This window comes from Brienomyrus brachyistius, chromosome 7 (genome assembly GCF_023856365.1).
Source record: "Brienomyrus brachyistius isolate T26 chromosome 7, BBRACH_0.4, whole genome shotgun sequence".
In the NCBI taxonomy this organism is placed as follows: domain Eukaryota; kingdom Metazoa; phylum Chordata; class Actinopteri; order Osteoglossiformes; family Mormyridae; genus Brienomyrus; species Brienomyrus brachyistius.
Window position 1 is genome coordinate 8,003,365 of NC_064539.1, and position 288,358 is coordinate 8,291,722.

Genomic DNA, 288,358 nt, shown 5'->3' on the forward strand with positions numbered 1-288,358 from the left:
TACAGGTAAACGGGTTAACTGCCGTATTAAAAGAAATGAAATGTGCGTTCAACATGTACTGTAAAGCTGCTTTTCATGGTCAACCGCAAGACAACTGAACCCTGCAATTTATTATCGGGATTCGCATGCGTGGTGAAGACTGATGTATTGCTGGAACTGAAATACTCATGTTTCTTGTTAGCAGTGCAGCGATTAAATGCAGCACCCGTAATTATATATCAGTTCCCGAATATCTGTTATTAAATTTTTATATTTCGGCGTTGCTTGGAAAAAATATATTTTTCTTTCACACACAGTTTTGTTTTTGTGAATGCGTCTTTCGTGGTTTTTGGGACATTAATGCAATTGAAAACAGAGAGCCCGCAGTTGTAAATCTGGCCCATCTTGTAACAAGGTTCAATAAATATCTGCGCCGTTTTATGTCCGCTTGCACTCGCACGTCACTGAGAGCCGCTGCTGCTCCGCTCGATCGCAGCTCGCTTTCCTTCTTGCTTTCCCGGGCCAAGTAATCTGATAAAAATCCAGCCATCTGATACATTTCGTAAATCCGTTATGCACCAGCCAAACTACAATTTAGGGATATCCCCCGTACTTGATAAGGTAATTTCGTCCATCTTCGCATTCAGTGGGTAAAAGTGGGGAAATAATCAGTATAATAACCCAAAAAAAACGGAACGAAAGTTGATCCAGTCAGTTTCAGTTGCGGTCCACAAACATAATGTCAAATCATCATCCAAACGCAGCAATGGGAACGTTTTAATTTTGTGAAAAGCAGGCGAAGAAATCAAACTGATCTGACAGCTATTTCTCTTACACTTTTCACTGAAGGCAGCAAAATACTAATGAGGAACAGAGCTGGCACGACAGACCACAAAGGATGAGCTCATCATGACTTTTTTTTTTCAAAGTTTTATTTTTGCGTCTTGTTTTAGTCCAAGGAGTACGCCTCATACAAAATATACGGTAGAAACAACGGCAGACTTACTGTATGGCCATCACACAGCAATCAGGCAGCAATCAGCGGGACAGTTACGTCTGATTCCTCTCTGTTGCCTGAAAACCTTTTTATGATGTTCAACACTGTTCATGGAATATAAGTGTCTTTCTTCCATAAACGTCCAGTTTATATCAAATACCAGAAATCAATAACTGGTGAAGACATATTTTAAAAAATTAACAAGGATATATATATTTTTACATGCACATACTTTTTTTTTTCTCCACACATGCAAACATTGCTTTTTCAAGCTGGACGAAATAATAAAATAAAAAAGTGAGGATGACTAATTTGTTTGGGGGGTGTGTGGGGGGGGGGGGGTTAGGCTAATGGCAGTAGAACAGTCACAGTAGGTAGGGGTGATTATTTGGCAGACTCAAACACTCCCCATTAATAAGACGAGGAATTCTTATATGGATTAATGACCCATAAAGCAAATTCTCTGTACCACTAAGTTGTTCCTCGTTGGTTAGTGCTAAGTGTCGAGGGGAGAAAAGACAAAGGTAGTTAAAAATGCCCATACGAGATGTCATTATAATGACATGACATTGTTTAGCAACAGCTCTTGTGTCTCGTTTCAAAGCAACACTTCTCCTCGGGTTCCACAAGCGAGGCTGTGATAGGTGCACTTTTCCCCATTAAAAACACACATCCACTTGCTGATTGGTCAGATTATTATTATTGTTCCTTTACATTTTCCATACTTTTGCGTATATATACAGTTTGCATTTATATCCTGCGGCTCCTTAAGGGATTTGGTCACAGTCATGCTACAGGGTGTCAGGTTGCGGCCCGAAAACGACAACTTATCCATGGACCACTGGTGGCTCCACTTACACATGGGTGTTATCCTTAAGATCCATTTTTTTTTTGGGGGGGGGGGGGGGGGGGTGTAAATGGAGAAAAATACATAGCCTTGCCAGGATGGCGATGGCACAAACGGAACACTACTCGGAGAGATCGACGCACATCGACCTACTACTAAAACCTGAGCTGGTGTTACAGTCACAGAATCCATGTGATTCGCGACTCTCCCGTTGACTTGACACCCTACTCACCATGAACCATCGGCGGCTGGGATTTCGTAGCGAACGGCGCGTCCTAAAGCAAAACCGGCCACCTACAGTAAGAAAGTCCCCTTTCACGTTACTGGGATGAATGTCCTAAAAAGTGGCATCGCTGACCCCATAAACCTGAACGCTTGGGGTAATCCCTTCCTCTGGGCGGAATATAACCCCAACTCTGGGCACAGGAAGAGGCTTCTGGGAGGGCGCCATTGGTGGGGGGGATCATGGAGACTTAAGAGGAATAGAGGGACCCAGTGTCCGAGTGCCAGAGCTTGGACTCAAGGTTTCGGGACTGGTTACACGAAAGCTGACAACATATAACCTGAGCAGGGGAAGACCCTCCACACATACCGACCACAACCAGTGAGCCCACCACCCCCGTACAGTTGGGTCCGTCTAAGTAATTCTGGCTGTTTTAGCTGGCAGATGTGGCTTTAACCACACATTTCTATTATTCCAGACATGCACTATGATATCTTGATATATTCCTCTCAATTTGGCACTATTTTATTAAAGTCCTTTATCATCTAGGTACAATATATAATTTAAAATACTAGAGAAATATCGTTACGCATCTCACAGCTTACAACTAATGTCTGCATCTAACATGGTTAATAAAAATCCCTTATCACTACTTTTACACACCTCCCACCCAAATGCTAAAGCGATCAAAAAAATGTTTTAAAAATGAAAAGCTTGCATTGTTTCTATAAGACATTTAGAAGGTCAGGCACTTGGTAATCATCAGCTGGAGCAGGACGTGGGAGACTCTCGATCTGACAATGTTACATAATGACACGAAAATTCACAAAGAACACTGTCCTGTTTAGTCTACAGAAACGCACGCGACTGAAAGGCAAGGTCTACCCTAACTTGTCGGAAATCAAAAGGAAGTTTTATTTTCCATTCCTTTCTGTATTAGGAAATACAAATAGTTTGTTCACAAACTCTGCCGGCGTTTCCGGGAAACGGCAGCAAACTCCAGATGTCACCTACAGTGAACACTATCCTTCCTGTACATCTGCTATCATTACATAAGAAGTTCTCACCTATAAAATCCTACAGCGTCGGAACAGAAGGAAGCGTCCCAGCAGCAGTCATTGTGCCGTCTTTAGCTCTCCTGTCTCCTTATAAAAAGCATCTGCATCTAAGTTTTTTCTGCCCCAGACGAGATGGGGATGCTGGCATTCCCGTTAATGACTCGTCTCACAAAGGGACGAATAATCCACAGAAACGCTGTATATTTTGTTTCCTTCTTATGGCCCCAAATCAGGAGAGGATATTCCTTCTCCACCACAAATGAAAGGAAAAACTTTTTTTTTTCTGCCGTTGCGACTCATTTCAGGTCACTGGTTGCTAAAGATTTTCTCCTTTTTTACCCTATAACTGCATCTTTTACTTCTCTATTATGCACTTTTGAAAACAGATACACATGCATACATACACAGAATTACCCAAAGCTAAGTGCGCACACACACACGCACACACACACACACGCCAGTGTAAACTGCTGCCTCTGTAAAGATGATAAAACTCATCTCGTCAAAACTTATCACTGATCTCTTTTTTTTGGCATTTAAGCCACACTAGCACCAATCATCCTCCTTCTCCTGATGGCGACTGCGCCCCCTGGTGGCAGAGCTGGACCCCGCTGGGATTCCCAAGGCAAAGTGGTACCCATTGGGGACGCCCCGGCCGCGTTGGGCTGGCGGGTGCAGCGCCAGGCCCTGGGGGCCAGAAGTCTGAGCAGGGCACACCCCCTGATAGCCGAGCGCGTCCTGGAAAACGTCTGCCTTCTCGGGCTGGGCGCCGCCACGTTGGTGGAGCGCGTCCCATCCAGATGAGCTGGGGGCGGGCAGAGTGGCACGCGCCGTCCCCAGCAGCACGGGGGAGGAGTTGGCGGTCTTGTACGCCACGTTGGGCCGGGGGGTGAGGGGGGTCTGGGGCAGCTGGCGACGTCCGCGGCTGGGGGTGCTGCCCCCGGAAGTCAGGGTTACCAGGCTCCCCCTAGTGGAACCACTGCCCTAGATGTAAATGGAAACAAAGCGAATGAAAACAGACGACGATGACAAGGACCAATGGGGGGGGGGGGGGGGTGGGGGTGGGGGTGTTGCAGATAGGTCAAAGGTCACATAGAAATACAAGCCCAGCAGAGATGAGCATAGTAGAGAGGACAAGGGCAAGGCCACCGGGGCGGGTGCCATGGGCAAAGGACAGACAAATACAAACAAGTACAGAGAAGCGGTGAAGAAGAGACAGGAAAACAAAAGTCGACATATGTGAGAGATTTCAGGCCATTAATGGCGGCGGATAAGGACTGTCCTCAGAGCAGTTTAAAGACCAGTTGTGTTCGTCAGCTTGGTCCTCCAGTACTACGTAAACCCCAAATGAGCTGTGCAGAAATCCATATAGCAGCAGGTCATTCTGCCTGTACTAGATCACATGAACCAGACACCTGACTTCTGCTCAATTGTGGGCGGAGCCTCAAACCTTTTTGGCCCCTGAACCAATAAAAACGCTCCACCTTTCTTGAATACTAGATCAACACTAATGCAACACTAGCATTGGTACCTAAAGAGCCCCTCCTCTTCCCCATGTGCCCCAAGGTCCCGCCCCTTTCTCCCAGCCCCACCTGCTTGTTCAGACCCAGCTCTGAGGCCTCGCTGGGGGAGGTGGAGCGACTGGCAGCAGCTGACCGGGGGTGGCACAGCTCGCGGCTGCCGTAGCGGTCACAGGAGTAGTACCGCTGCTTCCTCTCGCCCCCCGTGGATGATGAGGGCGGCGGCTTGCGCTCATGCGAGCGCCCCCGCTCTGGTACCCGCTGCCACGAGGATAGCGCCCCCTCCGGCTCTCCGGGGGATTCTGCAGATCACAAGACAACAGGTGGGGTAAAGGCTGCTGAAGTTTAGTTTAAATATTAACACACATACAAACACAACTAATACCACTTATGCACTCAGCTGCTGAAATGAATGCATTGAGATCTGGCGTCATACGCCTAACTAGTCAACAGGCCTTCTGTAGTTCGACAAGCATAACATTCTGGCAACGATGTGAAGGTTGTGGGTTTGAATCCCAGGGAGCACCCCAAAATTGTGTTGCTACAAACCAGTACGAGTCGCTTTGGTCGCCATGTGCCAGAGAAATGTAACTAAGAATCAGGACAACTAAAGTATGCAAGGTAACAAACTGTTAGGGATACAAACCAACAACCAGTTAGGATTTGGTGACATGTTTTAAGGCAACAGATCTGACATCTGAAAGTGGGTGAACATTTAACACAAACGTGACTTAGCGGGTCCCCTGATGTCACAGAGGGGCTGGGTCTACCCCCTCCTGTGGAATGCGGGTTTCTTCGCTCTGACACACAGCAATGATTACAGAGGTCCTCAAGGTTAGTTTTTCCTCTTGCCTTGCCAAGACATGCTCACAAATTAGGGACTCCAATGTCTGGGTGGCTTTTTATCTCGTTAATAAAGGCCGGCTGCATGTCTCTGCCCTGCGCCGCCGTCCGTCAGGACCCGTCACCTTGGTAACCAGGGCCAAACTTCTCCACAAACCTCCCGGCAGTGGACCCTTGCCTGCCAAATAATATATCCATTCCTCGGAGGTTAAAGAGCGCCGTTTTTTTTTAATACATAGCTGTTTATGTAGAAAATGTGGAAGCAGAGATGTACAAAGGGCTGTTTCATACTGGTGACAATTTGCTATTTATTTGACGGTTTATTTGTGGTGTGTTCACTTAGCAAATCCTTTTGCAAAGAGCAAATGTTTTCTTTATTGGCTCCAGGCTCACTTGGACCTTATACTGGAAAAGCAGTTACGGGAGGTGGATGGATGGATTTATGGATCACTTTAAACGCAAATGAACACTTCTTTTTATAAAGTATCATTTCAGGTAAAGTGAAAAAGCTATGGCAGGAAAACACCAACCTACACCAGGAAATAAAAGCGATCTGTAACAGCCTTGCGTGAGATGGTCAGACTCCGCCTGAGTGGTTGTAACATGGTTAAGTATACAAGGTACTGGAATGACAGTCCATCTCCAGGAGAAGGTCAGCTGTTGTAGCAATGAAGATGGTGGCCATTGATACACCCTAGAAAGCTGTAAATAGTACATAACAGATATTCCATGGCGGTACGTCACTTCCCCCTTGTTCAAACTAGAATCCCTTTGGAACACCTTGCACATGCCTATCATTTTTCATTTTTGCCCGTTTAACCAAATTTCTTCACATTTGGTGACTATGTAAACCAAAAAAAAAAAAAACCTTCCCACACCTCCCACTGTTAAAGGATGAGTAGAACATAAGTCTTGATTGCAATCACCTCACTGTTTGTCCAGTTTCATGGTTCCAAGGCAGCCCTCTAAAGAACACTGCCGCCTAGTGGCAAGGAGGGGAAGTGCATTAACTTCATCAAAGCATACTGGATTGTCTCCGTATAAGGTCGGAATGATGGAGGCATATCTAGATGTAGCCAGGTGCAATGGGGCTGGAAGCAAAGGAGATGTGGAAGAGCAGGAAAAGAGGCCCCACTGACCAGCAAGGGTCGCATGCTGTGATCCGGCCGTCCACTCTTGCGACCGCTGCTTTCTCTCCCTCTCGCGGCGCCGGTGGCAGCGGTGGTGGTGATGGTGGTGGTGAGGCCGCTCCTGGGCCGGCCGCTCCAGGGCATAGTCACGCAGATCGATCTCCGGGGGGTGGTGCTGTGGTGCGAGGGTGGACACGGAGCGCTTCATGGGGCTGGCGTCCGGAAGTGGCTGAAGATGTGAGACGGCGAGAGAAAAAAAACAGGATATAAGAAAAAAAGAACAGACTTTCTGTTCGTCCTCATTTTAGGTTTCTGCAGGATTTTGGCTGAATGGTTTGAATATCTGAGTCACTCTCACAGGGTATTAAGCTCACCCTGACGTTACAGAGCCACACAAAGCCCACAAAATGACCAATGCCGTCTGTACAGTTAAATTTGACTGGTGTTGTTCTTCATAAGTGAACACTCCTAAACCTAAATTTATGTTTTTCAACATCAATTTGTGAATTTGTGTGCTGCTTGAACAGAACAGGATGAGTTCAGTCTCGCCGCCTAGTGGTGAGTACTGATATAACTTACTGCCTGCAAATAAACCTCGGTGAAACATTCTCCTTTCCTACATACGACATGGACATACGGATATTTCAGAAAGCGTGTCTTTAAACCATGACACACTGGGGGGGGGGGGGGGGGGGGTCAGCAAGAGAGAATCCTCACTGTGAAAACCAGAAAACCGAGATGAGCTCAGAACATGCTGCAGAAAAACAGATCTGCAAAAGGAGCAGCTAAACGTAAACAACGATCTTGATTCTGCTGGATCCTAATCAGGTCTCTGGGTGATTCTAAGTACAGCATCCAGGACATGCAGCCCAAAAAAACATTCCCAGAATGGGAATCCAGCAGGCTGTCAGGGGGCGGATTCTACCATAAACCACTAGACCAACAAGACTGCTAGTGGTTGGTGATGCTCCAGAGGAGAGCCTACCTGACCCTGGGCATTCAGCCTGGGCATGGACGCTGCCCGTCCCTGGCTCTCCAACCCAGAGAGGCTTCCGTCATTGGTGTCATGCTGCATCTCCATCATCTCCACCGATTCCTGCATACAAGCCGACTGGCCTTCAGTTCTTCCACACCATGTCATTTCAATGAAGCTTATTTTCATTTACAGTATAATCAAGAGAAAATTAATTTGTCACATATTAGAAGGCACAGAACAGTAAATTAATAATTTTGACTGAATAATTTTATTTTTTAAATAGAATGAATAAATGACAAGAGAAGTGATCAGTCAACCAACTGACAGAGTAAAGAACATGTGTGTATAACACCCTGAAAGACACACATGTTCTGATGGGTAAGATGCTGATTCCAGGCCTGTCCCTCTGGCCCAGTACCTGAGCTTTGATTCGGGGGGGGGGCTCCTCCGACTGGTCCCTCTGGGGGGTCCGTCTCCCCTGTCCTCGAGGTACTTCACGAGACTTCTCTCTCACTCTGGGGGGGGACTCTTTACGGGTGCTGGCCGGGCCTTGGCTGGAGACCCGCATGGACACACAGCAGCACACGCACACACATGAAGTCACAGGCACACACACAAATCACACATAGAAAAGGACACCCAGAAACACAGCGCAGTCAGACACATCAACCAGCAGCGAGGCTGTACCACAGACACAAGGCTGGGTCAGTGCCTTCCCCACATTTTCTGTCTGTCTCCTTCAGTCAACGCTTCCCAAATCTCACTCTCCCCTCTGATCACGCCCCCCGCGAGCGCCCACCCCCAAGCACGGGGGGCTCACCCTGCAGTGCCATTGGTCAGAGACAGCATGGCGGGGGGCACATCCGGCGGGGGCTTGGTCTGCGGTTCCGCTTTCATTCCTGGTGTGGAGACACTGGCAGGGGGCTCTTGGTCTTGGAGGTGTGTCAGTGGCAGGATGGGCCTGAAGAGGGCACCCATGCTCATTTTACCCTGCAGCCATAGAGCACAAACAGTGTGATCAGTGGGGGGGGGGGGGGGGATCAGTGCATCTACTTACACAAGAAGCAGCCACAGTGCTATAACAGGTTAAGTGTCTAACAGACTAGAAAATTACAAGCTGTATGTTTATATATATATTTTTTTTTTCATTTTCATATCACTTACATCCATCATTACTGATTCAAACACCAAAAGAACAGATTATCAAAAAATTCTAGCTATCCAGCTATGTTGATACACTACTTATCCAGCAGGGGGCAGACTGACCCCTGGAGAAACATTACCTGGTTGACCCCAGAGAGTTGCTGCTGCTGTTGGAGTTTCTTGGCACGGTTTTGCTTGTAGTAGTCAAAGATCATGAGGGCAGCGTACACTTTACCCACAGTCAGCTCATTGTCTTTGGGGGGGGGGGGGTGAGAAAGGCAAGGAATGGTTAGAAGTATAGCATGGAGTACAGATGTGGGGTCTACCCGATTAATATTTTAAGTGAAAATTATTCGGGTAAAAACAGTCATGGGATGAAACATGAATATCATCACCTTGTAAAGTACAATTGTGCTGGTGAATGAAATGCAGCACAGCTGTAACAGCCTTAAGTTGCACCAGTGCACTTACAAACCTGACCACTAGGTGTCACCACAGTCACGGGGCTGAGAGTCACAATAGGAAGTGGTTAAACGAGCAGTAGTGGTAAGCGGTCTTGCACGTAGCGATAGGCGGCCGAGACAGAAATGGGTCACTTTGGTGTGTGAGAGGCCAAGACCGGTTTCATATTTTGGTACCTGCACCCATCCTGCCACACTGGGCAGGACTGAACTGGTTTGGGGCCTTTCCCACAGGGGACAAGGCTGACGTACCCACAAGCTCTGGTAATTACCCTGGGCTGTTTCGATAAATGCCACGCAGTTAATCTGTTTGTCTTTCTTCATAAAAATCTAACATAAAATACCGCTTCTCCTTCTCTCTCCCATTTCTCCATGAATACGAAGGGGCTTCAGCACAAAGTCAGTTTATTTCTCTGCGTGTCTGAATACTTCAGAATGTTCAAAACACCTTGAAGAACCTTCTAGAACAGTGATTCTCACGCATATCCAGACTCCTTTCTCTGTTTCCCCTCCGCACCCGAAATACCAGAATCAAAACAACCAAGAACACGGAAAACCCAGTACAGACTGTAAAAAATGTGAGCTATCTGGGGAGCCCAGAGGGCTGAGGTGAGAAACACTGATCTAGAACGTCCTCAAGAACTTTAATGGAATCCGACTTGATGAACCACTCCAAAAGAACGAGGCCCTTTACCCACAGTGCGCCAGGCGGGCTTACGTTTATGAGGCGTGACTAGCAGGTCTAGGGTCTTCTGAGGCAGGCTGGGCCACACGTTGCTGATCTCCTTCTTGAGGTCGGCGTCACAGAGCCGCTGGGCCACCACACCTGCGCATGTCCAACAGACCTGAAGCTCAGTGCTCTTTCTCCTTCAGATCCCTGTCGGTCTCCTATCAGCTGCTTCACGAGCAGCAGCTCTGGGGGAAGCTTAACGTCGCGATCACGCTGCTCTGCCAGTGAGATGGTCCTCATCCAAACCGCTTTAGCAAGCATAACCAGCAGCATAAATTCATGAAGTATGAAGAAGATAAATTAGATTAAAACACCAGCAAGATATCAAAATTAATTCAAGATTCCAAATCCTATTTAACAATAATCATTATCCTATCCACCTTAATAATTTAATTTCTGTCCCACACTTTACACCAAGTCATTGAGGTTCTCTAGTATCCACCATAATAATTTCAGACCTGCATAAACCCTGGTAATTATTTCATTACCATTCATACTCTTCAGAGTTCTATGCCACTCTCTGCCCACAGGTTACCATGCATCATCCCACTGTGCTGTAACCAGTCTATTATCACTATGGAGCATGTGAGAGCCTCAGTGTCTCAAAGGGCCAACAGAGAGACATATAGCTTGGCTCACCGCTGAGTAAAGATTAATCTGAAATTGTTTAGAGGGTGGCGATAGCGGAAAGGAGGATGTACAAGATGGGAGGTCACCAGGTTACGCATCACTGATCGAAGGCAAGGGAGGATGCTGGGAATGAAAGGAGGGCGTGGAGGAGGGACACACCAGCAGGGGGCGTGCTGTTACCTGACGCCAGCTTGATCTCCAGCGCCGTGCGGATGAGGGCCATGAGGGTGGAGGTGAAGTGCACCGTGTTGTCTTCAGCGATGGGCATGTTCATCCTCACCAGCCGCTGGGGAGATGGACGGGCAGTCGTCACGGTGTTGGCATCACCCCGTGTCAAGCCTCTTTTTTTGAATCCTGGTAGCGGCTTTGCTTGGCGAGCCAATCCCCAGTTTGACGTTTAAAGGGGGAGAGCCACGGGCCAGCGAGTAAACAGTCATTACCAGGACAAAAAAAAGAACTGAAGGGGGGAAGCAGGTCTTCCATGCAGACGCGGTGCGCAATGGCCATGAGAAGATGAAAGTGAGGGAGACACAGGCATGCAGGAGCACCAACGCTGGACAATAGATCTGGGTGAAGCAACTGAACCTCTAGCTATATGGTTGTGCTTCTGCTGGAATGAACCATAACTCCTGCTGGAGCTGAAAGGCTGGACATTCCTGCAGAGGTTTTTAATACTGCAGGTGATTAAAGATCTGAACCCTGAAGACTGCTAGTTCAAGGCTCTAAAGCTGTCCTGCGGCGGAAGTCAGGACTCTTAACCTGGCAAAAGAGTTCAGTTTCGCAGCCAAGCTTGGATGATTTTAGCAGCTTTAAACAGCAGCATAAATTCAAATTGATCATATTGAGCAACTGCAATTGTTCGACTGGTTCAAAACTGAGCAAAAGACAACAGGTCGTGAGTGTGTCACATGGTATACAGGAGTGAGACACATTGTCTCACACTTCAGGGGTGATGAGGAGACAGTGTGGTGGGTGGGGCTTCAAGGGTGATGGGCAGAGGCAGAACAAATACCGAACCCCAACAAAAACAGACAACAAAGGGTGAGCAAGCCATGGAAAGTCTGTAGATGGACTGGGGGGGTAGTCCTCACTCAAAAACATGAAACCGGGGGGAGCCAGCAAGAACAGTAGCCCACAGCTGGGAAATGCTTTTAATATTGCCGAGACTGGGAAATGTTTTGACATCAGGGATCAGAGAGAAAGAGGGGGAAAAGATAGACAGGAAGAAAAACGAGAGCCCAGGGCTCACCGCACAGCTATGGCGTCCTCACCGACGTTAAGCACCGAGCGGCTAAGGCATGTGGCTAATGCTAGCATCAATGTGCTGATACATGGCACTAAGCTGGACGTGGGACGCGGGGCGATGGAGTCTGCAGACACCAGGCTGGGACACTGACTTTGTGTCGTACATGGTTAGTGAGTGCTGGGCATGATGTCAGTCACTTTGAGGCATGATGTCAGTCACTTTGAGGCATGATGTCAGTCACTTTGAGGCATGATGTCAGCGTCAGGAGGTCTGAATATGATTTGAAAGCAGCTGGGAATTTCAATTGTGTTGAGCACTAGCAATGAAAGACTCAAAACTTCTGCAGGCACCGTAAGGTCAACAACTTCACTAATCAGAGCATCCCTCAAAAAAAAACTGTGTGACTATTATAGTGGCGTGTTCTCATACAAGAAAAACTTGCTAAGGATTTGTCCAGCATCATGAGTCCGTCAGCAGCTGTGGGCGGCGCCGTTGGGAAAGAGGACAGCAGCACGATAGTGTCGGGGCAGGAACAGCACAAAACAGAGGAGAAGAACATCACCACAGAGCAGCACAGCTATTGGCCAGATCGTGAGCGAATGATAGGACGGGAAGAGGAGCAAAAGGGGCGGGGCTACCTTGTAGGCCACTCGGGGCGGACATTTCTTTCCCAAGCCTAAAGGGGGGGACATGTGGCGCAGCATCTCGTACATATCGAGGTAGGTGATGCGGCCACTTCAGTGGGATCGGGGCCAGATGGATAAAGGCCAGGCAGTTGAGGAGTGGACCAGAACGAAGACAGAAAGAAGAAGGACAATGACAAAAAAAAAAAAGGTCCAGGTTATTTCAATTCCCAGCAGAGGCTTAGAGGCTCGATACCCATATCAGACAGGCATCACACCCCCCAGTTTAGGAGTTTGGGGTGATGAGTGTAGGGGCTCTGATCCCAAAGGAAACAGGAGGGCGGAAAATTCAAATGGGGTTGAAGGAGTGGCGATCTCGTCCTGGGGATGCCTGCTCCCGCATGCTGAGAGACATCTGAGGAAAAGCGGACAGGGTGAGGAAACAAAGCCCTTATCGCTGGTCTACATCTGAGCCTGACCCTGAGCACCTGGATCTTGACGGGAAGCCTGCCTCTTCAGAACCGGTCCAGACTTGTGACCAGAAGGTCAGAGGCGGCTTTGAGCAGAGTACTCAGTATCAGACAGTTTCCTTAAAAACAGCATGACACTGTAACTGAAATGGCTAATTTTTCACACACGTATTATGTTGGGGAGATCAGTCAGGTGCTAAGGAAATCAAATGTAGAGACAAAGGCTTGGTTTCCAAACAGGTGCAATTACCGGCAGGCTAATTAATATGGGATGGGGTGGGGGAGTGTTGTTTTGGATCACATAGCACTGGGCATTCTGGGGAAGGGGGGTCTTTGTGGCGCCTCCGAATGGACAAAGTGTTTTGCAAACCTTGTAAGCCACCCTGTTTGGGCACTTCTTTCCCAAGCCAAGCGGCGGGGAAATGACACGCAACAAACTGTACATATCCATGTAGCGAAGACGCCCGCTGTGAACAGAGCACACTGCGTTAGAGCAGGAATAAACACACAGCCAGCCTTCCTGGTTCAGTGGTGTCACACCGATCAGCAACCTGAAACACACAGTTATGTGCAACATCTGCAAAACGATGCATAAATACAGACAGGACACCGTTTGGCCCGGCAGGGAGTGACGTTCTTAGGTCTTCTTTCTGGCGGTCTACTATTGCAAGGGAAAATAGTGCCCCCTGTACAGTGTGACTAATAAGGCCGATTTTGACCACAGTTTGAGCCACCTTCAATGCTCCAGTGAGGGAAGTGTGGGGCACTAAGTCTTCTTCTTAACAGCCCATGTAAGCTATGATGCAAAGTGCTTCTCAATTTACAAGATCCCGAAGAAATCCGAATGAATATCCGCCATAGTGGTCTCTGAAATCACCGCACATTTCCGTCATTCCCGGACGCTGTTGCCTCTTGCCGACTCTCCGATTAGAGGGACAGAATAAAAGGACTGCGCATCAACAAATAAATGGTGGATTCTTCTCTTCATTTCAGGCAGACCAAGTGGGAGAAACTTAACAATGTTACAGTTCAAGCTCCACTTCATCTTTACCAGTTTATTACTGAAACCTGTCACTTCCTGTTTAGCCTGTCAGCATTCTTTCATACCCAAAATGCACTGCTTTGAAAGACTCCCTCCCTATAAATAGGATCCAAGGGAGTATTAAATATAAACAGAACCATTTTTTTCAGACTATCAGACGTTAGTTTTCCTGAGATTGATTAGAATTACTTTCTATGGACTTCTTTCCTGCAGAGATTTGAACATTTCAAAGACGCTTCTCAGCTGTCTCTTAACAGCTTCTCAAAGAATTATGGGAAATCCAAACACAAAGCACTATGAAAGACGATTCTGAAATTTAAAACGTAAACAGGGTGGGTAGAATCTAGGTTGCAAAACCTCAACTGTATCATGCTTCCTGGCCTGGTTCTGTGTAGCAGTTTAAAAATATGAATACTGCTTGCATCAAATTACAGATTTACTGGTACTGATGAAACTGTAGTTAATCGTTGGTCTTAAGGAACTCACGTAAATTCAGTACATTTAACTGTGGTTAGGTTGAATAAATTTTTGCTGATAATGTGTATTTGAGCTTGACACTGCGATATGTCAAAATACAAGAATTAAATAAAATAATATAGAATTACCCAAACTTTAAAAAATTAATCAGATTCTCTTTAAGGTCTCTTCTCCCTTCTCCAAATATGCTCCATAAACTCATTATATTTCAGGTTATAAAAACATTGTCTTTATCTCACCTTGTTTTCACCGTGGGGGTGTTTTGGAACAGAATACTAATGACTCTGAACTTCAGTGAAAAGCCCTCCCTGCATGCATTTACTGGGCTGCCACCTCTGACAGGGATCTCTGCTGGCAGGTTGCTATGGAGACCCTGGATAATCTAGTACCCTGTCCTCATGGGCTTCCAGTCTGTTCCCCACTGGCATCTTGTGGATCTTGCCTTTCGTCTTTTTCATTTAAATGTAGCAGTTCCTGACACCCCCAACGGGGAACCGGCAACGGCATCATCTATGCTGCTGCCCCCCCAGAGGTATGATACCCACCTGTGGGATTTTCAGGGATCAGTGCAACAGGAACCGACGGGCACGATGACATTAAGATGGGATTTGTCAGTCTCTATAGAGAAGCACCACACTCCGCACGCCAACTTTGCCATAACGCTGTCACCCTCCATCCCTGCATAACTGTGTTTTTTACCTGCCTGAAGTGCAGAGGAGGGACACCTACCAAGCAGCAGGGTCGTAATCTGCCCACACGCGGATGAATTCATCCAGGTGATGCGGCCCCAATATGGACGAGTCCCGGGTCAGGTATTCAAAGTTATCCATGATGACGGCTACAAACAGATTCAGCATCTGCGAATGAGAGAAACCGCCCAAATCCAAATTACATGTCGTTTGAGCTTAGAATTGTTTGTCTCTTGCAAATTTCTTAATTATTATTTTTTCCCCCCACAACATTAACTGCAATAAGTGGTTGAAAGATGAATGTATAGATAAGATAATAATCCATCCATCCATCCATTTTCTAAACCGCTTACCCTACTGGGTCACGGGGGATCCGGAGCCTATCCCGGAAGCAATGGGCACGAGGCAGGGAACAACCCAGGATGGGGGGCCATCGCAGGGCACACTCACACACCATTCACTCACACATGCATTCCTACGGGCAATTTAACAACTCCAATTAGCCTCAGCATGTTTTTAGACTGTGAGGGGAAACCAGAGTACCCGGAAACCCCACGACGACATGGGGAGAACATGCAAACTCCACACACATGTGACCCAGGCGGAGATTCGAACCCGGGTCCCAGAGGTGTGAGGCAACAGTGCTAACCACTGCACCACCATGCCGCCTCCTAAGATAATAATAATAATAATAGTAATTATAATAATAATAGTAATAAAATTAGCAGGTGCCACAGCAATGGTGAGGTGTATGTTATGGCTGTGGGTGGAGTTAAAGGCGCGTCACACTGACCAGGAAGGAGCAAAGGAAGATGAAGGAGACAAAGTAGAAATAAGCGAAGTCGCTGCCACACTCCTTTTTTTCGAGGCCGGATGCGCTGTCGCAGTCCCGTAGGCTGAGGCACGAAAGCATGATATCGTGCCAGGCCTCCCCGGTGGCACTCCTGACACACACACATACATGAGCCAAAGAGGGTTCAAATGTGACACATCCTGCTCTGAGTCATAAGGTGTGTGAGGGGGGCAGGTGCAGGGACCTGGGGGGGGAATTCCCTTCTCACCTGAAGAGCAGCATGAGTGCCTGGAAGAAGGTGCGGAAATTGTTGTGATGGTTGATGGAGGTTCTGTCATCGAGCACGATGTTCCCGAAAACCTGTAACCCGATTACAGGCCACGATTATACACAAACAACACACACGCCCCCCCACCCCCCCCCTTGCAGGATGGCATCTTCCCTCAGAGAGAGCACGATGCTGAGGTGTTTGCCGATTAAACCGCAGCCCTAAGGTAAGGTTGCATTCATGTGGGAAGCACAGAGGAAGCCTGTCTAGCGTTGTTAGCAGCAACATCATCACAGGTTTGGTGTCTCCTTGCACCCTGGCGGCGATTAAATCAGCCTCGGGCTCAGAATAACACAGTGAAAGTGGGCTTGGTGGAAGTATCCGATCTCACCTTTCACATCATCAACCCAAAAGCGGTGCCATTTACCAACAAAAATTCGAACTATTCTGGACATACAGACAAAACACATAAGTAGGTGGGACTTGAACTTGCAGTCGCTTCCCATTGGTTACTGTACTGGGTCTGCCAAGCCTTGTCAGGCAGTGATTGGCAGCATACGTCTCTCTCAGAGCCTCAATAGTTCGACAGCCATCTGGAGGTTGAGACTCACTTGCATCCCAATGATTGCGTAGATGAAAAACAGCATGGCGATCAGAAGGCACACGTAGGGCAGGGCCTGGAAAGGACACACCGGGGATCAGACGGGTGGAATCCGAAGAAATCTCTGATCACTAGATATAGCACTGCTGGGGTGTGTAACATGAACTGATTCAATACTGTTGCATGACTTGCTGTTTAATTTCATAATAAAGCAGTACATCCTCCAATCCACTAGAGGGTGGTCTAAGAAATAAAGTAAGCTAGTTAAGGAGCTTTAACCTCATGAATATTCTCTATGAAACTGATACCACAGAAACATCATTTAATTTATTTCATGTTTGTGTGTGTATAGTATGAACCTAAGCAGCTGAACCTCCCAATGTTACGGGTTCTGTGGTCTTCGTCTGTGGAAGGGCAGCTGCCAATCAGCTGTTCTGAGCATATGTGAAGTAAGCAGTAGTCACTGGAAGATGTTGGATGATACTAAGTGTGATGGATCTCCACTAGCACCAAGCCTGGCTGCCAGTGTAGTTATAATGAGTGCTGAGGGTAAAACTCTACAAATAAAGAGCTTTATGTAGTTTTTGGAGCAACTTCAATACATTATTTTATGTAATGAGCAACCAAGTAACATACTTATTTACTTTAAATTGGAGTGCCATTGACAAGCAACAAGTTCATTTTAAAAGTAACGTTAAAACAACTGAATCAGAGGGGTCACAGCCTCCCTTTGGAGTGCAGAGGATGGAGATGGGTGGAGCTGTCGGACTTGGGTTGGGCTGCGCTGGGCAAGGGTTATGAGGGTTTGAGCTGGATGGCCCTGCTTTGGGGAAGGGTGAGTGAGATAGCCCACCTTGAAGGACTGCACAAAGGTCCAGAGGAGGATGCGAATGGTGTAGCCCTGACGGAGGAGCTTGATGAGCCGGGCAGCCCGGAACAGCCTTAGGACGCTCAGGTTAATCTGCTTGTCCTGCAGGGATGTCAATGCATGGCTCACCTTCACTCAGCTTCCTTAAGTGATGATAAGTCCTTCCTGCATATGCGCAGGGTGAAGCCCTTTCGGCGATGAGAGCCGAGGGGGAAACCTTCAGAGCTTTCTCTAATCATGCCGCTTTAAGCGGAGCAAACCAAACAAACAGCCGCAGAAGTGGCTGGCAGAGGGACTGATAGAGAAGAGTGGAGGAGAAGGGTGACTTACTGTAGTCTAAAGCGGCCGTTGGGTCATGGGGTGGACAGCGCCCCAGCCAAGATTGAGCGTTGAGGAAGGAGGAGGAGAGCGAGAGAGAGCAGACAAGAAAAGCAGACAAGAATAGCAGTGATGGGCAACTAAGACAGTCCTGAGCAGAGCAGGCAAGCAGCCTATCAGTAAGACACCAGACATACAAGCAGACAGAGATAAATGCAGACGCAAAGGGGGGGAGGCACGGAGACAAATTAAAACCTTCAGGTCAAGGTGAGGAGGTTAACCATCAAGGGGATATTCTACAAAATGACCAACACATATAAAAACTGACCCACCTCTCATGACAACAGTACAAATTCTTGATGTTTTATGGACATGAAATGGCTGCCCTCCCCCGCCACAAACAAAACTATGCTCAAACAACAGATCAATGGAACATTTCTAGTGCCACAAGAAATCCAAAAGGACAGCCGTCAAGAGGCTGGCTGTACTAGCTTTAGTTACTCTAGCAATAAACCCTTCCATTTTTTGATACCTTCCATTCCTAAGTTTTCAGTGTTTCTTTTACATATATATGTTGTTCAGATATTTTTATTATACTTACATAAACTCAAATCTATTACTAACCCCTAATGCTGTGCACTCTCCCCCTCATCTTCCTCATCCTCACCCAGGCACCAGGCCTCCCAGACACTCCCCATATCTTCCCCCAACAAAGGTTCTCCTCCAGTGACCCCTCATGGACTCGCCACACCCCCCCGGTTTGCTTACTTTGCTTATCATCTTGATCTCTGTGACCAAGATATCTGTAATGCTTCCTAGCACGGTCACAAAGTCAAACACGTTCCAGGAATCCTTCATGTAGTTCTGAAAGAAGCAAAAGGAAGCACACATTTTAACAGCTTTCGTAACTTCCTGAGATATCAGGATCACTGGATAATTTCAACAAACAAATATGGTCATATACACAACGGAGTTAGGTATTGCACAAAACATTAGGTCCTTGGGGAAAGTGCTAAAACTCTGATTTACTGATTCCATAAATGTCCAAATATACAGGATGTTATATCTATTAAATCAAAAGGTAACGATAATACAAATATATCAGGCGCTGAAGTGAAGACCATTACAGTTCCTAAAATGCAATTTTCGCCAATATTTAATACGTCCATTATGTAAAAAAGGTTGGCTTTTGAAAAATACTTATGGGCTCAATCGACCCGTCTGGTTTGCCGTCTGGGCTCAAACAATCACTGCCTCCTCCATAGCCCATAAGGGAGAGTGTCACCGTGGCAACAGCGAGGGCTAGAGGACAAAGATGCTCTTATCATAGTTTGCCCTAACTCCCTGATTTCTGCCTGTGGATGTCCTGAGTCCCAAATGACCTACACATGTGCATGATGGGAACCCTCCCGATTATCACCCGTGAGCAGAAACGGAGATCATATGAGGTGGTGCCCCAGGACAGGCTAACTGGGAATGGTGGACTTACAAGAGGTCCGAAGGCGATGATCTTAAAGATGCACTCCAGTGAGAAGAGGGCCGTGAAGATCATGTTCAGGAACCTCAGCATGTTCTCGTACTCTTCAGGAGCTTTATAGAACTGGGGGTGGGTGGGGTGGGCGAGGTGTTAGGAAAGATTCCAGGGTAAGAAGTCAGAGCTGCAGTGCAGTGCCACCCACTCCAGGAGTTTACATTACCAGCAATTAACATCTCCACGGGGGGGCTGTGTTACAGGATTTTCAGCGTTGTGCTCACTTCCTCAGTATAGAGTATACCGCCCCCCACACTTAACTGAACTTTTCTCATAATTACTTCTCATTACCCAAAAACCAAGCGATCTCCAACACCGACCTTCATCATGAGCACCACCGTGTTGAGGGCGATCATGGCCATGATGGAATACTCGAAGGGTGTCGATACCACAAACTTCCACATCTTATACTGGAAGGACTGCTTGTTCTGGGGCATGTAGCGCGTGAGGGGTCTGGCGTTGATGGCGAAGTCAATGCAGGCCCTCTGCAGGAGTCCAGAAAGCCAACAGAAAGCCAGCGCGATCAAATCCAGTGATTTGTGTACGGCCAAGGAACAGCTGGCAGCAAACACACTGGCGAGCTGACATGAAGTAACAGGGCAACCATACCTCGTTCTTCTCCAAGCTACAATCCGACATGGCCTTGTCTCCCTGCTCCTGGAAAGTGATGATGATCAGGGCCACGAAGATGTTGACAAAGAAGAAGGGGAAGACCACGAAGTAGACCACGTAGAAGATAGACGTCTCCATGCGGAAGCTTGGACTTGGGCCCTGGTCCTCGTAAGTGGCATCGACTGAGTGCTTCAGCACCCTGGGAGGTTGCAGAACCAAAGGAGGGCAAAAAAAAAAAACTAAATCCTTGTGACATGGATGCTAAGATATATACACCAGAAAAAACAAATACAATAGCAGGAAATGAATGACTAATGTCAATAACAAGCCTCATAGCTTTAAGAGAATCTGGCTAGACTCACTGAGTGGAATGGAGATTTGCATTCAACTCAACATTGACCCAGCAGAAAATTACACTACATAGAAAGCATGTGTTTAATGTTTCTGCATCATTGTATGTGTGAACAGACACTACAAACAGTTCTACTGATTCATATGATGTCACCCTATTCATATGATGTCACCCTAACTGCCTGTGACATGGCACTCCTCAGACAACAGCCCGAAGGACACTAACGAAGCAGGTTTACTTTGCTGACTTGGCTTTTACATTGGCATTTCCATAAGGGCACTCAATTAGGTTTAATCGAGTTACAAAAGCAAAGAGGTCCAGAACGGTACAGTACGTCTACTGGATAATTAAGTGCCCCATTTGCTGCTTTGCATACGAATGGTTTCCCCCAGCCAACAAGCAGCACTTCCAGCCATTACTGCTTGCTTGTGGCGATTCGAAAAACCAAGTAGTTCTCGTCAGCGACTGCTTGAGTGCACAGCCTGGCCCCTCGAGATAGCCGTCCCGAAGAAACCACTAGCGGGAATGCCCACCACCTTCGTTCTTGAGTTGTAGGATCAGAGGAAGGTGCATATAAACACATGAGGATTTCCCAAACATTCATCTCATATCCAGTGGCTGGGCAATATTGTTAGTGTTGAGGATGTATGGTAAGGATAGATTAGCAAAGTCTGAGTCTACACTGGTGATGTTTGCGGTAAATGGAATTATTATTCCGCATTCTGCAATGATGTTACATGAACAAAGGAGACAGAAAGAGACTTTTTCTCACTCCTGAGTCAGTTCTGTCAGTCTGTCTGTATTAATTGGCACATTTTTAGCCACCCTACCCTCAACACGCATGACTGCCTGAACAGCTGCTCCTGCTTTACGACACAGCATGACGCAGCTGGAATGTCTATGGCATCGTGCTACTTACATGGGCCAGCCTTCGCCAGTGGAGACAGTGAAGAGGGTGAGGAACGCCCACAGCACGTTGTCATAGTGGAAATCGTACTTCTTCCACTCCCGTGGCTTGGCCGACACCTCGTCCTTGTCATAGTCCAAAAATTCTCCCCTTCAGGCCCAGGAGAGGAGACGAGAGGTTAAGACAGAGTGGTACGATACTGGTCACACTAATAGTCGGGAGATTGGATGTCGTGATAAATCATACTGCAGTCAGGCCGCACAGTCATCCTTTTTAAAGGGGTTTCACAATGACAGAAGCGATTATCAATACAGACCCTTCTGGTTACCTGAGTAAGAATCAACTGCAGGGATAAGAAACCCATTTGTCAATGAGTTCAAGCGGCTGGGATCACAGATCTCAAATCTGGCATTAAACCTATACTGTCTGGGAAGTAATTTTACACAGACGGGTCAAAAACCTGCATAGTCAGGACAGCAAATCAGCCCTGTCGCAGTCACACAGTGTGCATATTTGTTTTTCGGACATAAATACGTGCAGCCAGGACATTTAACCTGCCTAACACTGGCGAGGGGTCGGACACACCTGCAGTCCTTCTCCAGACTCTTGGACTCATCGGTGCAGTAGAAGAACCTGCCCTTGAACAGCTGCACGGCGATGACGGCGAAGATGAACATGAAGAGTATGTAGACGATGAGGATGTTGAGCACGTTCTTCAGAGAGTTGACCACGCAGTCGAACACAGCCTGTAAGCACACGTCTGCAGAGTCATGTCAGACACACATGGGCGAGGCCTTCACAGGGACACGCAATGGAACACCCACTGGTATGACCACGTCACATAACAAATGGATGAACCAAGCCAGGCATTACTACTTATTTTATTATTATATTTGGGGAAACACAAACCTTAAACACCCAGGACAGCATGACTTATCCTAAAGTCTCAGTCACTACCAGGGTTAACCAATGATTAGTGGCCTAAACTATTCCATCATCATATTCATCCACAAATAAACACATAAAACTAAATATATATATATATATATATATATATATATATATATATATATATATATATATATATATATATAATATTTTATATGACTTATATAACTCTTTACTGAACCTGCACAAATGCCTGCATGAATCCCCTTTCAAGGAGATTGCATGCTACACTGAGCATGTTGCATGGAATAAGAACATTAGCTACAAGAATAAAATAATACAGTATGCCAGGCCATTTCCATTGAGAACGTCTGGCTGTTCTTTTGACTGTGCATAAACAATGAATTGCTAAATCTTCAGTCTTTAGTCTTTTTAGGCCATTGATACTGTCAGCCAGTATTTGAACTACAGTGGAGAGAACAAATCATCAAACAGAAGGTGCAGGGCTCCCGACCTGGGAGTTTTGACTACAAGGCACATTGCTGGCCCTTGGTATTTTAAATCCCCCAAGGTAAGCTGGAGGGGGTGAGACCTGACCGTACCTTGAGTTTGGGGAGCCGTTTGATGGTCTTCAGAGGTCGCAGGACCCGGAGAACCCGGAGGGACTTGATGGTGTTGATATCTTTGCCTTTTGTCCCCCTTTAAAAGACCACAAGGAGAGTGAGGGACAGACACACTCACAGACAAACAAACAAGCACACAGACAAACACAGACAGACAGACAAAGACAGACATAACGTGCACACACACACACAGACAAGCACACACACACAGACAAGTACACACACGCACACAGACAAACAAAAACAAGCACACAGACAGACAAACACAAAGACAGACAAGCACACGCACACACACACACACAGACAAGCACACACGCACACACACACACAGACAAGCACACACACACACACACACACACACACACACACACACAGACAAGCACTCACATTTCTTTTCAGCAACTGTTTCAAAAAACTGTGATGAAACTGCTGACATTCACTATTGTTGCTATTCACTATTGTTGCATAGACATTTATCTGTCAATACAACAGAATTCATTATTATTATTACTATTAAAGTACCTATTAACATGCATCAGAAGTTAAATTATTAAAGAACTACTGTAAACTTCCCTCTCTGTCCTTAAATGGCACCTTTTTCTCCCTCAACAAACACATGTACACTAAAAAACAAACACACACCACCAGATGACTCACCCCCCCACCATTGTGACGTGCACACGCACAAGATGCAGAACTCTCCAGAGACAAAAATATACACCCACAGCCATTCCTCATTCCCGCTTGCATGCTATTTTGTAAAGGTCATGTAATAGAAAATTACATGGTCCAGCTGGACGTCTTGCAGAAGATGCATTGTGGGTAAACTTGTTATTCTACAGTAATGCCTGTGACAAACACGCCCCGAATAAGTTAAACAATGAATATAATATCTATTTATGTCAAAAACAGGACATATCTGCTCTATACAAAGGGTTTACACAGAACTTAGAATCCCATATACACCAGGCCCTGCTCCAACATTTATTTTAATTAGGTTTTTGATGTAAAATGTCACATCAAAAGAAGCTTTATAGCCTCTGATTCATTTAAAATGTAAAGCTTTGGGACAGTAGGGAAATTGCACTGATGCAGGAGTTTGGTTGGAACTGATACCAATGGCAAGGCTAGGTTGATACAAGTGCGAAATGCTTGACTATCAAACCAGTGTTTGATATCAATGGAAAAGCTATGCTACTACTGCCTATGGAAATATAAAAGGATGCACCAAATCTGTCAAGAGAAAGGCAATCGGTTTCTTTGTGGTGTAAAAAAAAAAAAAAACCTCACGGAGCAGCAAGTGTCACACAGCCGGGCTACTGTGCAAACACCGAACAGGAAATTAAATTCCTACAATAGCACCAGTTAAAGATGCCTAATGAAAAAGTGGAAATGAAATGACTATGGACTCAAACGCAGTGGAGAAGCAGTAATAAACCATTTTAAGTCTCCGTTCCGAACCTCCTTTCAACTACAGCTATATTGGGAAATCACCGAATTTCACTAAAAACACTGATTTCCCATCAACAGACAGGTACACACCTACTTTGTGCTTAATTAAGATTTATGGGTGAGCAGATATAGTCATTCAGAGGAAGCAATCCCTTCAGAACTCACAAATAGAATCCTGAATATACTATTTAGGGACTACAGTACATGCTCTTCCATTAAAAACTGGATTAATGAAAACAAAAGAGTAACATCTCTCTCTCTCTCTCGCTAGTGGACTTCTGAAAGCTTTTTAAATATCAGGCGGACATACTGTAGCGTTCTTCCTGAATAGACAGCATTAACAAGGACAGGACAGAGGCTTCCAAAATCAAGCGAGCAGCAGAAATCGGGGTGGAGAGCAGAGATAGGATTCAGAGCAGTCCACAGGAGGCACACAGGCCTGTATTGCCCAGCTCAGACTAACACTGCTGCCTGGCCAAGCAGCGGACCAGCACTGGCCACCACAATATCACAGCTGGGTTCCTCACCTGGAACTGTACCTGACGGGATGAGGGGATAAGGGAATCCATATCAGAGGTAGTGCACTGGGCTTGGAACTCAGCCAGGATGGTCAGTAAGGATGAAAATGCTGTGTACTTTTGTCTCTCTCTCTCTGTCACACACACACACACACACACACACACACACACACACGCACGCACAGGTAATACAGTACATATCTTTGTGGGGACTTGCCATTCATTTCCATAAGGAAAACTCTAATTGCAACATGACGACCTTAACCCCTACCCAGCCCTAACCATAACCATACTGTATGTAACCAAACAAAATACAGGAGTTTTTGCATTTTTAGTTTTTTCATTGCAGTCACACATTTTTATAAAATAGACTTTTCCCATATGGGGACCAGGAAGAACGGGTACTCATCACGTTGTGGGGACATTTGGTCCCCACAAGATAAGGTACACCTGGACCACACATACAGTTTGCAGTGTCGCCGGTCCATTCAAGTTCTTTCACCTGATCCTGACAGTAATTTGTATTTGATATGACTATTGTACATACTGTTAAATAACTACATGGATCCCACTGTACTATCCACGGTCGACACCCTTCTTCGGACGGTGGTACAGCCTGTATTCGCTCAGCACATGATCTGAAACTTCCGAAAAAAAACTGACAAATTTGATAAATAACAAGTTCGTACATTTCAGACCACGTGTCAAGCGAATACAGGCTGTAACACGGGGACTCCATCAGCCCAGTAGCGCCCAGTACACGACTCATCTCCCTCTGTCCCCATACCCAGCAGAACTCTCAACCAGTATGACCCCAGTGTTCTCACTAATAGTAATTCTTGCCGCATTCTAAATAAACATTTATAAAAGCATGATATATTATTGCATCGTTATCCCTTGATACATACCTCTCATTACCCTATCAAATTCTGAGAATTAGGGTAAAACATGACAATCCCTATCATTCGATAAAGACTACAGCATCGTATAATATACATGATATACTTCATTGTTACAGTATTAAATGTTGGCAATATCTTACTCTTCTTAATTTATCAATTAAATTCTGGTTTGACAAACGTACACAATAAGGCGAAGTTAGCCACAGATAATGTAACATTTAGCGAAGTACCCCATTTAATTTCATGTACCGGAGTACCCCATAATTTCCATCCATCCATCCATTTTCCAAACCGCTTATCCTATTGGGTCGCGGGGGGTCCGGAGCCTATCCCGGAATCAATGGGCACGAGGCAGGGAACAACCCAGGATGGGGGGCCAGCCCATCGCAGCGCACACTCACACACCATTCACTCACACATGCACACCTACGGGCAATTCAGCAACTCCAATTAGCCTCAGCATGTTTTTGGACTGTGGGGGGAAACCGGAGTACCCGGAGGAAACCCCACGACGACACGGGGAGAACATGCAAACTCCGCACACATGTGACCCAGGCGGAGACTCGAACCCGGGTCCCAGAGGTGTGAGGCGACAGTGCTAACCACTGCACCACCATGCCGCCCCACCCCATAATTTCATTTATTTGAAATTATTTCTACGATTCTTGTATATCAAAAGAAATCTTATAGAAGAGGTCGTACAGCCTGAACGCTGCTCTCTTAAACTCTGTATATTATATACACAGATATAGCCAGTCGGCTGTAACAGGAGGTCTGTCGTTTTTTTGAGAGTGGCTGGGTAGCTGTTGTAGCGCCGGCGGGGTTTGCATGCCCCGCGAGTCACTGTAAATAGCCCATTGTTGTACTGCTGGTGGTAATAATCATTTCCCAGGTGTGGCGTGTATGTTTACCTGTGGCTTATGTGCAACCTGCCCGATCCTCGCGTATCCTTAGTTTTGAATAAATTTACCACCATGTATGTACCTTACAGTTTGCCGTCTGAAATCCATGTCTATTTTAGGCATATACAAACAATTGCCAAATTGTCAAATTAATCGTTACTCTATTAATATAATCGTGACAGCCCTACACAGAATGACATACAAATCCATACTCCTGCTTACAAATAAAGGTCAGCTAAACCCCACCACCCCAAAGCCCACGTTTGTAGTTCTGTTGTTCCCACGCAAACACAACAACATGCAACAGTCAGGCCACTGATGCACTATATTAGTCTTAGCATGCTTCTGCAGAGACTCGGGAGTTAAAGATCAGACAAAGGGGAAGGGAAGATCAGACATGAACGGGAGAAATAAACATCTAGCTCTCTGATAGCTTTCAACAGAAGCAGTCAATGGAAAAGGGTGTTATATTAGCTGTGGCTGAAGGGGATCAAGACCTAGGTCTTTACAGGTCTACGGTGGGATTGGTCAAGCTCAATGCTGCCCCAAGGAGCAATTATTTTTACACAGAAAACCAGATGAGCCAACACTGTGAATGCAAGTCCGGTGGTTTACAGGTGTGCCTGAGAACCTTAAATTCATAAACTCGTTTGCCAAGGGAAGGGGAGCACACTTTGTCCTAGGGGAACCCTGTAGTGGAAAGACCCATGTGATTCCCTCTTAAATGTTGTGTCAATCAATTTAATCTGGATATTCCCAGATTAATAGGTTTTTATCCAACTTCAGGTCCAGAAATTCTTCTGTTTAAGGATCACTAGATGACTGGTAAATATTTTAATGGAAATTTTGGTAACCTCAATGAATTTTGTCATTTTTGTCTATATATTGAGCATGAAAGTCCTTTTGCTCTTTGCAGAAATTACTACAAAGAATGAAGTAGTGCTTCACCGGGATGAAGGTTTTTGTACCACTTTTCTAATTGTACATGGCACTTTCCTATAGAAATGTAGATAAACACACCTTTACATCTTGCCATTGGTTCTGACAGCCCAAGAATTCTGCGCTGCCACTGAAACCTACGCTAATGCTAAGCCGTTATCCATAGAAGGAAGAGCTGATCCGCAAACAGCAGGCTGCCCTGTGAAAGCTATCAGGGTGACGCCTGTCCAGCTACAGCTCAGGACAGAAGGCAGTTCGCACTAAGGCTGACACAGGACCATTATCATAATCTAACAAGGAAGGAAGTAAGGGGGGTATTTTTGGAAGAGTGGGGTAAGAAAGGGGAGGTCCCCACCTGGTCACATTTTGTTGCGATCTAATGAAGGAAAGCAATGATTAAGGACAAAAACATATAAAGAAGCAATTATGGCAGATTTGCTAAACGAACACAAAAGTATGCATAAGGAAAACAGGAGAATATAACAAACACACAAAAAGCAATGGAGAGAGAATAATTTCATGAATGTGCAGCTTCTGAGGAATAATAAAAACATCGAACAAATCGGCAGAATGGTCACGATGACTCATGAAGAAGGTCGTATTGATAAGAGAAGCCTGGTCAGGAGGGAAAGCACCCCCTCAATGAGGGTGTCCGCTTCAGATTCAGGATGAAATGGGAGGTCTACTGATGGTCTAGAACTTACTGCACTCATCACTGCTTCACTGTCACTGGAGGCCATCCTTACAAGCCCAAAACTCCCAGTTAAGCCAAAGCAGATCAAAGTCTCACTTTGTGCTATGATGTCTACAAACTTGAGTCCAGATATATGGACATATGGAGATAAATCTGTGAAGTTCCAGTATTCCAGTCTTGGCTTCTGTCTAGTTTAAATGTGCGGAGCTTATTAGGAAGCTGCACAGGATGCAAGCAAGGGACCCTATCATGATTATATAACAGACTCTGATAATAAATACTTTGGTGGAAGAGGCAGCAGACGCTTCAACTTAGATGAACGAAGGTGGACGTAAACAGATGAGATATGAGATCAACTATGACAGCTGAAAATGAAGGAGGCATGAGTATAGACACTGCAGCCCAACCCTAAGCACGCCCCCTGCCACATTCACGCACACACATACAGACGTGCAGAGAGAATGACAAGGAACGAGTGACAGTGGGAGATAAGCAGTAAGATAGATAGTGTGAAGCATTACCCCATGAAACTCCTGAAAGTCATCCACAGCCACGAGGAAATAAAGGGAGAGTAAGGGTTAGCAAGATACAAGACAGCAACAAAACAGTACGACTGACAGAGAGAGAGAGAGAGAGAGAGAGAGAGAGAGAGAGAGAGAGAGAGAGAGAGAGAGAGAGAAAGAATGTGCAAGTGATCATCAACGTCGTGGCCCACTTGGGCAACAGTGTACTGTGGTCTTTTGAAGGACCTCACTGCAACGAGAAAAAAATAACTGAAGAGAATTGTCAAACGTCACAGTAATCCATCCTGGCAGCGAAAAGCATGCATTACTTGCAACAAAGAACACTGGAAAAAAAAACATCTTATGCTTGTTGGTTTGCTTGTGCAGCAATGATGAAATTTGCTTATCATTGTGGCTACATGAATAATATCAACAGCATAGAAGGGTCTCCAAATGACCTGCCAGAACAATTTGAAGATTACAACTTCTAAGGAAAGAACACTGCAAGGTCATATGACATAAGGGTGGGACTTATGTGCCACCTTTTCTCAACGCTTCAGGGATCATAAATGAATAGCAGTAGAAGAAAATATTTTACAAAATTGAAATTCCAACCGAAACTGTAAACTGGTATTCCCGCATGACCTGCGAGACTGACAAACACTTGGAACTATAATTAGTTTTTATCTACGTAATAATCATAATTATTCTATCATTTCAGCCAAGGACAATAAAGGTTGTACTGTCACATTAAAAATGCCAAAGAATATGCAACAACAGTTATGTGGATGGTGATGGATGCGATATTCATAGAGTGAAACAAATTATCAGGGGTCTGTCAAGAGACAAAGCAGGACAACTGACAACTACAACAGTTCACCACAGAAATGCTGCTGTTGCACTTTCCGATGACCTGACATCAATTTCGTGGCATGGCCTTTGCTCCACTACACATTCATATTTTCAATAATAATAGTATTTATTGATCCCGATGGGTAAATTCTCTTTGCCTCCTCCATCTCTGTAGGTGAGAGCAAGCTGGCCACGAAGGGCAGCCACCCTTAGCAGGGCCCAGGTAGCTGGGGGTTAAGGACCCGATCAAGGACCTGCAGATGTACTAAGGCCGGGCTCGAACCGGTGACGTTCGAATCACAGGCACAGAGGTTTACCCACTGAGCCATATGCTGCCCGCAAAAAGCCGCTCGAAGCTAAACTAACACGTCCGTTATCGGTTGTGCTACTGTTTTCGTTTTCTTTATTTATTTGTTTGCAGCCACTGAAGGAATAAACAAACTAAAATTTCATTGTGTAGGCACTGCGCATATGACAACAAATTGCTTGAATCTTGACTGTTTGTTTTGGTATGACATGCCTAATTGTTGCCGACCGTAAAGGACACTGAATTCTCTGCATCCCGCTTACTTACGTGCACGCAAAAGCCACCAGGGCACCGCTGACCACAATGAAGTCCAGGATGTTCCACAGGTCCCGGAAGTAAGAGCCAGGGTGAAGCAAGAGGCCCAGATCAATCATCTTGAAGAATATAGAATGAAGATTAGAGTGATATAGATCCTTATAGTACCAAGTTGCATCCTACTGATCTTCCATCTTCCCATGATGATTTATCACAGACGTCTGCCAGCTCTAGTTGGACTGATTTACTCATTCACAATAAATAAGGTCAGCTGGGCAGATGAAGGAAACTGCTGATGGAGAGGTGTGAGGGATTTGTGTTTATGAGCGTGGCATCATTGTGACCTTACGACGAGGGAACGAGACAGAGGGCAGAAACCAGGCTTTCAAAAACGAAACATATAGAGCAATTATTTCAGGCTTCACAATCCTTAGAACTCTTTCTCTTTATAGGGGTCATGGGGGCACTTTGTGATTTGAGTCTAATTAGTCATTAACTGCTGTCACACACCACAATCCTGCCCTTGAGACAGACCTTCAGCTCTGACCCAGCCATGCCGCACCGAAGACTATCAGACCTGTGGATACCTCCGCTAGAAAGCTTTCAACTTGTTTCCTAGCTTGTTTGCAGCACATACACCTATTTGTTAATGTTTGTTTAGTTTATTTAGCTCTCCTTGGCTCAAGATGATTTCGCAAAATCAGTCACAGGTTGCAGGCAGGGGAATCTGGCACCCTGGTGCACTAAACGGATTTCCGGGACAGTGGTCTTTACTCCCCAGCTCAGAAATGCAGGATGCGTACATCAGAAAGTCAACTGAAATAATTCATATGACATGGGGGGTGTAATGAAAAGGGGGCTTTGTTGAGTTATTAGTGATTACTAGGATTTTTTTTAAGGTGGGAGGGGCATGAGAGGGACCATGATTCATGGGGTCAAACTTATCATTAGCCAGTGATGTGGTTCGAATCGGTGAGTGACAGGGGAGGAGGCAATCTGGAATCCAATTAACTTTCAGTTTTCCAGGGGCTCTGTTGCACCACCCCTGCATATGCCCCCAGTCTAAGTACTGAAGAGGTGTGCAGAGAGCAACATGAGCCCATTCTAACGGTGTCACGCTAATTTCAGAGTAACATGTTTTTTTCCCAGAAGAGACTGACACTGAAACCCATTCAACTCATTAAAAGACTGAGACATACAGAAAGCTGAATTTGCACAGGGCTACACATTCTGCATAACTTGAAATACTTAGCTGCCGAAGTGGAATGGTGGGGGGGGGGGGGGGATGCGCTTTCAGCCCCCGCTGAGCTCATAACCAGCCACTTAACCATCCTCGTTATAGACGGGCAATTGAACCACGTTCCGCTTAACCTGAAGCAAATTCTAGCAGTTTTAATTAAGACAAGCAGATCGCGCCTGACTGTAAAGTGGCACGGTGATTAAACCATTCAACTTCCACACTGCATCCTAAAATCCCTGGAGAGGTTCCACGGCTGTCCTCACTACCACGATAAACATTCAACAGCATCCATGGATATGAGCAGCAAAGTATAAATTATAGAAACAAAAGCTGGCAGCAGTCAAACTTCATTACCGTAAGAGTGAACGACCCAAGAAATGGACGATTATATGGTCACTGGGAACGATCAGTGGCAAGAGTTTACCTTAATCACCATCTCAAAAGTGAAGACGCCTGTGAAGATGTAGTCTAGGTACTTGAGCACCTGAGTGAAAAAATATTTAACTTTAAGAACAACTGAAGCTAGCGACTGTGTAAAGCATGCAGGTGTTTGCGATCACTTGCGCCACACGTTCACATAGGACACGTGAGATTTCGGGCTAAGGTGACGTCTGAGTTTTGTATATAGCAAATACATCACGAGCAAATCAGATGCGTCTCAAAAACATAAAACGTTACTTTGCCCCCCATTAAGTACTTGTATACATTTTACATATTCGAGGGAAGTGCTGGGCCCCCTGAATCTTCCAGGGTATCTGTGCCCCTACTGCGCCCCCGTGCGTTAGATGAAATGAACAGCAAATCACGTATGATGTTTTTCCACACTCAAAAACCCCCAGCCCAAACATGACCCGTGACATCTACCCCCACAGAAGATCCACAAACTTCCTTGCTAACGAGCGACCTTGTGTTTCTGACATACAGTGGAGGCTTCCCGGAGGGACCAGACTCACGTTATTGCGTGGAGAAGTGGCCTGCACAGGGTCCTCAGCGGCCAGTGCGATGCTGCTCATCGTGATGACCATCAGGATGCACATCTCAAAGTAGCGCAGCGTTACCACGTAGTGGCACAAGCAGCGAACCCTGCAGAGCGACACGCAGGGGTAGAGGTACCATAGAAAGGTTACCCTTTCCTGAAAGTAGGGGGAAGATTTAAGACCTTGAGTGCGACATTGAGAATCTTGGGAAGGAACACTCACGGGTTGTTCTGACCAAACACAAACATGGATCTGTAGGATGGGATCTGCTGGGGACCGTTCGCTGTCTGGTCCTCCAGGATCTTCTTCTCTTCATTTGGTGGGAGGGATTCACAGTCAATGTTGTTCACTGACAAGGGATGAAGGTAGGCGGGAAGGATGGGAAAGATACTGAGCTGGGGGATGTAGCCTTTTACGCTAAATATGTCAGAGCTCGTTACCATTCATTAATTGAGATGATCTAAAACAAGAAGCAGGACCTGACTGGCTCAATAAAGAAACAGATGAGCAGTGATTTAGTATATGTAAGGCTGGATGGATGCTTGTGTGGGTTTCATTTAGGTGTTCTAGGCTCCTCCCACTAATCTAAGGAAGGGTGGGTAGGGCATTTGCTGTGTTTTGCAGCCCATTCCTAAGAGTCCCCCAAACAATCCACATTTCTGCTCCCTCCCAACTCCCAGCACACCATTGCCAAGTGTTTAATGTTCTTGACTGGCAGGGAGCTGGATGGGAGCAAAAACATGGACTGCCTGAGAGTACCCAGAGGACTGGGATGAGAAACACCATGTTAAATTACCCTGAATACAAGTTTGCTTGAGTGGAATAATGCTGAACACTTTTACAGGATCTTGTAGGAAATATCTCAGGTACTTCGTCTATAAAGGAATTTCTTCCCAAGGACCACCATGGACATTGGTCTCTTGCTGGTACTGACTGGGTATGATGGTAGTCTCCACAGGGGGGCCAGTGATGGTGACTGGGATGTGGACAGCAGTCTGACTGGAACGCAGGATGTTCTTTTGATTGTCGACATCTTCCTGCTTGTCTCCAGCAGCTGCGTGAAGGCTGAGAGGGGCAACACTCACCACAATGTCCACCTGTCTTTCCCTGCAGAAGAAACAGCGGTAAGAAGTTTCATTCTCCAGAGGGGAATCTGGGATAAAACGGTACTGAACTATTTTGTAACTTTTTTTTTGCATGTGATTAGATATCACTAGCCTGTGGTCAGAGCAGGTAAAATAGCCACCTAAATACATTTTTTTAAAAAGTACAGTCATGCTCATTTTCTGAGACAGACGTGATACTGGGGATCAGCTCAAAGCACTTATCTGATGCTTCCAACCAAAAGGACTTACAGTGGATTTAATTTTGCGCTCCCAGGGAATATACTTGTTAGCGCAATGCTGTACTTGGTGAGCTATAGGAGATAGTATTTGAAAATGCCATTCATGGCGGATTTCTGCAAGACCCTGGTGTCTGTTCCCCACCCTCAGGATATATAAATGATCCCACTCTCTTTTTACCCTGCATATCATCAGCAACATTGCGGGCGCCTGGCATGTCGGATGAGATACCCAGGCCCGCTGGTCCCTCCCTTCGAATGGAAACATGCCGACGGCACTCTGCTGCCCTGAACTCCAGCTCCAGTTTGGTCTGTGGACTTTCACGGTGAGGCTTACCTGTGCCGGCGGGCCTTGGTGCCATCCCTCTGCCCACTGTCTTTGCTCTCCTCCCCATCGATGGTAGACTGGGCTTTGACGTGGCGAACCCGATGTCTCCTCCTTTCTCCATTCCCTTCGGCCTCCACTTGGGGCTCTGCTGATGTCCTGTCAGCCTCCCTGTGCCGCCCACGGTGCTCCGCCTTGCCTCCCCCACTGAGCACACCATTACCCTCCTTGGGTTGACGGTGGCCATGGTGCCGGCGGTGCTCCCTCTCATTGGCTCCGCCCCCTTTGTCTGGTGCTCCCTGATGATGGTGCCGCCGTTGGCCACCGTGGCCCTGCTCCGCCTTGCTCTCGCCACCACGGCCGTGGTGGGCATGACGCCGGCCATCCTTCCCCACACCCGCCTCTCCAGCACCATCGCCTTCACCGGGAGGATGCTCCCGCCGCCGATGGTGCTTGCGGGGGTGATGGGAGGACAGTGGCTCCCTGGCAGTCCCCTTCTCACTTCCCCTCACCCAATCATCCTCTTTTGGCACATCCCCGTTGCTGCCACTGCTGCCTCCGCTGCTGTCACAGGTTTCGCCATTGTGTGGCTCTACCACCAGGGGACGCTCCAGGTGAGTCTTCATGTCAGGCCTGATGTGCAGGGTGGAGGACACACGGCGGCGGTCCTCAGGATCCAACTCGCTGTACAGGGCCTCATTGCTGGCGCGCAGGTTGTGCCGGCGAAGCTGTGTCGTTCGCTGCTCCCACACTGACATCATCCGCATGGATTTCTGCTGCTCTTTGCTGTATGGTGGTATGGAAACAGGCAGAAGGTCAGCCCTATAATGGGTGACTCGGTCCCTGTCTATGGCAGCTTTCATCTTGTCAACTTATTGTGTCATTTCCCTGCTCACTTCAGAGAATGGAAAACAAAAAAACCTGCATTTGCATCCATATGCATAACCACCTTTTGCTGCCCGTCCTGTCAGCCCACCAAGTGACAGAGAAGAAGTGCTATCAACCCATTCCTTTGTCTTAATGCTCCCAGGGCACCAAAAGCTGCAGGCATGCAGATAAAGGACAATACCCCCAGTTAACATGAGAAATTGAGTGGCTTTGTTTCATTGGGTTTCATGTCACCTGGCCTTCGCTGCTATTGCATGGGGGACAATCTTTGGTACCTCAAACAGTAGAGGATGGAAAGCAAGTTCCCAGGACACCCTCTGCCTCAGACATCACGTTCCCGACAACAGAAAAAGATGGTCGCTATGGATGTGCCCGTGTGAAAGGTCACCATGACAACGCTCCAGCCGTCATGGGCCAGTGCGTGACCCTTCCCGAGGGACTGGGATGATTAAATTATCTCCCCTCTGCTAGACAGGCGGGGTTTTAATTACAGATTGCAATCAGATTGGAGAGGGTGGTGTTGGGGGTGGAGGGGGGGTGGCAGGGTATAGCGAATTCGGGGAACTGAGGACATGCTAGACTGCTAAAGGTCTGAAAGAAATGTGTGGGTGGGATGGGGGGATTATGGCTGATGTTTTCTGATGTGAACACAGGGGTCTTAGGTCTTACAAACATGCAGGCCAGTTCCTGTTAAACATGGCGCAGTGCTAGGGGCCGCTGAAACACGTTCAAGGTTGGTGAAAGTCAGACTGTATTCCATCCTGTTGGGCCCCCGAGGAAGACGTGCGTCTGTCAGATTGGGGGTATATCAGCTGTGACGGGAGAAGTGTGTGCACCCTCCACATGCCCCATCCTTAGCGTGCAGTAATGGAGATGAGCAGAGTGTGGCTTGCCTCCCCGCACCCCCCCCCCCGAAACATCTTTGGACCCATATTCTGTGCGGGTGGCCCAGCCTGGCCCGGCTTTCAACGCCGTAGGGTCACAGTTGGTCACAGGGTCACTGCAATGGAAGTGTGGCCACTGGGTAGGTTAGGGGCTTGGGTCTCGCAGAGTAGCCTGGCAATCTTGACCCCACTGCCTAGAACTCAAAGACCATGGTGCTGCAGAAGATCCCTTTAGCCCGTGCTCTCTAAAATAATGCCTAAAACTCTATGAAATGGGGGTGTACTGGAATTACATCCATCAATCTTCTATCTCAATGTCTCTCAAACTAATCCTCTGACACCTAGATGGTCCACATTTTTGCTCTTTCCCAATTCCCTGGGAGTTGGGAGGGAGCAAAAACTTGCATTGTCTGGCGGCCCCTAAGGACTAGTTTGAGAAGCACCATCCTATGCAGTCACAGGGGTCCGGAGCCTATGCCGGAAGCTACAGGGGCAAGGCAAGAAAAAACCCAGGATGGGGCACTAGCCCAGTGCAGAGATGCATCCATCCATTAAGCCCTTATCCAATACCAGGTTGTGACATGGGGTCAGCAGTCAATCCCTGGAAGGCCAAGGTAGGGAACACCCTGGATGGGATGTTAATATAAAAACAATGACTGGGTGACACGGCTGGAGTGTAAATAGTAGAGTGACAAATAACTACCCTAAATGTGCATGTTCTAAACACCTGTGTCTCTGAGGACCCTACGAATCCTATAGCCGGGGATGGAGTGGGAATGGAGGAGGATCCATCGATGGCTGCTTTGTTGGGTCGGAATATTAGTTGGAGACCCACCAGCTCTCGGAAAGCTTGATGGATGGAGATGCACACTGGCGTGTTTGCGGGTGTTTGCATGTTTGTGAGATTTCATTCATGCGCTTGTCATGATCACAAGCTGCGTGTTTCTGGTACCTGAATACTTGATGGGCAGGAGAGTGGAAAAAACGCCTAGAAACGTACACACACACAGAGCATCAAACACTGTATATATGCAGGCACATCACAGACAGGGGTTAACAGCAGTTGTGTGGGGGGGGTGGGGTCAGAGGATTGATAGGAAGCAGAGGCACAATTATGTAGAGGGAAAACACACAACATATGCACTTTAAAACGCTTTTGAGGACGTGAAAACAGATAAACGAGACACAGGAAGGGAAAATGTCAGAAACGAGCCCAGATGTTGGTGTTGCATAACGTAAAATTTTTACTGTTCCCACTTGACAACCAAAGATAAGAGCTACAACGTCGCTAAAACCACAGTCTTAATGACTGTACTTGTATTCATTAGAGAAGCCAGTGCCTGTCAAACCCAGTGCTCACCCTAATATCTCAAACAAGTTGTTTTTTTATTGCTATTGATGTTCAACAAATATAACACATTTAAAGTGATCAAATTACATAAATAGTCAATTCCAGGTGATAATTATATTGTATATTTTATGTCCCTTGCAATAAAAACATTTCCTCTGTTGGGAAAACTGCAGATGTATCATGTATGATGACATCAACAACACGATTAACTGTACCAAGCACAGGCAATGTGCTAAATGGAAGTCTTTTATAGGATAAATTTTAGTCACTTGATAGAAAAACTTGTGTGTTTTCAGAATGGAATAGACACCCCTCAACACTGGTCTCTGTTAAGGTGACCTTCCATTAGTCTCGGACATTGTCTACTGAACGTGAGGTAGACACCCACTGCCAGAAGCCTGTGGATTCTGCTTCAAAGGAGGTCTGGTTGGTGGGGGCAGGGCACAAAATGAAGTATTTTAGGGAAATGGTAGCCACTCTAACTGCTTTTCACATATCTGCGATTAGGACTAAGAATCAAGACACAAGAGCCCTAGAATTTGCTCTACGACCAACGTTACAGACGCCTGACCTGAGGCCGCAGCAGCAGCAGAACACAATTGGTTAATGCTTTGACGAGTCTTGCGGTGGAGAAATCAAACTATTATAAATGTTTTTTCCTAAATTTAATTCTATATTTTCTCCAGGGTTTAAGGTTATCGAGGGGTTAATGTGTTAGTTTAAGGTTTAAGATTATTAAGGCATTAAGCTGACTTTGGTTAATGCAAGGTTAAGTAGAAAACAAGTTCATACTTAATGTTACATCTACAGCATCAGTAAGGAAACATCTCAACACCCTAGATACAGAACGTTCCTACTTTGAAATTCAACAGAACCAAAGACAAGAGAGACTGATTTTGTTCTGCTTTTTGTTCAACGGGACAGAATGATTCACCAAAACCGGTCGCCAATAGCTGGCAAAAAACACCACTGGGAGAAACGTTATTATTATTTTAAAGTTGCCTGGGTCATGTTAGAACAACATCTAAGGAACTTAAAAGCGTCAGTGTCCCAAAGAGCATGCCAGGAATGTTTTTTAGACTGACTGGCTGAGATGGGATATGGGACTGGGCCACAAAGCCATCAAGATCCAGCCAAGAGAAGGACACGGGGGACTAAGATCATAGGATAACGCTGACAAGTTGCCATCTGTCGATGCCCTCGTGTTCTACTGCAGAAAGTACACCAGCAAAGAAAGAGTCCTCAACATCTCCTTGAAGAAACATGTGCGCTGCACAGTTTAAACCATTTATTGTACCCATACTCACCCCCCCAGAGAGAAAGCATAGAATATACACCTTACATGACTGGGGAAGGGGGAAGGTCACAATGGTGATGTCAGGGTATTTAAAGAGAGAGCGGGAAATAGGTAATGAGGAGGGTGTAGTATCATAACGGAGATCAAACTCACGGTGAATTAACGCTGGAGAGGGAGGAGCTGAGAGAGAGCGCACCTTGATTTTGCTTTACAAAACTGCACATGCAGAAAAGGGGAAACAACAATAAGAGAAAAAAGCAAAAAGGTCAAAGGTCAGCCAAGGGGACTTTTCAAGGACCGTCCGTCCTCCCGCCTGACCATACTTCAGTCTCCCTCCATCTCCTCCACAAGCTCACCTTGGAAGTCAAAAAACATAAAACTGAAAAACTTCTCCTCAGGCTAACCAAGTGATTATATAAATGTGCCAGGACCTAAAAAAAATCTTAAAAATGAGAAAAAGAATAAGGGGATTTACAAAGCCTTCTGACTCTCAGGATCAGAGATCGGTACCTCCTCAACTAAGTCAAATCTGATCCGTGGAGCTTTAAGTCTCCTTCTCTTGAGTCTTGAAGGTTTTTTTGAAGTTATTTTGGCTTGCAATGAATCTTTGTAAATGACCAAATTCTTTAAAAAAAAGAGTCACCTTTCAACAGCTGAAATAGTGCTTTGTAAAAGGCTACAAATCATTTTTAGAAATTTTTACTGTTTAAACCAGTTTTAAACATGATTTGGGGACTTGATCTCGGTCAAGATGTTCCTCATCATGACACACTTTCGAATACAATGCAATTAAAAGATTAAAGGACACCATTAACTACAAGCCCAACGCCTGATTGCAGGTTTCCACTGTATGACTTTCAAGTGCTGTAATCAAGACTGACATAAATAAGTACAGTTTCTATACTAAAATTGTTTATAGCACAGTATTGAACTGGGTGAAGGCTGTTGGCGAGAAATGTACCCAAAGCACTATTTCACGTCCTTTAAAAGACAGAGAGCTAATGGAGCTGTACAATCATTAAACAGATGCATTGCCGTTTTTCTTTTACACTTAAAGACATCTACAGTACTTACCGACATTCAGACTCACGACTGTTTCATTTGTTACCAAGGCCCCATTTTGCGACTGTGAAAACCTACAAGTGGACTCCAATCATACAAATAAGGAACTGATCTACGTTGAACTGGCAGCCTGTGTCTAACATGACATGATTTATCAAATCACATACGGTTTCTCCAGTGAATTGTCAGTTTCAAATCCAACATTGAAGGAGGGGCAGTAGAGGGTTTGGGGGGTGGGGGAGAAGAACGATAACACGAATAACACATCTTAGAAGGTGCAAAACCAACAAATGGACCAATTGACAGGTGGGACACAGACAGACATGCATTGGAAAACAGGAACAGTTGCATACAGGATGGCTGACAGCGACTGGAACACCTTCATTCATTTGGACATTAATTGAGATGGACAAGGGCTTGGCAGAGGATATGCACACGTAGGACTATGCGAAGGCATCTGTGCCCACAAAGGAATAGAGAAGAGAAGCAGGGGCACTTGGCAAGGGTGGGGGGTAGAGACAGGCTGGAGGGAATCGGGATGCTGCACAAGTCAACTTACGCTGAAATTGAAATGTTTGCTGCTGACATGGGGCTGACCTCCTTTACCTCCATAGCCTTCTGGAGAGCAAGCTTTTTATTGGCTGCTTCCTCCTGCTCTTCTTCATCCTAACCAATAAGAAGAAAGTTACTGGGGGAGCATGTGTGGACTAACGGCAAGGTCCCATTCAGTCTACAGAATGTGGGGGAATCGGCTGTGCCTGATACAGACCTTAAATGGAGGTCCCCAGAATGTACACTTACTAAAATGTCATACTTATTCTGGGGGCGCCAGGTGCAGTGGCTTCTTCAAAGTGTGGAAAGCCTGCTGGTAAAAGTAGTGAAGGAACAAGCCTCACCTTCGTGAGCTCCTGCGCATTGGCCAGGTTGTCAACAGCGATGGCTAAGAAGACATTGAGAAGCGTGTCTGATTGGAAGAGGATGCTGAGGAAAACACAACATGGGATCCTATTCCCAAAACAATTGGTGGAAACAAGCCATCTATCCTCAGGAAATAAAACAACTTCTCTCTCTCTTCTTCCGGCTGTGAGAGAGAAAGTACAGCTGAGCTTTACATTCAGTGACCCGCCCCCCCCCCCATGCTTGTGCAATTATATGGTCTATAAAGCTTCATTAACATGTATCTACACTCTGAAAATAGTTACGTCTCAATAAATCAACTCGGTTGATCATGCATTCGCCAAAAGGTCCAAGTAGGTGAGGGTATGTCAATCGGTTCAGCTTAATTAGCCGGAGAATGAGATTAGAGCAGAAGCAACAAGATAAAAATAATTCCCACAAATGAGATTATGTTCAAGCAGCACATTATGCTGAAAGAGAGGATACAGTTTCCAAAAAGCGTGAGGACAATGAAATAGATGGATGAGAACATCCCCCGACTGACCCCTCCCTGGGACTCTATCCCATGATACATCACTGCATTCCAGTCTTCTCCAGTCAGAATCTGAGGATCAAACAGCAGGATGGCTTCAGATATAACCACATAATACTGCTATACACAGTGTGTGTGGGTGTGTGTGTGTGTGTATTCTTTTCATTTTAGAATAAATACATCAAAAACTATATATGGATTATGCATTGACCAAAAAGGTATTATGCAAAATAAAATAATTTGTTTGGGGATGGAGGAGCTGCTCTGTGGGTTGGGACTCAGAAGGTTGCTGGTTCAAATCCTATTGTCAGCAGAGTGATCCCTTCACTGGGTTCTTAAAGAAGGCCCTTAACCCCAATCGCCCCAGGGACTGGCTGGCTCTACTGTCTCCTCTACGCCAGTTTCATGAGGTGGCCTCCTGGGATGCTTGTCCAGCTGTCCTGAAGGAGGTCCCACATATATGAAGAGTACTTCACTCTCCGGTCAACTCCTCCAAAACCATCTCTACTGGGTTTAGATCAGATAACCAGGTTATATGATGTGGCACTATCACTCTGTAGGCGGCTTGGCGTGTCCATACTTTTGATTGGTACTGTTTGTGTGTGTGTGTGTGTGTGTCTATACACACAGAATGCTACTAAACAGGTTTAATTCTCGACAGAGAAACAAAGTTTTTTGAGCACAAAAACATCTCACCAAAAACTACTTTTTAAATAAATAAGCCACATGCACACACACACCTGGAAAACAGTGAGGATAGCGGCAGGAAAGGTATCAAAGTTTGTTGTTGGGGTCTCCTGTTCGAAGTTAAACCTTAAGGGAAAAGAAACAACACTGGGCTGAAAGGCTCCAATCAACACAGACGGAGGACGAAAACCCAAAAATGCCCCATTCAGAAGTAGACGGAGTGATTTGCTAACGGCACTGCATCCATGGTGGGGTTTTCACGAAAAGGAGCAGATATTTCTGCATCGAAACTCATTGCCTAAGGTTACTACAACTCATGAGCAGGTCTTATTTGCCTTAAGAGCTCTCCTGCTAAATTGCCCAAAGTGTGTGCATGTGTGTGTGAGAGAGACAGACAGTAAGAGAATCCGGTCTCAGTTACCATTAATGGACTGACTGTTTAATGAGTAGTAGAGATGCAACAGTAAATGTGTCTGCAATACAAATCACAGCCAGTTCAAGTTCCACTACTTTCCTCAGTGATCTTAAAGCACAGCTGTAACTGGAAGGTCTGTGATATCACACCAAGCATGTATAAAATATGTTCTATGGCATAGAACTGAAAACATGTCATACAGAGGATCTGTCTCTGAGCTTCAGCAGCCCGACTGGAACCGAAGTCTATCTTCCTCTGTGCGGAGAGCGGCATGTGTCTTCTGGAGTGGGGAGCCGGTGGGGCATCATGAACAGGCCAAAGTGGATTCTTAATGTTGCTACGGGGGGGGGGCACAGTGGTTTGCCAGCCACTCTTGCAAACAATATGAAGGCTGCCCTCCAAGCTCAAAGCTTCCATTTGGTTTGCATGATGCGGGTAAACAGCTGGGTTTTTACCAAAGAAGCAGTAAGCCATTGAGGAGAACATGTCCGCTCCTGCGCCCCTGCAAGGCAGGGCAGCTGCTACAGGGCCAGCATCAGCAGGCTTTGTGAGCCAAGGTCCACTGGAGCAGTCCAGTTACATCCCTGCCAGTCATGCCCAGGGAGTTCTTGTCCTCTAGCCAGCACAGAACCGAAGGATTCAACAAGTTGTCCTTAGCAAATCCATCTAACTCCATTGCTGGGCTTTTAAATGCACAAAAACTCAGATGAATGTTTGTAGACAGGGAACTTTGGCCCTGTAAGTGAATATTTCTGTGACAGACTCTTCAGGGCAGTTTGCACTGTTTGTCAGATAAATCAAATCAACTTGGGTCTATCCACTTGTGCCTCATATTAAAATATGCAGCCCTCTGTGAGGCTGCAGGGAGTTTTGGTGTTCAGCTTGAAATTGCATCTTAAACGTGGTGTTTTAGAGGAAGTATTTTTTAAAAATACACAGCCATACTGCTGACTAGACAATTAAATATTCCACATTAGTACTACCTTTTACAGGATCAAATTAGACAATATAAAAAGGGCCAATACCTGTGATATCGATCGTCTACACCAATGCAACATTTTCAGTTAAATTAGTCCATCAGCAACAGAGGACATTGTTTTAGGGTTAGGGGGAGGAGTTAGAATGTGGGGGCAGAGCCTATAAATAAAGGAGGACTTGTAATTGGATGAGGGGCTCATATATGAAGTGGGTCCAGAGGAAGGGGGCAGAAGGACACTCACTGGCCTCCAAAGAGCTGCATGCCCAAGAGAGCAAAGACCACAATGAAGAGAAAGAGGAGAAAGAGCAGGCTGATGATGGACTTCATGGAGCTCAGCAGAGAGACGACCAGGTTTCTCAAGGAGTTCCAGTACCTGCACAGGGGGAGAGGTGGAGACACTGGAATATTTCTGGTTTGATAAGTTGCTAGGGTATGACCTATCATGGACTGTAACCTGTCCCAGCCAGAGTAAAACCAGAGAAACTTTCTTTCTCATTGTTCATTAGCAGCCATTGCTGATGTTCTCTTAATTATTGGCTCTGCTCTCTGATTTTTGTACTTCTTTGCAAACTAGCTCTTTGGCAACATCAATGTCATTTACAAAGAACAAATAACAAGCCAAGATTTCATCAAACTGTCAGCGCGAGACACAAAAAGCTGATTATACTGCACATTTGTGAATGTCACTGAAGTATCCTACACTGCTGTCTAATTTCATGTGTCCAGCTGATGTATCGGACACCTTCATATATGGCTGGTCACAGGATCACTGGAGAGTTGGATATTGAAGCAGGGAAATCTAGCAGATTATACTGCATAGCAATTTTGGAAGCAAAGCCAAGGGGCGGGGTCTTGCTGTCACGGGAAACATGGATCTCTTCAAACACACTCACTTTGTGACCTTGAAGATCCGGAGCAAGCGGAGGGCTCTCAGGACACTGATACCAAACGAGGCCCCAGGCTTGATGAGGGACCAGACCACCTCAAAGATGCTTCCCGCAATCACCTAGATGGGGCAGAGGTGTAGAAGGGCTGAAGGGCCTGGATGATCATTCCAATGTCCAGGATAGTTACTGATTTCATACTCTTATGAAATTACTAAACAGGGAATTCATGGTTACCTACTGTACTTAATAGGTAATATGCAAGATGCGACAGATACAGGTGTTCGCTACTGTATGTGATGATGCGGGAATATCTGCTCCATTTCAGCTCACCCCAAAGTCAAAGCAGTTGAAGGAAGAATGGAAGTAGTTTCGAGGCCCAAGCCCATACATCTTCAGGGTCATCTCCATCAAAAACAGGCCCAAGAACACAAACTCGGTCAAGTCTGCCGGAGGGGTGAGGTAACACAGTCAGGTGGGGGAGGGGGGGGGGGGACACAAAACCAATTGCGTTCCAGAATGTGATGCATGATCTCTTTGTGGTCATGTGGTCTTTGTGGTCGATAGATGTTGACTGTGGGCATGTCATTACACACTATAATTAACTCTTCTGGTGAAACGTCAGTGATCATAAAACCAAGAAGGGATGCATTTTCTTTCACACATTTCCTTCATGTTCGCGGTAAATCACACGTTGTCCTGGACAGAGAATCAATGGTGATAACAAGATATCTAACACCACATTGATTTCATAAATATTTCATTAGTTGTGTGGGGAGAGAACGTCATAAATTAATATGCTATGGGAGTGGGATGCTAAAAACTAGGACTAAAAATGTTAGACATTTTTGTATTGCGTGGTGAAAAGCAAATATCAAAAGTAAAGCTGGATTTGATTGTTCTGATAGTTCATAATGTGTCTCGTGATCAGCACCATCCATAAATTGGACATATTATAAAAAAAAATTTTTAATCTTAAAATGCAAAACTAAACCGGAAACAGAATCACAAATTTTTCTCTTCCCAGACCTGGAATAGAAAGGTGAACAGTAAGGTCATCTCATGATGTCAAAGGAGAAAATTCTCAGGAATCATATGCTCTCTGTTTGGGATGAACCAATAGATATAGTCTAGTCATGGATTTCTGGATGCAGCCTCCTTTAAAAGGTGGGACCCCACCTGAGCCCCGCCCACTGGCCAGTCACGTAATGTGTATAACAGGGAGGAATGGGCAGACTCACACAGGGCTTTGCTGAGCCACTCTGGCTGGTCATAATGCACGATGGCTACACACAGCGTGTTGAGCCCCACCACGCACAGCACGATCCAGTAGAAGCTCTGGGCCTTCACCATGCGGCGGATGAAGAATCGCAGGCGCTTCTCCTTGCGCCGAAAGTAGGAGGAGCTGTCGTTCTTTGTGCTTTTCACACTGGTCCGAGCAAAGGGAGTTCCTGGAGTATATTCAAGGGATAGACACACTCAGGTGATAAAGTGGATGATTCTAGGACGTTTTAAGATCGGGGACATAAGAGGGGCCAACCTCATCATGAGCCAATGATATGTTTTGAGCGACAGTGGAGGTGCACTCCAGCAGCCAATCAGCTTTCAGCTGGGGCCAGTGCCCCATTACCCTGACCCAATATATGCCTCTCTGAGAGACACCTGCATGTGCCTTATTTTCTGTACTGCCCAGCTTTACCTAGAAAGTGACGAGTAACTAATTATCAGAAGCGTTCACAACCCTTCCACTGTGGAGAATAAGCCTCCTGTAAGTTCCCATAATGCAGTGCTTCCATGAGTTAGTCCATTTCTGCAGCTCTTCACATTGCCTGTCCCAGCTGTGTGGGGAGTATGCATGATGTGCCGGGGTGTGGGAGGAGTCTGGTCTTGGGGCCTGTGGGTGTCTCTGTCTTGCTGTCATTTCCCTGACACTGCTTATTGCCAAGGCCAGGGGAAGGGGGGCTGGGGGGGGTGGGGGGGGGGCTTGGCTGTGTCCCTTCTGTGGATCAAATGAATCAAAGGGGATCTCTTTTTCCCTAGTGAGTGACATTTTGTCTGTCAAAGGGAACATCACCTCTGGGAGGTTTGCTCAGTGAGAGACTTGAAGCTTTCTAATGAATGTCAGGGATGGAGAATGGGCAGGGGGGGGGGGGGGGGGGGGCTTGGGTGCCTTAGAGCTTCTGCTTCTGAGATCGTGCCTCGTAGAAGGCACTGGATGGGCACTGGATGGGCACTGGATGGGCACTGGATGGGTTGGCCTCTTTCGTCTTTCCATTTGTAGCAGTGCTGCCACCAGCCTAAGCCAGAGCTGAAGTGTCGAGGCGAGCTTGTGACCTTCTGCATCTCAACCACCGGGGGCAGAGTGGTGTTATAGTAACAGCAGTTGTGTATTAGCAAGCAAAAACTGGGGGCGAAGCTGGGCGAAGAAACAGAGGCATAACAAAAACGATCAAAGGTTTGAAAAAGGCTCCGAAGTCCCTCCTTTCAGATCACGTCTCCAGCAGAATTCAAGAGAATTCATACTTTTGTGGGATATTTCAGCATGGAATTAGATCCCAGCAAGGCGTGACATAAAGCACCCATTGCCCAGCTATAATCCTCCTTCCCCAGCACAACCACCCCACCCGCCACACACCCATCTGCTACTTTGTCAGTGTCTCTCTTTAATAAAAACGGAGCTCATTCGCCTCCTTGTTAAGGCTCCTTGAAGCGCGTATAATTGCTGAGCGCAGAACCACTTAGGCAGCAGATCTCAAAGTTCACCGCAGCAGTGCATGGAGGGAGACGAGAGACCAAAAAAAACACTGACTGACTAATGTCATCATGAATATTCTTCCACATTCTGCACAGTGCTGTGTGCTAATTACAGTTAAACACACTGAAGCTCTATCACTCACTCTGTACTTTGATTCTATCGCAATTTATTCCAGCCTGGTATCTAAGACACATCCTGAACTGTATTTCCAAAACTTTAAACTTATTTATTACTGCTGCATAGAACTATAGCTCAAAACGCTATAAAGCAGTGTTTCTGAACCCAGTGCTCCTGGACCACCAGACGGTCCACATTTTGATCCCATCCAGCGCCCAGCACATCAGAACCAACTAACCAATCAAGAACACCGAATACCTGGTACTGTACAGGTGTGCTGGGCTCTGGAACAGAATAAAATTGAGGACTAGGTTCATAAACACTGATCTAGAGTTTCCACAAATACACTATATTTCCAAAAGTATTGGGACACTTGCCTTTACACACACATGATCTTTGACATCCCATTCTTAGTAGATAGGTTTTAATATGGCGATGGCCCAAACTTTGCTGCTATAACAGCTTCAACTCTTCTGGGAAAACTGTCTGCAAGGTTTAGGGGTGTGCTTATGGGAATTTTTGACCATTCTTCCAGGAGAACATTTATAAGGTCATTAACTGATGTTGGATGAGAAGGCCCGGCTCACAGTCTCCGTTCTAATTCACCCCAAAGGTGTTCTGTTGGGTTGAGGTCAGGGCTCTGCGCAGGCCAGTCAAGTTCCTCCACACCAGACTCGCTCATCCATGTCCTTATGGACCTTGCTTTGTGCACTGGTGCGCAGTCATGTTGGAACAGGAAGGGGCCGTCCCCAAGCTGTTCCCACAAAGTTGGGAGCATGAAATTGTACAAAATGGGTTTGAATGCTTCAGCATTAAGAGTTCCTTTCACTGGAAGTAAGGGGCCAAGCCCAACCCTTGAAAAACAACCCAACACCATAATCCCCCCTCCACCAAACTTTACACTTGGCACAATGCGGTCAGGCAAGTACCGGTCTCCTGGCAACCGCCAAACCCAGACTCATCCATCGGATTGCCAGACAGAGAAGCACGATTCATCACTCCAGAGAACACGTCTCCACTGCTCTACAGTCCAGTGGCAGTGTGCTTTACACCACCAGGTCTGACGCTTTGCACTGCACTTGGTGATGTGAGGCTTGGATGTAGCTGCTCGGCCATGGAAACCCATCCCATGACGTTCTCTTCACACTGTTCTGGAGCTAATCTGAAGGCCACATGAAGTCTGGAGGTCTGTAGCTATTGACTGTTGCCGACTTCTGCACACTGTGCTCCTCAGCATGCGTTGGCCCCCCGCTCTGTAATTTTACATGACCTACCACTTCGTGGCTGAGTTGCTGTTGTTCCTAATTGCTTCCACTTAGTAATAATACCACTAACAGCTGACTGTGGAATATTTAGTAGTGAGGAAATTTCACAAATGGACTTATTGCACAGGTGGCATCCGATCACGGAACCACAGTTAAATTCATTGAGCTCCTGAGAGCGACCCATTCCTACAAAAATGTTTGTAGAAGCAGTCTGCATGCCTAGGTGCTTGATTTTATACACCTGTAACTATGCTTTTGATTGGAACACCTGCATTCAATGATTTGGAGGGATATCCCAATACTTTTGGCAATATAATGTGTATGGATACGGTTATCCCAATCAAACTTGTGTTCCCTCAAACTTGGCAGAGAATAACAATGTCTAACCCTTCTTCCTGTTTTGTTTGAGACTCTTACCGACTGAGGTGATGTCCGTGAAATGCTCCTCACCCTCTTCAGCGCTGATGAGGTCATTTTTATTCTTCTTGGCCTTTGCTCTTTTCAGCACTGGGCACAGAGAGACAGATCTTAGTTGGGATACTTCCTGACATGTGACTTGGGTGTTAACTACATACTTCCTGACATGTGACTTGAGTGTTAACTACTTCCTATCACTACAGTGGTCTGCAGGCTGCAAGGCAAAAGGTAGACTTGATCACCTACATGGATGCGGACCTGTTGTGGAAACAACCACACCTCCAATTGGAACTGATATAAATAATATCAGTAATATAATTCATTTTAGCGGTGGAACCTCACTTAAGACAGATATGGATGATTACTATTTTACAAATGGATGATATTTCAAAAACTGTACCCATATAACAGCATCCATAGAGAAGTCCCAGTCTAACCGCTGTACTCAAGCACAAACTGGCATGTCTGTCATTTCAAGTCTGGTCAGCTGAGACCTCCCAGTTCCTTCCTAGCCAGACACACCCAGTTCAGTTCTTTCTTGAACGTTAGCCATCTCCATAGTCAGCACGAATGTGCAGCAAGTCACGTGATTTACTGTTAGCTGCTTGTGTAACGGCTATCTTAATGAGCACAGAGGCACTTTGGCTTAATTGGATTACGATAAACTATCCAGTTTTACAGTAATTGTGACCAATGAGTCCCTGCAGATAACAGATCAGGAGACTAAAGGACAGCACAGTGTGTTATGATCAGAGCATCACTGTACCCTGCGCTGACACACTGCAGCACCTCCCCCTGTAATCCTCTGTAAATCATTCTGGCAGGTGTTCATTATCATTATCAGAAGCCATAATCTTATCAGAAGCCATAATCATTTTGTGAAAATGTTATTCCGGGCTGCCCTCGCAGTGCCTCCCATGGGGCATTCGCTGGCACGGTGGTTGAGAGGCTGTAAAAAGCGACTTTACTAAACCTCACAAAAGTGGTTAAAATTGTCTCTCTAGATGCGGGACATCTGATGCAGATTGCGGGTAAGCAATAAGAGAATCAGTACTACAATGAGTAAGCAATAAGACAATCAGTACTGCAGCGGGTAAGCAATAAGAGTCAGTACTGCAGCGGGTAAGCAATAAGGGTCAGTACTGCAGTGGGTAAGCAATAAGAGAGTCAGTACTGCAGAGGGTAAGAAATAAGGGTTAGTACTGCAGCGGGTAAGCAATAAGGGTTAGTATTGCGACGGGTAAGCAATAAGAGTCAGTACTGCAGCAGGTAAGCAATAAGGGTTAGTACTGCAGCGGGTAAGCAATAAGAGAATCAGTACTGCAGCGGGTAAGCAATAAGAGGGTCAGTACTGCAGCAGGTAAGCAATAAGAGGGTCAGTACTGCAGCGGGTAAGCAATAAGCGAGTCAGTACTGCAGCGGGTAAGCAATAAGCGAGTCAGTACTGCAGCGGGTAAGCAACAAGAGAATCAATACTGCAGCAGGTAAGCAATAAGGGTCAGTACTGCAGCGGGTAAGCAATAAGAGAATTAGTACTGCAGCGGTCATGTGAGATCATGTGAATTGGTCACAAGAGCCTCAAGTAATCACCCTTAGCAAGAAAGATATCCGTTGATAAAAATACTCAGCTATATAAAATGAATAATGAGGCAGACGATGAGGCAGGGGACAACCTGGATGGGATGCCAGTCCATCACAGGGCACATACACACATCATCATAAACCATTTGTATTTCAGCCATGCCAGTTTACCTAAACTGCATAATGTGGGAATCCAGGAGAATATTGGAATGCTTGGATAAAACATGGAGAGCCTGCACAATGCAGTCCGCACAGAAGTCTAAACTGCCTGAGACTGCGGGCACCTCACGCTGAATTCTGGGTAGCAAGGTTTGGTCTTGCTCAGACCAATGAAATCTCAAGGGGGCCAATCATATTCACAGCTCAACATTCACATTTTAACGAGAGTCTATTCTGGCATCTCATTGGGTTAAGAAACAGACAGATTTTTTTTTAAAGTAAGGAACTGCTTATTTACTTAAATTATCCTCTAAAGCACTAGATAAGCTGTGGTAGTCTGGTAATGCTTGCGCTCAAACTTATACCCTCCCTATTCTCTCGACGCATCCCAGTTCCAATGTTTATCACAGGAAAAGGCGTGTGCTGCAGACAGGAAGGACATTTCCCAACCGGCTGCATGTCTTTCTGCCAGCACTGACTATGTGTTCTTCAGCACCCTCCCCCATTGGCTGTGAAATGCCACCCCCACCCCCTATAATCCAATTAAAATGTCTGTCTAATTCCCCAATTAGCTGCATCTCCAAAGACAGGCCTTAATTATGCACCCTCATTAATCGGGGAGGGGTTGCCTCACTAGCAGAGAAAGGGGGGGGCGACGTGGTACATATGTGCAAGCCAAGGTTTGACAGCTTGACGGCATGATGGACGTTTAAAAGCGACGGGGTGTCAATGAAATTTTATAAGCATCCCTCAAGTGAAGAGGGCTGACAAGGCCCCCTTCCTAAAATGAAGTGTCTTGTGTTTCCTTTCATATTTGTTTAACCAGCCCTCTCATAAGTCCATGGGTAAAATATAAACTGATTAGGTTAATGCAACAAGGGCCCAATTAGAGGAAAATGTGACAATTTAGCAGGTTATCTTGTCCCCCCCCCCCCAGCTGAAAACCCTCATCAACAGCAGTGCAGTTTCAACATCCAGGTCAGACACCAGTCTCAATCCTCACCTGGGTTGATCTGATTCTTCTTGTACCAGGAGTCATCTATAGGACCCTTCTCCTCTGCGTTCCTGTCTTCTTCAGCCAGTAGAACCTCCTCTGAAACCAAGAAAATCGACCATCAGGTGAGGTGGACGAACACACACACACACACACATACACACACACACACACGCACACACACACACACGGATACATACGTGCAGCAGTGTTAAGGCACACTAAGGAACACAGAAATAAACAAAAATTCACAGATGCAAAGGCAGACCTACGTTTCTGCGTGCAAACCAGCTCTAACAGACATTCAAACACACATCAAAAACAACCTGGGGGACATTTAAAGTGGCCTAACAGGGAAAAAACATTCGCTGAAGCCACATGTGCCAGTGAGCCATTTGGTACCACAAAGGAGAAATCATCCCCGCTGACTTAGACCCCTGGACACGTTTATATATGTACGTACGTACGTACATACGGATGTGCAGTGCAGACGTCCTGCTGCATGTCACTTTATTTACCAGATGGAAGATAGGTGGGGGGGTGATAGGGGCGGGGGCAGGAGGCAGATACATGCAAACTGCTGCCATCTGGCACACGAGTACGAATGCTTTGGGCGAGCCACCATGAGGAGGAATATTCGCTTAATAGAACCACAGGACCCGTTTCCATACAACTCGGCGAAATCAACAGCTGCCAGTCACCAGACGCAAGCATCACATTGGTAATTGTAAAAGATGTAAACCGAAGGGGGCGGGGCTAATGAGGAAGGGGGAGGAGCCAGCCTGACCTGCTTTACATATCCACTCCAGGTACCCGGTCAACTCCCGCTCAATCTGCTGCTGCCTCCGCAGCTTCAGGAACTCCTGGCGCTTCTCCACGCGCTCACGCTCCTTGGCGAACTCCCTGCAGACGGCGGGGGGGGGGGGGGGGGGCAGTACTTGCATATGATACACATATCACACATGCAATCGTGCCAGGGTCTGCATGGACTGCCAAGTGTCGCTCACCCACAGCCGGGGTCACACTACAGTCACATGGGTATGCTTGTGAAGACATGGTCACCTGCTCATGGTCATACAGGCACGACTGAGCACAGCACAGGGAACAAAGCAATCAGGAATCGGGATGGACCTTGGCTCAGTATTGAGTGATGTGTCACAATTGTCACACTTTGATGGGAAATGCTATATTTTTAGCATAGCTATTAAAGGTGTGAGTGTGATCCCTGAGATGGACTGGCGTGCCCTCCAGGGAATGCCCCCTGCCTGGACCCTGCTCTGGAGAAGCCACGATGGATTATAGATGCATGGAGTGCAGAAACCCCAGCTGCTGAAGACCCTGCTTATGGATTTTTTTGGACTGTTCAGTTGCTACTCGTATTAATGTTGATTGCTTATAGTACAACCACAAAAGCTTCCAAAATCTTATCACAGACCTTCACTGGAACGCAATGTGATTCATGCAAATTGCCACCTTGAACAAAAACACTCTGAAAGCCCTAACTAGCCCACACTAATGGACGGCTGAAAAACAAACAGCACATTTAAATTCAATTAAAATTGTTTACTCATAAACAATCCTATGATTAATACAGTAATCAAGCTTCTGTCCGGGTCACAAAATGCTGGACTCAGCCCTTGGGTCCAGGATCTCGGAAGACTGGAGAACCAGTGCTGTGTGCAGGCCATGCTGGACCCCACCCTGTCCGGCTGCCTTAATGGTGGGTGGGGTTTCATGGTCCCAGCGCAGGTGCTCAGTGGCAGGGACTTGCAGGAACGAGATCTGTCATAAATGAGACATCCTTAGTGACTAATCACTCAGGCTACGGTAATTAATCTCGCTTTTTTCTTTCCTGGCTCCTCATTGGCCGAGTCATGCGTCCGTTTTGCTTCGGCGGGCGTAAATATTTACCTGGAACGTGGGGCCCGCTGGCACACTTATGTGTGATGACACCCCACAGATGCCACTAATGATAGCGGGAAAGGTTTCTGAGCAGCCGTGGATTCACTGGGGTCCCCTAGTGTTATGAATGGCGGTGTGCCGTCCCACTGCGCCCCCCGATTAATCTCTGACCTCTGAGGAAATGGAGTGTGGATGATAGGGGCATCCAGGTTGATGTCACGCAGACAGATTCGGGACACCGTGAGCCCATAGCTTTAAAGCCACTGAGGCATATTTATTTCCAGTCGTTTATTGTCTTTTATTTATTAATCGCCTCTGTCATGTCGCTGTCCCATGCCCTCAGCTTCGTCCTGTCATTCTGTCCGGATCGATTTCCAGCCGTGAGGCCAACCCCCCCCCCCCCCCCGAATCCTTCGATAATTCCAGTGTGAAGAAGTCACAGATAAACACTACAGAAAATTCAGTTAAAGGACTGATTGATTAGGCAAGACACATCCACTAGCTTTAAATGAGGGAGGCCTAACGAATCATGACAGGGCGGCGCAAGAGCAGAGGCACGCAGAATGACCCCTGATCCGTGATTCAACTACAGTCATTATGTTGATGATGCCACAGAAGCACTAAAGCTTCGGACTGTTATATCTGTGGTTTTACAGTCTCATTGAAACAAGATGACCTGACACAAAGACTTGCAAAGTTTGTTTTGTTTTTTATCAGAAACACAACACATAGCAAGAGCATTAGCCTTAACATCATTGTTCAGTGTAATGTGCTGTGTAAATCCTTCTGGCTGTACAGCCTAGTCTGGCTGGGAGCTCTTCCTTCAGTCGTGTATCAGGCCTTTACTGAAGATTCTTTGTTTAGTTGTACTGCTGTAGGGTTGTCTGCCGCCTATCTGAGCAGCTATGGACAAAAGGGTCCTCTAAGCAGCTGAAAATCCAATGAAAACCAAGCACAGGTACAGCCATGGCCCTGGTGCATGCTGGGAGCACTCTCAGGAGCACGACTAACTTTCATGTTGCAGTAAATTGCTCTGCATGTTGGGGCTCGGGTTGAAGCATTCATCTCCCCCCACGCCCAATAAAATTAAACACATTCATGGTTCTGAACAACAGGCACCAAAAAAATAAAAAAATAAAAACTGATTTCAAAACAGTGACAGAACAGAGCAGAATGTAGGCAAAAATATAATTCTGTGGTATATCTATGTGTGTGTGTGTGTGTTCCGAACAGAGAAAGAATATGTGCCCCTTGGCTACAGAGAGATTACAAGAACCACATCCCGAATGCTGTAATTCTGTTTTGGCGGAGCTATGCGCAATCAAATTGAGATTTCATTTTGCATCGATAGATTAGCACGCGGGGTTGGGGGGGGGGGTGCAGAGATCTAGGAATCATCAGAAACAAAGCAGGGGAATCCGCTCCTCTGTGATACATCAGGATTCTCCAGGTAAGGAGGGACCCCCCCAGCCCAACGATGCTTCATCGGTGAAGATAAATCTGAATATGGCTGATAGTCTTTTTCACATGATTCCTTTCACATGGAAAAAGAAGACTAGCATCCATGGCCGGATCGGTTTATTAGCCGACAATCCCAAAAAAGGTATCCTTAGATGCATGGGATTCTACGGAATTCCCTGAGGAAACCTGAGTATTAGGGGTGTTTGTCTGAACAGATGATGGGTATGAACCAGAGGCCATTCTATAATTTTTAAAACTGCGGTACTGTATATAAGACCATCCATAAATTAATACAATGCAGTCAGTCTCATCATTAATCAGTGAGCGACAGAAGGAGGGCACTCCAGGGGCCAATCAGCTTTCAGCTGGGGTCAGTGCCCCTGTGACCCCGCCCCGATATACACCTTCTGGTCTGAACCAAGTCGGCTCAGCAGGGTCCAACCAGCCTTGTCATGACTGTGATGGTGTTGACAGCTCCATTGAATTCTGTGTTACCCATGTATCCAAATGAGCCCAGAACTGCATCTTACCCAGACAGGACACCAAGAACCAGGTTCAGCATGAAGAAGGACCCGATGATGATGAGGGGGATGAAGTACATCCAGTTCCACATGTTCCCTGAGGCGTCGTTGGCCTGCGGACATGGAGACAGAGGTGGAATGGGGCAGAGGGACAGAAAAGTAAACCCATCGCATCGCTCATTTCTGGAATATACCAGAACAATAGTAACAGGCCTGACTGTGAGACAGTGGGTTGGAACCTGAAAGACACGTAGTTCCAAAGACATTGGGAGTTCAGTTATGGTGACACATGCTTGCTCAGGTGCTGAGAAAATACTGCAGAGAAAAAAAATAAAACAAAAATCTAACAATGTTCCCCTTCCAACAGGAATGGCTTTGTTAATTTTTTCACTCGGGGGTCATAAGCGCATTACAGTCAAACGCTGACCGTATAAGAAAAGCTGGGAGGCATCATGGCACTAAACAGCAGCGACTTTCTTTTGAAAATGACAGCAGCCCAACTACACTGAGGGAACCATTATTGCATTAATGCTGCCGTTTGCCTTTATCATTCATACCACTCTCTGCGATCCAGGTCCTATAAAACACAGGCCCGAACATGGACCATGAGGCAGACCATCAGGACACTCATACGGCCCAAACGCCTGCAGAACTCTGAAGCACGAAGCGATCTGGACAATGGACCAAGACCACAATTATACTCAGACCATTACTAAACCCTTCATGGATAATTCAAATGCAACTCTAACCCTGTAACCTCGGTAACCTCAGTAACCACGTCAACAGCGTGAACTGGGGTGGCCTGCCTACAACCTCAGTGCATATTACGCCACAGTGCGAACAGGGAACGGCACCAACGGTACCAGATCATCAGCAGCCATCATTTGCTGATCTGTCCATCCAATCAGATTACCAGTTTCCCTACATTTACGTTTCTATAAAAATAGCGCTCGGAAGATCGGTGATATGTCTCTGTTAGTAATAGTGGCCCTTCTCTTTTTGTTTGTCACATTTCTCTGGGTGGAGCTTTTCTCCATTCCTTCTGGCAGGAATTGGCTTAATTTTAGCAGAATGACAGGTTGGGTCCATCAAACCGATTTGAGCAGCGCTGAACAGTCATGAATTACAATGTCTGTGCCCAGACAGCCCTGATTGCAGGCTAATTTAGGCTAACGATTTAAAAAAACAACACATGGGAGGTCTGACTTTACAAGAGATAAATTAAAACTGACAGTTAACCAGATGCAGGGGGGTCTTTAACAAGCATTTAGATCCTGGGGCTTGGAGCCATTTTCCCGCCTCATCGAACGTTCTGGTCGATCAGTGACCAGCTTGAACGCAAGCTGCAGCCAATCAAATGACACCTCCCTGAGCTATGCACACTGCTCATTAAATGATGCATTTAAACGGGGGAGTGAGTGGGAGGCACTGAGTCCACGAATATTCACAAAAGCCAGTAGACAGGTTCTTGTGGCAAAAGGGGGCAGTGTTATGATAGGGCACCGTCAAGATGAGGTAGTTACCATGGCAACATGGGGGGAAAAAACACTAACAGAGATAAGAAGTGTGGATTACAGAGTTCCACTCTGGCAACCCAGCCTGAATACTTCTGCTGCTGCTTCTCCGCAACGAGCGAACACACGATCTTCATCCATCTGGGGGACAGCTACCCAGCTGACAAGGTTTGGATGATGTCTTCGCACAGGCACAACACCGTTCCGGCAGGACCGGCACTGCTGGGCTCATAATTACTCCACATGGTGCCTCATTTTGAAAAGCAGGCAGGACAGGCAGAAAGGCAGCTTTAATGGACAGATGGAGGAAGCGGTTTAGGAACTTCCATAAAATATATGAAGTCTGTGGATAAATCTGCTCAGGTTTTGGAAGAAAATCAGTTTCATGGCTCTACTTGTCCAGAACTGTTCTGGAATTTTAACTGTTAACGCCACACGGATCAAGCCTGTAACTATTTTTAAAGGATGGATTTTACCCAACAATCTCCTGTCCATAACGCAAGATGACATAATGCTGTTATGCTACTTATAGTCATAACAATGACTTTTTAAATATGGGACTCAACACATCGTCATGAATCAAAAACGTCAAACGTCAAAATAACTGGATTTTATCACATTGTGGGGATATTTGGTTCCCACAATGTACTATATGCATAACCACACACACACACACACACACACACACACACACACACACACACACACACACACACACACACACACACGTGTGTCCGTGCCATATCACCTCTGCTTTACTGAAGAATGTGTGGACAGAAGGCCTTCACAGGGCATCACCTGATTTACTTACATTACTGAATTTGAGCTGCCCCCCCAAGCTCTAACTACACCATACGCCCCCCCCCCCCCCACCCCAGCTGTTATTACAGCAACCAGTTTGCAGCCTTAATTGGCTTTTCTCTCATTTGGTTTGTACTCCCACCCATCCCACTTGGGTCAGTTGCTCAGCATGAGGCAAGCAGTCGGCCCCCAAGGTTACCACCATGTGAAGAGAATCGCAAAATTTCCCAGCACCACCACATCTAGTTGATGTTTGAAATGCCTACCCCCCCACCCCAAGTTAATATCCAGAAAATTAACAGAAAATTGCTTTTTCCAGCAATTTCCTGAACATTGCAGGTGCGCGGTCTTCTGTGTACTATAATGAGATCACTGCACTTCTGCATGAGCCCTGACTGAGTTGATAAATACTGGACACTAAATGTCAGCGTTCCCTGGCAGGGAGGCGATGGTAGGTCTGATCCTCCAGAAGACAGAGGATGGGTTCACCGTGATCTCCAACACTCCTTAGCAGCAGGCTCTCAGATGATCACAGGCCCCCTTACTGCTGAAACGGGCCATCTCACAGAGAGACCTGTCAGCAGAAACCAGCTCGCAGCAGACATAAACTACAGGTCATGTGACCTTCCTGTGAAATACATAATGAAGACCACTGCATGCATTTAATGACCTTATAACTGTGCAGGCAGTGCTGTTATAACACAACCAACGTGGTCCTGAAAAACCTCACATTCACTAAAATCCGGAACTAAACTGCACTTATCCAGTGGGAAAAACAGGGTTAGGGCGATGTAACTGCACAACTTAGTAACTCATGCCAAACAAAATAAATCGAATAATAAAAACAGTGATGTCAGTGGCTACTAATATAATTATATGCATTTTAAATAATAATACATCAATAAATTATATCATAAAACACCTCGTTTGGGTTTTATAAGCCTCACGAGAATTGCCTAGTAACAGCTTCAGCCAAATGTGCCGAACTCGCTAACGTGTTGATTGCCAAGGGACAGGAGTAGAGATGGCTAAAGCAACATTTCAGAAACCATTTGCTGTATTTTCTGACCCTCACTAGATGGTGCGCTTGGTTTACTTAAGACATGCTTTGAGCCCTTTTTTGAAGAGAGAGCACCATCTAGTGGGGTCAGAAAATATAGCAAATGGTTCATGTAGTGTCGTTTTGGCCATCGTTAGTCAGGAGTAGAGCCGCTGCCAACATGCAGCCGGGCATGCACACAGCAGAAATACATCGGACCGTGGACACATTTAGAAAGGTTAATATTGCATAACAATAGACATAGGAAGGGGAGAGGGAATGGAGGTGCGGCCGTTTCTCCAAACCCTGTCGATCGATCGCTCCCGTCATCCATGGCCCCACGACGCCGCTAATTCCGTCACTTTCACATCTGAACTGGGCTGTCGTCATTCCACTGTGACACCATTTCGACAACGACAGTATTCCAAGTTAAATTAATATTGCCCAGGGGTAGAGGGCAATGAACTGAGCAGGAGACGAATGAGAAAGGGGGGGGGGGGGGTTGGGCTGCTCCACAGACAGGTATAAAACTGGGCCCCCCTCCCTCCCCTCCCCCATTCATCATGATGTCACCCACTTAGGTGAAAAAAAAAATGTGTATTTTATTGATCTCCATGAGGAAATTCTCTTTTCACCTACCCCATCTTGCTCTCCATAGGTGAGAGCAAGCTCGGCAGTGAAGAGGGGGAGCCACAAATACCTCACCCCCCACATGACAGATCCAGGTGCATGTGGGGGGGGGGGGGTAGCTGTTCTGCTTTAGCTGTACCACAGCATACACTGACTCACGCTACCCACTTTGATCTTCCAGCCACTTCAAGGGCCCCCAATAGCCTCACCATACTGCCTCTGCCACTGTAAGAAGCAGCTGCTTTGGCACTCAGGTAGAGAAGCCTGGATCGCAGCGGCCTGCCGGCACTTGGATGGGGAAGCTCCATTCTAAAGCAGGAAGCCCATTCAAGGTGAAAGCAACATGAAAGTCCCTCTGATTTAACATCCATATATAGGTCAGAATGACCTCTGTCAAGGCTGCCAGGTCTAGCAACTCAAGTGATTATCAGGTTAATTTATATTCAAATTGTAACAGCGGCCTATTTATAAATGTTATCAGTTCATTTTCCTCCTCAAAGTGACTTGTGGTGTTAATTATTGACATTTTTACCTGTTTTGGGAGAAAAATGTCACTGATCTTCAACCACTGCGCCACCTAATGGCTCTAACATTTTTTAAGAAACCTTGAATAAGTATAACGCAACTGCAGCCATGCAGCTAGAGTTCAAATTAAGGTCAATAGTTACTTAAAGCCAAATGGTCCACAAAGAGATCGGCACCGGGTTGGTGTGAGCTGGACACTCCTGACATGCAGGGTGTGGCTCGGAAGCTTAGGGCCCCTGATCGGAAGCTGATTGGTTCAAATCCCAGGGTTGGTGTCACATAACCGCAGTTACTCCAAGGCCTAAAAGGTCTTTTTCACTGAAGGATAAGGGTGCTGTGCATACTGTGCCACTTCTGAGCTGTCGTGCAACCACTAGGCAGAAGTCATGAAAGTACTCGCATTTGGACACGAGTTGTTTGTTAAAAACCAGGTGCATGCCCTTCCTGTTCTGCAAAGGTTATCTGACAGTCCCATTTCAGTAACGATCGCTTGGTTACTGGTACACCTAAAATGAATCTCATTTTATCACGCCTCCCTCCTGCTAAGGCGACTTCTCCATTTACTTCCATGGGCTTCCAATCGGCTGCGCCAACACTATGCCAGGTCATGGAACTCAAAAACGTTCAACAAATTTGAACTCGGGGTCGCCGAGCCACATGATAGAAAGTCATAGAAATGAATAGGCTTCTGCATGCAGGAGAGCATTTGCTGTGTTTGCTGAGTAAGGGTCTTCTCAGTCGTACATTGCTTTGAAGAAGAGTTAAGTAAATATATAGAATATCCATATTAAGAAGAAGTAAGCCTCTCTGAGATGGTCTGGATTCACCGGAATAAGTGTGAGGACCATACCACCCTTTGGCCTGGCACAGTCGATCTCTACCCCAGCACGGTCAACCTTCTATCAAGGGAGTCATGTTGCAGGGTACGAAAGGCCCCATCACTGGCTGACAGGCGATAATGGACAGATCGCTTCTGGTGCGTTAATAAATGGCTCCCAGTTGGCCTTCTGGATGGGCTCTCACTTGTCAGACGAAAACATGAAGGCTCATTGGACCAGGCATGAAGTAGCTAAATGTTTACTGAGGAATGCAAAAGTGTATGAGTTTCACTTAAGTTACAACTGTGCCCTTTCGGCACCCTGGCAGCAGCTACAATCATGTCACTGTCCAAGTTACCTGACATACACGCCCCCCCCCCCCCCACCTGATGCGTCCCAAAGATTTCTTAAAAAGGAGCAAGCAGCTCAGAAATCGTCATTCCCCCAAGACTTTAGGCAGTGATCATGAGGAAAAAAAATGTGTGAACAACCCGTTTCCATGCATTATGAAAATGACTCGTCTCTGGTCTTCCACAGTGCAGCAAGAACTTCACAGCAAAAACGGGGAAAATAAGGCAAAGGGAGTCAAAGCAAAGCAAAAACAAGCAAAAAAAAAAAAAAAAACTAGAAAGCTAGAAAAAAGAAACAAAACAAAAGGAAGCAAAACGAAAAGCAAAGCAAACAAAAAGGAGCAAAGCCAAAACAGGCAAATGAAGTGAGTTAGGGTTAGTGTGTAAATTCTCATGAACCCACATAATGGAGCAATGTAGGCCATACTGATCTGATGTCAAAGTTATCGAGAAACCAGTGAAACCTGCCAGAGGTCGACACACGGCCCGGTGGGTATCCGTAATCTGCAGTAATTCACGCCTTCCTGAAAAGAACACTGACCCAACTGGGCCATTTGGCAACAGCAAATCACTGTCTACCACCCAGACCTGCGAACATTGCCCTGGACTCTGCCCACGAATGAAACACCAGGCCCTGATGGAGAGACGGGGAGGATGGTCTCCAAAATCGAGGGGGGGGGAAGGGGGCGAGAGCACTGTAATATCCATGTTTGTGTGTAGATTTCCTCCAGGTACTCCTGTTACTTCCGACTACCTTAAACGAATTTCTGAATAGTCTAACTGATGACTGCATTTGTCAGTACTGTGTGTATGAGTGAGGTGATGTGTAGCTCAAGCGTATTAGGACACTGTGCTTATGATTGGAAGGTTGCTCGTTCAAATCCCAGGGTTGGCAGAGTGATTACATGTGCAAGGCCCTTAACCCCCAGTAGCTTCAGGGACTGCTTTCTCAGTGGATCAGCGGACCGCAATTCTGCAAAATACCAATGAAAGCCAGAATGTCTAAGGCATCTAGGCCAAAGTGCTCCTCAGCTTCCTGGGCTCAGAATCACTGTGGCCCATCCTGGATAAATATTATTATGGAGGATGGATGGATATCATGATAGAAGGGAAAAAGGAGGAAAAAGAGCAAGATGGAGAATCCCTGCTGTCTTCATCTCCAGGGCAGCTGCGAATGCGAATCGCTATTGTGATCGCAATCTGTGAAGCAGCGATCCTCACGCTTCTCCCGCTAATGGATAAACGGAAGAGAAAATGTAACTTTAATTACCTGTTGGTTGCAAATTTAAAACATGTTAATCGCATCCTACTCAGCCCGCCAGCCTTCATTTGATAAGTGGAACGGTGAGCTTTTCTTTCGTCTGCAAAAACTGTTATCGGAAGCAGCTACCCGGCTTAACGCCAGCTGTCATAAAAATTGGGGATTTCTCTGCCATATGAGAAGACGTGGAAATGAGGCAGATACTGGAGCCTGGATGAGAAGATTTCTGTAAAGGATATCTGAGGCGTTGCGGGTCTACAGTAATATCCTGAGCCACCCTTGAGGGCTAAAAGAAGCGAGCTGGGGGAACTGTGGGATAGCCTCTAACGAAAACAGAGGGGCCGCACAGGGCCACGGGAACGCAGAGGATCTGCAGCCAATGGGGCAGCTTGTGCAAGTCGAGGAGGAGACCGACAGGGTTAAACCCACCGGAGCCCCTTGTAGGACAAGGACTGGACCGCACATGATCCACTGAGAGTAATGCAGCCAGAACAGGGCTCTTATTTTGAAATATTGGCATCGATTTCTTTGTAGAATAAAAGTGTTCAAATTAGAGAAGTGTAACAAATGTGGAAGCATATAGGCTGAAGGTGTTCCATGTAAGCCTTCATAGAAACAGCTCGTATCTGGGTTTCTGTCCCAGGCATTATGCCAAGTGTCTGACTGCGCCAACATCGTCCACAGCAAGTGTCCCAGACTGCCTTACGCTGCCCCAGTGTGTGTCTGCATCTGCGTGTGCATGCATCTGCCTGTGTGCATATCTCTGCGCATGTATGGGCTTGTCTCTATGTGGCGACCGTGAGTGTTTCTGTGTCTGTGTGCATGTGTATGTGTGTGCTTATAGTATGAGTATGTGTTTGCGTGTGTGTGTGTCTGACTGTGTGTCTGTGTGTAGACATGGTGCGTGTGTGTCTCTGTGTGCGGTTACAGTGCACATAGTCAACCAAGCAGATCAAATCTGTGCCCAAAGAGCAGAAAGCAGATGTCAGATTTTAAAGGACGATGGAAGACAGAGAGAGAGAGAGCGCGACCCACGGCAGCTGTCAATCGCCAAGCTGCTCTCAAAGCAGGGAGCCTCACCAGAGCCGCTTGCAGACCAAGCTTCAAGGAGTCAGTGGGGTGAGACAGACATGCTTTTAGTGAAAAGAGCCAAACAGCATCGTGCGGAGACGCCCGGAGTGCAAGCACAGGCCGCACCCTGGCAGCCCCCCCCCATGAGATCCTGGTGACATCTGGCACAGCCCTCAGCCCTCCCCGTCTCCCTGCATGCGAGTAAAACAGAGTAATATAGATACAATACACTGTGAGAGCTGCTTCCCAACTACCTGCCTGCTACCCCACTGAAAAGATAATCCTATAATCCCAAGCCAAGAAAAAACCTGAATTCTGAAAGCTAGTTATCTAAATTGGCCGGATCTCGGGGCTTGGAGCTACGGACAGTTTCTGGAAGCCAGCGTACATGGCAGCTATATCGTCACTGTCCAGTGGAGTGGGATCGGACACGATCGGACCCACACCAGCTTCACTCTGAGCATCCTAATTCCGATCGGCCTGCTGAAATTCCCCCGCCCCCCCACCCCACGCCGAAGGGGGACTCACGTTGTACAGGATCTCCACCCAGCCCTCCATGGTGATGCACTGAAAGACAGTGAGCACAGCAAACAGGATGTTGTCGAAGTTGGTGATGCCGAAGTTGGGGCCGATCCAGTACTCGTCGCACACCGTGCCATTGGGGCACGTTCTTGCTGGGGCCTCGGTGCCACACGGGAATTCCTCTGCCCGCTCCCCTGTAGACACACACACACACACACACACACACACACACACACAGGCTTGTAATTATATCTTTGTGGGGATTCTGCATTCATCTCTATGGGGAAAACTCTAATCCCAACATGACACACTTAACCCCTACCCAGCCCTAACCTTAACCACAAGGAACCAAAGAAAATACAAGACTTCTGGCATTTTTACTTTTTTGATTGCAGTCACAGATCGAATGGACCCCATCACATATATAAAAAACAGGTTTTTACTACATCGTGGGGGACATTTGGTCCCCCACAATGTAATATAAACCTAATCCACACACACACACAGAAATATGACAGGTAAGCTTACATAAAGATATACACACAGCACATACACAAATGTTACACAAATATGACAGATGTGCTTGTACACAGATATACACACAACATGTGCACAAATACATAAAACTTGAGAGTATGGATCTCTCTCTCTGTCTCACACACACACACACACACACACACACACACACACACACACACACACACACAAAGAGCATCCAGTCGATGACTCATTCTGGGGCTTTTTATCAGAAGGAAGACCGTTCGCAGTTCTGACCGTCGTGCCCCACAGCCAACTCCTAAAATAACCACCCGCGCCACCTTCAGCAGCGACTTGTCAGCACCTCTCATGCCACCAACAGGCATCGCCAGCCAAACGTGCAAAGCCACCCCCCCCCCCACACACACACACACACACACACACACACACTTGCCCAAGCAGTAGAAGTGCCTCAATTTGCTCCATTAACTCCTGCCTGACAAGAATCCCCTCTCTCTCCTCGGACGTCCCCTGAGGGCCGCCGGATTGGGCTCCGGTTCACAGAACCCTGGCTCCAAGACCCAGAGTTACCAGAGATGCGAGGTTTAAGCAAGGAGCGTGGAATCAGACAAAGATAAGCTGTATTTATTCCGTTTCTGAGATGCAAAATATTCGCTATTAACATAAAAATCCCTCCCCGTCAAAGGTTTTGCATCCTTTAGCTCTGCTCCATGCTCATGACCTTCTGTGTCTGACAGAGGACATTTAGCTGGCTCGTCGGCATCATTTTGAATCTATTCTGCCTTGATTTAGCGTCTTCCCAACACGGTCGCCCCCAAAGCAATCTCTCTCATTTCATACAAAGTCAGGAGGGTATGAGAGTCTGGACAGAGGTTGACGTTATGCACCTTTAACAAGCAGTGTGGGGGAGAAAAGGCCAAGTTACCACAGCTGAGAGGAGCCAGAAACTTCCATGGCAGATACAGGAGGAAGCACCCCGGGCATGATGAACTTATATAAGCCAGGAATGACTCTGACACAGCACCATTTAATTGAGCTGACCCCTCATTCTGTAAGTGCTTGATAAAGATTGAAGCTTAAGTCAATACATAGAATCAACAGCAGCTCTGTCAAAGTTTTATACAATAATAAATATATTTGCCATTTATACAAATACTGAATTCTGTGTTTCTCTTTCCTATACAGATACAAAAGCATATACATAAATGAATACATACAGATATTTGGAGTCAGAGTGCATAGATCCCTAAATCACAGGCAGAGCGTAATACTACATATAGCTCAAAATGGCATCCAATCATAGATTTTAATTGCTGCACAACAAAGCTACGGAGTTAACGGAGTTACAGTCAAATCTCCGAGATGGTAATTATGTGTCAGACTGTAATGGTTCACAGGTGAGAGGTCTAGAGGTCAAAAGTTGAATTCTGCCATTTCCTGCCAATTTAATCGTGGCCCAAGGAATAGCCTGACAGTGTAAACTCTGAAACAGCAGGTGTCAGCGGTCAGTGGCGGTCCAGAGAGGAATAAACGTCACTAAGCACCAGGACCTCTGGATAGCCAGATATGTGCTTTGCTGTAAAAAGGAAAAAATATGATTCACTGAAGGGGGATAAAGAGCAGAGCTGAAGTACCGTGCATTATGACAGGCTGACAGGAAGTGAAAGGCGATACAATCAAAACAAAGCGAAACAGCCTCGCCTGAGGTGAGGATCCCAGTTTTTCCCCCAACCTGTCACACACGGTTATGAGGCACAACTCAACCAGCACGCTGTCATCTTGACAAAAAAAACTAAGCCCTGAATCGCGGGAGAGTGGGTGTTTGGATAAATATTGCACGAACCGGCAAATCGGCTTAGCGGGGGCCGGCCCGGAGTCCGCGCTTACGTGACACGGGCTTTGCGGGGGGTGACAGTGATCGCCTTGGTGTCTCCAACAAGCCCGAATGGTAAAAAAAAACCTGATATCATCTGAGAGACACTAGTTTGTGAAGATTCTCCCCAGAGACCCAACAGAAAAGCATCGCAAACGGACGCCTCAGTCCTGAATTTCCTTAAACCTTTCCATCTACACAGGGGCAGTTCTAAGATTTTTTTTTAGGGGGGCATAAGAGGGGCTATAATTCACACAGAGCATTCAACCTTATTATTCAATGATATGTTTTGGATTGGTGAATGACAGGAGAGGAGGTACTCTACGGGCCAATCAGCTTTCAGCCCCTGTGGCCCCGCCCATGTATATGCCCGCGCATCTACAGCCAGGAAGCTCCTTAATAGGGGTGTGGCTTGTCACATGACTTGTCATCACAATCTAGGCGGTGATGTATTTTTTTTGTACTCATGAAATCTAATTGAATTTCTAGGTTGGTTTGGGTCGGTCAGGATGGGGGCGTATATGATGTGGTGCTATACACAGCAGCTACACCCCCTGCCCATGACTCAGCCACGCCCTCGTGTGGCGGTCACAGTCCCATAGCCAGACTTTGCCGGGTCAGTCCTGCATCTCAATGCCAGGCTCTGACAGCGAACGTCGAACAGTGACCGCGGCCAGCAACCGGTGACTCAGAAAGTCTGGGGAAGGGTGCAGGAAACAAAGCACTTAATCCGCCTACAGTGAAACCCTGAATCCCTAATTGCTGAGGAATATCTAAGCCAGTAACTGCTTACTGTAAGTGAAAAAATGCACAGTTTAATAACAATGTCTAATCCCACAGCGGCACCCTGAAGGGGAAGCTCTGCACCTAGAAATCTGTACTCCTGCTCGCAGACCTTCTTAAAGAAATTTATAACACGCTTCTGCCTGCCTTATCTGTGCATTAAAAATGTTGTCCTGTAAACAGCCGTGTCTCCCACATGCAAAACGCCCCCCAGAAAAAGGACTGAACGGGGACAAACAAGAAGGTGATGAGGCTATGATGTCCAATTCCTGCTCTGACTCAGCGCAGATAAACTGTTTATATTTAGAGCTGAACAGTTAATGTGTCATTTAATATCTACCCTGTTCTTTTAATAGTCCATCGCCATTTGTGCTAAATGTTTTTAATTGTTTTGTTACAAAATATTCAGTGCGATACACACTGGAAAAAAAAGGCACATCTAGTATCTGAGGGATAACAGATCGCGATACACATCCCACAGGCGCACAGACACACTCACAGGTACACAGGTCTGTCCGTTACCATATTTAGCTGCTATCAGTATGAGTGATATTCTGGAGTCATATGGGGGGGGAAAAATAAATAACTCATGTGTAGAAAGCTTGGAGCTGGAGTCTCCCCCAAACCCTCAAACCAACGCTCTAAGCACAAGCTGTGTAGCACCTGTGCAGTTCCACTGACACTTCATCCATAAACCAAGATCATCGGGTTCTGATGAATTTTAAAACCGGAACCTTCGCTGGACATTCAGGTGTGTATAAACTCGGGGGCAGAGCGGAGGGCAAGGCAGAAACGTACTTGTGTCTGACTTGAAGCAGGCATGGTGGAACTTGCCCATGTAGAACTCCACGCCGATGATAGCGAACATGACGATGGCGAAAAAGAGCAGCAGCCCGATCTGCAAGAGTGGCACCATAGCCTTCATGATTGACTTCAGCACCACCTGCAGGCCTGGAGGTAGAAGAGCAGGCGTCACACATTGACAGAGGCACGAACAGAAACACACGCACCCCAGGCTTTTGAAGCTCATAATCTGTACCTCATTTAGCATCCCAAACTGTGCTCCTGTCCATTCCTGAGTTTCACAAATATCGTGAACTACAAATGAACTTGGCGATTCTCTTGGTGACATGGTCTCCTGTAAAGGGCGTTGTCAGAGGTCACGGCCGTGTCCTGGAGAACGTGCTTCCTACATTCTCCATGGGCGTAATCTTTGCCTGGAAATTACCCGGAGCATCTCGCGGGGGAATATAGGCCATGGAAACATGACTAATCTCATCTTTCCCTGGAAAGAGGCAATGGCTTCAGGAGAACTGTACAGACAGTCTCCATGGCTCCCACGCCATAGCAACCACAACACCCAGGACTAGATGGATTGTAATTACTCGTCTGCCTCTGAACATCCTTCCCAGAAGCCTTTGCTCTCAGTCTAGCAAAGCTGCAAGAACCTACATCCCCTCACCTAACCTTCAGGGTCTTCACCAGACTTGATCTGCATCACACACTCACCTTTTTAAAAATTACCTGTACGATGAACTGAGATGACATTATGATTCTCGTCAATCTAAAGCCATTTTTCATACTGTTCAGTGGTTAGGCTCCCCTTTAAATTCATAGTTTTTAATATGTAAACCTTTAGATCAACAGTATTAAAAGAGAATGTGATGGTATGTAATACATACGATTGCAATGTGTGTTAATAATTGCATTAGTTTTGTTATCTCCTTTGCAGCTTTTTGCTTAATTACAATTCTTTTGTTTTATTACATTGAGAACTAATTAATTACTGTACTTAATCTGTCCAAAACTGGCATAAGTGTTTCGGTTCAAGCTAAACACTTAATTGCAGTAATTATTACTCCAAGGTTTTAAAGCTTCTCTTTCCCTGCAAAACTAATGCTCCGTTTTCCAAACTGATGAGTCAGTGTAGCTGGGAACTGGTCGTCCTTTGTGAATCGGCAGTGAGCCTCATGGTGACCACTGCACATGACTTACTGGGAATCCCTGACACCAGTTTCAGTGGCCTCAGCACACGCACTGCCCTCAGTGTCCTCAAGTCGAACTGCGAGCCCACGGTAGTCAAAATCCTGCAAGGACACAAACAGTGTTTTGTTAGCGATGCCAGGTTCCAACATGAAGGGCAGACATCCCTGTGACCAAGGGGTCGTCACCAAGTGGACATGTATATGAAAAGCAGAGTTATGAGGACAGTAGGAAATGCTCTCTTCCCATTGGACAAATCCCTCTGAGGACTTCCCTTCAGTGATCAACTCCTCCACACCTGATTGGGTGGTTCAACCCCTCATCCAAAATGCCAAGCAGCCATTTTGATGGCTTTGAGCTTTCCGGAGGGAAAATGTTCTCCTGCTGAATATTGACCACGATAACTGCGATGAGTCACTTGTGGACAATGAATAGTAGCAATCAATATAAGTCACCATCTGAAATCACTCAATCAGTCATCCATCTGCAATAACCTCACATCCAGTGTAGGGTTGTAGTGAGTCAGGAGCCTTTCCAACACAGGACATAAGGCTGGGGACACCCCGCCTGGGCGCCAGTCCCCCACAAGTCATACACTCTCAACTGATCGAGCAGAAACACAGAACAAATAAAAAAAGATGATAAAAGAACACCTAGTCATTTTCGGTCCGTTCTGCCTTTGGCTCTGTGGAGCCGACAGATAGACAGTAAGACCCAACACCAATCTGGCGGCACCTCAGGAAACACCCTGTCCCCGGTGCTTGTGTCCGCTGGCCGTGGAAATAAACAGGACCGCAATACATACCCTCCAGGCTCAATTTCTTTGGAAAATCCTTAGCTTACAAGTTAAACGAAGGCGTACGTGTGTTTGGGCCCTGCTACTGAACCACTGAGCCGCCCCAGTTAACAATCCCAGTGGGTAAACTGGTAAATTCATAGTGGCTTTGTAATTAAGTTTCAGCCAAGCAGTACATTTTTAAAATTAAAAACGGTGCATATTAAGACAGCGATTTTATTGCCCAGCTGATACTTTGTAAGAGAAACATTTTCCATCCGCATATAGAGGTTATCATCATTTTACTGGAGCACTTTAGGCAAAGCAGTCTACTCAAGAACAGCATCCCCCTCAGGTATGTACATGGAGGTCCTTAACCACAGCGCCACCTCTTGGTACTAGCTGGAACAGAGCTGAATCGTCCATCCAGGAACATAAAGAGTGTGAGGCTACTACATAACATGATGTTTCAGCCTGAATCGCCTTGGGCGGCCAGGAAATGGGCTGAAAGGCTGTACATAATATCCGGGGAGGGGCAGAAAGAAATAAAAAAGAGAGGAAAGAGAAGTGCAGCGGCGGGTTGATCTAATGCCGTCATGCACACGCACATCTGACAGGAATGAGCGAGGGGAGGGGGAGAAGACAGGGGTCATAGTCCAAACGATAAGCCCAGAATAAACTAGCCTAATTCCCATCCCCCAGCAGGCATGTGTGTGCGTGCTGTCCATCACAGCGAAGCCCAGACCCTTGACGACATATGGCCCATCAGGACCAGGATCAGGCCCCATGTCCCAGTACCTCTGAAGCATCTTCAATCCTCATTGTTTTTCCCTTTACAGTTAAAAAAGCACTTCCTTACATTCCATGACAAGGTTCATGCATATTAGAGATCATATGAGGTAATGGGTGTGGAGCAGGGTTGCACCACCTCATAAGCACTGCCAGTGATCACCCCCTCCCTTCTCCCCCCTCCAGGGATCTTCAACATGGACAAACGTATCCGTGGCAAGACTGACCTGCATCTTTAGTAGAAACGCTCCGTAGCCAACGTTTCTAGATACCACGTCTGCAGTAAACATTTCATTTGACCACAATGTTCGTGAGAATTCACCATGGCGTTGACCTCTGCCACCCTCTCATATTCTGAACCTACCCCCCCCCACCAAAAAAAACTCAACCCACACCTGTCAGTAAAGGTTCGCAGGGAGGCACTGTGCAGTGCCGTTTGGCTGCGCTCCGTTGCCGTGGAGCTGCCAGCTACAGCCAGGGGGGTCACAGCTGGCGGGTCGCATTAGCGGCAGTGAAAGGGACACACACACACTGGGCACCACAGATGACACGACAGTTGGCAGAAGAAATGCAGTGAGGCAGGATGGACAGTGGAGCGCAAAGAGAAGCTGCATGTGAGCATCAGAGCTGAGTAAAAGCACACAAAGAGCTCAAGCTAAAAGCATCTTGGCGTGTCTGAGGGGGGGACTGTACGCTCACATTTGCATTTCTTTGTGCACACATTGGAAATGTAGGAAGGGCACCAACCGCAAGAATGAAAAACTGAACTGGCCAATCAACTGGGCAGGGGGAGTGGCTGTCGCAGAGCCCCCTGGTGGTCAACTGTGATCACACAGGCATGATGTATCATTAAGAATTAATGGTTAAAAACAGAGGTTAATGTTCTCCGGCAGCAAAAACCTGCAGGTGATTCCAAAGAACCTGTCACCATCATATTATTCAAGCTCCATCTCTATCACACAAAAGAAACACATAAAAATAATAAAGGCGTGGCACGAGCTGCGGCCGAACTAGGTTCCTTTACCAAACTTTCTCAGTCAGATCCTTCAAAGACACAGATTGCTTCCTCAAACTGAAGACTTCAAGGCCTTCCCAGCACAGAAGACACGGAATTCATTTATGATTTAAAAATAAATACATAGATAAATAAACATTTTCATACAGTACACCCTACTAGATTTCAAGTTGCGCTCATCTTGGGGGGGGGGCGCTGTGTGGCATAGCATACTAGGCCTGTCTGCCTGAGATCAGAAGGTCATTGGTTTGAATCCCATCATTAGCTGACTAGTCACATCTCCAGCAGACCCTTACAGCAATATAAAATGGCATACCCTACGCTCAGACCGCAAGCTTTATTCCCTAAAGGGGGTACACAAAAATTAAGGAATTCCTATGTACCTGTACTTCTGCAAAAGGCAAATAAGCATCATTTCCTTAAAACTGCACTTTCCCACAGACCCAGTGCTTACCAGTACCTCATATTTACCTAAAAGGGGCCTTAACTCAACCACTCGCGAGTGCAAACAGTACACCTGAAAGGGTTAACACGTTAGAGTCTCCTCCCCCCCCCCGACAGATGTGACCCAGCTTGCCGTTGTCATGGATACAGCCAAGCGGGGCAATTTCGGCGTGCCGTTCGAAGTGGCGGCGTGGGGGCCTCGCAGTATCGACAGGCAGCCGCCGCATCAGCGTCCGAGCTGCCTTTTACTCCAGGGCGGATAAAATGTCCTGCACGTATAGAAGAGACACGCGGTGCGTTGCCAGGGGAACCACCGAACAATATGGCAGAAAAATAAATAATCCTGAGGTTAATTTAATATGCTACGGAGGGACCACAACACCTTTATTTACTGTCAGTGCAGTAATAACCTGACTGATGAGAATGTAAATATAATTCGGGCAGCTGAGGATCATCCTACATACAGTAAAGAACCACAGGACACAGTGAATATCACAGATAACCTACAGGAACTGTCAGGACAACCAGCAAACATACAAAATGTCCTAAAGGAACCACATGGACACATGCAGGGCATGTGGAAGAACACAGATAAATGAAGTATAAAAAAAGGTATAATTTAGCAGACACTTTTATCCACTTTTTTTTGAGGAAGCAGGATCAAACTGTTCCTGGAGCAACTGGCAATTATGCGCCTCGTTGAAAGGTCCAATGGTAAAACCACTCCCCACTGAGATTCAAACCAGCGACCTTCAGATCACCAGCACAGTGCCTTCATGCGGTGAGCCACACATATCAAGCCCCAAGAAGATATCAGTTAGAACACAGAGCCACAAATGGGACAGAAAGGACTCCTGTCCTCCCCCACTCTCACCCATCCCTTGCCCTCTGATCTCAGGCTTTCCCTAAAGCCAATCTGCCGCTTTCCATGCAGATGTTGCACTGTCACATACACAAACTCACAGCTACATTCAGCTGATTGGCTGATTGCTCTCAAGCCTCCGTCTAGATGGGGGACCCAGGGGGTGGAGGGTTACCCGCTTCACCCTCTGCATTAAATCAAGACCCTCCCCAGCAGCGCTGAGCCTCCCCAGTAGAGCCACAGTGTTATTCGTGCCTTCAGTTATTCTCTATCTGCCCCGGAAACATACATGACATTCGTACCCTTTCACCCGGTAACAGACAGGAGCCCAGACCTCTGCCAGACCTCCTTGGATTTTACCGGAAGGGTTCTCGTGTCTATTGATGTTCTTTCACCTCTCCGCCCTGTAATCAAAATCTTAACGTAAGAGACGCAGGTGAGAGTCGGCGTCTTTATGCCTCAGAGAGCAGACAGGAGCAGTGGGGACGCTGGTATCGATCCCGACGGGCTTGGGCTCTCGGATAAAAAGTTATGTCAAAGGCTGCAAATGCCCTTTTGTGGTCAGTCACTTCATCTGTTCCTTGTTCCCAGCCTTTTTATTACACTGAGCTCTCTTAAAGTCACCTCTATTAAAGTGATCAGACCCTGATACCTGATCCAGCTGCAGTCTATCTACTACCCAACACCCTTTCGTCTTTAGCGTATGCCCACTTTCTTACCAGGAAAGGGCTGTCTGTCCATATCCAATCCCCAAAGCAAGCGAGCAGTCCTTTCCACCAATCCCTGCGTCACGTGACTCACTGCTCCTTACTCGATGTGAGCTTTTCCCAAAAGTGGACCTCAGTGCTGATTAAAGGAGCTTAACCTCAATATAATACAGGTGGTCTCGGTTCATTGGGTAAAGCCTTAGGATCCCGCATTAATATACTACCCAATTAGCAAGAGTTCAAGCTCAATTTTCTATACCTCACTGACATTGTTCTGCCAGCACCCAATAAAAAACCAGGTTGTTGCATTACAATACAAAATCGCCGCACCACACCACCTTAACAAGGCTGATAGGCTCCAGGACACAGTTCTAGCCCATCAGGACAGGTGGCCAGTCTTGTTGGTGATGCAACGACAAACCGGCACCGATCTGGTTGAAAGGATGCACGTCTCCATGGCTACATCTGCCAACGTGCTTTTCAGACGCAGTGCTCCTACTACAGTGCACCTGCTCTGCAAGAAACAGGACTCATGGCAGTGCACCAAGAGTCTGCACCACCAGGTGATGCAAGTTATGTAAGCAGTTTACAAGACATAAATTTAGGACCAGGTACTAGTTCTTCTGAGTGGGTGCTGAATGGCAAAAACGGTACACTCCTGTCAGTGGTCAAGTTGAACAGATATTTCAAGGAGGACGGTATATTTGCAAGGGGGGTGGCAACCCATGACAAGTCAAGCCCTGACTAGTCACCAGACGAAACAAACCAGACCAGGGGCCTGCATTGTGAAGCTGGGTTACTGGGTTAGCAAGATAACTCTCCAAATTTAAGGTAGTCTGTTCTAAACGCAAGTGGACAAAAAGTCCATTTAAACTGAGGTACCTTAATTCTGACACGGTATCTAGCAAATCAACAAATCTAGCTTGGAGATTCAGGATCCTGGTTTTCACAGCAGTACCGTGTGCCGTGAAAATGAGCCCCACAAACAAACGATGTAAGCCACGTAGGCTTAAAAACTGCACCTACTAAACCCTCCTTTGGAGAAAATAAGTCTTTTTCTGAAGCATATTTAATGAAAGGATCCTATGTGTGACATGCAGCTAAGGGCACACGCAGGGCATGTGCCCGCGGACTGTGGGATGTTTGTTTGTTTGTTTTGTAAATGAAAGCTGGAGTTAGGGGGCTCTGGTTTGCACCCGCGGTTCCCCAGGGTCAGCTCTCATCGGAAACACCACACAAACAACGGGGGGGGGGGGGGTAAAAATCTCTCGCTTTCCTGTGAGGGAACCAGAAATTGCCGTCATGCACATGGCAGGAAAGGCCGGTGATTAGCGGGGGTGGAGGTGACATACTCCCTCAGACGCACCACCCACTGCCCTCCCCTCCCTTTGAACCATCCCCCCACATCACATTCCCAGTTACCCAGACTGGGCTCCAGCCCCACCTACTCATCCTGCCAGTCCCCCTCAATCCCTCAGTTCAACTTTGGTCCCTCCTATGCATTGGCACTTCACCAGTCCATATAAATATAATCTCACCTATAGCCCAGTCACTGCACTACAATGCCCCCTGCTGTCCAAATGAAGCTTGCACGTGGGGGCCTGAAATTACTATGTTGTGGGGCTTCCACTGCCACTGGGGAATTAGGATCTTATTTAGTGCCCCCTTCATGTTTTGAAGCATCTGTAGGACTCTACACTCCCCCCCCACCCCCACCCACCATGAAGTGCACCACTGTGGTCACACACTCACACAAATCAGGAATAGCAAGCAAGGGCTTCTGACTTCCTGAGAAGGGAAACACCCCCCTCCCCACCCCCTGCCAGCAGAAGAATCCAGCTTTAATTATCTAAGGGGGGGGGGCATAGATTATACCGATTATGGCACTAAGTAGTAGAAGGCAGAAGAATACCGACACTCCAGGCTGAAGCTCTAGTGACGGCTGTGTATCTGCTAGTGGAAGTATTCAATGTGACATTTACCAATGACACATGAGAACATCCACGGCCAGCTGGCGATCGGGACCCCCAGCTAACACCTGGCCGACATCCGCTATAGATGTTTGCCTGCTTTTTTCCATAAGCGTGATTCTCTCATCTGCAAAACCACTGCACATATTTATGTGATGAGGCTAACATCTCACACAAAGTCAGGTAGTATATTTCAATTCCTCCACTCCGCAGAGATCCCTTATTTGATAATAAAAAAAACTTCCTGTTTAATTAAGGTTTTTCTGCCAAGTACCTTAATCAGAAATCAATACGGTCTGTCACAGAAAACAGGCAGATTCTCCAGCCTCCTTTTGGAAATAAAATGAAATTTCCTGAAAGCAAGGCAAGGAGCAAATGGAAAGCGCTGACTGCGCTGATGCTGCCTGCGCTGATTAACGCAATGGGAAAGGCGCTTAGTTCCTTACAAGAGCAGAGTGGCCACCAGTCTGCGCCTTCCTGCTCTTAAATTCAGCCGCAAAGATGCAGAATCAGAACCAGTTAAAATGCACTTCAGTGTAGACTATGGTTCATTCATTTTTACCATTTCACATTAATATGTACTGATCAGATATTTTTGTCCAAAGCGATGTACAAGCAAGGCAGATACCACACTCTATGATCTATAATCAGCAGACCACGGATGTTTCCAGCATGGTCTGTAATCTCCACAACAAACAGTTTGGACATTTTAAGTGAATATAGGGGAATTCGGCTGACCCGGTGTCCTGGGGTTCACGGTAACCGGCCATGATATTTGGTACAGCTGCCCGTCTTGATTCCAGCGAAATTACTTGCCTAGAAAATGGAAATGCTGTCTCAACCCCCCCCATCCCGAGCCAGCCTGGATGTTAATTAACGCCACCCCCCGCTAACGTGTCCCCAGTCACTCCTATGCTAATTGAGGGCTGGGATGAAAAAGGCGCTGAGTCATCAGCATCCACCACCTTACCCCCCCGACCCTACATGTCAGATAACAGCCTAACCCTAACCACAGGAAGGACTGTAGGCCAAATCGCGACCAATCTGCTCATCTCTATTCAAAAGCATATAAATAGTAACCCTTCCCTCTATTGTAAGTCACTTTGGATAACAGTGTCAGATAAAACTAATACAAAAATATCATACAAAAATCATTGATTATCATCTTTGACCCTGGAAATCATTTCTGGGTGAATTTATGATTTATCATTGAGGTCACATGGTTCAGTATGTAACATGTAATTAAACTTTTTTACCAGTGATAAATACAATGCACAGAATTCAAAAATCACGTGTGTCAGATGTCCCATAGCAGCCAATCGGAAATTCAGACACAACTGTAGTACCTGCTCTCGGCCTGTCGGAGCCAAAGTAATCGGTAACGGAAGGGAAAGGAGGCGCGGCGGGTTGGGGGAGGAACTCATCCAGCATGTGGAGTAAAATGGCTCTTGTTAAACACCACAAAATGCTTCATATGCCAGTGCTCTGTTTGATCTGCATCGTTTAACTGGTGTCGTCGGCAGGCTGCACGCGGACAAAGACCTGAGCAAATACAGCACAGGGAGCGGCCACTAGCTTAGAGGCACAAAGGAGCCCAGCTGTCTGAGCCAGCTGCCCCTCATCTCACTCATTATCTGAATTTCCTAAGACACCTAACCCCGTTCAGTGGCCTGTATGCTTCGCGGAACTAACAGCTCCAGCTTTAAATCGCCCTGTAATTTTTTGCTACTGCTGAACCGTTAATAACTTTCACTGTACAGAGGCGGGAAACTGATGTCATTTTGCACAAACGTCAGCGATTCGCCGCCATTGTTAGGTCCATTCTAAAAGGCCCCATTCCGAGGTTTGTCCGTGAGGAAGCCGGAAGCGTTGTAATATTAAGGTCAAAGCACCCACCCCCCCCCCCCCCAAAAAAAAAAGAAACCTTGTGATACTGGTAGCTACAGAAGCGTGATGCTCAGCATGTCTGTAAGCATCATGGGGGCATGACCGTGAGGCTAAGGTCAGCTACCGGGTTGACTTGGACCACTGCACCACGCCCCCCTTCGTGCACTCACCATATGCCCCTACGCTGGCTAAACTCCGAAACCCGACTCATACCAGCTAACAACAGATACAGCCCACAGCACTCTGCCCTTTTTCCCAGCCTATTAACTTTGCCAGATCCATTTGACACCAGTGTAGCGATTAAGCTAAACCAGTGTTTCTCAACCCAGTCCTCAGCGACCCCGATACAGTTAATGTTTTTGCTCCCTCCCAGCTCCCAACACGCCTGTACCAGGTATTCGGTGTTTGTCATTGGCTGGGAGTTCTGAGGGAGCAAAAACAAACTATATGGGGGTCCCCGTGGACTAGGTTGGCGAAACTCGGAGCTAAAACTACATGGCCTGCTGCGTAAGCACTGAGCTTCATGTACTGTTGTCACTATCAGGCTGGACCATAATTACAACCTTACTGTCACTGTCTTATCTTCCTCTCTGACAGACAACCCCAGCAGATTTCTGAATGTGAAGGACGCTCCCCTGTCACTCTCACTGTTGAATATTACATACAATATAAAGAACTCCTGCGGAGGAATCTTGGTTTACTGGGGATATTCATCTGACACCCACGTTAATGCAGGTCTTTCACCAGCGAGCCTCCGTTCTGCGCTCTCTGCAAAAGCCCAACATTACGATTCCCGATCGCCAGCGGTGACTCATAGCTCCCAGTGAGACGGACGTGATCGGTCTCCACAGCGGCCTTCGCCGGAGTTCTTACATCTGCTTTGTGGCTTCGCGCCAAGGTAGCACCACATGTCGCAGGACATGTGCTTGAAACAGTGATGCCCCCCCCCCCGTCAGGGTAAAACGCCGCCATCTTTAACAGCCATTGGGGTCCAGCAGTGTCTGGACAGAAGGCCTGACTGGCAGAGCTTATCTGCATCACGTCATACTAGTCTGTGAAATTCCGTCCATTTGGTAACCCCCGCTAAAGATGGCACAGATCACAAAAAAAAAAAAAAAACCCAGTCAATTGGTTGATTGATTGATTGGCAGACACAAGGCCCAGTGAAGACCACTCAGTGCCCCTTGCTCCCATACTGAAATCTGCCTCGCCAGCCCCCCCACTTCATAACCACTCCCTCACCGCTGCTTGTAATTTGAGGGCAACTCCAGCAGATTGCACAGTAAGTATAATAATGAATTAATAAAGGATCTAAAATCGTAGATGGGGAATGACCCAGAGCCCCCCTGTAGAGGCTTGGCGCCTACCCCCCACCCTTAGTCCCCTTATATAAACCCTGCAGCCCCCTCGGCATTTCAAAGCCGGAGAAGAGCCTGCTGCTGAAATGCATAAACTTTTATCAACCAGACAAAAACAGCTCCAGAAGTCCCAGGCTCCATTTTTTCACCCCCCCCCCCCCCCCCCCCGTTACATCCCAGTATGTCTAAAAACAATTAAGACAAAACATTCCACTGCCCCTATCCCTGCTGGGTATGTTGCTCTTATGTTAAGTAAATTGACAGCCAGAGAGAGCGAGAGAGAGAGAGAGAGAGAGAGAGAGAGAGGGATGTGCTGCTACCGTTGCGCCCCCCCCCCCCCTCCTCATTTAAGTACTGATCCTTCAGCTCACGGACCCTTAACTCACATTTCAGAAGCAAAGACTGAGGCTACTGAGGTACTGAGCTTTGCCATCCGAGTGTTTCTATAATTAAGGCCCAGGTAGGACTTGGAGAAAGGTCACACAGGGCACCACGAGAGCCGTCCCTCCCCGTGCAGCCGTCGGTCCTCGACGTCACTGCACTGTCGCATGCACCCCGCCAACTCTATCTTCTGGTTGCAGTGCCGCTCATCCCCGGTTCCTCTTCATTAGTGACACGCAGTGTCCTGCATGAGGCCATAGGGTCCCTTCTTCTCCCCGAGATGAATCCGGTGTCCTCACCCCACCCTGGATGAAGCTTAAAGTGCCCTCAGGGACGCTGACATCCTAGGCCTGGCAGAGAAAGGCTCCGCCTTCACCCATCAGCTTTAATACGTCGGTTAAGTTCATTATAATAATCGTATAATCTTTGAGCATGTTCTCATCTCCACCCGCCTCATAACAATCTGAAACGCCGATTACGTAGCAAACAGAAATAAATCAGAAGTATCTCATGGTCTCCCATATATGGTTACATTCGCCTCCCCCCATCGTTTTAAATTACATTTAAAGGCAGAGAGTGAGAGAAACATCGATTTTGGCTCGACCCTGGGGTCCCCTCTGCTTAACTGGGAAGTAAAAAGCTGTCACTGTACCCTGCCAGAGTTAATGACAACATAAAATATAAAACTGCCATTATCACTGACAATGTTTTACACCTAAAAAGGCAACAGAGCTGATTTATTTCTTGCACATTAGGCTAAAAAGTCGCTTAGTACATAATAATAAGCCATTGGTGAATCACAGGCTGATTGCATACAGGCCACTTTCAGATAGTCCTGAAGGGACACTGCTGTAGGTGATGACACCTTTTTCCAGGCACCCTTTGGAGGATACGACGCCACTTCTGGTGACCAGGGGCCTGAATCACAAAGCAGGATTTCTTGCTTAGGTGAATAACTTGTCGGACTTTAAGTAGCCTGGGCTAAATGTAAGAGCATGAGGATAAAGACCATTTAAAATTGGGTAAGACTTGTCGGAAATTATCTGGAAATCCAGCTTCATGATACAGGTCCCACATAAACAAGGCGAAGAAGCACTGCGACAGCTCTGAACTGCGCACAGATATCCATCCGTCTGAATTTGTGTTGGCCAATCCTGTAAGCAGTAATACGATGAAGGCCTTTTTCAGACCTTCACTCGTGCGAACCGGGCCGTGACATGAACCAGAAGGAGTAGGAAACAAGGCTCTTAATTAATGGTCATTTAACAAAGTAAACCTCGTAATTTCAGCTTTCTGCGTGAGGAGCACATTTCGTTTCGTTCATGTTTCACAAAGCATTTCATTTAATTACTTAGAAATGAGACACGCAGCCATAGAAATATCACAGACTCCACAGTGAGCAGGACATGAACGGATGCTGCATCCTGCAGAGCTAAGCCCAGCCAGACAGTCATTTTCACACAGCTCTTCCAGGATCAGCCCTGTCAGTCTCTGTGTGACAGATCCTGACCTGCCTGGGACATACTCCAGCACATTAACCTACTGCTAACAGTATGCCCCCCCTACCCCCCATGTCAAAAGAAAACAAGAACAAAAATATAATTCGTAAGTGCTCCAGCTACTACCTGCCAGCCAACCCAAAAAAAACAGCCAGTCACCTCAATGTGACAGTGAGAGATATTGACACGCATACATGTCAACAGGCATTCATTCCCCTGCCCCCTGAGGGGAAGAGAGAGATCAAATCAATACAACACCAGACTGACTGTCTTCATAGGACTTCTGATCCACCAAAACAAAGCTTACTGCAGCTGTCAGCTGGCAGGCCAGGCTGGAATCATAAAGACCTGTCTGATATGATATGGGCAGGGAGGAGACCAAAACGCACTCAAACAGTAGACGACCTCCAACGGGACGCGGGGGGAGGAAACGATGTACTGAAATTAATATTAAATTATGAAATGATCTTTTATTTTCCATTTGCACAAGTAGGGGTATATTGAAATGCTTATTTTTGTTCACCCCATCTTGTTCTCCTTTGACACACACACACACACACACACACACAGACCGAAGCTTAGGGTCCGAGCGCAGCGTCAGATCATTTATTATTTGGTGCCCCAGATGGAGGAAGTTTTGAGAAAAGCGGGGTTCTGCTATATGAGCTCATTTACAGGCGTTCAGTCACCTGTAAATCAAAAACGGCTCAGGGGTGTCAATCCAGAACATCCACTAGCACTTTTGGGATCCATAGGCCAAACTGCTGTCCCTGTGATGTAGCCAAAGAACATTTGGCATGTGAGAACAGAACTCAAGTCAGGAGATTTTTAATCTGCCCCGGAAAGAAAATACATCAAAACAGAGTAATCACCACCCACAGGGTGCGCCCTCAGACAAAAATCAAATTAATAAATTAACCTCCGAGTCACTGCTTGCCAGTGGAAGTACATCGGCGCCTTCCCGTAAATGATGCCAGCGCACTGCAGCACCACTGAAAGGACACGTCGATCGAAGGCGGTTCTTCGGCAGGTCGGCGCCACCGTGAGGTCCAAATGACCCACCTCAAGTCTGATTTCAAGAGGCGACGGCGGGTGTCGGCTTGTTATGCAGAAAACCACTCTCCGGAAACAACAATGTGCAAGCAGTTGTGGAAAATACCCAAGAACACGTGGGAGAGACAGACCTGTATCCCCCAAATCCTCATTTTGAGTGTCATCCCAGGATGTAAATGAAATTGGGGGGAAAAAAAATCATAACAGCAGAAGGCAAATAGATAAATTTGATCGCACCTGTTCATTTAAAAAATAAAATTGAGGAAAATTACATATAATGATATAACCATTGCAACCAATAAAAAAAAAATCTGTAAAGCCCACCCCCTCTCCCGAGACCCGTAAACGCTAGTAGCTGCACGCACACGACTATCTCCAGCACGAGGTGGATCCCTCGGCGTGTGAGGAGGGTGGGCCTGGGCACCTCGACGTCGCACGTTCGCAGGGTGCGAATGAGAGAGGGGGGAGACACTCTCGCACATGGAGGCGAATCGACCCCTGTGGCAAGCGGGGCGACATACTGGAGATCCACCCTACCGTGCGATGGAAGAGGGACAAAAATAATTCAAAAGGAAAATATATATATATATATATATATATATATATATATATATATATATATATATATATATATATATATATATATATATATATATATATATGATTGTGTGGATTCACTGTGGCGACACATCAACTCTCAGCATCCGGTCAAGAGATGATTCAACAACAAGATTATTGTCAAAAAAGAAAAAAAAAGTATGAAGTATGAAACAAATATTTATAAAGGGAACAAAGAACAAACCCTTTTTTAAATCTAAAAATGGCCATTGCGTCATATGTGAATCACTGGCTTTTGCTTTTCAGCTGGGTGCAGGTGGAACGCTGGATTAATGCCGTATTGCTTTGATTAAAGGCTCCCGTGAGCTTCATGCGCCCACAAATGGATAAATGTAATGAAGATGGTAATCAAGAGCCGTATAAACAGAAGATGAAGGGCTCAGGCTGTTGTAATGCAGGCGTACATGATGTCCTGCAATTTGCTTTGAGAGACCCTGGGATCCGTAATAATTATTAACGTTATCGTGTGTGTGTAGGGAGCTTCAGATCCTGTCTCAGGAAGAGTAAGCCCCCCCACCCACTTACACGGTCCTCATAAGGACGTGCTACTGGAGGCTTTCCAACTTGCACAACACCGTCCACATGGGGATGGAACAAGCAGCACTGAGGTAGCCTAATGTCACAGATCTGGCCTCTAGATTGATTCGGTTTGATTCCTTGTCAAGCATCTGCTGTGCAGCAGGGTGGGAGAACCAAACTGGAGGCCTGTATCTAGGCAGGTTTCTTGGACGTTTTTCTCTCTCTGCGTCGTGCAGGTTTATTCCAGTTTCCCTTCTGCAGCCCCAAGACATGCGGTTAGACTAATTGGAGCCTCTAAATTGCCCATGGTGTACGATTGCGTGTGTGAATGTCTGCATGTATGTGCCATGCGATGACTGGCTTCCCCCCCCCCCCCAGGGTGTGCACGAGCGCTCAGCTGCCTGGGTTGGGCTCTAGGCCCAGTGACACTGGCTAGAATAAGCAGATGAAGACGCCGCCAGCAGAAGCTGAGGCCTCGATATAAATACCAAAACTACGGGCTTTCCAACTTTAGTCAGCTGGCTGGAGCGAAATTTTCAATTCGAGACAAGTCTGCACACACATTTACACCAAAAAAAAACACAGTTTTATTACCTTGTAAATAGTCAGTAAGGTTTGCAAACTACCCCAGTGCTTCTAATTTTAGGTTCATAATGGAATAATATAGATTCGCCGTAAGCATGCTTACGTGAGAGTCTGAAAGCGCGAGAGTCACGCCAGGTGCGTGAGAGTTGGCAGCCCTGAAACTACATGCAAAAAGCTGAGATCTCTGATCTGATCTGAGCTGAAAAAGCTGAAATATTAAAACTACATAAAGGAAGTTGAGTGACTGATGCAACAAACCTACAAACACACTGGGTGTTACTCAACACCAAAAGTGCAAAGATCATACTTGTGGTCTTGCTAACTTGCCTCTTAAGAACAAACTTGGGGCGCATGGGATTGTTCTCATTTGGCGATGAGATGCATCTCAATGCATCAATGCATCCTTGATATTTGTGCTGGAGCAAGACCATCACCAACGTCTGGGGATCAAAAACTTAGCATGATATAGGGGTGAATCTCAATATGCGTACTTATCAGTACTCATATTCTCATGTACCCGTTTTACATCATCTTCCGCTGCCAAAGATCAGTTCCAAAACTAAGAACACAAGTAGAGGACAGTAAAAAAAACCACGGATGTTTGGCTTGCTCCACCCCAGATATCAAGGATACATCGTTCCATCAACGAAGAATTAGACCAATCTGCGCCCCAAGTTCATTCTTGGAAGGCAAATTAGCAAGACCGATGTTGCCAAGACCACAAGTACAGGGACCGGAGAACACAAAAATATAGCCAAGTACGCATGATGAGAAACACCCACTGAAATTACACAGACGATGCGACATCCCAGCGGGGCCCAGTGGAGACACTCAAGCAGCACAGATATCCTGGCCCTAGCTCCCAGAAACCATGTGACCTCCTTGGTGCTTCAGAGACTCTTTCCCTTCATTAAGCAAAGCGAGTCACCCACCATATGACCGCCATCGGTTACTCACCACAGTCCAGACACTCACACGCAGGTTGCTCATTAAGCGCAGCACATGCCTTCAAGCACAATGCTTTGATTACCCGTTAGCCCGTGTGGAAAAATTCATTATTACCAGATGCGTTCTTACCATCATCATACTCAATCATGGCCGCACAGACCATCGATCGGCTCGCAGGGTATAGCTACCGCGTTACGAATATCCGGCAGGCAGAGTGGTTATAGCTAAATTATCCTGACGTAACTTTTATCGTGAAAACGTAATTAAATCCAACAGAGAAGGGAATGGGATCCAGAAGAACGTAATGGTGAGAAATTAACGGTGAGCAATGGGTAAATGTTTAGTGTAGATGTCTCAGGCTACAGTTGACCACGGAGAAACATTACGTTCTTACAAAATGAAAGTGGGTTGGGAAAAATGGGTTTTAACCCAGCAGTAGAGGGCATAGTTGTGCAAAGGGTCATGGAGGCAGCTACCCCCTAGCAACTGGTAGCTGCTAGGAAGGCAGAGGTTTGCATGGTACTGCAGCCAGGGCTTGTGCCTCGTGAGCTTCCCCCCTCCTCTCTCCCGGGTGACGGCAGACACACGCCCGCCGATGCCCCCTGAGGGACACTATCCAAGCAGCCCATCGATCCGTAGCGCGTTCATTTCCTCCCTGCGCCTTCAGATCTCTCTCTTACAGCTACACCGTAATATCCGCACCACTCTCTCTCCAAGATTGCCCCCCCCTCCTCGTAATCCCTTCTAATACAGACCTAAAACCCCCATGGATTCACACCAGGATACGCCTGACTGGTGAAAGGCCTTTTCCCCCTCATGTCTGGAGGAAAAAAGGAGGGGGGGGGTGTGAAAAATCCATCTAACCAGTACTTTCCTTGCCAGTCCGTTGAGCCATCCGCGTGCGCGGTTCTCATTCATCACAGCTTGCCTTCCAGTTCTCTCCCCGAACGGGCAGACTGGTGGCGTATGGGAGAGCTGGTCATTTACACAAACAAAACATATTAAATGAACAACGCAGGGGGAAAAAAAGGAAGCAAAACAGCAAAGTGAGCCTCGGAGCTGGAGAGACACAGAGCGAGTCCGTCCCAGACGGTGCCTCTCAGGGCGTCTCGATCCATTTGAGTTTCGTAATAAAAATCGATATAACAAAATCACTGGCGTACACATCAGGCGGGTCCATGGAAAACAGTGCACGGAAAATAAAAAATGCTACAACCCACTACGACGTACGACCGTAAATACGAGGACAAAATGCCGTCTGTGGGGGGAGCCCCCTTAGAGCACCCCTACTGCCTATGATTGGCACAGGGATACCTGGCAACACACTAAGGCCAGATCGCTGCTCCGTTTAGGGCCACCCGGAGGTCACCACTCCTTTGCTACTATTATAGCAGGGAACTGGAGCTGAAGGGAGAAAAAAAGCCCTTAAACTGCTAATGGACTGGGTCAAAGCAGCTAAGTCATTAAGCTGTACAAACGGGGCCTGGACATCCCATTAAAGCCTCATTCATGGGGCCAGGAACCTCGCTGATCAAATACCTCTTATTAAAATACTCTGACAAGCTATTTATTTTCAGTATCGCATCTTTGAACACGGATTTCTGGGGTCGGCTCCTGCGCTGGGAGACCATCGTTCTGAAGCCTGACCCAATTTTGTTTCCCCTTGGTTGTTTTCTCTCGCCACGAGGGTCTGATCCCCCAAAAGAGCCCAGAACCACATCACGCTCTCCTCACAGGCAAAAGCAAAGGGATGTCACACCCCCTGTGGAAATTCCCGCCATGTCACCATAGGAACGTGGGCGGGGGAGGGGGGGGGGGGCGAATTGACATGAGAGGAGATGGCAAGGGGGGTGGACGTCAATGGTCCCAAAAAACAGGAATGAACACTTAAGGCACAGAAGCCTGGAGACGGTCAAATGGGCTGTGATTTTTAATGAAGAACACATCTCTTGCATTTCTCTATCAGAATTCCCAAATTCCAGTCCTGAAGGGCCAGAATCCAACATAGTTCGTAGATTTTCCAGCTGAGACATTTTAATCAGCTAATTGCCAGGTGTAGTAGGGGTGTCTGAGCAGGGAAAATCGGCAAAATGTGTTGCTAACTGGCCCCCGCGGGAGGAGGAATCGGGGAACCCTGTTCTACATGAACAACAGGTGCACTACACTCACATGACATGCCCCCCCCCCCCAGGGGTCTGAGTCAGTTCACAGTACCAACATGACCAGTCGGGGTGCTAAACACCACAGCCCCCAACGACTAAGGCTCATTTGCATAACACAAGAAGAACCTAATTATCTATCAGGATAAACATTCGAAGGCTCAGAGCAACGAGGGTGCAGGACAGCGTGAAAATGGCAGCCACACCGTTGATACGACACACAGGAGGCAAAGGCTCCCCATCGCAGACAGAAGCAGCATTCAGCTCTGGTTCATGCGCCTGTCCTTTGCTCCGGCGCTCATCAGAGGGAAGTAGAGAGAGCGACAGGGAGGACGACACTGAAGCAGAGCATCATGGGTGTGTAGTTTGGGACGTATATACAATTAACATTTAAATGTTGTGCATTAACACATAATGGACAGCGTGGGGGTTGGGGGTACTGGTACAGACCGTGAAATATTGTTAAGGTGCGTACAAAGATGTTGTTAAGGTGCGTACAAAGATGTTGTTAAGGTGCGTACAAAGATGTTGTTAAGGTGCGTACAAAGATGTTGTTAAGGTGCGTACAAAGATGTTGTTAAGGTGCGTACAAAGATGTTGTTAAGGTGCGTACAAAGATGTTGTTAAGGTGCGTACAAAGATGTTATTAAGGTGCGTACAAAGATGTTGTTAAGGTGCGTACAAAGATGTTGTTAAGGTGCGTACAAAGATGTTGTTAAGGTGCGCACAAAGATGTTGTTAAGGTGCGCACAAAGATGTTGCAGTGCGCACAAAGATGTTGCAGTGCGCACAAAGATGTTGCAGTGCGCACAAAGATGTTGCAGTGCGCACAAAGATGTTGATTTCAAACCCTTTTCTTCTTAGAATGTCACAATTTAAAACTTTAAAAAAGAATAAACAAAAAATACTGTCGAAGTGTCTATCCCTCAGTCCCTACTAGCGTAGGTCTCTCTTGCTGTCCCCCGTCCTCCGGCGATGTTTGCTAGCAGGTGTGTCACTTCACCAGGTGAGAAGATACGCGGCGATTGGTGTGTGTGCCCGGGGGCCATCCTGGCGATCACGTGATCCCCGTTTCACCAAATGTGCGTGATTAGGGACAGGGACAGACACGGCCAGCACGTCTGTATCTCGAGGTAGTTTGCACTCATTCTCTCTCTCTCTCTTTAACATGGCAGGCAAAGGCATAGCAAATTAATCACTATGGCAACTAAAGCCCTGTCAGTTTTCTGCTTTTCCCAAAAGACTTGGGAGTTGTACAGGAGATCAGTGCGCAAACACAATTCAACGCACTGAAAAAAGGTCACACACTACAGCACTGCGTGAAAGAACAGAAAGCAGAAAACACACACACACACACACACACACACACACACACACACACACACACACACACACACACACACACACACACACACACCCTTGTCCTGGAACACAAACACAGATAAACATACACAAACCCCCCACCCATCACAAATGGCTAGTTAACAGTGAATGAATCTATTGAATTATTAGGCATGTAGGCAAACCTCAAACCTAATTCTCCACCTGGGGGGGCTCAGCACGGCCCCGTCGAACGCCCCCTTCCCTCAGACTGTCTGCACGTAGCCTTGGGAGGCCCTCCACAGATGGTACAGGTGTTTCAATTTGCACCCCCGCCAGTGAGATTCAGCCTTTCCCTCTGCATGACACTGCTGGAGTCCATCAGCACTACACTAGACAGATTGCAACCCCCCTTGCCCCATTTATAGCGTCTCATTACAGCTGCAGGCCAATCGCATTGCTATCCTACCCCACCCCACCCCATCCCGCCTCAGCTTCTCCCCGTCCTTCCTACAGGAGGCAAACACTGCCTAATCCCACAATGCCATGGGGACAGTTCAAGGGGACAGGGCTCTACCGCCACCCTGGTCACTATGTCTGTGAATGACTGCTATAGTTCAAAACCACCATGGGCAGCAATGAGTCCCTCCCCTAACAGAAGGGGGCGATATAGAGCCAGAGGCCTTGTGGAGCAGCTTGGTAACAGGGAGAACAAAATGCTTGCCCCTCACTCCTGTCTACCAGCCTGATCCCACCTCACTCTAAAATGCAGCACCAGGCTGGACCCAGCAAAAGTACGGGGGGGGGGGCAGATTTTATGACAAAGACATTAAGGGGTTTAGTTCGGCGACTGGAGGAAATATCAGGGACAGCAGGGAAACGGAGAGGAAACAAACAGGTACAAGCCCCCCAGTGACGCGGTGACCTTTAAGGTCCACTGTTTAGGCTTCCCCCCAGAAATGGGCCAGAGGGTAGAGAGAGACTGAACACCGCCTACTCACACACACACACACACAGACACACACACGCACACACACAGAGCGTAAACACAAGCAACCCCCACCAACAATCAAATGAAAGCCCCAGCTCGGCACCCCAGTCTGTGGATTCTGAAGAAGAGTAAATCCTTCACCCCCCCTGGTGTGAGACAGCCTGCCTCAAGAGGGGGCCAGGAGGACGTTGCCGTCGCTCAAGTCATGTGACGAGGCTATATTCTGCCCTCCCTGGGGGCCGTTCCGAACAAATTATGGCTAACCTGACGTGCGCGGAAGTGACAGGAGACATAATTAATTCAGGAGGGCGTTTGGTCACGCCGCCTCCCTGCTCTCTCTCGAGCTACGGCCGGGACCCTGTCACTGCCTGGTTAAATGCCCCCCCCACCCCCATCGGGCTTCCGTTCCAAAAGCCACAGCTGCCACAAGCGTGACCCCCACTGATTCCCCTCCACCGTCGATATCTGCCAATCCGTCACCAAACATTACTTGGTGTCTGTCCAGCAGCGCCGGACCACCCAGTTCCTGACGCCCGGCCTCTTCACTGCTCCAATTTTACAGTAATCTCATGCAAATGCCTCTCGTGCTCAAGCTGGAGGAGGAGCAGCAAGGAGCCTGCCATGGCCGTGGCGATCGATCACCAGCCAGCACCCTCTGACGCCCGTTAATGAAACCCAGCCGGCCCTGATTAGACTAATTGACTGCGAAGGTTACAGTGGGGTCAGCTGGGCAGATGCTGGAAGAGTGGAGCCAGAGCGACCGTATTCCCCTTAAAAGAGGAAGCTGAAATTTTATGCTTGCTGCTCCTAGGGAGATTGTGTAGGGGCAAAATATCTCAGCTGACGTATAACGTATATTACCGCTTTTTAGGTTACTCTGTTACCTTTTGTTGTTTTTTTTTTGAAGATCAGACAAAGTAAGTACTTTTCAACATTATGTAACATTAAGAAATTTATATTTTACCTCCTTCAGGGCAGCTGTCGTAGTACCTATGTCCCACACGGAGACTGGGCAGATGTTTGTGCTCCAAACAGTGGTGGCATCGCATTGAGGTTTCAGCCCTCCCTGCTAACAAACAGCCCCCCCCCCCTTTAGTCTTATTAACAGCTGTAATGTGCTGTGATATCCTCACTTTGGGGGAGGTAGAGCATCATAAACAGGTTCAGCTGTTCTCCTTCCTGGGCATTTCGGCAGAGAGGTGGAGCACGGTTGGAGGTAAAGGCCGAAAAGGGTTGGGATGAACAATGTACCCACCCCCACCCTGCCCTGCTCCACCTCATCCAATCAGATCCATCTGTAGATACTTGCTCTCTTGACCTCCTGCTTCCTCCTACCCAGCGCTACCATCACTCTCACCTTAACGAGAGATCGATTAACACCTCCCAGCAGGATCATTAAAGCAAAACCCAGAGACACACATACACACACACAGCATCACATCTATCTTAACATCCATACGCTCACAGGCACATGAGCCAGGGTAACAGGCTGCATTCTGGGTACACGGCGTGTATCGAAAGCCGCTTCGGATCCCAACATGCCATTCCTTCGGGTCCCAGTTAGGCCCTTTGATCTGTACCTCTAGCCATAACGAGGCCAAAGGTTAATTCTACAAATGCTCCCAGTCTTTTCATTGAGGAGACAGTGGGGGGAGGGTGTTTTGGGATGGGCACTGAACTCAATTTCTCACCTAAATCAGCCGCAATCTTCATATGACCTCTTTTTTCATGAGAAACCTTTTGTTTCTAAGTCGAACCCTTAGCGCAGATTCAGGCCCCCCCCAACTTCACACCACAAAGGATTGTGGGATTGGAGATTATTTAGCAATAAAAGGGCACAGAAATTGGGTGGAGCCTTATATATCTGGGGTTTCCCAGCAGATTTGATGCTTTCCCACCTCCCACACCTCCCCCAGCCCCATCATGACCAGGCAGCAGATGCAGCGGTCCGAGAAACCATGGCTGAAGCCAGATGCAGATTCAATAAGTTACAGTGTTTACCAACGCAAAAGCAGAATTCGTATGGATGACAATGGGTGCCTCACCTACCACAAAACACAGCAGTACTTGCTTCTTCCCCACCAAGAAAAACGCTGTGATTGGAGAAGTCTAACGTTTAATTATAAGCAGTTTCCCTCTCATCATGGCGATAATATGCTCTGCTGCTCTCCTGTTTTTCAGATGGAAAAACAGATGGATTTGGCTAGAGAGATACCATCCATGCATCCCACTGAACACCATCCTACGCTCTGAGGGATATAGCAACCTGAGTCTAGGCTTTGGCCGCCTAGAGGTGCCTGCATGACACTAACGAAGGTGCTGGGCTGGCTAGGCACAGACACAATCCTCCTTCAGGGCATAAGAGATGCTAAGAAAAGGCATCATAACCTCCTTCAGGAGGCTGGGAGCGTTTCCTTCAAACCCGTCCGGCTGACACAGGAAAAATGAGCAGACAGTGTCACACTGACATTGGTGAGTTTTATTAGCTGCCCTCCTCTCTCCACCCACTGGCCAATCACGTTGATCTGCTAGCATACCTGGTCCTCCCACGCCCCACCCTCCAGCCAATCATGCTGCTCTAAACAAGGGCTACTCCCACTTGTTCACTTCTGAGTGTTGGCAACACAGCCCTAGATGACTCCCAAGACCTAGTGCATTGGAATATCACAATCAGAAGGTGCAGAGATCCAGTGATGTAACAATGAGGTCTGAGGACATTACAACACTCCATTCGGTTCCTCCATTTCCACACGTATCCTTTCACACACGGCCAAAAATTCAAGGGATGCATCAAAGACAAAAGCAGGACTAAGCTGTTTGACCCACAGCAAAGGCACACCTGCTGTTAGTGTGAGTGAGAGCTCAGCTTCCATACGCAGGTGGGCCGTTCCGGGTGGTGTTCCAACGCTAATTGGCTGGCAGCAACCCCCACCCCCCCCCCCCCACCTCCCCAACCAGCACCTGCGGCACACTCACGGCTCGTAACGACATCACGGTGAATTATTTACCGCCATTTTTCCCAGACAGGCCTAAATGTAGGTCACACTCTTACACTTCATCGATCTGTACAGATGAAGAGCCGACTGCGTTGAGGGCTTCGCTGCAGGGTCCAAATCCAGCTCCCCTTCACTTTCAGATCTGTTCTGATCAAGCCTGGCAGTTTGGGCAGCTAATTCTCGCTATACATTAAGGTCAAGCAGCCAAACAACGCATGAAATAAATGATAAAGCAAGTAGCACTGCAGTCCAATGGGTTTGATTCCTGCATTAAAATTTCTATGCATCTGTGGATTCTGCAGTGTTGCTGCATACCACCATTGAACAGAAACACGTTCTCAAGCTGCCTGGCCTCCTCACCTCCCTACAGAAAAAGGTAGATGCCCCCCCCAACCCATTTCTGCACTCATAATGTGCCTTGGAACAGGCTGGCACCCCCCTACCCAATCTCAACTGCCGGCACCGGCCCGAGGGACCCAGACATCATGCGTGTTACCAGCAACACCAAACCAGCCCTCTGAAGCACAGTGGAAAACTCTTGCACCATGGATCCCGAGAGAGCAGAGACACACACCTGGGGCAGAATGTCAGACGCCGAACGTCAGGGAAGGAGATGCTAGAGCCTGATTAGGTGGGGGCACACCAAAACGGGAAGCCATTTGAGTCACGTGACATCATTCTGCTCGTGCTGGGACACAGGGGAGGAAAGTGGCTCCACGTCATATAACCGTCCCCAAGGCGGGCAGGGTACCCAGAAAACAGCAGAACTGAGAGAGAGAGAGAGAGAGAGAGAGAGAGAGAGAGAGAGATGTTCTGCCCACCCTCCAGTGAAGCCTTCAGTCTTCGTCTATCAGAAGGGCAGTGGGGTCATTTCCTGCTGCCAGCGCTTGACAATCGCCGTGTGCTAAACACTCAATGGCAGAAAAGGCAGCTGGCTGGGGACATGGGGAGCAAAACGGATGACCCACCCACTCCTGATGCTGAGGTCAGGGAGAGAGAGGACTGGACCTGAGAGGACGTGTCTCAAAGCTGCTCTGATTGGCAGAAGCCCAGGCCTCTCCTCTTGGTCGCCAATCGGAAATACGCTGGTGTCCAACCATTGGGCGGACATGAAAGAACTACAAACATGGCTGCATCCCCTCTGCACCGACATGTCCTGACCTGGCACAACGTGAAAGGAAGACGGGTGAATTTTATGGGATGTCTTTAGGGGAATAAGCTGTCTCCACATTGGGGGGCGTAAATAAAACAGAACAGAACAGCACCGTGGGACCAATGGAGCAGTGACCCCACGCTAGTCCATCCAAACTTTATCAACTGGGACACTCAAGATTAAACCACACACAGAAATATCCCATAATGCCTCAGGAAGCCTGACCTACACCAGGACTCTTGTGTAATGCCACTATGCCAGTACATTGCTGGCTTAGAACATGGACTGTTGGGTGTTTTACATGAAACACATTTATATTTATACCTACACATGAAGCCAGGATAAAACCTCATACCCAACTGTCTGAGATGTACTGTAAAAGATGGATTATTTCAGGAAGGAAACTTGGGACCAGATCATCTATCATTCTAATGGTCAGAAGACGGCATCTCCAGTACTCAAGCATTCAACCAGAACATATTCTGTTATATCCAGGCAGACACACCAATTGTATGCATAAGCCTAATTAGAACATATACTGTATGTTAGTCTATACACCAAATATATAGTCAATTACCTATTTGTAGTAAATATGGCAGCAAGGTAATGCAGCACATTTTGGTTTAAGCACAGAGGGGTCTTTTTTGCCTTTCCCATGTTACTCTCTGTGACAGACAGAAAGGTTGGGGGGGGTGTCACTGCGAAGGGTCAACCAGTGTTCAGTGCACTGCAGCAATGAGGGTTTAAATACCTTGCTCAAGGGCCCAGTAGTGAATTCACACTAAAGACAATGGGATTTTAACCAGCGACCCACCAATCACAGGCACATAGCCGGCAAACAGCCGGCCGCTCCCTCACGGTGGGGAGCCGGAAAACAGCTCGCTGCTCTTCTGACAACTTGCCACTCCAGCATACGGAGTAGCCGGCAAACGGCTCGCCGCTCCATCGATCGGCACGCAGCCCGTCGGTCGGCTGCACCCGCTCCACCATGAACAGAAGCTGATGTTGGACTGGACCAGATTGAAGGTCTGCTATTGCCTCAGGGTTGGAGGCGTGGTGGACAAAATAATTTAAAGACTCTCATTAAAGGGGAGGGGAGCATTAAATGAGAGCCACAGGGCGGGGCTGGCTGCGGGAGGTGGAATTACAGCTTAAATGGGGGAGGGGAGACCAGGAAGGAGAAAAAAAAAAAGCAAGCGCATCTCATACAGGGCGCCGAGACGCCCACAGAAGAGCAAAGCGAGCCGCCGGGTCACATTCAGGCCAGGCTCATTTCAAATGTTAATTGCAACGATAATTTTATTCATGGCATTTCTGCCCCTGCGCTGGTAAGGTTTCTACAGCAACATCAAAATGAGGGTTAAGTTTTAAAACACTGAAGGCACGTCGAAGCCCTGACTCATGGTTACACTTACTTTTCGACTCCAGCTTGAGTAATTGCCCCATCCCACCCCAGGCTTGGCTGTTCCTGCTTCATTTGTTTGCTCCTGTTTAATGAACATAAGTTCAGGATGTGGTTGATTACTGACATTTCAGAAAATGACCTTTGCCCTTTCCTGCGGCACACTAGTCCCAGGGAAAAATGGTTGCCGTGTTTAATTACCTTCTTGGTAGCTGGCATCTTCTCCCATAACGATGCCCCCCTGAATGGGGTTTCTGTGTCATACGAGCAAGGTCATTGCCCGGTCCTCCCAGGTCACCAAAGCTACGATGTGCTCACCTCAGACACCTCTCTCTCTACCAGCTTCAATTCAATTTACCAGGTTCAGTGCCGATTACCTATCAATAAAAATGGCTGCTCGCATACATATCCTGCCACAAGTGCAGGAAAGGAGTTCAAGTGCAGGTCACACAGCCTCTTTGCCGCAGGCACGGTCTCAACAAGTGGACCTTCATTTGCTTTAGGAATTTCGCTCCCTCCCCCCGCCCCAGACAGTCTCACAAGTGCATCACCAATCATCGTGGTCCCTTACACGTTGATCTGTCACCAGTCTGCATTTCAGCACTCCCCTGAATCCCAGGAGCTACCAAAAACACAAGACCTTGGTTTATACAGACATGCTGCCCAAGAATCACCTCTCAGGCGCAGTCTGTCCCACTAAACAAACCCTAAGCAACACGCTACCTCAGACAGTTGAGTCACTGTGAGACAATCGTCCCAGCTGAAGCTGACTCTGCCCCCTGTCCAACCTGGAGGCCAGACTCACCCTGTGAGAACGACCACGAAATCCATGACGTTCCAGCCGTTACGGAGGTAGGAGCCCTTGTGGAAGGCGAAACCCAGGGCAATGATCTTGATGCCGGCCTCGAAACAAAAAATCCCAATGAAGTAGGGCTCGGTGTCGTCCTGTTGGGAACAACGAGAGAGAGAGAGAGAGAGAGAGAGAGAGAGGCAGCAAGGGAGAGAAAGACAAAGAGGGTCTTAATTTACTGGGACTCCCATCTTGTACCCCACAGAGAAACAATTTATCTGCTAAAACACTGAGCGACAGCAGACAGGTAAGGAACAAAACCAAACAGCTACTCGCTGCCTTAAAGAGAGTTCAAGGAGGAAGCGATAAAATAAAAACCTTAATGAACAATTTCACACAGACTCTTGTCTCTCGAAAGGCTCGCCTGGGGAGAACTCTGCTGGTGTGAGGGAAGCGGGCACAGAACTGGCAGAATGGGGGGGGGGGGGGCAGACACTGAGTCCCAACCTCAAATGCACCAAACGATTTTCTTTTATGAACCTGGGTACGCAGTTGTTAACGATGGAGGACTGCCTGTGCGGTTGTCTATCTGGAGCTCTTATCAAATCCGACGTACAGCTAAGGAGCTTCTGAGATTCTAAGATTCTTCCCGGTCTGTGACAGAATATCCACTGATGCACTTTACTCCCGAAAACTGCAGGGGCTTAAATTTATGAAGCTGTGTTCCTTTAAACCCTAGTGTCACAGCACGCCAGAGCAGCGACTGAAGCAAGCTCTCTTGCTTCCGAAGCCGGCCAAATGATCACGGAACGTGACGTCTTACGGACACACTTACCAGGCGCTCGGACATGGGAGTCTTGTCCGAGGCGGGAAGATGCTGCTCCAGGGCCAAGACGATGCAGTTGGCGATGATGGTGGCCAAGATCATATACTCGAAGGGAGTGAACAGGTCAAGGATTCCTTCTCCAGGTTTGGATCAATAACCTTCACATCGATTACGAGATCACAGTCTGATCGCAATGTTGTCATCAGCATTTTGCTCAGCTGACACTTTTATAAAAAAAAACTACACTTCCCTTCACAAACACCTGCATTTCCATCAGCAGATCTGTTACACTCGGCCCCTACAAAGGCTTAAATGAACAACCGAAAATTTACAAGACCGTCATCAGCAAGGTTCAGCAGCTTCAGCAGGATACCTACAGACATGAATTCAGTGCTCACTTGGCAGTTTTCAGAGAAGGATTTTGGTTGCACTCAAGGGTTACTGGCATTTGAAATCTAAGGTCTTTGATCCATGTAACGGCACAACACACCCCACACCTCACTATATTACAGCTAAATTACAATAAATGTCATATACAGTACAATAAAAATATACAGCAAATATGTATACTGGCCCACATAAACACAGAGCCAACCACCACCCTTCTTTACAATACACACACACACACACGTATTTTACACTCATGGAGACGACGAGATTCAAATCCGTGATGGGGAATGACATAAATCAAAGAGTATAACAACTAATACAGATGCAAAATAACTAATTACATCTGTACATTTGCTTAAGCGGACAAAAAAAAGCCAGCCATGAGAACATCCATCCATCCATTATCCAAACCGCTTATCCTACTGGGTCGCGCGCCATGAGAACATGTGATATCAAAAATCACAACATCACTTCCTGTTCTTCATATCAGGAGGCTCTGCAAAAGTCTTCTGTGGGAGACAAAGGGCCTCCTGTCCAGCACAGGACCTACAATCTCAAAATAGTGCCGAAGCAGGAAATATTTCTTACCATCATATCACCATAAGGCACTGGTGCTGCATGAAGGCCTGATTACGGATCCTAATTCCGATGTCCAGGTCTTCTGCTGTTATTTTCCATCCAGCTACACGTCCTGATATGTGACTCATTTTCACTCACCCCTTTTTTTTGCATGACAAGCAGAGCAATGTGAGAGTGGGCTGGGAGGCAAAGACTGATTGGGGCCTCCATTTTGAATTCGTGAACACAGGTCAGAAAAAGGGGCCAAGACGACATTAGCTGTAAAACATGAAGATGCAGTTTCAGCCAATGTGAAGATGAATCAGTCAGTTTGGGCAGGTGCGTCAGGAAATCAGCTGCAGGGGCGGCAGAGGGTACGCCGTTGCTGCTATTCTCGATGGCCTCCTACTCTGCAAAATCTCTCCAGCCTGGTACCCACGTTTCCAACGGGGCGTCCCACAACCGCCTCGCAGCAAAATTCTCTGTATGGCTACCTCGCGCTTCAGTCTGCCACTTTAATCTTTGGCTTCCTGGGGGGGGGGGGGGGGGGGGTGCTCACAAAGGCAGCTGAAGGCGCATGGTGGCATTTCAGCGAGCTGCAGGACACGAACAAACGTGAGACGGCAGAATGCCAGAACAGGTATCGTACACATCTGCCTGCCATTCTCCATTATACCCAACAAAAGGCGACATTGTAAGAGATGGCACACACACACACACACACACACACACACACAACCATGGGAAACTCAGAGAAAGCTTACATTTCTTCTACTGTGACAGAGAAACTTTAAATTATGGCAGCCCACCAATTTGCACACCAAGATTATTCGGAGTTAAAATATTAAAACGTCAAGATGCATCAGACACAACATTGCAGTTGGAATCATGAGCCATTGATGGGCGCTTTTGATCTTTGGGGGTGGGGGGGGGGGGAGGGGACAGATACCCAATGAGCAGACAGCAGAAATATGGTGTGTGCTACTCCATGTTTATCATGTAGATGCTGAGAGGCCTCCCCTAACCTTATTCATGGTTCTCCTTTGGAAAGGCACTGGAGATATGTAAGGTCTCTGTTCAAATAACCCCACCATGAGTTTCATGTATCCAGTCCACAGGATATTTAAATCTCTCATTCAGTCATAGGCTGGGCACTAAAGACAGTGCCAACTCTGCTTAGCTGGAGCTAAACGGCAACGCTTCCATAGTGGGTGTTCTGTCTGTGGGCTCCCATCTCCCAGCATGCACCATGTTTGCAGTGGTGGCTGCCCTGTCAGTCTCCCCCAGAATAAAGAGGAATCTGAATACAGCTAGGTCACGTTTCTGATGGGTGGAGGAGGCCTGGCCAAATGAAACCAATCACAAACCTGAAGTTAATAAAACTGCACTGACTTTTTTAAATCCTCGCATTCTGTATTATCGACAAATCTAGTTCTCCAAAACAGTAGGAAAACCAAGGCGAAACCGCCATCACTCACAGCAGCTACCACGAGGACTTAAAAGCTCCAGAAGGTACCGTCTTTCGGCTGACACCGACGTGGACGCGGTGTTTCGGGCAGGCAGCCCGATTTCCGTAACTCGGAGCGGAGCATCGCTGCTGGAGTCAGCGGCGCTGACGAAAGAGCACGAAAAGTGCCGAAGCACCTGCGTGAGCGGCTTCCGTGCACGACAGCGTGCGAGCCAGATGCGAACAAGAACATCCAAAGAAAAAATAAGACTCGATTAATGGGCATTTAAAAAAGCGAAATGCTTTTTAACGTCATGTATATCACATGCTTGCATACGTTTGGTGGAGCGAAAGAATCGCGTTAAGAACGCAAGTTAAAATATGCAATTTTCACACAATTTCCTAGATAAGACGACTATATAAAACACAGTGACGCCCTATGTCACGTTTAACACCCCAACATATTTTCTAACGCTACACTCCTACTAATACACTCATGAATCCCCGTAATCCAACATTAAAATTCTACAAGTAGCAGTCCGGAGTACGTAGATTTATACGTTGTCTACATAAATCAAAAGAAAAAAAATACATAAACCCATCTTGGTATATATGTGTTCCTACAAATTTCACATTTGCAGGAAGGAATAAAGCGTTGTTAATATTATTAAAGCATACTTCAGTGCATTATTAAAACCATTCGTCGTGATTGCTCTTCCAATTCAGAGCATCGCTGACAATGTAATAAAACACAACGCTATCTGTGCCCAGATAGTGTGCAATATTCATTGTTTTTCCATGTACGTACGGATAAAAAGCAGAACCCACCCAGAAAATACGAGGTATTGTACTTTGTGTTTGATAAGACTGGGGGAAGAAAAACACTGTTGCATATTATATAGGGTCTTGTGTGTAATTTTTTGCAATAAAGACAAACGAAATCAGAACGGTGTGTGTATCTGTATGAGCCCGAAACACATGTGGTGGGGGAAAAAAAAACACTTTCTGCTGTCAAGCTGTTAAACGTATACTCATTTGTGTTGGCTCTTTAACTTGTTAATCTTGGGGAAGGACAGCGGAGGTACAAAAATCATCCGTAATAACAACCACGGTTAACACAGCCTCAAAGGATATGGCCATTCGATTATTCTCTTCGCATATTTCCGTATGATATTGTCTTCGCTAAAGATAAAAAGGGATCGATTGACAGTGAAGCAGTTCTGTTTGACAGGAATAGGGTTGTATATGGCCATTGTCCTGGCTCTCTGGGCCATCGATTGCTTGTACATCCTCTGGCCGCCTGGGGGACCTCCTTGCCGGGCTGTTCCTCGCCCGGCGCCCGCTGGACCGCCGCTTCCATAGCGGGTAGGTAAGTCGTCTCCGAAGCGTGCCATTCTAGAAACGTACAGATCCAACAGGAAAAACCCAAACTGACATCAGAGAAAGCAGAGAGAAAAAGCATCACACCAAAGACAGTTATTCCAATCAAGAGTCTGCATTGAGTGCGATTCTCTTTTTTCCACCTTTTAATATCAAGTAATTCAAATAAGCGAAAATAGGAGTCTATTCCGAATTAAATTGTCTTCCCATCCTTTCCGTCTTCTTCGTTCACTACATGACAGGTTATGAAAAGAAAGTTTATATCATAACGCTACAGAACCTGTGCAAGGTGCCTTCAATCTCCCCACTGAAGATACATTTTCCCATTCATGCAAGATGTAAAACCAAAACCACCAGATTACGATGAGAAGCGAAGCAAAAAACAAATTATTCTTCAGTACCAAATGTGCCAACACTTAAAATGCCATGATAAAAATACATATCATCCACAAAAAAGCAAGCATTCAGCTGCCAATATTTTTTTCCGTTTGATTCCCAAAAAGGTGACAGTTTTTGGCTTTGCTTGATCCGACCCTTTTCCGTGGAAATACAACTCAACGGGAAGAAATCCAACAGTGCAAAGCGCTCGTGTTTCTCCTTCGATCAGCAACGTACAAGTGCGATCACTCGCACAGGCTCCGTCCCTTATGAACCCCGTACATGTGATTAAAAGAAGGCGAAGGCAGACTCCACCTGTACCGTAATCTCTGGTATTGAGCGAATGAACAAATAAATGTTTGCTTGTGGTTATGGAACCGAAGGAAAAAAAAACAATATTTGCTTGTGGTTACTAAAATGACTTTAATCACAAGGAAAATGAAATGGCTCAGCCCATTATTTTTTGTGACGCACAAAATCATTTCAGAGATGCATATAACATACGCGAGACTTTTGGCTGTTTGGTTTTTATGGCTAAAATGCCTTAAATTAGATCCCATAAATCAAATCGGGCAGGTAGCCTAATATGTAGCCTATGATGTTATCAAATGAACACAAAAATAAATGAACGCCGGAAGCTTGTGTATCTTTACAACGTAAAATATTTTTTTTCTATCAGAATAGGTTAACAGTCCATTAATCAGACTAAAATGAGATTATGTTTTGGAGTGTTTTACTGGCAAAATCTCTTGCGGAAAAGAAGAATTTTGCTTATTTGCACGATTTGATCCTGACTGACAGGTTAAACCAAATAAAATTCAATTTCCAGTGCCTATTAAAACGTCCGTCAGTCTCGCCTTTAAACAAGTGACTTGGTTTTCATTTCATACACGAGAAAAACTGCCACATACTGCACACGAAGTCATTCTTATAAGCCCTACAAGTTCATTGGGAATTTTGTATTCGTCCAACCGCAGGATGTTTAACTCAACGGAGACAAGCGAGTCAACCCCACAGACCAAGAACAGTCGGTTGGACCGAACCTTCCGGACTCGATGCAGCATCTGCACAGTGAGGTCGGCTGAGTATCAAGGATGCGGACCCTCATGATTGTAAAATGGGTTTACAACGTCTCAGCAATAAAATGATATCATCTATGGCCAATCATAAGTGATATATTTAAGGAACAATTATCCAAATAATTTTTACTTAATTGATACACGTCCCTGATATTAAAGGTTTGCAGTGTTCTGAGGGGGTCTCTGAAAGCAGCAGCAAGACAACTTATAAAGCATGTCGCACTGAATTTAAGGAACCGCACTCCATGTTACAAGCATGTCGAGAGCGACTCCGACACCCGCGAATGATGCGCGATGTCCTGGAAGTTTTTGTTCCACTACTCAACGACACTTAAATTGTCGGTAAGCAGTTTTACCGCCCACACACCCGGTCTACAAATTATATCGCTATCATCTTACATGCCCCGATCAGCAAATATTACCGGCAGCACCCCCTACTCGACAAATCTTACCGCCAGCTTTGGGGCGTGGGCAGGAGGAGGGAAGGTGGGGTTGGCAAATTTTAGTGCCGCCACCCCAACAACCCCATTTCCTCCTAATGAAAAATTTCGCGGTGTACCCCAAATTCCAAACATACCACAGTATACGGTATAACCGTAATACTGCGCAAGCATAGCCAGCGCCCATCCCCCAACCCCAGCCCCGTTATCCATCATTTATCTCGCAGTAATCCATGTGTCTAAGGTGGGATGTCTGACGTTTATCAATCTGGGAGAGTGTAGAAGTTGGTGTCACTGTGAATGAAGGAGATTTCCTGCCCTCCTGATGCAATGAATACATCATTTGGAGGATCTGAAGCAGAGCATCCAACCAGGCCATATAGTAGAAGACATCTGGTTAACCCTATGACCCTCAGAGCCCAGCTAAAGCACCCAGGGATCCCATAGTCAAGGGCAAGAAGGTCTGAGAGAGCAGCGTGGCTGCTACGTCCACACACACACACACACACACACACACACACATGCATATGCACGCACACACGTGCGTAGCAACGGGCCCCTCCTCTGACGACGCTATTTACACGTTATCCCTCATGTATCTCCTAAACGATGACTCATCCTCTGCCTTCGTCTCTGCTACATGGAAAAAAGTCTGTGGGGGGGGGGGGGGGGGGGGCAAAACTCCAGAGGCTACAGACCATAGAGAAGAAGAGAGGGAGTGTGACACAGCAGCTGAACCGAGTGGCAGGTGAGCGGCATCTTGGCTCAGCCACGCTGGACCTTCTGATGGGCTTCAACAGACCATCCAGGTCTGCATCCATACCAACGACGGTAATCCATAAAAAATTACCCCAAGAATCTGATGATCGTAGACTTCATAAATGCGAGGGGACATGCCACTCCCAATAACTACATTTAATGGGAGTGGTGGACAGTGGTGTCTTAATGGTTAGGAAAGCGAATTTGTAATTGAAAGGTTGCTGGTTCGAATCCCCGACCAGCGAGGCACCACTCAGGTACCCTGAGCAAGCTGTCACCCCCAAACACTGCTCCCCGGGCGCTGAATTAGCTGCCCCCTGCTATGTCACGATGTCACATATGGGTTAAATGCAGAGGACGCATTTCGTCGTCGTGCGCTGTGGTGTGTCAGCAGTGACCACTGAGCACTAAATTCTAATTTCAAATCTGTGCGCACTTTATAAAACGCATAATGCCCAGCCAAAGAAATGACAGGATGCATGTTTATAGGGGGGCAGCATGGTGGTCAGCACCGTTTCCTCACATTTCTGGGAATGGGGTTTGAGTCTCCGCCCAGTTTCCATGTGTGTGGAGTTTGCATGTTCTCTCTGCGTCATCATAGGTTCTCTGGTCCCCACCACACCACAGTACCATGTGTGTGAACAGCATGTGTGCCCTGCAATGGGTTGGTGCCCTGGGGTATTCCATGTCTTGACCCGTAGTTTCCGGGATAGGTTCGGAACCGCTGTGACCCCGGCTAGGACAAATTGGTATGAAAAACGGATGGATAGATGTATTTATCGGAATTAAGAGCTTTGAGCCCTTTTAGGTTCCACACTGCTGCAGAAGACTCACTACTACATTCTGGTTGATAACTGTCTGTGTTGTGCTTCATTCCTCATCAAGCAGATAGAGACGTTGATTCTGAAAGAGTTCAGGCTCTCTGTGATGTCACCATTAAAGGTTCCCCAAAGGGCTGTTTCACATGGTCTGTTTATGTCAGAGATTCTCATCCAAACCTGTAACAGCAATCTTGGCCCAAGCAACAATATATCAGCATCTAATAATACAAATTCCAATTCAACTTATTCCTCCACTAAATGATCAATCACTGACATTTTAGACTGCTGTTTATTTTTGTAAAAGTAGCTTATCAGCCTAAACCCAACAAATACTTCCCAAAAAGAACCTGAGAATGAAACCATACCTTTAACTACAGATTGACAGGTTAACATTACATACCACTTAGGAGAATGAATGCATGTTCATCCAATGTCAGGGAAACCTGTGTCGTACTAGATCAGCCATCCTTGTTGATATTCCTACTTGTTTTCTTAATTTGAGGCACCAGGAAGGATCACAGAGGCAAGGCTGTGATTTATTTTTTAGTTAAAAACTGCTTTGAACATCATATACTAGCTGCATAAATCAAGCACGAGTTAGCAGGCAAGATCAGCTACCAAATGCCGAAATATTACTTGTTTCCACTATCCGCTGTTGTTGAAATAATCGGGAAGAAAGAAAAACCCATTTACCCGCCACCCTGACTAGTCCACGGATTCACTGGATGACTGGGGAAGGCAAAGGGAGGTCCCCACATCTGAACATAAGGGAGCTTCCACACCAGGAGCCAGAGCCGCCCAAGCTTTCTGCAGGCCGCCCCAGCGGGCCTGCTGTACGGTTGTCACGAGGCAGATTTCCTAGGATACCGGGAGTGGGGTTTCCCAGCCACAGCTCTGCGACAGCACCCTGCAGATTAAACAACACTCCGACTGCCAGCATCTTACCCAATGGCCACATACCCCGCCCACACCCACGGACAAAAATTTCCCACTTATTTTCAATCCGATTTATCGCGCAGCATTAAAAATGCGCACGCTAGTAATCTGGGTTTACATGTTTTTAAAGGCGGACTTTCAGGGTTGTCAGGGTTACATCTAGCTTAGATGCACGTGGGTGCATTTTGCAGGAAAACGGCACAGGACTGGCTCATGGCTAAACATGCTGGCAAACGTGCCAGACCCGAATCTAGGGGAGCGACACCAGCAACACTCCAGGGCTTCTCAAAAAGATGGAATTACGAGCTGAGCTCACACTGTGTAATTCATTAACGACAGCCGGTCGTTACTGTGGATTACACAGCCTTGGACAGACTCGGATGACAAGATTTGAGAGACTGGACTGGTTTGGTGGGCGATTCCTCCCTCTGGTTACTGTCATACTGCCTCTCAGCATTTCTGTAAAAACATAAGTGGGTGTGGAACCAACAGCTTTCTCCCACGAGGGCAGAAATCTAAACAAAGCTAATGTGCTCATCACTTTATTTTCGCTTTGTTGGAGCACTTTCGGCAGTCACCCAAACCGATCTGAACATCCAACGCTTTAGAAGCTTTATCCCATTGTGTGTTCAATTCACTTGGTTTAGGCTCAGTGTACAGCTCAGCAGCTCAGCTCCAGTGTCCTTGGGAGTTCTTCGCTCTTGTGATAATCTAACCCAGTGGTGTCAAACTCCAGTCATGGGGGGTCGGAGCCCTGCACATTTTTTGGGTTTCCCCTCATTTAACACACCTTATTCAGGTCCTTGTGCTAATTACTACATGGCTCTTGAGCTGAATCATTTGTGGTGGAACAGGGAAAGAGCTAAGCTACACAGGGCTCAGTACCCCCCAGGACTGGAGTTTGACACCCCTGATCTAGCCCCAAATTCAGGTGCTGTAAACATTAGAGCAACTCCTCTATGTAAAATGCCAGAGGCAGACATTTCAGGTCCAGAAAGTACAAATCCAGACCAAGATTTCCTTTAGCCAACCAGTTGAGTGCTCTGTGACTCTTTATACTCAACTGGTTGGTTGAAACAAAATCCTGGTTTGGATTTTTACTTTCTGGACCTGAAATGTCTGCCTCTGTAAAATGCAGGAAGCACATGCTAACTCTGCCATTGGATAAAAACACAAAGGGTAAGTCTAGCATTCAGCCACCTTTCCACTACCAGCTCATCAGCACCCTGCAAACAGAATGGCTTGGGGCTTGGATGCCACTGCACCCAGTCCCCCACCAAATGGGCTACACACGCATCGGCCATTTTGATACGTGAACTGAGAGGCTACAGCCAGATCTCTATGAAAAGCACAGAACTGACTGCATTTTGTTGTGTGCTATCAAAATCCAAAAACTACTAAATCAGTTACGTCTTGAGAAGTAGCATTACCTGTGTATGGGAATTATAGAAGAAACTGCTAAACTGTGGTTTCACTCCCTCTGAAGGTTATGCGAGTGTATTGCACGTTCTTAATGCCCTATCAGTGAGAGATACTGTGGTCAACGAAAGGCATCAAATAACATCTTAATAGTGGCAGTATCTGCTCTTGTCCAGTCAACAGCAGCAGGAGACACTAGACCCAGTGGTTTTGCTTGTGTTACGAGGACTAAGTTGCTCGTAGCGTCAGGACTAAATAGATTTTTAGTTGTGATTCCACCAGAACAAAGCACACCCTTCTGCCAGTTGGGTTGCTATTCTCCAATTAGAAGTTTTAGCCAGCAACACCCCATTAGACATCTGTGGGCTGGGACTGAAGAGTTCTTCAGAAGATGTTTAAAATATAGGCCTGCCTTCCAAATACTAGCTTGGATAGACATCTTAAATGGTCAATGACATCTTATAGCCTCTGTACCCCATCATTACAAGTCATACCTCAAGTAATAACACAGTGTATTAAGTAACTCAAAACCTAAGCGCTTATTATGTCTTAAATGCTACTAAAGACTTCAACGATCAATCATGATCAAGTGTACCAATTTTAATCCAAGTAATCTGAGAATTATGGTGTTCTTAGAAACAAGCGAGATAATCTTACAGCTGCTGTCAAACGTCTTACCTGTCCATGAAGCATGGCGGGGGGTGGGAAAGTTCATCCTGCAAAGATTCATGAAGATCGACAATACTCCAAGGACCTTCATCCAGTCTCATCGCCTCTGCGTCTTGCGCACCATAAAGGGGCTGAGCCCTATATAAGCTGTTTTTATCTTCACCGGCAACCGCCAAAGTCTCCGCATTTTCCTTCAGTTTGATCACCTTGCTGTAGTACTGCGGATCTTCGTCTGCGCTCGCTTTCGGACTCGATTGCTCCGGCTCAGGGTCCGAGGCGTTTTCCGTGCCTCCACGCCGGCACTGCTCTCTGCCCGGCGCGGCTGGACTCTGAGACCAGGAGTTGTACTCCACTCCGAGGGTCAGCATCCTCCAGCTGCTGAAGGTGGCCGAGCGTAGGGCTGCTCAGTGCGAGACACATCACGTCAATTTCGTTGCTTTTTTGCACTTAATGTATATATATTTGAGTGTGAAAACTCAACTTTCTTCTTAACGAAGAACAAGCGGTTCCCATGAAATGATTAATTATACTAAGCGACTCAAACACAGCTACAGTGATCTAACAACCTCAGTTAGACCTAAGACTAATAAAGGCCGAAACTGGGAACTTACACGTGTGTCAATTAAGCGAAATGCAATAGCGTAAAAACAACAGCGCAGACATCCGAGGGGAACCCCTCCGATCGGGATTATTTCAGATGATCAGTAATCACAAACATATAACACGCTGGCACATCAGTATTGTTTATTAGAGCTGGTGTTTTGAAGGATTTGGTACGACAAATTAAGAATATTTCAAAGCGCCTGTCATATTTATAAGTTTACTTCTGATACACTTCACACGCATTTACCTTAGGTCTGGAGCTCTTGTTGGGAAGAATATACACGTAATTTTTATTAATATGCCTACTTGTTTATTTGGAATAACACCCAACATTTTGCGTCGATTCAATAGCAATTGTGCAGGATTTGAACCAGATACCTTTCTGCTAATTGGGGTATGTGTATACTGACAGGCTGTCATTAACGAAACGAAATTAAGTATTAAAATGATAAAACACGCAACATACTAAGAAGGATGTTTAAAAGGCAGTATTAAATTATGAAAATTTTAATTTAGTGGAAGTAATGATATTGGACAGCAAGGAACTTATAAATCAGCCCTAAGACTTATTTTATATCAACAATTCTCCGCAGTCTATAGATGTGGTCTTACCATATACAAGAGTAGATCGTCTTTCGGCCCATTTTGAATATTGCGGCGTTGTCCTGTTCATTTTGGTACCAATAGGCGCAGATCCAACAGAAGCACAGAACCAACTTCGGCAGCGTCTGTGTGCCGAGCCGCGTACGCTACGCCCCGCTCTGGAGCCGCAAAGGGTCCGGGTGCCGCGGAATGCGGAAAGGCCGTTTCCGTCCAGTCTCTTAAAAGCAGTTTATCTGCCTAGAGGTCCACGGTCTTCATCGAGTGGCTTTTAGCCCAAACAGACTCCCACCCAGACAAAACCAAAACTCTGATTAAATTACGGACTTCTGCGGTAATCAGGAAGGGGCCGATTATCACTAGTTCACCAGAATTAAAAGCCTGCAAAGATGCAATCAAGTGGGCGAGTTTTACTTAATTTTCCTGAAAAACTGGACAAAAGATGTTTTTTTCCGACTCTCTGCACGTAAGAGATTTTATGTTTGGATTTTGAATTCTGGAACCAACAAAATCCTCTTCAGACAGTACAAAACCGTAAGCATGAATGGATGACAAGAAAAATTAATCCAGCACAGTGAAAGATGTTGGTATTGAGTAGATAGTCATATCATGCTCCAGAATAAAACCCCTGGTACTGTCATTCAGGTGGGGTTTTGGGGGGGGGTTAAAGATGTTGGACAGTATAAAACACCCTGGGGGGGACAGAGGAGGGTCTTGGGCACAATAATTTGTTGCAAGTTTGAATCTCTCCTCTATTGTATGTGAAGTTTACATGTTGCTCTCTCATGGTTCAAAGATGAACCAGTCGTTTATACTGTGAATGTATGTGCCTTCTGAGGGACTGGCATCCCATCCAGGGTGTACCCCAGCCTTACGCCCTGCGAGGGACTGGCATCCCGTCCAGGGTATACCCCAGCCCCGTGCCCTGTCATGGACTGGCATCCCATCCAGGGTGTACCCCAGCCCCGTGCCCTGTGAGGGACTGGCATCCCGTCCAGGGTATACCCCAGCCCCGTGCCCTGTCATGGACTGGCATCCCATCCAGGGTGTACCCCAGCCCCGTGCCCTGCGAGGGACTGGCATCCCGTCCAGGGTGTACCCCAGCCCCGTGCCCTGTCATGGACTGGCATCCCATCCAGGGTGTACCCCAGCCCCGTGCCCTGCGAGGGACTGGCATCCCGTCCAGGGTGTACCCCAGCCCCGTGCCCTGTCATGGACTGGCATCCCATCCAGGGTGTACCCCAGCCCCGTGCCCTGCGAGGGACTGGCATCCCGTCCAGGGTGTACCCCAGCCCCGTGCCCTGTCATGGACTGGCATCCCATCCAGGGTGTACCCCAGCCCCGTGCCCTGCGAGGGACTGGCATCCCGTCCAGGGTGTACCCCAGCCCCGTGCCCTGTCATGGACTGGCATCCCATCCAGGGTGTACCCCAGCCAATTTGGGAGTGCTACTCTAGTCACACCTATACACCACCACGCTTGACATCACATTAAGTGTTTTGTAAATAAATCTGATTTATTAGTAGTAATTTTATTGAAAAAGGGTACAGCCAGTTAGACCGAGCATCATATTTCACTGTCAAGAAATATGCAAGTCTTAATTTTTTTTTTTGCTTTAAGCCATAGGTGGGAATTAGCACAAGATTCTACAATATACTAACCATACTAACCACATTTAAAATGACAGAATTATGCACTTTTACAGTCAACATAGAATTATGAAACAGTTGATAGGCTAACTAGTTACTACAGTAAGAAAACTGGAGGTAAAATTAAATGTGAAAAAAAAAAATCCACAATCTTTTCCACATCTTATTTTACAAGTTGTATTCACTTGGTGAGTAATACAAAATAATAATTAAAAAAAAATATCAGCACCATTTTCAGTTTTCCTCAGTGAGTTCTGACCGGCTTTATTTTTCCCACCACCCGACAAAGAAAAAAAAAAAGATGTTCAATTATTCTTGGCTGAGTGCCTTTTCCTCACAAAACATGCTTCTCTCAACGCCCCATGTTCTATTGGTACAGACATTTTTAAAAAGTTATGAAATCTAGTGCAGTCACGTCTTCCACGTCTTTTGGCAATCCTCCTCGAGTTTCGCGCTGATGACATGGGTCCTCCATGCCGGCTGGCCACGGTCACTGTCCCCGGCGGATGTGGCTCCGCCCCGTCGGCTTCAGCCCGAGTGTGACGATCGGCGCCCAGATCTGCCCAAATGCTCAGCAAGAGCGGCCTCCACTGTGCTCCACGGGAGGGACACCAAGGGAACTACGGTCTCCACAAAACCATGACCCCCACCCCCAACGTTACAGGCCGCATGAGTTCTTCTTAAATGTAACTTGAAAATAATGAACCTAATAATTAAATCTAACGAAGGACATTTGCTTTTAAAATGGCTGTCATGAGCGGCTTGCCTTCTTCGAGAGATGTCAGAATGGCGGAGGGCCAATGGGAATACACAGCTCCTCAACCTACTGCCTCATATATCTAGTTGCAGTAGGTTCATGTTCAAGGTTCATGACCACATTCCTAAAAAAAAAATAATAATAATAATCTCATTTTGTTTACTGGATAACTGGGAACATGACAATTATTGGTCCAATTAAACCGTGAGAAATTAAACCAGTGGCCATCAAGGAACCAAAAAGCCCTGATTTACGTGTCAGTATTTTCCTCAAAGGAATACCTGGTCGTGAATATTTCCCATCAGAAATCTCACTTTTCCTTGCAACAGAGAAAGGTTATGAAGTTATGGCCCAATCTAATGCTACAGATTCCTGCCAGGAAAGACTGAAAACCTCATGAAATGATCAACTCCCCTTTAAAAGCCGCTACCCAAGGAAACCCTGCACAAAACACCGGAAAGCTGTCCACTTTGACCCATATTGCACAGGGAAGCAATACGACATTAGACGGCCTTCTCTCGCCACATGTCATTGAGACTATCGAAATCTTTGCTGGGAAAGTTGGCAAACATCCAGTTTTCAGGGTTCCGTTCAGTGGGGCGGGGGGCAAAAAGCCAAAAGCCTGGAGGGCGATGGGTTCCACTGCACCCGATGAGTCGTGGTTACAATGGCAAGGTGGAGTGAGTGTGGTGTCCCACACAAAGGGGGGGGGGGGGGGGGGTTTGTGCTGGTGTGGGTGGTGCTCGGGCCACAGGGTGGGATTCAGCAGGGGCTGGAGGGTGTGGTAGAGGAGCTGGTGTCAGGGAGGGCGCCGGGCTGCTGGCCCCCGGGCGTGCTGTCTGCCTGCCTCTGGGCGAGGGCGGCCGCCGAGTGCCGGCATGCGGACGAGCCACACTGGCAGCTGAACTGCTTGCCCTTGATCTCCCAGAAGTGGTCGCCGTAGTCGAACCTGCGCCGGCACAAAGATCCAGATGAGAATACAAGCAAATACAGAGAACCTCAGGAAGAACCAGGTGGGTTAAACACGAAATGTAATGCATCTAGCTTCTATGGGCTCCCGGAGCTCGATGAGTAGAGCGCTGCACTAACACAAAGGTCATGGGGTCAAATCCCAGGGAGCACATGCAAAGTGTAACCCTTCCCCCTACTGCAAGTCATTTTGGATAAAACAGTCAGATCGATGCATGAATGTAACAAATATGTCCACAACTGTCAACAATCTTGAGCCAGAAATCCACAATATGTGAGAGTTATTTCGTTGATGGTCTTTTCTTGAAGTGGCGTGCGTGGCTTTGCCGTACCCAATCTCATCGCCGGCACTGATGTTCTTGCTGGCAAAGAAGGCGATGTGGGGGAAGCGGAGGTCCTGGTGAGTGGTGAAGACGCGGACAGGGAACAGGTTGGGCTCGCACATGTGGTTGATGAACCGGCTGATGTTGCCATAGAAGCGGGCATCGATGCAGTATACGTCTCCCACCTGCAGGGGGTGTGTTTGAGCAGAGGACAGCCTTGGGCACCAATCAAGTGAATCGGGCTGACAGAAAGCTCAGAAGTTTCAAAGCAGTACATCGCCAAGAAATTCTCCAAAGATGTCCTCTGATTTTATACTCGCACTATAATATGAGATTGCATTTGTTTTTCTAGCATCCTTTAGCTACTTGCTGGACCAGACACATTGCCCAAATTACATTTCAACACATTATGTATGCAGTGTTTTATATTAAAGTGCAATGACAAAGAGCTCCCAGACTAACGGTTCGCACCAACAATTCTGATTCATTTCAGAACGTCGTCTCATGCAAACTTTAAAAAAGGTACTTAATGTTCATTTAACCTTTGGCCACAAGAACTGGTTGTGGACTGGACTAGTGAATGGCCAAACCTCTGTACCCTAACTATCAATCCATCTCATCACCACCCCCCACCCACAAATCAGTTTGAAGAGATCGGGGGATGGGGGCTATGACAACACATTTATCACCCTCACAATCAGCAATGGCAAGGCTATTTTTAGGGCTCCTCGGTACAGGGAGTGGGCATGAGGCAGGCGAACCAGAAGTAATAAGCCAAGACGGCTTGAACTACAAGCCACCCCCCACCCCGCAAGGGCACTGGCGTGGGGGGGGGGGGGGGGGACTGCCCTACAACAGCAGACCAAAACAGCAGGAAACAGCAGGATAGTAAGGGCCTGCAGGTACACAAACCTCATGGCAAAAGACCACAGCCACAGGCCCTCCCTCACCCTCAAACGGAGAAGGCAGGGTACAGCTGCTCTGTAAAGCAGTTTTTGGGCAACAGCTGAGTGGAGAAATTGATGGACGCCAGTGAACCAACATGTAAACACCCAGCAGACTTCCACCCGCAGGCCAGCAGGGCATTAGCACAGAGGGAGCCTGCAGAAGCCACCGTGCACAAACTGCCCAGCTGACGTCTTTGCACCATGCGGTAAAGTCCATGCTAGCTGACTGACGGAGATCAGCATGACGCAAACCTCACTGGCAAACTTCAAGCCCAGGCGTCTTACAGAAATAAATCCAAGGTAACAGCAGCTCTTTTCCAAACTGTAGATTTATTCCCTGCTTCTCATCTCCAAGGGCATCAAAGATCCAATAAGATACAGACCACCCGCCACAAGATATTTTTTAGGGATGAATTTAACTAAGTAAACTGACCTAACACTGGAAATTTAATAGCCATTTCATTTCGAAGGAACGACTAATTGGGCATCCCTTTGTTCATCGATGAAGTTACCTTGTTGTCCAGATTGAAGAGGTACGAGTCATTCTCCCTGACATCTGCTTCGGCGTCAGTGATGATCTCGCCCACGTACCTGCAGACAGCGGGACTGTCACCCACTGGGGACCTTTTTGAACTTTTTAAACTGAAAAAAATGACACTTGCGACTGGAATTTTCCCAGAGAAAAATTACTGCGGCTAACGTGTGAAAAATCACCAAGTTCCATGTATCTTTCAAGCTCACCTGCATATATTCCTTCTTTGATCGTACTAATCTTTTACTGTACTAACTTGGTCAGAATACAGTGAAAAGATGGAAATAGACCTCCAACATCCCAACTACTTCACCTGCCAATCAATGGCTGCTACATCGGAGGGCTGAGATCTGATTGGAGGAGCACATGACCATCATCAGTAACTGGTGCCCTCAATAAAACTGCATTTTGCAGGTAGCAAAATGGATCCTTTCCGGTTTTCTCCCCCAGAAAAACAAACTGAGAATTTCCAGGCCATAACAATAAATTTATATAAGGTTTCTTACACTTGCGGTGATTAGATCTATAAATATAGTGATTATTTTGTTTTTCATTGCATTTTTAATTTTACATTTCTGGTCACAAGCCAGTACAATTTACAGCCAGAATTGCACCATCTGAGCTTTACGTTCTCACAACACCAAAGAGTCATGGGAATTTACAGAAAACGGTGGGTGCAAAATTGTGTTAACAGCACATGTCTGGGATTTGGGAGCAAAAACTTCAGTGATGTCATGTTAATAAACCACCAATATAAAGTCACCTTGTCTAATGAGACCCAGCTGACCCCAACCAGAAAACGTCAAGGACAACTAAACTGGCCCAGTTGTATGACTAGTGCTGTGATGGGAACCAGAGACAAGTTTCAGCCATCATACAAAGCACTGGTCAATTTCTGTTCATGAAAACTCTGCCATTTAAAGTTTTGAGTCTAATGTTCGATTTTCTGTAACAAAAGACACTGTTTGAAAGCCAGTGGTCGCAAACCGACTTCTCGTGTGCTGAACAAGATTGCTGTCGATCGGGATCAGGTGTTGCTACTACGATCGGAAAAAGGCTGAGAACTGCAGAGCATGAGAAATCGACTCCAGATAAAAATCAGAAAACGAAAAATCAGTTCTTTCTTCAGGGTGTAGGCAGTACAATTTCTTAGGCATATATAAATGTTTTAGGGATGGACAACATTAACTAGTGGTACATGCATTATCAGTCTGAGACCACAGACCTCAAACACCTTGCACATTCCTCTCATCTAGAATTCCCTTTGTCCAATGATGGACCGGACAAACCATGGGACTCACTCGCAGACAAAGGTTCCCTGGGGGATGTCCTGAAGGGCTCGAACTCCCCAACCAGTCTTTGCTGTCCGGAAGACTTGTAGCCGCATCCTAGAATGAGAGCGTGTTTAAAATCGTAGGGATCCAACTGTGACATGAACACTGCACCATCCACAGGCACCCAGCCCTACTTATGGAACTTATAACACATCCAGTATTGAATTATGACCCAGATTGCCTTCCGAAGTAGGTGGGAGCTGGTTTGACAGAAGGATTGTGCCACCTCTGCATTCGTAGTTGACCTGCTCATCTTAGTCACTCAGGATAAGCGCACCACGTCAATTACTCAATCTGGCAGACACTCAAATTCAACTTAAGACACTGCTGAGGCGGAAGGTGACTGGAGAACCTTTGGGGAACACTTGAGAGAACGTCTACTTTCCAACCATGCATCGTGTGGCAGATGGTGCCACCTGACTTACAGGTCATCTGCAAAGTAGCTGGACACCATGTGACTAATCATCCTGCCACCTACCACCCAAAGCAGGCAGTCAGAAGAGACCCAAGATGGTACGGCTAATAGTACCATCCATTTAGGCAACATTAGGTTACCAGAACTCCAGAGAGAGAAGATCAGGAGCCTTTTGGGTAGGTCTTGCATCACATTGGTGCAACAGTAGCTGGCGATGAGTTACAGGGACTAGGGGCTATTTGGGAACAAGTCCACGCTCTTCGCCGTGAAGATACCTCAGGCCGTTCTGAACAACGCGATTCTTGCAGGTCCTCCAGCACGAGCAGGCATGATTGCACTCGAAGATGAGCGGCGGCTCCTCGCGGCAGAACTCTGGAAGGAGACGTCCCTCCTGTCCAGAAAGAAAAAGCAATCAGTTGGGGCTAGACCTCACCTGAACATTCTGAGCCTGTCGGAGAAGAACTGCTACAGAAACCACACCGTCGCCTTTCTTTCTGATGAGTGGCGGCAGGACGCACCTTGTCGTACCAGCAGCGCAGGCTGAGCTGCCCACACATGCAGCTGGTGGAGGAGCAGTCATCTTTGCACACACAGTACTGTTGACCACAACAGATTGAGGTAGAAAGTCAGCGTAAACCTCCAAAAGCAGGACAACATCTGCTGAATGCTAAATTAAGCCCAAAATACGTAACAGTACGCCAAAAAAAACACATTTCAACATGTAAAATAAAGCAGTAAACATAACTGGAGGGCTGGTGACCTCTTGACCACATATGTATTAAAGGAGATTCCACCCACTTTGCAACTACAGACCTCACAGGTAATACTGACAGGAGATACCGTTTGTTTTTAAATCTGCTCAGAATTGGGGGGACCGTGCTTAGTAGGGCACTACGCAGAAATGAAACCAAACTAAAACCTGGAGAACTCACAAGACTGAACTGCAGATATACTTCTACTCAGTATTTGGCGGCTGGCAGCGCACAGTCAAAGCCACCCACCTGCAAGTGAGTGATGTTCTTGTCGATGTTCATGGGTGAAGTGACGCAGTTGACAGGGACATATTTATAGTTGTCGGGACAGGGCTCTGAATCCACCCCATTCACACATGGAACAGGGACCTTCTCGTAGCCACGTGCGATGTCCCTGGTGTTTGGAATGAATGACGTTCATAGACAAAAGCTGAGGACTTAGCAAAACCTGAACATGTTATGTACCTCATGACAAATCCTTGTTTTGAACAAAGGAGTTTTTGGCTATATATATATATATTTTTTTTTAACAAGTGAACAGGACATTTAGGTGCTTTCTGAAAGTAGAAATTGAGTCACAGCTACTGAAATGTCAGATTATCTAATCTCTACTGAACTGGTCAACAACGCTAAGGGCGGAAAAACAGTGACAAATTATCTGAAAGCTTTACTGGGTAAGGAAAAGTGGGAACCAGCGATATACCTGTTGAGGACCTTCTCCTCCTGTTGCGCCTGGGTACCTGCGGCTTCCTTCAGCTTCCGGTTAGCCTGAAGGGTGCTCCATACTTTGGAGTTGTGACTACAGCACTCCAGGGGGGTCTCCCCTTCGCGGTTCTTAAGGTTCACGTTGGCACCGCGTGACAGGAAGAGTCTACAAGTATTTAGGTGGGAGGGGCCGATGCCATGTGACTAAGCTTGACGGGTCATTATATGAAAGTCGTGCAACTATGCATTAGCGTGACCTAAGAAACATCACACATCTATGGGTGCCGAAGTCAGATTATTCAGGGTCAGCTCAAACTCACGTCACGCAGTCCAGCCGGTCCTCCCGCGCCGCAATATGAAGGGGTGAGTCGCCGTGCATGTTGACGGCGTGCAGATCGCACCTCGCGCCCAGCAGGAGCTCGGCGATTTCCACGCAGCCAGAGAAGGCCGCCCAGTGCAGGCAGATGTTCTCCTCCTGTGCACAGCCACCACAGCGTTCATTAAAATGCGGTCAGGAAGGTCTTGGGCAGAATAAATAACAACCTGACTCCAATTAATAAACAGTCAGCTGCATAAACGGGGATATAACTAAAATCCAAAACACACACATATTATATATATATATATATATAAAAAAAGCCTCCTACAGGTATCGGTACAAGGATTCTCTGATGATGCTGAATATTTGAGTAGAGCTTTGACTGAGTGGACATAAAACAACTGTAACTTAAGACTGAGCAATGGGTGAGATTAGCAGAAAATGCTGAAAATCCTACAATCAAAACCTCACTGACCTTGTCTCTGATGTTAATGTCGGCGCCCCTGGAGAGCAGCAGCTTCACCTGGTCCACATGCTTGTACTCCGTGGCCCAGATCACGGCTGTCCACCCACCGTCATCCTGAAATTGACTATATCAATTCACAGCTGCCTATGGCTCAGTTGCACCATAGTCAATTTCTTATTACATCAAAAAAAAATACAACTTCATTTATCGTAGAAATTAGTCAAGGAGGCCACTGTTGATTTGAATTTCTGGAAATTATACTGCGAGTATGACTGCAACAGAGTTTAAAAAGAAATCGATGAAACCCATTGAAGGAACGGCAGATCAGCATAGGCCAGATTGTGGATGGTGATGGGTTCCGTGTACACAAACATATGGTGGGAACTGCCCAGTAGCCATGACCACAGCACACACCAGCAACAAGGATGAAGGAGCCAGAGCATCTTCCCACCTGACAGTTGATATCTATCGAGCAGGTATCCAGCAGGTGTCGCACAATGTCATAGTGTCCTATTTTAGCAGCCAGGTGCAGACACGTCGAGCCTTCCACATCCTGAAATGGATGGTCCGATTACGCGAGAATAGCACGCTACAGGAAACCACCGCATCGCAGCTGAATGAGGTCCCGCTGAAAGCCAGGCTGCCTTCCTTAATGGTGCTATTTTAATAACTCTCATTAAATTCTAAGAACTTCTCAGATCCCATTAACACAAACTAAAGACTCATGGGAAGTTTAGAACCTCTCTGTATTCTGAAGAGCAAATATTCGTGAAGTGAAGTTCTAGGGTTCCGCAGCTCGTTGCAGCATAAATTCACAAGGGGGGAAAGTGTCGAGGAGTCAGGACTGACCTTGTGGCTCACTATGGCACCAGCCCTGAGAAGATACCGGACTGTCTCCAAGTGGTTGTTCTCGCAGGCATCCATGAGAGGTGTTCTCTGGTCATCGTCACACATGTCAAGGTTTGCACCAGCCTAGAACAGAACGGGTCAGATTTTTCAGCCTCCTACCTCTCTTTACTGCCCACAGAAGATCCATTTGGAAAGCAGATCATGGTACCAATGGCAACAAGTCTGTTCTCTAATGCATGCTGTTGGCGCAAGCATCTAAGAAATTAAATCCAAATCCTATGCATTAGCAGAATCACCACACTCCTGATCCTAAATGAAACTGTACCGAAAACCTTACCTGCACAAGCAGGTGACAGACTTCCTGATGTCCTGCTTCGGCAGCTACATGCAGGGGTGTACGCTTGCTCTGGCTCTCCATCTTGTAGTTGGGGTCTATTCCATCCACTAAGGCAAAGAAATAGAATCGTTGAAATGGAAGGACTAGAGTAAATAACAGGGCTTTCTTTCTACTTTAAAGTTCAATTTAAATCTGCTTTTAAAAGTTCAATGACTGAGGACAACCATAGATGGGGGCGTGGGGTGAAATCATACCCCCCCAAAAAAAACCTACCTAGCATCAGCAGGACCTTCTGGAGCTCCCCTTGCTTGGCTGAAATATATAGCTGCTTTGGGTGGAATCGCAGTTTCTTAGGCCTTGAACAGAGCAGGTAAAATAAGACTTTATTACTCTCTACCTATAGAACAACAACATTTTCAAGAAGGGAGATGACCAACAAACATCGGGAATATGCAGAACATCTTCTATGGGAAATGACCATTACCATCAAAGTGCTTCAAACCTACTTCTCTGCATCCAAAGCAAGAAGTACGCTCTCCAGAGTCTCTTTGGGTGGTCCTGGCGTTGGCGCGGATCCGAGCCCCAGTCCCATGGCCATGGCAGCCTTGGACCCAGGTGACTGAGTGTCAGACATTTCTGGGGTTCTTGGCAAAGAGCTGTCTGCTCGGTGGTCATTAGACCTGGGCACATGAGCTAGACTGTAATGGGAGGAGAATAGCGTCTTTAAGCCAATCGCTCTAGCCATAAGGATGATATGACATTGATAACGGTAAAGGATATTTTCACAATTTGAGAACTGCAGCAGAGACAGACCCCCCAGTGGTGGTGTCGGCCTTGCCCTCCAACACAGTGGGCATCTTCGGGCCTGGGGAGAGGGGTACCATGGAGGTCGTGTCTGCCTTGGCGATAGTTACTTCCTTGGCCTTGCCTGCATCCTCGCCACAGTGTGGGCAGAAGGTCTGACCCTTCAGCACAGAGGCACAGACCCGATGGAAGCGGTGAGAGATGTTGCTGTCCGGTTGGCACTCCATAAAGGTCCCCTTCACCGTCCAACATAAACAAACCAAGATGCGGGAGTTAACAACCCGCCACTAGCTCATCCTCTTGCATTGTAGGAGGGTATCTTGTCAAGCCCAGGACCTCTACTTCGGTAGTTTCAGAGACACAGGAAGAGCCAGATGTGGTGGTGACAATGAAACGGGGTACAATTAGACCCATGACCAATACCCCTGAGAGAGGAGTGAGGTGGGGAAATACACAACCCCACCCTTTCCTTTGATCCCAGAAATCCCAAAAAGCACTGACCAAAAGTGGATTCCGGCAAAGTGTGAAATGCTTGTAGCACAAGACTAGAAATGGGCTCCGGAGAGACGTCGACTTACCGCCCGGCAGAAGTAGCCGCAACCGGGACAGCACTGGTGCTTGACCATGCCGGCCCGATGATCCTCGCACAAAACCAGGAGCTGTACCGTGTTGGAGGGCCGCATCATCTCGTGTTTTGTCACACTGCTCTGACAGCGACTTAGCTACGAGGACACAAATGCACATGTTGATGGTTCGGAGACAGTGTCGAAGGTGAGAATTATGTTCATTTGCATAAAAACTAGGAGCTACGTTTTAGAAGGAAACCCAGATTTGACATTGACAGAGTCCAGCCTACCTGCCCATCCACGCTCTCTGTAGCCATGCACTTCCTGTTTGCCAGCGTGAGGATCTCTCGACTCTTTGGCGTCTCCATTCGGCAGCTGCACAAGGGCAGTTCCTGCACCAGGTCCGTCTCCACCCCCCCTGGACCTCCAGGCAGACCTAGACATGAAGAATACTGCTTACTCTCATTCTGCTTGGAAGGAGGCCAAAACAAGCATTTTCTTGAACATTTTCTTTGTTTCTTCAACAATCTGATGACACCCACAGACAAATACATGAGAACCCACAGCAGCAAATCAAACATCCAGATGAGAAACTCATTCTCCTGGAGCCTGTAATCAGCAAGGGACTTTAAACTGCTCTCTAACAGACTCATATTTCAGTCTTACAGCAAACCCAAACGACGCGCGACATTCTCGTCCGACTAAAGTACAGAGGTTCGAGGCACTACATGACAAACTACCAAATTCTTCAGTCTGTTACACAACAGTGTTTTAAGTCACCACCAGGGGGAGCCAATCCCACCAAGTATATTCATGGATCATTTGGCCAGAGTAAGGAGGTCAAGATCTATAGCAGTAAGGTTCACATCCTTCCCTAGAAGACACAGTCTTTTGGAGACCACAGAATAGACAATGTGGTAAAAACAAATTATATTTACCAACTAGTTTGTTTACCACACCAAGTCAATGAAGCAATGATGATGCAATTACCCCAAGAAAACCAAGTTTATACGGTCCTCTTGCCATTTATACATCTCCGGAACAAATCTGGACAATTGTACAATATTTTGGTTATATACTTTGAAAGAAGACCTGGAATTAAGTCGGAAAATTCTACCTTGAGCCTCAACCTTTACGACGGCATGCAAACTCCCATTTGTCAGTATTTTTTAACCACCCAATGAAATTTGATTCCCTGGAACAAAAGTCTACACAGTGGGTCCTGCTTTTAGCAAAAGACAATGCACATAACCACAAGGGAGTGTCAAGGGCAGCCATGTCTTTACAGTAACCATTGCTTGTATTTATCCTGACTCTACAAAGAGGACCAATAGAAACAAAGACCCCCAAGCCTCTCACCTGATTGCTGGGACACAAGAAACTCCTCCTGGACTTCTAGGTTCAAGGAGACCAGAGGCACCTCCGTGTACTCCTTACTGGTGTTTAACTGTGACTGGACCTCCACCTCATTCCCTGTTTGGATCAAAGCGTGTGGCAACAGTCAACACAATATCCAAAACCATTAAAACGCTTCCCGGCTTAACATGACTTTGATCAAGACACTCCATATAGCCCAGAATTCCTTTCAATTTACACCCCCAAGAATCCGCACAGATGTGTGTGACGGATGCGAAAGTATTTAATTTTCATATTCCGAAAACGAACAGGGTAAGTGGCATAATGTAATGAAGACTAAAGGCAGGAAGTATATGAACGTATAGTGTGAAAGTCATCCAACAGCTCAAGACAAGTCTGTTGAGAAGCAGCTCCCAAATCTACAAGCTACTGTCAGCGGCCCCACAAGTTATATAATTACCTTTCATGTCAGGGCTACCCCTGCCAGTCTGCCACTTCAAAATTAAAGTCCCAAAAAAGAATACTTTGAATAATAATGAATCTCAGAGTCACTGCAGAAAAGCAACTCAAATCCACAGTTTCTCTGAACATTTATACAGATATTCGGTCAATTTAACCTCAAATATGGATCTATAAGACTCCGAATTAAAATCCAGAACGCGAACAGTACTTTTAGCTAATATAATGAAACGAACAGAAAATTGCCTACTGAAATTAAGTACGAATAAAATTCCGATACCAAGAAGTTGTCATGTTACTAAATATGTAATTTGAAGTAGGGAGGGATGGTACATACTGTCCTGCTGGCTAATGAGGGGGGGGGTGCCATATTCATATCCCAAAACTACTACAGTAAAATTGCATTATAATGGACTTCAAGGGGGGCGGCATGGTGGTGCAGTGGTTAGCACTGTTGCCTCACACCTCTGGGACCCGGGTTCGAATCTCCGCCTGGGTCACATGTGTGTGGAGTTTGCATGTTCTCCCCATGTCGTCGTGGGGTTTCCTCCGGGTATTTCCCCCCACAGTCCAAAAACATGCTGAGGCTAATTGGACTTGCTAAATTGCCCGTAGGAATGCATGTGAGAGTGCATGGTATGTGAGTGTGCCCTGCGATGGGCTGGCTCCCCATCCTGGGTTGTTCCCAGCCTCGTGCCCATTGCTTCCGGGATAGGCTCCGGACCCCCCGCGACCCAATAGGATAGGCGGTTTGGAAAATGGATGGATGGACTTCAAGGGACCTGGCAAAACAGTCCATTATATCCAAAGTCCGTTATATCCAGAGTTGCTGTTTGCCCAGGACACCATTTACTCATGCCACAGCCCAGCAGACACACTTGTGGTACAGATTATTATATTGTACATGTAGTAATTCAACTTTACCTGAACAGATGCGTGACTATTAATAATTCCTACTAGGTATCTGCGCTGGATATCACTGGCAAAACTACAGCTAAAAGCGGCCCCGGGGACCAAATTGTTTGTCCGTTATAAGTGAAATTCCGTTATATGGGAGTCCGCTATATCCGATGCTTTTTCTGCATGTTCTGAAAGGCGCACAGCCGGGACCGGCGGACCTCATCCGATATAGACGATATTCCGTTATGAGAGAGTCCGCTATAACGGGATTTTACTGTAACTATTATTTTTCCCTCAATGGATCAACAGCACCTCTCGGAACCCGAACAGGAAATTCTTCCTCGCTTCCAGGGAAGCTAATCTGCTCTAAATACCACACGGTCGCGGTAGGGAGCCACCGGGGGGGGGCGCAGCAGCCAGCCTTACACACTCCATACGCATTTAGACATCCCATTTATCAGGGATTTATCAAAAGGACGTACCTGGGAGGCCCTCGGCCTTCGATTGCTTCTTCCTCTTACGCTTCCTGGATGTGTGCAGCCAGGGCTTCTCTCCTTTCATTTTCTTTTTCATCCTCTTTTTTAGGCTGGACTCTGAGCTCTGAAGCACCGGGAGGCATAAGACATGGGGGTGACACATTAAAAACTCCAAGGGCATTTGATGCAACATCACAAAAAAATAATAATAAACTGCTCCATATCTCAAACTGTTTTCTGGCTACTGTGGCACCGGTTTGAGGAAATGACTGGTAACTAAACGCGACGCACCATAGAGAAATGCACACGCTGTTCAAACATGCAATACACAATTTTTACATGTTTTCCTATTTATCACGTTCTGATTTTTTTTTGCAGACGCATTTGCAGTGACACAGAACTGAGAAAGTAAGGCCAGACAGTCCCTGGAGGAATCAAGGGCTAAGGGCCTTGCTCAGGAGCCCAATGCTGAAATTACTCTGCCAACCATGGGATTAGAACCAGTAACCTTCTGATCACGGGTGGGTCTGTATTAAAAGCAGATTGGGTGAAATATTACCAGGTCCGAGTCGTTGCCCTCCTCCTCTCCTTCGTCGTCACCAGATTCCTCAGATTCCTGCTCCCTTACAAGCTGGCCCTTTGTTCAGAGTTATGATTGAAAATCAGTGTTATTGATACATTAACGTGGCTCAGAACGTGTTCAGTCTATTAATGCACTTGGTGGTTATCCATCATGATATCCATAATTTGCATTGCACAGTGTGTTTCATTCATAAACTAGTGTACACAGAAACAGTATGAGAGACGGAATCTCGTTTGCAGTATATACCGTCGGAGCTTCATGTCCTACCGGCCCAGAACCCTCAGAGGAGGAGCCTGCGGCTTTTGCTCCGGGTAGACCGAGCTGAAGAGCAGCGTCGGGAGCTCTCGGCTCCTCTCGGGGAACAGCGGCAGCCTCGTCGCCGACCTGCTCGTCCTCTTCCTCGGAATCCTCGCCGTCCTCAGACTCCTCTTCAGAGTCGTCTTCCACGCTCTCGCCATTCACTCGGAGCCCTTTCTGCTGCTGGGTGCAGGCGGCAGGTTAACTATGACTCAGCTGACACAACAGAAGCCTCCGTCACATTAATAATGGCGCAAACCCAAGAACTAATATTTGGACCCTTTAAAATCGATGACGAACAAGTGTTCTGCATGGGGTAAGTTCACACAGACGCAATAATCTCGCATGTCACACACCTCCCGATAATCTTTACCCAGACTAATCATCATGAAGCCATCATCTGAATGAAAGGTGATTATAGCTCCTTCAAGCCGCACATTTGCTCTTAAGACAATACTGGAAAAGCCCCAGGACCGGTGTAGCATAAACTCGCAGGAACTTCCTGTGAACCCGCAGAGGCAGCCAAACCGCGGTGTGGTCGAGCGCAGTCTGACCTGGGCCTGAATGGCCTTCCGTGACAGGTCCTTGAAAAGATCCAGCACGGAGCGCTGCTTCAGTACTTTGGTTTTCTTCTTGGGAACGAGACTGTACATCCCCATCTTCCTCTTCTTTTTCCGGGAGACGCCGGTGGCTGCTGGGACAGCAGGGTGGTGAGGGTGCAGTTAAGTGACTGAGGGGTCTCCGCCTCGCGTGGAGAAGGAACCCTCGGGGAACAGTTAAGTACAGCCAGCTGAAGAATCTGCTCTGTTAACCTTCAGCACCAAGACGCTTCCTTCCATACATGGTAAGTAAATGAGCTGCTTAAGGTTTGTGAAGGAATATATCACCTCTACGACACAAACGCACAACAAACCATTTGGCACACCCAAACTTTACTTTCAGTGTGAAAGAATAAAGACGTTTCCCTATTTCAACTTCAACACAAAACAAACTTCAATTGCTCTCTAAAAAAACAAACAGTTCCTCACAATCTGATTAGTTATTGTCATTCACTTTGCCTCCATCTCAGAGATCTACTGATTTGAGACACATTAATTCACCCCTAGAACTAATACAGCTAGTTATGTCTGACATGACGGCAAATCGCAAGTACTGAGCACGGGCCCAGGACCCGAATCAGCTCTTCAAACCAGGTAATTTTTGCAGAGAGCAACTCAAGCAAGGAAGACTGAAGGAAAACTGTAGGAATGTAGGACCCAAAGTGGGGGGTTTTCGGAGGAGAGGTGGTCCAACTGGGGTCTGACCGGGCTGAGGCTTGCTGGGGGGTGCCGATGCGTCGCTTTGGCCCTGAGGTAGCTGAGGTTGAGGGGGTACGGCTGCTGGAGGGCTCCCTGCCTCCAATCCACTCCGAGTCTCATCTTTTGCGCCATTTGGTTCTTGAGATTCCCTGTTTAGAAGCTAGAGGACAGAGAAAATACTTCACTACACATAGTTTAAAGTGCCTTTAAGAGAAACTGGGAGATTAAAACACTTTCCCATCATAAAAGAGCAACTCGCAAATAAAGATTTAAACAAACGCAAGCATTTAAAGGTTTTAGTGCGTGGCAGGATGCAACGTTTGGGCAGCAAGACAGAGGAAATATGTATAAGAGAAGCGACAGAAATGAACCAAAGATATAGGTGGAAGCATTTGCATTATATTAAAATTATCCCTATGAATGCTGCTGATTTTTCATGCATCAGTACTGGTTTGGTTAGCACTGCTGTTCAACATGCTACAGGTTAGTTACTTAAAGTTGATTAGTGGAAGGCAAAAACTTTGGGTTGAGCTTTGGGGGGGGGGGGGGGTTGTATTGGCTGGTTTTGATTATTACACCCACGGATTAAGTGTTATATTTTTTGCAAGGTTAAACAGAGGGGGTCTTAGGTTCACAGTTTCCTGTCATGTTGGTTTGGGTAACAAAGAAACTCAAATGCCAAATTGGAAAAGACTTGAATATCGAAACCGCCCCCAACTAAAAGACTGGATTACGTTCCGACGGGAAGGTTATATGTCGAAACAGACGTATGAGAGAAGAACAGGACAAAGTCACACTGAGTTTCAGGTGTGAGAATGCGACTGGGAGATATGTGGGGCTGGGAAGGTCCCACTGCCGTACAGTACAGTACTTTCCCACCATGTATTTACATAAATTTGCTTTAAAAATAATAACAAATAAAAAAAAAAATTGGTTGTATGTGCAAGTTGTGATAAGTTGTAACTTGGGACACAGTCTTTACATAAAATTAGGGATGTAACTAAATACACAGCTCAACCACGACTTCAATTTTTGAATTCACAACTCACTTTTTTTTTTTTTTTTGGGGGGGGGGGGGGGGAGATATGACAGGTGCACAACAAAACTTTCTGGGTTTTATTAATCTTTCATATGCCACTGCAACCCATGTTCAGTTGATGTCTTCTGATATGCGCTTGCAGTTATGACAAATTGTGTGCATTTTGTTTAGAACACGGCTGCCGTCTCTGTACCCCAATGGATAAAGGAAACGTTCCCACACCGCTGACCTGAATGTGCGTGGGTGGGTGCTCTACCATCTCGGAATTATCATTCCGCTTTAGCTAATGAAACTAGCCTTGCTTTTACCGCAGGCATGACCACCCGAGCATGATTGGATCAAGAGAGTCACGTGACACACAGGTGGAAGACAATAGGTGCAATGTATATTTTCAAAATATTTCCCTAACTTTAAATAGCAAAATTTCTTATTTTACATGTATTATAGTGTTGTAACCGTGAAAATGAAAAGGAGTCTTGTGACATTAGTAGCTTAACTGAGAGCTCACCAGGCTACACCTGTGGTATTGGGTTGGGAGAGGATATCGCAGTTCTGTCTTCTGGAACTGAGCATGAGATCATTAATGTTCGTATCACAGTTCTTGCAATCCTATTTTCATTGTTTATGCTCATATATAAATCACACAAGTAAATTTTTCTTATAGTTTTGTATCTGATGACAAAAATGGCCTTAAGAGGCCACATCAAATGTTTGGGTGATTTTTCTGTTTCCATGACCGGCATTTAAAATTTTGTAGTAGGGCTGGTTTTGGCTGCTAGTTATGTAACTCTTAGGGCTGGTTCATGCGTCTCCGCATGGGTACTAGCGGACCAGTCCACTATATGTCTGATGTCGTCGTCTCTGTGGACGAACGTTTGCTGCTCTCCAAATCCATGCCGCTCTCGATGCACTGCTCATGATCCATTCGCTAGCGTCCATTTTAAATGCCAACATGGAGGCTTGTGATGAGCGCTGGGGTAGTCTGAAAACCCTACAGACTACGTACAAGGTAATAAAACCGTCACATACATGAAAGTGTGTGTGCATGCGTGTGCAGGCTTCTCGAAAATCTCACTGCAGCCAGCTGACCAAAGTTGGCGACCTGATGAGTTGGTTCGCAATTTGCAAAACACAGAGAAACTAGCACAAACCTCACTGCAGTGGTACATGTGCTGGGAAAATCATCATAATAATAAGACACGTGCACATGTGCGAAGTACGTGGTTTCACCAGAGAACCATGTCCACATACACAACTGTGAACCACTCTTTGCAGTGGTTACCTCAGTGAAGACGGCTAATGCATAGAAGAAAACACTGCAGTAAACCCTTTAAAGCGATGACTGTTTTTAAGCAACGTCAGCAGGTGAAAGTGTGTTGATTTAACAGTGAATCCTGCCATGACATAATGTTACTATACCACTTTAAAACAAAGATTTACATTTAGAAGCTCATGTGTTGGTTTTACCAAGGAGACTAATGACTTTTACTCACATAGACATCAAGATGCATTTACTTTTCAATGGTGCTGCATCCCTCTTTGGGATTCGAACAAGCACCTTTTCAGGTTACAAACTCACATCCTTCCAAGCTTCCCTGTCCGGACCCAATCAAAACCCATGGCGAGTAGCATATTTTGCTTGATACCATTGGATCTTTGATGATGATGATATGGATGGTCAGACTGAACAGCATGGTGCCCAATAAATTTGATACCAACATCAATGGGTCAAAACAGCAGCATTGCCTTCTTTATAAACGGCTTTAACGGTACACATATTCATTGTGTACCCTTTGGTACATCAGTTTCGGTTCAGTGGGGACAATGAAACATGAATACATTTATTGACACAGGCGGAACCTAAATTTACAAGAACATGCTCAACACGGAAAATATTATGCTAATTGTGGCTGTGAGCTTTTTTACAGCTAATGCCAGTCATAATCGGTGGTTTTGTAACATTTTGGTTTCCCACTAAATTACACCAGTAATGGAGAAAGTGTAGATGACAAGACCAAGGCTGTTATATTGAACTCTTATATGTTGCTGGAAACACATCCAACGTGCTAACTTAATTAAGACAAAATCATCCAAGTAATTGTACGACTGGAGCAAGGCAGAAACCACCTCTGCAAATTAGTTTCTCCATGTTTTCCCTGCTGAACCAAAATTGCGTCGAACCACGAATCCAAAACCACAGTTCGTTACAAACCGTGAATTTTGTGTTCCACTGCACCCCCAATATACACTTCCTAGGTATGGGAGGTATTACAGTATACTGTGGTATTTTGGGTGTACCGTGCCATTATGTAATCTTGGTGACAGTATTTGGTGAAACTTACTGCCCACACAGCAAATTTTATCACCAAGACTTCACAATACAAGAATAACGTTGCTTTTGAAAGTCCGGCCACAATACCACATACAGCGGTTTGGATGGTTTAACGGTATGAAAATCTTAATATCGGCCAAGCCCAATACCGTCAAGTCTACTTGTTTCATTCCAGTTACCAGCATCATTACCGTAACGTTAGAAAATCATCAGGAATGAAAGTGTTTTTGTTGATCGATCGGACACGTCAGCACGTCAGAAATGCTTCGTGTGCATGATGCTGACTGACGTTACCTTTAGTGTTGGCTGGTTGGAGGCTGGTCTAGCCATGGTTTTGCGAGCCCGGTGTATAGTCACTGGCGGAGGGTCCTGGCTCGTGCCATTTTTAGTCTCTGACTCCGCCCGGCCGTCTGTGGCCGCACCCATCCCCGCACCTCCATCAGTCTTTACGGATCCCACATTCCTGGCCCGTGCTGAGGACGGGGGCAGTGTTTTAGCGGCGTGTCCCACTAAAGCGCCACCTACGGGTGACCCACTAGTCCTGTGTGGGGTGCCCCCTTCTGGCTGCTGCTTGCCCAGGACGAAGCCGTTGCTACCAGTTACGGAGCCGTGGGGCGCCTCGTTTTCCGGTAGCCCGTTCTCGCTGATGCGCGCCCGCGGGCCACACTCCGACTGCCTCCCTGCCTTGCTGTCCTGAGGGAGATGGGGCCCAGAGCTTTGCTGGCCCTTTCCAAGCTCCAGCCGTTCACAGATCCCGTTCACCTCCTTCTCGTTCTTGGGGGCATGTCCTCTCTTGTCCACTGCCACGTCATCGTTACCTGAAGAGACAGAGAAAAATAAATCATAACTACCAAGAAATTCCCACATGACTCAAGTCATGCAACCTGCTGAATAAGGTATGGCGTGGGACGATAACGGCTAAGGGGACGGGGGGAGGGTTTTGCCTCTTACTCACCCCCCTCTTTAATGCAAAGAGCTTCCTTCATCACATCAGTCTTCATGGAATCACCCCTCCCTAGGGCGGCCTTGGCCAAACCTGAGGGCTGAGAGGAATGTGGAACGTCAACTTTTGGGGTGATTCAAGCGTGTGTTGTGGGATGGACATATTCTGAAACCCCCCACCCATTTACTGGGGCACAGTCAGGGCCAGGAAAGCGAGGAGTTTCGGGAATGGAGGAAACAGGAGTTCAACTCGGAGTCTTAGTCAAAACACACAAAAACGACCCAGACATAAAATGCATTGGATTCATTTCCAAATGGACAGCTGTGATCCTCTTCAGCTCAGGGACGCATCACTTATTTCCATTGAGAATCACTATAATCAAAACACAAACCCATGTAGCCTACAATAAGTTAAGCGTAAAGATCAAGCAGAGTCTGAACTTGTTGCTGAAACCAATAAACGATCTGGTCACCTGGTTTAAAAAGCTTTGAAATGCATAACAGCTCTAGATATACTCCTTGCTAGTAGAAACTACTACAGTTACAGCTCAGTTGGATGGGTCTTTTACCATATTCACTCTATGCTCTTCTTGTTTTCTACCAAAGGAGGGAGCTAGAGATAAAGCTATTGAGTTATGAATTTCTTCATTTGTCGCTAAGAATTTCTGCCAGTCTGACACAGGTCATACCGAGGGGGACAATGACTTGTCGTCATGCGTCGAGCCACAGAGAGCCAATGACTGCATCAAAGGAACTTTCTGCAACAAAAGGAAGTTCGGGAAGATGAAGAGCTTTGGATTCCAGTTTGAGAGGAACAGGACAAACAAGTGCATTAACCCTCATTCTGTTATAAGTGTTTGTCATTCAGTGCGTCCAACAAATGGCTAAACAAGCCAATGATGATACTAGGGATTTTTAAGCAGGCAGAAATGCAAGATAGTCTCTCTCTCACACACACACACACACACACACACACTTTTGAAAGCGCCACACATTTTCATTCCCCTGAAACAGGAGTCCAGCCTCAGGAGACGTCTGACAGAAACAAGCATGACGACTGAAAAGCAGAGGCCTTCGTATCAGATTAATCTTATCAGCATTCTTAGGCAGGGAAAGGAACAGAATCCTAGCAAAGGCCGTCATTCCCCATCTCAGGCCTGCTGCTGCCAGATCACTGGCCTTTTACAGAAAGCAGGAAAGCAAATTGAACAGGAGTAAGGGAACACAAATGAAGGCAAACTGAAGGAAAGTCGGAGACCGAGACGACAGTGCCAACTTTACCTGTATTTATAAGTTCTTGAGTTCCAGCAGTGAATCTGCATTGAATAAGGACAAGTGGAACAGGCATGATACAAGGATGACGACGGATGACAAAGGACCACACTGCCGCATTCCGGGCCACAAATGCAAGCCACCCACTCGGCCTTCTGGCTCTGGCACTAAGAATGAACGCCGCCTTTCCACACAGCAGGAAAACGGCCCCCCCAGGTTCAGTGAGGGCTGCAACGCATACACCTTAAAAGGTGTTCCAGCCATAGTTGTCACAAAAAATCCAAAAGGAGTGCACAGCATCTGAATACTAATCCAGCTGAACTACAGAGAAATTTTGCAGAATCCAAAAAAATTTTTAAAAAATCTATTTTATGTAGACATGCCTATCTTAATGGCGACCTTCCCTTCATTTCGATGAGAAAAACCATGACACCCTTGACCCCCACCCAGCCCTAACCATAACTATAAGTAACCAAACAAAATGCAAGTCTTTTGGTGTTTTTGTTTCTCAATACAAGGTTATCCAAATTGGGACCTGAAAAATGTCCCTAAAAGAAATAAAGTTTTACCACATTTTGGTCCCCAAATGTGATCTATGTAACTTCACCCCCCCACACACACACACATGCTACAGCACAACAGAAACACATCAACACTTCAATCCTCCACTGAACTACTGCCCTACTCAAGTAAAAGCAGGATAAAGTGCAAGAAAACCAGACTCGTTCTGCAATTCTCCTCATCTTCTGGAATTTACTATCAAAGCACCACATCAAAACACTGATGACCGCATAGCATTAATCTCACATGGGCTGTGCCTGTCAACATGGTTGATCTTGAAACCGATAAAGACAGACAGAGAGGGAGGTGGAAGGGATGAGGCGGCCACCAGGAGATTGGCCTTTAAGGGCTGCCATCCGTCCTGGAAACGCCCGCTGCTACGTCAGGACTGCCCATGACTTTGCTAGCTTTGCCAATTCCTGCACCCACACATACCACAACTCTACCTGGCTGCCCTTGATGCCTCCTGGTGACACATACTGGTACTAAATATTGCAAACTATAGCTCCACCGGCAGTACGAACAGGTTAAAAGATTAAAAGTATAAAAACCAAGCGTCTCAGGTGAGGAAATTAGCCGTATGAAATGAATGACAGACAGGCGAGATTGCGAGCTGGTGACTAAACACCGCCTCTATGGACACGGAGGTCCTGTGAGCACCTACACTTAGGTGGATTCAGACGCTAACAGTACCTTCATCTTAGAGAAGGAACATGGAAAGGGAGGGACAAAAAACAACAAAAAAAAAACACAACATGATACAGTAAAACACAGAAGCGAAAAATAAAATCCACCACCAGTTCATCATGAATAGCTTTGGAAAGGGGTTACGTCAGGCTAGGGTTCCATCAATAGCGCCATCTACAGCGTCTGTTTGCAAATGGCTCCCATGACAAAAGCAGGCTTGCCAGACGGAGAAGCTGCTTCACAGTAAAAGTCCCCCACCCCCCACTCACAATAAGAGTAGATGGCAGCTTGCATGTCCTACATATTCCCATCAGTGCTGTTTAAATCCCAAAGTTCTACATGAAATCACCGTCTCATGAGCACACGGACCAGTCCATCAACCCTGTGCTACTCCACAGAAGAGGAACATGCATTGTAGCATGCGAAGATTCCCCCCACAGCGCCCCCTGGGTCATTAGGGGTGAAATTATATTAACCTCACCATTTAGCTTAAAGATGGTTTTTGTTGACGGGCATTTCCTTGGCAACAGCAGCCGCCCTAGGGATCTGCCATTCGGACCGGTGTCGCCCGATCAGACCCGTGACTCCGCTACATGCAGCCACAGCTGACACTGTAAGATCATTGGTTACCGCTACCAGTTACAGCCTCCGCCAGCCCACAGACACCCCGCTGGTTAACTGGCTTCCCAGAGGTAATCCAGTGAGAACACCCTTCATTTTGACTCTGACTAGCTATTTATAAATGCACGCTCTTCACAACTGTTACATAATCCCCCACCCCCTTCAGAGACGAGAGACTGTTCCCAGTAGTGGCACCAGTTCTTGTGGGGGGGGTTTAAATATCTAACGTAGTGAAGAAACCTTGTATATTGCATTAACATGACCCAACCCCTGACGATATGCACATAAAGAATATAAAAGTTTTAAAACTATTTTAAAACGGCATAGTTTTTATGTAGTTGCTGTACGTGATGTTGCACCTGAATTCAAAAAACTCAACTGGTTGGCCCTGGTTGGACAAAAAAAATAAATAAAAATGAACCACTGGGGACCAGAGAACATTCTGGAGTAGTTCTCTTTGCCGCTGCAGACCAATGGATTCCAGGGTACAGCATCTTTATTCAGTCCTGGACAAGACGTCCTATTCTGAAACTCTCAGGTCAGCCTCCAGGGGACGAGCTTTCGGGATGCCATTCTTGTCGGGGGGGGGGGGGGGGGGGTGCAAGCCACCGCCGGCAGCTCACCGCACCCTTTCCGGCAACGCAGGACGCCCGCTCTGCGGGCAAACGCACAGGCATGCAGGGAGTGCCCTGACATCGACCATGGAAACATCTGGAATCAGAGCGTAAACACATACAGCTAAGATCAGCTAGTCTGGCCAGCAGTGAGTAAGCTTGTCCTTCAAAAGAGGGCAAGCATGGATTCAGTGTGGCTCCAAGAGCACAGGCAACAGAAACATGGATCCCAGACAGCAGTGGGGCCTGAAAGAGGCTAAAAAGAAAAGCAACGTAAAAGGAGGGAGCGCTCTCCAGCTGTAGTCCTGGGGACACGAACGTAAGCATGTCTTCCGTGTGCCCAAGCCCTCCCCCTAGAGGCAGCCCGCAGGAGCATGCTCAGTAAAGGGGAAGGGAGGCCATTTTGTGACCATTCACTAACACGCAGACGGCATGCTGTTCAACGTGGGGGGAGGGGAATAAGGGTGGCGATGGGGTAGCTTAAACAGAGCTTATGCTAAGCAACCGTAATCAATTTAACCAAGCCAGACAGGGAGAAAAGAGCAGCTACCAATGTTATTCTAATAAACTATAACAAGTATAACAAAAAACATAATACCCACAAGTACCTGCAAGGATCTAAACTCTTAATAACCAATTTTAAAAATCATACCATGTTCACCTCTCACGTGAACGTCGACGTCCAAGCTGATCCCGAATTTTATTCAGACTGTCAGCGTACATGCTAGCCGTAAGCCTAGAGCCTAGAGAGAAACCTTCTTATATCCAAACAATCCATTACAAGCTTATTTTGTGCCCCAGGGCACTGGATTACCTATTTTAAGACGTTTCCTGCGATTGTAGCATTGGCACATTGGCGGTATAGAGGCATACCGTTAAATTAACCGGTTTATGGCCTCTCAGGTGAAGGCGCAGAATGCCTGGTCTGTCAGACGCAAACTTTCGCAATGGGGTTTTGCAGCAGGACCCGCGAATGCAAATTAAAAGGTGTCATCGCATTCCTGGTCCCCTTTCTGTACAGAGCCGAGTGAGAAGAGACTCAGCAGATCCATGTATGAAAGTGTGTGTGTGTGTGTGTGTGGGGGGGGGGGGGGGGGGACCTTACACGAGCGAAATTGGTGTTGAATACAAGTATAAAATCAATTTCAGTACAAAGAGCCCAACACCACCAGCGGCGGTGATGAGCCCACAGACCGAACACCAAAGCTCAGCACAGCAGTGTTCAGAGCAGCAGAACGCCACGGATTAGCAGGCAGAGTAGGAGCCATCCAGCCTCAATGCCCGGTCCGTAGAAGGCTGATCAATTCTGCAAGTGTTTTCAAGAGGGTAAGTAACCCAATCAATGTCCCCCCCCCCCCCATTTTCTTATTCCACAGATTAATGGTGCATTCCAAAGCCTACAGTCTGATATGAAGAAAACATACAGAATACAGAGAAGCCCCACGGTGTAATGTCAGTAACAAAGGGTTTGAGGCAGGACAGTTGAACAGAATCCAGAAGACAAAATATGTAAACAAACTCCCCACAAAACAAATTCATCAAAAACAAAAAGATTAATTAAAAAAAGCACAAAAAACTATGTTATAGATGCCACAGACCATTAAAATCTTTCACCCTCCGCTGTGAATCCACTCCACATCCACTGCACATCCAGTCCACATCTAGCATTACTAAAAACCAGGAGTCCATCAATCTAAAAAAAAACTGGAAACAAAAAACTAGGTCCACTAACAATTTGCGGTAACGGTCTACCAGGTCCGTGCAAAGTACCTGTCTGTCATATCTCTCCCTCAAGGCCTAAAAGCGGATTTCAGTCATCAAGCTTTAGAAATGCCATTATTGCCACCGGCTGGCCAAAAAAAAAATCATTTATCCGTTTTGCAGGCTACAAGCTATAGCCTCTTACCTCACAGGATACATCAAGACGCCTTAGATCTTACAGAGCGTTCAAAAGCGAGACCCACCAACTGGACACTGAGCAATGCCCCCCCCCCGCCCCACATACTGCCCCCAGGAAGGTTTTAGTGTCCTGCGGAAGGATTCCTCCTACTTTTCTCCCTTCGATTCGATGACACCAGAAACACTAAGAAAAGCACCGAAAGCTGCATGATTCCATCAAAGGCTCATCAAGCAAATAGCGGAATAAATGATGTTTCTCACACTAAGGGTATAACACCTATCAACAACTGACTCTCCCCTTCCAGGACAGAAGACTTTTATGGCCTAAAAGGACTGCAGAATGTAAGAGAAACTGATAATTGCATGATTTTTGTTTGCCCCAATCCTCCATCAATATGGCTGGAAGTTCCCTGCGGTATGGGTCCGTGTTCTGATTCGATCACGCTCTTCAAGCTCCATCCCGGTCCATTTGTTTGCGAGCGCTCATGATTTTCTTCCATTTCTTCATGCCCTCCTAACTGTGGAGGACCTGGCATGTCAGGATTGAAGGACGACAGGGTAAGTAAGGGCCGCCTGGTATCCACAGAGCTGGGCCTGGGTTTTGAGGAAGGTGCTGCAAGTTTTGGTGGGAAAGTCAAGGTGAAGATGATGTGGTCTTGGCTTGAACCACATGGTGATGACACCTCCCCCTGAGCCACTGCTCTCTACTCCTGGTCTTAATCCTAAAGCAGGGCCGAGGTTTAAACACGTCGACTGAATGCAATACAGCCCTAACTGGTACAGCTCCCCCCCCTGGAAGCCACGGGAATAGCCATTTTTGCTGCAGTTTCTGACATCCTTGCTTTAATTAAAGACAAACAAAGGTCGAGGTGATCAGGAACCTCAGAAAAGCCCCCGAACGAGGCATCGGAGCCGCCTCTAACATCCCCGGACCACCGGCACGAGCGGCGCTACCTGGTTTCTCTTTGCAGAAGAAGCAAGGCCTTGATTAGAGGTGTTATGCTAAGACATGTGCACTAACCTGCAGTCTGGAGCCCAGAGACGACTCTCAGAGCTACGATCCAAAAAAGAAAAAAAAAAATGCTCTAATTCAAATGTCATTTAATGGATTAAACCTGAAAAGTAACAAATAAGATTATAAAGCAAAACACCAAAAAAATGAGTCAATACATCTCAAAGGAAGGAGACAGATGCTTCGAAAAGGTAAATCAGGCCTCTAGCCTTAAGTAAAATCGGTCTACTAGGCTCAATCGTACCTTTCCCTTGATGGCTTCCATTGAAGAGAAAGGAGAGAAGGAGTCTCGAACAGATTGTTCCTCTTCCCTTCTCCTCCCCGCATGCACATTCACCCAGCTCCGGTCATGTGACCCACCGGCTCCCTCTGTTGGTTCCTTTCGCGCAGTTTCAGACCGAGCATGCTCAGTGAGTTCGAATTTCAGTGGCTGTTTATTCTCTCCCCCCCCCCTCCCTCCCTCCCTCTGCCGCTGCTGCTCCGTGCTGGTGAATGCGAGCAGCCATTTCAGGACGAGCAAGGTATGAGGGCGCCCTACGATCGAGGCCTCGATCTGCCGAGCTCGAGGACCAGTAGGCAAGGCTCCTTGAAGAGGAATCCTTCAGCTCCTATGCATCTTACCAGGAGCTTTTATCAAGACTGAGCCTAAGAGGAAACAGGCGTCCAGGAACTGAACCATTAGTCCTGCCAAGCCAAGCACGACGGACACGTTAACAGAACACATTACAGGAGCCCCTAAGACTGATTACAGTACACGCATCCCAACAAAAGATGGAGCTCCTTGTAGATTATACTGGCTAATGAATTGCTTATTTTATGCAAGACAAAATAAAAACTGACATGCAGATTTGAAGGGGGAAAAAAAGACAGATTTATGCTACACATTAGTGTCAGAAGTAATTACATTAATTTGCCATGAGTATTTTGAAAATTTTACACCCAATTCAAAAGGAAACATAGCCTACAATTGGCAGAATGGGGGGGGGGGGGGGCATGTCTCACCAGCAGAGGGCGACCTAAAAGAAAAGACGTCTTCTGGCCAAACAAAACCACTCACAGCAAGACACTGAAATGCACTGTAGGTTTTTTCATTTCCACTTTGAGTTGGTTTCCCCTCAAAAATATCTGTTGCAGGACAGATCCAAGTTACACCCTCACACGTTTCGCTGTCGTGCTTGACGGGAAAGAGGAAACCCGTCCATTAGGAGGAAATCCGACTGACATCAGCTCTGACGTCACAGGTCAGCTGAAAGGTGCGTCAGGACCCCAAGCTTCTATCAGCACCAGGTATGTCCCTCCCTGCCTAATCCACCGGGATCTTTAGGTAAGGCTTTACCCAGAGCACCCAGATGCATACAGCTGGACACTGAGAACAACCCTCCAGGTCATGCGGAAGTATGAGGACAATGTCCAACACAGACGTGTCCATCAACAAAAATAACAACAGGTACACAGAGCCAACCAACCCTGCTCTCCTAGTCTCATACAATTGCTTGCAAAACAAAGTAAATCATTTGCTACTCTCTACAAAACTAACGATTGCAACTAGCCAAAAGAAAACTTGACAGAGGTTTCACAAGCAGGCCTGCGCCTGGCCCTTGAACTTTAACCCTCGACAAAGGTCCCGTTTGCTGACTGCTATGCTATGGGGGACATGATCCAGGTGTATAAGATACTAACAAGTCTGGATGCTGTTCAGCCAAATGGCTATTTCAATATTAGTTTAAATACTAGAACTCGCAGCCATAAGTGGAAATTCATTTTAAAACGAATTTGAGGAAGCACTTCTTTACACAGCGTGTAGTTAGAGTATGGAATAGTCTTCCTGCTAGTGTAGCGCAAGCTAAAACCCTGGGTTCCTTTAAAATCGGAGCTAGATAAGATTTTAACAGTAAGCTATGAGTTATAATTTAGTAGCTAATTGTTTACTTTTAAACTGTTTATTTTGTCTCTTGTGATGTAAAGGGCGTTATAAATAAAATTTATTATTATTATTATTATTATTATTACTACTATTATAAGTTCTCCCCAAACGAGCTTGATGGGCCGGTTTCTGAGCAGTCACTACACAATTTCATTCTTTGCACCGTTACTGTTCATTGACATCTATTGATGTTGAAATGTCATTTTACTGTGACATTAATGTAACTATCGTACATAGGGATGTCCCAATTCACTTTGAGCACCCCGATCCAATCCATTCAATATTTGTCTGCCGATTCAGAGTCCCAATCTGATCTTTTAATAAATATTTTAAAATACAGACGCATACAGGAGGTTGTGATTTCGCAGTATTCTTCATTATGGTGTTTCTGCAAGTACCTAATTAGATTTCTTATATTAATTCTAACTCTGTTGCTACTTCCAACTTGTTGCTACAAATGGCATTGTAAACACTGCAAGTAGCCGCTGGGCTACTTCAAGTTTCCAGTTAAAAAAATTTCCACGAGGCTGACATCGCGAGTTTGTAGTTTCGGGCCACGTGCCTCAGGCTCACTACAGCGTGTGACAGAACCTTCCAACCGGTGCAAGTGACGTAAATTGACTGGATGCGAGGAAACGCAATAGATGGGGCCGTGGCAGCCGATATCGATCAATTAAAAAATGCCCGGATCGGGTCCGATTCCGATCTTGGCTCGGAACGTCACTGATAATAAACCTGCAATTTCCTTCGTAGTTTATAACATTTTTTCATGTTTCTATATATTCCATTTCTAAACTGTCCCCATGTTCATAAAGGAAAAGAAAAAATATCGGAAGGAGCCCATCGCTACCGGTCATATCCAAAGCTACCCCCTCGGCATTTAAGCTTGTCCTGTCGACTTCTGAGAAGTAACTACTCCTTCCACGCTGATAGAACAGGTTCTTCAGTAAGACGAAGTACTTCATTGTGCTGAGGCATCAATATTTTCCCGGTCAAGCGATAGCTGCTGTACAGCCCTACGATGGCTAGAGTGATGATCTTTAATATAGATCTGCTATTTAAAGGGTAACAGATGCAATGTATCGGCAACCAGGCAGAGGATGCATGAATCTTAAGGTCTGGCACTGCAACGCTAAATGATATTTAGCTGCGACACCGTTTCCGTTCCGTCTCCAGCCTAGAGGCCACGTAAGCCAGCCTGGGAAAGACCAAAAACAGGCCTCAACAGAAAGCATGACGACATACATTTGAAGCAGAAGAGTCTGGCGCATGCTCAGTAGGGATCCTTTTACGCCATTTTGGAGCAGCAGAGATCATCAGCTCTCTGAAAATAAGGCTTTTCTCCGTGTAATATATTCATTTTCTTTGTCAGCAAAGCCAGCATTGTTCTGCAGTACTTCTAAGCTCTCAATACCCCCTTTAACCTCGGTAACTACATCCCCCTCCACCTCTTGGCCAAAAATAAATATAACCTTTGCAGTTTTCCCATCTGGAGAGAAATCAAAGCGCATCCAGTACCACACAGCTCGTCTTCGCCGCAGGTCTGACTGGATCCCATCAACATGCCGGTTTTGACCAATAATGTGCAGTTTTTGGGCATTTGTGACCAAAAGACCATTTTTCAGAGGGGGCGGGGGCTGGCTTCTGGGAAAACCCTGATGTTTTTAACCTCCTGTAAACCCCCCCAAAAAAAAGAGGTCGTTTGGGGACACGTCGTGTCTTCGTGTAACTGAGCTCATGTCTGTCCGCATCATGTTTGCAGAGTAAAACCAGATTTTTTAAAACTGGCAAAATAAATAAATTGAAAAGAAACAAAATAAATAAAAATCACCCTTACTCTTCCCCCCACAAAGCTCTTAATCCTGCACTCCTAAGAGCCCAAGAAGCGGTTTGTCCTTTTCCAGCATGCGTGGTTCCTCAGTCACCCATCGCAGGGGGCCACTAACGGGTAGGTGCAAGGATTGCGCGCCCCGCCAGACGGTAAACAGTAGCGGAGCCCCAGACTGCTACTGCTACCGCTGCAGCACAGACACAGCCACTCGGGAGCAGCTCCACCGACACTCCAAGCAAGGACAAGCTTTGATGATTTAACCCAACATGCTCTGCAAATACACAAAGATACGTAATCCAAAGTCCTTGTACTTTAGCCTAAAATGGCCTCTCAAGGGTTCCACAGGCACACCCGATTACACCGCTGCGCTCTTACGTTGCATGCTTGTTCATCATTCTCCACCCACAGAGATCATCTGCATACAACCAGCCTTTGGAACCGGTTCTATCCTCCCCGCTAATAAAAGGAGGGCTGGGTTCCACTTTGAGAGCCTAATGATGCAGGAACTCGGCAGGTGTTTGGGTCAGTACCTTCCAGCACCAAAACTACAGGGCCGCACCCGTCCGCCCCCCCAGCACGGAATGGACACACACCTTGTAGAACACAGACGTTCTTCTGGCCAACTTTCCTAAACGCCTTCAAAATGTCTCTCAGTCCCTGATGTGCTGCGTAAACCCCGAATCGCCCACAAACCAACAACCGAATGCAGAAGCTCCTCTACCGGGGGAGGGAAACGTTTGGGAGTGTAGAAAATGGCGGTAACATCAGCCTCATCAACCATCACGGACAAAGCAAGCAAGTGAAGACGAATGCCAAGCTGCACTGTGAGGCACACACCGAAAACTACAGACAGAAATGGAGATCATTAATTCTGGGCCACGTTCCTTCCAGCATCCAGACAATGCCAGAATAATTCTGTGGAATTCTGTTAATGGGGGGATGGATGGATGGATAGATGAGAGAGAGAGAGAGAGAGAGAGAGAGAGAGAGAGAGAGAGAAGCTCCACACTTACATCCAGCTTCCAACACATGCACAGCCCCAACTCCGGTCACATGATCAATCCAGTGGATTCTCTGACATAGGCTTCACTGGGCATGCTCAGTAGGCTGCTCTGCTGTTCCCAATAGAAGAGCAAGAGGGAGGAAGCTCGCAGCCATTTCATGAGAAGGGATCCTGGACTGAACAATGGGAGTGTCGACTGGGGCTGAATATTCTCAGATTTATACGGCAAACCGGGTTCTTTTAAAAATGAAAGTTTCTGAGAGCAGTCTGCCAGAGTCCCACGGCTCCAGTTCGCTCTCTAATTTCAACCGAAGTCAGACAGAGTGAACAAACTATATTTAGAAAATGTGATCAAACTGCTTTTCTTTGTAGTATATTGAGCTTCCACCACTTATTTCACACAAAAAATTTACTCAGACTGGGGGTGGAGCTGGAGAGCAACAAATGACAGTTTAGGGGACTTGAGAAGCGCGTGTATACATCACTCTGAGGAGAGAGGCATTACGCCGTCCTCACGCTCAATGACGTTCATCCAGAAAGTGAGGTCAGTTCTTGGATACAAGGAAAAGACAGAGAGGACAAAACAACTCAATCACAGACCTACAATCGAGTTCTAAAGAAAAGCCTGACAAGACCTGGATTAATGACCAAAGCCAGACAGGAAATCGAGACTGGGGGGAGCGGGGGGGGGGGGATCTAACAGACAGCAATTAAACCATGGTCTGCTCCAAGAGAGTCATGTGTTATATATCACATTGCACTGGAGATACCAGGCCAGTCAGTCAACACTGGTTCTCGCTCGTCGCATTTCAGCCATGCGAATATGAACATGTCCATAAATCAGAAGCACAATGTGCTCGTTCCATGAAATCTGGAATGAAACCTCATTCCAAGCTATTTCTGACTGGGAAAGAACCACTGCCACAAAAATGTTCTTAATCTAAGCTGCACCAGATGAATTTCAAAGTAATATTAGTCGGCTACAGAAGGGGAGAGATGCTGAGACCACAACGTGACCACATCATTTACACGTTTAACAGCGACACCTGTCCACAACGTACCGGATTCACTTCCAGGTCCCACCAAGGATTTACAGGGAGCAACAAAATAAGAATCAATTAGATCACTTTCAGAGCTGGACTGGGGTAGCAGCCAATGATTAAAATCCCGATGAAGCCGGGGGGGTAGGGGGGGGGCACTGGGTAATTCCGCAAACACAGCAACACTCCTGAAATGTCCGTGGGTCCTTTTTTGTACCTTCCTGGCCCCATAACCAACACACCGATCCCAAACCCTCAGGAGGATATGTGGTTTAGTCCCACAAGGAAAACACTCAAAGACCAGAGGGTCGAGACACACAAATGACCATTTCAATTCAATAACGGTGCTTACGACCAACACTTCAGATAACACTCTCCCGCATAAGACTGGACATTTCCCCAGTGCTTGGCCTTAATTTCACCCCAATTGGTTGCAAGGTATTAAATTAAATGATATGCATTTTCATTTGAATCCCATAAATTAATCTTTAAATCAGGGATTCAGCAGAGCATCCTGATAAGACCAGTGCCATCGGAAACAGGAATTTTAAGTATTTTAAAGGCGGCCAGTGGCGGAAACACACAAGGCCACAGAATAAGGAACAGCAGCACCTCAAGGTATGAAAACTTCACTGTAAAAAATTAAGCACCATTTCCTATAACTGCCCATCCAGCACAGGCTGCGAGTCTTTCAGGGGAAGCGAGGCAGGATGCCAGTCCGTCACGGGGCACACGCTGACACGGGCACACAGGAAGACATGTCAACCAGAATCCAGTGGATAGCACGCCAACTCCAAACAGTATGCAGGGGGTAGGAATTAAACTGGATATGTAACTCCAGGTGTGAGGCTACAGTGCTACTGACTGAACCACCGATGCATTTCTGAAGGAGACACGCATGTTTTCATTCATGCAGCAGGTTTCCAGTGGCGTCCCGCAGTTGAACACACCGCAAGAATCAAAGCAAATTATCTTTACTAGTTACAGCTATTGACTAGCTTTGAGGTTAACGCCAGCATCCTTCAGCATCTACGTTAGTCCTCTGCCTCATTTCATCATTTAGGGTTGGTCTTCAGTCGTAGGAGATGCTCTTCTGTTTTTCAGTACAGACCAACACTCATTTTACAGCCTAGCTGGAGCAGAACGTTGACAGGGGCCCCTGGTATTTCGGGGCAGGCGGGGAGATCATGCCGAGTCGTGTCAGAGCCAGCGATGCGACGCGGCGTCATATCAGCGAGCGAAATCCGCTTGCGGTAAAGCTTTTAAACAAACTCATGAGCGAGACACGAAACCACAGCTCTACGCGGAGCAAAGGCCGCGAGGGAGGATGGCTGGGGAATGCCGACCGCAGCATGGCAGCATGCGGAGGTAAGAGCCAGGATGCGGCTGCAGTCATCAGAAGGTGGGCGTCTACAGGCAGACACTCGACTGCAGACTGCTAACATGCAAAACGCAAACACTCTGCAGCAACGATTAGATAATACAGGCCTGGACACCGACTTCCTGTGAAGGGCCAAATCTGAGCTACACCATGTCAGCTGGGGCCAATTCTTAATGATTATTGTCATGCCTTGAGAAAAAAAAATCTGTTGTATTTTTTAGGACTGTCGTAGTCGACGTAGTACATGACATTGACAGGGGCACATCACAGCGGCAGTAGCGATTTGCGGTTCTGCCTGGAGAGAAAACAGACAGGCGCTATTCTGGACGATGGACCGCCAAAAAAGGCAAAACCACCGTGTTTTGAGAGTATAGCTCTGGATGCCCTTGTTGCTGCTAAATATACTCATTCTTAAAACCATAAAGGTGTCCGCCTGCTACCTTAGAATCTCCACTGAATAAGTGTTTGAGAAAACATTCAGGCAAATACCTGAGGTTATTCTACATTGAGTGACGGTGCCAGTGTGAGTATTAATGAGCAAAATTTAAAATGAAACTTAAACAAATTAAATGGATACTAATTTACAAAAAAATTGTGAACTGAAATAAAAATGAAAACTATGTACCAAAAAAAGTCTGACTTTAACGTACAAAAAGTACTGCCACCTTTTTACCTTGTTTGTCCACAATATCTCCTCTTTTACAAGATGATGTTGTTGATGTTGCTGACCTGTCCCTTTCTTCGCCGCCACTTCAGTGCTTATCGCTTTCACAATTCACCAAAACAGTAGCATGTGTCATGCACCGCTAACCGAATTTAATACATACAGCTCACATACAGTGTGTTGTCAAAATAAAATTAGCTTGGTCAATTTCATTTTCTGGAGGGAAATTAATCATTTAGGTTAACCAGTCAATAAATAGTTGATAGATTAATTCAAAAATAGTCACAATAGTGGCAGCCCTAATAATTTCCCTTTTTCCATAACTAAATGCATAAATCAACAGAACCAAAGCATTTTTCATATTTAACTTCACTCATACATTTATGATAATTTTAACGATCATAAAAGACCTCCACGGAACACTTTTACATTCTGTTTAAGGCACCTTATTTTCACCCAAACAGACTAAATGGTCTCGTCCACCAGCGACGTGATTCAGTAACAGATTTAAGGTACCTCAGGTTAAATTTACCCTTTATCTTCATTCACTTACATTTAGCCCAGACTACCTTACATCTCACAAGTTATCCGGCTAAGAAAGAAACCCTGATTCATCAAACAAGCCCCTGGTATTTCGCAGCCTGGGCCAAAGTAAGCCAGCAAAAAGCCTTCTGAAGCTCACAGCCCAGACCACAGGGGAGCAGGTCCACGCAGCAGGCGGCGGGAGGGGAGAGAGGCGAGACGCAGCCCAGGCCCCGGACGCTCTCTCACCAGCCAGAGAGGAGCTCTAGTCCAGATATGCGTATCCCTCCACCGCTCAATCAACAGTCCCTGCTGGGAGAAGCCAGACCCACCACAGGGAGAAATGGCGCCCCCCACAGGCTACGAAGCATACCAGCTGTGTTCCCCCTCAGACAGCATGTCGAGTTCCCCCTACCAGTCATTCCCTTCATGCAGCCTGATACTTACTTTAACAAATGACAAATACCTTGGCAACAAAGAAAACAAAATAAAAAACACTAGTAGAAAAGACAAGAGGCCAACAGGCCTGAGGGAAGGAAAATACAAAGAAGGGAAAGAGAGATATGACTGTTAGTATGGGCGATATTTATGGCCGATATTTATGTACCCAAAGGAATGAATTGGGCAGGTTCATCATGTTGCTCTCTGTGAGACACACAGAACTATATACACAAGAAAGTAAGTATTAGGGCGAGGGTGCAAAATCAGCAAGGGTCTAGCCCCCCCTAGTGAAACTGGTGCCAAGGGGCTTGATCCAGGGCCTGACGGTGGTACCCCTTGTGTGACTATGGGATTTGAACCAGCAACCTTCTGATCACGGCCCCAGAGTCCAAACAGTATCCAAAGCTGCAGAGCCACAGACCTCCCCTGCTGACACTGACGGGGCTTTGCTGCCCCTCCCCCCTCAACTTCCGGAAAGGGACGAGACTGGGTTTTAAACCCATACTCCAGCCCCACCGTCACTGGCATTTAAAAAATATAACGAACACAGGTCGAGGAAATCGGCCAGCACGCGGAGTGCGAAAAGGGCGCCCCCATCACCACACTGCACACACTCACTGCTGTCACTGCACTTTTCCAGCTACAGGAAGTAAATAATTCAGAAAGAAAACGGCAGAATGAGAAAGCAGCCCGTCTCCCAATCACAAGCTGTAGCAGAGTTATTTGCTCCACGCCTTGAAGAAATACAATACTCAACATGGAGCCGGAACAGAGCGCAGCAACACGAAACCCGGGCCATTCACAGTACGGGGAAGGGTCTACCACGTGCCCACCAGCTAGCTGCCTCTTCTCCACATTACATGCATTTACAGTCAAGGAAGATTCGCCATCCAGAAACATTTCTCTGGCACACGATTGTGGATTTAATAACTTTGAGAAGCGTCAAAAGCAGCCCAAAAACATCTGGAAACAGATGAGAGACAGATACAAAAGTCCATTGTTTTCTCCTGAAAGGGCTTTTTCTTCTATTTGCATGTCACTACATAGGAATTGAAAAATGTCCAAAATAGTGAAAATTCCGATCAAAGGGAACAAGGAAATCTAATGCAACATGAATGTTTCAATAGCAAGTCACCTGAGCAACTGGAGAAAGGCCAAACTGACCAAGGCCATGGTCTGTATCTCATTAAAATTAATTCAGAGTATTCCATCACGTCACGGCCTCAAATACTAATCGTGAAAAAGGTGTGCGAATTTCACAAGTGTTTACTGGAAGCTGGCTGAGCTTGGGAAATTACGCTGGGGAGGTGGAGGAAATTCCAGCGACTCGCGGGCGCCCTCTCCCGGTAGATTAACGGCCATTGCAGAATAATTGAAAACCGACGAATCAATGAAAATGCGATTAATGGGAACTGAATGTCACTGGAAGAAAGGCCTTTAAATAACAGGAGGCGGCAAAACAGAACGCAGCAAACCTGCTGCATCTCACATCATGCGAAAAATTTTTAACATACATTAATTAATTAAAATCAGTTAATTGCCAAATAATTTTCAACACTGTGATTCATGAACTATAGATTTTTCGGTCTCTCCACGACTATCACACGAATTATCTTTGTGATCACTATCGGACGCAGAGAATGCACGTTAAATCACATCGCAGAAACATGAATTGGATTACGGCTTTTACATTAACGTCGACAGTTGGATTTCAGCGTTTTGTCTCGTCCCCCCCCCAGTTAAATTCATTTGTGACGCGCAGTTATAATCACTGGGGGGTAGCAGTGATATGATGGGTAAGGACAAGGATGTAAAACGAGGAAGTTTCTCTGCTCAAACCCTTGCAGGGTCTATGCCGTTATGATGCTTAGTTAGGGCCCTGGATTTGATTTGATCCAAGAAGACATCCAGGTTTACAAACACAAGAATTGGAATTAAAAGTCGTTACTAGAGTCTCACAAAAAGGGGGGGGCGGGGGGGGGGGCGGGCAACAGATACCGCTCATTAGACTTGCTGATTAAATCACGGCACAGAAAAAGAAAGAAGCTTTGAAGCACTGAGCAGCTCCGGCGTGTGAATCTTATTTCTGTACTCGGGATGTTGCATGAACTGCGGTGTGAGATGCGTTAGGTGAACACACAGCTACTGTAATTGGGGGGGGGGCTTTCTTCTGCTTACAAGCCCCAGCCAGCTGAAAAGTTGGCCAGTGAAGCAAAACTCAAGGAAATCAGCTTGGATCAGAACATCACACAAAACATCACTACAGTGAGCAGACACATCACATCATCAATGTGTAAATACGTTAGAAAGTGCCGCTAGCTGCGTGCTACGGGCTGTCGCTTTGTGTTAATCTTACTCCAAGACCCCCTTCGCCCCTTGCGGAGGAAGGCCGACCGAGGGTCCGCAGGCTGCCCCGGAGGCTCCCCCCCATAGCGAGTCCCATGGGTCCCGTTTGGATCCCCGGGCCCGGACCCCAATGTGCCGGTCAGCTAACTTCAGCTAGCCAGCTAGCCGTGTACACAAACAAAGGAAGAAACTAATGCATGTTTCACAGTAGAGCAGAAGCCCCGTCATTTATGCAGGAGAACCTGCTGAAGTTAAACGGTGCGCAAAATAAAACCCAGTTTTCAAAAAGATGCGATTCCCATTTCCCCCATTTTCCAATGAGAAAGGGTGGCATTACATGGCCGGATGGTGGGTGCCGGGCCCCTGGAAGTAGCATAGCCGAAACGCACTCCGTGGACACATGCATGCTCCACAGAGATGACAAAGGCCCCGAAATGATCCGTTTGAGAAGCACCCCCCAGCTGACAGTGCCCCCCACATTCATGCACGCACAGTCAGTCGCGGGATCCCCGCATAAACAGCACTTTCCCAAAATCGCAGAAGCCCAGGCGGGCAGTTTGAAAAAAAAAAATGAAGGTGCATTGGGATGGATCAGAGATGTGTAGCGGGGGGGCTGCTTAGCTGCAGCTCGGATGGGCCCTGTCGCGGCCACGGGCGAGCCTCCCTCCCACCTCGATCTCACGGGCTCCAGTTTGGCCCGTTAGCCCGGCGACGCGTGAGCGAAATCGGCGGCGGCGGAAAAGTTAAAGCGAAAAGCGCTCCCCTCTTACCTCGGCTTTCACTGAAGCCATGGTTCCTCAGCCTGCGCCCAGTCCCCGCCCACCGCCGCCGTGACGTCAGCACGTTCGCTTCCCGGCCCAGTTAGAATTACGCGCATGTTAGCTCCTCCCTCTTCATTTAAATATCGTTCATCGTCTCCTCGCGGACCCTAACAAGCGGACGCCTAAATCCCGTTATTCTGCAGATCCGATGTACGCTGGTGGAAGGCGCAGTTAAAAATTGATTTATGAAGATGAAAGCTATGTAGCCGTCTATTGTTTTACACGGCATCCGCAACTGAGTGTTACATCGTTAGATAATATAGGAATAATTATGAATTTTTATTTAGACTAATATTAAAATATATACGTAATTCTCTACATGCAGAAAATGCATGCTTTCGGTTTTGCATCCTCAAGTCTACCAATTTTTTTATACATTCAGGTTACAAAACACATTTGGGGACCTTTGACCAGCTTTTATTGCTCCAGTATATTATGCAGCAATATGAACCACGGTCTGCCGCAGCTTTGCCCTCGATTCCTCTGGTAGGTAAGAAGGGTTTAAGTCCATGTCCATGCCTGACACTGGGAGGCTGACGGATATGGATCCAGTTTCCATGGAAATGGGAACGGAATGGTGGAGTGAGAGACAGCCCTGGAAATGCCGTCTGTTTGCCCGACTGCTCTCCTCATCAGCCCGTGGCCCCATCGGAACTGTTAATATGTCTCTGCAGAAAATGTGGCAAGCTACTAATACTCCCAGTACCCAGACAAAGACCCACCATGCCTTGCTGCCTCTCCATGCTCTGCTCTACGGCACAGCATGGGTCTGATACACAGAGCGAGATTGGGTGACCTTTGACTGGGGACGGCATATTGCACGCTAACCTCATTTCACGTACCCAGAAGCTTTATCAGCAGATGCACCGATTACATTATTACTAAAGCAAAATTTAATTGCGATGCTCCAGTCATCTTATGTGGCAATTCTGTGGGGCAAGGAGTGACACTGGATTATAGACTCAGAGGAAAAGTACTGTATCATCAATTTAATTTCATTTATTCCTCTCCCATAGCCGCAAGTCCACTGCAAGCTGTAAGTTTACAGAGGGTCTAGAGCCTATCCGAGGAAGTACGGGACACAAGGCAGGGAACAACCTGGATGAGGGACCAGAATTCCATTCCCTCCAAAACTGTACCACACTTCCTGGAAGCGAGGGAAACCCCTCCGAAAATCACCATGCGGGTGGGGAATTTACACTTTCTATTCACCACCTAACAACCGTGGCCCGGAGAAACCTAGCAGGGAGAAATGAACACTAAAGCATAAAAACTGAGTTCACTCAGCTGAGGGGGCTGCAGTAGGTTTACTGTTCTGCCATCTTTGGGAGGCGGAGCTGTGGAGACCCAAGTTTCATATTAAAAGTCCCCCCATCGTCATAAACATCACTCAATACAGAGGTGCATTTTTTGACCTTTGAAGATACTAGGGATGGTATAACATTTGAGGATTTAATATTTATGTAAAGGAAATACATGTTCTAGTTTATTAATTTGCTTCTCAATAATCTTTTTCATCATTTATGTAGGTAAGAATTATGGTTTTTGATATATGGATTTTAATTCCCCAGTGGTTTTCTTTTTATCATAACATACTGTATGCATAGTTAAAATAACATTTCTCCCTTTTCAATAGTATTTAAAACAACTCAGATTAAGTACAAAAAAATGGAATTATGTTAATTGAAGATTAGAACCACACATTTTAAAACAATTTTATTAATACCATTTAGGTGTTTGATTTGAAACAATATGTTGCAGAGATTTAACATAGATTCACTAAGGTGCTCTTGACAAATCAGTGTCTGGATACAGAAGGGAAGCAGTAATCGGGGTCACAGATAGAAAACAGCAAGCACTATGCCAAAAAAAAAAAAAAAATACAAAACCACAAACCATTTACATAAACTGAAGAAAAAACTGACAAGGTGAAATTAATAAAGCTATCAAACATTTTGAGATGAAAATTAAAACATGGTCATTTTTACTCAGTAAGATTACAGAATAAAAGCGTAAAATGCCTTTCATATGAGATTTGTCTAGAAAATCATGAGTGTGTTAGTAGTTTCTATTTAACAAGAACAGCAGTAGCAAAATGAGCATTCTGTGGTGGACCTAGATGGGCATGCATCTCCATCGTTTGGCCGATCTGACCTACGGCACCAAAAGCAGTGGAGATCCCTTTTTTCAGCAAAGGACGACTGCTCACTGCATCCTAGTCGCAGGCCCCGGAACATGCAACCATATGGGATTTTAAGGCATTTCTTCACAAAATTTTGGGGGGTCCATGAGGAACAGCAGTCATGTTGCAAGCTGATCTACCAGTCAAGCAAAACGTCAGCAGGAATGGCAAAGACGGTCCACCAGAACTATGGTTCAAAACCCGGAAAGACGCCCCAACCTAGAAGTCTATGGAACCTTTCAGAACCAACCGAAAGTACGTGTAGTGGTCTGCACGATGACCCATAGTCAAGACTTACATTGCAGTTACCTAACATTCAGCTGCTACACAACAGGGAATCCAGAACTAATTTGTGTTCGATCAACTAAACCAAACAAACCACTCGTTTCAGTTCCCAGGTCAGCAGTAGCTTGAAAACCTAGATACCCCTACTGACCAGCCCTGAGGACCTTCTGCCCCGCAAAACACAGAAGACTCAGGACCCTGTGCTTCAATGGACACGCCTGCCCAGAAGGCCAGGAACTGGGCAGGACCTCGTACCATCCATCCCCTCGCAACACGGCCCACCCTCTGCTGACTTCACACACTACCAAAAACAACGGAAAAGGAGAGGAGCAGGAAGTTGGCATGGGTGCACGCACATCCCCTTTATGTCGTATCTATATACACATCTGCGCAAATGAACCGGTGTCGCTGTGGTCGTGTGTTGCAAGAGAGAGGGACAGAGCACCATTTCACGGCAAAGATTACCTTTGCATCTTTAAATGGCTGAGCGATGCTAATCCCAGCAGGTGTCGGGAGACCGGAGCAGGTGGAAGCCCGTTGATATCTGGCGTGGAACTGAATTATCATCATTGACGCCCAAGGTTACTGCATGTCGTTCTGGGACACGGTGACGAAGCAACACTGGCGTATCGTTCCGATGAACAACGGAGGGGCACGAAAAGGGAGTGGTTCACGTAGATATTTGCCAGGCATGTGCGACAGGAAAGTGTTATGAGACAGGAATGTCCGATTTGATGATGGATTGACCACTTTTATAAAGTAATGATTTTAATGCAAGTAAAAAACATGCTAGCATGTCCACACACACACACACAAGCTCACTCACAGTATTAAATTTTTCCAAAGTGGTCTCTGTTCTTTCCAATTTCGTCAGCTACTATGAAAACTCAGCAAGTTAATCAATTCTGACCTTTCTAAAACTGAAACACGAGGTGGGGGTGGGGGGGGGGATGCCAGGGGAATGGTGAAGAATAAGGCGTTACGGCAAACCCAGCAGATGGTACCCCATCCCTCCCCCCCCACTGTGTGAGCTTGTGGGGGGGGGGGGGGGTCTGAATTCATCCCAGCTCACCACACACCTTCGTGGCACCTGTGGTTATGTGGTTCGAGGCCCCATGTGGCATTCCATCAGCCGGGGGGGATTCCCTAAAGGTTTCACAGAGAAGGGTGTCAGACCTGACAGTTCGGTAAGCCTCATGTGGTGGTGATACTCCCCCTAGTGGCCAGAGCACGCGGTGGCACGGTCACCCACAGTCTCATTTTTTTACTTTCTCCTGGAAAGCTTGCTCACTTTTTTGGTGCAGGTCGCTTCTCAAACATACTCACACACACACACACACACACACACACACACACACAGAAGGCCAGCTTTGGTCACAACAGGAGTGAAAACAGAACAGAGAAACCAAGAGACTCCATGTCCAAATCTGAGCCCTGACTTAAGGCATCACAGATGCTATCATCCAAGCTATGTTTCTGTGCACGCTCTTCTCGCTGTCTGCATGTGGTGACAAAGGACAAATGGGAGAAAAGTACAAGGGGGGAAAAAAGGAAGTCACAATCCTTTTCCAGGAGTATTAAAAAAGATTCTTTTTAGTCAGAGGTTGCAATGCCCCATCTGTCCTGTAGGGGGATGTAAGACCTTGCAGGGAGAGAATGGTAGTGGTATTGTCTTTCATTTCAGCTGTAAGTCTAACTTCGGCTGTTGAAACTGGAGTTGTCGCTGCTACAGCTTTCTTCGTAGCTAGGAGGGGGCTCTGCAGAGGAAAAATATGAAGAAAGAGAAAAGCCGTCAGACTGACTGTCATTAACGAAAACTATTAGAAATCACTTTTGTAAACAAATTAAACAAGAAGATAAAATTAATAGGTACAAAATGCAAAATATAAATAAAAAACTTACTGAAATAAAATAAAAACAAAGGTCAAGTACCTTCCATTACCGTTCTTTAATGCTATTTAGCTAAAGTAATGGGTTATACTTTATTGTCATTAATAATACCTGGAGTATGTTTTGACTATTTGGAGGACATTAGTATACAATGTGCACTGTGTATTCAGGTAAGGATCAGACACAAAAATAGGTCTATAACTAAAGTATATAAAAACTAAATAGAAAGACTGTTAAGATAAAAGCTAATAAAAACTAATAACACTTGAAAGCTAACTGGATATCAAATCAAAATATAATATGAAAACAAAAACTAAATTGAAAAAGTCAAAACACTAGAATAACACTGGAATGAGACCTAGTGTGAACCTGCAAAGGACCGAATTACAAAGACAGTTTATCGCCTGCCACGATTACCTCACAAAAAATGGAACGATATCTTCCCTGCCATGACCTCCACCAGCCCAGACGCTAAGCTACACATCAGCTTCTCACGCTGATATTACTACGGGCTCTTGACAGGACATTGTCCTCAATCTTGCCAGCCTTTAAGTGAAACGGAGTCCCTGAAATTCTCACCGTGCGGGTAGTGTGAGCTGCTGTACTCTGGCGGAAGGATGAGGGAACAGGAAGTGGGCACAGGGTTCACAGCGCCCTCAGAGAAGAAGGGGATGGTGGCCCCCGTGGACACGCAGAACAGGGGCGCCGGGCCGTCCGCACACCGCTGGCTCTGGGGGAAGGTGAGTCCCGGCGCGTAGCTGAAGGCGTTCGGGGACACGGTGCTCTGCTGGCCTGAGGGGTCCTGCTGAGAGTGGCTCTTAGTCGGGATCTCCTCGCTGGCCAGACCCCCGGCGGCCATCTCCTCCTCCAGGTCGTCCTCTGCCGGGGGGGCGCTGGGCATCACAGCCCCGGGGCTGGTGGTGGGCGTCGAGTGCGAGACCGGCCGTGGGGGACAGTGAGGCCCCGGGGTGGTAGGTGGGGCGGGCCGTGAGGGACTCAGATTGATGGCAATGTTCCCAATCCAGATGGGCAGTGTCACCACCACCTCAGGTGACTTGAGAGAAACCTGTAACGCAGGCAACAGGGCGTGGAGGAGGCGGGGTCACTCGTCAAGGGCACAGAACATGACGCCGTCACAGTAACGGGCGACAGCCTTCTCAGACACATTCCTGTCATTTCACCATGCAGACATCTCAGCAACGTCAACTGCCCGTTAAATCCATGTTCAAAAGCATCCTGGATGAAACCCAAGAGATACTGACTCATACTGACTGAGCTGGTAACAGACGCTTTTATGCAAAACTGAACACAATTGAGAAATCGGGGTCAGACATTACAGTCAGTATTGATGGCTGTTGTTGCTCTTTATTTTTTATCATGCCGATCAGACTGTGAAGTATAATAACAATGATATTTACTAGAATCTTCATCATACTGTAGTCACCGTGCCTCAGTTTAAACCAGCTGTGCGGGTAGCCTGTCTATATAACCATTACATTAAATTTTATTTATCAGTAGACTCAGTCCCTAGAGTTACTGAGGATTAAGGGCCTCGCTTAAGGACCCAACCGTGAAATAACCCTATCTACCTTGGGATTTGAACCGGTGACCTTCTGATCACGGGCATAGAATCAACCCACTGAGGCACACGATGCTTTCGCGACTAATGAAAATATTAACGAGGTTTATGTCAGGTCCCCCCCCCCATAAAGGGAGGGGCATATTAAATGGTGAGGCATGCCAGGAATATGGCTCGCCCTTTCAAAGGTGAACCACAAACCACGCGATCATGGGGCACCGACCTGGATGAAGTAGTCGATCTCGATAAGCCTGCACCCGGCCAGGACAGACTGAGGCAAGGGAGGTACGATGATCTGTTCCTTCCACTCCGCGTGTTTCCCCGCCTTTACTCCCGCCCCCTCCACCTCGGCGATCGTCCGCAGGTCATAGATCACTCGCTTGCTCCTGTAGGTCACCTTCTGCTCCACAAGGGGGGCAGGGGGAGGGGGGGGTGGAGCAGTAAAAACAGATGGTTAACAAGACCACTCGCAGTGAGTGGCTCAGTGACTCGGCCACACCAAAAAACTGCACTGCCGATTACTGACTGCAGTTGATGCTGTGGAGAAAAAAAAAGATTTCCAGAACACACCCTGTATGCTCACACAAGGCGCTTATAGATCATGTCAGCAAAATACCCAGCTATCTGTAAGGAAATTGGCAAAATTAAGCCTTATATAATAAGTCAGGCTGAATTAAAGCAATTAGCAATTATCAACATTTATTAATTAAAGTTGAATGAGAACAATGTGGATCTCCTGAATAAAGGGTATGCCCTGGCCCCTCCCTTGGCCCCTCCCCGCGTTTTTTTGGCAGTCCTGCACTGGATAAACACAGCCCTGAAATGTTAAACCTTTCAGCATCATCTTGGCCTATAAACAGTGCTGGAACAGCCCCAGGGCTGGATAATCCAAGAGCAGCTCAGATCCGCCGCACTGGCATTTACTCACAGCCAGGGGGCGCCTCTGACCGCCATATGCATGCCACCTTATTCCAGTTCTGCCCTAGGGATTGAATGTCGGCGAAGGGGCGTACCCAGGTGTTTACTGGGCTCCTTCCATCTACATGCCGTTACTGTGACGTCCCGTGCGGTGAAACTCCCTGACATTGCTGTAGGCTGAGATCAACCCTCCTGTTTACAACCTATTTAGATTATATCATATCTCTGACATCATGTATACAGTACACTGGAATGCACACGAGAAAATAAAGACATATGTAGCAATAATAACAGCTCTCTATTTTCTCTAATAGAATAGCAGACAAAACAATATGCGTGCATTTATTTTGTGGAAGTTTTTATCTGAAGCAACGTACATATTTTGAGAAAAAGATGGTCAGACAGACTCCGGAGTAAATGGGAGCTAAGGGCCACATTGAAGGGCCCAGCAGTGAAACCACTCTGCTGACTTTGGGATTCGAACCAACAACCTTCTGAACGTAGGCGCAATGTCCTAACCGACAGAGCCACACACCGTCTTTTGGCAAGTAATAATCTATACATCATTTTTATTAACTGCCTACCTGATAAGCAATAACCCATATGCAGCATTCCCAGCAGAAATTTCACTGCCATCCGGAGGGACCGAGTCGCTCACCTGGATGAGGCTGGCTAGCACGCAACCCGTGTCCTTGCTGGACTTGTTGTGTATCTCAGCGGCCAGCTTGATGACCTGGCCAGGGGTGTAGCCCCGCAGATCAGTCCGCGCCTTCAGCATCAGTGTCCCCGTCTTCACCAAGTGGTAGCTGAACTTCTTCGTTGTCACGGCTGAGCTGGCCTTCTGCAGTGAGAGAGGATATCAGTGGAAAAGGAACAAGAACCAAGAACCAAGAACCATGAGGCATGAGAGCATGGAAACTCTCCCAGAATGGGGTAAGGCTCCTGTCTGCACTTCAAACAAGTCTATGGTGATAATTTTGATTTAAATTAGTGGTTCTCAAACACCCCCCTCCCCCACAATACAATTGCTGGGGGAGCATATGATCAAGTTCATGTGGAATGAGGAGAAGGTATAACTGTTCTTCTGCTCTCAAAAGGGCACATAGTAAAAAAGGTTTGAGAACCAGGAATGCCACTAGAGATTTTGAAATGAAAACAACCACCAAAGACCAATCAAATTATGTTAAAAATTTTTTAGGGCTCCTGTCACTAGGGGCCCAAGGAATCATCTTAACTTCCCCCAGGTCCTTCACAGTGCCCCTGTTAAGAACCACTGGTTTGGATAAACAAGCCGTTTCAAGAGCAGAGCCAGCCAATTAAATTATTCTTCTATTCTTTTATTAACCGTTCTAAGCTTGTTCTTTAATGTAAATGCTTTTTAAGGGTGTCATATAACCATATACCAGAAAAAAAAGTCTGAAATGGTTTACTGGGCACGAAGGAAACATCTGCCATCTGTGAAGGCAGAACACAGAGCATGACATTTCACACGGTGCCTGGGGATTCCTGCAGTGCCTCACCTCAATGTCAGGCACGTCATTCAGGTTGAAGAGATTCAGCAGGTAGAAGGACTTCTGTGCCTTGTAGTCCTTGGAGAAGCGAGGCGTGTCTATGACGGCTTTCATCTTGTACTCGATTTTCCCGAAAGGCCCTTCATAGGAGGTTGGGGCTGCAGCTATAATTTGTGGGGGGGGGTTAGCGATATATAGTATATAGATAGTATATAGATCTAGTATATAGATATCTAGCAAAATAGTTACAGGCTAAACTCCATCATCCAGAGGTCTGTAAGACACTCAGTACAACCAACACTGTGACCTTTGTAATTTGTAAAGTTGTAATTCTTAAAAATCAGCTATGTTACATGTTACACTTATACACGGTTATACTGAGCTAACTGTTAGCAGAAATTTAATCAGCATCATTGAACTACTGTAAATAAATGCATCCAGTCATACAATCAATACATAAATATAGTCATGAGACCTTGGGGGGGGGGGGTAATTTATTCAGCAATATCTACCCTGTTTATCAGAGAAATTGACTAAATGATGATGTCGGTGCATTGCTAAGGGGCTCGGCTGTCTACGATCACATACAACCACCCTCTCCGCAAATTTTGCTCCAGCTAATAAAAACAAATGATGTTAGCATAACGCTAATGCTAGCTTTTTTTTTTTTGATCCATACCAAGGGTTCGCTATGTTCTGCCAAGACAAAAAAACATTCCTGTTATCAAATGAACGTTCATTAACCTTCAGGAAATCCAGATTGTCGTTTTTTTTTTTTTTTTAATGATGCTATGTAAACCGCACAATAGGAGACCTACAAGAGGTCTTCCCCTTCAGGGCAATCGACCTCCACAGGGCGGGCCGACCGCCAGCCATGGCAGAGATGCAGCTCTTTGTGTTGCTCTAGACAATGGCTCAAAATGTTTGTATTAATTAGCTGGGGTTAACGGCCCTCTTTTGTATATCGCCGCTATCTGAAACCATAGTTGCGCATAATGACATCATAGGGAATCATATTTTGATGGCAGGGATTCTGGGGTGATGGGGGGGGGAGGGGGGGGGGCTACGAGCCAGCAGGGCGTTGGCTGTTGTCATGTTACCAAGAGCGGATTTGGCCAGTCTCCACAAGCGGCCTTAGGGAGCAGTCTGCATGCGCTCGGGTGCATTTGTGCAGCGCATAGGAGGCTAGATGTGGGGTGAGCGGTCTCCAGCTATCGAATTACAGGACAACGCACAGAAAATGCCAGAACGAACGGTACAGATATGTGCTGTAAAATATGTATGATACACATAACTGGACACAAGCACACCCTACACAGAGATGGATAAATCTCATGCAAGAAGTGTCATGCAATTCCAGCAATTCATTTATAGTTTTTGGTCACATCACTAAACATGCCGCTCTATTAAGTCCTGTTGTTCCGTAAAGAGGACGTTTAGAACTATAAGATGACATCACAAGTGCTGGGGTGTGACCTTGGCAATTTCCTTCCTCCCACCCCCCCCCCCCCCTCTCAGGAGGATACTTTGATGATTTGCTGTGTCACAGAGAGTCAGCTCAGTGTTACCCAGGTATGAAATGGGCGAGGAGCTGGGGCAGCTGGGCGGGACACGCCGGCGGCTTCTGCTTAATGCTAAGCGGCTGCAGCTTTTATCGGCCCGTTATGGACTCGTATAGCATTTTGTTGGCAAATTACTGCCGCGAAATGATCCCCGGGTGCTCAATAAATTCTGCCGTTTGCTCTTGCAACAGGAAGCAGGACGAGGATTTCGTATCTCCCGGGGGATTGTGTGTTTTTGGGTGTCTGGGCCGCTCTTCACGTGATCAAAATTCCTGATTTATTTTACTTATATTAAACCACTCTTAATTACGATAAATAAGATCAAAACTTCTTCCTGAATAATTTTACTTATATTATTATTATTAAGATATATATATACATATATATAATATATATACAGTATGCACATTGTTTATATAAACACCAAAATGACATCATAATACAGGACAGTAGGAATTCAGACTGAATGAATATTTGAATGAACCTTTATGAGATAAACAGCTCCACGCACACTAAGGGTTAAACCTTGTGTAATAGGGGATCAGCTGCACTTGGTTGACATGCGACTGAATATAATAACACATATAATAACACCGCATAAAGGAATAATGCATTGGCGGGATAATGATCCCTGTCATTTTCCCCTCGAAGCAGAGCAGTGGTATGCTTGTTTGTTTACAGTTCGTGCTGAAATGCCTGGCGTGTCAGGTGCAGGAATGCAGGCTGGGCGGCGGAGGGGGAGGGTTACCTGGAATGAGGAACTGGAAGGGAAAGCTGTGAGTGCCCTGCGTCAGCGTACCTGCGAGGGATAGACATTGGGCATTTAGTGATCGGGGGGGGAGGCGACAAGCAACAGATCAAGGTCAAAGGTCAAACTAAGGCAACGCCCTGATGTTGTAACAGCAAGTCGAACTGCTTCAATAAAAACACTCTGGGTAGATATAAACAAATATGTTAAATGGTCAAAAGTATGTGTTCATTGGAGTACAGAATGGGTTACTGAACAGGAGAGGTTAGTGCAGGGGGGACATAATGGGGGGGGGGGGGGGCTAGGATGATTCCAAGGGCCCCCCGAGTGTAAGGACATTTGGATTGTAGTTGGATTGCACTGGGTTTGGAGCCCAACATGATGTGCTTTCATAGGGCCCAAAACCTCTGGCGGTGCCCCTGCGTTTGTCACTGTCAGCTCGGCTTCCTAACAAGCCAGTTCCCCGAATTTCCGCCCTGCCAGAGCCGCCCCCCGTCAAACCGCGAGTGACGTGAATGAAGAGGAACTTACTTATTTAAACATTCGTTATCTGGAAAACTCAAGCAAATAAGCAGCAACCTTCCTTCCCAGCAGGACATAACACACACGAGGACGCCTCCTCAGGGAGTGGCTAACGCACCGGACCAAGACTGTGGCTGATAAGAGCCAAAGCAGGAGCGCTGAGAAGCACCCGGGTGGACAAAACGGGAAGAGCGGAAGCTCAAACCGCCGGGAGCTCCAGGGTCACCGGGAAGGAGGTGGGTGGGGGAGGAGCAGAGGCCGCACTGCGCCCCACCCTGCGCCAGGGGCCCAAACTCATTCCTTCCACTGAGTCATAATACCCATATAAACTGCGATGCCGGCGACCGGTTATCAACTGGTTATGGCAGGGGCGTGGAGGGAGAGAGAGAGAGAGAGAGAGAAAGAAAGACACGCCCCCCCCCCCCCCCCAGCATAGGCCAACACTCCCCAAAAGTCCGCCAGTACGCCCGGGGTGCTGCACTGGAGTCGCGCCTTTACAGGTGGCAGGCGCCAGTTGACGCAGTGACCTACTCTGTGCAGCCGAGCTGTGATTAGAACATCATTATTCCCCGAGTGACCCGCTTCACATGAACCGCCGCGGACGTCAGGCTCACCTCACCCGTCCTTTGTCTTTAGTGCTAATTAATTACTGTCGCCTTTTCCATCACATAATCCCCCAGCCTGCACTGCACTTCTTCATTTCAGATTCAGGCCAACAGGGTCAGAGGCCTGTCTTATTACTACACTCTTTAGATTGATTTCAGCTGGATTAATCAGCTCTGCTGATAACGACTCTCTGCTCGTGTTTGTCCTGTGCTTCATCGCTTGGTCATTTGAACCAGCAGCCACACTGCAGACCCCGATGTCCTACACTGAGACGGGTGACTCCGCTCAGAACTACGCTGGATGACAAACAGTATAACAGTCAGGGTTAAGGACTCGCAAACAGTGGGGTTCTGAATTGTCTACGTTTCTTCTAAAAGGATTGGTTGCAGCTTGGCTGCAGTGACTTGACCTGTTCCAGTAGAGCAGATGAGTAATAGCTACACTGGATAAAGTTAATAAGATCAATGTAAACGGAAGGAGTAAAGGCGAGTAAACCGAGGCTCCACAGGCTGAGAAGCACCTGACTCTTATGTTGCTCACCTTGTCTCTTAAAGGGATTGTTCATGACAGGTGCCACGCGTCTTCAGTCGGCCTTGTCCGCAATCCCCTTTAAAAAGCCAGGCGTTCCTCGCAAACGGCGTCATGTGACAGGGCACCAGATGCAGGAGCCTTGTGTTGAAACAGCTGGGTCTCCCCAAAACGTAATAAATTCTATTTTTTCATGTAATTTTCAAAAAACAGGAGGATGGAGCACGTGAATGTGGCCGGGGTTGGTGTTTCTCACGCGTCTCTAGAAGCAAAGGGCACACTGGGGAAAACAGCTGTGCTGCCGTAGAAGCGTTTAGGAGAAATACTGATGTTTCGGCGTTTTCCCTGCCCATGCTGAGATTCGCACCCAGTCAAATTAACTCCACCTTCTATCTCAGAGACACATTCGTTTTGTTTATCTAAAAAAAATGTAAAAATTTAACGGATAAGGACAAAATAAGGTCAGCTATTAGTATCCAGTATAATCTATGGTGACGATTTTGGTTGTGAGTTTAACTTTCAGTGCCATTAGTGCTTTGCGGGATTTTTTTTCTGGAATATTCCAGCCAAAAAGCTACAAGCAAAGAAGGGTCGCTAGTTTAAGTCTCAGTAAGACCTGCTCTCCTATTGCTCAGCGAAGAACATCATCTAAATCGCTTCAGAAAAACGATTGCTGTAACACGAATAAGCTTTAAAGTCACTACAGCCAGTTTGGATAGAGAGCGATTGCCAGGCAACCAAAATTTAAAATGTCGCACACATACTGGGTTTGAATTCTGTCCAGGTGCACACCCAGGCGTGTTCGATCCTCGCTCCCGAGCCAGATTGGGCTTCTTACGGCTGGCAAGCTAAGAGAGGTGACCACGGTGAGGCGGAAATCACCGGTGAGGAGACAGGCGGCATGTGGTCCTTTGAAATCATGTTTCAAAGAGGGGTTTTGAGAGAGCAGCGCTCAAAAGGTGTGTCCAGCCCCCATCAAATGGTGGATTAAGGCTTTGCTCACGCTTTAAACGTGCACGGCACGCTGGACCCAAACCGTCACATCGTGGACTCGTGACATTTAAGCATGTACTTTTTTTTGGAGATTTTTTTAAAATAGTTTTAAAACCATCAGCGCAAGAGGAGAGCCCCAAGACCAGATGCTAATTTATGCAGCAGGTAAATATGTGATAAGCAACATCTCATTAAATATCGCTAATCAGTGCGGAAGAGGGGGTAATTTTGGCAGAATATTTCCTTTGGGTTGTAGTGTATGGCTGGGTGGGTTAGGACACTGTAACTGTAATCAGAAGGTTGTTGGTTCCAATCCCATGGCTGGTGTAGTGTTTTCACCATTGTGCCTTTGAACAGGGTCCTCAATTGCCCTAGTGATTTCGTTGACCATGCATTCTCAGTTACGTGTCACTTCGGATAAAAGCATTACATAAATAAATGAAATTGTATGTAGTAGTTACACAAACAGGCTATATGTATGACTGGTTTAAACAAAGACACACAGTGACTGTAGCTCCTAGTAAATTTCCAGGTTACTGGACTTCAATGTACAGCAGTCTGATCCACATCAATAAAAATAATATTAAAACACACCAGGCATCAATATTGGCTGCAATGTCAAAGCAAAGGGGAGACTTTGGGCTAAGCGATATCCGGAGAAGTAAAACACCCAGCAATGTATAAAAATGATAAACCTATTTGGATATAAATGTAGGAAATGTAAGCATGCAGAATGAATGACCAAGACATGGGGCGCAGCACGGCATTGTGGGAACTGAACCACGAGGTCATCTTCAGGACTCTCAGCATGGGCGCTGCTGTCGCCGCCTCTGGGCTCGCTGCTAAACGTGAAGCTCACAGGAGAACCTCAGGGTACAGAAGCTTAGCTGAGCACCTGTAACCCTGACGATGCATGGAGGGCGGAGAACGGCGCTATGGCACCGTCATCAGAAAGGCGTCACCAACCAGGCTCAGATGCTCCAGGTCCAGTGGAGACCAGCTGAACAGAGTTTGGTTTGATGTTTGTTGAACAACCTGTCTGACAACAGCCAGCTTATCACAAAGAAGCAAGATTTCCCAGGTTATGGTGGGCAAGCGATCGCCTGATTGGAGGCTGCGTCAGACGCAGTGTTAATATTTGCATGTTCCGCAACAGAAATCAAGGTCTGCAGCACATGACTTGTCTGATAATGAGACTTCCTGTTAACGTCAACATGTTGGTACGTTCTGTAAGACCTGCTTAACCAGAAACACAATTTGACGACGTGTGGGAAAAATATTCTTCAGGTGATTTGACACTGAACAGGAACATCACAGAACAACAGTGATTTTTTTTTTTTTTCAGTTACGAGGCTACAGTATTTAAGGAAGCAGCAATGCAGGGGAAGTCTATCCACTCTGGAAGAGATTCCTACTCCAGGCCATCAGAGCAAACTGCTGTTATTGCTGGATGGAGACAGATAAATACATCCAAAGGTTTTCCTCCATCCTGCCGCAGGTGAAACTGCACCAGAAGATAACAGGAGGAGTTAGAAACAGACTCACTGCGGCAGGGCATCCGCAGATGTAACCTGCACGGCCCGTGCTACAAACCTAGCATTCTGCTTGTAGCATCCCCCCCTGCCCCCCCCCTCCCCAAACCCCTATCGTCATTCAAAGGATAAAAAAGAAAATCCAGAATTCCACCCAAACAGGATGGGGCCCCTCGTCGATTTACTAGCTTGGCCGTGCGTCACCTGCAGCTGGAATTTGCGGAAGTCTGTCCCGTGATCCAGAAACAGGACTCATTGCTGGAGCCCAGCCGAGCACTGCTCACAGCAAGACTAGGGAATGACACAGAAACGCCGAGATGCAGGAACTGTACATCTGCGTGTACAGTCCCCCCCCCCGCCCCTCGGGAAATACCGACATGTGTCAAAAACTCCTGTCAATACTGCTGACCAGCTGAGGCGTGGTGGTGCCTCGAGGCAGACAGAGGAGGCTCGTTACGTGGTGGTGCCTCGTGGCAGACAGAGGAGGCTCGTCACGTGGTGGTGCCTCGTGGCAGACAGAGGAGGCTCGTCACGTGGTGGTGCCTCGAGGCAGACAGAGGAGGCTCATTACATGGTGGTGCCTCGAGGCAGACAGAGGAGGCTCATTACATGGTGGTGCCTCGAGACTGACAGAGGAGGCTCGTTACGTGGTGGTGCCTCGAGGCAGACAGAGGAGGCTCGTTACGTGGTGATGCCTCGAGGCAGACAGAGGAGGCTCGTTACGTGGTGGTGCCTCGTGGCAGACAGAGGAGGCTCGTCACGTGGTGATGCCTCGTGCCAGACAGAGGAGGCTCGTCACGTGGTGGTGCCTCGAGGCAGACAGAGGAGGCTCGTCACGTGGTGGTGCCTCGAGGCAGACAGAGGAGGCTCGTCACGTGGTGATGCCTCGAGGCAGACAGAGGAGGCTCGTTACGTGGTGGTGCCTCGAGGCAGACAGAGGAGGCTCGTTACGTGGTGGTTCTGAAATGTTTCAGGAGCACTGACAAAGGAGCGGGTTTCCTGTCCCTGTACATCCTGCATCCGAAGCATTAAATGGACGAGGCAGGGCTGAGATTTTAAAGCCAGTGTGCGGCAGCTAGTTAAGAAGCCAGTAATTCCCATAGACGACTGCGGAGGGTTGGAGAGGGTACAGGGGAGGGAAGGAGAGGAGACACACACACACACACGCACACACACACACACAGCGGAGCCATCGATGTGTGAAGAACCAGGCAGAGCAGCTGACTGGCCTGTGAGAACATGGGAAGGATTCAGGTCACCAACAGCCTCTCAGGCTCATCTGTCGTACCAGTAGGAGATTACCACACACACACACACACCTATTTGTAAGTATATCTTTGTGGGGACACTCCATTCATTTCTCTTGGGAAAACTCAAATCCCAACCCCCTAACCAAACAAAATACGAGACTTTCGGAATTGTTACTTTTTTGATTGCATTCACAGAACATTTGGTCCCTACAATGTAATATAAACATAATCCACACACACACACACAAACAAACAAACACACGCACACAGTGTTACTTCCTCCCCACCTGGCTCTGGCTTACCCCAAAATGAACTTGCAGATGTACAGGGGCATTGAGGACATCTGTGAGCCATCAGCAGTTGTAGCATCGCGTGCCCCCCGCCCTGCCTGCCACCCCGTGTTCACTGCCCAGGGCCTCCCCATGAGGGGCTGACTGACCATCCCACATTAGCCTCTGGCACAAATAGCCACTGGTGTTTCAACCTGGCTCACGCATCCCTCAGGTAAGGAGCGTGGCCCTGTCACCATGCCGATGAGGCTCCCCGACACGGTCTAGTAAGACAAGCCAAGCAACGGCCACTAACAAATGCCCCCCAGCCAGGACCTGTCAGCTCACACTCCTCCAGGTGTCCTGACACAGGGGTAGAGGACGTTCCGGCCGCGCCGAAAATCTGACTACGCAGCACTGGTGGGGTTGTGGCTGTCCCGCATGGTCCTACCTCATCACGCAGGAATCCCAGCGCCACCAGACCATATGCCGCTATGTTGAGCAATAGAGATTATAAATTACGAAGTGGCGGCCCAAGCGGAGAGCCCCGCCCTCCCGGATAAGATAAGAGACCAATCCGAGCCGGACACCTGCCGGTCGGTGTTTGGCTTCCCTGTGATTTGCACACACAGCCCAGGATTTAACGAGGACGACATGCCGCGCACTGATGCAACCAGAGGTCATTGTCATCAACCAATAAATTACTGTACTCTGACTTTGTGCCCATGTGTTTCTGTCTGATTGTCTGTTTGGCCGCCTGTGGCTGTTTGTCTAGCCATGTGTGGTCCGTGTGTCTGTGGTCTGTCTACCTGCACTCGCTCTGCTTGTGTGTCCGTGCCCACGGAGGGCTGCATCCACTGGCCTCACCTTTATCTGCCACCGACAGTGTGCTGTTGAAGTACTGCTCCTCCACTGCCCACGAGGTGTCGTTCATCTTGTTGGAGACCCCACAGGCACCTGTACAGCTCACTTTGACGGCTGTGGGGGGGGAAATGGCACTCGTTAGGGATGGGATGGAGCAAACAAACATAATCGGCGTCATAAACGGAAGGCACTCGAACGAAGCTGTGTCTCGTACACATCCTCTGGGATGCAGTGGTGACCTTTAGAAAGATTCGCTGACCTACTTCTTTGTTCTTTGTAGCAGGATGATTTGGATTTTGGTTCCTAGATCCTCAGTATAGAACCGAGGTTCTGCTCACTGGACACGTCGCAAAACACACAGTCAGCACCAGGTACACCTCTGCTGATTCAGATGACTTCTAAATTAAAGCCTGCGTGGTATGTAGACGCGCAGCACGGTGCTTCGGTGTGCAACGCTGTTGCCTCACACCTCCACAGCTGCAGGACTGAATGGACCCCCCCCCATAAAGATCGCACGTTCTCCTTGTATTGTGTGGGTTTCCTCACACAAGCCAAAAGAACAAACTGCTCATACCGCTTGTGAGTGCGTGACTTGCAATGAACCAGCTTCCCGCCCCTGGCGCCCCCCACCACCGCGGAAGGCAGCATGCAGACCCTCCCTCTCTTTATCTTGACTCACACCCCCTCTTCCTCGAGATGGACAGATTCGGAGTGGATACTGGTTGGTTCCAATTTTGCCAGTGACCGTAAAATTCCTAGCAGGGATATCCAGCAGGTGGCGCCAAGCAGAGCTGCACACGAAAGCAGAAGACAGATCCGCTGCTTTCGCAGCACGTGGCCTAATCCGTCATCCCATAATAAGCCCTAAATGACGAGGCCACTGGGTCAGGCGAGATGCCGAGGGAGGCATAAGGTTTCATCCGCAGGGACTGGCAGCAGGATGATGGATGGATGGACACAGAGCCCGTCTCTGCTGAAGAACGAATTTTTCCAAAACTGTTCTTCGTTAAGAAGCATATAAAAACCAGTTAGATGTACATAGCAAGGTACAGGTGATGCTGTGCGGCTAATATGGGCTCAAATCTCTGTGGGGGGGTCTAGGGGGGGCAGCTCACAGTGGTACCTTTAATAACCCTGAACCAGATGTCCTTGCTGGGACAGGATGAGAATGCAGACCTGGATGGTGTTTAGCGTGAAAAGGCAAATTGGGCTTCTGCGGCCCCCCCGCCAGGCCTCTCTTCCGTGTTTCAGGGGAACTGAGTGGTCCGAGGCTCCCTGAAAGTCGATATGCTACCTTCTGGGCCGGATAACTAAGGTGCAGCCTTGAGAGGGCCGGCGTCTGGGAGAGCAGAGGCAGAGTGCCAGATCAATCACCCTAATGACCGCCAGAGTGATGCAGGCGCACTTTAGATGCGGCGGAGATGGGCCTGGATACCTCAGACCACCGAGAGACACGCCGCTCTTCCTGCTCTGGCCACCATCCGGGCGCTGATACCTGGTTGGTCAGCTTCCCCACAATGCTGGAGCTGTGACCAATCACATTATCCCAGCAATCACCTGCCTCTTCATCCCACTGTATGTCAAATCTAGTTTTCGATCGCTTTTCTCACAGTGAGCAAAACCAAAGAAATATGTCTTTGTCAACATTTAAAGACTGATATCACCTAGAAAAAACTTGGATTTGTTCATACATATTTCGGGTCAGCAGTCACCTGCTGGTCCAAACAAGCCTGCCGAAAACCAGGTGTCTAAATGCCTCCTTCAGAACAAACATCACAGGTCTTTCTCATAGTGAGAGATGACCACAGCCTCAAATCAGCAAAAAGTAACATTCTGAAACAGGCCTAGATAAAAACAATAACATGGTAAATAGTTATCCAGAGTCATCATTTACCATCAGCCTTAATAACCACAGTGCTAGCAGCAATTATATCAATTACCGCTACAGCAATTATAAAAGCGATCATACTGATCTTCAACAAAGCCAGTCACTACGGGATGCTTACTGCACACATCTTTGTAATAAAGGGTTTAAAGGCGCTGAGCACCGATGAGGATCAGGGTACTGGGGGGGGGGGGGAGTGGGGGCAGGAGCAAGACACTCTTCACAGCAGGTGGAAGGGGAGAAGCTGAGGGGGCCTGCATCCTGGAGAGAGGTGGGGAACAGGGTGGGGGCTTATAAAATCCAAGGTGACTGCTGGCTGGCAGGGGGGATTGTACTGGACTCCGACGACACCCAGCCGGGCATGGGCAGCAGATGGGTCAGTCACTGTGCCAGCAGGGGGGGCATGGAGTGGAGCGAAGATGGGGGATGGGAGATGTGTGTGTGTGTAAGACAGAGAGGCACTTACGCTGACAAATTAAGAAATGGAAGTAAAATAAGATCAAATGTAACGAGCTGTAACCCCCCGCTGACCTCATCCCAGCAGGGGCCACCTGTCCACTTGGTGTGCTCTGGCCCCCGGGTTAAACGCCGGCAGCACACTCAGCAGCAGAGCGGGGGGGTGGACACACTGCTGCGTCAGCATATGTCTGCACCACCTGTGTGTGGCCCGATTGTCGCTAGCACAACAAAGGCGACACTATGTTACACACCGCGACCCTCAGGGATTTCATCAAGGGGACACTTAGAGTGTTCTGCACCAGAGTACTGGAAACACCATCCTGTCCCCCCCCCCACCCCAGGGAAGAGTGAAAACCTAATTGAAAGGTTTATCTGAAATATTGTAGCTTCGGGAAGGGTGGCTGAACCACCTCGTTCTGCAATTTCTAGGTGCATTTCTTACACGGGGAAAAGAATTCTCCTCTCATACTGACTCACTGCAAAAATTGAGTTTTTTAACCAAACAGTAGGGTAACTGGTGCCACCGGACAAAGCTGACAGCACACTATATTCTGCATGGTGGCGATTAATCTACTGCTCATGTGCACACATGCGTAGCCAGCTTAAATGCCAAAGCCAGTCAGTTCTAGGGAAAATGACATGCTTTATATGTGATGGGGCGGTTTCGCTTCTGCTAATCTTGCTCAAGGGGTGCGATTCCCAAAAACATAGCTGCAAAATACATTAGTTACATACATAGTTGCAACTTTAAAAGTTACTAACGAGAGCTTAGGAAACACACCCCAGAGCACTAATGCAGTTGGAATGAAGACTCTGACGATGTATTGAGCCTCAGCAAAATTCACTTCTTAACGAGCCTTTCTGTCCACAGCGGCGTTCCCCCTGTTTCCACGGGCAGATATTTTTACCGGGGCAATTCGAGGTTAAGTACCCCACCAAGAGGCTTGCACGAGGGGATGTCAGGTCACAGGGTTCTCTACTGCTGCACGGCCTTCAGCCCCAAGAGAGACAGGGGGAGGGAGTGCGGAAAAAACGCTGGTAGGCCTGTGTCTCCTTAAGAAGGAGACAGAGATGAAAGAGAGAAAAGGGAAGAAAATCAAAAATAAGCTAAAAAAAACCCACTTGTGATAAAAGGCCTGCAGCAAGCTTTAATTCCCAGTGTAATGTTAGCGGAGATGAGGGAGGAATGGTAGGCTAGTCACAGCAATGCTAGGCTAGCAATGATGGATGCTGGGCTAGCAATGGTGAATGTTAGCAACTGTGAATGCTAAACTAGGAATGGCAAAGCTAGGCTAGTAATGATGGATGCTGGGCTAGCAATGGTGAATGTTAGCAACTGTGAATGCTAAGCTAGGAATGGCAAAGCTAGGCTAGTAATGATGGATGCTGGGCTAGCAATGGCGAACGCTAGGTTAGCAATTGTGAATGCTAAGCTAGGAATGGTAATGCTAAGCTAGTAACTATGGATGCTACAGTGAATGATAGGGTAGGAATAGTGGAGGCTAGGCTAACCCACAGAAGGGTAAAACAAGCAATCAACCACAAGAATGCAGGTGGCTTTACACGTTCATTACCAGAACATTTAAAATACCGCATAACACGCAGTCACTGGTAGTGACTTTGCACAAAGATTGGTGGTGCAGTAAGTCATCGCCACTCAGCTGCCATGCTTCACGTTCTGTTTAATGTAGCCCAAGGGCACATTTAACCTTTGGATGGGCTTAACGCACCAGTGACAGAGAATTTTGTAAAAATGACTTGTTTCATTGTCATCTGGTCAAGAGGAGGAAACATGGAGGAGCTTGGCACTGCCAAATGACCCCCCCCCCCGCCCTCCCCAAGCAAAGACACGGTCACATCTTCACAGGACTTCACACATCACATCCGGCACCTAGTGGTTTTCTTCCACACCTAGGAAGTGAAGGCCGTTGCAGGTGGCGAGGTCACATGACCTCTTGGAGCTGTGCTCCCCTGTTCCTCCCAGGAAGGAGTGTGCTCCAGAATCCCAAACAAACACCACGGCAGCTAAAGGCAACTCAAGCGAATAACGCCACACTCACTGAAGTCCTCAACCCTCCTCTCCTTCAACACCTACTAAAGATAGAATGCAAATTACAGGGTGGCGAACTAGCCGACAGTCCGCTTTAATGCACTTAATGCAATGCGACCAGCACTGGCATCTGTACGGGCACCGCTGTGTTCAGGCTTGTGTTTATTAGAGCTGATCTCAGAAGCTCAAAGGGACTGGATTCTGTTGTCATGGCGAAGGAATTTTCATTCCTGTTACCCCCTTTCAGGTTTGGTGGCCAGCCCTGCGGCTCCACCCCTCGAAAGTTGTGGGTTCGATTCTTGGCTCTGCACATGTGAAGTTTGTATGTCCTCCCTGTGTCTGCATGGGTTTTTTTTCCCCAGGTATGTCAGGTTCTGTCCCGGATCCAAAACACATGCAGTCAGTGGTGCTGTCCTACTGATCCCATACAGGGTCTCCCAGTACCACCTGGGCTCCATGGGCTCCAGGCTGACTGTGACCCTATACTGGGTAGGCAGTTAAGAAGGATAAATGGATGGATGGATACTGCATTTTCACTGCAGATATTACATAAATCCAGTGGCATTACAATTATGGCTTTGTTGGGCTTTCAAAAATGTTCTTCAAAAACAAAACAATTACGCATAAAATTTCCGTACAATAAAAAGGTCTAAAATAAGTGTAAACAGTCTGCTGCCTCCTAAATAGAGGCTTTATCCCATCAAGACAGAAGCAATCTGAGATTAATGGCTGCTTCCAACGTTTAATAGAATTCGTCTTACTCAATGATCGGCAAAATAAAACCTACAATTAACATTAATGTTTCTGAAAGTCCTTGAGCAGCTGTTGAATGATTTTTTCCCCCCCAAAAGTTGGCTGATGAAACAGGTTTAATAACAGCACTAAACTAAGCGACTGCCACAACATGTCTGACTGATGAAGTAAAGTTTGGTGGTCGATTAACTAGCTATAACTTGCAAGCCAACACAGAAAGCTAACGTTCGAAGACAAGAGCGTCACACCACTCTTTCCCCTCATCTTCCCTGAGCTGACAATCTGACAGAATCTGATTGCACCATGAGACCGAACGCCCATCTTCATTTAACAGTACCCCACAAATGCGATATTAGCTTCCATGTAACAGCTCTGTTCCTTGGCTGGGTGAGGGCTGTGTAACTTTAGCGAAAAACGCTGACCCCGAAAGCTTAAAGAAAAAAATAAAATACCGCAGTAACTACGACCGTAGCAAAGCAGGAAGCAGCTCATTGCCTCCGTCACCTTTTAAGAAGCAAATGTCCCAAAATCCATCTTTACACAATTTAACAGCAGGGTCTTTCGCTTATTCCTTTGCTTAGCAGTGAGATTAAAAGGCCAAGACTTGGCTGCCTGAAGGAGGTTGTTTAAATCTGGACATTTGCACAGGCAGAGATGGCAAAAGAACAGACCACCCAGTGATAAGAGAAGGGGATTGTGGGAGTTCTGTTAAAAGCAGAGGGGGGGGCGAGGGGGGAGTCCATCCTAGTTTTTTAATAAACAGGGCGTTGTTTGAGAAATTGCCAGACCAACTCCATTTGAAACTTCGCTTCAGTGATTTCACCCCCCCCTCACGCCATAGCCCCAACCCCGAGCTCCATGACGGAGATACTTTAAGTACCTGGGGAGGCGTGCCTCTCCCCCTTCAGTCGCTGAAAGGATCGCCCCACTCTGGAATGTGATTTCTGCTTATACGTTTTACTGCTCTTGGTAACATCAAAGCACATATTCGGACACGGGCTTGTTGGTTCTCCATCAGAAGGTTATCTGGACACCGGTGACTGAAACGCGTGGTTCCGACCAGAGAAATCTTCAAAGTCAGCTTCAAGAAAGAAGACCGAAAAGAAACTGCGTTCATGGAATTAAAAAAGCCTGATTAAGGTCACACAGAACAACTCAAACCTTCCCCGGCATTACAAGCCACGACCATTTAAAGGCAATGCAAATATCTTTGGGGCTTTTTTTAAAAAAATAAAAATAAAAAATTAAATTAAATAAATAAATAAATACATTTCCTTGGTAACAGGGAGTCCCGCAGCCGAGCTGGCCGGCCAATCGGTGATCAGGCTTAGCAATCCAGGAAGAATTTGACCCCTGTGACATCACCGGGTTGCAACAATGAATCAGCAAGTGTGTAGCGCACTGCAATATGGCAGTGTGCTCGCGGCCGGGCCATACTGGGTTTCAGCCAGATCGGAAGATAACGGGTCTGTTTGCATTTCAACCTTTTCCAGAACAACAAAGGAAATAAATACCCCCACGCACCCCCAAGCCAAAGCAAGAAACAGGCTGGACGGCTCCAACAATGGGTGAATTGTCTCAATCCTGGGATGACAATTTCCCTTCATCTGGGTCAGAAGCATTAGCGTGAAGATTAAAAATGTTACTAGACCACTCCCCACAGCCTTATCCTCCCAACAGCTGGCCACGCTAACAAATCCAGGAGTGCTGCTCTCCTCCATTACTCAAAACACACGCGGGAGATGGATCTGACCTTCCCATTGAGAGTCGAGTGGAGTTTGGGCCTCCCTGTGCTGGCTGCTTTCTCCCATAATCCCATGCGCCTAAAACCGTGAATGTCAATGAGCATCCTGGACTGCGCAGGTGTTCCCTGATTGCCGTGGTTCCCAGACTACGGATCACTGAGAGCCTAACTGGATAATTGCCTACTGTAAATGAGAAGATGGGTGGATTACAAAGCAGCTATAGATCACTTGCGCTTAAACGTCGGCAACGGTTAGCGACTGGCCTCTCTACTCAGAGATCAAGCTGTCGCAGCGTCGATGCCTTAAACGAGAACTGATCTGTACTAAATTATAACAAACTGGAACGTACTACACCCAAATATACCCATTGCTTGATATTTGCATTCAGTAATTGCGAATTATTGTTAATTAATAAAGAATTGTGTGGCTCATAACTATCAAAAATCATCTGTTGCATTTCGTAAAGTGATTATGCACTCCAAGGTTGAGCACCAGGGATGTACTACGTAGAATATGAGCAAATTCCAGCATATTCCAGAATATTCCAGCCGGACGTGACAGTATCAGTCACACCCGGCTTTCTGAAATCAATCAAACGCGTGCCTCAGATTGCGTCCATTAAGGGAGGGACAGCTGGCATGAGTACGCAGCATGGCTGCTGCATAAGCCAAAATGCACGCAACATCATTTCCACACCCTAAGTAGAATATGAAAACAACTGCGTTTATAATATCACAAAAACATCAGAAAGCTCCAATCAGGTATCAGCACACTCTGTAACAACAGAAACCTGATCTAAAACCATCAACTTCCTGTACCTATCGTCCTTGGAGGATTTTTGCAGAAGCAGGACTGTGGATGAAAGCCCAAAGTAACCAGGGTGGCCACAGACAAGCCTAAACTGGGGTCTGTCACACCAGGTATCCCTGTTACATCCCAGTGACGCCCTCCCCCCCTCCCACACCAGCTGGCTGCTGGCCCGTGACTCTGCCACGCCAACAACGGAGTGACAAATAACTCATCTGTTGTCCCCCTCCCCCGGCTAAAAGTGGTTTTGCTGGTTTGCTGTAATCGCTGATGATCTTTCAGACAACAGCTGTGCTGAGCTGCAAGTCCTTCACCAGGCCTGATGCAGTGAAAACGCCAGCCACTGCTGACCGGGCTGTGGCAGTGCATTTCAAAAGCCCCTTTCACAGCTGGGGCCTACGCACCAGAGTCAAAACTGCCCCGGGGGGTGGGGGCAAAACCCAGGCAACGGAGACCCAGAAGAGCTGTGACGCACTTCTTACAATATGTATGTCAAGCCTTATCCTGCTACAATCTCCCAAGGACGAGGAACGTAAATAAACAAGTGAGAAATTCAAATTGGCACGTTGCATAAGAACTTAGCCAACGATGGTACATTAAGCTACAGTGCCAAACTCTTGCACTGGCGGTGCCAGAGTTGATTGCCCATACACCGAGCTCCGCGTCCCAGGTGTGGATACCCTCAGCGCCTTTTCCAAGGGGCACGAGGCTCTATGTGGTGATGTCGACGGGAACTGGCTTGTTTCGACATGTACCCACCAGGTGGCATTGCGGCTAACGTGTTTATGGGCGCCGATCCCAGGAACGGACAGAGCTGCCCGTCTGCATCCTAGACGACTGAAATAATCATTAGCAGTAAAAAATAATTAGTCGTAAACATGCAAACGGAGTTAGTAGTTTCGGGTTCTAGTGACGGAGAAGTGGCTGAGAAATGCTTGTCCGTCGCTCCATGCCAGCACTACGCTGACCGTTACCATAGAAACGCCTCCCGGCCGCACCAGCCCATCCTTATTGGGGCTGGCGTGAGGCAGCAGGTGGAACAGCAGCTGCGGGACAGGCCTCCAGACCATGATGACTCCCTTTGTCGCTGGTTCTCTTCTGCGCCCACCTCGAAATGAGACTTCTCAGGCTAGAACACCACCTATGTCTCAAGTGTAACATTTCCAAACTGCTTCAAAGCAGGGAATACAAAGACTAAAGGGTAATCGCTACATCCTATAGCTAATCCACAAAGCATGATCGAGTCTGGTTAAATTCTGGCTAGCCAATTTAGTCAGAAAAAAGGCCTTGCGTTCAGTCTGCCCAGGCAGGACGTGATCAGATCCAGTATGGCCGAAAGCACATCCCTGGGGATGATGTTCTGATCCAATCCTCAGGCCCTCAGTGTGACAGCCATCCACAGCGTTCTCGTATGCTTTGAAGCCAGCAACAAATAGAAGCTCGTCCTTCCGGAACTGCGTGTTCGAACTCAGCGTCAGCTGAGTGTCCAATCCAGGAAACGCCCCCTCGCCTACATCCTGGAGTCCATCCCGGATCACCTCAATCCTACCTGAAGTTAGATCTAATGTGAAAAAAAAAATCCTTCGTAAACACACTGTACTGCAGCGTTAGCAGAGTGGTGAGATTTTCCCTCTCAAAGCACATGCTGTTTCTGAGTCAGCCATAATGTAATCAAAACGGATCCTCTGCATTTCTGGGCGTCTGAGCATGCCCCCCCCTTGAAGCTCAGTATTTCATTGTCCCATCAGGGGAGATTCTAGAACATTTTTCACGTGGGGAACATAATTCATACAGATGGGCCAAATTTATCATTAGCCAATGATATGTTCCGCAAAGGTGAGTGAAAGCGGAGGGGACACCGGGGAGCCAATCAGCTTTCAAAGGGGGCCAGTGGTCATATGGCCCCACCCCTGTATAGATCCCTAATTTCCCCAAATCACAGCAGAGTCTGTTGAGTTTCTTCTTCACTAAGGTCATCATTCACGTTTCCAGTGATGAGTTGGACCTTTACAGCATTTTCCAGAATATTCTAGCCGGATGTCACAGTATCAGTCACATCTGCACACGCGTACATCAGTTTGCATCCTGTCCACGTGACCTGCTTAACAACAACAGAGTGCTTCCTCGCTCTGTTGCAGGGCACGAGTGTCATGTGTCTTCTGGGCGTCTGACTCCCCGCCTCCACGTACGGTGACCTCCTTCGGATAACTGCTCACGGGCGGCTGAAGCCAACGTTATCCGTCACTCTTAAAACATTCTACACAGTTTTAGATTTGCGTGACTTTGAACACCTATTTTCCACACTATAATGTATTACAGGGCACAAGTCCCTGGACAAGATACCAGCCCACTGCAAGACACGTGCACATACACACATACACACACACACACACACACACACACACAAATATACAGTCACGGTCACGCAGCACATGGCCGTCTGATACACGCTGATTCATCTAACCACATGTCTTTCAATTGCAGGAAGAAACTGCAGCACAGCGATAACGGCAGCGCAAGACAAGCCCATTCCTCGAAGCCAGGCCCTGCTCCACAGTTTAAAGGAGAAGCTGCCACAGGAACAGAAACCAGTTTCCACCATATAACCAATGTTTCAGTTCCAGAAGTGCCAACCCTGCAATAGCAGAGGAATACGGGGTCGTATAAAGACACCTCCAGCCGGGCTTCGCTGAACGTGCACAGAGGGATCTCTGTCGTGGTCATGTGAAGAGTTTTAAAAGGGATTTTTGCTTCAATCTCCAGCCAGAACTCTATCCTGGAGGGGGGGGGGGGGGGGGGGGCGGTACGAGCTGTTTGCTCTGAAGCTGCTTGCGATTCCACTCAGACACAGGGCCACTCCAGGGAGCATAAGCCATTAACGGTAAAAAGCTTCTCAGACTCTCTCCTGTGGCTGTCATGACCCCCCTTCCAGTACCCCCAAATCACGACAGCCGTCGACTCTTGAGACCGTCTGTCCCGAACAGCGCTCTCGCCAGATTCGCTGATTCTGGAACGCCCTGCGATAAACAAAAAAAAAAAAAAACCCACACAAAAGAAAGCTGGAGATTCTTTAAAAGGAGCTAAATGACCCTGTAATCTCTGGGGCAGCATACAATTTGAGTAATCAGAAATTTGCCCAGCGAATCGTGTTGAAACGGCATGGACAGCTGGAGCAGTGGGTAGGAATGTGCGACATTCCTGGGTTCCGATAAGAGAAGATGGGGCCGTTTAAAGATAAAGAAAAAAAGGTTATTTGTTTGGGAATACTGACCTTCCTCCCTCGTCCACACAGGGTCCCACTTACCATCTCACAGTGGGAGGCTTTATGTTCAAACCGGGTCAGCTGAGCTATAACCAGGAGGTACCATGTGAGGTTAGTTCAACAAAAGCAGGGGTCTGTTTTTATACGGATCCTTGAAACGAGGGCAACTTCAGACTATAACTACAAGTCTAAACAGGGTTTTCGAAACTGACTTTAAAAGTTCTAAGGGGTCCGCCCAAGCTTGCATCATTTATAACAGAAATACCTAGAATTGAGTAACCAAACTAACCGAGTATGTCACTGGTGGCTGGTTTGTCTGTGGCACGGTGCAATTTAATATTTAACATGGTAATCCAATCAGCAGCTAGTAGCCAGTTCAGCAGATTACAAAACAACGACGAATAAGACAGCACCTTAAAGAAACGTATTATAACAAGCAATAATGAAATTTAAAATGTGTTTGAGACGGGTTTCGTACAAAGCTCAGTTTTCATACAAATATGTATACAGGTTGCCAGTTGGCGCATTGATAACCATGTTGCTCAGATGGCCTGGTGCGATAGTAGTTAATTATTAAAGACCCAAATTAGCTTGTGATTCTAAGTAAGGGAACCTGAAATCATGGAATGTAATGGGGGGAGGTACATGGTTAACCTTTTTGGAGACCAATTTTAGCAACAAGGCTGAAATCATCCACCTTCGCTTATTCAGTATGGATCGCGAGAACGCAGAGCCGGTGTGGGGAAGCCGAGGGGTCCTGCCACGCAACGTAAGTGCAGATCCTTTTAAAAGACATCTGGCGTCCTGTTATATCTGAAATGATCAGGACACGTCATGGATGCTGGGCCTCACTTCTTTATAAAGATATTTATACCCAGAATGCAGTGCTGATGTAAAATCACCACGTCTTTCAAGCAGCGAAGAACCAAAACTATCCATGCCTCAAAAATCCATTTGCATAATTACTGTGATCTGTACAGGACAGAGGCTGAAACTTTAGAGTCTGTGGCAATTTCCATGTCAGATTCTTTTTTTTTTTTGTCTGAAATTAGCACCTGATTGGCAATGCGACACCTCCGAGGAATGACAGCTGGAGAGGTGGAGAAACCGGAAAGACGAACCCCTCCGACCGATGATTAAAAACGCCATTATGCTAAGCGGTCGCTTGCTGGTACTGCTAAGAGAGACATTCCAGGCCCACAGGAGTCACCCGAAATGTGAAAATTCAGCAAAGGACACGCAGCGCATTTGTTCATGGTTTGAATTTGCAATGAATAAAATGAGGTTATAAAGAAACACTGAATCATCGAAACGGAATATCGATGTGTCTTTTTTCTCGACCCAGAAGCTTGAGATAATAAAAGGCCATGATTGACTGGCTGGAGGCTACAAGTTGTCTGTGACGTGACTAATTGAGCCCCCCCACCCCCCCCAAACCCCCACGCCACACCTATTGCCCATTAGCACTTCATCCTCTCGATGCCTGAAAGTGGATGGATAGTCGAGCTCGTAAGAGGACTAACCACGCCATGCCAGGCGTGACAGAGCTGATAGAATGGACTGAAGGTTAGGCCCCCCAAGGGGGGAAGGCTGTGCTGGGTGGGAGGAGGGGGGGGGTTAGCTACAAAAGGTAACCAGAACAAGGCCAGTTCCAGGCAGTCAGGGACCCCTCCCTCCATTCTTTCGCAATTTCAAAACCGCACCCTGGGTATTTTGGGCTTGATGGTGTTGGGATAGGGGAGGACGGGGGGGGGGGGGGGGGGGGGCGTTAATTACCTGTGACATTAAAAGGAGAGAAAGAATATATGTTAAATTATTTAAATGCTTCATTAGGAACTCTGCGGGCTGCCTGTTAAAACAAGGGCTGGGAAAAAAATTAAAATATTAAAACTGAACCAGGTCGTCTGATGTGAGGTTTAGGTAGTAGGTAAGCCTACCAGTTCACATACCTAAGACAGCGACGGTGGAATTAATTCCTAACACCCCAGGGCAAGTGTGTGAAAGAGGTCGCTAGTGTCACTGCTAGCAAAGGTGAGCTAAATGTGTGTAGAAAACACTACTGGCCCCTGGGACCAGGCCGGTATTGAGGTGTGACACTTTGTTTAGGCTAATGCACGTCTGGATTTGCGTATCTCTCCCACTGGAATCTGGAACTGGAATCCCACTGGAATCTGGTAGGGCTTAGAAGCTCACATTTAAGGGAAATCCAACACCACAGGGGCTTAGTCACTCCTCGATCTGAGCAGAAGTTCACCCAACCTAAAAATAATAATAATAATAAAAATAATAATAATAAACAACTGCATCATCCATGACTCACACAGTATGTTAGTAACTGGGAGTGTTTAAGGGAGAAGAGGAAGGCGGCACAAGCAGTGAGAAACGCTATGCTTGTTGGAAGGAACAACCTTACACAAGCACAAAGCAGGACTGATGTTCAACGGGCTGCCAAACCCCTTGTCCAAGCTTCCATCCACCATCCAAACCATTTATCCAGCACACAATCACAGTGACCTGACATTCAGCCTGGGTAAACATTCATACGACATCCTCATACGTCCGATCCACTGTAGGCTGGCCACGAACTAGCCTTTGTCATTAAGAAGTGGTCTGTTTAATGGGGCTGTTAGCATGGCTGTGATGTTCATGCAAATGTAGGCAGCTGCAAGGATCATTTCCAAAAGGCCACCATCGTTATTCTGGTAGAAAGCCAACGCGTTTCATAGGTCGAACAAGGAAAGGTGGTTCTCGGCCAGCGGAGGTCTGGGAGGTAGGTATGGTGCCAATTTCAGGTCAGTTGAATCTCAGTTTCTGGGGAGATGGGTTTGGCTCTTGTGACATCTGCTTAAGCAGAAGCTTTTAAAAGCACAAAGCTAAGATGTTAGCATGGACTCAGACTGTTGCCCAGAAACACAAAGCAGAGGGAGGGGTGGTTTGGGCAGGTCAGTCTGGTCGTTAGCTGGAGGAAAAGCAACAGCTAGTATCTACAAGGGTTTGCAGCGGTGTGAAAACACAATGTGGCAAATCAAGGAAAACCATGAAAAGAAACATCTCAGGCTTCTCTCAACAGTGGGCGTCCCTAACATTAAGATACCAACAGTCCAGGAGGAAAGCACCAGTCAAAAGCAGCTCACTGGAAACCACTGAATATGGACCATCTCAAGTCTTAAGCAGGGAAAAAAAATCATCTAGAAGTCAAACACTCATCCGGTTAATAATAATTTACATACAAACATGACTAAGGTCAAACGTACAAGCGACCACCACTAATCTCCACAACTACAAGTCAGTGACAGATCAGGAATCAGGGTAATCATGTCCTAAAGGTGCAGCATCACCCAAAGCAACAGAAATTCTCAGCCTGGATCTTCAGATGTGATGAAGGTTAAAAATAGGCTGTAATGTTCTGCGTTTATCACGGACGGAGGGCTTCTAACGGCTGGTAAACCGCCTGTCCAATCCCAAGCGTTTGGCTTCAACTGGTCGACCTCCGAAAACAGCCAGTATGTAAAGTGGCAAGAACACACATAGACCTTTGTTCCCCCAGATCATAACCCCAGACACTGAATACACTATAATCTGACAGGAATTCTGACCCTATTAGAATGATGCGGTGGGGCACAGCAGTGAAGATATTAACGTTGTGACCTTAAGGTTGTCATTATAATCCCAAATAGGTGACTACTTTTGTAATATTGAGAGGAGCACTTTGTTGCACAACTTAGATGTAATAGACATTATACAATAGACATTATAAACTAGCATTAACTCTGACCTAGGTGCGCACCCCTCCCTATCAAACGTTTACACGAGTTATGGTGGTCAGCACTCACCATTGGCGTGCTCTGTCCAAGACAAAACCAAACTTGCTGCTAAGTCGAGCCCCCTCCAAAAATGGCACCTTTGGGGGGGGGGGGGCGCTTATACTTCCTAATGACTTAAGGTTCTTCAAAACATCTCAGATTCGACTGACTTTTTTGGTTATCTAAATTTAATAAAATTACGCGATTAAACATACTTAGGGCCAGACTTAGTAAAAAGATCACACTTTATTGTTTGTTTTTCCAGACAGACAAACAGGTAGTCAGATGCACTTGTTCCCACAAACGGCTGGCAGCAATCGCTGTGTTTGCATACCTCAGCCTTGGCAAACCTGAAGACCGACCAGCCAGCCAAGAAAAAATTAATTATTCCACTCCGATTTTCTGCCCTCCCAGCGTGAAGCGACAGGCTTATCCAGTGCAATAATAAAATATTTTTTAAAAAGCAGAAAAAACTGTCAACAAACACCTGACGCTGTTTTCACAGAAAAGCCACTGCGACAGCTTTCACATTCACTTTAAATCAGTAAACAGGAATTAGAATGAAACGTAAAGTATTTACTGTATATAAACTACGGCGCACGCTTAAGAAGATAACTGTCTGAAACTTTGGAAAGCGATTTTACCTTGGCAAGTGCAACTTATTGTAACTGAAGGAAACTCAAAAAATCCAGGTTTCATACTAAATTGCTAGGGCGTTCTGACTATTCTCATTCCCCACACGTGCCAATTTATGAATACTTCTCCAACCCTAAAATTGCTTTCATCAGAAAACAACAGCTCGTTCTTAATATTGCTCTAAGCAACTTAAACTTAGTAACAGTATGCCTAGCAAAGTCAGATCTTGCTCTCCGATCGGCTACCCGCATATTATAATGCACACCTGTGTACTTGTAGACTACGGCGGTAGGAAAGGTCATCATCTACCAGTGCCTGCGTCCAGAGATGGGTGTCAACTTATTGCATTTCTCCTTGTACACAAACCGCCGAGATCGTTTCTGCACACTCAGCCGATCAGAGTGACAGACAGGAGAACAGAATCAGATGAGCTGAATTATGCGCGGCCACCGCGGGATTGATGAGTAATTCGTGCATGAAACTTATACACCCTTTTTGGGTTTTACACTTCACAGAACTGCAACGCCGGCCAGGTCTTCCCAATCAGCCCAAAGCCCCACGTCTCAGCGCGGGGAGGAGCCGCGATCGGCTCCGCAGCGCTCCGAAGTCTAAAAGGCGGACGGGGCGCGGCAGTTTCGCTCCCAAGCGCCCGGGTTCAGCCGGGCCACTTCCCGGCAGCAGCGAAACCGTGCATACAATACGCCCTTTGTGGAAACCTGATCTGCTCCGAAGCATACCTGCTCCATGTCTAACCTTCCTTCCACAGCCAACATTCATCTCTGCGGCTTTATTTGTTGCGTCATTCCGGTACGCAGTTAGTCCCCTATCCTCGGATTACGTGACTAACATTAATTCAGCCCAAAACGTGCCTTAATCATTTGTTCTGCCCATTAACGTTCTTGTTCTATTTTTTTACCGACAACAAGGAAATTAATTGCTTACATATTCCTAAGCTCTGCTGCTTAGATAACAGGAAATGCGCACGTTTAGATGAACAGCAACATTAACATTAACAACACTATTATAAATAAGTCCCAAATCTATATCTTTGTTTACGATCTATGTGTTCGGATATTGGATGAATGTGTCATGTCGGGCACAGACCCCATACACCTGTTGAAGTGTATATGCTTATCTATGCATCACTTTTTAAACCATAGTATCATTTAGGTAAGATTGTATTGCGGTTACGCCAGTGGAATTGGGTAATTGTTTCAACACGTACATAAGTCCGATTAATGCCCATAAAGGTTTAAAGAAAAAATACAGACTGTATCAACTGAATGCCACAATGCCACGGTCTGTATTGAATGTCACCCTTCGTGGACGCTGTTTTAGGACATCAAATGTGGACTCTAATGCACAACAACATTCATACGAATGTGCCAAAAGCTTCCTTTTCCGCGTGTAAGCAGATGGATCTCCGCTTCAAAACTATGCAACGAAGACATCTGTCTGTCAGCCGAACGCAATCTATTGCCTTACTTAAGATGTCAGAAAAGAAAACTTGTTATGAACTAAATGCAATTTTAGGACTGACATGTTTCCTTCATACTCCGTATCCCACAAATTAAACCTGAACTTTCCTCACTGCTACCTCAGCATATAATACCCGTAAGAAGCGTAATGGGCGACAATCGGGGGACTATAGTACCGATGGCAGATAAATGGTAAGAAATAGCCGCTCCTCCCTTACCTTTACATTGCAGAGGGTGGCTAGTTGTGATCTTCACGGTTCCCGATATGGACTCGCCAGGACTGTACACCACCTTATTGTTGGTGAAAGCGATATCAAATTCTTGGAGCTTCCCCATGTCGTCCGGAGCGCTGGAGCTGCGGCTGCGGGTAAGAAAGCGCGTGGCAGCGCCGCCGCACACCTGCTCCCGGTCCCCGCGCGGCTCCCACGGCCTGACGTCACGCCCGACACAGAGCGGAGCGCTCCCTCGTCTGCCGCGCTCGCGGCCGCTGCCATTCACTCCGTTCTCAGCACGCCTCCTGCGGCGAGCTCCCCCTAGTCTGCAAGATAAAGGCACTTGGAAGAAGCTGCAATTATTACGTCTCACGTTAATACCCCCGCTCGATATTTCAGTTTTAGCCCATGTCGTGTCAAATACCACACTCAGCGTAAAACTGGGCACTTAATGAGAGTTTTTTTTTTCCCCAAGAAACGTTAATACAGCTCCCCTGATCACTCGCGCCGTATAACCAATAAAAAATCATTTCAACATTGCTGGATCTTTCCCACGGCCTTTAATTAAAGTGTGTAATTGGAGCAGTTGATCCTGAGTGTAGGCTCCTGAGCTTTTCCAAAGCAGAACAGGGCACAACTGAAGCATATACCCTGGACAGGATGCCACTGTATCGTGAGTAAGAATTTCCCTTTAAGATAAATTTGTTTTACTCTCCTCTAATATGAATACAACAGCTGAAATGTGAGGTTTTTTTCACTTTACAGTTTTTTCTCTAACAAAAAGCTTTTTGCAGAAAATGACACTTCCTAAGTCAAACATGGCTGCTGCTGACTCCCTGTACATTTCTGCTCAATGCTCCACTGAGGGATTAACATTAACTTGCTTCAGAGATCATTCAACCGTCCTCTGCATTTACAACAATGATGTCACGCCCAGTAGTCAAAGTAAAAGCCCCCTTGATTCCCTTGACTGGCTTATAGGGACCAGTATATATATTAACGGCTGGATATATCTGTTGTACGCAGGTCCGACCCTTCAAAATGTGTATTTGATTTCCACTTGGGCAGCAGCATTGGCAGGGTTTGTATACGACATTAAATTAGGGTTTTAATGAGAATCAGGACTGGGGAGTCCAGGTTTGAAGCCGACACTCAGAATCAATACAATCGGTTTAAATCTAAGCACCCCCCCCCCCCCCCCCCCACCGCCCCCATGTAATCGAGTTCAACATTCTTTCTCAGTGTCAATGTTCTTCATTGTCTAAATGAGCGGATGAAGGAATTGTGCACAAATGGTGTCCTTCAAGGAGAGTCCCTGGGGATTTACCTTGTGTTCTCTCAGACACTCACTTGGAGAAGATGTACCCAGAAGTAAATTGGCAAAGCCCTTTAGGTCTTCCAGAATTGTCCTGAATGCAGCACTTTGCTGCCTGGATGGGACGTTCCAGTAAAAACTTCTGACGTGGGCCAAGTCACACGATTCTGGAGAACATCAGTACAACTTCAGGAGATCAGAGGACTCAGGTGAACACTGAGAGAGCCATTTCACAGCTTTGTTTGGCTGAAAATATTACTGATGCGATGTCGTGCAAAGTAATCTGTGCAAATGACCCACAGTAGCTTCTCCGTCCCACCAGGGACTGGAAGCAGCGACGATTCGGCCTTAAGACTCGTCATTGACCGATTTTTCTTTGGTCAGAAATATGGATCTGATAGAAGAAACTGATTAAAAGTACAGAGAAATACCATTAATTAGGCTGGAATCTCTTGCAATGGTGTGTGTCACATCTGCCACCTGGTTCTCATATAGGAACTGAGCTGTGGAGGTGGGGGTCCACTGCATTTCCAGGACAATGGGCACGGTTGTTGCTTGGCTACTGTGTAACCATGGCAATGACAGACTGAAGTTAAATGAGATCTTATGGTCTTGTCTGTCGTTCCTTAATTTCAGCACTCTTTGGTCAGTTAAATTAATTATAACTTAAAGTCCTATAGTCTTTAATAGATTTGTTTTTACAACATATAAGGTCATTAATTTTAACAGCCTTGGGTTTACATATAGGGTTAGTGTAATAATTTCATTGAGTGAGGGGTAAAGAGGGGCTTAAATATTTCATGACACCTTGCTTAGCAAGAAAAAATGTAACATTGATATATATAACTATCAAAATAAAAATTTCTTCATATGGTGTTTAGATGCTGCATCTTGGATGCCAAAAAGCAGCATATGCATATAGCAAAAATAACTAATTATATCAGAATTACAGTTGTTTAGAATACACCTTTTAATCTGCAATTACACTGTTGGCCCTTCTGTGTAAATTAGACTTTATTTGATTAAATAGTATTGATCAATACTATGTCCCTTGTTAAAAGCCCTTTAAAAATAAAAGTGAACTGGATTGAACTGAACTTGGATGCTAGACAAGTAATGAATGGAATATATATATACATATGTATTATATGCAGACAAAATGCAAAATTTCCATGGTTACAAATTATAACCGCTGACACCAAAATGACCGGCGAAACTAGCTTATAACCTGACAGGCCTTTGCTGCCATCTAGTGGTCTTTTGTATGTCATTTGGATTCGCACATTAGACTCATTTTCAAACGTGAGCGTTTGATTCTATAGAGATTCAGATTTTCAGAGAAAAACCCGCTGCCTCTTATCATTGTCATAACATTTAAAAACACTGTAGTAGACCAAATTCTACGCAGCGAGCACTAATGATTACAAATAAACGCTGAACCGTTGACCCCCGCAACCCTGACCGGGATAGGTAGTTGGGGTATGGATGAGTGATGATGTAATTTTTATGACGTGATGCGTTTTATGGAAGCAGTCGAGATATCTGATAGTACTCACTGCAATATGACCACCATGTTTTTGTGGTTTATCATGTTTTCCACGGATACAGCGTAGGAGAGCTGGGTTGAAATTAATTACGGTTTGGTTAATTCCGGGAAATCTCTCTCCGATTTCTGTTGTTACACTGATTCGTGTCCCCGGTCTAACATGCACCAGAACGGCTGTAATGAGCCTCGACTCTTTACGTTATGTTTAATTTAAATTAAAGAAGCATTAAAGCCTATAATTGAACAGCATTTATTGTTAAATGCTATCTTGGAAACACAGCTGTAATAAGACCCTGCAAAACAGTCAACATAATAGCTGAAAACAACCTGAACATTAAATAAAAGATATCAGAATGCTCGTTCCTGACAGCATCTCTGTATTCAAACTCAAAACCAAGTGTTTTGTTTCTGCTGCTCCAATTTCACAGCAGTGTGATTGTTTACCTTCAAAATCAGGGGCATTTGGGGGGCATGGATACGCAGGCAGATTCAGGGGGCCCAGCACTTGACAGGGCCCGCGAATACGCAAAATTATATACGAAATATGAAATTATTCCCTTAATAAAGCTAAAAATACCTGCAATAATCTACATCTGCGCTTCATAGTTTGGGGAATGCCAAACTACTACGCCAGATCTCCCGAGGTTATTAAAGATGGTAGTTTATGAAAAAATATTCAGGCCTCCGACCATCCCGCTTGGTGCAGAAGACAAGCTCCCCGGCTCAGGGGAGTCCTCTCCCCCAGGGAATCCCAGGAAGCAGGTGCGGACGATGACCTCGGTGACGGCGTAGGGGTCGCAGTTGGCCGCCGGCCGTCGGTCCTCAAAGTACCCCCGTCCCTGCAGACCCACCTGGCGGGGTATGCGGACGCTGGCGCCGCGATCCGCCACGCCGGCGGTGAAACTGTGGATGCTGGACGTCTCGTGGAGTCCCGTGAGGCGGCGCAGGTTGTCCTGGCCCCCGCGGGGGTCGTACACACGGACGTGCTGGGCGTGTCGCTCCTTCAGCTTCTCGATGGCCTCCTCGATGTACCTTTTTTGGTGGGGGGGCATCAGGTTCTTATTTATATTTCATTATGTTTGAAGTCTGCTGCGATGAATTTGAGCGATTCTCCCTCATCTGTGTGTGTGAATGTTGTCACAGTGCAGGGTTCGTTACAGTAGCCAAGCAACTGGGAAACAGCACAAACCTGCCCTGTAATGATTGCTTAAGGTTCCGGGACCTTCATCTCCACCTCTGTTCTCCAGTCTGACAGCCTAATGGCAGATCAACAATCCTTTCCTGACAGACAGGTTTAACTGACTCCATAAATCTACTTCTACATAATTCCCTTACTTGTGGATCTAGGAACATCTTCTGCTTGACACATGGGCTACATATTAATGGCTGCACGATATGCACATTAATGTTTTGTGTGTTGCTCTGGACTATGAATGAAAATGAGCTCAGAACGTTTGCCAGGACTGGCCCAACACACATACAAACACAATATTTTTACCAGTTCTTGGGGGGGGGGGGTTCCCTCTGATGAATTTTACTGAGTGGTGGGGGACACAAACCCATCAGCCCACTGGAAAAATGCCCTGATTTTGTATATGCGTCTGGTTGTGCATTTATTATGCATTATGTTAAGATATCTGTGTGTGTGTGTGTGTGTGTCTCCCTGTATGCACTCCCAGAAGTTTCATACTCACTGCAGCCCCCCCTCGGCCCTGCTGGCCTCTGTGCTGACGTTGGTGTGGCAGCCCGCGCCATTCCAGTCCCCCGTGATGGGTTTGGGGTCCAGGCTCGCCACCACCCCGAAGTCCTCACACACGCGGTGAAGCAGGAACCGCGCCATCCACAGCTGGTCCGCCACGTCCAGCCCCTCCCCTGGGCCCACTTGGAACTCCCACTGCAGGCCCCGGTCAGAACGCAGGGCGGGATATGAACAGGACAGTGAGGGAGGAAGATAGGGGCAATTAAAGAGGGCAAATAAGCGGGAGGAGGGGGATGAAGTCACAGCCTGGAAAAGACTGACGTCCCACAACTGACATTGCGTTTCTTTAATTCTCCAGAATGCTCTAATACAACCTCTAATGAAAAAGAGAATTTCCATCCAAAAATGTATAGTATTTCTTCATAAGCAAAGGGTAAACATTCATTTCTTTAGCCACGTCAATGATTTACATTCCTGTTATGTAAGCCACTTTAATCAGCTGTTTGGACACGATGTGCACGGTCTCGCCAAGCATGACAGCTATGCCAAACAACGCACTAGACTGTGAGCTTGCATTCGCATTTATTTAGCAAACGCTCTTGTCCAAAGAGACATACGAGTGAGGAAAGCTTGAGGTCAGAGGGGAGGGCCAGCCAGCATCTGCGGCTCAGGGTCTCGATCAAAGTGCCAGTAGCGATATGATCACTCTCCCAGAGGTTAAGTGGATGGAGACACAGCAGTAGGATGTGGCTAACCGGCAGCTCCTTACCTGAGAGGGCATGACCTCTGCGTTAGTGCCGACAACCTTGATCCCAGCATACAGGCAGGCCTTGTAGTGGCACTCGACGATGACTCTACCATAGGCCCTGTCTGCCCCCACACCACAGTAGTACGGACCTGGGGAACGCAGGATAAGCTGGACACCCTAAATCTCAAAGATGCAGCTTCCTCCTGGTGTGGCATTACATTAGAACTGATATTTATATTCTGTACTAAGTTAGGACACATACCTGCCCTATCGGCTGCATGAGACTGAAGCCAGAGTACACAAGATTGGTTCAGCTCAGAGGATTCAATCAGAAATGCCGAATGTGATCTAATCTCAGCACATTAGAAAGCTCTAAGTGTAAGAGGATAGAGACCCAATTAATTTAATTTATTTTATTTATTTAGTACTTGACTTTGGGTCAGGAGATTCAAAAGAACTTTACCATCTAAAGGTTGATTTACACTTCGGTATCTAGCCTACACAGAGCTTACACCATAGCCTACACAGAGCTTACACCACAGCCTACACAGAGCTTACACCATAGCCTACACAGAGTTTATACCATAGCCTACACAGAGCTTACACCATAGCCTACACAGAGCTTACACCATAGCCTACACAGAGTTTATACCATAGCCTACACAGAACTTACACCATAGCCTACACAGAGTTTATACCATAGCCTACACAGAGCTTACACCATAGCCTACACAGAGCTTACACCATCGCCTACACAGAGTTTATACCATAGCCTACGCAAGTGGCCTACACTGTTGCGAGCCTTAATATTTCCGTGCTGGTCTGTTTGTTTTGCTCCACACTTACACTGACACCATTTGACTGAGTACAGTTTTCTTAAAACATTTTTACTCTGTTGTAGGAAACAAAACTTAACAAGCTTTCCAATTTTAATGACCGTTCCTTTTCAAGATTATCTCATATCGCTTTAAAAATCAGTTTAGTATTTCCTGCCGCTGCATGTGCCCTCTTGTACGTTCAAAACAAATGACATTGCGATATCTGAAATTTGGCAGTATGGTGAAGCCTTAGTGTAAATAAATGCAACTGTGTTTTTTAACAGCGTGAGCGGCTGCAACTGTGGTAAGAACAGCAGGCTACCAACAAGCTAAACACAACTTGTCTCACACTAAAATACCCCCCAGCTGGAAATAAACAACAACAAAACATTTGCGTAGCACCAATCACAGTTGTTGCAGTCTGGGTCGCTGCGATGTGTAGTTACATTTCTCGGGGGGGGGGGGGGGGGGGGTGCACGTCAGGGTACGATGTCGATTTGGTGCAGCAGTATAAATCAGCTTTAAGTGTGTTGTGCTTCACAGACCCCTGCTGGGGGAGGGGGGGCTTACCCTGTCGCCCCGGAAACCCGTTCTGTGGCCAATCGAAGGGGTGGCCGTCGACCCCAAGCAAGGTGTACTCCTGCTCCATGCCGAACCACACCTTCAGGTCCTGCACGTCCTCCATCACCTTACGACACCTGGCTCGCAGGTTGGTCTCTGCACAAAAAAAGCGTAGAAGGTAGAGAGCCTGTGCCCATGATTGACAGATTCTTGCTGGGTCAGCTATTACTGTAAAGCATGTATTGGTGGGAAAATTAATCAGAAACCTAATGAAGAACATCACTTAGTAGGTGGCTTGACAGCTGCGTGTTCCCAGAACAACTAGGATGTGACGTGGTTCATCTTTTTGAAACCACTCGTTAATCAGCCTGAGGTTGCTGGAAACCGCAATGATAGATTTCCTTGTCGATAACACCCAAAACACAATTCCGGCAGCACTTGACACAGTCTATTTAAAGGTACGGTGACACGTCTCTGGAAAAGATTCACATTATAGTACAAAACTATGAAGGCCTCACGTATAATGTGTGCGGTATACATGTCAAATGTAGGCAGACTGCAGTTCCCATTAATTTTGTCCTCTCTCCATATGATATGGCTGTAGGGGTATGAATAGTAGACCAGATGTTTATTCGGGAAGACAAGAATAATTCCTAATGGCTATGGACACTGAAAGGTTTTAAATGGGCCTGACACAATAATGGACTACCTCTCTCCGTGACAATTGATTCTGCTCGGAGGCTTAATGAGGTAGTATCGGTCTTTCACTGGATTTTGCCACGTCCACAGAAAATGGATCCAAAGTGGAAGCTGCCTTACAAGGTGAGCCAGTCTGGGGAGCCCAACCCGGGCCCATTGAACCGATCTGTCAGTTCTCACCTGGGGGGTGTTTTGTTTGGCCAGACTGACACTGGGGAGGTAAACGAAATAAATAAAACATTGTTAAGGAATATGATATTTGGGCCAAAGTGGGCCAAACAAAACGCAGCACAGAGATCGACCTCTTTCTCGTAGGGTAAAACTGAGGTTGAATATCTTCTGCCTGAAATGAGTCAGTTATATGGCCATGAGGTTGACTAGACTATCAATCTCAAATGAAACTACTCAGTGAATTTAATGGAGAATGTGAAAAACACACAAGGGGGGGCTACTGAGGACGTTACTATTGACACCGACAGAAACAAGATGAGCCTATCGGGAGATGGAGGGGCAGATGGGCTCAGAAATGGCACCTGCGGGCTGGCGGTTGAACTTGAGCACTTCACACAGTACCAGCTTGTTGGGATCCAAGGCGAAGGGGTCGCGGAACATGCGCACAGGGACAAGGTGCATGTCACTGTTGGAGGTGTCCGCCTGGTACGTGCTGGAGCCGTCAAAGTTCCATTCCGGAAGGTCTATCACAGAGATAATCAGATAATCACATCTGATCACGAGCAGAGAGTCAGTCAAGGGGCAGGTAATGTGTACGGAGACACTGACCCCCGCTTGACCCACTTCAAGCCCCAGTTAGACCTCTGAGTATCTCTGAGCAAGACACTTCGTTGCTGTTGCTTTGTTGTAAATATTCAAGAGCACAAGTGCATAAATCGCATGTTATGAGTGGATGGTTTTCGTAAAAGATTCCTCATTACCCTCGATGCACTGCGGCTCGCGCTCCAGCGTCCGCGTCTTGCAGCGCAAAGTCTCGCCGGAGCCGTCGATCCACACGTAGGTCACCTGGGCCACGTCGCCCTGGGGCAGTCTCCTGTAGTGCTGATACAAGCTCTTGTTCAGGCGAGAGCTGGCTGACACTGAGGACATGGTAGCTCTGCAGAGAGATGTGGACAGCAATGGTCTAGTGTGTGCCAGGTTCAGGCTGGAGACCTGGCTGACTCTCAGCAGGAGAGACCCAATCGTGCTTCTGGCCTGGTCTGCAGAGTTGGGGTGTTCTGAATCAGTTTGTTTACAGACTGGATGCCAAAACAGCACGCTCTAATTTTAAACCGAACATGGTTTAAATTTTCTTCATTATTAAGCTTCTTTAATTTATTTTGTGTTTTGTTTTTAAACTGTACTAGTTCATTAAACTTTGTAATGAATGTCTGAGGCTTAACCAAGGTATAAACTAGTGTACATTTATTTGCCCCCTCCCCCACCCAAAAACATCCCTATTGAAGCCCCTGCTGTAGAATGTTGACATATGCAGGTGGGGGGCAGCTGTTCGGCATGGCGTTATGTCACATTATTGTCCCATATCACCCTGCATAAGAGCAAAGAAATCGTCAGTGACACAATTCAGGAAACACAGCAGGGCCCGATGATACAGGGGCCTGGATAACTGGGCCAAAAACCCCCACAGCACACGGCCGACCTGTTATAGGGGAGGGGGCTCTCTCCTGTCACCACTGTATGTCACTAAAACCTCCTATAAGTCACAGAATGAAGCTACTGTAAAGCTGAGACTGGCCACTGGGGGTCATATACAAATGTTTTCTGTTTGACACGTTCAGCTCTGACTTCAGCAGGATTTGTTTGGATTTGTGCACCTGACACGTGAAACACATTAAATTCATGATTCTTCTTTTCTAAATTTTGGTCAAGGTCAAATCACAAAGTTCAAGTCACAAATCATCAATGTCATTCATCTCCAAAGCTCAGGAAAGGATTTTACAAATAATAATTAGGTGAACTATCTCAACTATGAAAGTCAGCAGAATATATTTTACTGTAATTATTTTCCACATAGTATCAATAATGAATGTTTTTCATAATCCTGTGAAAGTGTTACATTGAATACAGAAAGCAGTTTAACAATTATTCTCATATTTTAACTCATTTTAATTATTATCCATTAGGCATTTGCAGTTAATGTTTTACAGTACAACAGTTAGTGTTAAACGTACCTTTTAATCACCGAAAGCATCTCTAGATAAACATCTGGCCACAAAGGTGAAGGTAACTTACTGGTGTCTGAAGGTAGCAGCCGACCACGAATGAGACTCTGCAGGGCTGAGCCACTCTGCAAAGGGACAGCAAGTCCGCTCCTTGTTTTAAGGGCATCGGCAGATGCTTGTGTGGATTCAGAGGGTCCCCAGGAGAGATGACTGGGCGACACAGGTGATGAGCCTGTTTGACAATGATCAGCAAGCAAAGCAAACACACACAAACAAACACACACACACACAGAGCATTATACACAAACAGATATACACATACACACATCTACACACACACACACACAGATACATACACAAACACATACACACACACACAAACAGACACACATACTCGAGCAACGCCAGTAGTACTGAATGTACCTACAGGGACTGTCATTAAAATATTATGAATAAGACCCCGTTTTAGCTATTAATCTGTAGTGATCTCAGTAATGATTTATTTCTCCGAATGAAGGTTATCTGTGAATTCCCGTATTGAGCTCCATAGATACAGTATCTGCTCAGCATATCCACCTTAAAACTGTAATAATATACGTAAAAAAGTAATAATATACGGCTACCCCTGAAATACATGGGGAAATGTATTAGGACAGGACAATGGCAGTATGAGATAGGGGCAAAGTTTCATTTTAAGTATTAATAGCGCAATAGCTATAAAAAGTATCAATCCATTTAATCACGTAATGGCCATGGGGAGGTATGTGGGTCTGGGGCCAATTCGAGACAGCTTAGGGCACGAAGCAGGGGACACTCTGAGTGGGATGCCAGTCTGTGGTAGGGCACACACACGTACACACACACGTACACACACACACACACACACACACACACACTCTAGGGCAGCTGAAAGACATTTGTCAAACTCAGGTCACTGGACTCATCAGAGGACATCATCTCCACGCAGAGTTCGGGGCCCGGAATTGGACCCGCAGCTGCAGAAGCGTGAGGTGACCTTTCTGCCTGCTGAGTCACCGTGCCCCCCAAAGGAGACCCTGACATGGGCTCCCACAGGAAATCAGCCTGATGGAGCAGGTGGGCAGCCGGGAGAGGTGCGGCGGTGCGCGTGTCAGCTCTCTCAGCCCATTCCTTGCGCGTCAGTCTTGCCACATCATTAAACAATGAGACACTCGCACCCTCGATCACGCACACACGCAGACACGCGCGCGGAGCGGCGGTCCTCATGGTCTCGCCTCTTTTCTCCTCGGCGTGCCGCCCGTGGGACACGAAATCGCCCACGTGTGTAAAGGATGCCATCGAGGGACGGAGGCAATATGCTGGCCTGGGCGTTTGGCCAAGCGCATTTCGCGGAAGGCTCCTCCCACCACCGGACAGCAGGCAGAGAAGCTACGCTGGCTAGTACCGCCACTAATTGTTCACGGACCTAATCCATACTACATTTCTAATGGCTCCTTTCCGGGACAGAGCAGCAGAACCTGGCCAGAATTAGGCACAGATCTGCTTCCCAGTGACCTGCAGCCTGTAAGTGGCTTCCAACCTTTCTTGCACCATGACCCAATTTCTACCATGACAGCTCAGCTGTGACCCTGTATCAAGTATAGGCCAAAATTAACGCTACGATGAAACACGCAGTGCAAGTTACACCAATGCCTATCGCAAAAATCCGATCGGAGGTGCCAGTGAATTTTAAATTAAGCATCTGTGGTTTGGTTCTTGGATTGGTTGAGGGATAATTAGTTTTACGGCAAGCATCTGCGGACCCGAGGCCCGTTTGCATAGGAAATCTGATCGCGGATCAGCATAGAACCTTGCTTGTTTTTAAATGCTTATGTTTACAGCTCTGCCTTGTGACCCATTCAGAAGTTTTTGGTTGCCACCCGTGGGTTGGGAATTACTGCTGTAAACACCCCTCTCCAGTGGGGGTCTACATTCAGGTTGCCAGATCTCCAACACCTTAAACAGGGGAGTCAGAAACAAACACACACACAACCAAATAAGAATATGTTCCTTACCTTTTATTATGAATCCGCACATTACTGAGGCCAAGTCCATCATACGGATCAGTCATTTTTTTCATTATGTTTAGTTGAGGAACTGCCCCCTAAAGAGAATTAGTGTTACTTTAAACGATGAAATCTTTATTATTTAAAAATTATTTTTAAATCTTACTTACATCACATACTGATTATGGCATGCGTGCCCATTGCAATGCCACAGTATACATTACAACCCCCCCCCCACTGGGGTAAATTTGCCCTCCCCCCCAAACCAAATTCCTTCCGACGCCGTTTATCATCCATTTATCATCCGTTTATCCATTGCATTACACTCATTTTTCATTTCATCTTTATTTCTGCAACAGCTTTCCCAGTTTAAGGAAAATCTGAGAGTATCCTGAGGAGCACAGAGCCCCTGAGCAGGACATCCTGGACCAGCAACCTATCCCACTTAGACCTGTTTACGTTCCTTAGCACTGGCAAAATTTGATCTATGAAAGTTTTCGCTTATAACACTTTTCTTAGGTTGCATCAATTTCTATATCAGTTTATTTTTAAAAAATACTACAGAAACTAATATTGAATTAGATACCTTGACAGTATTTAGTTGTATTGTTACATACAAATATAAATTTCTAGCGTAATAATCAATCAAATGCAGCAGCCAGTTTGGTCTGAAGTAACATTCCAGGAGGCAGGAATTCCACCTTGCTGACGTGATTGTAAGGTTTAAATCTGGCCTGGAATCCTCAAGAAAGGATCGTGGACCATCCACTATGACATGATTTCAGCACTCACGCATATTTACACACACACGATGACATATAGATGCTTAGTAGGGACATTTTATGGCATGACGGATGACTGTGAGAGGGGCCAGGAATTCATGAAGGTTCTATCTCGAGAAAATTTGGCGAAACCTCTCCAGATCCGAAAGGTAAGGTGACCCCCCCCCATAAACCAGTAGATGTAAAAAAACACCGTCTCAGCAGTCTGCAGGTTCAGAGTTAAAAGCTTCACCTGTTGCTAAATTTCTGCGTTGTTGTTTATAGTAATTTACAAAAGAGCGTATAATGTTCAACAAGGGGCTCTCAGCTCCTCATCTGGGATTTGCTGAGCTTAACTGCAGTTTCTGTGACATCTTTCAGCTCAGTATGTGAAGACGTGCTTGTAAGACTCAGGATCATCAAAGCCTGTGCACCAGCAGAGGAGATGGTTCATGTGGCTGAGGGCTGGAGAGCATACTGCACGTCTGCTGCCACGACGGAACACACTCCCTCTCCGGCGAGTTCAAGTTGCTTTATTGTCATGACAAAAATAATATCTGTACCATATGCTGAACCCACAGGCATACAAGTTAAATAATGGAACAGCCAGAGGTGATTACACAGGTCAATAAATAATGCACAAAAATGTAAACAGTCACAGGTAAACAACCGTAGTGTGCAAAATGTCCATCCGTCTGACTGTCTGTCCCTTCTCAAGCCTTCCGGACGATTCTGCCCCTCTTCCTCCAGTCAGCCTCCCTTTCGGACCTCACGGGCTGGCAGGTGACCCGGGAGGGGCGCTGACAGGAACGGGAGCTGCAGTGCCGAAAGGGGCGTGGTCAACAAAGGTCACAGGTTAATGTGATGCGCCACACAAGAGAACCTGATCACGCTGTGTTTTGGAACAAAAGCAGGACAACACTGAGGTTACTGTTTCCAGTAATTCACATAATGTCAATTTTACTCATGCAAACGGCAGAGTCTGGTTTCACGATTCTGTTCATTCATACATTGTTTCCATTTAATTTACATAATTGAACGCAACATTTATTCATTTAAAAAATTCTCGTTTCAGGATTTTGTTCATACTGCTTATTGAGTCTGATTAACATTCAGAACACACCAACATTTACCACAAACATTTTAAAACACAACCACTACTCCCCCCCCACACACACACACACATACACACACACTCGATCTCCTTATATCTGTCACACATACACACGGTTCATGATCAGGACGCCCCGATTATCGGTCTGCCCTCACCTGGAGATCCACATCTGCCGGGAATGTGTCCGGGGCTTGGCTGCCTGTTTCCGATAATCCATCCATCCACACACCAGCTCATGGGCTATCATCACATAGAGCAAGAAAATAAGTACCGCGGGCTCCATCCTGCGATCACCGACTGGGTGCGCAGTCATCTAGTAGCTGGACAGTGGGGCTGACAAGTCAGTGACCGTAGGGGAGAAAGATTTTGAAAATTAAAAAATCATTGCGATGAGTCTGGTTGCTCATTTACTGTCTCCGGACGCGTCCCGTTAACATTTCCCCGCAGATCGGCGGCTCTCTCTTTCTCCCGGGCACACGCAGGGCATCGCGCCCACCCCCCTATGTTCCCGATCACCCCTCCCCCTGCTGTAGCCTCAATCTGCGGCAGTATTGTGATGAAAAATGCTATACGTTTTATGCAAAATCAGGTTTACGGATAAATGTTTACAAATATCCAACCATTGTCTGTTTTTGAAGATGATTACCAGCAGACGAGTCAAATGCGATTGCCGGTAAGATTCGTTAAACACACGAGTGGGATGATGAACCAGTGATCTTAAAAAACAGAGGATGTTACCGTGGTGACACTGTTGCTAGGGGTGGGGGGGGGTTCGCGTATTTTATTGAAATTATTTCAACCATATTTGTATCGTGGAGGACAAGTGAGAGTTAATTTCTTACTTTGGGAAATAAAGCAAAATATAAAACAAAGCAATAGTGTGTATAACTATGAATTGGATCACAGGCTTTGTGGTACCTGGGAGCAGAAGGCGTGTCGGGTTTAAAAAGGACCGAGTCCACGGAGCGAAAGCGGCCCCAGAACTGTTCACCTCACCGGGCGGGGCGTGTAACAGAGAAACTCTCAAATACAGCCGCCTTTGTGAGGAGATCCCGGCGGAGAGCCGCAGCTGAGATACATCACCCCCCCCCCCAGCAGCCTCACCCCCCTTTATCTATTCTCTATGTGTATACGTGTGTTCAAAGAGCTTTTAAGCCATTTCAACGTAGGCTCTAAAATCACTGAAGATGAACAGCCAATAGGTACAAAGAGATGCGACGTCATCGCCCATATTACCGCGGCTTTTGTCACGTTTCCTGATGATGTCTGACATGATGGTGGGGGGGGGCAAGAAGTACAAGGTGTTGTTTGAAAGCTGGTGTTTTTTTGGATTCACATAAGTGGCTCATATGAGACTTTTTATATCATTTTATCTAGTCACCCGTGTCATCAGGGTGTGTGTGTGTGTGTGTGTGGGGGGGGGGGGGGGGCATTTGTCATTTTTTGTCAAAACTGCCCACACAATCCTGAATGGATTGATTCACTTTTTTTCCAAGACAGAAGTGCAGAAACCTCCAAACCTCGAATGGCCGTCAGTTCAGATCCACACACTCATTCATTGTAATGTTACTTGTTATCACAGGTGTGATGAAATACTGTGCTGTAAAGAAAATGACATGTATAAAATGAAGATCAACCACTAGTTTTGAGTTAAGCAGTTTAATGGGTATTAGCCCAGCTTGGTCTGTCATTCTCACAATGCAGCATGACGAACTACACATGAATCTACACAAGTCAACAGAAGCAGAGTCTTCATTTAATAATTTAAATTGTTCATTTAATAAAGTCAACGTGTGACACACTAACAAACACACAGATGTTGTTGTCCCTCCATCTGCATTGAAACCACACCTGCTCACAGTTTTTGCAGGTGAATTAATTAAGCATATCTTCCACTGACAAGTGCTAATCTCTTTCCAGCTGCCTGTTTCACACATGATTGGTTAGTAAGGCCTACCTGATTGGCTATTTAGTGATGGGCCTATGTGATTGGCTGGTAAGAGAATTTTCAAGTTCTATTCGCTGCCATTCTGTACTCTTGTGGATTTAACAAGTCACCGAATCAGAAACAAGATACATACTGAAATTATATCTGTGGAAAGTCGCAGGTTCAAATCCTGACAAGACAGGCCCCAAAGTATCAATATACTCAATCAGTTATGTCCATAATCAGACATACTGCATAATCCATGAGCGATTTACAATTGTCCTGTGACTGAAAGAACATGGAGAGGAGAGTAACTGATGACAGAGTTTGTGTTGTTTATCTTGATAGACACATTGATAAAAATCCTTCTTTAGATACCAGGACTGGCCACTGAGGGGCGCCCTCCATGGTGAGGGACCCATCCAGGACCATCCCTCCATAATGACCGTTGCTGGACCACCATGGAAATCCACCTGGTGTGTTGTAGGGTGATAATATCAGGATGGTGTCAGTCTTCGATGGTGTTTGCATCTTGACCCCGCTGCACGGAGAATATCTTGAATTTGTGCAGCTTATAAACAACCTGTAGTTTGTCTCTGGCAGAGAAGAGGCGTCTCTAGCCTGTGTGTGTGTGGGTATGTGTGATGTTGCCATTAATCAGAGGTGCTACCAGAAGGGGGCAGTGCTTCACGTTGTGCTTGCATGCGGACTGCTGGACCCTGGATGAAAGGAATGATAGGCATTTTTCAAAACTTACCAAAAGTGCAAATCATGCAAACATAGTTAACCATACTTATGTGTGTACCGGCGTGTTTTAATATTAATTTCTGTTGGAGCAGTTTTCAAACATAACGAAGCAAATATCCTGTCTAGGTTTGCTAAGTCTAACAAGAAATTGAACTGTCTATGGGGGAAAGTCACGTGACATTTCTGAAATGGATCAGTGCCGCATTCCAGTGGAGTATGGCACATGGGTCTGCAGTGACAGTCACCTATGTCTTCCTGTTGTGGCTGAGCCGTGCAGCCCAGTGCAGTGCCGAGCTCTGAGTACAGACGCTCCTTTACTTACGAGCTATGTTCCGAACGGCCATTTATAACTTAACTGATCGTAAGTCATTATTCAACATCATTTTAAGGGTATACGCAAGTACAGAGAACTAGGATGCTGTGAGTACGCACGCTACGCTGCTGCGCGGTGGGAGTAGCGGCCAGATGTCGTACTAGGTGGAATTGGCGCACAGGAAAAATATCGATGTTGCGGACAGGAAACGGGAGCCCAATGAACACAATTTGGACTTACAGTCCTCTTTGTTCGTATGTCTGAAAGTTCGTAAGTTGAAAGTTCGTGAGTAGAGGAACGTCTGTACTCACATCCTCCTTCACCTCATACAGTATGTTGCCGAAGCTCACATCATTCCTCTCCATGCTGCCTCCTCTCAGCATCCCCTTCTTTTGCAGGTAAACCACCGTCCCAATTCCGAGGGCCACGAACAGCAGCAGAATGAGAACCGACGCGACAATGGGCCCCTGTGTTTCAAAGTTGTGGGAAGCTGTGGGAAGTTGGGGGGGGGGGTTCATTAATTTGGTTCAAAACCTGGACTAGTGACCCAACGGGCTCAAGAGGAAACAAGCTTTAGTACTTAACCTGACTGATAACCAGCTGTATACTGTAACTGAGTTATTGTGCAGATAAGAGAAGTAACTAAGCAGCCAATGTGAGCATTACTACGCAGTGTAACTTACAGGCACTGCATATTTAAAAACATTGGATTAAATGAATGCAATACAAACAAAAACGTAATGTAACTGTGAACAGTTAATAAAACCAGTGATCTACACTAAAAAATACCCTTAATACCCTTAAACAAAGCCATTAAAGGGAAGTAAAAACAGAAGATAGTTGAATGGCTTCGACAGTCTGCAGACAGATACTGATGGATCCAGCCAATCCGAGTCTCACCTTGTGAGTCCTTCTTTTGGCCGTTGCAGTCGACACCCATGTGGTACTCGATGTCATCCAGGGCCACGACGCCGTCGGTGCCGCTGATCCCCTCAAACACAATCTGGTGATAGAGATAATCCACAGTATGGCCTAGTTCCTATTGCCTACCATCTGACGGATGGCGGCCCGTTCGAACGGGGCTACTCACCTGGAATTCCTCTGTGGAGGAGATGTTTATGTCACAGCGCCTCCAAGTCTCGCCAACTTCACCCACGGTCAGCAGCTTGATGAGCAGGTCCCCAGTACGCCTCCACACACGGAGCTCGGTGTCGCCTGATGAGCGTTAGCATTAGCAGTCCAGCCTTTAAGTTAGCATTAGCGGTCATGCTTTTGAGTTGGCATTAACATTAGCAGTCCAGCCTTTAGGATTAAGTTTGCATTAGCATTAGTATCATCACTTTAACTAACACGCAACTCATATAGCTGGCAGGCCTATTGTGACGAGTGAATATCCCAGACCACCACCACACAAGGAAATTGACATCACCTGATGGACGTTAACATTAGTGATCATGTTTTTGAGGTAGCATTAGCGTTAATGGTCCAGTTATAGAGTAAGCATTAGCAAATACGGAAATTGTTATGGGTAGCAGGCGAATTGCAAACTGTGAATATCCTACTGCGAACAGGACCTCTGACTAGATCCACACATCGGCATCACCTGATGAGCTTTCACATTAGCAGTCATGCTTTTGACTTGGTATTAAAAGGTGCAGTGTTGACTTAGCAAGCATGCAATTTGTACAGTTAGCAGTGGCTAACAGTTGTCCTTCCAGATGAGTGAATTTGACACTGGTGGTATCAGTTATCAGTTAGCTAACCGTGAAAAATTTAATGGGAATGTTTTGGGGGCTTGCAAAAAGATTGCAGGAACTCACACATGATACATAAGCCAATAGTAAAAGCGAAAATGTTTTGGGTCAGAATTGTGGGAGCTGTGCGTCTCAGCTCGGGTACGTCGCATGTCTGTGTCTCGCCAACCAGCCTCACTCACGTGTTAGTCGTCTTTGTGACTGTGGAATGTCACTTTTCTCGCTGTAACTTTTAAACTTTTCTGAGCCGTTAATTTTGCGGTTTTAATACCGGGTTCCAACATAGGGCTCCTAGTGCTTTTGAAAGTATTCTTCAAAAGAAGAAAACTGTGATGATTCTGACACAAAAAACAGAATTGTTAGATATGCTTCCTGGTGGAAAGTCTGCGATTGTGGTACAGTTTGTTTAGAAATGAGTAATTAATAGACTTTTAACGTTAACGGTCAGGCTAGCAGACTGTTATGGGTCTGAATCTTCACATCTGCGGGGATCTTCCACCCCGTAACCCTCGTGAAAGTGAAGGGGTGGCTATTTATCATTTTTGTCATTCTTGTAGGAAGAAGACGAACAATGGAAAGCCATGGCTAGTCTTACTGGAGGGGGGGCGGTGCACCCAAAAGCGCAGGCAGTTGGCTGAGGCTGGGGGCAGGTGAGGGCTGAGCAGTGAGGCGTTCTGGCCTGCAGTGCCCCGGGGGCTGCTGGGAAGGAACAGGAAGTGACCTGCGGAGACACAGTGGCACAAATAAGAGAATAAACAAAACCGCCTTTAAGTCATGTGATTCATTCAAATAGACTGGAATCATCCGTTATGACAATCAAGAGGACAAAGACTTTAACTTTGCCTAGAATACACATAAAACGCAGTGAATAATAAAAATAAGCATGGACATGTATATGATTTACAAATAGCTCCGAATTTTCTCCAGTTATGTCCTGCATGTGTAATCATTACAGTTGCTTCGCACGTTCCGGAAAGCACAGAAGGCAAGGCAGATGGTCACCTCGCTCTGTCTCCAGCGAATGGTCATAGGGCGGGCTGGGATACTGGGTCTCTGCGGCAGAGCTGCTCAGCTCCCAGTCCAGAAGGTCCAGGGCTGGGTTCTCAGTGTTGGCCCAGCCACAAAGACCATTCTCCAGATTACACTTTGCATCTGTGACACACACACACACACACACACACACACACACACACACAGTTAGTCTGCACATAGTACAGGAAAACTATAAAACTTAATTGTTTTTCATGAATGACTCTGTGTTCATGTATTTCTGCAGAAAGTCACTTATGATGAAGATGCTGGAAAACATACGAGATAAACGCAGTTCGTCTAAAGTGTTTCCGGCTGAAATATTTAGGTATAAACACATCACTTGTCATATGTGTTGCGTAATTACATATGTTTATAAGGGAGAGTCAGGACCGAGTAGATCAAACAGACTAGCAAGCATGGAGGACTTTCTTCTTAAAGACACAGAAGCACAGTGTCTTTTTGGTTTCTGGGTTGTGCGTCTGTAGGCGCTCCTGCTGATGCCAAATCCTCTGGCCTCATATAAAACTGGTGTATATGATTAAACACACTGGTTCTGGACCAGCTTTGCTCTGGTACCAAAGTCAACGAGAGAAACAGGGCGATTCCATATTAGCAGGATTTCATACTAACCAAATGAGACTGCCCTAGATGTGCTCTTTGCCCCGCCCCCAAAATCAGACCTGGACTGGGGCAGCCATAAGGAGTGAAGCTGATGTCATCAACAGCAATGCGAGCCTCTGCACCTCCTGCTCCCTTCGCTTCGATCGCCAGCTAAAGAGGATACAACGTTTCCTATTGGTTAGCATTGCAACTGTACTGCAGGGCGGCATAAGGGACACCAGCACCTTCCGGGTTCCCATTTCATATAAGCACCTGCCAGGGTCCAGTGCTGCTGATGCTGCAGTTGCCATGATGCCAGACTTCACCCGGACTCACGTCCTGAGTGAACACCTTCACTAGATTCCCTTCAAGTGGCTTCATATAGATGCTCAGGATGCCTGTCGTGCAAATACACACCATATGACCACACAGTGAAAGGTCAGCGTGTCAGACAACACACAGTGTGAGCGCAGGAGCTCAAGGTGCTGATAGGCAGAATGACCAATAAAGTATCTGCTAAAAAATGATAAGTATGACAAGCTGTAGGCACTGCCACGCTGCCTTAGAATATTCTGACACTGCGTTACCACAAATAACCAGAAGGGGGTGCTGAAGCACCATAAATGCCCCTATTTCCAGCTCTGATGAGTATGAAAAAGCAGACTACGTCGTAACACTAAGAAAGGGAATCACAAGGACACAAACACAGCTCACACAATTACACACTCTCAGTAAAGAGGCCAACCCTGAGCATGGTTCCGGCAACAGACAGACAACTTTCCATAAGATTAGTTCATCCATAACCTTTACCTGGTTGATCTCCATTCATGTAATACCAGAATTCAACACACTCAGTAAAGGGGGCACTATTTCGCACTGGAGAAGTGAGCAGCATCATGTCCCCCAAGCGAAGGACTTCCTGGCTAGTGTCTGCAATCATGTAGTAACCTAGGAGACAGGGTGTGGGAGATAACATGCTGAGATGGACTGTAGGAGATGTGGATTTTGGTCATTGCTTCCCTATGTATGTTTTCGCCCTGCTAAGAAAATGCTGTTTACATAGAATACAGTCTCCATTCTGTTTTTCAACTGTAATAATCCTGCTCCAATCAGTCATTGAGGATCAAAACGGACTTCATGTGACCCCAAGTGAAGGATGAACAACAGAATGTGTCCTGACCCTTTCCGGTTTCTAGGCTATGATCAGTGGTTGGTGCAGGCTTCACCCCTCCATAGGCCCCGTTTTGGTGAACCCATCGAGCAGCACCGTAGGATGTGTAGCCACACATGGTGCCTTCAAAGGAGCATCTGGATGGGGTCGTGCAAGGACGATTCATAACTGCCACGTCGTCGATCGCTATTCTCCCATCGAACCCGGAGCGCAGAGCCTCAAACACCAGCTGGGGAATTCAAATGGCCACGTGAAGATACTCTAGAATTTCATGGAATGGGAGTGATGTTCTAGAATCTGAGTCAAAAGGAGATTATAGATTTGTACACAATCGCTTCGAGTACCAAAGAACGTCAGAGGGAGAATTAGTGATGTGATGTAAAAGCAGTGCAGTGGTGCCACCTGGAAGCCAGTGTTCTGCTGAGGGATCGGGCATAGGCCTTGATGCCAGCTGTTGCCATGGGAACCACTGCTCGTCCAGTGGAGGACCTCAGCTCCATCAGGATAGCGAACTCGCACGTTCAGAGTACCTGGAAGAGAATGACAGCCCTGGACATAAATTCGACGTTGATACTGCCAAGCTCACACCCCACATCCAGTCTCACACTGGATGCATGTCTAAAAAAGGAACTCAGGTATGGGGAGATAAAGAGATCCATCTCCATGCATTTATAACCCTAATAAATTATACAATACGCACACAGGTAGTGAAGATCAGATCAAAGGTAGAATATGGGAGGGTGCAGAAAAGATGATGTCAGAGACTGACAACGATCCAGTTAGAAGTGTGGTGCCAGTATTTTGTTTAATAAGACAGTAAAATAGGATACTAAGATTGTCTTTGGATGGATTGTATAATTCCGAACAGTGTTTCCCAACCCAGTGTTCAGGGACACCCAGATAGTCCATCTTTTTCCCCCCTCCCAGTCCCAAAATGTGGACCCTCTGGGGGTCCCCGAGGACCGGGTTGGGAAACACTGATTTCCAACAGAAAATGAATGAAAGTGCTATTATGAGTGTGTCCACCACCACAAAAGGGTAACCATGATATGCATGAACTAGACAGAAACATTGTTGCAATGCTTCTTGTTTAGTCTTTGCTCTATACATATAGGGTCCCACCTGTTTGAGGGCCGTATAGCTTGTAGTAGAAGGAGACGCAGAACTCTGTGGAGGTGTAGAGCTGGGGGAGAGAAAGAAGGCGAGCTGACAGTCCCCGCAGGGTGGGGTTCCACACATCAACAACCAGACTTCTCCCTGCAGAGACAGATATCATTTACTGGCCATCGTTCATCACCCCGCCCATTCCAACCAATGCAAGGCACCAATTGGCTGATCTACATATTGACCTGAGGAATGATTTGCATTGTTTTACCGATTCCAATGGTGTGGTCCATCCCAGAGACGGGGGTCCAATCAAAGTTATCCATCTGGTCCTGGTACCACCCACAAAGGTTTTCCTCAAAATTACAAGACAGGCCTGTACAGATTAAAAGACAAGTGGTTATGGAAATGTTATCAAAACACCAAAATGAGGTAGAGAAGATCAATGGCTTTCGGCAAACAGCTTTCCAGAGTAATGACCTTCAAAGGTAGTATGAGATTCCTCAGTGACCTAAGGAACTGAGTCCTCAGCTAGGGGGCCAATCAAAGCTTTGCTTGGATTCATGCATCTGCAGCAGTAATTTTAAGGCTGCGGGGTGACAGGGTTTGAGCAAATGGGCAAGATAATCATCAGCTCACTCACCGCTGTTGGTGGCTGGAAAGTATTCTGGGTGACAATCCATGTATTTCACGTCCTTTACTGCTATCCTGGTGCTGTTGTGGATGTTCCTAGCAAGACCTCCCAGTTCCAGCTAAGGTATAGTGAAGGGAAGTGAGGCGTATTTGCATGAGGGAGAGGGTGACATGGAGGACTGGATGCTCTCTGAAGCTTAACGAACCGAAACACGGGCCCTGCTAATGCCGCACCTGGAAGCGGTGGTCCCGAGCTCCAATGTAGACCTCCCCCTCCACCCAGCCACCTGGGACTTCATCTGTCGCTCCTATGAATTTCCACAGCTGGGCCTGTGTACCCTGCACCTTGTCAATCATGCTCAGTGACAACTCACCTGTAGGGAGGGAGGAGAGCAAAAGAGTGAGATAGAATGGGGGGAAATAAAGCATTACGCATGGAGTATCAGCCTGAGGGAGTCTGAGTAACATGGGGTCTGTGTAACAGACTGAGGGAGTCTGAGTAACATGGGGTCTGTGTAACAGACTGAGGGAGTCTGAGTAACATGGGGTCTGTGTAACAGACTGAGGGAGTCTGAGTAACATGGGGTCTGTGTACCAACCTGAGGGAGTCTGAGTAACATGGGGTCTGTGTAACAGACTGAGGGAGTCTGAGTAACATGGGGTCTGTGTAACAGACTGAGGGAGTCTGAGTAACATGGGGTCTGTGTAACAGACTGAGGGAGTCTGAGTAACATGGGGTCTGTGTAACAGACTGAGGGAGTCTGAGTAACATGGGGTCTGTGTAACAGACTGAGGGAGTCTGAGTAACATGGAGTCTGTGTACCAACCTGAGGGAGTCTGAGTAACATGGGGTCTGTGTAACAGACTGAGGGAGTCTGAGTAACAGGGGGTCTGTGTAAAAGACTGAGGGAGTCTGAGTAACATGGGGTCTGTGTAACAGACTGAGGGAGTCTGAGTAACATGGGGTCTCTGTAACATACTAAGGGAGTCTGAGTAACAGGGGGTCTGTGTAACAGACTGAGGGAGTCTGAGTAACATGGAGTCTGTGTACCAACCTGAGGGAGTCTGAGTAACATGGGGTCTGTGTAACAGACTGAGGGAGTCTGAGTAACATGGAGTCTGTGTAACAGACTGAGGGAGTCTGAGTAACATGGAGTCTGTGTAACAGACTGAGGGAGTCTGAGTAACATGGAGTCTGTGTACCAACCTGAGGGAGTCTGAGTAACATGGGGTCTGTGTAACAGACTGAGGGAGTCTGAGTAACATGGAGTCTGTGTAACAGACTGAGGGAGTCTGAGTAACATGGAGTCTGTGTACCAACCTGAGGGAGTCTGAGTAACATGGGGTCTGTGTAACAGACTGAGGGAGTCTGAGTAACAGGGGGTCTGTGTAAAAGACTGAGGGAGTCTGAGTAACATGGGGTCTGTGTAACAGACTGAGGGAGTCTGAGTAACATGGGGTCTCTGTAACATACTAAGGGAGTCCGAGTAGCAGGTTGAGGAAGTTTATGTAGCAGTCTGAGAAATGAAGGTTATCTGATTAGTAAACTCAGGGAGTAGTTACAGAGACTCTAGAGGGACAGAGACACAGCACCCATATCAGTCAGGTTGTAAGACCAGCGGAGTCTGCAGGCAGCCCCTGATGGCCCCAGGGCAGGAGTGCGGGCCTGAGCCGCCGTCATCTGCTGGCCTGGGGCCTCCGTCACGTAGAGGTACTCTACTGCAGAGAGAGATAAAGAGCAGACAGTTACAGGGGAACATGAGCATGGCTGTTCCTCCCACACACACACACACACACAAACATATACACACACAAGTGCACAATGCTGATTTATTAACACAACACTACCCATAAAGCTGCCATTGAGTTTCTGATATAGCGCCCAGCCCTGTGCCCCCAAACTGGCATCGGTCCAGCCTGTGCTCCCATCAGGAAAGGAGAAGTCGCCTGTGGAAACAGCAGCCATTTACTCCAGTGATGATTTTATGTTTTATATATTATATTTAACCAAAACCATGTGTGCATGTTCAAGAAATATTTTACAGCTGCATTACAGAAAATTTCTCTGCCTCTCTCTCCCTTTCTCTCTCTCTCTCTCTCTCTCTCTCTCTCTCTCTCTCTCTCTCTCTCTCACACACACACACACACACACACACACATAATTGTATTCAATATCTTTGTGGGGACTCTCCATTCATTGCTATGGGAAAAACTCTAATCCCAATTCACAGCTCTAACACCCCCCAGCCCTGACCTTAACCATAAGTTATTGTTATATAACAATATAAATGTATTTTGGCATTTTTATTATTATTATTTTTTTTGCAGCCACAGTTTTTTTTTACAATATTAAGGTTGTCCTTCTGGGGGCCGAAAAATTGTCCCCACAAGGTAAAAAGTTACAGGTTTTTATCACATTTTAGGGCAATCTGATCCCCACAATGTAATAATTATTAACACACACACACACAAACGGACAGACTAACCACAGCTGCTTTCATCCTCCGCGTTGTCACAGTCACTCCTAAAGTCGCACAACTTGCTACTCTCTGTACAGGGGTGTTTCGGAGAATCGGGGTGGCCAACGTTTGGAGATGACTCTGGAGAAGGGCAACCAGGGGAGAACGGGGCTCAGGGGGAATCAAAATCAGGATTAAAAGATAAAAGATCTCATCCTTAGTAGCAAGAGTCCCTCACCATTGGATTTGCGGCAGCCTGGGGACATGATGATGTCATCTATAGCGATGCCTCCATAGTCGTTATCCCTAATTGCTCCTACAAACAAGATCTGGTGGAAAAAAAGACATCCATCTATCTGTACCTGTTTGTCCTATTCGGGGTCATGCGGGGTATGGAGCCCATGGGCACAAGGCAGGGAACAACCCAGGATGGGGAGCCAACCCATCACAGGGCACAAGGCAGGGAACAACCCAGGATAGGCTGCCAACCCATCACAGGGCACAAGGCAGGGAACAACCCAGGACAGGCTGCCAACCCATCACAGGGCACAAGGCAGGGAACAACCCAGGATGGGGTGCCAACCCATCACAGAGCACAAAGCAGGGACCAACCCAGGATGGGCTGCCAACCCATCACAGGGCACAAGGCAGGGAACAACCCAGGAAAGGCTGCCAACCCATCACAGGGCACAAGGCAGGGAACAACCCAGGAAAGGCTGCCAACCCATCACAGGGCACAAGGCAGGGAACAACCCAGGATGGGGCACCAACCCATCACAGGGCACAAAGCAGGGAACAACCCAGGAAAGGCTGCCAACCCATCACAGGGCACAAGGCAGGGAACAACCCAGGATGGGGCACCAACCCATCACAGGGCACAAAGCAGGGAACAACCCAGGAAAGGCTGCCAACCCATCACAGGGCACTAGCAGTCATACCTATGAGCAATTTATGGACAGCATAAGGAGGACATGCAAACTCCACACATAATGAGACGTGGCGGAGACTCAAACGCCAGTCACCGAGGTGTGAGGCGACAGCGCCAACCACTGCACCACCATGCCGTGAAAACAAAGATACTAAAATGCAAAAAAGGTGTAGTTGCATAGGGCCCATCACTACCCACACTCCCCCTCTCCATTTACTAGCAGTTTACCTGGAAGCTGCTGTTCATGACAAACTCCACCTCTGCCTTCACCCACACATCTCCCAGCTCCCCTCCTCGCTCCCACACGGGGTACATGGCCCCACTGGTCACCACCAGAATCGACAGGCCCCCAGATCTGGGGCCAAACTGGTGGGTGTACAGGGTCATCTGTGGGGAGACAGATGCATTATGGGAGCTGTAGGACCAAAAAGAAAAGTACTGGTTCTTCTGGCCATAACAGCTGATATACGAACTTCCTAAGAAGCCGATACAGGTTTTCTGGCTCTAGAACAATCAATTAATATTTTTCCGATTACCTGCATCTTATATATTGTTAGAAAATTAGACCTGCAGTTATTCCAAAGTTAACAGCTTCCTACCCGGCATGGATGAGTGGAATTTGTTGGTTCAAAAACAGGACTTTGAAAGGATGACCAATCAGCCTTCAGCGGCTCTCCATTGGCCGGTTTGCTGAGATACAGGAAGTGACCTGGCGAGATAACAACACAGAACAGTTAATCAAATCAGAGCTATTCATGTATCATTAGCATGATCAGCTGCTTGTAGGCCATGCGGGAACAGGTGAGGAGCCCCTATACCCGTCTCCGAGTTTGTGGTGTGGTCTCGGCCTGGTCCAGCCTTTGGGTTATTGGGCTCCGAGAGCTCCAGCTGATTGGTCCTCTGGAATTTAAGGGTGGACAATGTTCGCAGGTCTGCCCAGTCGCATAAGTCCACCTCAAAGTCACATCTCCAGTGTCCACCTATTAAATTAGAGACAAGGCACTACATTTGCCATACACCCCCATCACAGGATTGGTGGAACAACTGGACAATAAGGTTCCATTTTACTGGGTAACTGCTTCCTACAGACCAGGTTATATCATGTTTTACTGTAACACAGTAAATAAAGCTGACAGACAGACAGATAGATAGATCGGTAGATGGATGGATGAATGGGTGGATGGATGGATGAGAGTTTCAATTCAACACATCAGTTCCTCCCTATTCACCAGAAACATATATGCAGATTCCAGAATCTGTTTCTTAGTTTGATTGTTTGTTGCCATGAAGTCCCCAGCAGCCCGCCCTCACCGCAGTTGGCCTCATCACTGCCGTCGCCACAATCGTCAGTGCCGTCACACACCTGCGCCTCCTCCACGCAGCCGAGGTGCCTACAGCTCAGCGAGTTTGCGCCACATGCTTTGTCCGGTGCTGTGGTTACACCAAGAGGGAGGAGGTCCAGCTCCTTCTCACACACTGTCACAGCGTTTCGCTTTAAGGTGATTATCGGCTACAAACCAAAACCTACGTTTAATCTGAATATTACAATTTATGCTGGATTGCGGGAAGAAATGAATCCGCAGCCTGCAGGTGGGAGGCCCTCCAAGTCTGCCCTCATTAGCATATTTGCTTGTTATTGGCTTAATGTGAAAAATATGCATGTGAAAGGACGCAGTCATTGGAGCAGAGCGGTTGGTCCCTCCCATATTCATATTTGTACAGGTTCCACTATAATCTATATGCTACAATATACATGATGGACGCATACATCCCCCCGGCGCCCCCTCACCGGGCAGGGCACAGTCGTGGAACTCCAGCTGGTCAATGGCCACGTCGCCCCGGAGGCCCCAGCGGCGCTGAGAATGGAAGTGGAGCTGGAAGGACCCCGGAATGCGACCCAGGAAGACAGTGGCCTCCCGCCAGCCCTGGACGCTGGTGACGGCAGGCCGCCAGACCGTGGCATTCGAACGCCCCTCCCCCACCACTGTGCCCCACAGTGCCAAGCTGTCCAGCCCCTGATTCCCTAGCGGGGGGCACAGAACATCGAATCAGGCGGCTTTGCCGATACTTTTATGCAAAATCCAAACAGGTTCAAACACTTATACGACATTTTATTTATTTAGCAGACAAATTTATCCAAACTGCCATTTAACTAAAAACAAAGGGTGCGTCAGTCCTTGGGGTAACTCAGTTTAAGGGCCACGCTCCAGGGCCCGTTGGTGAAATCACTCTACCAACCCTGGGATTTGAAACAACATACTTCCAATGTTAGCCACAATGTCCTAACCTGCTGAGCCAAACACTGAATTCAAAGCCACAACAGCGATACTTCTCTTGGGATTCAAACCGACAACTTATTCATCATAAGGCAGTTAATGCACCAGGTAAGCAGTCATGTCTAAACACAAAGCGCTAACGGGCAGCTTTAGCATCAAGATATCGGGTAGCACACATCCATTTGGGTACTTATCTGCTGCGTTAAACCGTGTTCTGTGTGTGATAGAACGGTTCCGGGCCAGTACCAGAGTCCCAGATGTAGTAGCGGAGGATCACCCTGCATGTCGCGGAGGCGTTTCTCATCACCGGGGACACCAACGAGGCTGTCGGGGCAGACTGGGCATCCACAGCTGACACGGCCATGAACCAACCTGCAACCGGGTTCACACGGCACGCTGTAATCTCTTAATGAGGCAGTTCCTGAACCGCTAGAAGATTAAACCACTCGTGACCTGCCTGCAAGTCGGCACCCAGAACTTTAACACCGCAGCAAGCATTCGCACAAAGGAAATAACATGTTCGGAACTGTCTTTTTCATTTTCAGGGTTAAGTTTGGGGTTGTTTAACCCACCTTAACAGGCTCCACACAATCAGGGATGAAAGTTTATTCGATAATACCGGATGGTACCTGGAACTCTTGCCAAGGCCCAGGGAGGTGAAAGACACAAAGAGGCCAGTTATGTTGTGCCCTAGGTGAGGCGTACGCACTGTGCCTCGTACCTGCAGAAGTTCCCACGGTGAAGTCAGAGGAGGGGCCGCTCTCCGGCAGCCTGTCCCCTCGCTGTCTCCTTTCCCAGGAATAAACGCCAGGCTCCGATACATCCCACCAACCGCAGGCTGCCGCCTCCTCGAAATCGCAGATGAAGCCCCGCCCCCCATAACCTGCACAGCGAGCGAGAAATAGGTGGGGAAGTAAAAGCAGGTGGAAACACGATTCGCATTCTGGTCTGTTTATCTTAAAGTTCCTGTACAATTGTTTATATGGAATCCATGGCTAAACCTGCCAAACTGAACGAAGGTTAGGCTCACGCTGCAGGTTGACGTGACACAGACAGAAAGATTCACGTGTGAATTGCACCTTACCACAGTTCTGCTCATCGCTGCAATCCAGGCAATTGCAATAGAAGTTGCATTGCAGATCTGGCTTCGTCTCACAGCTGCTCCCCACCAAGCCTGTCGCTGCAAAGCGACACAATGGCCTGTAAACATCTAAACGTCTAAACCAGTATCTAAAACCAACAGCTGCTGTTGGCAACTCATGAAGAATCTTGCAAGGATTCATTCCCTCATTCCTGTGATACTGTTGCTAGGGCCAAAACCCTTTGATGTCAAGCCTTAACAGGTAAGACTGTTAGTGACGAGAGGGCAGGTCAACCGAGACAAAGCTCAAAGCACGCTTCATTACAGGTGACCCATGCTCTCTATGATGAGGTCATCGCAATCCCATTGGGCGGGCAGGGTGATGTCATGAGGCCCCAAGCCAACAAGAGTCAGCCATTGGCAAGACAGGAACACGCAGGGTGACCTGTCATCTTCTTTTGGGATATTGTTGGGATATGCGGGGTCCTGTAGCTGGTCTATGGACACCCTCCTCAGATTGTCACCCTACAGCACAGCATGACTGTAACTCCTCCACAATTCAATGGGCTGACATTTACAGAAAGCAGCAACACGAGTTTAAACGTGGGCTACTGACAATCTCACTCCAGCACCTTCCTCAATCCAGCTTCCAAGGTCTTATCATAATCAGGGAGGCCTGGAGCCTGGAAACCCAGGGTACAGGGCTGGGGGGGACACCCTAGACAGGATACCAGTCTGTCACAAGGCATAGTTACACACTATGGGGAATCGGGAGGCACCAACATCATCATCTGCCAGTAATTAATTCCACCCTTGAGGTCTTAAGCTGACTGGCTGTATGTCTTCACCATTCATGGTACATTCATCTGCCTGTTAAGCTTATCCAGAAAGACCAAAGCAGCCATCGTGAGAAGAGAAGCAACTAGCATACGCTGCATATCAGAAGTTAAGGCAGATGCTGCCTGCCCTGTGCTGTAGAGCAGTAGAGGGGGAGGCCTGGCACAGTGGTGACAGCAGCTGTAGAAGGCGGCGGCAGTTGTCTTACCCCAGTGCAGTGTGGACACCACCAACAGGGCCCCCATCCCCCGGCGCGGCTCCAGTAGCCTCATACCGACACTACAGAGCGAAGCAGAGAGTGACACCTTTGCCAGGAGCCCGAGAACGCCCTCGACTCTGCGACTCTCCCTGCTTTGCTCCTCAGAGATAACGCCTGGACTTTAAGATCAATTTATACGGGTCCTTGAGGTGCCAGGGGTCGTAAAGCAGATCGGTGTTCAGTCTTTGCCCTGCCGAACATGTGTCAGATATCAATTGGGGATGGTGCCCTCCTTTGGCAGTACTTATAGACAGAGACGGATTACGGACCGGGCCAGCGGGGCCGCTGCCCAGGGGCCCTTGGGGTGCAGGGGGCCAGTGGGGCCCCTAGACCCAAAACAATTTGCAACGCTTATCAACAATGTATTTTCGTTTGTCTATTTTAGAGGGCCTACATTCTTTGATCCTCTGCCTACAAGGGCCCCTGACCCTATAGGGAGGGCGTTTGGCTGCCAAGGGCCCTTGAATTGTGGTGGTTGTGGTGGTGGTGCTGGTGGTGGGGGGGGCCCTCACGAACGTTTTGCCCAGGGGCCCACACAACCCATAATCCGTCCCTGCTTATAGAGCATGGGTAAACTGAGCTAAATAAAATTAAAATCTAGTTTTCAAACATTGTGCTCTTTGAGTAGTGCTTGCTGGGGAATTCAGTTGAGCAGGGGATTTCACTGCATGTCAAACTGATGAAATGTGGATATCAGCATCTAATTAGACAATTAAAAAAAAAATGCCCCCCTCACCAATTTGACATGAGAAAGATCACCCCACTCCTATGTTCTTTCTTTCTCATGTCAGCGTTTCTCAGCCCGATCCTCGAGGACCCCCAGAGGTCCACGTTTTTGCTCCCACCTGCTTCCTGTTAGACAGATCACATTTTTGCTATCGGCAGCAGGCCCTCCCCAGTAACAGGTTGAGAAACACTAGCTTATGATGCATTAGTGTTTAGGAGATACTACGTCTCATTTATTATGATGTTGGGGTGCCTGGTTTGACATAGGTTGGGAATCTGAGGATGAACTTATTAATTCTGGGGGTGTTGTACCAGAGTTCTGCATAATTCTGATTCAAGGCTCTAGAATGTAACACCAGTGTCTTGGGTCTGCTGAGAAAGGCTCCACATTTTTGGTTGGGTTTTCATTATTACGACCGTAACATGTCCGTCACGGATCGCACGTTTCTGCTTTCCAGCTCGACCGGATCACTCCGCATTCCTACCTGGACCAGAGCGATGAAGCCGTCTCTGACATGAACGAAGCCTGACTGTGAAAAATACGCGAGGGAATATCCTCGGTGACTCATAAAGGATTAACATCTTCACTCGTATGGAAAAACATGACGCAGAAGATGAGACAAAGATAAGAACGATTAGCGTGTGGCGGCCGCAGCACAGGGAAGGACTAGACACACGACAAAGGGAAACGGGAAAATAAAGCCGGTTCAGCAGTTGAGAAAACAGAAAGGCGTTAAAAGAAGCCAAAGACAGACAGAAGCGATAAACAGAAAAAGTACAGATATCCGAGTAACAGTCTCTGCGTCGCACTGAGATTCCTAACCCCACCCTGACGAAATGCAAAATCACCCAGGCACTTAAAAGCAGACCATCTGACCTCATGGGCTGATCTTCTTGGCTTACCACCATCTAAGTGGCAGGGATGACAGCTTAGCTCAAACCACGGCTCACCGCCCCGCCGAGCAGAGAAACCAAACGAACAGGCAGCCTCAGCAGAAACCACTGAAACGCTTTTGGTTTGAGCACTACCTGTCGAGCGATTCACACTGTGCTCGGGGAGCAGGACATAACCTTATTGGTGCATCGCTGGCAAGGAAACCAAGACGGATTCACATCTCACACGCCCAGGTGAAAAGTTTTCTACAAGCCGCAAGGGCTTGTAGAAAGTGTCCCCACAAGGACACACACATACACACGCAATTAAAACTGCGGGAATTTTAGTGTTACCATTTCATGTTTTTAGACCTTGGGAGGACAAGGGAGCAAACCCTCACAGAGAGAGAGAGAGAGAGAGAGAGAGAGAGAGAACGTAAAAACACCACGCACAGAGCCCATTGTCAAGTCACATTTATTTAAAAACTGTACAAAATCTTTCATGTTCATGTATTTAAGTCTAAATTTAAACAGTATCTGTGAACCTCAGTGACTATTTGAAACACGCATCACTTATGAGAATAAAACAGTTCTGGTAACTCTTCCTCACACAAAGGCATTGAACATGTCAAGTTTCTAAAAACCTATCAGTGAAATGACAGAAGTAAAAATATATCAGCAATCACTCTCACGCCCTCCTTTGTAAACAATTTACTGTAGCCAATCTCAGACACGGTGCTTAAAGTGGGTAAAATAAAATTTTAAAAAGCATGTAGATTAATCTTTCAGGTGAAAGTTGCTCTCTCTCTAAGACCGGGTGTGGGAGAAGGCAGATCATTAACTTTAAGTTATTTACTAGCAGAGTATTTCATTGACCAATCTGCTAACTAGATTCTGACCCCCATCCACGCTGGGTGTAAGGGGACAAAGAGGGTGCCTTTCCCTGATGACGAAACCCGTTTGACACGTTTAAAGTCACTCTAGATGACTTGCCAGAAGAACGACGCTTGGGTTCCATGGCGCCACCCAGTGGCCATCAGAGGATATCTTCGGTGGTCTTTTTCCCACAGAAAGCCTGAGCCAGTAGATATCCCAGAGAGACGATGAGGAGGACAATCATGAGGAAGAGCAGGCAGCCCCAAGCTACAGGGACGATGGCCTTCACCAGGTTCATGCTCTCAGCTGGCACCATGTTGCTGAGGATAAGCATGTAGCCCAGCGCCCAGCCCACAGCGGCTCCCCTGGCCTGCAGCGGACGACACAGGGTCACACGCGAGTCAGCATCAACCAGCCCAGCCTGCATGTGCTGCATGTAGGCACCATCATTTCATCGTTGTCATGCTTTATATGCAGTTCTACGGGAAATCCCATAGCAACCCCTCCTCAATACTCACCGTGCTCTCGAACGACACTTGTGAGAAGGAGGTGTTATCAAAGCTGTAACCACGCAAGAGAAGGATCTGGACAACGGCGGAGGATGGGCAGTACTCATGCAGGCGTTTAATCTCATCCGGGGCCTTGCTCTTCAACTGTGCCAGTGGGACATTCAGACAGACAGAAAGAGCAGTCAACAATAATCAATTACCTATACAATCAATTACCTACATGATTATTTCCAAGTCATTATAGTTTCCCTTTGCTTGGAACGGATTAGTAAACAAATACCACGACGTCAGAAACGATATTGTGAAGAGGCTCTGGGAGGGGCCCGACAGTCTGCCCGGTCTATCATCTGAGAACGCGCTGAGGGAGTCCAGACAGTGTTACCTCGCTGAGACTCATGGCACAGAGGGTACGGACTGCCGTGTCCATCTGACTCGGGGTCGTGACCTTGATGCCGGTGGCGCGCTGCAGGAATCTGTGGGCGTGGTAGAAGGCAGAGAAGGCCTGGGAAAGAGTCGGGGGGGGGGGGGGGCATTGACACACAATGTAAAAAACAAAATGACAGGATGTTTAGGATGGGCAATGATGGAAGCAGCAGCACACACAGGTGGTATGTCAGACTAAACATTACTATTATCAGAAGATAAATAATGGTAAATGATTTGTAACAGTGACAATACCACCACAAATGGCACCATTACTGCCATTGTTACCAAGTCTGTATTAAAACAATTAAGAAAAAAAAATATTTTTTTTTAAGTTTTATGATCAAGCCCCACAAACAATTACAAAGAGAGCGACTACTTCCACATCCGACATGCAAAAACAAGCATCTCAATAAATAAATAAACAGGCCAAGATTCCTATCGTGGTTTTCATGTGACATAGAAATGATCATTTATAATGGCCCCCCGCAGAAAATATCTAGTCTTCACTGCGCCCCCTGCTTTGAGCCTATCAGGTACCGGTGCTGGGATTCAGGGACTTGAGGGTCTCGCCTACCACAAACATGCCCTTGACTTTGGGTTGGAAGGTGCCGTCAAATGAGCAGTGGGAGAAAGGACACTTGTCAAAGGAGAAGAGCTGGGTCACGTTCCTCAGGCAGAGCTCGTACTGGCCTGTCCCCACCACCGTCACAGTGCTGTCCAGATTGGGCTGACTGGGCCGGAAGCCTGATGTGCACGGGGAATTGAACACCTCCGACAGCTTCATGGTCACACTGTAGCCCACGGGGTAGCAGGGGTGGACGACGGTGCCATTATAACCCTGAAACTGAGGTGGGGGGTGAGAGTAGAGGGGTAAATCCAACATGACATAGGAAGTCGCCGAGATGGGGGGGGGGGGGGGGGGAGCCATGCCGTGATTGGCTGATGCTGATCACATGAACCCCAGATTACATCGGCATATATCCGTATTCCGTTTGTGCCATAGAGTAGGTTTCCAATAGGTTCTTTTTAGGCTCTTGTATGACAGAATCTGATTGGTGTAAGACGAAAGTCATTTACCAAGATGTAACAGGAAGCGTTTAACCATGCACTTCCTGCCTTTAGCTTTGACACTCTTTCAGTGCATGCTAAACCTTGCTTATATGGCTCTTTGAAAGATTACTAAGCAACACTGCTAACTATAACCTAGTTGGCAGCACTACCTATCCTATCAAAGGGGGTCATTTCAGCCTTGCCCTTATATGGCGTGTCAGTCCGGCTCTAATACGGCACTCGGTTTCTGGATCAAAACCAAGCTAACGTTTGAGATTGTCAGAATGGTGGCTCAATGTCTTACGATGCTCCCCCCGGTGGGTGACCTACCTGCATCAGGCTGGCCACCAGCCGGAGCAGCATCTGACCCTGACCATAGCACAGGAAGCTGTGGGTATACAGGTTGTAGTCCTGACCGTAGAGGCGCAATGTCATGTGATTCCTCCGGTCCTCCGCCGCCTCTCGTGTGACGAAAGTGATCTGGGTGGAGGCCCCGCCCAGGTCCAGTGCCCCAATCGTCTCCGTGTTGGCACTCTGCCATCGGCCTATAAACCCATACTGGGGATGGAGGGGGGGGATACTATGTAAGGCCTGTGGCATTGATCTGAATTTGGGATTGAAGCAGCATGTAATTAATGATAAGTGTGAATATGCCTGTGAAGACCATCTGAGGAATATCAGCGTAGCCAGTGTTCTCTCCACATCAGGCTACGTTCACCACAGTTCAGCCCTTATTCATTATTCATTCAGAGATTCCCTGGAACAGCTGCCATTGGTCCAAGACTTGGACCAAAAAAAAAATAGTTCGGAAACTTGAAGCTGCGATCTAGCGTGATGGTTTCTCGGTGGGTTTGCGAGAGGCACCTTGATAAACTTCTCCATCAGGTAGTTGACCGTCACCCAGCCATATGCGCCCTCCTGCTGACCACTCAGGATCACCGCCTCCTGGAAATCGAATGGGTAGGAGCGGATTTTTTCGGCCACTTCCCCCAGGATCCTGTCCGAGGCGCTTGGGTTCGAAATACTGTGGGAAGCAGCGATTCGTGTCGTTTGTTTCGGTTTGTCTTTATGTATGACCCTCTCAGATACGGCACCCACCTTAAACATGTGACGACACAATAAGTAGACCTCAAATTTCATAGCACAGACAGACACGAAAGCAGAGAGAGATTCTTTTAAGTTGGAGCACAGAAGGCGAGATTAAATATCTGCAGAGAAATCAAACTTCTACTGCAGATACCAAGAAAAGAAGAAGAAAGTTACCACAGAACTGTTAGCACAGGCACTGGAAACAGCCAGGAAACCCCAATTCCCCCGTTCATTTGTCCTCCAGTGTTTCCCCAACTCAGCCCTCAAGATCACCAGACAGTCCACATTTTTGCTCACTCCCAGCTCCCAACACACCTGTGCTAGCTATTCAGTCTCCTGTTTTGTTTGGTTAGTTTATGATTGTTCGGTTCTGGTGTGCTGGGAGGGGGCAAAAATGTCTGAGGGCTGACAAACATTGGTTTAGAGCAGGTATCAGGGACACTGTAGGGGACACAGAGGGGATAAAAGACAGCGCTGGGTAAAAATTCCCACATTTTTATACTATAATATATATCCAGTCGGGACCATAAATTCCCTACATGACAATTGCAGCTTTTCTTGGACTGCTTGAGCGGAACCAGGTGCCCAGCCTGAAGCTAAACTGCATACAGAGTATGAAAGTGAAACAGGAACTGGATTAGCTTCACTCAGCACTGAACACACAGCAAACACTCCATACAAATGAGAAGTGGAGTTAAACGAGGAGCTGGGGATTAAACCCCCCCCCCAAGTCACACAGGGGAGGTTCACAGATGTACATTCTGGCTTCAATCCGGTACAAGGAGGGACACCTGCAAACTCTCCTTTTAGTGTCTCTGTGATGAAAAGTTATGGAGAAGTGGTAGACATTCTATGCAGCCTGACTGCTGCGATGTTGGCACGCAAACCAAACAGGTGCCGGCTGTGACCCACATGAAAAGGAATGGCTGTTGTGCCTTTGAACATCCCAAACTGGCCCAGTTGTGTAAACATGGAAAAAAAAATTTAAAAAAATCAGGGCAGCTAAGCAAGAGATGTTCAAAAGTCAGAAAACGACATTAATGATCCGAACTAGTGAACCGCAGAGCTGCAAGCTGTGAGCTGCAGGTAAGGAGCTGCAGGTTCTATGAACAGGTTCCTAAGTTCACCCCAAATCATCCTGCTACACGAGTGAGAACTGTGCTGTGCACAGCAGTGGTCTCTGGGAAAAAAAAGGGTTTCTATAAGCCATCAGAGAAATAGGCAAAAGAACATTTTTATTTTAAACTTTATAATGTGGTCGGTACCATTACCTCACACAATTGGTATACCTAGAACCTTGTTGAAAATAGTCAAAACATTACTGCAATAAATAGTCGAAGTATGCAGAATTCTAAAGCTAAGGTTCTTGGTTTCATGTATTATAAGTCCTGTATGCCAGTGGGGTGCGTTATCGTATGTACCGCTTAATCACTATTTTCCGTTTTGTATCTGCACCCACATGTAATTTTGCCCTAAACATAGGTGTAAGCACTCATTCAGTGGCTAAAGTTCATTTAGGGACTGGCAGTCAGAAATTTCTTTTCCCCATTCTAGTCACATGAACTACAGTGTTCGCATCATCACAAAATCATCACTGACAAAAATCACAACGCAGAAAGGAAGCGCGGTGGCCTAGTTGGGTCAGTCCTCTTTGCGCATCATCACTCACTTGAGAAGCCTCATGCCAGCGGTGGCTCCCAGGTACACAGGAGTGAGGTGGTGCCGGACCCTGGGAATGTCCTTCATGGCCATGTCCAGACATTCCTCCAGACTGCGTCCCGCCTCTCCGGGCTGCCAAACATAGCTGGAGATACCGCCCCCTGGAGGCACAGAATAGTGCGGCAGTCAACAAAAAGTGCTGTGGGAAAGCTGTGCTAAATGCCTGCGGATGTGCAAAAGGCTACCATATAAACTGAGATCACGAAAGGACGTGCTGACGCCGGGAGGTAGTTAAAAACCTGATAGGACTGGAGAAAAGCCCTAAATGCAAGGGGGGAACCGAGGAATTATTGAGAAGAGTAAAACGGGGAGAGTGAACCCAGACCGGCAAGTAGCTCATAGGAGTCGTGCATCATCCTCGTGTTGTATTCATACCTGGGCCTGTTTCCCAGAGTAAAACCCCTCAGGGAGACCTGAGTCATGCTGAGTTTGGGCGATCTTGGCGTACGAGCGTAACGCCGCTCCACCCACCCACACACACACACAAACACCGGTGTTTCTCACCCTTGGGGCTGCACTCGCTGTGCTGGGTGACGACGCCAGTTCCGTTCTGCTTGTCCACGGTCCACTTGTAGACATACATGGTCGTGTGGGAAGAGCCAGCATCCAGCACGATCCCGTACTGAGGGAGACGGGCGTCCACACACAGAGGAAACATACAGTTACTGTGTTCTACAATGAACTGCACTCCACGCTGCAGCCGTATACAGTGCACACCACGGTCACTGCCAACCAGAGTCTCCATGCTAAATTTAATCTGCAAATATTTATAAAAAGAACCCGACTCGTGTTATGGAACAAAACAAACAAATGAGAGTTACAGTTATTTATTTAGCCGAACCTTTTGTGCAGAGGGACGTACACGTAAGGATCAGAGAGCAGTCATTCAGTCACTCACTGCCCCTGGAGCAATTCGGGTCAAGAGGCTCGCGCAAGTGCCCAACGGTGACATCACTCCGCCAGCCGTGGGATTGAAACCAGTGACCTTCCGTTCACAGGAACAGAGTTCTAACCCACTTAGTCATACACCCCCAAATGACAACTTTATATGCCCGATTCCCTTTGGAGAAAAAAATCTGCCACACACAGAGACGCAAGTGTAAAGTCCTACAGCGATCTTCAGCCACCTTGTACAAACTATGCCAGAACATGTTTCAACAGCCAAAGCAGAAATGATTTCCCAGACATTCTCAACCTCTAGTAACGGTAAAAATGAGAACGCACCTTTACCTGCAAGCACAATGGCCTGAGGCACATGGAAGAGACAGAACACCAAACCAGATTTCATCGCTGAGTCATACATTACTTTTTATAACTATTTTAATATGTCCTTTCTGCTACAGCCTTCTTAAGAACTGATTTAAGCTACTTTTGATTAATCACAGGCATATGTTAAAACAGCAGAGTGTATGAGCCTGTCCAGTGATATTACTGATTTCATGGGAGGAAGAGAAAACTACAGGTAAAGTCCTGAGTCCTACACTCATACCCCCCCCCCCCAAAAAGAGATCCTCCAGACAGAGCCCCCCCCCCCAAAAAAAAAAAGAAAAACATCTTTCATCTCTATCTAGTAATGACTCATTCCGACCCCTCGAACCCCATCCTGTTGTAACCACAGAGGTGAGAATGACAAACAGGACACTTAAAAAAAATAAATACCGACAGTAAGAAAATTGATAAAATAGGAGGATGCAAAGCTAAATATTACAGAAATATCATGTGCTTGTAATGTCTACGTGAATCGCAGCTGGTTCAAAAGTGATGTGAATAGCTGGATCTGAACATGCTCTGGTTTAGAGAGAGCACAAGTAACCTTTTGTTAGTTTGTAATAGTTATAGAAACAAAATGTTACTACTTATAAAGTGGTATATGCAATCCGTCCAGTTGAAGAGTGCAGGTCCTCTCCTGGGATTTAAAACCATCTGTGGCTCATAACTCCAGCTCTACCTCGTTAAAAAACCGCTGTAACTCACATGTGTGAGTTAGTCCAGAGACATTTGTTAAACTTTATGATCACACAGGGAAACAGGCAAGGAAAAAGATAAAACCTAAAAGAATGCAAAGTTCAGACTAAGAACCAGCATGTGCTAAAGCCATACAGTACCACAGTGATAGATATCTGAGTGTGAGTTGACCTGTTCAAATTTCTAACATCAAAACCAATATAGGTCTGATAAAAATCAAAAAGCCAGCCTTGTATTCTGGCATGACAAACATAGCAGTGACGTTTAATGGTTAATGATGAAACACCATAGTACTGCAAAATACGATCCTGACTCAGCATCTTGGTTTACACTCGGCAGTCCGAGTCAGAGGCTTACTGGACAGTATCGAGGCTTTTGTCACCCAAGGACGCTTCCCTTTACCCCACACACTCGGACGCGTTGCGTTGGCACTCATAACGCCGAGTTAAAACTGGCATAGTGTAGCAGTCAGGTGTGGTAACTTACAAATCCCTTTCTAACAGCCCTTACACAAAAAGATGACTGTGGAAACAGCCGAAACACCATTAACTACAAAACACAGCACAACACGATGTCACAATCCTCTGCCGCGCTGCAGGTTTTAGTGCTCGAAGGATTAGTCACTGCAAACACAGTACCGGTACCAAACAATAGTCCTCATCCCTCTAAGTTTTCTACCAAAAACAAGTCTAGCCTCACGTGAACATCGGAGTGTAAACATCACAGCGTGGGTTGCTGGTTTTCTATTCCACAATTAATCAAGAGCAAGGGATTTATAAATAAAGCACCTTTAATTTGCCAGTTAAATGTGTTAAGGGCAATAACACCATCCATAGACATCAGGGTGGAAAAAAAAAAAAATCAAATAAATCACAAAATAGGCCAATGAGAGATTAACTCAAAAGGCACCGCGGGTGAAGGTCCACCAGCATCAGTGAGCATGATATAGAATAATAAAAACACCAAATAATAAAACTAGCGCACAAAAATATTTTGATCTCTTTATGCGGACTCTCCATTCATTTCTATGGCAAGGCAAGGCTTGTTTGTTCATTCGGCACAATTCCGACACATGGCAGTTCACGTGCTTTATGATAAATCTGTGACATCCTTAACCCCTGCCCAGCCCTAACCTTAACTAAAGGTAACCAAACAAAAAAATATATATTTTTTATTATTATTATTGTTTTCACAGATTTTTAGAAAATTGAGTTGCCCCTTGCGGAGACAAAAAAATACTCCCCACAATGTAACACAAATATGCCCCCAAATTACGTAGGTTTTTATTTATTTTTATTAGCACTAATTTGTGCTCCAGACCTGGTTGGGAGATGGATGGGTGACCAGGTTTTTAAACCGAAAAGAGTGGCGCGCGCACGGAGTCCCGGGAGCAGAGTTAAATTTAGCCCAGCCTTTCATCATTTCCCCTCCAGAAGACTAAACATGCACACCTGTTCAAGGAACTAGATCAAAATCGTTACAGAAGAATTACTTAACTGCAGTAACTTCCTTAAATCTACATGGTATAATCACTTCGCTGTTCATTTTACGGTTCCTGATCGCATTAACTGTGTAATAAACCTCAAGTTAAGGGGAACTTCTTGGGAACAAATTAAAACGTGTCACAATTTACAGACCTTAATTCGCACACCGATATGATTAGTGATGCACGTTTTAATCGTGCATGGGTAATTGCATTTAATGCATTAATTATGTGTTTCTTTATGTGCGATTTTAAATCATCCGAAAGAATAGGAATAGACTGGAAAGAAAAACAAACTCATCGCACATTTCACACTCACGAAATAAATCAATGCATCGCCGCCGGCCTCACCGTATAACCCGGAGGCTCGTTCACATCTTTGCTTGGGACGGTGAGGAGAAATAGGGCCAAAACGGCAATCAGCGCAAAAGTGAGCGGGATCACGACGTGCCTTTTGCGCTGTCCCATGTCTGCGAGTGACGGTCGGATGAAATGCGCACAGTGTGTGCAAGTGAACTAAGCACACCCGAAGGAGGGAGTGGAAAGAATAGGGGAAGGCAGAGACAGCGCATTATTGTGGGTTTGGCTTCGGTACAGCTGAGGCTGATTTAAGAGACGATCGGCCAAAGCAGTGCACATTATGGACAGGCAGCCCTTGCGACAAGTATGGAAATCTTTAAGCGCCTGTTACGTATGTTATTATAGTGGGAAATAATAGCAGGTCGGACACTAAGATCGGCCTGCTTACACGGGAGTAGAAAGATTTTTCTCTGAACTACAATTAATTCGAATTAATTACCAACTTTATGAGTTTGCTCTTGCTACGCCCGTGACGAAATTACCACAGAATTTCGTTCGGAAACGATTCGTCCTTTTAAGTTGACGCGTAATTTCGTTCTTGTCGTTCAATGGGTGGCATCGTTCATTTCGTTCACGAATCAGATTAGTGATCCAGAATCCCTTTAAATATGAGTTGCCCAAACACATTTAAAACCAGAAGTTCCAGGCTCAGTATACACTGACCAGACATCGCACCATTTTAAGTTTCACAGCAGACTGCGATGCTGGTGTATTATACATTAAATATAACCAAAAATGCGAAGGTTATTCTGCATTGTCTTTCACATCAGTGTTTGTGGTTATGGGTTTGTAACCTGTTTGCTTGACCTTTGTCTCTTAAAATTATGTTCTGATTTCCCTCTGGCTCCAACTATCTTTCTCCACCTTGTTCTAGAACCTCCCATCCAGTCAATAGCCCCAAGTGGTGACATTTTACCTGTTCCTAGTATTGTCCTGTCCAGTAGACTCAGGGATCATCAAGCAGAACATCTGTGTGGTCCGGATTGAAGTGCTTTGCCTTTGTGTCTTGTCCAAACGTACGATATTAAGACCAGTTTCAGCAAGTTCAAAGTTTGCCTTTAGACGCAATGAATATACCCATCTCATACAACCTGATACGCACAAACAGACTGCTGCATTATTGGCTGTTAGGCTGTCATCTGTAAGAGAATAGCTTTAGTATGGTGGTGATGAAGGGACAATAAATACTGTATTCCTTTATTATGCTGATTTTATGAAGTGAAATTCAGCTCCATCTTTAACATCTTATAGGTAAAGGAAAATGGATGGATGGATGGATGGATGGATCTTACAGAATGCAGCAGGGTCAACATATCACACATACCTGCCACAACACGCTACCTGTACGCTTCTAAAACTCTATAGACAATGTGCTTAGTTGCGAGATGCCTTATCTCATTTATCATGCATGAATGACCTGTTCGAATAGTAGCATGAGCACGTTCTCTCATAAGGCTTTCAAAGTCTGTGATACATTACCAGCGCTACGCATGGGTTTAGAACAAGCAGCATAATGGTGGATATCCTCTGCCACTGGGCATCAGACCAAGACTGCGCTGTCTGTGTCACCCTGCAGTGCGCGCACAGGCGCGAGGAGATGTTTTGAGCTCGAGGTGCTGAAAGTCGGAAAGACCAGTACACTTTACCGAAGTTCTTTCACATCACTGGTAACTACCAAATGCTAACAATGGTACTCTTTTTTGCAGAAATAATCATAAAGTCGCCTCTGAGCCATTGCGAGATAATTAATATAACGTTGTTTATCTTTAATGAAAACGACAAGCACGGGCACGCTGCCTTACAGTATTCTGACACCGCATTACCACCAAGAACCAGAGAGGGCGCTGAAGCACTCTCAGCACCACTGCTTCCAGTGCTATGAGAGGAACAGCCGCGTTCGACAGGATGTAGAAACTCTGCTCTGGCCCCGGTCCAGATGCGGTTTATCCACCACTGGAAGAGCGGAAGTGGACTTGCAGGATCAGCTTCAGATTAGCCCTCTGCACAGCTGGTCCCACGGAATGAAGATCTGGGAATTCACTGGCTCAAGAGCATTTTCAAATGGTGGCAAAATAACTATCCAGATGTCCCATTCAATCAAGTAATCATTGATGCTGCCCTAAGAAATAAATAAGGGTGGGGGGGGGGCAGACCAACAAAACCTCATTTATTTGTTACTAATCTTTATTTTGTCTGTAAACTACCATTTCAGTTAAAAGAACCTGGATTTCACTTCAGCACTGAGTTCTCGCTGCGTGCTGATTGGTCAGTCTCCTATAACCATGCATGTGTCACTAAGGCTAATGTGAAACAGCTGGATGAGTCTCTCAATCAAGGAAACAAACCAGTCAAAGCACAAGACGAACTGAACAATTTAGCCGAACTTTCAGGTTTAATGAGTGCCTGAAGTAGTTCATAGTGCCCCCGCTGACATAGATTAGGGGGCCACCCTACTGCACGGCCTTGGGTGCAACAGCTGCAGAATCTGCAGCACTACAACCAGTGTTACAGTTGGGGGTTAAAGCACTGCAGCTCTACAATCACTTGCTCTCAAATGCACGCAAAAACCCATTTTGACTTGCAAGCATTTGGACAAGGAAAGCAGCAGGAGATGTCTGATAGACTATGGAATGGGAGGGGGGTGAGAGAAGATGAGTTCTGAGAAAGGGTGTTTTAAAAAATAAAAACCAAAACCACACACCACTGTTGACATCGTATCCTGTTTCTTTGTAAGAGTATAATGGCAGTGGTGCTCGGAACAGGACCGGGGAAAGCAGGGTTTCTGTACTGCAAGCAGCTACATGCTAACCTGGGCGGGGACTTAGAGACATATATAACATTTTAGTTATTCCACAGCGCCTCATTGACTACATGGGAATCTATAAAGATCATATACGATTTCATTATTCATTAGGTTCTGCTAATTACAAGGAAAGTTCAGGAATCAACGTGTTTATTGGCCATGCGGAGGAAGGGTACTGGGATGCTTCCTGATTCAGTAGCGCAAAGAGCAACTAAAAGTACACAAATTAATAATAAATACACAATAGATGTGGAATATTATCATTTATAAAACACAATACACATCAAGTCCGAGTTCAGTAGTATTGCAGTAGACCACATACAAGTTTATTTTATGGTGTTTAAGTGCCTTCTTACCTTGCTGACCACCTGCACCCCCACTCTCCTACTAGGGGTGGGAATTTCGGGTCCAGAAAGTAGAAACCCAGACCGGTTTTGCATAAAGAGTCACAGTCACAGAGGACTCAACTGGTGGGTTGAAACTAAATCTTGGTCTGGATTTTTACTTTCTGAACCTGAAATTTCCACCCCTGCTTAGGTCCCCTGATAATATGCTTTTGTTCATGCTGAGGGGTAAACTTAAGTTCAGGGGCAACCGTGCTTTCACAACAGTGGCAGGCATTGGAATAATCTACAGCACCCTTCCCCCATCCCCCCACGTTAGGTCTGCACCTATTTTGAACACTTTCAGGACCAGCTGTATGACGCCCTCTCACATCTAAAGAAAATGTGTCATTAGTCACACAGTTTTTTTTTCACAGACTATGATTCTGCAAAGACTGTGGGTCTCGCAGGGTCACCATTTGCAAGACTGCAGTGAGATTATTTCCCATCATGCTCTTGGTGGATTTTATTATTCTATGTATTACATTTTTATGTTATTTGTGCGTTACCATTTTACATAAGTATCTGTTATTTCCTTTACAGTGGAGTGGAATGATTTGTACCTACTTCCTGTTTGGTGCTGGAGAGAGACCACCTGTTGGTTGTTCACAATGTCCATGTCACTGTTTGAAGACTGCAGACGTAATAATATTACTGTAAAGATTGTTGATTTTACTGGAATGACAAGATGAGGAAAAGACTGACTTATGACAGCTATCCTGATCCCCTCACACCAAACGATCGAAAAGACGACGGCGAGCCACAATTCTAGCAAAACTCTAACTCCAATGCTGGAAATTCGTCTGCGACAGTGGAATCAATACATAACATCCTGGCTGAGTGTTCCCTCTTTTTTCCATATGGGTGGTGTGAAAGACCAGAGAATCCGTATCCTTCTCTGATCTTTTCCTCTGGTACACAAACGATAGGGGGCCGGAGAGACTGGAGAATTGCTGTTCATGTGGCTCCATGCATTTCTCGAGGTTAGTGCCACCAGCTGGTAATCAGTCAGACATGACACCTTTGATGCTTTCAGCAGTAGCTCTCCAGAAGTTCTCCAGTAGTGCAGCAGGACAATAGATGGGGACAAAGAGTTACCACTGAATGGAGGGACTGGCTGGGCTCCTTGTGGCTTTAAAAGACAGAAAAGGGTGTGAAACTGCAAGGCCACAAGCAGAGGTTCAGGTCCAGAAAGTAAAAAACCAGACCAATATTTTGTTTCAACCAACCAGGTGTGTAGTCTGTGACTGTGACTGTGACTGTAACTGTGACTGTGACTGTGACTGTGACTGTAACTGTGACTGTGACTCTTTATTCTAAACTGGTTGGTCAAAACAAAATCTTGGTCTGGATTTTTACTTTCTAGACTTGAACTATCCACCACTGACCTCAATAGACTGCAGTTTTGGGCGACTCAGCATGGCAACCATGATTGGTCAAGGAGGGTAACTAATTAAGCCACCCAGCAACAAGCAATTTGGGACTCTCATCCTGCCTTCAAAAGTGAGGTTGGGAGGAGGGGGTCGGAGAATAAAGAAAGGTAACTGTTAGCTGGGCTTTGCCTTGGGCGAGGACCCTACTAGGCTGCCCAGGTGCCACTCTCGAACAAAGCACCCTGAGAACTTCCACAGGTCATCAGGTGGTGCAGCATCAGAAATCATACAGACATTTACACAGGAGGCAGCTGTTTGTGTCCAGGGAACAGCATGGCAGAGGCACTGTTAGCTCTTATGAAGACTGAGCCACAGAGTAATCCGCCATGTTGCGGTGTAAAATCCACCACAGATTTAACAGATGTTTAAACTTCTATAGGGGTTTTGACATACAACAAAGTCTTCTAATTCTGATACTGCAATACAGTCTGGAACACCAGGTGTTCGGCTGCTAACTGAGGAGCCCTGCAATGCATAGTCAAGATAGCTGAACACTTCATTGGACTACAACTGTCAGACATCAAGGTCATTGATGATCGCCGCCTCCTGAGGGCCCTCAAAACTGCCCCTGACCCAGCTCACCCTATTCAATCTTTTGCCGTCGGGTCAAAGACGCGGGACCGTGCATGTCCGCTCAGCCACACTCAGAAACATCTTCTGCCCGAGAGCTATTTCCAGGTTGAATTCCACCTGCCATAGCTAGACCTGCTGATGGTTCCTCCAGCCCTTTAACACCAGATGCTGCTGGACTGACTAACCCTGATTGGTGCGCCACTGTTACTGCACTTTGAGTTTCCCCAAAAGCTACAACGCAATACTTTCACATATCATACACACACCATGTGTTTATTCCTATCACCAGTGCAATAACTTATGGGTGTATTTATCAATAATGGTATCTCAATGAATACTCAGGTATATTCTCCTTATATTCGGGGATGAACATAACTGGTATGCAAGTACTGTACACATCTGCAGTATAAAGACTAAAATGCATGGTACTTTCTTGTCATAACAGTGCAAAGTGCACGTTTACAGTTTCAGTTTTTTATGTATTCTTAGGACAAAAAAGAAAAATGAATGTTAAAAAAAAATGTGCCCATATTGTTGGGGTGTCAGTAAATTTGCATAATGAATAAAATACATAAAGATATGAATATACTATTTATACAACCCAGAAACATATACAGAACATGAACCATCAGTGAGGACCTTTAAAGGAAAACACTGTAGTGGAAAATGAGATAAAACTAAGTATTTCAATAATTCAGCTAAAGCCTGTATGCTCAGAGTATGCAGAATACACTTTAGTGTGGGGGTGGCGAGGCTGGGGGTTGGGATTGGGGGATGAGGGGGGGTAAGGTTCAGCTACACAGTGCCTTATTGACAGTAAACTAAAACAGCGCTTGGAAAAATAAATAGGACAGGATGCTCCAGTTGGGGGGGGAGCAACAGAAACCACAACCAGGTGACTCGATTAGTCAACACCCGTGGGAAATCTTGGTTGCCATGCGGCGGTGCCCAGGAGTACCGTTTGCCCCTGCCACAGCTCCGATTCCTGGCAGCAGTGCCGTTACAAGCCCACAAAGACATCCGTCATCTTGATAAAAAAAAAATTCAAATCAGTGGAATTCAGCTGCAGCCCTAAGGGTGCTTTAGGCAGAGGATATTGCAAGGCCTGTATCAGCACATGTTGGTCATGTTTGCAGGCTAGGAATATACCAGAAGCTCCGCACATGTCGACACTGAATGCCGTGGGATGCATAGAGACACACCCACTAGCAAGAAATATTACCCGAGTCATGCTAGAATGGCAAGTTGATTTCTTTTCCTCCAGGGAAAAACTCATTCGGTGAAATGTTCTTGAACTCGCATATTGAACCTGCCTTGGAAATGAAAATGGAAAAATGAGACAGTAATTCAGTCACTTTTTTTGCATATCAGTTGATTTTTCATTCTACGTCCTCACTGATGGTTTTGTGTCATTTATGCAAAAGAGTGGTAAAGATCTGAATGCTTTGTAATGTTCAGACAATGAAACAGCAAACCAGGGGCAGGGGGGGGAGGGGGCTGGTGCATGGGCCACTCTTGGTCTTGCACACTGGAAGCTCACACACAAACACCATGGGACTTGAACACCTGAATCGACATTTAAAAGATCAATGTCAGAAAACATGCCGCTGCTCGAACATTCTTCTGCAGTTATGTGGAAAAACAGAATGTAAAAGCTCCATTACACACACACACACACACACACTCACACACAACTACATTTAGTCACTCTTGTCTCACAAGGTGACCTTAATTGCAACACCCAGCTTAGTTAATGCTTTCATCTCCTAAATGTCTCCTAATCCGCCTGATGCATTGCATAACCTGGTGCTTTCTTGTTGATGTTACACTTTGTTACACTGCGTGTCTATAGCAGAATAGGGATCTCGGGTGAATTTTATCAACACAATAAGAGCTGTCAAGTGAGTTATTCAGGTAACTATGGTGACATGAAGGGAACAACAGATAGAAGACACAGCTTTGAATGTCACCAGCAATTTCCCATCTTAAAATAAGAATAACAAGCCACTGGGATCCCGAGGCAACGATAAATTTAATGACCGGTGTTCTCATCTACTACAATTGATAAACTACAGTAATTCACACACTCCATTTGTACCACAAAATGGTTCCAATGTACCCAACATTCTCCCAGTCTAAAACCTGGACTGCTCAGCTCGACCCATCTAGCAAAGGAGCCCACTGTCTGAAACATTGGAGATCGTGGAAAATTGCAGTTTTTGTCTCCCTCTTGTGGCAACACGTTTGCAACACTCCTAAATAAGTACCCAGCTGTCTGACGCCATTCACGCCCCCAAAAAACACTGAAGAACTTTTCTGTTGATTTTTTTAGAGTATAATAAAATAAGCTCAAGCTGCTGGGAATCACTCTCCAAAACGGTGACCTCAGATAGCAGGAGGTCTTAATTAGAATCCAGCAGGTGTTTTAGGCTGATCTGCCTTCCCTGCAGGACATTGACCTCAGATGATCCAAAACCAAAGCTGCCGAAATCAGCAGGGACACATCCCACCCTAACAACCAGCTCTTCACCAGGCTGAGGTCTGAAAAGTGCTTCTGCTGTGTTTCAGTGAGAACTGAGGAGGAGCGTCTACCCTCAAGCCATCAGAATGAATCAGGAATCAACACTTACAGCTTAACACTCCCTCCTTACTCATGAACCACACAGTTTATTTGTACTTTATTATGTGATTGAACAAGGAATTACATATTGTTCTTCTTAAGGTTTATCCCATGATTTTCAAGCCCTATCTCCTCCAAGTTTTTCACCTGGAGACTGTTCCACCACTCAAATATTCCACACATTAAGAACAATGCATCTATTTCTGTTTTTCATATTCCACCAGCATCCCCCTTTTTTGTCACTTTTTCCATAAAATTTTTCAAATTCCCATTCAACCGATCTTCAACCTAAAACCTCAAAACTTGCTGAAGAAACCCAATGTGCAGCTCAAAACGTATTCAAACAACTTTAATCTGTTTAAACATCCGCAATAGTTTGGTGTTTATTTCTGCAACACGACGGACGTTGGTAACCTAAGGGTTGTCAGTCTTCACTGGACATCAAGTCTTGGGTTTGTGCCACCCAATGAAAATCACTGGTGCTTTTAATAAGCTGTTGAGTCTTAATACAAAGTATGATTATTGTAACTTTAATATCATGACAGTAATAAAATCAGTGGATTTGTTTGGAGGGATGAATGAAAGAATAAAAGAATCAGAATCAGCGTTTTTGGCCAAGTGTGTTTTCACCTTCAAAGGATTTGCCTCCGATTTTTTTCCTTGCTCTCTTCCCCTTCTCGTTTGCTTATCTGTGTGAAAGCTGTAAGGAAACGGCTTTCTCTGCCCAGGGCTGCTCTGCTGAGCTTCCAGTCAGGGTGCCAGAACGGCAAGTGGCTGACAGAGAGACTGTGTTGTGAAAAGATACGATGTGATATTGGATTTAGATGGTAGCGCTCTTACCAGAACAGCTTTATAAAAGCACAGAAGTAAATGACCATCCGTTCATTTCAAGATCCATCCGCTGAGTAATTTTAATATAAAAAATGAAATGATATAGTCCTACACAGAACTATATTTCCTTTAGTTGGCATTACTCGATGTACAAACTATGTATGCAAGTTCTTATTTTCAAAAAAGCATTTTAGCTTTCAAGTGCCGGATCAGATTTGTGGTGCCGAACGTCTTCGCCGTGGTTCATCCGCGATTAACTTCTCCCTTGCACGCATTACAGATTTCAATCTCAATGTCCTGTTGACCTTGTTCGTAATATTTCCATACATATGAAATTTTTGGAGATGGTTCCAATGCAGCTTGTGTGCATGAAGCGTACACGTCCGTAACACAAATCGGCCGAATAAACTGTGGCTGGTTCTGATCGATGGCCGGTGCGTCTCAAATAATAAGATTATTTAACTAGCAATGTAATGTTCCAGTTTAAGTGCAACATTGTTAACAAATATTAAATATGAGTAATTAATTAAAAATGCAACAAGAACAACTACGATAAACCACATTTAAAGACAATCAACAGAACGTTTCACAAATCCGTTCCTTCAGCAGCAACGCGCTACAAACTGAGGACCGGATTGGTGGGTCCGGCGGTGCACCGCAGCTTTCGATGGTTCCGCTTCTGAAATAAAATCTCTGCAGCTCACTGGTCACCATTTGGTGGCGCTCTTGGTTCCGTATTTATTATATATTTATTATACTGTTACTATATATGTCTTTATTGCCTTGCATGTGACAAATGAAACCTTTCAATCCTCGAAGTTCCAATCTAAATCTCTGTGTTAGTCAGGCATTTCCAGCACTGTGCTTTGGTTACAGAGGAGAGGAAGCTGGCCAGGGAACACATGGAAAGACCTTAACCCTACACCAGATATTACAAGAGCCCTGTCTTACAGGTTACATGTCAAAGGAACCTGGATCTCCTCACTTGGATTGGTGGGTTGTGGCACTACTCCAGCAAATGACACGAAAACAGACCATTAGAATAAGTAGCAATGGATGCCTTATAAGCTGAAGGAGCTTGGTGTTCTCAGTCTCCTTGGGACCAATAGTAGAACATGTGCTTCAGTGAGCCATAACTCATTAGCACGCACTCAGAGATTCATTATGCCCACTGAAGAAAAGACAGAAGTACATTAGGAAGGTGACTGAGCACTTTTTCATGTACATTCTGTAGTATTTTTATATTTTTTTTTGAAATTTTTATGAACTTTCCAGGAACCTCAAACCTCAAGTAGCTCCATAGTTCCATATTTCTGGGGGATGCAGGATTAAAGTGGCAGGTAACTCAGTGAATGGATATTGGCATTTACTTCTTACTTCGCTTCCTTTATATGCTACACCTGCTTCAGCTATGGATGTTATGAAGTTTTTAGTTCTTCTAGTGAAGCTACTGGAATGTGCAATGCCGGCTTCACTAAGTTTGGTGTTTCTTATTTGGTTTTAGTTACACGGGTCTTTTGTTTCAGTGTAATAAGATCAGAGGAAATGAGGAAATGTGAGTCATCTTCAGCTATATGCTATTAGCTGACTTTATTTGGATTTTTTCTGGTTAATATTCTTCACCACATTATAGTATTACAATGATTTTGTCACTTAGTACATAACACAGCAGTAAATAAGGCATGATTTATAAATACACACACATTTACAGCTTTAAGAAATAAACATATATCTAGTTTTACAGTTATTACTTTCTTGATTTTGTACATACAATATTAAACTACAATAAGCATGAACACTGGGTTATATATTAACTTTCTTATAAAATGAATAGATGTTGTGCCTAAATTCATTCTGAGATCAACAGAACGCATGATTACGCATGATTCTACTACAGCAAGCGTCATAAATGACAGAAAAATGCCCATTAAAATACATCCCGAATCTTTCAAGAAAGGCACAAATAAGATGAAGAGGAATTAGGTGTCAGGTCTTATAATTCTGAGCTATGAGACGGCATTACAAGGTTCACTGAACCTGAGTTAGTCCTACAAAAGTCAAAGTCATATATTGCATCCAGCCAAGGGCACGGATTTGGGTATTGGACAGTAAAGATGTGTCCCTACCAATATCGTGATAGAACCCTGTGTGTTTAGGGGGGGCAGGGAGTTTTGGGGGCTAATTTGGTCCCTAATCATTTTGAAACCAAATCTGTCAAGGAAATACATCAGAAAGGAGCCCTTATTACCAATAATCAATCAGGATACAAGCACAGGCTAGATCAGTGCGTTTAGTTTCCGAACAGCTTTGCACTGAGAACGTAGTGGCTTGTAGGAAGCCCTCCATGCTGGGGTCAAGACTGCAGGAGGCTCTGGACTTGTGTTCTGCAAGCTCTTGCAATCTCCTCCGCACCTGCGCAGACGTGCTGTCTGCCCTTTGCCTGCATAGTGAACGCAGTCAGGGCAGCCCCTTTGGTATGACCTGTGAGAGGGAGACATCCCCATCTCTCACCCCCCCCCCCCCAAGTCCCCCACTCCTTGACAGAATTCTTCGCCTCATTTGGCCTCCTCTCTGTCAAAGCCCTCCAGCCCTCCAAACCGGGGGATGGCAGGCTGTTCCTCCCGACAGAGGCCCCAGACGAAGATGCACTGATAGTTCCAGAGCAGCAGCAGCACACCAACACACACAAACAGCAGGACACTGATGATCAGTAAGAGACGCTGGCCACACCCCATGACAGCCCTGCTCTGCTGCTGCCCCGCCGGGGCTCTGGAGGTACGGAAATACAGCAAGCATCGCTTCAGCCAGGAGCCTGGCGACGGAGGCAGAGAAGGATCCCAGGAGAGTTCGACATCCAAGCACTGCTCGTGTTCATTCATCTCGGGGGACCCGTTGGCAGGGAATTCTGCTTTTGCTTAACGAACTGCAACAGGAGACAAAACGAAGCAAAAAATACGCACGAAAAACGTGCACATAAATATGCATCCAGTCTCAGTAGGAAATACTTATAATAAAAACTGACACTGCAGTATTTATTCATTTCGCTTATTATTATTTTTTTGTTTTAATGCTGGAATATGTCGAGAGCTAGCTTTAGTCCTTACGTTATTTCACGTATATTTTACAACAAACATTATGCATACATATGTGTGTGGGTGTGTGTGTATGCTTGTATATTCGAGGGCTCAGATAAATGAGTTTTTGGAACCAAGAAAAAAAGTTTTAGCAGATAAAACTGTAGATTCTTTTATCGTCAGACTACAAATCCTGAAGTCGACATCGCCTTAACAGCAACAACAATCGGGTAACAAGTAAAACGTCATCCAAGCGGTACGACTGTAAAAGTGTGTCCCACTGTATACTTACCTTTTCGTAGTGATACAGTGTTACTTAACTAACTGAACCTGTCACAAACCTGCATGCAACAGGACGTAGACTTTGCAAGGAGACGCACCTGGGAAGTTCCTTGGATCTTGGATCGATCAGGGTCCGGCAGGGAGTCCCATTCGGATCATGCTCGTAATATTTATAAAGTCGGGTCTAAAATTGTAAAACGTTGCAGAATGACAAGCGTGCCCGTCACATTTCTCCTTCAGATATTTTCCCGGCAGGTTGCCAGCTAAGCTTACCGGTGCGTGCAGTTTGCAGCCCAGCGCACCTCAAAACCCGGAGCTCAGATTTACCAGCGCAGCAGAAACGGCTCGGCACCTGCTTCTCTTTCAAAGTAACTTTAACAAAGTACTCGCACTTTTTCCTGTCAGGTCTGGTGCAGGAAGCGGAAGATGAGTCTGATTAATACTGTCATTAAAGGGGCAATTAGTGAAGGACGTGCACAATGACACGTTCAGCTCTTTGGTTGTTTTCTTTCTATGCTATATTTAGGCATAAGTAAAGTTTAAGGTGAAATGGTTAATTTCACTGTTTTTGATCAATTCCCCTCGTAACATGCGTCGTGTCTATTTACCGATATCTGGTACTGATATATTTACGGTTAATGGTTTTCTAAGTATATTCCATGGTTGGAAAGAATATAAATAATTCTGTTGGATATTTTTGAAAGAGCGCCTAAAAGTGAAAATGATAATATTTTAAGTGAAAGTACGTTTGACAACACATAACACTTCATGGTGAAACACTGCCAAATTTAGAAGCATACTCAGCGGTGAAATCCAACTCTGCCACTTCCACAGTAAACAGTATTCTACTCACTGGGGGAAAGTTCAATCTATATATGACATTTCTGGCCGAGTTGGTATAAACTCATTAACCCTCTATTAACTGACTGCTTACTAGATCACGGAAACTACATCATTTCTGGCGCTTCTTTGGACATGCATTGTTTTTTTTTATAAACAGGCACAACACGCCTTCGTAACTGTCGCCACTGTGTTCATTGTTTTTTTAAATGTTTTAATTCAAAAACACCTTAATTATAAAATACATTTTTTTTTAAGAAATGCAAAAAAATGTACTTCTAACTCTGGCAACTTAATTATATTAGACAACGACTAAGATTAGGAGTCTTTTAGCACACAATGAAGGACATTTCTAGAATAATTTGCCATCTAGGCTTTCAATGCACAGGGCAGAGTCCTGGTGTTTTGATATAATGCATTGTTGCCCTACTGCCCTAATGGTAATCACGTGTTTGAACGTCGTGCATGTCTTTCATACCATACGTGACAAACCTGCTATTTGGTGGTGGTGGTGGGGGGGGGCGTTCAGCAATCGGAGACCTTCGCCACAGTGTCTCAAATGCTCTGGTTCATTGGCAAAGTGTGTATGATCACGTTATCACAGGGCTGTATTTTAGACGCCCCGCTGGCGAGGTGCACGGGAGGAGCAGGCGGGCGCCTCGTGCTCTGAGGGGGTGTCGCTACAGCGTATCCCTTAAAGTTCCATATTTAACGACCTGATGAGTCGGACTGATGACTAAGAGCAGACTTGTTTTTGTCCCCCGGGAGACGGGGGGGGAGGGAAACTCATACCATCATCTGAAGGCTGCCGTCGACATTCCGTCACCGTGACATGCATCCCCCGTGGACGACAGATCCACTGGTGCTCATGAGAGGGGACATCTCGCAAAAAGAGTCGCGGTACCTCTGCATGGGCTTCATCTTCGGAACGGCTATTCGGGAAGAAAAATCCCCACTTAAAGAAAAACCTCCCGCAGAAACGATTCTGGGGACACTGGGGGCCCAAGGCAAAAAACTCCAGGGGGCCCACCAACGCACCCCACCCGACATGGCAAAAATTATGACCATTATTTTAGCATGAAGTCTAAATTAGAAATATCAACTTAGAGAATTTAATAAACACAATTGACGTTATTATGAAAAACATAATGCAAAAATTAAGCAGATGAGTTTTGTTGTTGCAAGGTGTTATGTAATCAGCCCAGTTCGGTGCCCCAGGCGTTTGCCTACCTTGCCTGTCCTGTCTCAATGCCTCTGCTCATAATTTGCTGGGTTTTTTGTGTGTTCTTTAATGTTACTATGCCCGGGGGGGGGGGCTGGGCTGCCAGTTGACCTTTGACCCCCAAAGGATTTTTTTTCCTCCCTACTGTCACGTCCTACCCGTCATGTCCACCCGCTCCTCCTTCCCGACTTGGGCCCTAATGTGTGACACCTGTTGCTTATTGTCCCTTCAGAAGTCTTTGTATAAAAGTGCCTGTTTGTCTCGACGGCTGCAGTCATTAAAATCTATCCATCACGGACAGTGGGCATGGCGCAGGCGGGGAAAAGGTGACGGTCCACTGGAGGCTCCAAGACAGGAGCCTCCAAAAGGGGCTTATTAAAGAGAGCGAATACTCTGGGGGAAACTACAAAACAAAATGGATCAGGGTAACAGAAGTAACCAGGACTAACTACAAGAAACCACAAGGAAACAAGGTCAAGGCAAGATCAGGCGCAGGAACAGGAACAGGAAAGGGAACGGAACGGAACAATGAACACGCAGGAACATTGTGCAACGACAAATTCAAGAAAAGAGCAGATGCAGGTATTTAAATACAAACAGGTAACCGACCAACGAGAGGGCAGGTGTGGCACTTGCAACAACTACCAAATCATTTAATGAATTAAGACACAGGAGAACAGGTGGAATAAATTACAAACATAGGAACTAAGGAACATTGCCAAACACTGAGGACTAACACTAACAAGGACTAGGAACACAAACAGAAGAGATCTGAACCAGACACAAGTAGGATAAACCAAAACAGGGCAGCAAAGAACTAATAAAACCAATAAACAAACTGGTGGAGGACCTGAGAAGATCGCGGTCTCCAGTTGTATCCCTGTCCCTTCAATTTGGACAGGATTATAAGTATCTGGGTGTCCACCTAGATAGCAAGCTGGACTTGTCTAAGCACTGCACTGCCCTCTACAGGAGGGGCCAGAACAGAACATATTTCCTGAGCAGGCTCAGCTTCCTCAGAGGTTGTAGTCTGAGTCTTTGCCAACAAGTGGCTTCTTCTACGCTGTTGTGTGCTGGGGTAGCAGTGTGAAGGTGGCTGATGCCAGCACACTCGACAAGTTCATCAGGAAGTCTGAGCTGATTCTTGTGAGGGAACTGGACACTTATGACCCTGTGGCAGAGAGGAGGATGCTGTCCAGACCTCAGTCGATTATGGACATGCTACTCTCCTGCTACACAGTACTGGGGTTGATCAATGTCATTTTCATATAGAAATTATGGCATGTGGTATTGTGTAGTCTGTTTTAGCTTTCCGTGCCGTTGTTTGCTGTGCAGTCTGTAGTCACAAGCAATTTCCTTCGGGATAATAAAACTATTCTGAATCTGAATCGATACAGCGTCATGGCGACCCTGGAGAATATCCCAGGATCTACCTGGAATGGGAGGATCCATCACTGGTCACACACTTGCACATCATTGAGCTGTGGGAGGAAACCAGAGGACCCCCAGAGAAACTGGACAAACACAGGGAACATGCGGAGTCGGGGGGCAGCATCTGACCAGTCAAGTCCTGGGGGTTTGACTAACTGCACCTCCCACCGACTCACTCCCCCCATCTTCACATCCACTCATCAGAGTCAATTAGTGTATGAGCTCCCTTTTAATTGGCACATATAAATACACCTTATTTACATTCACATTTATGTACAAAGGTTTTAAGTACATGGCATATTCCAGTAGCATACCGAAATAACAGATTGATATTGGTGACCCTGAAATAAATAAATACATAAATAAATACATGCTTTCCCCTTTCTTGGATGTCAGGTGCCGAGCCGGGATGCATAGCTTAGCGTCCGCGGAGAAGAGGAAGGTAAGAGCGCGATAGCGGAGAAGCTAACGTCCCTTTTAGTGGAAGATGCCGCGTGCGGTACGCACCGGCGTAACTCTGCATTATAAACACACACACACACACACACACCCGAGGGAGAATTACAGATGTGCAAATAAATCTATACAGTGCAACATCAGCCGACGTACGTGAAGCATTAATCAATAATGATAAATAAATAATCATGCATATACATAAGAGATCTCGGACAAAGGAAATGTTTTCCTTAAGGTCTGTCTTTACATAATTATTATTCATCTAATTAATTAATTAATTAATTGATAAAGTGAAAGCAAATATATTTCGCTTTTGGCCTCCTGACCAAAAAAAACAACACAAAACAAAACAAAATGAAAAAACTAACATTTTCCAGCCTCCCTTAAGATACACGGTACTGTCTTCTCTTCACAGTAAAACAAATCTGACCACTAGCGATGTGTATAAAACGAACTAAGGTCTAATTTCACAATGTCTCTACATATGTATATAGTCCTTTATCGAAATAGGAGTCACGATAAGTAGTTAATACCCCCACAGTAAAGTGCTGTGCCATGAGTCATCGTCTGGGGGGGTCATTTACAGCACAGAGTGTCAACTACCCACTCCACACACAGCAGTATTACAGTTTCTCAACTCCAGAGTTTAGGAAATGGCCTGTTTTGCATCTAACCGGGTTTGCGGGCCAAAAGGGCAGCATTTTAAACCTAGTATCAAAGTCCACCTGCTGTCAGACGTGCAAAAGTCCGACCGTGGGTTAGCAAAGGGGCTTGGGGGTTGGGGGTGCGGTTATCAAAAACCAGGGAGTTTTGCACGAAAGACCAAGTGCCAGTTGGAGACAAAACGCGACCATCTGATGCACCAGTATTTCCGAAGCTGAGAAAGAATGAAGCTGAAGGTGACAGAGAGAGAGAGAGAGAGAGAGGATCCCACACAAGAGCCAGAGCGACTTCACTGTACAGCTTCCCATTTCCAAACCACAGTTACCGCATTATCGAAACAAACACTGGGGACTAAAGGTCAAAGAACAGCCCCCCATCCTTTTGTAGTAAGGGGGGAGGGGCACAACCTGTCTGTGCATGATGCCCCTCAAAGGAGGAGGCCATGTCGAAAACAAAGAAACAGAAAAAGACAACCGTGTTGCATCAGGAGAACAGCATTTAAAAAATAATATATATATATATATATTGGCTTGTAGCCAAGAAACGAGAAGGAAAAGAGTGTCGAAATATAAACAGGTTATTACTCCGCAAAGATCACTAAGTAACAGGTGCAGGAAGCCTTATCAGTCACAGCTCTGCTGCTCTAGGTGAGGATCATGCCATAGTCTGACTGTGGTATATGATTGTGTGACCGTCCAGGCGATTTTTCGTGCTACTACATTCACTGTCACGGTTTGATAGGATACATACTTATATTCTCAATACTAAAGCGTACCCGGCTTAGCAAATGCATATATAAAATGTTTAAATATGTATAGTTAAAAAGGACATAGTAACATGGTATACCTTACCTAAAAAGTACTCGATAAAATATACTAATATGTAAACAATAGTTCTGCAGTATGAGTGAATAAATAATTTGAACTGTATATTCTCAGCGATGTTTGGTTTTGTAATGAATCCTACTTTTTTGTAATGGTGGGAGGAGAAGTGGGGGGGGGGGGGGGCGTGTTTTCCCCCAGCTCCAGGAGTCAGTTTGGGGACAAAGATGGACAGGCAGGTCCAGTGAGGCAGGATGCGCAAAGTTTCAGTGCAATGTCCAGGGATGGGGGGGCTTGCCTCTGGCGCCACCTATTGTTTGGTGACATGAGTGTCCAAGAAGGGGGGGGGAGCTGTTGTTGACTTCAGGTGGTCCGGGGCCCTGGGATGGTGGCTTTGGCTCAGAATCAGGATTCCGTCCGCAGGCCCCATCACCCTCTCTCTCGAGTCCAGGTTCTTTCTGTCCGTCTTGCTCTCTCTTTAACTCTCAGACCACGGTGCTGACAGACGGGTCCGATAGGTTCAGCTGGCCCGTGATGTCTGTGGGCGGGTACTGCTGCAGAAAAGGCAAGAACACACACACGCACACACACAGAACACACACACACACACACACACAGACACACACACAGACAAAGATGGGAGAGACGTCAGTCCTGGTGAGTGTCGTTTTTCCCATAAAAAAGTCTTGAAATGAGGCACCCGTCGGTTCAGCATTTCACTGTCCGACCTGGTGCTCCCTGCAAGAACTGCAAGCCCCGCCTCCTGCCCACTTCTGCCCTCAACCAATAGGCAGCGTGAGTTCTCCTCTGATTCGGAATGGCAGTGGGGACTGATTGGACGACGCAAAGCTCTTGTGACAGGAGCCCTGCTGAGCTTTTCCATTGGCTGAGCAAGGTCACATGATCACAGCAGCAAGGGGCTGCTTGCCGAGCCTGAGGTAAAGGCCGTTTAAATATCGACTGCTTTCAGTACCTCACGGAGATGGAAATGGAACCCATATTATAGAGCCGATTTAAGTGATGTTGAAGTTTTTCCAACTCTACAACAGATTAGGGGAATTACAGCAACGGAAATGTTTTATTGTTTTGTGTCTTTTAGCCTTATGGTCACATGGACAACGCGCTTTGCACTGGGATTCTCAGTTCCATCGCTTCTTTTGCCAGAAAATGCACCTACGTTCTGCTTTGTAGGCCTGCACTCCATGCAGATGCGCAGGATCAGCATGCTAACTGCCATGATGAAATGCGAGTTACTGCAGCGTAACCCTCTGCCTCCAAATATAATTTCATGATGGCAGTTACCATGTTTTACAATGGTAACGACAATCCAGGGGCAATCAATGTATATATATATATATATATATATCCATATATACTGTGACCATTGAGAGCCACTGTGCAGTTTGTGTCATTCATCCATTTACCATTATAAATATTGCAGCAAATCTTAAAGCACCAAACTTGCAACTGCAATGTTTTGTGATGTTTCATTCGTATGACTGGAGAAACAACACAGTGCCAATTCATGCAGTTCTAAAAATATGTTACTAAAAATATACACAAATGAGATGTTTCCAGGATGCAGATCCTGAGTACATTGATGACAAAGGATAACAACATTAAATTAGGTCCTCCGACTGTATTAGGTACAAATCCTGCAACAGCTCCCTCTATTGGACAGTTGCAAGGACAGCAGCTTGACCAGTTCAATGCAGGTACTTGATCCACACTGGAAACACTCAAAAGTGTGATGGTAATCTTATACTATATTATAAACTTAATAAATTATATATTTTTTTCTTGGAGCAAAAAAAAGACTGATCTTTTTTTCTACCCCGATAGTCTAAGACATACTTGTAACTTGTATACTTGGGATTATAAGCCCCCTGTAAATGTTTGTGTGCTGTCAGTAAACTGCTTTAACACTGAGCAGCACAAAGCATCTTGACGGTTTCCAATTAATCCAAGTCATTGTCTATTCCAAACTGAATTTAAACGTACTTGATTAACACTGAACTTTATCTTGGGATACTAATGTTCAGCATTAAGGGCTTCTCAGATTCAGGGATTCGGAATTTTTTCCTGTTGTAAAGAAGTGCGTTTTTCCATTTGGGCTGCAGTGAGTATCTAATATCATGCTTATATTTCATTTATTGAAAAAAGCAACTATGATGCAGCTACCAAAGAGATTTTGAGAAGAAAAGTTATATATGCTACCATGAGACAATAAACGTATTGGGGTTTTTTTTTGGCTACTTATTAGGTTGGGAGCTGCATCCAAGTGCTTTTAATACCCTGCAGGACCTCATCACTGAGGTACACCTTTGTTAGCATTCCGAATCATAGCCCACAGCGCCTCCTGCTGAGAGACAGGTTAACAGCAAGAGAGAGGTCTACTACTCTATGACAACGCAACAGTCATGCTGGTGAAGGAAGAAAGAGCAGTGTATCATGTGGTGGGGGGAGGGGGGGGACGCCAACACTCAAAATCCATTGATATCCATTAAAAAAAAAAACACTGATATAAAAATAAAATGATGATTACAACTGGGGATGGTTACAGTCCAAATAGGAGGACACTGTTGTTCCATTTGCCCTCACACAAGGTCACCAAATACCTCTGTCTTCTGAGCCTTAATCTTCCACATGGGTCACCCAAACACCTCTCTTCCCCTTCAAGTTCTACCCCTTTCACCTTTAATGGACAGGTCAGGGCCTCAGGGCGGAGATAAGTTGACCACCCATGGAGGTACCTATGAAAGATCCAGGCTGCCCCTAAAAACTCTCCCAGTGAGCCATGTTTTGCTACACTCTCTCTGCCGAAAACAAGACCGATGCCTCCGCCAGGTCGTCCCAGGGCTGCCGCACGATCACCTAAAGAGAAGGGCGGCAGCTAAAGCCACCATCTTAAGATCGGCAAGAGAAACAGTCAGTCTCTCCATAGACTTAAGGGCTGCAGCCCATTCAGTGGAGAGTTTACGGCAATGATCGGAATGTGTTAATGTGTTTATTGAACTGGGACTGCAGCGTCTCGATTGGCTGTGCGGGGTCACGTGATCATTCTGTGGATTCAGTCTGTGAAGAACAAGGTTAGGTGTCCCCAGGAAGCGAAAAGCAAACAACCTCAGACACCAGACACTGTGACCCCCTATAAAGGAAGAACCTTGAGATTACAGCATGCAAAATAACAATATACTGAAAACATCACACATTGGCAACAGTATACGATAACAACAGCGACACCTGTAGGTTAGCGCGAGATTGAACCACACACACAATTATTACAGGAAGGTCCTGAAACAGAACATTTGTAATAAAAGAACAATGAGGTTAGTTTCCCCCCATGCTTGGTGATTGTCTTTGGCCATTTCAATGACTTTATGCTCTCTGGTCATTTGAATCATGCCTTGATATCAACTATAAAAAGGGGAGAGGAAAATAAAACAGAACAAAGGAAAAAATGGGGGAGGATCAGGCAATATAGGGGCAGATAAGGCACACATACACAACCAAAAACACACAAAAAAGGAAACTTAAATCACATCCAGGTTAGCAACAGGAGAAAGAGCAGCACCAACACTAAGGCAGACTGCTGCCTGGTCCTCCTCTTCCTAAGCCACGCCCACTAACCAAGCTACACCGCTTGAAACCACGCCTACAACCCAGGCCATACAACTCTAGACCACGCCCACTCCCTAAACCTCCAAGCTTATCCTGCCTACAGCCTTCGGTTCCCTCCATCCCCTGCATCCTCACTGCTCTGTACTTCCCTGACGGGACAAATGTGTGCATGACGTGTCGATGGCTGACTGACAGACGTGTGTCATGGGCTGAAACTCCAGGCGTGGGGGGTGACGGAAACCTTGGGATGGGACACTCTCGCAAGTAAGGATGGGATGGCCTGATACAGACAGAGAGGAGGGACGAGGAAGAAAGAGTGAGTAGGAAAGGGAAGAAAAAGGAGAAGGAACAGGATAGAAGGAAGGAAGGAAAGTAAGAGAGAGCAACGGGGAGGGTGAACTTTCTTCATCTCCTTACCGTGTCTTTGGAGGACCTACGTCTCTTGATGCTGGAGGCCAGGGAGGTACTGATGGACCTAAAAGAGGCTTTCTTTTTGGGCTCGGGCTCTGCTCTACCACTTTTCCTATCCTAAAATAAATATATGTAGAAAAATTATTGATGTTCTCTAGTGGAGCTTTATGTGGTTTCTGCTCCACCCCCCCCCCCCCCAAACAATCCCCCCTCCCCCCTCCCACATCCACACCCCCCAACCCACTGCCTCCCCCTGCAAGGGCCCCAAGAGCCGAAACAAAGTTTATTGCTACCTTTGGTCTTTGGGGTAAGTTTCCATTTTGGAAGGGGGGGGGGGTGGGAGTCCGAGCTCAGCAAGGGTACCACAAGCAGTCTCCAGCGCTGGAGCGCTTGGTCATATTGCTGGACTGGGTTGGGGGTGGGGCTTTGTGGAGATCACCTGGATCCCACAGTTTCATAAGACAGAGAGAGGATTCCCATCCTGGTCTCTTTCAGGAGGTCTCTCTTCAGAACTTCTGCTGGAGCTCAACTTTCTCTCACTCTGCCTCTCTTCTCCTCCCCGAGGCCTCAAGGCCATGAAAATAAAAATAAAACAAAGAACCCGGCCTTGACGTCAGGCCCTTCTGTACCTCCTTAATTCCTCTGAAGGAATTAATAATGGTCAACCTGGCCAAACTGGGAATGTAAGCATCGTCCTGAGCTATAGCCTTAGCCCCGCATCAAGCCATAATCCCTGATGTTGCCTCTCCAGTTCACTTACAACATCCTCCTACCCTTCCTCTGCTCTCTCCCACATAAAGGCTGCATGGTCTGCCGTAAGCCTGCACTGTCGTTGTTACAGACACTGCCCCCCGGCGTGCTTCGATAACAACTCGGCAGGCCTTTCAGAAACCTCGAAAACTACTAATCAAACGCATTCCTGCACACTCCATTGTCAGCCCCATTAAGGGGAGGGAAAAAACGTGTCGGATCAAACCCATAGATACAGAAGATTTTGTGCATTTTGTCCCTTCCATCCCCCCGTCCATCAACGGCTACTCTCAGGACAGGAAATGGCACAAGACTGGGTGTGTTTGTACACAAAGCTTATAATTAGGAATCCTTACATCCTGAGTCTCTAGAGAGGAAGATGGCTGCATTGGGGAAAAAAAAAGAAAAATAAATAAATATCCATCCTCTGCTAATTCATTTCAGTTCAGAATCCAAAGCAAAGGCAAAACGAAAAAAAAATAAAATAACAAAACATCGAACTTAAAGGAGAAGCTCACAGAATAAGGACACCAGAAGCCAAGCAGTTAAAACTTACATGTTTAAGGTGGGGAACCATAAAAATGCACAGGTCAAAGGGGAGACAAGCAATCTATACGCAGGAGTGTACTCAAAGAAAATCCTTTTGCTCCTTTGCGTTATACCAGGGGACGGGTATAACGGAAATTCACCCCACACACTCAGGGAGGCAGGTTGTAGGCAGATGCAGGGGGGTAGGCGGAGTCAGAGGATTCCGGGAGAGGGCAGTGTGGTGTGAATTTCTCCTGAGGGCATGCAGCATGGGTAACTGAACAGGAGAAGCAGAATGAATGGCACGACAATCGACCCGGGCCAGCACTGTCCCACAGGACGTCCCCTTCGTCAGGTCACATGACTGGGCCTCTTTTTGACACACGGCCCCACTTGAACCCTGAACCCCTCGCCCCCATTTCCGCAGCACGTTTAAACATTAACAGGTAAAGCGATATTCAAGATAGAGGGCGGACCACCTGATCGGGAGGGGGGGGTCAATAGAGGCTTGCAAAAAAGAGCGAAAGAACAATCATTCAGAAGGCTCGGTTTGTGGATTGGGGGAGGAGCACTCCTGTTTGGAACTTAAAGCGACCTCTCTTTGGGAGTGGAACTCATCAATCGGAGTTAATCAAAGTAGCCTCTGGGATTCCGGAACCTTTACAGTCTCATTTTAAAGATCGCAAAAGAAAAAAACAAAAAACATAATTCAAGAAAATAAGACAAAGGAAAACAAGAGAAAATAGGAATAAGTGAAGGCTGGGAATGGACGACGAAGTCCTTCCCTGCTGACGAGCAGGTCGGTTTTGGGTTCCTTTGGTTCGGGTGAATTATTTTTTTTCATTCTATAGACTCTGACCGTTGGTGAAGTGCTGCGTTCGCACAGTCCAGGCTCTGCACAGCACGGCATGCTAGACCAGAAGAGCGTCACACTCACATAGATGCAGGGACGCGCGGAGAGCGAGCGGCCAAGACCAGAGCGCAACCCACCCCCCCACCCCCCCACCCCACCCCACCCCCCCCCCCCCCACCCCACCCCACGGGGATTTTTTATTTTTTTTTAAACATTCCACATCTGGTCGCCCCCCTTTCAATTCATCCTCTTCCCCACCCCCCCGACTCAAACAGTGCACCTCTGAACGGTGCTACCTGTACACCCCCCAGACAACAGCAAGTCTTTGCTTTTCTTTAAAAGGCTGCAGGAGCCTTGCCGTCAATCGCAATATTGCTGAGAGGAGCAGGGCCGTGGGCGCAGGAGATTCATAAGTGCACTGTTTCTGCAGTTACCTGTGTTGTAGATATGCGCATGTGTAAAGGTATTTACATATGCACATACATATACATAAATATACATACATACACGCCAACACACAAGCAGTCAAAATGATGGAAACATCTGGAAACCATGCTAAAATCCCAGCAGAAGGGAAACTCCCTGCTCTTACACGCTGTTTTTGATAAGCATCGCATTCAAACCAGACAAAAGGATATATTTTAACGGCAGCTAGAAATTTTATTCTTAGTTAGAGTTTAGTTTTAGCTACACCTTTATCTCTATAGGGGACAAGTTATGGTTAACTAGTATAGCATGGTTATGGGGTGTATGACTGTGCTGCTGTGGCTGACTGCTAACTTGGTTTCCTGCCTCCTAGTGCGGACTGCTTGTAATTGCAAGTGGTAGCTAGACTGTCAAATGAGGAGTCTACTGGTGGAAACCTAATTTGTGTTAAAAATGTTACAATTACTTAAATGAAAATGGGGATGTTTGCGCTCAGCAACCACAACGTTAGTCAGACACATACAGGCCAACACTACATCGAAATCCTGCCGTCTGTTCTTCTCCATAGTTGTTTATCAACAATTACTTTAATCCTGTTTTTAAGTTGTCTTCCATGTCCCCATCCCTCCCCTACAGCCTATGAATAAACAATACCAAAATGCACATTTGGTGTAGATAGGTAGATTATAATTTAATTTACATGAAGCTGATTTTATCTGACGGCCAAAATGAAAGAGATCCTGAAGCCTAATATGTTATAGCAGTTTTTCCCAATCCGGTCCTCAGGACCCGCTGCCGGTCCACGTCTTGGCTCCCTCCAGATCCCTGCCAGACAGTCCACATTTTTGCTCCCTACCGGGAGATGGGAGGGAGCGAAAATGTGAACTGTCTGTGAGAACCCCCGAGGACTGAATTTGGAAACACTGCATTATAGAGCAATAAGTGATACGGTGAATTCTGACTGTCGGCAGCAGTCCCCATGCTTTTTGACTGCCAGGGTGTGTCCGTACACTCACGCACATGACGGTACAGCATATCGTGGCCGCTGACAGACAGCACTGAAGGCGACACGCGGCTTCTGACACAGATGGCAGACTATGACCTTACCTGCATCCAGCATGGCTGCCTATTCAGTGCCTGCCGCCTTTGTGAGAGAGCAGGGCCCAGCGTGAGGCCACAGGCCTCCCCAGCAACATCACAGACTCACAGTGCCCCCTCCCCCCCCCCCCCAACACCCACCCACCCCCCCCCCCACCACCCTGACCCTCACCCAACCACAACTTTCCCTTCCTTTGGGGGGGAGGGCGGCAGCTATGGTGCTATGCATTAAACACAGGAGTGGGAACGAGGACGGTGGTGTTGACATGACCTGCTATGGGGCGGCAGACATCACTCACGGGATAAAAGGGCCTTCAGTGAGGTTTGTGGGTGTCCAATGCTGTACACCCTGTGTCATGTCACTCTCTGCCTGTTTGAGTCTGTTATGACACAGGTGCCAGAGTCTGGGACCAGGCCTGTTTTAAGTTGCAGGCCTGTTTTAAGTTGCAGGCCTGTTTAGCTGTCACAGGTAGATAAAAAAATAATAAAAATCCTACACTGTCACCAATTCAATGATGGTCAAAACCACCCACTGTCATCTCTTCTTAATGTTGAATATGTTTTTTATATTTGTTTAGTGGCCGTTTATGGTGGTTATATACTCATCGGCAAATGAGTTGCCTAGAGCAGTGATTCCCAACCGGGGGTACGCGTACCCCTAGTGGTACGCGAGCACATTACAGGGGGTACGTGGAAAAAAATTTTATATTTAATTTCCCTGATGATGGGTAAATATTATCAGCCATTCCATTAGCTGTGCCCTGGTATAGAAAGAAAATCTATCTGGGATGTGTTGCTTAATGAATTAAATGTTCAAGTTATGGAGATTTAATAAAATGTTTTAAATTTGATAATCAGTTGTACGTTCTACTTTTATTGAATCATCAACACATTTGACAAAGGGGGTACTTGTGGTATGAGAAAATCTCTCAGGGGGTACACAATTCAAAAAAGGTTGGGAAACACTGGCCTAGAGTATATTGCAGGAAATCAAGAAATTTAGATTAAACAACAGGTATTAAACAATACCTGTTTATCGGCAAACAAGCCGACAGATCTGGCAAACCCACACGGCATCATGGCCTGGGGCATCTTCAAATGTTTCGGGGCCCCTCAGTCCTGTCAGGCCTCCCCGCTACATTGCCAGGCCCTGCTTCTAGATTTTATTCGGTATTAATGGCATTGTTTATTTAATGGTTACCGCTTACGTCGACTAACAATGCTCGTTACGATCTTTGTTTTATTATTACCACTTCTACTATCTCAGTATTATATAAATATTCGCATCCTTATCTAAAGTGTTACTGGTATTACCGATTACTCTGGTAGCTAGAGAAACGAATTAGGTACGTTTTAGGTCGCTCTGGAAATTGGCGCTGGTTTCGATGTTCTCATTTATTGATTGCTTTGTTTGGAAGTAACTCCATTTCTTAACAGCGATGATGCCATGGCGACATGATGGGCTGTTGTGTTTACGTACTAATGACGGAGTCCCGGACGGCCCCACAACTTGACTTCCCGGTGCCTCCTTACTGTCCTGTTGGGACAGACAAAACACAGCGGTCCGGTCGTCCGTTCTGGGCGGGGGACGGACACTAGATGGCACCCTGGGGGCCAGGGGGCTGAGGTCCAGGATGTCGGTTAAAGGCAACCCCTGTAAAATCTTCTGCCATTGAACTGGAGAGTCTTATGACCCCTTGTGGCAGCAGGTGGAACTGCGGGTTGATACGCATTCCGCGCATATCTCGCTGGCCACCATCTAGCTCATAACCACTGTGGTTATGTGCAAGATGATCTCATCGGGATGGTGCGGCCCAGCCTATAGGGGAAGGGCCCTGCAGAGTCTGTCTCTCGCTGCCCCCCCCCCACCCACTTTACCCCATAGTCCCTTCCCCTCCCAGGCTGCAGGGAGACGAGAGGCCCTACCTGCAGATTCTTCCTCCAGACGTTGACGGCCGCAAAGGCTAGCTGCATCTGCTTCCTGCGGGCGTCCTTGTGCCGCTTGTAGGCGATCTCAATGAAGATGAGGAAGATGCCTGCCGCTATTCCCCCAGCCACCAGCATGAAGACACCTACGGGAGGAGGATCAGTCATCGGAACACTCATCAGGACGACGGTCACCCATCCAACATCCTCGCCGTATCCTTGATGTCTAGCTATGCTCTCAGTATGAAGACCTGTGAGTTTCTCTTCAGCCAACATCTACGTCAGTTTGGCTGGATGGAAATAGCTGCAGGATTTTACTGCCAATTTTTTTTGCTAATGACGACTCATTCCTCTGCAGTGGGCTGGGAGTGGGGGAGTGGGGGGGGGCGGGGGCCTACCTGCCATGTTCTCGAAGGTAAGCGTTGCTGGGGCATTGCTTCGGGAGTCACACTCCTGGTACCTTACCCAGGTTTTATCCAGGTCCTCCATGAAGCCGTTTTCATGGGAGCTGTAGGGGGATGGGTGTGGGGGGGGGGGGGGGGGGGCGGGCCGGGGGGGGTGAAGAGGCGCAAGTTACATTTGCAGTGGATGAGCTTGGCTTGAACCCGGAAAGCCGTGATGAGGAACACATGAGGTAAGAAGGAGAGAGAGAGAGTGAGAGAGAGAGAGAGAGGGAGAGAGAGAGAGGGAGGGGGAGAGAGAGAGAGGGAGAGAGAGAGAGGGGGAGAGAGAGAGAGGGAGAGAGACTGAATCTGAAAGAGACAGAGGAAAACATGAACGAGGAGTGATGAGTCATGGAGAAAAGAACTGAAACCGTAAGATAGCAAGAGAGTCACAGAAAAACATTAAAAAGGGAAAAGGGGGGAAAGCAAGACAGAAGCAGCAGCGAATGAAAACAGACCAGCTGGCAGAAACCAAGAGACAGAAAAACAAACAGAAAGACACAAAAAAGACAGAAGAAGAGAGACACAGGAAGACGAAGAGACAGAGACTGAGCCGCGGAGGACAGGGAGGCAGACATGGTGCTGCTTGGGCTGGGACAGACCTGAGGATGGCCAGGGACACATTCTGCTTCCACGGGCTGTCCTTGCGCATTCCTATGCCAAAGCCCGACCGGAAAAACAGCTCTCCCGTGGTCACCAGGTCACACTTCTGCGAGGCTTCAAACTCCAACACCGCAGAGTCCCAGATGAAAGCATGCAGTTTGCTGTTGGGGAGGGTTACCACGTACAGCACAGTGAGTTACCATGGAAACTCCACCACCAGCCACCACCGCCACCACCAGCCACACGCAATCCAATGCCGGAACGCGGGCTGCACCACACCGGATTCCTGCAAGAGCTTCAGCTTTCACACTCGACCTGTGGAAAGAAACAGAGAGCGCTCCTGTCTCGAGCGCGGGGGGGGGGGGGGGGGGGGGGCTAGTCTGTGAGGGGGGGGGGGTTGGTCTGGCTTAGTACCTACAGGCATTTCGCTCTGGATAGGGGGCCTGGGCCGAGATCTGATGAGCAGGACGAAGGCCCAGCGGCCCCACGGTGACTGGCTTGGGGCTCACGGGCGACAATTTGGCCCCTGCAAACCACAGCGCCCCCTGGCGGTGACTCACTTGTCACGTACAGCTTGGATGGCCTCGGCCGCACTCTCGTAGTTGTGCTTCTCCATGTGCCGGTACATGGTGCTCAGCTCCACCTGTCTCCTGAAGTAGATGTCCACCGAGCTCTGCTTAACTGTGGCGTAGATGAACTTGTCTGATGGGTTCCGCAGCTGGGGGGGGGATTGGTGGGGGGAGAGGTTAATTTCGATCATACTGACTGACCGTTAAAGCACCACCCCTTATCAAAAGGAGACCAGTCTGATCAAGACTCCTAGTGGGGGTTATGGGATAATGATAATAATAGCTATGGTTTGAAGAAGATGGGAGGGGGGTCATTGGAAAGAAAACTTTCAGGGACCCCACCATGTCTTTGTGCGACCCTGATCGCACATCAGACATATAAACAATTTACAGTTCATCAACCAGGACGTCTACACTGACCAATGGCAACGCGGCACTTCTGTGATGGCGGTTGCTGATTGGTCAGGTGGGTGCAGCCGGTACTCACCCGTGGGTCATTGATGCCGGTGATGCGCTCCTCAGGCCGGTCCAGCACCAGGAAGGCAGCCAGGTTGGCAGTATAGGATGCCACGATGATCATGGCGAATCCGGCCCACACCATGCCCAGGATTCTCGCTGAGAAGCTACGGGGAGCACCTGAGGGGGTACACACCAACGTACACAGCACCCGGGACACACACACACACAGAGGCACGGTCAGCGTTCCCAGCGGCCTTAAAACACAGGCATAAAAGAGGGAAGGGTGGTGTTGATGTAAATGCTGCTGGTCACATGATACCTGGCCCACACACAGTACATGTTTACTGCTATTGCTACGTGAAACATGTATCGCACTCAAGGGGCATTTCGGACGGCCCACGAGACATCGCACTCAGGGTGCGTTTCTGGTGATGCGTTTCACGGTATGCCCTCCGCATCCCTGCGGCAAGCTCCCTCACACAGGGACAAGAATGTCTGTCAACATACAAAGCACACAGAAGGGGACTGAATAAACGAGATGGGGGGAGGGAGGCAGGAGGCAGAGGTGGCCCCGATACCCACCTTCCCCGATGCCGGAGTTCAGCAACACTCCCCAGGAGAACCACATAGCTGAAGATAAGGTGAGGGCATCTTCTTCTTCTTCTTCACTGTTGACTTTGAACCTTCCAAACGGGCTGGGAAGCAAAGCCGGGGAATCTGGTGAACAGGGAGCAACAAACGGACATCCCCCTAATGGGAAGACCAGCCCCCACCCACCCCCCCCCCCCACACACACATACACACACACCACCACCCCCGACCTTCACATAGACCTTGTCAAGCTCCTTCCAGACCCAGCGGAAATGAGAAGACACAGTGAGAAGACCGGGGGCAGGGGGGGGGGGGGGGGGGCACAGGGACAACATGAAGCCTGAAAGGACTGCTGGAGAATCGGGGACAAAGTCACAGCAGGAACACGAGACAGGAAAAGGTCACCTCCCGCCCAGATCACTGTGCTGAGCAGAGTGGCACGGGAACAGGCCGTGCATTCCTTTCATTTCCGGACAACTTGGGGAAAATGGGTACGAGAGGTCAGCCTCCATGGAGACAGGATGGCACACTGCCCCCCCCCCGCCGCCAGTGACAGTACCTGAACCGGTCTAGTAGGTAAAGCATCACCGCCACCACATGCACCGAAAGGCCCACCAGAAGCCACAGTGTGCTCTGGAACGGCTGCATGAACGAGTCCAGAGTGCTGCGGGGGATTTCCTGGGAAGACACGCCGTGCACGGTCAGAGGGGGGCGCCGCGGGAACCACAGACATTTCGCTCACGTTGGTTCGGCTCAGCTGCCTCTCTGTCCCCTTTACACAAATTTCTTTGCCAGCTAAAGACCTGTCACTGTACTGTGTAGACAATATAAATAAAGCAGCATAAATAAGTACAGGGTCATAACTCAGTATATATAATGATATATATAATGACATGATTTGTTATAAATTCATGCTATTCTTCTACCATTGACTTGCCTAATTTCGATGGTGCTGCTATAAAAAGTAAGACGTACAAAAAGTGACGTTGAAGAACGGTATATTTCACATTAGCTCGCTAGCGGATGGCTACGCCAAGGTAATGGGAGTCTACCTTCTTCACGAGGATTGTGAGCCCTTGATACTTGAAGGGTTTCGAGAACTCGATGTACTGGGCTCGTTCATTGTTGATCGTGAGCGGGGCCACAATCATATCTGCCAGGCCACCCAGAAGCTCTCCCATCATGCCGTTCCACTCTTTCTTGTTGCTGTTGTTGACCTATGGGACATGACGTAGGGGCAGGTCATAAGGTCAAGCTGTGAAGACGGGACCTGAGAGCTGTGACAGTGATATTTCTGCCTGTTTTAAAGGGCACTTGATTGGATGAACATGGGGATGAACAGGCAAACACCATACAGACAGGAGATACCGAACTCACAGTCCTGGAGGAGGATCTGCCCTACCAAATTCCTAAATCCGGCATCCAAAAAAAATGCATGGATATACTGAAGACATGGTGTGCTGGTACGGTATGGCCAGGAGAATGAGCAAAAGCGAACATGGGACAAAACCGTGAGTCTATGGTAAACTAAGCAGAAGGTCCCTGTAAACCATGGAAGGAAGAAAAGGAACCTCACTAAGTCAAAGACTCACTTTGACCTCACCACCAGACACCGATGCCCTTTATCAAGGGACAGACTTCAAAGTTCCCTTGTATCCTGTTCTCAGACCTGGCCTAGTGAAATCTGTAACTTCAGGATCAGGTACGCAAAGTCCTAGGATGGCTACACACCTATAATATCCATTCATTCTGCTGTTGTGATCACAGAATTCTGGTCCCAATCCCACCTGGGAGGTCCTGTTTCCCGTTCCCCTGGCACCAGTGCACAGTGTCTCCGCGTTGACCTACCCGCTCCTGTGTCCCGAACTTCCCGTCTGCCACCAGATGCACCTCATAGGTAAAATTCATGGTCATCGCTAGCTTGATCAGTAGGTCGATGCAGAAGCCGTAGCAGCACTGGGGCACGATTGGGCGACCTGTAATAAAACCAGCGAAGGCAACCAATCAACCTTGCGTCCAAGCAGCCCTCTTTGAGAGGCTAGTCCGGTAAACCTACGCAGAGCTTAGACGAGCTGAGCGCACAAACACACACAGACTGAGAGACACACAAACGTGCACATCCATATACTTACATGTATAAATATGCTTTATAGATATATTTTTGAGCATATCCATTCACTCGAATGAGACCCGTTGCGACTGGAAAGCTAGTAAAGACACAGTGATATCATAAACGTTCCTGTTTTGTTACCTGGGATGGTCTCATTGGGCCCCGTGCAGATCACCTTTTTAATTAAGACTCCATTTGGTGTGAACTCTTCCTTGCATGTCCCATCCAGAAGTGTGGGCTTCACGTAAACAAAGGGCTCCTGATGAATAGTGACTATCTATAAGGGACGGAAGAGACAGAGACAAGGAAATGTTGATGTCACAGCTAATGCTTCCCTACTTCCCCTAAACAGACAACCACCACAATCTCCAGTCCACAAGCTTAACTCCTGAAGATGGAACAATGACTGACACATGCACTGGAGGCTTGCTACCTTAAGCCTTGTAGACATCTGGAAGCCTCTTGGTTTCTCTGTTTCTCCTCCAGGCCAGATGATCTTCCTCTGATTGTTTAACACAACCTAAGACGGAATTTCATAAGGTCAGAGACAGAACTATGTTGCACCAGCATTCTGTGGAACTGAAGGTTTCTCCTCCTAAAGACCTTTCGTTTCCCTCAGCATGCATGATTGCGCTCTGCAGCCCACCATGTATGGAGTTCAAGTGAGTCAATTCTGGATGTGACCAAGAAAATGCTACAGCAGATGATTTAACTGGAAGATGATTACTTCCTAAAAAAAACAGTCAGTCATGGGATGGGGGGGGGATTTACTAAAGTCAAGGAGGAGGGGAGTTTTGGGGGTCAGAGTGCATGTTCACCCAACATCCAGTGTCCCTATATCAGTTGGGGTCAAAGTCACTGTATAAGGGCCCAGCAGTGATATGATTAATTTGCCAGCCTTGGGATTCAAACACATGATCTTTCAGACGCAGGCATGGAATGAGCAAATGAGCTACTTATGACCCCTGTGACAGCGTGAAGGATGGGCGTACCTGCGTGCCATTGTAGACGCCCACTTGAATCAGTCGACTCTTCTGGTAGTTGAGAATGCTGTAGTGAGCAAACTTTCGGTCCCCGTCGTCATTGAACTCCACGCGTCCTGTCAGGCCCTCCGGATACTTAGACGACATCAGAACTCTGAGGAAAAGTCAAACATCTACGATTAGGGACTATTTATCTTGATGCGCCGAAAGGCATCCGCTCCCGTTCCACACGAACGGCTGATTCGCACGAAGCTCCTCAAAACAATCCTCACAACGATTCCTCAAAAAATCCGCTGGAATCCCAGTACTGAATACAAACAGTGAAGCGGAAACAGGAAGCAATGTGTCCATCTAACAGGTAACTTCCAGTTGGGTCACTGAAATCAGTGGAGAAACGCCTACCTAAGTCCTACATAAACAACACAGATTGCAGTTAAATTCAGAGACAACAAGAAAAGATTCAAATACAGAACAAACTGCGAATTAGAACTTACAATGAAATTCATGGAGTTGAGACAGCGGCAAAACTCAAAGGACTTGACACATACCCTATAAGAAGACCTACACCTTTATACTCATTCTTTGTATTATTATTTCCTATAACTCTGCCAAACAGATGGACCCACAAGCAACGCTGGCCTCACCGTTTAAAGAGGGGCCCCGTCTTCCAGATGTTGGTGTTTCCCACGCACCCACGTGGAGGTTCTGTGATGTTCTCCTTCTCGAAGAGCTCCTGGATGGAGCGCGCCACCACTGCTACGGCGTCGTTGATGTGCGCTGACTCATTCTTGCCGTTGATGAGCTGAAGGCCGATCAGTCCTAGCCGGTCGACACCGCGAGGAAGATTCAGACTCATGATATCGAAGTCAGAATTACGGTAAACGTGCCATATTACTTGAGGACCATTCAAAATGTCTGCTGAAGAACTTCAAACTGGATTGTTGGATCGTTGAATTTGCCTAATGTTTTCTATTCTGCAAAATGCTTCAGGCTGCAAAAGTGTGGTGGACCGAACCCAAAATGACATGCGAAATTGAAAACCTCAGCAAGTTCCTGAGGAAAGTGAGCAGGTAGAACTTGGCTATTATAAGTGACATTGGTTCTACACATGCCTGTGTTTTTAAACGTTTTTTATTCTCGTGACCATGATGTGAAAGGGTGCAAAATCCAAGACAAGAAAGGCAGTATTCGCTTACCATAACATTTCAGAAAACACGTCAATGCCGGGTTGAAAAACACCACTAACAAATTCACGAGAGCCAATCTATTAACATACCATAGACAATACACACACAAAAGCCCAGCTTTATTTCTGGAAGAAACGAAATTAACACCTTGCACTGAGAGGCAGAAAAAAACACATTTAAAACAAATAGCATAACTGTATACTGTCATGCAAACTATGATGGTAATATTTGAATGGGGTTTTGCATGCACCATTATCGATTATATGAAAATCATATTGAACCCGATAATCGCAATACAACCCCATTACATCTTTTTTTTAATCTTTGTCATTAATATGAGTAGTGGCTCTAGCTGCTACGTACCATCAGGTGCCTCACTCAGGGCTTTACCAGACATTTCCCTCTCGCCGACCAGCCACACGTAACCGGATCCCGTCATGTTGAGGTAACGAGCGGACTTGTATACCGCTGCGGCGTCCTCTTCGCTGGAGGCAGACAGAAACCGTGAGCAGTATGCTGTGAAGTTACACACATACTGGTATCTTTATATTGTGAGCCTATATTAACTCAGGATTTCGTTGTCACACAATATTCAGGAACATACTGTACATAGACTGTATGGTGGTTTTTAAATGAATCCTAACTGTCGTATTTATCTTAAAAAAAAATACATACTTGATTATCACTAAAATTCCTAAATCTGACAATCATATTGTCGTTTTACAAATACGAAACGTAACAGATGGCTGAGTAATATCTTTATGTAGTACAACCAACACACTACCATATTAATTCACATATCAGGATAAATACAATCACAAATAACTTGTTATATTACATTTCTGTAATTTCCACGTCTTTCTTTGTGCATTAGGGGGTTCTCCTGGTAAGGACGTAATTTGATTTATGTGTGCTGTGCATACAGAGCTTGTGGAACACCACCAGCCCACAAACCTTTGCATGTACAAGCAGGGATGGATTATGGGTTGTGTGGGCCCCTGGGCAAAACGTTTGCGAGCCCCCCCTCCCCCCACCACCACCACCAGCACCACCACCACAACCACCACAATTCAAGGGCCCTTGGCAGCCAAACGCCCTCCCTATAGGGTCAGGGGCCCTTGTAGGCAGAGGATCAAAGAATATAGGCCCTCTAAAATAGACAAACAAAAATACATTGTTGATAAGCGTTGCAAATTGTTTTGGGCTAGCGGCCCCATGGGCCCCCTGCACCCCAAGGGCCCCTGGGCAGCGGCCCCGCTGTCCCGGTCCGTAATCCGTCCCTGTGTACAAGGACTCCGGGCACCCTGCGTAAAAGACCACTTACCTTGAGTTCATGCAGTAGCTAAAGGCCTGGACTGAAACTGACTCCGTGTGTGTGAAGGGGTGCAAGTGAAGAGGTAACATTCACATATAGAGACACCAGGGACAAAATCCTGACACGGAACAGAAACACCGAACACGAGGCCGCAAATGAGCCGCATGCTGCTCTTCATTCATTTAATTCTAATGCATTTGACTTGCATAACAATTTCCTTTCCATTTCAGCTAGTGCTTACACTTATTTATTTTGTGCATCTGTCAGATATTCCACATTTAATTCCAGGCTGAGTCTTATCTATGCTCAGAAAACACCACCAGCTCCACCCACACGGACCGACTTGGATGGCGATTCTCACCTGGCAGAGAGAATGATGACGCGAGCCTCCAGCTCCCTGGCTTCCACCAAAAGCGCCGTTAAGTTTGTCTCCTGGTTGAACTGCAGAACTTTTTCTGCCTGCGATTAGGGTACAGAATCAGTCAAGTAGGCTACTTACCCCCACCCAGAACCATGCTGGCTTTTGCTCTTGTTGCCGGGATCGGTTGGTTGATTTTTTTGTTTTCGTTGAAAAAGAGAGAAAAAATGATAGAGATCCAAGAGAATAGTTTCAACTAAAAAAATAAAAAAAATAAGCCTGGGAAAAAAGGTTCTGCATTGTGGCATGCAAACTGAAGGTTATCAAGACTCCAAAAAAGGGACGTGCATGTTAGAGGTAGAAAGGGGGGAAGAAGATCGATGCAACCAAAAAATTAAAAAAAAAGAGGTGGAAGGGAAGAGGAGGCGGGGAGTGGGCTTCTTTCCCAAAGAAAAAATTTTAAAAGTGCTGCGGGATGGGAGGAGGTAGTGCATGGTACGCGTCTGTCCCACGCGACCAGATCCGCACAAAGTAAAAGACTTGCAAACCCCTTGCTCTGAACACATGCATTCCTTTACACAAAAATAAAGTGTAAAAGCTGGCCGTTGTTTTTTTTCTCATAAATCATTTTTTTCCAACATAAAACCATTCTCGATTCAAATCATATTAAAAATGCCTGAAAGTAAAAAATGTAAAAAAATAAAAATAAAAAATAGACGTGCTACCAAGATAAGAACATTTCTGGTCGGCTGTTGACTGCTTGACGGGTTTTCTAGCTGCTACGTTTAGAGAATTGGTGGGCGGCGTGCATTGACCATGCAAAATATACCTTGGGTCCTCGCTTGTTGTCATAGGACAGTTGGTCGAGGTTTTCATAGTTCCTTTTTTTATTCTGATGAGTAATGTGCACAGAGAAAATATGCAGACACAGAAGAGTATTATAAACAGTTGAAAATGGTGTGCAGTAAAGCATTCCAACAAATCTCCAGTTTCCTGATTCAAATTTTGGAATCCTTAACACTGGGGCTTGCAAAGACATCAAAAACCCCCATTCGTAACATGCGCTCCACCCCGTATATCGGACAATACGTGCTGTTTTGCGACTGACAGGTGAGACACCGGCACGCTTCGCGTTCGTTTCGCCCCACCGAGATGCGTCTTGTGTGTCACCTACAAGACGGCACCTATGGTGACTAGACTTGTATTGTTCATGAATTAATATTTTAATAATCTGAATCAATATTCCAAGTGAACAAAATGACACTGCACTGATTCGTTCAGTTCATTTCGTTCAATGAACGAGTCGTCTTTAAGTTTGTTCAATGACTGACTTATTGTTCATTTCATTCATTGAGTGATTCATCATTCAGTTTGCTCCGTTGGTTCAGTGGGTGATTTGTCATTCATTTTTGTTCCGTCATTTCAATGAGTGATTCAATGTTCAATTTCTTCATTTTGTTCAGTTGTTTCAATCGCTCAGTTTGTTCATGTTTTTTTTTTTCCTTTCGTTCAGTGAGTCCTCGTCCAGTTGACTTGTTTTGTGCTTTTTGTTTAATAGGTGATTACTCAATGGACTTGTTCTTGAACGACAGCCATGCCGTTCACAACAAAAATAATCTCTTCTGCCACCCTCTGTTGAAGTCATGTGCATATATCTGAAATAGGCTAAGTCACTGTGGCTAATAATTAGTTTCATTCAGTTTATTTAAGTTTACAAGAGTTCAAAATATAGACAGACACCCCCCCCAACCCTAACAGTCAGAAACATCCTCAGAGCAAAAAATATAGTGCGGGTGGGGGTAGGGTCTGCGCGTACCGGAAGCAAACAGATCAATGAATGAATACGAACAATTATTTAAAGTTGAAGGAATCGATTCACTGAAAAGAATCATGATTTCCATCCCCAGTGGTGCCTGTTTTTCCTGCATCATTCGTACTTTGCAACAGGTGAGCCATCAGCAACTTTTAACCCCAAATAAACTCCCGATATCTTATGATATAGATTTTTTTAGATTAAGTGGTTTTAAGCTACAGTTATTTTAGCAGCGAAGTTCGTAAAGGCTCTCCTTCCAATGCTTTGCCCAGAAATCCCGTAATGGGGATATATATATATATATATATATATATATATATATATAGAGAGAGAGAGAGAGAGAGAGAGAGAGAGAGAGGGAGGGAGCATTTTTGGTTGCAAATTTGAATTTGAAATGGATATATATCCATATATTTTTAAGTTTCTTGATTTAAACTATTCCTCTCTGATGACCTGTGCACTTGCTTAAGCCGTACTCTGCACTGTACTGATGTTTGAATGTAAAATTCTCATTTCTACAACTTAAAAACCAACTTTTTAATAAATTTTGAGGAACGTATTAGTATGATTTGCTATTCAGATATCGAAATAATTTTCAAACATGGCAAACAATTGCTCTCAGTTACTTAAGACTGCACACAATCTTAAATGGTCACGGCCTAGTGTGACCCTCCGGCGTATTACAGGAATGTCACCTCATTTTCTTCCACCTTCATCAGTTATTCATCGTTTTCACTTCACTTATCCCTGATGGCAGATAAGAGTCCCCTGTCCTTATAGTGTCAAAAGTACAAGTTATTATGCTAAAAGGGAAATTCATTTTCGGACAGGTATTGTCCTCTGCAGTCTCCTACCGCAGCTATTCCTGTTACATATTTCCTGGAACCACTCATCTGAGAACATTATAACCCTTTGTCAAGGTCAATTGACTGAAATATTCTGCACTGAACTGTCACATAATCTTCGTACAGATTCTGATACAGCATGTTACCATTCTGTGGCTGAAGGCAAGGTTTATATTGTATTTTTATAACAGTGTAGATTCTTGATATAGTCACACAGGGTGTAAGGTGTGGCATTGGGTCACACTTAAGGAGTTTGGTCATTGGTTACATCATTGGAGGACGCTGAGGACTTAATCACGTTTTATGTTTCTGTACAGTGAGTTACTGTCTATTGTTAATGTGAAAAAAACCCTTGAGTGTGATATACTGGTTTCCACATACCGTGCTGTCCGCTTCACCAGTCAGACCCCTCATGTGTCTATGAAGATGCCGGTTTACATGTCGGCAGTACAGTAAGATCCCAGAGCACAGAGCTGAATTTACACACAGTCCAGTCCAGCATTTTTTCAGATGACATTGAACAGCCATTCATTTTCAACACCGGCTTTTATCCAGCAGACGGACATTTTGAGCTTGGAGTTCATCCCAGCAAGTACCCAACAGGGGGCGCCCTGGATGGGTTGCCAGGTGATACTGAGCATTTGCAGTTAATTGCACTGTAACTGGTCTGGTTAATTACAGCATTACCTCCCGCGCGATCAGAATGGCCTTCTAAAAGGAACTTTGGTCCCAATCTTTTTCGCTTATTATCCAACAGCAAAGGTTCCTGATGAACAATAAAATATATTATGAATCATGGGTGAAGGGACTGGAATAGGGGGGCATGTCCCCCCCCCAATATTTAATTTGGCTTCATTCATCCCCCAAATAAACAGATCTTTGTATTTAAATTAAGTTCCCCACCTCCCCAACATCAAACTCTCTCCTGCACTATTGTCACGAACAAAGCAATGTATTGCAAAGAGTAATATCTTGTATTTTGGACATTTTAAGTTCAGGTTGTCCCGCTGGTGTGTAGAAATATCTGGATTTTCGACCTGGACAAACCTCTCCCTGTGACAAATCCAGCTGGAGTTCACTGTGTTCTGGCACCCATGAAAGACACTGCCTTACCGTGGCAACCATCGGCGGCAAATCAATTAGCGCACATGGGACAGAGGGCGGAGTTAAACAGCCGTGAGCACCTAGGGAAAAGTAGGGTGTGTGTGTGTGTGTGGCAAGCAGGGACGGATTATGGGTTGTGTGGGCCCCTGGGAAAAACGTTCGCGAGGGCCCCCCCCCCACCACCAGCACCACCACCACAACCACCACAATTCAAACGCCCTCCCTATAGGGTCAGGGGCCCTTGTAGGCAGAGGATCAAAGAATGTAGGCCCTCTAAAATATCCATCCATCCATCCATTTTCCAAACCGCTTATCCTATCGGGTCGCGGGGGGTCCGGAGCCTATCCCGGAAGCAATGGGCACGAGGCTGGGAACAACCCAGGATGGGGGGCCAGCCCATCGCAGGGCACACTCACACACCATTCACTCACACATGCACACCTACGGGCAATTCAGCAACTCCAATTAGCCTCAGCATGTTTTTGGACTGTGGGGGGAAACCGGAGTACCCGGAGGAAACCCCACGACGACATGGGGAGAACATGCAAACTCCACACACATGTGACCCAGGCGGAGACTCGAACCCGGGTCCCAGAGGTGTGAGGCAACAGTGCTAACCACTGCACCACCATGCCGCGCCCTCTAAAATAGACAAACGAAAATACATTGTTGATAAGCGTTGCAAATTGTTTTGGGCTAGGGGCCCCATGGGCCCCCTGCACCCCAAGAGCCCCTGGGCAGCGGCCCCGCTGGCCCGGTCCGTAATCCATCTCTGGTGGCAAGGGTATGGAAGCAGGACACAGCGAGGCACAACTGCGTCCCACAATGGGTCATGCTGGACTACACACAAACTGGCTCAAAAGCATTTGCTATATTATTAATTGAATGTGAGTTAGGCAAATATGTGCTCTTTGTACGTTACCCGCAGGAAGGGTGATAGCAGAACACATTTCAAAATCATAAATCCAAAAAAGCAGAAGTCGTTATTATGGTAGCTAGTATCTGTAGTATTTTCATTTCAACTTGCGATAATTTGCTTCATTTAAGGTGCTGTTTTGGAACCAAAATTCATAAAATATCATATGACAGCATTTTCTGAGTTTTGTTAACCTGGTTGATAATTTATAATGGGTAGCTAGTTAGAGTCTTCACCCAGTAGAATTATTTAAGTTAAATATAAATGTGAGAAATGTTCTGTCAATTACCTTTATCTGGGCCTTTGCATGATTCATATTTTTGTCATTTAAACTACATACATTTTCATCATCTTACTTTCTTTTGTTAATCTAGCATGAGCTTCTGACTGACAGCACATATAGCCAATGAACATAAGTTACAACCTCGGTGATGTCCCGCCCCCATCCAAGTTCACCAGGAAGAAGAATTCAAGACAGTGAGACCTACCAAAAGCACAGGCACACGCCAGGGATTGGCACAGAGGAAACAACAGAATCCCAAAAGAATCCAAAGAAGGGCAAATGCACAAACGAGCTCTTGTGAATCGTTTCTCATAATGTTCTTCTGCCGGGAACTTCTGCCGCATACTAACGGCCTTCACTGTTTTTTAGGGGATGATAGACCTCAGTGCAACAAACAAGAAAAAGGCAAAAACCACACACCGGGCACCAGCTGCTCAAAAAGTACCTTCCTTAAGTCATATAACCTTATAAAAATTACATTTCACATTCTACCCCATGAAATTCCTGATAAACAGATAGTGCTTGAGAAAAGTGTACCCTATAGAGCTAGCAGAAGCGCTGTTATGACATTTCTATACCTTTTAATGTAATCTTACAGCTTTTCTTGCTTCCTGAGTAGGCGTCGCATTTAACCATCTTAGTAAATTCTTGCGCTTTTATGTAAGAAAATGCCACGTTGCAAGAAAACGGGCAACTATTTACCATGCACCTTTGAAAAGAGGGTTGCAGTACTGAGCTAAACCCAAGGAAGGTGCCTGGAAAAGCACATAATTGCATTAAGCCTGAAACTGTCTGGATATTTGGAACACAGCACATTCTTTCCCTTAAAAGCTGCGACTAGGTGCTGAATTACACCATTTAAGAAAACATTGCCAGGATATGTGAAAGCGACAAGGAAGCCTCATCATCACAGATTTAAAGCACAGGTTTGAAAAACTCCTTTTTGACAAGACGATGTAAATATTTTCTGCCCATAAACTTTTTCATGTTTTATACCAGTTCTCATGTAGCCCTATAAAATAAAAGTAACTACCAGGCGTTTACATAAACCAGGGTCATTCAACGTTCCAGCAAATCAATGTGCGTAGACATTAATATCGCGAAACATTAAAAACAGAACAACAGGAAGTATTCTACTGTATATAAACCTTCAGAGCTAACTGCCAGCATAGCTATCCATTGAACTGTAAAGCAAATGGAGTGGCAACATTATGACTGTTCCAGTGGGTAGGGTTAGGGTTAGGGTTAGGGTTAAAGCCAAGCACTTCTGTCTATATATAAAGGTGCTTAGAGCAAGACCCAGGAAGATCCTGCATGCAAGTCAGGAAAGCATCATGCTTGACCCAAACTGCCCCATGAATATACACAGCTGTAAAAAGCATAAAACACTATTGGCCCAGGGGTTTGCTAACTGTAATAGTATTTCATACTCAAACTTTTGTTTGTCAATATCAAATGCCATAGAAGTGACCGTGAACAGACAAACAGTCCTTTAGCAGATTCAGTCAATGTGTTATGAAATACATTCGCAAACAATATTCACAAGACATAAACGATAGCGATACAGATCGGTTCAAAACACAATACATTCTTAACCATTCCCAATAAATTCTGTCGTTGTTCAAGCAACAATCTGCCATGATAGATCTGAGACAGGCCTCGAACATAAATATCCAGCAAAAACGCAACATTCAGCGACTGACTCGGCCTCAGAGCAGGGAACTGACACCAGTCCTGTTCGCTGTGTCTCAGAAGCTTACACCAAACCTGAATGCAGTACCAATTCCTCATCGTTTAGCAGCGCGTGAAACCAGGACAATATCTGGGCCGCTAGCATCTCCTGAAATATATCAGGTCAACGTTGCTTTAAACAGGCACTTGCGACTGGAAATAAAAGCTAGGGAAGCACGCAGGCTTATGTGTCGTGGGGTTATTGATGTTTTGCAGAGTCCCAGGTTATAGTCTTCACTCTTTTGCTCCAGGTTTGTGTTGACACAGGAGAATTTGACTGTGGCAAAAGCAATGTGGGATGAGCATAATGCACAGTTTCCTCAGCTAACCACTTAAGATGCTGTTGATGCCTCTAGCATAAAAAATGTTAGCCAATGTTACAAAATGGAAAGAGATGTGTTTACACAACAAAAAAAGAAAACAGTTACATACATAGAAGACCTCTGAAATAGTCAACACAAGTCAACACATACGCACACACACACACACACGCACACGCAACAGACACGCCCGCAGTGCCCTGGCTGGCCTCTGGGTGGCATTGGGGTGTGGTCCTGCTCCATCTCACCTTGGTTTCCCTCTCCTCCAGCAACGTCTCCAGCCTCTTCTGGGCGGCGCGGCCCTCGTGGTCGTCGCTGACGATCAGGATGATGTGATTCCAGCGGAACTCGCGCATCATGTCGAACCACACATGCGCCTGGTGTGAGTAGGGCGGGACCGTCCGTAGGAAAGACAGGTGGATGCTCTGGGGGGGGTGGAGGGGTGGAATTTAAGAGTGGAGAAACCCATAATACTACGGTATACAATATTACCGTAATACCACCCAAGCCTAGTATTCCTCAGTTCTTAGCTTGAGACACACAGACGACAAGCTTTACACCTGGAAGAAACAGCAATAATCTTCCATACCATTGGGACGTTGTTTATTGGGTGTCATGTGGTCTAAGGAGATGGGATGGTGTCTGACCACACGAGTGTCTCAGATTGCAATATTCTATGATTATTGGGCCCTTGAGCAAAGCCCTTAACCCCAACGACTCTGGGGACACCGTCTGAACCTCTCCAAGGACTCACAGTCTTTCAACACTTCGGACAAAAGCGTTGGCTAAATATGTAAATGGAGAGTCCCAATGCACAAGGCCCCAGCCGACTTCAAGGAACAAGTCACGGTTAATGAGGCAGGTCACTGCTCTGCTCTGAACGGGGAACATGAAGCTACAGTCCCCAGATTATTGGTGTGAGACCACTGCTTTGACTAAGCTGGTCTCTCTCAAAATAAAGTGACTTATGTGGTAAATTCCTCAGAGAGCCACCACCTCTGCACGCCACCGCCTGCGGGAAGGAGACTCAGGTAGACCTGGCACCAATCGCCTGCTTTCCTGAGCACGCAGTTGTTAAATCGAGGAAGTGTTAGAAGCGAACACAGCAGACACCATTTTGCGCTTCAGACAGCGTGCAAGAACCACGTACACTTAATGTCAATTAAATTGTTCAGCATACAAGGTGTTTGCTCATTTCTGTTAAGGAAAAGAGGCATTAATTATATCAGGTTTAGTAAATGACTCACGGGGTACGGACCAGGGAAGCTGGACTGGCGGAATCGGGTGAACTCGGGATTTAATCGGGTAACGACAAGCAGGAACGTACAACCACTGCACAACGTTAATGACCGGACTCAAGCAAAACACACAAGCACGGATTTAAATACCACAAACTGATTAACACAACTAGAAACAGCTGATGACACAGGGATTCCACAAGCAGGGACGGATTATGGGTTGTGTGGGCCCCTGGGAAAAACGTTCGCGAGGGCCCCTCCCCCCCCACCACCACCACCACCACCACCACCACAATTCAAGGGCCCTTGGCAGCCAAACGCCCTCCCTATAGGGTCAGGGGCCCTTGTAGGCAGAGGATCAAAGAATGTAGGCCCTCTAAAATAGACAAACGAAAATACATTGTTGATAAGCGTTGCAAATTGTTTTGGGCTAGGGGCCCCACGGGCCCCCTGCACCCCAAGGGCCCCTAGGCAGCGGTCCGTAATCCGTCCCTGTCCACAAGAGGTAACGAGGGGGGCCGGGCACACAGGAGGATCGGCACCAGCAGGGCATGACAGTTATGGCCTTACAATATTTCACTGGATGTCAAAATGAAACTGGAACATAAGTGACCTCGAGAATAGGGCATAGCTACCGAAAACGGAACGTCAGCCCACCCAATAGGAACAGACCAAATCTGACCAATCGTTAGCTGAGATCTGTAATCTCACATTTTATATATAGTTCCCACGAGTAGTGTCTTTGTAGACGTATCTCTCACTGTAAATGGGACCATTTACACAATCTTGTTCGAACGCTAGCTGGTACCCAGATCCATGGGCGTAAATTATGGGGTGGAGGGCGTTGTAACTCCCTGCCCAATACTCAAATCCAGCTAACACAAGCCCCCAGACCCCCTTTAATGAGTGGAGACCTCAAAACCCCAATGCCCAACCCAAAGTTATGCCCTTGTCCAGACCCACCTTGTCGGAGTAGATGGACATCCGTGTCGTCAGCCCTACCACAGGAATGCGGTAGAAACCTGCGGTGTATGAGACAGGGGTGGGGGTCAGGTGGTCGCTGGACTGCGGAGGGTGGCTGACTAGGATGGCGTACACCTGTTGGAGGAAAACAGGAGTGACTGAAGGGCGTATCATGGGCTCCTTACCACTGGTGCAGGCTGGGTAATCATGGCCCAGCAATGATGCTAAGGGACTTGGTGGTCTGCTCCATTTAAACCTCTCAAAGAGAAACTTAGCCCTCTGCTACAGAAAGAGGTCATTTCCTACTGCCCATTACCTCAAGATTTCTGCGTTACCGAACACAGCAGATATATAATAGGACAACTCAAAATGTCCTAGAAAGAACAATGCTTAAAAAATATGGAAGACTGCTACTCTAAAGAAGGCCTGAACTTTGGAGAACCTACAGTGTACATAGGTCTGCTATGGTCAAGGGGAAACAGGACATGTAGCATGTAGATAAATCTGAGAACTATTTATTTATACTATATTTAGTTCATTTGACTATTTCATATTTTTGTGTGCGACAATGCAAAATGAATTCAGGTTCTTTAAAATAACACCGATTAAGGTGACCTTCCTAAATTTATACAGCTGGATACTATTGCTGAGGATAATTAGGGTCACGATATTTTAGCTCCCGGTTTCAACCCAGTCCTGTGGTACCCAACTGGAGCGCAGCATCTCCCACGCACTACTGCACCACACCGTCCTGCTGCTCTCAAACGTCCAGTCACATGCATCAGCCTTGTCCTATTATTATATAAAGCTGTGTTTTTAAATACCGTTTGTCGGACTTATTCTAGATGTTTTAAGAATTGCAGCAACACATTTTTCCATACTTTACTGCAATATTTTCCAGCGACTTGTAAACTTGGAAGTGCAGTCAAAAGTAAGATCTTTGCAATACAGAGCGATTCGTTCGGGTTGTGTTAAACCGCAGTTTTATATGGAAGGACGAAACCCTTTATGGGCCTTTTGCTTTTCTCCCCATAGGCAAAAAGTGACACTCGCTGGCCAGGCGCCATATTAAACGCCTATTTGGCGAAAAGCGCTCGGATGGCTCGGGAAGTGAACACAGAATCTGCAGCAGAGACGTTTAATTGTATATGCGTCACCTAATTCAGCAAATTCTGTAATCGATTCATAGTGGATACTTTACAGATATTAAATCATCCCTTTAACTCAGTTAATAGGCTCTGCATTAATTTCCTCTGCCAGCACTTCTGAAAACACCATCTAAATGTCTTCAATCTGCCCAGCTTTCAAATTTCTGCAGCTTATCGCGGAGGAAACTCCGTTTCCGTATTAATTACTTTGTTCCGGCGAAATCTCAGCGGACGCGTCTCCAGTTCACTGGTGTATCATGAAAACTACGGTATAATGCGACACTGCCTGAAAAGGCCGATGTAAAAGGCGATGCCATTCAGTCCGGAGCATTTACAGGATGTTTCATGAACACCTTAATGATAAGAAAGTTCTTCATAATTTGCAGTCTTGGAAATTTTATAGTTCTGTACACGTTTGAATGAAACTGTAATTCAACTCTGAATATCCTGTATCCAGTGCTATGGTCTTATTCAAATACTCATGTTACAGGCTACTTGAAAACCGCCGCATTTCATTTATTTATTTTGCATCATGTGTTTTTATATACCAGAATACATTTTATACAAATCATTGAATTATTGTCGTTTTTGAGTAACATAATTAACATAAAACAGTCATTACAAAACAACGACTCTTCCTGCGTTTATTTCGGTTTATTGCGGTTTTCTATTCAGCCCATTCGCTTACCGTTATAAATCTGGAGAAATGCTCAAACTGGTGACATATACATATACGGCTTTATTGCCGATAAATGCATTTTAATGTAAAGAAAGTAAAAAATTGCTTGCTTCATTGAATAAAAATTCGTCGGTCCTATACATAGGCACCAGTGAGTACACAGTGCGATATACAATAAGGAGCCATGCAGCAGACAGACTATCAAACCTCTGGAAATAATTTATTGCGTCTTTCAACCGTGGACTGTTAATATACGTTTTGTGGCGTATTCCCCTGAGTTATGTACTCAATGACTAAAGCTATACAGAGAAAGAGAGGCGATCGCACCATCGCTGAACAAAAAAGCTTCAGCAGTGAAAACTGCCGGTGCGAGTGGATCTGCCGAATTACGCATGAATGCAAACGGTAGCTGCTTGGGAACCATGAAAATCAATGTGCCTTTCGGAAACAGGGTGTTATAGGTATACATGATTGGGCTAGGATAGGAGCCGTTACGTGCTGGCTTGGTTTACCTGGTTTGAGATGAGGTCCTCGCAGACAGAGAGTGCCATCTGAATTGCATTGGGCTTGTGGGTGACAGAAATGGCGTTCAGTTTGAATTTGTCTCTCCCGTATAGTTGGTTTGCTTGAGTGACCGCGTCCTTGAACACTTGCTCGTACCTCTTCTGGCTGAGCACAGCCCCGATATTCACCATTTTTGGTTCGCATGCGACCCGTGCAATGGAGCACGAGAGGAAAACGGCCATCAGCATCAGACGCATCTCGATCCAGCCGTGTCCCGGGCTCGCTGCTGCTGTTTTTGCGCTCGTCTGCTGGGCAATACGGTTTACCCGATCCACGTCGTTATTTCCGATCCCGTTTTGCTTGCTTTTAGATCTGTATGCACAGTGGAGGAATGCACCCGACAGTCGACCACATATGAGCATACCAGCGCTCTTTATGTTTCTCCTTCTCACATCCCGATGTTCATTGCATGGCTGCCCTCCCGATTTCATTCATTAGATGTAGATCCTACTCCTATTGTCTGACCATCCCTCCAGGATGCAGTCACGGATGCACGTACGTTGTTTTTCACTTAACAGAACAGTCTTCTCCTTTTGCTTCGTCCGCTGGATCCCACCTCGGCGGAGCCGGACGTTGCACTGAGCGGCGTCTCCGCTCCGCTGCGATAGTCAGTGTGTGGCTGTCCTTGGTTCTGACAGCGGCGCTCGCACACGGATGCGCGCTCCCCGTGGTCTTCTCTGTCTCTGCCTCTTTGGTCTTCACCAGATATCGAACTATATCTATTCAGATTACATTAATGATGCAAAATATTCATTGCGCCGAATACGTGGACTTTGTATTTCATGTATCGCTTTTAGATCTATATCTACAGATGAACGTATCATAAAAAGAGAGTATCGGACACAAAAGGAGATCATTGCGTGGGCGGAAGGCTATACAAATCTTGAATTTGTACTATAATAATGTTTAAGTATGAGGTCTGGCATTTATATCCTACAAAATGCGACATTGTGTCCATTATGGGTTGCCAAATAAGTTTTTGTATGTGTAAAAATACAATTCATAAACAAAGGCTACTATCGAAAGAAAAGATGACATTTTGACTATCTCTCTTGCTTGACCAATTTCATAGGAGCCTTCTTGTAAAATGTAAGGCAAAGAAACTTGTCTGGTAATTTAGATACATAAACCTTGTCGGCCTTAAACGGCCCCAACGACTAATATTGGTAAAATTTAACACAAAACTGAATAATTGTGGAACGATGTTTCTCACATAACCTCACAGGAACCCCAAACAAACATTATTTAATTTGATTATTGGCTACTTAATGCATTTTTTAAATTACAATTCCCACTTACACATTTACAGCTAAACTAGCCTATTTAATTTGCAAACCACATTTCTGGTTTCAACCTTAAGAGCAGCGATTTCAGGATTAAATACACTTAAGTCTGACCTATATACACTGCCGGGGGAATAATATGTCTTTGTCGTGCTGCGTTTTGATTGAAAATGGTTTAAGATGATTAATTTAAATTGCCTTTGCATAGAGAACGAGATCACTACCGGGAAACAGCACATAATACAGGCCAAGTAACATCTGAGTACCTGCGAAAAATTTTACCAGACCGGTTACCAAGGAAACAAGTCTCTCTGAAATGAAGTCTTAGTTTTTGGAAAAGTCACCTCAGCGTTTGGTTTCAATGTTCAAATAAACATGCAAGTGGGATTTCTGCCTTTTAAAATGTGCAGATTCATTCTGTTGTTAGATATTCTGCGTTTAGGTGTTTGAAAAAGCAAACCTCCTGCAGTAATAGATGCATTTACCTGTCACGCATATCGGTTTCATTTTTATACAGCAGGAAATTATTTAACCCCCTGCAAAGTCGATCAAAAACGATCATAGCTGAATGGCACCAATGAAACGGTAATGAACTTGGACATGCATTTTAATTTAGGTCACAATCGATCTGCATCATCAATTATGTATAATCCTTATGGAAAGTGGGGCTCGCGGGAAATATAAATCAAAACAAATGTGTATGTTAATTTTAAGCAGTTCTGGAACGCTTGGTTGGATAAGAGATAACAAAATGGTAATTCTACTTGCTTAATTTATATATAGACGGTAATCAATATATTAATATAAATATGTGTAAGTAATAAAACGTTTACATAGAAACGAACAAACGCGACCATATATTCACGGAATAAGTCCTCATCTGCAAATAACACGACTCTTATCTTTTGGAAGTTTTGTGCTGTATACAATGCCAGATGTATGTGTGTTTGTGAATTGCAATATTTGCACCTCCCTGTAAAAAAATAAACAGAAGCTTTAGTTTTCATCAGAGGAGTCAAAACAGAAAAGACAGCACAGAAAGTGAAATGATGACGATTCAGGTTATGGGGAGGGCAGCCGCCCCTTTCTGCGCTTTAGCAGAAGCGTCGAAAGCGTCCAGGATCTCGCGCTCCGAGAGCCACGCAAAGTGCAGACGAGAAATCCCGTGTCCCATCCCCCCCCCCCCCCCCCCCAACTGTTCAAGCAGCCTGCATTGCAGCCGTTATATAACAGCATCGTATCATAGATAAAAAAGCATCATACACACTCACACCGACATCGCAGTAATGACAAAGCATATCCAAATAGTGCATGTTTTATTCTTCATGCCAGAATTACAGCATGGAGACCATCAAGTGAATATGCCGGCCAATACTAATCTAACTAACGCGATTCTTTTGGCAGTTAGTATACTATGTACAGTTTTGTCCATTTAACGCACATTATAAATGGATTTTTTTTTTAACATGTGATCATGTCGAGTTGTCTCAGGCATCCTAGCGTCCTGGCGCTCAAAGGAAACACACGCACGGACCAGAGAATGAAAACCAGTCCTCTGAATTAATCAACACTGAGAAGCGGCAGACAGCCAAGGGGACATGGCACGAAAACCACACCGCAGAATTTCATACATTCAGCCAGCGAGAGATGCACAAACTGGGTCACCGACACCATAGGACTGCTGGAGGGACACTGTGATGCGAGAAAACCTGCGATGTGATAGATTCAGTCGAAGTTGGATAATGATATGAATGAAGACGACAATTAATAAATGAATTTTCCATTCTGAAGCGTACGACGGGGCCTGTGAGACAGATACCTAAATTCAGCCAACAATTAAAATAAGCCAAGTCGAAAGCCAGGACAAAATCAAGAAGCATTTGTTCCTTGGTATAAAAAACATGGAAAACATCTGTCGGTAGTCTCACAGCTATTGTGCCATTAACACAAGTGATAAACTATTGCTTTACTAATTAAAATAACTTCTTTTGTGAAACGTAAATATTGCGCATTACAAACAGTGGCAGCAGTGTGGACAGTTTGCTGTTGAAATCTTGTAGACAATTTTCGACCCCCGTTCTAGGGTTATCGGGGAAATGCGTTACTTGTGACGCGTGCGCATTATTGAAGATAGAAAAACACTGTCTTTTTTTGCAGAATCCTCCTGTCCCGAGGGTCTCTTTCTCTATAATTACGTACTGCCAATATAATAGGCACTGGAGCGAGATATTGACGTCTCTTGTTGTTTTCTTCTCAGAAAACAAGTTAAATTAAAATGAACGTGTGCCCGAAGGTTTGTGTGTGTGTGTGTGTGTGTGTGTGTGTGTGTGTGTGTGTGTGTGTATTAGGTTTATATTACATTATGGGGACCAAATGTCCTCCGCTGTCACGTTAACTGAAACAACAAGCAGGGCAAAAGGAAATGAACCATGAGGGTTCAAAAGGGCGTAGGGGGATCAGGCGAGAGCACAGGACACAGGACAAACTGGGGAGAACACCACAGGAAGCAACATCAATGACTGGACTGGGGAGCTTGAGACAAGGAGGCACTATATACATCACTGACGAGGGAGCAGACGAGGGGTACCTGGGGTGATCCACACGAGAGGAAAGGAATGCAGGGTGTGACACCCACAATGTAATAAAAATCTGATTTTTTCAGGTCCCCACAAAGATCTGTGAATGCATTCAAAAAAGTAAAAATGTCAAAAGTCTCCTATTATGAGGATTTCATTAAGGATTTTAATGAACCCGTTTCTATTTCCACATCACCCAAGTAGAAAAAGAACTGCAAAATAAACATACAGAGAACTCAAAGAATAGGGTTCATTTGTTAATATAAATCTTGAAAATTAGATTTTTCCCCCAAAATCATTTTGAATATTTAACGTTGCAAAATCAGGCAAAGCATGTTGTCAATTTAAAATGAAATATTAACATAAAAACAAACAGTTGAGTTTTTAAATAATCACTAGGTTTTGTCAAGTGAAACGGTCTGCATTGCGGTTTGCCCAGACACTGGGCTTTGACCTATTTTCCTGTGTGCTTACACTCATAGCTTGAAACCTTGTAAAAATAGACGGTATCCAAAAAACATCTCCAATGATGCGTCACGTCTCTGGTCAGCTGGTTGGACGGAGAAACCTCTATGTGTTTCTTCAAGCAGAAAGTTTTTGAGAAAGTGAAATCAAAAATAGCTTAGAGGCAGAGTAAGTGTCAGGTCTATAACCAGTGGCAGATATTATCAGAGAGGTGTCAGATTTCAGTTAAAAGTTAACTAGATTGCTCTTGACTGTTTTAGGTTAGAGAGGTTGTGGTTTTAGGTACTTTCTGCAGGTTGAAAAAGCAGGACAGTTTACGAGGACATGATAAAATGTGTTTACACTGGGGCGTAGCTAGAAATTTTGGACCTTCTAACAAAACGTCATCTGGTTCCCCACCATGAATAATTCCCCATATGCTGGGCCCCCGTGAAGTGCTGGGCCCCCTGAATCTGCCCGGGGATCGTGCTGCAGCCACGCATTTAAAGGCCAAGAGGAATAACTGGTCGGATGGCAGGTCGAATGGATAATGTGGGAACAGGATGAGTGTTCATTTGGTGGTGAGGATGAACAGTAACACCAGCACCATGACAGGAAGGAAGACCAGGAGCAGGCAGCTGCGCTCAGCCAGGTGGAGCAGCAGGAGTGCAGCCAAGTAGCAACATCGGCACCTGTGCTTCAGCCGATGGAGCAGCCGCTGAAACCCGGGGGGGTACCTAACACAACCACACACCAGCCCCATGTCCATACCGGACTCCAACCGCCTCTCCAGTTCAGCCCACCGCCCTGGTTCAGAAGGAGGCGGAGCCTGGGCAGGGGGTGGAGCAGCTGCGGGGCAGGGCCCCAGATGGGAGCCGCCCATGAGGAGCACCGCCTCCTCCTGCATCCGGCGGATTTCCCAGTCCAGCAGCGGGGTCCTCTGGCGGCAGAGGGGGCAGGACACCCTGGTCCCATCAGCCCCCCGCCTGAGCATCCCCCCCAGGCACTGCTGGCACACAGAATGGTCGCAGTTCAGCAGGGCACGACCCCTCTGACCCTGGGTCTGGTATGGCTCCGTGCAAATTGGACACTCCTCCTCCTCCGCGTCGGTCTGGGTCTCCCCGCCAGTGTGGAGTTTCACTTCCTGTTCTGACTCCCTTCCCTGCCGCTCGGTCACCTTCCCCGCAGTTTTCCCCCCTTCCGGCATCTTGGAAAGGAGCTGCTCTCTCTCTGCTCCCAGCTCCTCCTCCGCGTCTCCCATTCTCACTGGTACGGCATCTGGTGCTTCACCCACCAAAAGCTCTCTTGCTGAGTTCCTCCTCTCCACGCCCCATGTGCCCGCAACTGTCTCTGTGCTCTGGCTCCTTCTAGGCTCCCCCTCCATACTCATAACTTGCCCTCCCCCCTCAGAGTGAATTCCAGAACATTCCTCCATAGTCTTCACAAACACACATTGACAGTATATTTAAATACACCCTTGCCTACCTGAAGACACTTGGCCTGTCCTCAGTTCAACACGCGAAACGTCTAGTTCCTCGGCAGTCCTACATTTCAAAGAGGTGGTGACACAAGGTGCCCTCTGTTCCTGCCACGGTTTATTTGACGGAATATAAGGTCAAGCCCCGCCCACTTTCCCAAGATAAGTACAAAATGCTTCAATAGGTGTAGCACACTTCAGCCACAAGGCCGCTCCCTCCCCTACGTAGATTTGCCCTAAAGTACAATCTAAACACAAATGGGAATACTTTCTGAATGGGCCTAAAATGACTTTAAACATGTACCAGAATCGTACATATGATTGCTTAACAGTGTCCCGGTTAAATACTGTCACACTTATTATTTTTTTTTTAATTAAGGTAATTGGTATTCCTGTCATTTCACGGATGTCCGTTGAGTGTTTCGCATAATTCATAGAAACTGGTATGACGCGAGCAGCCGAGCAGCTTCAGAGGGGTGAATAATGTACAACTTGTTTGCATGGCTGCACAGAGGGGGTCTACAATTGTTTTCCGTCAAACAAAAGTGAGTGTGAATGGGGACTAAGGAGCCAATGAGAAGACAAAGTCACTGTTGTTTTGTTTTATTTTTGCAGCAACAACAAGAATAAAAGCATTAACTCCCTTATCTGATATACTGTGTTAAGCGAGCAGAGATCTGGTATAAAAAGCAAGTAAAGATAAAACAATATGCTGATATAACATTTTTAAAGCATTGCAATTACAAAAATAATTCTCAAATCTGTTTTATAAAAGGGAAAATAAGACTCAGATATTGTTTTTCCACAACTGGTACATGAAGTATGGTTTCCGATTCTCTCTATACACACACAGACAGGGTTGTCTGTCTTCCTCGCCCAACGTCTCCCACGGCCTCTGGGAGTCCGCAGGTTTTAATGCACATTTTTAAAGACTCTATCAGTCCAGTCACATGGTATGTGATAGACTGAGACCTTCCCATGTTCCAAGAAAGCCAAGTTATCTTCTAGCAAACTGTTCATACTTTGCCTGTCTTAAGGTTTGCATTAAGCTCGACGTTGTTCCTTGAATTACTGATAATTAGCTGATAACCAGTGCGTTTCATTTTAAGGGTTTCGCTTTAACCCTTTGCTACATAGTCGGCTGCTTGAGTACCATTCACAGTGCAATTATCACAGTATTAAGAGTCCCTGGATCATAAAATGGATGATTTTCCAGCATCCGTCTGTGGCCATTATCCAGTTTGGGAAACCTGTGCTGCATCAATATTGAATTGACAGTACAGTTAAATAAATGGCCTCCGCAGCCTCTGCTCTGATTGGTGCTCGATTATCATTGTGACCTCATTGTTAGAGCGAGAAGCTACACTCTCGCTACATGTATAACCCTACTGTACTACTATGAAAATCCATTTCATCAGCGTGCAATCCAGCTATAACCTATTTCTGCAAAGCTATCTACATTTGCTGCAGTGCTTCTTCAGCAAACTATTCACACAACCAGAATGTTAATTAGACCATTAGCCACCATTTATTGCCATTTGTAACCTGGTCTTTATTTATACATTTCAGTCAGCCTGTATAAAACGGGCCTTGCAAGGCTGGATGAGAATAGATGACCTGTAAGAGGTGTCGAAATATGAGACCTCTAAGATCTGCGGACATGTGCTTTAATGACAGTCCATTTGCCGTTTATGTCAAATTAACTCAAGAATAATTGAGGAAATATCCAAACCACATGTTTGGGGAAGCTGTTAGTATTGATTCCAGAGTAATAGTTCCAATAAAAAACAAGTACCGCTGAGCAATGAGTACCCTGTTCCATTTTAAGCAAGTACAATAATTAAATAGTGTGTATTCCGTTCCAGTGTCAGCCCACCTACTCAATTACCTAGCTGGAGAATATAGAGTTCTTTCGACCTGTACTGCAGATATTACTATTATTACTATTATTAATTAGTAGTGCTGGTGTATAGTGCAGCCCCATGCTCAGTGCAAGGCCAACCTCTCAAATACATATACAGCCTTTAAGATGTATATATTTTTTTTTAAATCCTGCATCGTGGAGATCATGAGGGATCGGAAATAGAAACGAGAGAAAGGAACAACGGAACCTGCTCAGCCACCTGGAGACGGATCATTCTGCACCGGGACGCGCTGCTGTGATCAACGACTGGTGTCTTAATTACACAGCAAGAAAAAAAGACGAAGAATCAAGCTGCCCTCCCACCTTCTGGGTGGCTGTAATTGCTAAGAAAAATGTAAAGTAGGTTCAAAATACTGCATAGAGAGAATGTCACTCTAAAACCAGCCCATCCCTTTAAGTCTGCCAGAATAGAGAGCACAGAGGCACTTAAAGGGGAAGGAAGGAAATAACAGGACTCTGGCTGACCTCCTTATACTGTGTTCACAGTTGGTACGCTGGGATTCCTCACATCTCTTTCACAATTGGAATCTGTGCTCCCTCCATCTTCGGATGCTTAGTGCACTTTGAATTCAATAATTCCTCCATAATAACAACAAGAAAGGCATTTTTAATAACGACAGGATTATCCTATATGCCGTGCTTGTCGTGTAAGAAAAATAAACAGACTTGTTTTGAGTTTAAAATCGATTATAAAAAGGAGGCCGAGGAAAATAGGAATACATTAGGGGAGGAGGACTAAAGTCGCGCTCCTTTTCAAGTAACATTTATGAATGATACTCTTATGGACACAATATACTTTGACATAACGATCGCTTAAAAATGCATAGGATTGCTGGCTTTGATTGTTTTCCAACAGAGGCATGGAAGCAGGACGTCAAACAGAGCACAAGAGCTCTGCAAGCTTCTCTAAGTGTCCTCTTCCCTGCATCCTGCATCTCCCTTTGTCCAGCGCCCCCTAGTGGCTCCCTCCATCCCAGCCCACAGCCTGTGTAGCAATCCCACACTTCTCCTCATTAAAGGCATCACCCTCGGTCATTCTTTCACACTCAAATGCAGGTGCAAAGCGGCAGCATAGCTGGTCAGAAGTCCAGCGTGTCGTACTGGTAGCGGAGGCGGGGGCTGTTCTCCGTGTAGAACTGGCTGTACCAGCGCCGGTGTCTCTGGATGGCTGAGTCCTCCTTCACCAGGACGGGCTTGGAGCTGTACCTCTTGTTATTCCAGATCATCACGTCCCGTTCGAACTGTCGGGAGGTCAAAAGCGACAGGACCGTCATGGACCTCGTTGGGAAAATAAGCCAGCTGGCTCAAGATGGGCAGCGAACCCAGCTCCCGACAGGACCTTCTGGGTTCTAACCCCTAGATTCACTTCGCAAATGATAATAATTATAATTTTGTATTTAGAGTCCCTGGAGCAATTGGGGGTTAAGGGCCTCGCTCAGGGGCCCAACTGTGACATCATTCTTCCAGCTATGGGATTTGAACTAACAACCTTCTGATCACAGGCACTAAGTCTTAACCCCACAGGACCACATGTCGTTTAACTACCTGTACAGTGTACAAATGTTCATGCAGAAATCTAACGCGAAGGGGCAGATGTTTGCCACCCCAGCTATCACTGCGAATAGCGCTAACACTGGAGATACTGGCAGCTGCATTCGCTCCTTCTGAGAAAGATTAGGAGCTGAGCCGTAGGAGGGAAACGGGGAACAAAAACGACAGCGAGCTATTGTTGATGTTTCAAAAGAAATGACACTCATGGCGCCGAGGACGACAACGTGCCACGTCGCTCTGTAAGACACGGCGGAGTTTTTGATGGAGACGTCTGAATATACTCAGAGACTTTGGCTTTACCCGTGCCTGACGGGCCCTTGTAGACAGTGATGTTTCTAGGTGCCACTCTCAGGGGTACTGTCACGCCCCCCTAACGTAATCAGCGATAATTACCGGAAACTACGGGAAACCACCCTATTTAAGCCTAAACATTAGTCTGGTGTGAGGTATTGTAATGATGCACACACTGAGCGCTCTGACCATTCGTTGTCTCCCCGGTTACGTTCTGTCTTCCTGGCCCTGCCCGCTTCTTCCTCGACTCCTGCCTGTCCGTCCGCCCTCCCCGTGACGCCCCTCTTGGATTTCCCCGTGTTTGTTCCCCATGTCTCCGGCTTGACCTACTGGCTTCTCGACCCTCGGCATCCCCTTTCTCGACGACTACACCGGATCACGTTCTGGACTCTGGCTTCTGATTCCTGGCAACGACTTGGATACGGCTCACGACTTCCCCTCTCTTAACCCCTAATAAACCTGGTTGCCTGTATTTGTTTCCGCGGATCTTTCTGGGCAGGACAGGTACATCTCTCTCTGTAAATACCGTGGTAATACTAATATGAGGGAGGGGCAGGGATCGTCTGCCCACCCAACAGAGACCAGACCAAATTGTACCAATCATTAGCGATTTAATAGAATTGCCATGGACCCCCCCCCACCCAGTTGGAAGCGGGACATCCAGCCTCATGCTCATCCCGACAGGGGGCTCACTGTACAGTGTCTCCCACCAGGCAGCAAATTTTATCGAATGCCACTTTTGAAACAGATTCACAACAATTTACCCCCCAATGGCACCCCCTGCAGTGAGACCCCTCCTCCGCCCCTACACCCCCCCAGGTTGAATTTTTACCCTGCCCCCCCAAACACTGGTGCCCACCCACCATACCCAAATGCCACTGGGAAGGGAAGGGGGGGGGGGCATACCTGGATGCACTCAGCCCGCAGGATGAACTTGGGCACCAGGGGGGGGATGTTGCCCTGGTAGAAGATGCTGTGAGAGACGCACTGCAGGAGGGGCTCCACGGGGGTCACCGAGTGCATGATGACGCCGCGACCCAGGAAGCTGCTGTCGAAGAGCAGGAACACGACCCCTGGGCCCACCTGCAGCACACAGACAGGGGTGCAGGACCATGAACGCTCGTCATCATACTGGCCCCCCTAAACCAAACCAATTACGTTTTTAGGGCCCCTGTCACTCAGTCTTAGCTTCCCCCCCCCCTACAGAACTCCTGTATGTCAGCCTCTCTGAGTCTCCCCTCCCCCCATAGCCCCTCTCAGTCCCCATCACCTGTCTGGCCACCACGTTCACGTCGAGTATCGGCCAGTGGCGGCCGAACACGGTCAGGGCGTGTTTCACCAGCATCTGCGAGCAGTGTTTGTTGGGCTCTGCCTCAGGTTCCCATTCCACCTGGGTGTCACAGCATGGAGGAGGAGGGATTACTGACTGATGGACACCAGACCGGCCAATGGAAAGACAGCATTTTTGAGATGACCCTCCCCCTCCCCCATCTCCTAATGCCACCTTCCAATCATGGCGGATGAACTCCCAGGTCTTGCTGTTAGTGTAGCGGAGGTCCACACCACTGACGATGCCTGGCGTGTGCAGATGTGCCAGGTGGGCGATGTCAGCTGCATTCTCCGGGATCTCCTGCAGGGGGTGCACATGTGCAGGACGAAAGCTTAGGGGATCTGCTACCTACTCTCTCTCTCTCTCTCTCACACACACACACACACACACATACAAACCTCAATGTGGGCGTTGATGAAGTGTTCCGTACGGCCGCGGTACACCCACTGGCCACGCGCGATCTCCTCTTGCTCCGGAATGGTCCAGCTGGGCTCAAGACCATCGCAGTGGAACCACACCAGGATCAGACCATTGATCTCCTTGCTGGGCCAACATCGAACCTTAGCAAACTCCGGCACTGTAGGCCCAGAGAGGTACGGTGTCATCGCAGTATGAGTCTCAGAGAGGCGTTTTGTCTACTGAATGGGTCACTCCCTTTTTTATTGTAATTATTATTTAATTACTGACTTTTATAAAAGCATCAAATTCTCCAAAAAATGATATCTGAGTGTAATTTCTATGTAGAATTTAATAAAAGCATTAATCACAGAGAGCTTGAACAATCACAAGCACCAGTCGTCAGACATATTAATCACACACACACACACACACACACACACACACACACACGCACCTTTCTCCGCATAGGGGATATGAACACATTTCCCATCTTCGCCGCGGAACTGCCAGCCATGGAAAGGGCATTCGATGCATCCGCCAACCACACGTCCGCCCACCGCCAGGTTGGCGCCCAGATGGGGGCAGTACGCATCCACGACGTGGGCCTTCCCGTCCTGACCCCGGAACACAGCCACCTGCTCACCTACGAAATTTTGCAAAGGTGTGATTTTAAGGGCCGTCACCTCTGATGTATGCATGATGAGTCAAGCAAATACAGAAACAGGGGAAGGTGCAGTTCATCCCAGAACCACTAGGGGTCTTCACTCCACATGATGTGTCTCTCTGGGGCCCATTGTACTGAAGGGCAGCGCTTGGTTTTATTCTCTTAAAGAGACAGTCCGCCTTTCCCAGGAAGCAGGGAATTACAGTATAAGCCAGACCATTTGATACACATGGTAAAACCTCAGTCCTGCTACAGATCCCCAGTGTCTAGCCTTGGGCCTGAACCAGGCCTACAGAGAATAAGAAGCTACTTGACAAACACAAAGGTCATTTCAGTCCGGTGGCAACTGTCGCGGGACATTCCGGAAACTTGACCGGAGGAGGTGTCCGGACACAGGGGCAGCGTACACATCCGGAATGGCAGACTAACCGCTAGCTGGAACCTGACCCTACGAACGGCCAGATGGAGGTCAGTGCCAGATCATGCTGGTATGTCCCCAACATGCCAGAGCCTCACATACGTGTGACTGACATGACATGGTTTCGCGTTTAGACCCGCTAGTGCTGGCTCAGCACCATGCTGATTTTTTTAAATAATTTAAAACGTATGACATGGGAACATTTTTCCAACTCGGGTTTCAGACGTGCAGCGACCGCTCAGCGCTGGACTTAATATAGGTCAACGGATCTAGAGCAGGAGCTCACGGGCGAGCCAGGGGACGCACCTCATTAGCTACTGTCGCAGGGCAGCAGGCCCTGGGGGGGGGGGTCTTGGATAAGAACACCATCGCCCTCACTAGGGCGATCTGGGATGTTGCACTTCTATGCACCAATGCAGTTGTTCGCCATTGCTGCTCCTAAACTGAGCCAAACCTCCCCGTTCAACCAGCTGTCATCGCAGCCCTGCGCACTGTACAGTAAGAGAGCTGCATCGAGAGCCCTAGAACGGGATCTAACGAGCCCTAAAGGGGTGGGGTGGGGGACGTCCAGGCAGCAGGGCAGTGGGTGGCTGTCCCTCAAACCACAGCATGGGGAGGGAATCCTCAGGGGGGACATGCAGGGACATTATCAGGAAGACCGCAAACGTGCAGGCGGGAAGTCTGCTGACCTGCACTTCGGAGTTCCGCCAGTGAGAAATCACGCCAGTGAGAAATCACGCCAGTGAGTTATGCAGCTGTTTGGAAGCAGAACCGGTGCTTCAGCTGGATCACGCTCCTTTTCACCTCTTCCTGACCCAAACTGCTATACATATTTTTTTCTCACCCCAGTAACCAATGATGCCAGGCCCCACTCTCAGGGTGTGTGTATTATCCACTGCAGGCACATACAAAAGGCGGTCTTTGTGTGCCCACCCTTTAAAGCAGTGTTTCCCAATACGGTCCTCGGAGGCCTGCATACAGTCCGCGTTTTTACTCATTCCCAGCTCCCTGATCCCTGGGAAAAGTGCTGACGGTCTGGCAGGGAGCTGCGAGGGAGCAAAAACACGGAGCCTCTACAGATTCCCTCCTATGTCTTTTAAAGAATGTGATTCAGTTACTGTTTGGGACGGCGAGCGTGAATCCGTCACACCTTCGTCTAAGCCGTGTGAGCATGTTCGTGCGGTGCAAATCGAGTGTATTCCGCAGAACTGCACGCATGCATGCGTGTGTGTGTGTGTGTGTCTGTGTGTTTGCGTGTACGGGGGGGAATCTTCTCTCTCTCCCAAATCACCATCCATGATCACGTGACGGACCGCTCTGCCTGTCATGGACTTTGGTCTCTCGGGCGTCCTGCCACGCCTGGCGTGATTACCCCACAGATCAAACGACAACATGACCACGTGATCTGTGACAGCGTGGCAGGCATGAAACATTGACTAATCTTACATTATTATTAACCAACATTACGCATCGCAACGCAGTCACAGACTGAATTTCCATTTTGCGATGAGAGAGGAAGGAACAGGTATGTAAAGCGGGAAGAGTGGCGTCTTCAGGCAGAACCGCTGAAGCACTTTTGGAGAGTGAGAAACGTCCTACCGCCTAGTGACAGTGCATGCAGTTCCCGCCGGCAGCATCTATAGTCCATGTGGGGCGTATTTACAGCCCCTGACACATGAGCTTAGCGCTCAAATGGATATTCATGTTATAACTTTAGCGTTTTGCTCACGCATTCAGTTCCTTGACTGCTATGAATACACCTTTACAGTCGGGCTGGGTGATATGGGGCAAAAAATAAATGCCACAAACTGAGAAAAGGGGTCTTTCGTTATCTTGGCATTTTAAGGAGGAAAATACAGTATCTAAAGTATATAAAGCTGTGGGAAAAATTAAGAGACCACAGCACATTTTTTGTCTGACTCATTTCTTCATTTATGGGTGTGTGTTTGTGGAAAATATATATCTTTGCAAACTCCAGCCTGACTCTTCCCTGCTTCTCATTGATGAAGAGCTTCTTTGCTTTCCAGGACTTCAGTCCTGCTTCTAGGAGCCTGATACACACTGTCCTAGCAGAGCACCTCACACCTGCACTTAATGTCTCCCATTCCTGTTGAAGGTCACTCGATGTCATCCTACGATTCATGAGAAACTGTCGGATGAGTTAATAGTGTCTCTCTGCCATTAGAAAGTCACTTCCACCCTCTACCTGACTGGTTTCTGGTCGTTCCCAGTGTCTCCAGCTTCACCTCATTCTTGTTACTGCTGTCTTAGAAATACTGAACCTGGAAGCAACCTGCTGCTCGGTGTAGACTGCTGTCAGCAGAACAGAGATTAAACCAGGATTTAAAAATGCAAATTTGTATAAAAATATGGAGCTGTCTCTTAATTTTTTTTCTGCGACTGTATCGCAGCGTTTTCAAAGAAGTGACTCAATGTTTAGATATAAGTCAAAGCCACATGAAAGATGTCATGAAAACGTTTAGATAAAAGACAAACGAAATGCAAACGCATTGTTTCCTAACCCTCTCTGCAAATATACAACTATAACTATTCAGTATAAAGACAAGAATGAAGGATGCCTATATCAGTCTTAAATGGGTCAAATAAAGCACCAGGCGCTTAGTTTATGATATTAAAACAGAAGGTGAACGTTCAGGAATAAAACAATATAAATGCAAAACCTCTTCAGCAAATGGCTGTAAATACAGAAGTCTGACAACCATTGAAAGTGCACTTAATAACCGGAATGATCCTCAATTTAAGGAATTAGTCTTCAATAAAATAAAATATATACTACAAATTAGGATATTTTATCTTCTAAGTCAGCCAAACGCTGACTGAATGGTTTTTTTTTTAGCCTTGATTCTGATATTCTATGCTATATCATTACTGAAGCTCTCGTGCTGTTTACAGCTAGGAAGGAATATTATAGGACTCTATTAAAAATCTTCGCTCGTACTGCTCCTTCGCTGGGTTGTAAAAATACCACACGGGAAAACGCAATCAGAGAAATCTGAACTTCGACAGCCTAAATGCATAATAAAAGTACACCAATGAGTACTGGATTCTCGTCCTTTATCACAAACAATAATATATCGCTATATCTCAAAGTTGACAGACCACCCAGTCCAGCTTCACGTGGAAATTACCCGCAAATCCTCAAATATATATTCCAAGCCAATTAAGTTCCCTGATGAACTACTGCAATTATCCTCTTATAAATCTCATCAGAATGTGCTTAACTATTATCATCAGAGTAAAATTTGCCCAGCAATATCAAAATGTTGATCACAATCTTGAAGGCGTTTGCTTGCTGCCGTAGTCACGGTACTAAAAAGCACGCAACCAACCTGTATCTAGGGCATGCTGGACAATTGGATCTCAGGTTCACCCCATGAAAGGTATCTGCATTGATACAATTCCTCAGTGCCTTCCCTTGGGTATATCCCCCCCCCCCCCCCCCCCAGCAGAGAAGGCGAAAAATGCAGTTTGTGAGTAATGTTTCCAAGGAAACGACAGACTGGTAGAAAGTGGGAGGTTGCATCCTGCTAACCTAGTCCAAATGACAGCAACCTGGAGGGATGGGGGTGGGGGGGACTTAAATTATGTAATTAAATGTGATGGGTGACAGGAGACAGGAGTAGTCAGAGTGGCACGGGAGATTCCTTTTAACTCTATAGCTCAAAAAGACCTTTTTGTGTTGTGGAACCAGGGCAACAAATCAGAAAGCAAATCTCGCGCAGCGCCCAAAAGGCTATCCTGTTCACATAATAACTACCTGCTCCAGCGAGCAGAAACTCAAGAGAGCCAGTGGGACGGGAACGCAGACTGAAGGCCTCACCTCACGCTCCACACTGTAATCATAGAGCGACAAAATGCCGCTTCTGCTGGCCATAACTACGAGACATAATCAAGGACTCGGAGGTTTCTGGTTGCAACAAAGAGCTATGAGGCACCGTACTGGCATGTGTGTGTGTGTGTGTGTGTGTGTGTGTGTGGGCGGGGTTAAACACCACTTCACCTATTGTATTAATACAATAATACAATAGGTGACACGAGCTGTAGTAATGCATTAAGCCCTGGGGCACTGCAAAATGAAACTAAGGAACTTCTTTTTTCATCATTTTTGATGCCCCCATACACACACAGATTACAAAACTGTAATCCCATCATGACAACCATAACCCCCACCCCTACCCAGCCTTAACCGTATGTTACCAAGCTAAATACGAGACTTTTGGCATTTTCAGTTTTGTTACTGTAGTCGAAGACTGAAAAATGGTCCCCACAAGGTCAAAACAGGAGATTTTTATCACATTGTGGGAACGTTCGGAGATTTGGGCTGCATTTTTGCACCCCTTAACAAAATGGCACCCCAAACGCATCATTATACACTACCATTCTCAGTCAGTGTCACACTGGCAAGGTCACAAAATAAGCAAAACTGCAGCTCAGAGCTGAAAATTGCCTTTGCGGACTAATTAAAAGAGTCCACTTTTCCCACCAATTTCCCTGCATTGGGGATGCAGTACTTACGGGTAAATCTATAAGAACCAATGTAGGCATGAAACACTGTAAACCCATTTTCACTTATGTGAACCTATATAACTGTGTGTATTTATATATGTACTATTCCCTATGAATTAATTGATAACTGCTTATCTAGCACAGGGGGGCACTGTGTGGCCCAGCTGGTTAGGTCACTGTGCCTGTGATCAAATGGCCACTGCTTCTAGTTGCAGTGTCAGTCCGTTAATTTCATCATTGGGCCCCTGAACATGGCCTTTAGTCCCCAGCTGCTCCAGGAACTGTCTATCTCATCAATTGTACATCACTTTGAATAAATGTATCTGCTAATAGATGGAACGTAAATGTAGCCCAGTGCACAAGAACGGGACCACTGGACTAAGTGGAAACTGATGAGAAAAGCAGACTGTGTAACCTCAAATTAACTTACTTCTTATACGGAACAGAATCCTTTCATAGTCATGCTCCAGTAGACAGGGCTCCTACTTTGCTCATAATGAAATGATGTCATAATGTGCTCTTTTACTCGTATATAATCCTAATGTCTGTCATGCAGTCATTTCTGTTTTGGGGATGAGAACAAAAATGGGTATGGAGGACCTTAGCGAGGAAGATGAGAGTCCTCAGCCTCACTGTGTGCAGTGCTGGGTACAGAGCGTGCAGCTCTCTGTGTTGAGCAAAATGAGGGGGGAGTGGGTTCTGCCCCAGCGTCAGATTTGCCCTCAAGTAACCCCTCTGAAGAATGGCCCACGAGCAGGATTTACCACTCACTGGCCAAGGTGTGAAAGCTGAGATGAACGGCACTCTTACTGCACTGGCCGATTTAACTGCATCACCTTTTAAAATTGCAGCTATTTTCCTGTGCAGGATGTGTCACTAATTT

The 288,358-nt window shown here is 46.5% G+C and overlaps 9 protein-coding genes and 4 long non-coding RNA genes across 50 annotated transcripts in view; 2 read left to right on the forward strand and 11 right to left on the reverse strand.

The window, feature by feature from the left end:
• Window positions 1-1,873: 1,873 nt before the first annotated feature.
• On the reverse strand, window positions 1,874-107,564 carry cacna1bb (calcium channel, voltage-dependent, N type, alpha 1B subunit, b). Of its 5 annotated transcripts, none has more exons than XM_049019958.1 (49): window positions 107,308-107,564; window positions 106,102-106,492; window positions 99,346-99,606; window positions 95,826-95,931; window positions 95,006-95,145; window positions 68,782-68,873; window positions 67,585-67,737; window positions 63,639-63,826; window positions 55,111-55,214; window positions 52,005-52,120; window positions 51,227-51,316; window positions 48,484-48,573; window positions 45,171-45,380; window positions 44,263-44,375; window positions 43,939-44,051; window positions 43,287-43,418; window positions 41,705-41,777; window positions 40,919-41,036; window positions 40,432-40,499; window positions 40,095-40,201; window positions 38,627-38,689; window positions 34,066-34,839; window positions 33,321-33,493; window positions 32,609-32,735; window positions 32,363-32,492; window positions 31,834-31,893; window positions 30,182-30,288; window positions 22,825-22,921; window positions 21,920-22,080; window positions 21,347-21,484; window positions 20,073-20,274; window positions 19,784-19,948; window positions 19,422-19,532; window positions 18,701-18,796; window positions 17,600-17,716; window positions 16,757-16,822; window positions 16,146-16,237; window positions 15,878-16,028; window positions 15,125-15,252; window positions 12,422-12,518; window positions 10,718-10,823; window positions 9,896-10,003; window positions 8,857-8,969; window positions 8,394-8,563; window positions 7,992-8,127; window positions 7,583-7,693; window positions 6,607-6,826; window positions 4,697-4,926; window positions 1,874-4,088 (listed from the first exon to the last, which is right to left on the reverse strand). In XM_049019958.1, exons 1-49 carry the CDS (start codon window positions 107,366-107,368, stop codon window positions 3,651-3,653), a joined length of 7,413 nt encoding a protein of 2,470 aa, XP_048875915.1. In that variant the 5' UTR covers window positions 107,369-107,564; the 3' UTR covers window positions 1,874-3,650. The 5 variants fall into 5 exon arrangements, with proteins under 5 accessions (XP_048875915.1, XP_048875916.1, XP_048875917.1 ...); XM_049019961.1 differs by having other exon boundaries at window positions 3,960-4,083; XM_049019959.1 differs by lacking the exon at window positions 38,627-38,689.
• Window positions 107,565-108,789: 1,225 nt separating this feature from the next.
• Window positions 108,790-147,372, reverse strand: ehmt1b (euchromatic histone-lysine N-methyltransferase 1b). 10 transcript variants are annotated; one of them, XM_049019822.1, is made up of 28 exons: window positions 135,611-135,751; window positions 135,376-135,408; window positions 128,714-128,801; window positions 128,053-128,576; window positions 124,394-124,547; window positions 123,644-123,783; window positions 123,039-123,272; window positions 122,769-122,846; window positions 122,216-122,333; window positions 120,378-120,491; window positions 119,309-119,454; window positions 119,031-119,174; window positions 118,462-118,688; window positions 118,155-118,346; window positions 117,922-118,004; window positions 117,649-117,755; window positions 117,312-117,434; window positions 116,914-117,015; window positions 116,472-116,576; window positions 115,998-116,152; window positions 115,676-115,843; window positions 115,222-115,366; window positions 114,739-114,816; window positions 114,496-114,611; window positions 113,773-113,859; window positions 112,452-112,530; window positions 111,002-111,177; window positions 108,790-110,649 (listed from the first exon to the last, which is right to left on the reverse strand). In XM_049019822.1, the coding sequence occupies exons 3-28, from the start codon at window positions 128,757-128,759 to the stop codon at window positions 110,463-110,465; spliced, it is 3,828 nt and encodes a 1,275-aa protein (XP_048875779.1). In that variant the 5' UTR covers window positions 128,760-128,801; window positions 135,376-135,408; window positions 135,611-135,751; the 3' UTR covers window positions 108,790-110,462. The 10 variants fall into 10 exon arrangements, with proteins under 10 accessions (XP_048875779.1, XP_048875776.1, XP_048875777.1 ...); XM_049019819.1 differs by lacking the exons at window positions 135,376-135,408; window positions 135,611-135,751 and adding an exon at window positions 147,289-147,372; XM_049019820.1 differs by lacking the exon at window positions 135,376-135,408 and having other exon boundaries at window positions 135,611-135,770.
• Window positions 147,373-147,409: 37 nt separating this feature from the next.
• Window positions 147,410-148,473, forward strand: LOC125745926 (uncharacterized). Its single transcript, XR_007398810.1, has 3 exons — window positions 147,410-147,489; window positions 147,722-147,825; window positions 148,356-148,473. It is a non-coding gene; the product is annotated as an uncharacterized LOC125745926 (long non-coding RNA).
• Window positions 148,474-149,040: 567 nt separating this feature from the next.
• arrdc1b (arrestin domain containing 1b) lies at window positions 149,041-181,953 on the reverse strand. 2 transcript variants are annotated; one of them, XM_049019223.1, is made up of 8 exons: window positions 181,675-181,953; window positions 164,582-164,692; window positions 158,015-158,065; window positions 155,714-155,868; window positions 154,852-155,034; window positions 153,499-153,675; window positions 152,276-152,762; window positions 149,041-151,563 (listed from the first exon to the last, which is right to left on the reverse strand). In XM_049019223.1, exons 1-8 carry the CDS (start codon window positions 181,790-181,792, stop codon window positions 151,499-151,501), a joined length of 1,347 nt encoding a protein of 448 aa, XP_048875180.1. In that variant the 5' UTR covers window positions 181,793-181,953; the 3' UTR covers window positions 149,041-151,498. The 2 variants fall into 2 exon arrangements, with proteins under 2 accessions (XP_048875180.1, XP_048875182.1); XM_049019225.1 differs by lacking the exon at window positions 181,675-181,953 and adding an exon at window positions 180,244-181,665.
• LOC125745925 (uncharacterized) lies at window positions 176,159-176,851 on the forward strand. Its single transcript, XR_007398809.1, has 2 exons — window positions 176,159-176,308; window positions 176,592-176,851. It is a non-coding gene; the product is annotated as an uncharacterized LOC125745925 (long non-coding RNA).
• A 2,425-nt stretch (window positions 181,954-184,378) lies between the features above and the next one.
• On the reverse strand, window positions 184,379-191,534 carry LOC125746869 (glutamine synthetase-like). Of its 3 annotated transcripts, none has more exons than XM_049021446.1 (7): window positions 191,299-191,534; window positions 189,987-190,162; window positions 189,588-189,749; window positions 188,365-188,511; window positions 186,998-187,125; window positions 186,224-186,423; window positions 184,379-185,561 (listed from the first exon to the last, which is right to left on the reverse strand). In XM_049021446.1, exons 2-7 carry the CDS (start codon window positions 190,153-190,155, stop codon window positions 185,192-185,194), a joined length of 1,176 nt encoding a protein of 391 aa, XP_048877403.1. In that variant the 5' UTR covers window positions 190,156-190,162; window positions 191,299-191,534; the 3' UTR covers window positions 184,379-185,191. The 3 variants fall into 3 exon arrangements, with proteins under 3 accessions (XP_048877403.1, XP_048877404.1, XP_048877402.1); XM_049021447.1 differs by having other exon boundaries at window positions 189,987-190,099; window positions 191,238-191,534; XM_049021445.1 differs by having other exon boundaries at window positions 191,238-191,534.
• A 2,996-nt stretch (window positions 191,535-194,530) lies between these two features.
• LOC125746767 (uncharacterized) lies at window positions 194,531-195,811 on the reverse strand. The gene is made up of 2 exons (XR_007399047.1): window positions 195,283-195,811; window positions 194,531-194,829 (listed from the first exon to the last, which is right to left on the reverse strand). It is a non-coding gene; the product is annotated as an uncharacterized LOC125746767 (long non-coding RNA).
• Window positions 195,812-196,882: 1,071 nt separating this feature from the next.
• Window positions 196,883-213,967, reverse strand: mamdc4 (MAM domain containing 4). The gene is made up of 29 exons (XM_049021150.1): window positions 213,852-213,967; window positions 212,198-212,268; window positions 211,156-211,251; window positions 210,793-210,954; window positions 210,318-210,443; window positions 209,585-209,818; window positions 209,107-209,226; window positions 208,614-208,775; window positions 208,395-208,504; window positions 208,024-208,182; window positions 207,106-207,196; window positions 206,895-207,008; window positions 206,257-206,355; window positions 206,002-206,127; window positions 204,643-204,782; window positions 204,419-204,527; window positions 204,047-204,151; window positions 203,794-203,928; window positions 203,074-203,201; window positions 202,681-202,900; window positions 202,311-202,448; window positions 201,774-201,898; window positions 201,581-201,671; window positions 200,871-201,020; window positions 200,464-200,589; window positions 199,205-199,329; window positions 199,015-199,117; window positions 198,426-198,604; window positions 196,883-197,773 (listed from the first exon to the last, which is right to left on the reverse strand). Exons 1-29 carry the CDS (start codon window positions 213,881-213,883, stop codon window positions 197,708-197,710), a joined length of 3,642 nt encoding a protein of 1,213 aa, XP_048877107.1. The 5' UTR covers window positions 213,884-213,967; the 3' UTR covers window positions 196,883-197,707.
• On the reverse strand, window positions 204,716-205,976 carry LOC125746766 (uncharacterized). Its single transcript, XM_049021151.1, has 2 exons — window positions 205,464-205,976; window positions 204,716-205,349 (listed from the first exon to the last, which is right to left on the reverse strand). Exons 1-2 carry the CDS (start codon window positions 205,878-205,880, stop codon window positions 204,837-204,839), a joined length of 930 nt encoding a protein of 309 aa, XP_048877108.1. The 5' UTR covers window positions 205,881-205,976; the 3' UTR covers window positions 204,716-204,836.
• Window positions 213,968-214,304: 337 nt separating the features above from the next.
• LOC125746576 (ectonucleoside triphosphate diphosphohydrolase 2-like) lies at window positions 214,305-223,502 on the reverse strand. The gene is made up of 9 exons (XM_049020708.1): window positions 223,316-223,502; window positions 220,021-220,138; window positions 219,467-219,617; window positions 217,573-217,732; window positions 217,039-217,266; window positions 216,233-216,502; window positions 215,615-215,734; window positions 215,242-215,376; window positions 214,305-215,093 (listed from the first exon to the last, which is right to left on the reverse strand). The coding sequence occupies exons 1-9, from the start codon at window positions 223,430-223,432 to the stop codon at window positions 214,884-214,886; spliced, it is 1,509 nt and encodes a 502-aa protein (XP_048876665.1). The 5' UTR covers window positions 223,433-223,502; the 3' UTR covers window positions 214,305-214,883.
• A 10,030-nt stretch (window positions 223,503-233,532) lies between these two features.
• On the reverse strand, window positions 233,533-236,135 carry LOC125746871 (uncharacterized). The gene is made up of 2 exons (XR_007399082.1): window positions 235,422-236,135; window positions 233,533-234,890 (listed from the first exon to the last, which is right to left on the reverse strand). It is a non-coding gene; the product is annotated as an uncharacterized LOC125746871 (long non-coding RNA).
• A 2,891-nt stretch (window positions 236,136-239,026) lies between these two features.
• LOC125746514 (glutamate receptor ionotropic, NMDA 1) lies at window positions 239,027-271,348 on the reverse strand. Of its 22 annotated transcripts, none has more exons than XM_049020549.1 (23): window positions 270,540-271,348; window positions 268,201-268,335; window positions 266,248-266,424; window positions 259,817-259,879; window positions 258,991-259,088; window positions 257,678-257,799; window positions 256,772-256,946; window positions 256,137-256,281; window positions 255,578-255,664; window positions 255,273-255,421; window positions 254,883-255,009; window positions 254,087-254,251; window positions 253,594-253,712; window positions 253,026-253,138; window positions 252,472-252,620; window positions 251,976-252,133; window positions 251,415-251,576; window positions 250,768-250,877; window positions 250,370-250,515; window positions 249,924-249,980; window positions 245,895-245,921; window positions 244,795-244,905; window positions 239,027-241,307 (listed from the first exon to the last, which is right to left on the reverse strand). In XM_049020549.1, the coding sequence occupies exons 1-23, from the start codon at window positions 271,020-271,022 to the stop codon at window positions 241,242-241,244; spliced, it is 3,144 nt and encodes a 1,047-aa protein (XP_048876506.1). In that variant the 5' UTR covers window positions 271,023-271,348; the 3' UTR covers window positions 239,027-241,241. The 22 variants fall into 22 exon arrangements, with proteins under 22 accessions (XP_048876506.1, XP_048876505.1, XP_048876507.1 ...); XM_049020548.1 differs by having other exon boundaries at window positions 239,027-241,310; XM_049020550.1 differs by having other exon boundaries at window positions 239,027-241,310; window positions 254,883-255,010; window positions 255,286-255,421; window positions 270,540-271,346.
• Window positions 271,349-276,958: 5,610 nt separating this feature from the next.
• The window catches only part of zgc:92275 (cholesterol 7-desaturase nvd), a 16,080-nt gene continuing 4,680 nt past the window's right edge, over window positions 276,959-288,358 (reverse strand). The window contains exons 2-7 of the mRNA XM_049019941.1: window positions 282,321-282,509; window positions 281,866-282,044; window positions 281,642-281,767; window positions 281,408-281,527; window positions 281,044-281,220; window positions 276,959-279,536 (exon numbers count right to left, since the gene is read on the reverse strand). Coding sequence (XP_048875898.1) covers window positions 279,375-279,536; window positions 281,044-281,220; window positions 281,408-281,527; window positions 281,642-281,767; window positions 281,866-282,044; window positions 282,321-282,509 — 953 coding nt within the window. The 3' untranslated portion in view covers window positions 276,959-279,374. The remainder of the gene's footprint in view (window positions 279,537-281,043; window positions 281,221-281,407; window positions 281,528-281,641; window positions 281,768-281,865; window positions 282,045-282,320; window positions 282,510-288,358) is intronic.

What these genes read in the sequence shown, in the direction of transcription:
- ehmt1b (XM_049019814.1), bottom strand. Translation starts at nt 129,446, where the DNA reads ATGCAGTCATTGGCTCTCTGTGGCTCGACGCATGACGACAAGTCATTG. An exon ending in ACATTAACATCAGAGACAAG is followed by an intron (nt 116,153 to 116,471) that starts GTCAGTGAGGTT and finishes GGCTGTGCACAG; the next exon opens with GAGGAGAACATCTGCCTGCA. An exon ending in GACCGGCTGGACTGCGTGAC is followed by an intron (nt 115,844 to 115,997) that starts GTGAGTTTGAGC and finishes AAATACTTGTAG; the next exon opens with ACTCTTCCTGTCACGCGGTG.
- mamdc4 (XM_049021150.1), bottom strand. Translation starts at nt 213,883, where the DNA reads ATGGTGGTAAGCCAAGAAGATCAGCCCATGAG. An exon ending in CACCGTGGGAACTTCTGCAG is followed by an intron (nt 210,444 to 210,792) that starts GTACGAGGCACA and finishes ACCCGGTTGCAG; the next exon opens with GTTGGTTCATGGCCGTGTCA. An exon ending in TTCGCTGGAGACAGAGCGAG is followed by an intron (nt 200,590 to 200,870) that starts GTGACCATCTGC and finishes GTGTCTCCGCAG; the next exon opens with GTCACTTCCTGTTCCTTCCC.
- arrdc1b (XM_049019223.1), bottom strand. Translation starts at nt 181,792, where the DNA reads ATGGGGAAGCTCCAAGAATTTGATATCGCTTTCACCAACAATAAGGTG. An exon ending in CCACCCTCTGCAATGTAAAG is followed by an intron (nt 164,693 to 181,674) that starts GTAAGGGAGGAG and finishes CCCCCCCCACAG; the next exon opens with CCGTCAAAGTGAGCTGTACA. An exon ending in ACTGTCGGTGGCAGATAAAG is followed by an intron (nt 158,066 to 164,581) that starts GTGAGGCCAGTG and finishes TATCCCTCGCAG; the next exon opens with GTACGCTGACGCAGGGCACT.
- cacna1bb (XM_049019958.1), bottom strand. Translation starts at nt 107,368, where the DNA reads ATGAACAGGACAACGCCGCAATATTCAAAATGGGCCGAAAGACGATCT. An exon ending in CTCTCCAGCGTTAATTCACC is followed by an intron (nt 34,840 to 38,626) that starts GTGAGTTTGATC and finishes ACCACCATACAG; the next exon opens with CAAAGAGCAGCAGAAATCCA. An exon ending in GATTACGACCCTGCTGCTTG is followed by an intron (nt 12,519 to 15,124) that starts GTAGGTGTCCCT and finishes ATCCCACTGAAG; the next exon opens with TGGCCGCATCACCTACCTCG.
- LOC125746576 (XM_049020708.1), bottom strand. Translation starts at nt 223,432, where the DNA reads ATGGGACAGCGCAAAAGGCACGTCGTGATCCCGCTCACTTTTGCGCTG. An exon ending in TGATGGAGAAGTTTATCAAG is followed by an intron (nt 217,267 to 217,572) that starts GTGCCTCTCGCA and finishes CTCCATCCCCAG; the next exon opens with TATGGGTTTATAGGCCGATG. An exon ending in GTGCCATGAGTCTCAGCGAG is followed by an intron (nt 215,377 to 215,614) that starts GTAACACTGTCT and finishes CCACTGGCACAG; the next exon opens with TTGAAGAGCAAGGCCCCGGA.
- LOC125746869 (XM_049021445.1), bottom strand. Translation starts at nt 191,257, where the DNA reads ATGCTTTCGGTGATTAAAAG. An exon ending in GTTCAACCGCCAGCCCGCAG is followed by an intron (nt 188,512 to 189,587) that starts GTGCCATTTCTG and finishes TTTTTTGTGCAG; the next exon opens with AGACCAACCTGCGAGCCAGG. An exon ending in CAGAGGTCATGCCCTCTCAG is followed by an intron (nt 186,424 to 186,997) that starts GTAAGGAGCTGC and finishes CGGGGCCTGCAG; the next exon opens with TGGGAGTTCCAAGTGGGCCC.
- LOC125746766 (XM_049021151.1), bottom strand. Translation starts at nt 205,880, where the DNA reads ATGTTACAGAGACCCCATGTTACTCAGACTCCCTCAGTCTGTTACACA. An exon ending in TGTTACTCAGACTCCCTCAG is followed by an intron (nt 205,350 to 205,463) that starts GTTGGTACACAG and finishes AGACTCCCTCAG; the next exon opens with TCTGTTACACAGACCCCATG.
- LOC125746514 (XM_049020548.1), bottom strand. Translation starts at nt 271,022, where the DNA reads ATGAAATCGGGAGGGCAGCCATGCAATGAACATCGGGATGTGAGAAGG. An exon ending in ATCCCAGGTAACAAAACAGG is followed by an intron (nt 255,010 to 255,272) that starts AACGTTTATGAT and finishes TTTTATTACAGG; the next exon opens with TCGCCCAATCGTGCCCCAGT. An exon ending in CGTCCGGGACTCCGTCATTA is followed by an intron (nt 245,922 to 249,923) that starts GTACGTAAACAC and finishes TCCCCAATGCAG; the next exon opens with CCATCTTCCTCTCTAGAGAC.